The sequence below is a fragment of the Equus caballus genome, chromosome 1 (genome assembly GCF_041296265.1).
Source record: "Equus caballus isolate H_3958 breed thoroughbred chromosome 1, TB-T2T, whole genome shotgun sequence".
NCBI lineage: Eukaryota > Metazoa > Chordata > Mammalia > Perissodactyla > Equidae > Equus > Equus caballus.
Genome location: NC_091684.1, coordinates 160610929 through 160862561, shown reverse-complemented (window position 1 = coordinate 160862561; position 251633 = coordinate 160610929). Strand labels below are relative to the sequence as shown.

Sequence of the window (251633 nt, the reverse complement as noted above, 5' to 3'; positions counted from 1 at the left end):
AGTGACTACCAGGGAAAACTGTCAGGACCCAGGGACTGGCTGGACGGTTGCAGAGAAAGCCCACGGACAGGCAGTGGGCACCGGTAACTCCAAAGTGACTGGGATGATGAGACCAGGAGGGAATGTGGACAGAGTGATTTGGGGCTAAATATAACGAATGCAAAGGTTGTCAGGATGTATTTCTCTCTTCACTATGGAAGCATTCCATGCTCACTAAAGGGCACTTGGAAAATAATTTAAAAACAAGAAAGAAGAAATATTATCCCATATTCCCACCATTCAAATGCCGTCACTTTCACCACTTTGTTGCACTATCTTAGTCCTCTCCCTGTTATGCGTAGTTTGTTTTTTAGTATGTAAGAAGCAACATGAGGTAGTGGGAAAAGTGTAGTTTTTGATGTAAGAGAGACTTGGGATAAGGTTTTGGCTCTGTCACTTTTTTCAGGCAAAAATTCATCGAGCACTCATGGTCTCAAATGCTTTATCTGTGTTAACTCATTGATTCCTCATAACAACCCTATGGAGCCATATTTCATTTACAAAGAGGCTAAATAACTCGCCGAAGGCCACACCAACGATAAGCGGCAGATGAGAGAGCTAAACCCAGTAGTCTGAGCCAGAAGGCCACAAGCTCAACCCTTATACAGCCTTGGCTCCCACTCTTCCCTGAATGACCTTGATGGCGTTAGTAAACTTGTGCAAAGTAGAAACTATTCTCAGAGTTGTCGTGGGCATTAGCAATTATATATGTCAAGTGTCTGGCACGCAGTAAGCATCTCAACTAATGGCGGCGGCTCACCACTTGAAAATGAGTTTTTGTTTCAGGCAAGTTGAATCTGAGGTGAGGGTGGAACTTCTGGCTGAAGTTAGAATTGCGAGTCTGGCAAAGCCCGGGGTTTAGGTGCAGAAGCAATGGAATTGGCCTGCCTGGGCTCCAACCCCTGCTCTGCCACCTAACTGCCACATGACCCGACAGGTAAGTTCACCTGTCTGAGCCTGTTTGCTCATCTGTAAAGTGAGGATAAAAATAGTACCTACTTTCTTGGTTTGTTTTGAGTATACAAGGCAATGTACGTGAAGTGCTTAGGAACAGGGTTTGGGCATTGTCAATGCTTGATAAATGTAGGTTTTTGTAACAGTGTGTACCATGGATGTAATGATAAATCTGTGATAATGTAAGATTACAAGAAGGTAAGCATCTCCTGTGTTAGCATTTCTGTGCAAATAAGGTATCAGAGGAGGCAGGAATCAAATCAAACAAAACCCTTTCTTTCCAGTAAGTGCACGACCGTTTGCTTCATTCCCAGCAAACCATCTTTGCCCTGTGTCCAGCACTGTGCCAGGGGCTCTGGAAAAATCCAGAAAATCCAGAGAAAGGGAGACAGACCCCAGATTCCCATCCCTGACACCCACAATGTAGGCAGCTGGCAGATGTTTCAGTTCAGCCAGGAAAGTGACCGAAAGTTTGGCTATGGGACCCAGCAGGTCAAGCCGTTCTAAATGAGAAATTAGGACGAACGTTCCCATTGGGCAGGGGTTTAAGTCATCACAAAAAGGGGTGGAATCTCTTATTTCGTGAGGGCATTAATAAGAGCAATCTTGCTCTGGAGGGAAAGATCTTTAAGAGTTCTTCACTCAGGAGCAGCAGTGAGGGTGGCATCAAGGAGTCCACGGTTCCGTGAAGGTCATTCATTAACTCTGCTACTTTGATGAGTTGGAACCTCTAAGCTTCCAAGGATGGCATTTCACTGGAAGAGAGTGGCCAGCTCTTAACCAGGAGCACATGGGTGAGAGAGAAGAGGGAACCTGTGTTCCAGGGGAGACAGCAGCAGCTAACAGGGCGCTAAGGATGCTAATGAGCGCCAACAGGGACTTAGCTCCGACGGGGCCCGGAACCTAAACGTTAGTACAAGAGGAGGGAAGGCCTCAAACAAAAGGGAAGCACTGCGAATCAAGCTGGGAAATGGGACGCGGGAAATGGCCTCAGCTTCTCACTCAGGCAGAAAGGAGGGCTTCCTGGAGCTGGCAAGGGCGGGGACGCTGGAGCAGGCATCCCGGATTCCACTTATCAAAGGTGCAGCCACACAGCTTCTAGGATCTCTTCCGGCCACGAGATGGAAATGTTTCCCGAGGGCTGACGCCGACGGCGAGATCGTTTGCATCGGGCTTTCCCCCAAGTCTCCTCCCCCAGCCCCTTCACCAGCGCCTCAGGCATGGGGCTGGAAACGCGGGCCGGACCAGAAAGGAAGGCAGGAAGCAACCCGCCAGATCGCCCGACCCTCACGTGCCCGACGTCGAGGGAGCTTCCCGGCCGGGTCCGGGCCTCCGAGGTCGGCGAGCACTTCTGGGGCGCGGGGCCTCCCTGCGAGGCTGGACTCGGTGGAGCCTGCGGACAGCAGCCTGGAGGGGTGCGCCCCGGTGCCGGTCGCCCCAGGGCCTCAGAGCCCCCTTGGGGACCCAACCGCAGGGGAGTGGGGATGGCGGGCTGGGCAGTCCGGAAGCTCGCCAGGGCGGGGCGGCCGAGGCGCACCGGGCATGGGCGGGGCCAGCGGCACTAGGGTTAACGTCCGCCCCGCCCCGACAGCGCTGACTCAGTTTCACCAGAAACTAGGAGGAGGAGGTGGCCGATCCAGCGCACCGGGCAGCGGGGCGGAAGCGGCGGGCCGAGCCGCGCAGGAAGGCGGGACCGGAACCTCGGCAGGCCCGGCCCCACCCCACTCACCTGCGCAGGTAACCCGGGCCCGGCGCGCGCCAAGGCGGAGGCAGAGCCGGACGGAGCATGTTTGGCCCTTTGTTTTGCGCCCGCGCGTGCGTCCAGGTACGCGAGCTCCTCAGCCGGCAGTCGGGCCGTCCGTGGGTGGCGGGGCTGGGGGTCACCCCAGTGCGCGAGGGAGGGCTGGGCGCGCGTGCGCCTCTCCCTCTTTGGGTGTTCGGTGCTCCCCTCCCTCCTCTGCACTTCCTCCCGGCCCGCCCGCCTCCTTTGAAGTCTCCCCAGCTGATAAGGTGTGTCTCCTCCTCCGTCCCCTCCCCTCTTTCAGGTCTCAAGCACCCTTGGGGCCCAGAGGCCCGCACTGTGAAGGTGACCCCCGTGGGGAGGAGGGCGACGGCCCCTGGGAGGATGATGGCCGGCGCCCACCTCTCCCAGGCCCTCATCCCAGCGGTCCTGGTTTGGCTCCTGTGCGAGCTCGGCCTCCGGGGCACCCAGGCCGGGCAGCCGCCCGAGCCCCCTGGGCTGCCCGCGGGACCCGCCTGCCTGGACCGCTTCACCGCCGGGGTGCCTGACTTCGTGCTCGACACCGAGGCCTCGGTCAGCAACGGGGCCACTTTCCTGGGCTCCCCGACCGTCCGCCGCGGCTGGGACTGCGTACGCGCCTGCTGCACCACCCAGAACTGCAACTTGGCGCTGGTGGAGCTGCACTCCGACGGCGGGGAGGACGCCATCGCCACCTGCTTCCTCATGGACTGCCTCTACGAGCAGAACTTCGTGTGCAAGTTCGCGCCCAGGGAGGGCTTCATCAACTACCTCACGCGGGAGGTTTACCGCTCCTACCGCGAGCTGCGGACCCAGGGCTTTGGAGGTAAGGAGGAGGGTGCTGGGATGGTTGCATTTGGAGAGACTAAGAAAGGGCGCTGGTGATGGAGTCCTGGGGGAGGCGAGCATCAGAAAGGAGTTAAGGGGCCCGCGTAGTGGTTAAGTTCGCGCGATCCGCTTGGGCGGCCCAGAGTTCGCCAGTTCCGATCCTGGGCACGGACCTAGCGCCGCTCCTCAAGCCATGTTGAGGCGGCGTCCCACATAGAAGACTAGAAAGACGTACAACTAGGGTATGCAACTATGTACTGCGGCTTTGGGGAAAGAAAAAAAAGAAGATTGGCAACAGATGTGCGCTCAGAGCCAATCTTCCTCCCCCCCCCCAAAAAATAATTATGTATATTAAAAAGAAAAAAAGAAAGGAGTTAAGGAGAGTCCATTCTACCCCAGCTCCTCCTTAGAAGTGGGTAGTATAAACAGTAAACAGACGGGCTACTGAGTGGGGAGGGGCAACATCCAAGAGCCGGGACTCTGGCTCAGGAATTCAGGATGCTGAGTGGGCTGATGCTCTAGGGTGTGTGTGTGGAAGAGAGGAGGCAGCTCCTCAGGATTCCCGATGTCTGGCCCTACTTTGCTGAGTCAGGGAGTGAGCTGTCTGGAGGCTGCCTGGTGAGCAGATAGGCCCCTCTGGCCAAGCACTGGCCTGGACACCTTGAGGCCTTATCCAGTGAGCCCGGTGAAGGGTAGTCTCCTGTGCTGTTGGGCTTGGGATGGGTTAGCATCTCTGTGCACCCCGCCCCCCAACATACTGCCCTTTTGGTGGGCTGGGGAAAACTGCCAGACCCCAGAGACTAAAGAACAAGCCCAAGAATGAGGGTGACCCAAACAGGGAGAGGGTGGTGTTGTGGGCACCGTAGCCTAGAGGCTCTAGGGTGGGGGTAAGGAGGGTTGCTGAGTGAGTCAGCCCACTGGTATGTGTACCTGGTGGGGGAGGGATGTCAGCTGTCCCAGCAGGTGAGTTTGTGTGCTCTCCCTGCTTAGGATCTGGGAGCCGAGCTGTCTGCTCGCCTTGTTTATCTCCAAGGATAAGGGCAAAGTGGGGGCCGGGGCTCCTCCTCTTTCCTCCTGGGACTGAGCAGTTCTCTGGCTCAGGGTCCCTCCAGAGACCTTCGTTCCCCATTCTCGCCACCAGCTGTTCTGGCCAGGTGGGGCTCCAGGGCAGCGATGGGTCATGACTGATAACCTCTGCTAGCGCTTTACAGTTCACCGATTGCTGTGCCACCCAGCCTCTCACTTAGGCCTCATGATAACCACCTTTGACAAGGGTGCTATTAGTAGTCACCCCACTTTTTAGATTAGCAAACCGACTCCTGTGTTAAATAACAGGATAACACTGCCCGTAATGGGAGGCCTGGAACTCAACTCCAGGAGGGACTTCTAAAAGCCTCGTGCTGTTTTTCATACAAGACCACCTTTCTAGAAGAAACCTGTCTCTGACCCAAGACAGCCCAGCAGATAACAGAACCAGAGACCTGGGACCCAGCGGCCAGGACTGGGCTGGGGCTGACTCTGGGGCTGGACTCAATTCTGGAAAGTGGAGAAGGAGCTTCCCTCTCCAGCCTTTGCCTGGGCCATCCTCTCTCCCAGGCGAAGGCTTGCTCTTCTCCCTCTCCTTCGAGTAGCTCTCCTGGATCTCTGAGGAGAGGTGTGATGAGGACTCTAGGAGGGGGGCTCCATCTTAAGGCCAGGCTGGGCCACCAAGTCCCACTGAGCCAGAGCCTGAGCCTGTTCCACAAGGAAGTAGCAGAGCGTGTAGGTGGTGACGACTCTTAATTGACCTCAGCTCCCTTGCTGCTCTGATGGAGGCCCCATGGGAGTCCCACTCCAGGGCCAGCGCCTGGAACTCTGGGGTCTGGTCAGGGAGCTGAGCTGGACCGGGTCACATGGTTTTGGGACCAGCCTTCCTTATCTGGAAACCTCAGCCTGCTCCTAGATTAGCCTGTTTGGCACAAGACAGGGTGGACGGGGATTTCCTGGGGCATTTAGGGAGCTGGGTAGGGCTTTGACTGAGTATGAGCTCCAGGCCATTTTCAGGGCGCTGCTGCAATGCTTTGGGGAGTGGGGGAAGCTGTGTGTGTGTTAAGGAGTCCATTCTCAGCTGAGAGTTTGGAGGTGGATAAGAGAAGGATCAAGCCATTAGAGCATCCTGGAGGTGAGGGTAGGTGGAGCAGGCAAGGTGGGCGGGGGTGCTTAGGCCTTCTAAACCTTTCTCTTTTTTTGGTGAGGAAGATTGTCCCTGAGCTAACATCTGTGCCAGTCTTCCTCTATTTTGTGTGTGAGATGCTGCCACAGCACGGCCACTGATGAGTGGTGTAGATCGAGTGAGTGGTGTAGATCTGCACCTGGGAAGTGAACCTGGCTGTGGAAGAACAGCACACTGACTTAACCACCGCACCACCAGGCCAACCCCCAAACCTGTGATTCTTGTACTGGGTAGAGAGAAACCCTCCCCAGAGTGAGTTAATTTGTTCACCTTCCCCTGCCTGTGGCCAGTCCAATCCAGATTCCTGCGGCCACCTGAGCACCCTGCTCCTTCCTCCATCGCCCTCCAGCCCCCTCCATCCCCCTCCTCAGCTCTCCCCCTCTTTCCCTTCGAGGAGTGCCTTGGGAGGTGGAGTCTGTGTTTCCCTGGAGATATCCTAAGGCCTAGCCTCTGGGGCAGAGGCTGGTTTTATTGCCATTCTAGCCCTTTGCTCTCTTAGGGGTGGGAAGCAGGGAGTGGTAGGGCAGGGCCTGTGCCCCTTGCTCCTGAAGACTGGGGCCTGGACAGGACGGCTGTGTGTGGGTGGACTTCACTGATTTGGCTGAAGGTCTGACACATCGCTCTGGCTGCCGCTTCCACCCTGGGGGCTAGTGGGGCTAGCCTGCCTGTCTGCCAGGGAGACTGCCAAGGAGTCTGTCTCCTGTCTCCTTTCTCCTTTTAAACGGCTGATCGCTTTCTGCAAATGCAAGGAGAGAGGAACGGGCTCCTCCCAGCTCCTTGCCCCCTTGTCCCGGAGCCCTGTTGGCCTCCTCCTGATCTCCAGCCAAGCCACTGGGCTGAGGGATGGTTCCAGACAGGCACTTTCCTTTCCTGCTCTCCTGGTCTTATTTCCCCTCAGCTCCTGGAACCCAGATCCTTTTTCTCTTTCTCCTAGGCCTCTGCACCATTTGACATGTTTCTCTGTGGCAGCTCTCCCCTCCCATCCTTTTGCTGTCACTGTGTGTCCTGGTCTTCTCACCCATGGGACCACCCTCTGTGAGTCCCACAATGGCTCTGCTTTCTCTGCCTCCTCAAAGGGGAATCTCTATGACTCAGCCTCGTGTCAGCCTTCTTATCTTTTCCCTTCTCTTCTTCCGTTGAACTCTCTTACCCTTGATGTAACCCTCCATAAGGCCTCTCTGGAGTGCAGTTTGGTAACGTTCATCCAAAGTGTAAGTGCACAACCTTCCACGCAATTCCACTTGTAGGAATTCATCTTGTGACTATACTTATACGTGTGTGAAGCAACTTACCAGCCAGTTATTCACTGTAGTGTTGTTTATAATAGCAAAGGATTGGAAACGATCTCGATGTCTGTCAACATCTTATAATTGGATACTGTGAGCCTGTTTTAATAATAATCATAATAAACCCTGAGGCAGCATGGTTTAGTTCTTTAAAAAAATTTTTTTTATTGGTGCAGGATAGTGCCTTTTTGTTTTTTTCTGAGGAAGATTTGCCCTGAACTAACATCTGTGCCAGTCTTTCCTATGTTTTGTATGAGGGTCACTGCCACAGCCTGGCCACTGAGAAGTGGTGTAGGTACATGCCCAGGAACTGAACCCGGGCCACCAATGCAGAGCCTCTAAATTAAGAGGAGATTGGTAGACTGGTTAATTAAGTTGTAAATTATAGTGCATTCATACAATGAGTACTCTTCAAAAGAAAAGAAAAGAAACTCTTTGTGTTGTCATGGAATGATTTCTAAAATATATTATGGGAAAAATAAGAAGAACCTGCATGCTTATGAATTCAATACTCTGGATAGTCACACACATAAACCAGTTAAAGAATGGAGTGCCTCTGGAGAGAGGAACCTGGGGGATTACGGAGAAGAGGCGACTTAATTCTCACTGCCCTTTTGTGTTTTTTGAAGTTTATATTATGTATATGTATTACCTAAGCTAAAAACAACAAAACCACAAGATTATAAAAGCTATCAAAATCACACCTCTGGGCAGGTGGTGACCTGCAGCGTGGTGTTTTGGAAAGAGCATGAGCTATAGAGTCAGACCAGGGTTCAAATCCCAGCTCAGCTGTTTAGAAGCTGAGCGATCCTGGACAAGTTATTTAACCTCTCTGATGTCAATGTTCTTCTCTGGAAAGGGGTGAGAACACCGTTGTGGCATCGTGGTTAGAAAGCAAGTTAATGTAGGTCAGGGGTCATCAAACTTTCTGTGAAAGTTCAAATGGTAAATATTTTGGGTTTTGTGGGCCATGCAGTCTCTGTCAGAACTATTCAGTTCTGCTGTTGTCACATGAAAGCAGCCGTACACAGTATGTAAATGAATAGGCGAGGCTGTCTTCCAATTTACAGACAAAATTTGATTTTTACGTACTTTTCACGTCATGAAATATTATTCTTTGGATTTTTTTCAGCCATTTAGAAGTGTAACAGGTGGTGGGCTGGATTTGGCTTGTGGGCCATAGTTTGCCAACCCTTGACGTAGATGATGCAGGTAACGTACCTACGTGATGCCAGGCACACACTCAGTGAGTGGCAGCTTTGTTAATAAGTATGACTCCAGATCCATCTCCCGTCCTCGCCTCTCTGGAGCGCCCTCTGCGCACCGCCCCTCTGGATGGTCTTCTCTCCCTCAAGTTCAGCTTCTCTGTGATTGAACCCACGAGTTCCCTCTGCATCTGGTTTCCCTTCTGCCTGGGCTCTGGCTCTTCCTCCCCAGTTCCCAGAGTCTGTCATGCATGGAAACCTGAAGCGTCTGCTCAGCATTGTTCCCACATCCGCCTTAGCTGTCAGGCCCTTGATTCAGACCGCTCCTGTTACATCTGCCCTGAACCGCTGACTGGTCCACTCGTCTCCTCACTCCATAGAAATAATTCCAAACAGTTGCATAAACAGCCCTACCTGGAGCTCAGCACTGTCGCTGCTGTCCAGGCCCTTGGCCCTCCCTTAGGACTCCTGGACCTCGAGCATGCATCTAGGAGGTCAATGTCTGGTGCAGCCAGGGCTTCCAGAACTCTGCACCACTGCTCGTGGCTAGTGTGTGTCCCCTTCCTATACTGCCAGTTGTTAAATATTTGAATGTCACTCCTGCTGTGTCCACATGCCCTGGCCTGGCATCCAGGGCCCTTTGGGGTCTCTCTGAGCCCAGCTGGTTTTCTTAATGTCTGCCAAACCAGCTTTGCAAATTCCCAGCTCCTTGCTTTGGCTCCTCATGTTTTCTGCTGTCACCAACAACACAGCACATTCTTCCCCGCCACCAAACAAAAACAAAATAAAAGAATCAAAAACTCCTTTCTCCTTTCTTCAGAAAGCCTTGACTTATTCCTGTAGCCTGCTGTGGCCTCTCCCTTCTCTGAATGTCCTCTTCCTTGTCTTGTACACGTACCATGTATCACTTCTGGCTGGGTCTTTTCTCCCATGTGTTTCATGTTGTTAGGTCTTATCTGTAGTCTCCTCAAGGGCAGTATATTAATCTTCTATGGCTGCTTTAACAAATTACGACAAACTGAGTGACTTAAAACAACAGAAATTCATTGTCTCACAGTTCTAGAGGCCAGAAGTCCAAAATCAAGGTGTGAGCAGGGCCACACTCCCTCTGAAGACCCTAGGGAGAATCCATCCTTGCCTCTTCAGCCGCCTCATAACTGGAGGCAGGATCTGTCTGAGGTGGCAGAGACACCCTCTTCCTGTAGCCACTCACCCTGGGACCCTAAGACCTGCCACATTGCTGGCCAGGGACGCTGAGCTTAAGGTCTCTACTAGGATGGGCATCTCAGAAACCAGCCAGCAGACTGATGGGTGGTAGGTGTTAGTCACACATTTACTTATTTGGCTTTCCAAAAATAATGTTACTTTAACTTTTTAAAGTAATTGGCACAAGACCTGCTTACTGTAGAAGATAGGAATAATCCCCCCGATATATATATATTTATGTATATATTTCCTAAATAGGATCAGATGGCACATGCTACTCAGTCATTTGTTTCAGAATGTGAGTTTAACAACATAAAAATGTCTTCAATATACCAAAGACATAATATATCTAAAGAGAGAGCAAGAAGATGGTTGAGTGGTGAGCTCTTGCCTGCACCCCATGCGGACTGCCCAGGCTTAGGCTGGTCTAGGGGTGGCCCATCCTTCCCCCAGTGCCAGGAGAGAGCTGGTCCATCCAGTGAGAGTTGACCTTGCTTCCCCCTCCCCCAGGGTCCGGGATCCCCAGGATCTGGGCAGGCGTGGACTTGAAGGTGCAGCCCCAGGAACCCCTGGTGCTGAAGGGTGTGGGGACCACAGATTGGCACCTACTGCAGGGTGACACGGACGTCAGGGTAGAGGTGAGACACTGGGCTGGCTCCCTGACCCCCTCCTCAGCTCTCCAGACCCCCCTTTCTGGGGCCACAGACCAACCAGTGGCTCTAGGTGGGGTGGGGTGGATAGAAGCCGAGGATGCATTTAATACCAAGTCCCTCTGCTCTCCCTAGGGGAGGTGTGTGGCTGGGAGGGCCTGGGACAGCCCAAGGGCGTCAGGGGGTTGCAGCCTGATGGCCACTCCTATATACAGAAGAATGATCTGGACCAAGTGGAGCTGTGGGGACTCAAGGAGGGCGCCTACCTGTTCCAGCTGAGAGCTGGCTCAGACCAGCCAGACAGCACGACCAACATCACCATCACCGTGCTGTCCGCCAAGCAGACAGAAGGTGAGGGAGGGGGCGAGGAGGCAGCACCTGGAGTAACCCCCTCTGTTGATTGGCCCTGCAGGCACCTCTCATAAGCCTTCCTCCCCCTAGAATATTGCCTCGCATCTAGCAAGGTGGGGCGCTGCCGTGGTTCCTTCCCCCGCTGGTACTACGACCCCACAGAACAGATCTGCAAGAGTTTCGTTTATGGAGGTTGCTTGGGCAACAAGAACAACTACCTTCGGGAAGAAGAGTGCAAGCTGGCCTGCCGCGATGTGCAAGGTGGGCCTTTGCGGGGCAGCTTTGGGGCTCAGGTGACTTTCCCCCAGGGTGAGTTGTCTGCCTACACCGGTCAGGGAGGTGGGCATGGGAGTCCTCCCTTCACAGACCCCCATTCCCCCGGTCAGCTCATCCCTGCTGGGGCCTGGCCCTGCCTCCTCTCACTTCTCTGTCTTCTCCTTCCCAGGTCCATCCGTGGAAAGGCACCATCCAGGTGGGCTTTGTTCCTTTCCGTTCCCCTCATCCCTGCCACATCACATCCGTGCCCCTGACCCAGCTGCTTTTGCCCGAGTCATTCCTCCCTTCATAGGATGTGGAAGGACCACAAAGGCCCCACCCCTCGCTGCCCAGCATCCTCCTCTCCTCCCAGTTTGTGTGTTGGAAGGCTCAGGACGGGGAGGGCAGGAGGGGAACAAGGACGTGTCATGATGCTGTGTGGGGGTAGAGAGAGCCAGGTACATGATGGCCCTTTGGTACCTGCTGGTCTCTTCTCGAGCCTGACCTCACCCCCCCGCCCCGCCCCACCCAGTGTGCTCAGGCACCTGTCCCTCCACCAAGTTCCGCTGCAGCGATGGCTGTTGCATCGACAGCTTCTTGGAGTGTGACGACACTCCCGACTGCCCCGATGCCTCCGATGAGGCCACCTGTGACAAATGTGAGGCCTGGGAGATGGCGGGGCAGGAGGGCAGCAGAGGGGAGGTCCCGAACTTTCACCCTGCACCCCTGGGAGACCCTCATTGGGCCTGTGCCTCTGATCTCTCATCTTTGCAGACACCAGCGGCTTCGAGGAGCTCCAGAACATCCATTTCCGCAGTGACAAAGGTAAGGTCCTCCCCAGGGCCCTGGGTCAGGGCCAATGCCGGCACTGCCATCCTCACTCATCCCATCAGCGTGCCGAGGAGCCTGCTGTGTGTGCCTGGCTGGGGGCGGAGAGAGCTGGGGGGCTCCTGAGCTCCTTTGGCTCTGTTTCCCAAACGTCAGTCATCCTCTTCACACCTTCAGAAATTTAGCCATGCCCACGTATTGCTGAGGTGTTCTTTACTTCATGTTTTTTCTATAATCAATTAGTTTTTTAACTTAATGTACTAAAAGGGAAATTTGACATCACTCCCATCAATGGAAAGCCACTGTTCCATGCCACAAATTGAGATCGACTATTAAAATAAGTATAATAAAACAAGGGTAATCAATTTTAGCTGGACGTTGTTGCCGCTGAGGCTCAGAGCCCGAGCCTTCTTTGTTAAGAGGTAGGCCGTCCAGGGCTGGAGTGGAAACCGAGACCTTGACACAATGAGAGAAGCTGAAAGAAAATTGAAAAAGAAATAGTTCTGTGAGTCGGTGTAGTTACTTCTGTACTTGAACTATGACCCAGGATTTGTCTTCCATGCTTTTGGCAACACTTTACATGGGCCAGATGTTTCTGGGGCTCTGAGGCCCTCACTGAGTCATAGCCGTCCTTGGCATAAGATGGGTCGGGAGGTGGCAGGCAGCAACCATGTGGAGCCTAGTGGACGGTGGCAGGGAGGCCCTGGGGACTCACTCACCCCTCTGCCTGCTCCTCACCCCCCAGGGCACTGCGTGGACCTGCCGGACACAGGCCTCTGCTTGGAGAGCATCCCACGCTGGTACTACAACCCCTTCAGTGAACGCTGCGCCCGCTTTACCTATGGCGGTTGTTATGGCAACAAGAACAACTTTGAGGAGGAGCAGCAGTGCCTTGAGTCCTGCCGTGGCATCTCCAGTGAGCAGGGCAGTGGGAGGTGGAAGATGGGAGGGTCAAGGCTTTGCTAGGGTGTTCTGCTCTCTCCCAAAGCCTGGGCTGGTCACGCCTTGTCCTCAGCACCTGGAGTAGGGGCTAGAGAGGATGGCAGGGTAGGGGGAGCCTGGAGCACCAGAGAGCAACTGACTCAGAGCCCTTAGTATTGACTTGTCTCTTTCCCCATCATTTTGTAGAGAAGGATGTATTTGGTCTGCGGCGGGAAAGCCACATTCCCAGCGTAGGTAAGCCTTGGTCTGCCCTGTCTCCAGTGAATAGGTATCAACTCAAGGATCAACTCCACTCACTTGGTTGTCACTGCCTAAACCTGTGTTGAGAAGGATCCTAAGGTTGACTAAAGTGACAGAGTACCACAATCAATAATTATTGTTACCTGCCATGGGCCAGGGAGGGGAGCATGGTAAAGTGCATGGAAGATGTTTGCCATCAGAGTCTCAGGCCTTTCCCCACACCACCTGCAAGGAAAGCAACCTGGAGCTGAGACCTGAGGCCCATAAGCATCCCTCCCACTGAGCTCCGCATGGAGCCACTCAGCTCTCATGTGCTCGAGGTCCTTCCACACCTGGCATCCATTGGACTTGATCCCTTCAGTATAGAATGGGGGTGGGCATCAGAACTGAGAAGGCCCCGGGAGCTCATTTGGCCCCTTCTTCCCCCAGGCTCCGTGGAGGTTGCCGTTGCAGTGCTCTTAGTCACCTGCATTGTGGTGGTGGTAGCCATCCTGGGTTACTGCTTCATCAAGAACCAGAGAAAGAGCTTCCACAGACACCACCACCGCCGCCCTCCGCCTCCTACCCCCACCAGCTCCACAGTCTCCACCACCGAGGACACAGAGCACCTGGTCTATAACCACACGACCCGACCCCTCTGAGCTGGAGTTGCCTTGGCCCTTCGGCCTGGGGCTCTCGCCAGCTCTCACCTGGCCCTGCTTCCTCCTTGCCTAGGTGGAGGCTGGGCTGGGGAAGACTTTGGGACTAGACTCCTCTAGCCTGTTTCCCGGGACCATTCTGCCTCAGAGGCCAGGGCTCCAGCCCCACCTGAAGGTGTCTCAGCTGTGCTCAGGCCGTTTGCTCCTGAGGAAGCTCAAGGGTCCAAGAGGAGCAGAAAACCTTTGAGTCAGGAGTCCCACACACAGATGGACCTCTCTGCCTAGGATTTTGGAGGAAGTCGGAGTTTGATTCCTGTTCAGAGCTGCCTGCCCTGACCCCATGGCGTTGGGAAGGGGCCTGGGGCTGTGTTGGAAGTTGGAGGCCCCAACCCAGTCCTCCTGAGCTGCCCCTCCCACTCTGCCCAGTCCAGAGCTGGGGGGAGGGACCTCCATATTTTGTGCTGTACAGAGTTGCTTTTTGGTTATTTAATGCTGTGGGGGTGGGTGAGAGGAGTGGAAAGTGCTGGTCTGGCCTCTGCCGCTTCTCCTTTCCCCAAGAGTGGGCCCCAGCCTGGCCTGGCCTGGCTCACAGGGCCAGATCCATGGCATCCTCCTGGCACCCTCCAGGGCTCCCCTACTTCCCACAGGCCCAAGTCCACGCATAGTGTAATAAATGGTTTGTCCTGTGAGCCTTCTGCCTCTGCTCTGTGGGCCAGGAGAGGGACAGGGCCGCTGGGGGGAGATGGGACCGCCCTGTCCAACCGGTTCAGGCTTTGGCCACCCTGTTTAGCAGGTTTTCCTACCCTCCCTGAAACTGCCCCAGCCCCTGAGGGTAGAGGGAAGCGCCAAGTTTGACCACCAGAGGGAAGGGGAGAGGAGGGGAAGGGTGAGATGCCATGGGAGCCCGGGCCGGGCCTCTGGAGGCTGCAGTGCTCTGCTGAGCCTTCTTTCTCCCTATCTGAGCCTGTCAACAAGCCTGGCCAGGAGCTGGGACGTCTTCACTGCAGTGTGTCATTGAGGCCTGGGGGGAGGGAGGTTCTTATCTCCACTCCCTACAGTCCCATCTGGCCCGGGTCACCATCTCCCTTGCTCACCCACAGAAGCTGTTGCTTCTTCACAGGACTGCGGCTGCCCCCAGGCTCTGCGCTCCTGCCCAGGGCCTTCAGCGGAGGTCCGCCACTGATCCACACCCCTCCATTGGTTTGAGCCACCAAAGTCATACTTTCAATTCATTTCTTCATTTCTTAAACAAATTATTAAGTTCCTATTTACCAGGTCCCGCCAATAGTTAGAAATTCAGTATTGTCACGATGAGCACAGAGGAAGCACCCTGTAAGTGCTGTATGGACCTCAAGTGACTGCCTCGGTCCACAACCTGTGATAAAGGTGCTATCTTCATCTCCATTTCACAGGTGGGGAGACTGACTCAGTGGGGTTGAGTTCGCATGGTCGTAGAGCTGGTATGGGAGGACCAGATTCAAACCCTAACATTATGGCTCCAGAGAGTCTTACAAAAGGGATACTTTTAAATGGTGATAAGTGCTGTGCAGAAAAATAAAATGGCCATGTGAGAGACTGGGGGCTACTTTGTGCAACCAAGGTGAGTGTACGCATATGAGTCATAAGTGTGCTTTTCTGGAACTGCACACGCCCAGGAGGCAGGCACCCAGATCAAGAAGCAGAACCTTACTGACACCCCAGGATGGACCTCCTTTTGACGAGTAACCTGCTAATACCTCTGTGTTTTTGTACCTGTTGTACCGTCAGCCCAGACCACCCTCCCTTTCTCATCTTTCAGCCTCAGCTCAGGTTTTTGTTCAGGAAATGCTACCACACACATCAAGGCAGGGGCACTCCCTGCTCTGCAGCCCTGTGTGTGCTAACAGGACCCTGAGCACAGAGCGCTCCCTTTTCCATTTACTTACTTGTTTTCCCTCCCGGTTATGAGCTCCTGGAAACATGGATGGCATCTCAGTCATCTCTGAGTCTCCAGTCCCCCATGCTCGCTCTATGACTTTAGTAAATGGCAGTGGTTCCCTAAGTGTTAAGTGGATGGGGGGTGGGGATGGGAGCTGGTTGCTGTGCTTTGGCTGTTCCCGTTGCATAGGGCACTGTATTTTTGCTTTCTACTTTGCCAGCCGCTCATCTGTCCTTCAAGGGTCAAACCAGGCTCCCTCCCTCGTCTGGTCCCCCAACACTGGGAACCGACCCCCTCATCCGCTGGTTCTCTGAGCCCTTCAGGACGAGGTTAATGACTCCTTAAATTCTGTATCCCGATGCCTACAACAGTGATCAACACAGAATAAATGCTTAATAAGTGTTGGACCGAAGACCATCCTCCTCTCAGGGAGGGGTGGAGAGGAAGGGGGACGCTGCCAAGCAAAGCGCCACCCGGAGCGAGAGCCGCTGGGGTGGAGGCGGGGCACAGGGGCGTCAGCTATGGCGACTGGAGGTGGGATCGCGCAGGGGCCGCTAGGGGGCACTCTTAGCACTACTGGGCGCTGTGCTCTCGCTGCAAGGGTTTGGACAGAGTACACTAGTCCCAGGCAGGTGGCAGGTGTGAAGCAATGAAAGCTGAGACGCAGCCCCTGAGCTCCTGGAGCTCCAGAGCGCAGGCGGCGGGATGCAAATACTGTAACAAAACAATTTGGTCCCCAAACTGCTCCTTATCTCTCTCTGTGTCTTCCCCATCCCCGCTCTGCTCCATCCCCACCCAAATTATTCCCTTTCTCAGAACTTTCACGCCTCCATTCCCTTACATAGACAGTTGCCTCCACCTCAGATGCCCCTTTGCCCCTGGAAAGCTCCTACTTACCCCGTTGATCCAGCTCAAAAAGCCTTCCCTGTTTCCCCAGCCAAAGTTCACTGCTGCCCGCTCCATTCTCTCCTGCTGTACATGGCTCTGCTTCGTACGTATGGCCCACGTTAGTACATGTCTGCCCTCATCTGCTTCATGTCCTCCATGTGGGGGCCCTCTTGTGGATAGAGGTATCCAACAAGTGGCTGTTGAATAAAGCAGGGGGTGGTTAAACTATTAAGAAGGAGGTTGAGAAATGGCTTCATGAAGGAGGTATAAAATGAGATGAGCAGGTAGGTGTGGGTGTTCCAGGCATAACAAAATCATAGTGAGCAAAAGCTGGGCAGTGGAGATCCTGGGTCTTGTTTTGTGTGGGAAGCAGTGAGCCGCTCAGTTTGGTTCAAGCATTGAGAGGGAAAGCTGGGGGGTTGGTGGGCAGAGGCCACGTTGGTGGGCACTTGGGGATTTGAACAGGGAAAGGAGTGGTCCAAACTCAGCTTTAAGGAGTAGAGAGTAAGGAGGCCATATCACTAGAGGTTGCACCACAGGGAGAGGGAAGAAGGGAGGAAGCCACAACAAGTAAACCAGGCAGAATAACCTGCATGAAGTACAGATAGAAGTGCAGAGAAGGCTAGTTGAAAGCTTGCACGCTGGCAGCCTGCAATTATGCTTTGGCTTAAACAGCAGTTAAATTTCTTTAATTAGTTATCAACAAAGAGTCAGGAAACTTCATTTTTAAAAAATGCATATTTCTAGCTTCTGGAGGAAACCCGGGGAACTGTCCATTTGTGGCCCACATTGCTGCAGGAATGCAGGCGCTGAGTTCCAGTCCTCTTGAGCTGGGCGGGCGCTAACCAGTCCACAGCCGCCATCCAGCCTGCCGTTCCCAGGGGCCTCCAGGCATTTAACTGTGGGACCTTCATCATCTTATCCCTTATAGCCCATCCTGCCTTCCCTATGTTGGGGAGTTTTCTCCGAAACTTACTGGTCTCAACAGTTCAAATAAACAATGACAAAAACTAAGCTGTTTCTCCCAAACCGATCCCTGCCCACTTAAACAAACAGCCCTGAATGAGCAGTGGTTTGCCCTATTGCACAAGACCACTCCCTTCCCCACCCAACCGCAGCTAGTCTGAAGCCTGGGAAGACACTTTCAGCTCCCCCCCCCCCCCCAAAGGGGTGGTTGTCAATAGTGCTACCTGGAAGCCCTGAACCCGGAAGCCCGGCTTCAGCCCAGGGGATGGCCCAAACTTTCCCACAGGTTCTCTAGGAGCGCCTGCCTCTCCTTGCTCCAGTCTGCCATGGCTCCTGGGGGTTCTAGCAGCAGAGCCCAGAACCTGAAAGACCAAGACAATAGACTGGGAAAGAAATGAAGAGGCCCCTTGTCGTGGGGCTAAAAAAAAAAAAAGGCTATATATTTAGAAAAACAAAAAAAGATATTTCCCCAAATGTCCATAGTGTTATCTCATTGATGAAATTATAGGTGGTTTTCGTTTTCTTCTTTTTGTCAAGCTGCCTTCTCTAAATTTTCTACAATGAATATCTATTGCTTTTGTAATAAGAAAAAGTTGTGAGTTTAAAAAACAAAAAGTATTCAGATGTATTTCAGAAAGAAACAAATCATCAGACCATGAAGCGCTGAGATGGGATAGAGACAGTGTGGATGGAACAGAGCAGAGGCTGCTGGAGATCTGGGGAAGGGGGAAACTCCGAGACTTACTAACTCGATTATGCAGAGGGAGAACCTGAGGCAGCGGAGGCTTCAGGTTTTCTGTCCTGGGAGCCTGGATGGGTGGCAGTGCCATCGACAGAAACAGGGCCTAGTGGAGGAGGGGCAGCTTTGGGACAACCAGACAGAAGGTGAGGGGTCACCCGGTACCAGATGGAGACTGGTTTTACTGATTTTATTGTGGGTTACTTAGTTTTTGTTTTCTTATGCCTTGCCTTACTGGGGAAAGATTTAAAGGCAGCTTGAAATGGCCTATAAATTATGAGATAACGTAAGTATAAATAAGAACAAGATTAAAAAAAGGAGCAAGAAGGAACATAAAATAGGGCCAGGAATAAGGAATATTTTATGAAAATATATGAGTTTTGTAGTCTTTGGGCCATACAGTTAGTTCTGAGTGTTCCAGCTGCAGGTGCATCCTGTGAGGCCCTGGAGGTGAGGGGTCTTGGTGGGGAGGATGGAGCTCCTGGATTTGGGAGTAGGCTGTGTGAGGGTAAAACAGGAGCGGGGAGATTCCTGAGAGAGAGAAACACAGCGGCCCTCGAAAGGAGAGCAGAAAGCGAGGAGAGCCTCTTCTCAGAGGAAGAGAAAGCAGAGGAGGAGTGGTCAGAGGGGTGGCAGGAGATAGAGGGGAGAGAAGTTTAAAGGTGAGGGGTTTCAAAGCCTGCCAGGGTCAGGAAGGAGGAAGCTGGGGATGAGGAGCTGGCTGACCATCAGGTGTGGTTGAAAGGGCAGTGGTCGTGGAGCAGCCAGGTGGGAACCTAACCAGGGACCAGGGCTGGGAGCAGAGTCAGGGTGGAGGCTGCTGTAGGTGTAGTGGGAAGAGTGAAGAGGCGGTGTCGTCGCACGGAGAGCTGGAGGAGGAGGAGAGGCCTGTGCTGGGTTTTAGGCATGCAGGGAGAGGCTGAAGGTCCAGGGGGAACCAAACACTGATGGAGTACAAGAGATTACGTTGTGGACCCACCAACTCACTTGGGGTTGTCTTCCCAGTAGATTTTCTCTGACGCATTTACTTTCTCCCCAGTGGTCCTCTTTGCAACCAGTTTATGACCTTGGGTTACCAGGCTGACCAGGGTTACTCTGTGGCCCCCAAGGAGGGTGTTCATAGTAGCCTATGAAAAGCAAAGGACTTGGACTAGATGACAAGATCCTTTCTATCCCCAAACCGTGATGTTGGCCTCAGGTTACAAGCTCTAGGACCCTCTGAGTGCAGAGCTGGGGAAGGCTGTCAGAGCCAAGTTGTTGAGGCCTAGAGAAGGGCAGCAACTGGCCCAAGGCCATACAGCCAGTGACTGGGGACAGAGCTAGGCTAGGAAGTTTCTGAGCCCCAAACTTTTTGCTCTGATGTCTCATCTTTAGTCGACTAGACTCCTGGCTTCAGCTTCTGTCCTTTCTCTGGAAATGGGACAAAGGAAGCAGGAGCCAGGCCAAGAAACTGTCAGGGCTGGTCCCAAACCCCAGGAGGCTGGAAACCCCAGGTCCACACCCATGTAAACAGAGGCCAGCACTGATACCTCCTACTTGGCTCTCAAGATAGCTTCCTCTAAAGCAGTTCCCGCTATTATCTTGCATATCCCTGCAGGCCCCCTGGGAGCCAGGGAGGGGCAGAGAATATTAGCCCTCCTTCACAAGTGGGAGACACTGAGAGGAGGAGGAAGGCTGTAATTTGCCCAAAGTAGCCCAGCCAGTCGGGGATGGGGCTGGCACAGGAGGCCCGTGGGAGATGGGGTGGTCAGCAGAGCACATGACCTGCTGGGAGGTGCCATGGGTAGAAAAATGGACACAGCCGCAGGAATTGAGAGTCCCCTGTCTTAGCATAAGAGTGATCTCGCCATCCCTGGAGGGAGACATCTGGAGAGAGGCTCTGCTTGCTCCCCAACTGGTGCAGGGTACTGGGGAGGGAGAGAAGACGAGCAGAGGCAGTGAACAGGGCCACAGAGAATATAGGTCCAAGGGAGGAAGCAATGGCAGCTCAGGTGTTGCTGGGCGAGTCCGTGCTGCCTGCTTTTCTGCCAGCTTCAAAGGGCCCCAGGGAACCCCTAGACCCACAGCGGACCCAAAGGCTCCCTGTTGCCTTCCACTGCCAAGGGGCCAGGGAGTCATCTGGACACCTGGGGAGAGAGGGGGGTGGCACAGGGGAGGGTCAAGGAGGCTGTGGAGCTGATGACAATGACTGGCTCCACCTTTTAGAGGGGTTATGAGTAAGGTGACCATAAGCCCAGGTTCTTAATGGCTCTCCCATTCAGTCTTAAAAATATTCTGAGTCCAACAATGAATTCTGTGGTCATCCCAGTTATGGGGCAAATCCTCTGTTCAGTGGAGAAAGCCTTGAGGACATTCCACTAGGAGGGCAGGCCTGGTTCAGTGCTGCCATCTCTCTTCACATCCCACCTCCCGCCCTGTCTCCCTCTGCCTCCCTCCCCAGCCCAGGACAACCTACTCTGTCCCATAAACCATACCTCCCAGCCCTGCCCTCTGAGACAACCATTTCTAGGGAGCAGAACCCCCAAGGTGGCACACTAGAAAGAGGCCTGCACCTGGGGTCAGGAAAGCAGGTCCAGGGCCCAGCTATGCCTTAACCCTGGTCATGTGACTCTGTGTTTCGGTCTCCTCATCTGGAAACTGGAGCTAATAAGAGCCATCAGGCCTATCTGGAAGTTCAGTTGTAGGAATGGAATGCTGTAATGGAGGAGATAAGGCTGCCTAAGCCTTGCTGCACACAGAGACAGAAACCAGTGGTTCCCAGGGACAGCCAGCACTGCCCAGGCCCAGGAAGTCAATCTCTGCTGTTGCCACAGCGTGACTAATGTGGCCCCTTGGCTGGCCGAGTTCTGCTCACCGGAGGATCTGGCCCAGGCCCAAGGAGGGCGCTGACAGCGCAGCCCTGCTGGGAGCTGATTTCCTGGCAGCCAGGCACAGTGGGCAGGTCTGACCTGTGAGAGCCCGGTTACCGCCTGGGGCCTGGGCTGGTTGCAAAAGGGGCCGGTGCTCCTGACGCAGTCTGCTTTCGGTCTCACTCATTCTCCCAAGCTGGTTCCCAGGAGAACGGGGAGCTCACGGAGGGTGTGTCACCTCTGCCCTGGGCACCACTCCGCTCCCAGGGGAAGAGGAAGCAAGGCACACACGCACACCAGCCCAGGCCAGCATGACACTCAGCACAAAGACACACATGGGGGCTGGCCCCGTGGCTAAGTTTGCGCGCTCCGCTTCGGTGGCCCAGGGTCTTGCCGGTACAGATCCTGGGCGCGGACATGGCACTGCTCATCAAGTCGTGCAAAGGGGGCATCCCACATAGCAGAGCCAGACGGACCTACAACTAGAATATACAACTACGTACTGGGGGGCCTTGGGGAGAAGAAGAAGAAGAAAAAAAGAAGATTGGCAACAGATGTTAGCTTAGGTGCCAATCTTTAAAAAAAAAAGATGTACACGGAGAGAGACCCTCACACACATCCACACAGAATTGAGCCTAGACACACAAAGACACATGGACACAGAGCCCAGGAAACTGGGCTCAACCTAGATGTGCACACACAGACACAGAGACCAACATACACACACAGAGACACACAGGGTTGTGTATAACACACACTCCTCAGGACAGACATACACATGCAGAGCTATACATGTGTTGCATAAAGATAGACACCCACACTTACAGACATGGATGCACAGACTTGCACATATATGGAAATATGCAGTTTTTCACAAAGACAATATCCACTTTAAATACACAAGAACAAAAACAGGGACTAGAGAAATGTATATGAACACAAATATATACACACCTTGTCATCATTTAGTATTTATTGAACACCCACCATCTGCTAGTCACACTCCAACAGAAAAAGCCCCTCCCCCTGGAGTCATACATACACAGAAACTCAGGTTCCCTCGGAAGAGCACACGGGACTATGTCGAGGCCCGGCCTCCGAGTCAAAGACGAAGAACTTTGTTTTCTGGTAGGTGGTCAACAACCCACGGTGGAAAAAAATAACTAGTTGTTGATGTAGTCTCATTTATAACAGAAAAAAAAAGTTAAAGGAAAACAACCTAAATGCCCCCCAAATGGGGAACTAGTTGAAGAAATCATGGTCAGGGGAAATAGTAAGCACACATTCACACTCAGGGACAGCCTCTGGTTCCAGTTTATAATAACGTGAAAAAAGTTAAAATTTTAAATGAAAAAACCAAAAATACAAAATTGTGTATACAGCATGAGCACAAAAAATGTTTAAAAGTAGGCATAGAACTAAAGACTGGAAAGAAGCACATCAAAACGTTGTTATTGATGTTAGGGGGGAGTTAAGACTATGAGTAAATTTTCAATCTTCTAGTTCTTTGGATTTTCCAATTTTTCTACGAGTGTTTATTATAGGAGAAAAAAAGATTAAAACAAATCAACTAAAGGTTGGTTACACAGACATTAAAAACAATTTACATCAATAAGGACAGGTGTGTGGGGCCGGCCCGGTGGCGCAGTGGTTAAGTTCGCACGTTCCACTTCGGCAGCCCAGGGTTCGCCAGTTCGGATCCTGGGTGTGCACATGGCACCACTTGTCAAGCCACACTGTGGTGGGCGTCCCACATATAAAATAGAGGAAGATGGGCATGGATGTTAGCTCAGGGCCAGTCTTCCTCAGCAAAAAGAGGAGGATTGGCAGCAGATGTTAGCTCAGGGCTAATCTTCCTCAAAAAAAAAAAAATTAAATAAGGACAGCTGTCTAAGAATGTATATGTATGAAACGTACAATTTTATCCAGTTAATAGAATCAACATTCCTTTACATTTAGACTCAAGAGTGGAGAAAACAGATAGATAGAGAAAGAGATAAAAACAGTTCCAGAAAAGTAGAGAAAGACCATATTCTAGAGAGAGACAGAAGCAGAGCAAGCTGGGGGGTTTGGAACCACAGATAAATCCGTCTGGTCCTGCTTGGGCTGGGCCCCACACCTCAGAGAGCCTTTCCAGCAAGCCATTGCTCTTAGGCTTGTCTCCAGGCTTTGGTGATACAAACCTGAAGCTGAACTTGATCCTCAGTGTCCCCTCCATGGCTCACTGGTTGGCTTTTTATCCTTGAACACTTAGGGGTCGCAGCCAACATTGCCTGAGCCCAGTACCCTGTGGGAGGATAGGGGCATGCACGGGACTCTCTCTCTTCATTTAGCTGGGGAGATGCAGCCTGAGTAGGTGACCAGATTTGGAGTGCTCTTAGCGTGCCAAGAGAGTGGCGTAGATACTAAGACAGGTAAAAGACGCCTCCTGGGGAAGGGGGGTAATGGAAGATGGCTAGAGGAGAAACAGGGCATCTGGGAGGGGTCCTTTCCAAACTAGAGGATTTGGCCACAGCAAAGACTTGAATTTAGAAGTCAAGAAATGATTGGAGGGGCCGACCCCGTGGCTGAGTGATTAAGTTTGCGCGCTCTGCTTCGGTGGCCCAGGGTTTCACCGGTTCGAATCCTGGGTGAGGACGTGGCACTGCTCATCAGGCCATGTTGAGGCAACATCCCACATGCCACAACTAGAAGGACCCACAACTAAAAAATATACAACTATGTACTGGGGGGATTTGGGGAGAAAACACAAAAAAGAAAAAAAAGAAATAATTGGGGATCACCGGGACAAGCTGGCCTGGTCAGCCTGGTCCAGAGAAGGCCTTGAATGCTGAAACAAGGAGCTGGGAGTTCACTGTGGGCAATGAGAGCTGGTAACAGTTTTGAGTTGGGGAGCTGCCAGAGGGAAGACAGCAGCACTGGAGGGACTGGAGTGGGGAGCAGCAGTGGCAGGGACATCAGCAGGGGTGAAGCTGATGGAGGAGCTGCTGACCAGGCTCGATGGCCCACATGACCCAGCAGGAGAGGAGGCACGGTGATGTGGATGTGCTGGTGCCATCAAAGAATCAGGGGAGAAGTCAGAGGCGGGGCCCAGACATTACCCGATTAGGCTCTCCCCCACCCCCACCCAGGACACCTCTAAGGCCCCTCAGAACAGTCTGAAAGCCTCAAATCCAGAGTCCAGAGTCCTTTGTTTTGTAAATGAGGAACCCGAGGCACAGAGAAGGAAGATTTGCCTAAGGTAATGGTTGATGTCAGAGCCTGAACTTGAACCTGGGTCTCTGCCCCACTGGGGAGTATGTCAGGCTGGGTTGAGGTAACCGCACACTGTGGACCTGGGGTGGGACACCCCTCAGAACCTGGCTACAGCGCCTCCACCTGAGGGGGGTGAGGAGACAAAGGGAGGCGAGGGTGGCTGGAGCTCTTGGGGAGGGGCCCCTGTGGGGCAGGAGGCGGGCAGTCTTGGCTAAAACTAAACTTGGGGATTATCTGAGGTTTCACTTGGCTAGGATTTCTGTCCCTCAGCCACGCTCTTTCTCACACACACACACAGCTGTAACTTCCTGCAGAGGGAGCTGGGCTGGGACAGGGTGAGAGCTCACCTGGCCAGCACTTGCCTAGCAGGTGTCCCAGGTGTGCCTTAGCAACACCTCCCCACAGGAATAACACTGACCCATGGACCCAACTCTAGAGTTAGCAAAGTGCTCTTACAGCCACTTGGTAATAATCCCTCACTTGAGATAATACCCTTTTTCTCTGGGCTTCACTTTCCTCATGGGTAAAATAAAGCGGGGTTTTATTTCCCCCAAGGTGCCCTTTAATGTTCCTTCCAGCTCCATTTTCGGGGAATGTTCTCTGGATCCCTGATCCTCTCCAAGTCCTCACCCAATGACCCCTGACTCCCACAGGATTTCTGGGACCAAACTTCTATTAAAATTGCTGACAACCAGCACCCTGACCTTCACTAGGTCCTTATGTGGACTGTGAGGGCCAAGGTGGAAGACTGGGTCCAACCAACCCATGCCCATGAAGTTTGGCCAGTGGTTGAGGTTTAGGCTGTAGAGGAGTCCCTTCACCCTCAGGCTCTGAGCCAGGAGGCCTCCCAGCCTGAGACCCTGGGCCCTGGGAACTGTTAGAAGGATCAGAGCAGGAAGGCTGGAGGGCTCAGGATCGCCCCAGAGCCCCAGCACGGAGCTTGGTGCTCTAGAAAGGAGGGGGAGAAGGGAGAGGCACCACCCGCCCGGTGAGGTCATGGGAAAGCAGCTCTGGCGCTGACACCTGGGGAAACCCGTTTCCAGGCTGCTTCCCACGCTAGCTCTCCTGGGAACCAGCTAAGCCTCAAGCAGGGAGCCCCAAACCTGCCTCCCCAGACCAGTTCCCATCACACTGTCCCATGAGTCTAGCCCCCACCTTTCAACCTAGCCTCAGTCCTTTACTACCCAAACCATCTCCAGCCATACTGTAGGGCCATAAGGGAGTGATGGGCTGACCGCTCCAGGAAATGACACAGACAGCAGCTTCAGAAACTTACAGCTTTATTGGCAGACTCTGCACTGCTCTACCATCTAGGATGTGACCTTGGAGAAAAAGGTGACCCCAGCCTCTTTTTCCTCCAGGCTCCAGTTTGCAGCTCCTCCCCCTCCTCTTGCTGGGCCTTGCCTCTCACTTCCTGGCCCACTCCTGGCCCAGCCAGTTTGGGCAGTGCCTAGGGAGCCCTGAGACTCAGTTCTTCCCAGGGACCAGCCCCGCCCTTCCTAGCCTTGGCGGGTGAGGGCAGCCCAGGTGTCAGCCTTGCTCCTCTGCTGCCCTACTTCTCTGCTCTCCTTCTCCTTGCTCTCCTTCCTTCCAGGCCTAGCCCTCTGTTCTGCCTGCTCCTCCTCAACCCAAGGCTCCAAGGCCTTGCTTTCTGCTCCCTCTCAATCTCTCGCTGACCTCTGTCTTACCTAGTCCATCCCAAACTTCTCTCCAAATCAGAGCTGGACACCTTCCAGCCTTTCCAGATACCCAGCTGTTGCCAGGGCTCTTCCTCACTCCTGTGACAAGGAGGGAGTGGAGATCACCAAAAAGGGCCCTAATTCAGCCAGGCTGATGTGAAGGCCCATGATAAGAAACTGGGAATTGGATCCCAAACTGTGTGAAGGTGACTGACACTGTCAGAACCATCTCATGAAAATCAAAGTGCTGGGTTTCTCTGTGAGCCTTGACCACAGAAATCCAAGTCAGAGCCTTCCTTCCTCCAGGCCCTAGGCTCACCCTGGCATCTAAGTGTGGCCAGTTAGAGACCAGAATCACCCCAGTTTTCAGAAGGGAACTGAGTCCCAATGGAGTGGCGGGCTGGGCCAGTAGCCCCCTCAAAGGCCCCTTGCCCTAGGTTCTAGAAGTCTGTGGCCGATGGCCTACTGCTCCCTACGCTGCCATAGCTGTTCAAACAAAGCAGAAGAACTTCTTCCAGCGGCAGCGGGAGAGGGTGCGCACACCTTTGGCATTCAGTTTCTTCTCCAGCCGGGCTTTGTGTTCGATTGCACTGAGAATGGCTGAGTCAAACACCTCCTTCAAGTTCTTCTGTGTCAAGGCTGAGCACTCTAGGTAGCAGCAGGCCCGGATCTTCTCGGCCAGACCCTGAGCCTGGGGTTGGGGCACCGGGCCCTCCCGCCCACCTTGGTCCAGCTCAATCAGTACATTGACATCGTCCCTCAGGTCGGCCTGGGTGCCCACCAGCAGCACGGGCGCCTGGGGGTTGTGAGTGCGGATCTCGGGCAGCCATTTCTCTGTGATGTTTTGGAAGGAGCTGGGCTGCACCACGCTGAAGCAGGCCAGGAAGACATCGGTATCCGGGTAGCAGAGGGAGCGAAGGCGGTCAAAGTCTTCCTGGGATGGGAAGGCCAGGTCATTAGTAGGATTGCTTCCCGCCACCGGGAGCGGGAATCCGCCCATCACCGGCGGTTGCAGACCTGAGACTCGTAACCAAGGGCCCAAGGCCTTCCCCATTCCTGTTCGATCTGGGGTCCTCCCAGCCTCCAGCCCACCTCCCCCCAGCCCAGAAGAGGCCGATCCCAGCTCCTCACCTGTCCTGCCGTGTCCCAGAGCTCAATGCGCACAGGGGCTCCATCCACCAGGACTTGCACTGCAGGGGCGGGGCGGAGGATAGCCTCAGTTAGAAGAGCGTCCTGGGCCCCAGAGCCCTCACCAGCGCCACCTCGAGGCCTGCTCCCGCCTCCCTCCCCGGGGGCTTCCTTGCCCTCGCGCCTCGGCGCGGGCCCCAGTCCGCAGGTGCACAACCCACCCCCAGCCACGCGGCCGCCGGGGCCGTTGAACGTACCGGAGAAGGTGTCCAGGGCCGTGGGCCGGTAGCGCGCGGGGTACCCATTGCAGGTGTAGCTGACGATGAGGCTGCTCTTGCCCACGGCGCCGTCGCCCACCAGCACGCACTTGATGCCCAGCTCCGGGGTCGCGCTGCCCCGCCGCGGGGGAGGGGTCGGGGCCCGGAGCGGGGACGACTCGGCCTCGCTCAGCTCCCGCGGGGGCATGGCCCGCTCCGGGGACAGCCCGGGACCAGGCTCGGCTGTACTCAGGGAAGCAGGCACTGCTGGCCGCCTCTGACTGAGTCCGCAGAGGCCAGGCACGCCGGTCCGCCGCTACCCGGGGGTATATCTGGGGCGCCGCCCACCTTATCTGCATATCCCGAGCGGCCCCGGACCACGCCCACCCGCCGGGCCGCCTCCCGGACTCCGTCTGCAGCGCGCCGCGGGAGGCCGGGCAATCTCCAAACACCGGGAGGAAGAAGCGCTGGCCGAAAGCGGACGCTCAGAGAATCACACAGGGACGAAGACAAAGAATTGCCAAAATGAGGCAGATCTGAGTATCTTGGCAGAGAAAGATAGCCAGGATTTATTGTTAGGAGGACGAAGCAAGTCGCAGAAAAAAATAATTGCAGTGTATTCAAATTAAACCTTTGTTCAAAACAACTATACGTATGTGAGTACGAGTATAAAAAAGTCTGGATAATAATTTTATTAATTAAAGAATGATTTTTAAAAATATACAGATCATGAAGATAAACTCGAGCGTGAACACAGCAGTCTGGAATGTATTGTACTCCCGTCCACGGAAGAGCTTCACTCCGCTCCCCTGAAGGAACTCTGGGTGTTGGAGAAGCTGGCTGGGGAGGATCTTCAGGACCATTCTTCAGTGGAATATTTTCTAAATCCCCTGAATCCCTAATATTATCTTCATCATCATCATCATCATCCAAAGCGCATAGTAATTACCTGTTGGCAGATGCAGTTCTGGGCTGCCCACTGTCCTTGCCTGAGAAGGAGTTTACAGATTAAGGCAAGAGATCCCAGGTAGCCCTAGGAAGGTCACCCAGAGAGCAACTGAAGTAGCCTGATGCTAATTTCATCTCTTTATTCCAGCCACACCAAGTGATGCCAGGCCCAGAATCCTTTCTCTGAACCCCAAGGCGGTCTTACATCTCCGCCTACGCAAAGATCATTGAAAATACCTCAGAGTTGTTGCAGAGAATGTTGGGGGGGGGGTGCCACTGCATGTTAGAGAAAAGAGATAATCCTAATTCTCAAACAGTTGGTAGTATAAAAATCCATAAATTCAAATCTCTAAATCTCTTGGGAAAAGTCTCAGGACCGCTGATTTTAATTGATTTTCTTTTTCACTCAAAAGTTGAGGACCATAGCTAGAAAATTGCTGATTTAACCATTAAAATCTTGACTGTGGAGAAATGGTAGGATCCCCAGTATCTATTTCTACATCCCAGGTCTACATCCTACATTCCCTCCGTCCGAATGTCTGGGGCTGCTAACAATCCCTAATTATAGCCCCAAAGTCTTCCGGGACACATCCACATAAGTTTATTCGTCTAGCAGGTGAAAGGGGCCCCCAGAGTGTTGTCTTGCTGTTGTACCCCCCAGAAGATCCAGTAGCTGTTCTTTTTTTCTCCTGGAAAGGGAGGCAAGCACGGGGATTTGGAAAGAGCGGGACGGCAGGTGACCTGTCCTGGTATTCCTAGCTCTTCAGCTCTTTAGCTGTGTAGCTCCTGGGAAATCCCTTGATCCATCTCAGCGCTGTGAAAGGACAGGTGAAGCAGGTTTGTTTCTGAAAGCGCTTCTGGTGCGAGCAGTGTGTAATTCAGGGACCCTACGGAAGTTGCCCCAGCCCAGGAGTCTGGGACGAGATTACTACACACACACACAGAGGCTCTTTTTCCTGGTGCTCTTGTCCTTCTACCTAAGTTTTAATGATAGTTTTATTGTAGCTGTAAATTTGAGGTTAATTCTGTTTAATCCTTTCTGCAGGTGAAGGGATATAAATAATGCACAAATGGGGGGAGGTGTCTGCTAGGCTTGGGTAAAAGCCCTGACGGCCTGGGACAGGCCGTTCTTCGCTGGCCCACGGTGGGAAGACTTTCTGATCTAGGTCCCTCTGTCTAAGCTGGTTTAGGGATAGTCTCGTCAGCAAGAGGGGGAGGGAGGAGACAACCTGGGGAGCTGGTGAGTCACCTGTTTCTCAGCTGAGGACTTGCAATTCTGGCTGCTGCTGCTGGGAAAGTCCCCTCCTGAGGGTGGGCTGAGTCTTATTCCTGTCCACCTGACAGATCATCTGGCCCAACGTCCAGCCAGGCACACATTTGCTAAGATCAAAACACGGCCCTGACATTCTCCTTGGAGAAAAGATTGATTCTAGAACTGGGGCAGAAAATATACAAGATGAGCCTGGAGCATTTTGTAGCACAGAAAGTAAGGAAGTGCTAAACAAACAAACTGAGCGGAAGATGGAGATACGTCAAAAGGAGACGGGGGCCAGCTGAAAGAGCTTCCAAAGGCTGAATCTGGAAAAATTTGAGCAACGAAATAAAGTAGCATTGGATTATAACCCAAAGTATAAAGTAAATATCCACAAGTCTATTCTGGTATAAATAAATGATCAAATACATAAACAAACGGAGGATAATAGACAAATCTCCTGTGGAGAATTCCAATTAATGTACGTAGATACTCTGCCCTCGAGGAGCATAAACCCCCTCTCCTTAAGTGTGTGTGGGCTGTGCATAGTGACTTTCTTCCAAAGAGGACAGTGTGGAAACGATGGGGGAAAAAAAACAGTACCTTTACAGGGGAGAATCCTGACAAATACTCCCTCAACCAGGTGATCAAGATTAAAATCAGGGGCTGGCCCCATGGCCGAGTGGTGGGGTTCGTGTACTCTGCTTCATCGGCCCAGGGTTTCGCCAGTTCGAATCCTGGGCTCAGACGTGGCACCGCTCATCAGGCCATGCTGAGGTGGCATCCCACATGCCACAACTAGAAGGACCCACAACTCAAAAATACACAACTATGTACCGGGGGGCTTTGGGAGAAAAAAGGAAAAAAATAAAATCTTTAAAAAAAAAGATTAAAATCAACACCAATAAATCAAGTTGATATTTATGTACCCTTGATATGAGGTGATGAGAATGGCATTTTTCTTCTGTGGTTTTCCTCACAAGAACCCCAGTCTAATTACGAGAAAAACATCAGAAAAATTCCACTGGGGAAACATTCTATGAAATGCCTGCCCAGTACTCTTTAAAAACTGTCAAGGGGATCAAAAACAAGGAAAGTCTGAAAAACTGCCACAGTCAAGAGGAGAGACGACAACTCACTGTGATGTCGTATGCTGGATGCGACCTGGGAACAGAAAGAGGGCATTAGGGAAAAATGAAGGAATTCTGAATAAAATATGAATTTAGTTAATAATAATGTACCAGTGCTGGTTCATTAATTGTGACAAATGTACTGTACTAATATAAGATGTTCATAGCAGAGGAACCTGGGTGTGAGGTATATAGGAACCTTCTGTACTATCTTCTCAATTTTTCTATAAATCTAAACTGTTCTAAAATAAAGTTTATTAAAAAAAAAAAAAACTAAAAACAAAAACATGGCCTTGACATTGAATCATGGCAGTAATAATATTTTGTTTCCAAAATGTCCAACACAGTTGTGTAAGGCTTTAGACTTGTAAAAGTGCTTAATTTTGCCCTGGCTCGTAAGAACTCAAGTGAGATTGCTGTGGGGTAGGGGTGAGTATACTGGGGCCCAGAGGAGTTAGGGGACTTGCCCTAAGATCAAAGAACTAGTAAGTGGCAGACAGCCTCAGAACCAGCAATCCCTAGGTCCACTCTCGGGTGTGGTCAGGTTCTTAGGCATTTCTGTTTATCTCTTATCTTTTTTTTTTTTCTTTTGAGGAAGATTAGCCCTGAGCTAACATCTGTTGCCAGTCCTCCTCTTTTTGCTGAGGAAGACTGGCCCTGAGCTCACATCCATGCCCATCTTACTCTACTCTACATGCAGGAGGCCTGCCACAGCATGGTTTGACAAGTGGTGCCATGTCCGCACCCGGGATCCGAACCGGCAAACCCCGGGTGGCAAAAGCGGAAGGTGTGCACTTAACTGCTGTGCCATGGAGCCAGCCCTCTTAGCTTATTATAAATTACCACATACCTTGGGATACCTACAGCAAAACCTCGACTCAAGAACAAACCAAAAGAAACCTACCCCTACCCCGCCACCATGATTTTCCAACTGTTGAAAAGGGATTAACAAAAGAACACCAGTGGGGAAGAAGAGTTTATTGAAAAAGTTCAATGCAGAGGTTCCTTGTGAGTGAAATGCACCTCCTGCAGTCTTTTTCTATTTCTTCTGCATACCCTACTCCAAGCCCCCAAGTCAGACCTGCTGATCAGAGCAAGCCCAGAGACTTAAATGGGCAGGGCAGAAAGCTTCAAAATAAAAAGAATTTTTTATTTAACACTTAATTTGTTTGTCAGTAATACCTCAATAAAGCTGGGGGAAAAAACCCACTTATTGGCCAGCCCGGTGGTGTAGTGGTTAACTTCATGCACTTTGCTTTAGCGGCCTAGGGTTTATGAGTTCAGATCCCAGGCGCGGACCTACACACTGCTCATCAAGCCATGCTTGGTGGCGTCCAACATACAAAATAGAGGAAGACTGGCACAGATGTTAGCTCAGGGCCAATCTTCCTCACCAAAAAACCCCCAAACAAACAAAACCCCCACTTATTTACCAAACACTCATGATAATAATAATACAATAATTAGAGTGCACACTTTCTGAGCTTTCCAGTTAATTGGGTTACCAGAGGAGTGCTTGTATCCTGGGAGGGAGTTGGTGGCAAATCCAGTGGCCTGGGCTCAGTTGGCTTCATGGTGGCCCCCAGGACCGGATCCCACTAGCCAGCCTCAGCCCCCACGGTCCCACCCACTCTATGTCCTCTGCCTCCTGGGCTTCTGCTCTGTCCTGCCCCCTCCCCCACACCCAGCCTTAGCCTCTGCTTCTCCCTGCCTTTCTCTCCACCGCCTCTCCATCCAGCTGATCCCAACTACTAATTGATTCCCCCCTCAACTGTCTCTTTCTTGCCCAGACCTTGCATTCAAGCTCTGGCCCTTGAGTATTTTTGAAACACCTGCAGGAGTTGCCGCCCAAAACGTTCATCTAAAAGGATTCTCTTCTTTCATTAATTGGGCTCCCCTCCTAACTTCCTTATTTCTGACAATGGTAGCACAATTCTCTCAAGTTAATGAAGTGGAAGGAGTTGGAGCTGAACACAAATCTTCCTTGACTTGAGGGAGGTTACGTCCTACCTGATAAACCCATCATAAGTTGAAAATATCATTAAGTCAAAAATTGCCTTCAGGGGCCGGCCCACTGGCACAGCAGTTAAGTTCGCACATTCCGCTTCTCGGTGGCCTGGGGTTCGCCAGTTCAGATCCCGGGTGCAGACATGGCATCGCATGGCACACCATGCTGTGGTAGGTGTCCCACATATAAAGTGGAGGAAGATGAGCACGGATGTTAGCTCAGGGCCAGCCTTCCTCAGAAAAAAGAGGAGGATTGGTAGTAGTTAGCTCAGGGGTAATCTTCCTCAAAAAAAGATAAAAAATTGCCTTCAATCCACATAACCTCTCAAACATCATCACTTAGCCTAGCCTACCTTAAACATGCTCAGAACACTTACATTAGCCTACAGTTGGGAAAATCCTCTAACACAAAGCCTATTTTATAATAAAGAGTTGAACATCTCATGTAGTTTATTGAATACTGTACTGAAAGTGAAAAACAGAATGGTTGTCTGGGGACAGAATGGTTCTAAGCGTATGGGTTGTTCACCCTCCTGATCGAGTGGCTGACTGGGAGCTGCAGCTCACTGCCCCTGCCCGGCATCACGGAGAGTATTGTACCATATCACTAGCCTGGGAAAAGATCAAAATCCTAAATTCGAAGTATGATTTCTACTGGATGTGTATCGCTTTCGCATCACCATAAAGTTGAAAAATGGACCATCGTAAGTTGGGGACCGTCTGTAGTTTCCAAACCTCACAATGCACTTGGACTCCTTCCTCTGTTTCCTCCTCAATCCTTAGTCCTTTCATTGAAGTGCTTGGCTCTCCTCTTCCTTTTGGCATCCTTTGCCTCAATAATCCCCTCCTCCCTGCCACCCTGTCTTTGTTTTATTCATTTCTAGCACACCCAAGCTTCCTAATACAGCAGATTTCTTCTGTCACTCTCCCACTCAAAAACCTACAGCGAATCCCTGTTAGGCATTGGATAGAGCGTGCGAGTCCCTGCTGGGCATCCCTCACCCTCCAATCAGAGTACACCTCCAGGATGGGAGAAGCGGCCACTGAAAATGGTCCTTAAGAGAATTTTCAACAACATAGGAAAATGTTAAAAGATAATGTTAAATGATACAGAATTATATAAACAGTTTGAGTCTAAGTATTTTTAAAAAATGATGTAGAGTTAGAGGAAAAGAGAGTCCTACATGAAGGACATACCAAAATGTGGGGAGTCGTTACCACTAGGTGGGGAGCTTTCTGCCCGACGTACAGTGGGCCTCTCTGTTTTGCCTCACATGTAATGATCACTAAGCACATGTTAGCTATTGACATTATGCTGCTTATCTGCATTTTCTCCTTTTTCTACAGTGGATATGCTACTTTTGCAAAGAAAAAAGTTACTGAAATTTTAAAAACTACTTATTGTATATTTAGGAGAAAAACGATAGAGGAAATGCACCAACATGTCAACAATGATTGCCTCTGGATAGCAAGATGAGGAATAGTTTGTTTTCATTCACTTGTTCATTCCGTGAGGTTCTTTGCGAACCGGCCGTGGGCCAGGCACTGTGGAAAGTGCTGAGGGCACAGCGGTGAATAACACAGGCCTCCTCTGTTCCCCGACCTTGCTCTGCCCCCATCAACCCCCCTTCTCTGAACTCTCTGTCTGCTGCACTGATTATGAGAATTGAGAATGCTCTATGTTTCCTGGGAGCGTCCCTCACACTTCAAGCAGCTAGAGGACAAGGAAGGTCTCCTACAACTTCTGGCTCTTACTGCCCCAGCCCAGTGGCATCCCACTGGGTAGGAGCTTATTAACGATTTGTGGAATGAACGAATAAATGAATGGTGAGGCATGGTTGTCAAATGATAAAAAGACTGGTGGGCAGCCCCACCTTCCCTCATGCCACAAATGCTTGTCCAAATGGGCAAGCCCTGGGCCCAGCCAAATCCTTAGTTGCTTTTCCCCAAAGACCTGCTCCACTGGCCCAAATTCTTCTCTGGACTGGCAGCTGGGGCCTGATACCAGTGAGGTCCATTCAAGTCTCTGGGGTTAACACTGGACCGTGGGCTATCCTTTGATGATGATCATCATCATGATGAACATTAGCGACTTTACAAAATGAGGACCCAATAAACCAGCGTTCAGTTAGTAATCATATCACTCCAAATTCTCTTCGTGGCATTGCTTTTATAAATTTGCACTTTACTTAGTTGTAATCAGGGATGATATTTAAATTATTTAGCAATTGGTATGTCCTCAAGGAGATGATAGCTCTTGTGTTGGCACAGCTTTTTAGAAGACCTCTCGTGTGCCTGAGATTAATCCTTCCACGGATGGGTCCTGGGGAGGAGTGATAGGGAGGGGCACACTCAGAGAAGTGGATTTTTTTTTTTAAAGATTGGCACCTGAGCTAACATCTGTCGCAAATCTTCTTTTTCTTCTTCTTCTTCTCCCTAGAGCCCCCCAGTATGTAGTTGTATATTCTAGTTGTAGGTCCTTCTGGTTGTGGCATGTGGGATGCCACCTCAGTATGGCCTGACGAGCAGTGCCATGTCCGCGCCCGGGATCCAAACCAGCGAAACCCTGGGCCACCGAAGCTGAGCGTGTGAACTTAACCCCTTGACCACGGCAGGCCCCAGGGAAGTGGATATTTCAACAGCTGGTGTGGCTAGCCTGCTGTGCACCTGCTGAACTTTATCAGTCTGGGTGGATTTGGAATGATTGTGAACCAAGCAAAGAGGGCTGGGAAACAGCCTGAAGAAACAGCAGGCGTCACGGCCAGAGGGGAAAGAGCCTGGTCTATTTTGGAATTAAAACTAGCTCAGCCTGGCTGAGGAAGAGTGGCGAGAAACGGGCTGGAAAGGGAGGCAGGAGCCGAGCCAGGCCACACCGCGCTAGGCCTCGAGTGACCAGGACAAAGGGGTGTCCCAGGACGCAGAATTTTCAGTGCTAAAACCAGGAGGGTTGGTTCCCCTAACTAGATGTCTTTTTGCTCCTGTTGGTGAACCAGCCTGCTCTTCAGAAAGACCGCAGCCCTTGAAACTAGAAACAGCAAGATTTTCCAAACAGACATGAAATCATCTTACACTATTTTTCATGAAAGTACTGATATGAAAGGTACTGGTTTTTGTTCACACTTAAGTTTGCATAAAGCTAGCATTTCTAAATCAAATTCCTTTCCCCTCCTTTATCTCAAATTACAATTTTGTGAACAAGAGACAGGTTAACTGGAGGTCAAAAGCCTGGGCTCTGGACCAAAGCACGTGGATAGGTATCTAGGTTTTGTCACTTCTTAGCTGTTGTCTTCTCCAGGCTGCAGTTTTCCTGTCAGTAAAACGGGATTAAAATAGTACCTATTTCGTAGAAAGTTGTAGGGATTAAATGCATTACAGAGAATGCTTAGAATAGTGCCCATACAGAGAGAGTGCTCTGCAGGGGGCACTATTATTATAATTATCTTCCCTCCGGGTCATGGCAAGTGTTTTTAGATGAAGTCAAGGCCCTGCCTGAGAATGAACAGTACAAATTTGTCAGGTAAGGTACAATTCAGAATTTTGTCTCACGTGACCCAGATAGGGAACACAAAAAGAAATTAGATTTTATTCACATCAGTCTAATATACTGGTACGGTTGTCCCTTGGTATCTGCGGGGAATTGGTGTCAGGACCTCCATGGATACCAAAATCCGCAGATGCTCAAGACCCTTAGCCGGCTTTCTGCAACCACAGGTTCCACATTCGAGGATTCAACCAATCGCAGACGGTAAACATAGTGCATGATCCGAGGTTAGTTGGTTGAATCCGTGGATGCGGAACCTACAGATACGGAGGGCCAACTATATGGTTATTATCTTTATTTTACTGATGAGGAAATTGAATCTCTATAGAGGTTAAGTGACTTGCCCAAGGCCTCATGGCTAAGAGAGAGCCAGGACTGCAGAGCCGAGGTCTGTCACACTAACAACACTCTCTTTTCAGTCCTCCCCTTAAGAATTATGGGCTACAAAGCGGGTTATCTACTATTTTATTATCTTTTGCCTTATAAACACTAAATACCATTCTGACATTTGGTCAGAGATCTTTTTAAAATTTGGTGTTGTAATCAACTTTATTGAGATATCATTTACGCATAGGATGCACACATTTTAAGTGTAGCGTTCAATGAGTTTTGACCAGTGTGTCCCCACCGCCACAATCAAGATACAAAACATTTCCATCTCCCCTAAAAAGTTCCTTCTTGCTCCTTTCTGGTCAACCCTCCATCCCACGCCAGGTCCCAGGCAAACACTGATCAGCTTTCCATCACTAAAGTTTAATTTTTGTCTGTTTTAGAATTTCAGATGGATAGAATCATACTCCATGTACTCTCTCACGTGTGGCTTCTGGAGCTCTGTATGTTTTGAGATTCATTCATGCTGTTGTGTGTAAGGGTAGTTGGTTCTTCTTTATTGCTGAATAGTATTCCATCGTATGGGGGGACCAGAGTTTGTCTATTCTCTTGTTGATAGACCATTTGAGTTGTTTCCAATTTGGGGCTATTATGAATGAAGCTGTTATAAACATTTGTGTACAAATCTTTGTGTGGACGTATGTTTTCTTTCGCTTGGGTAAATAACCAGGTATGGAATTGCTCAGTCATAAAGTAAGTGCATGTTAAGTGGCTGTTAATGGTTGCACCATTTTATATCTTCACCAGCACTGAGTTCCAGTTGCTTCACAACCTCACAGTGCTAAGTATTAGGGGTCTTTTTAAACATTTTGGATTTTATTGTTGTATTTTTGCTACTATTTTTAATACAAAAATCTCATCATTTTTAAAAATTTGAAAACAGTTTTGGGGCCGGCCCCATGGCTGAATGGTTAAGTTCACGTGCTCTGCTGCAGCGGTCCAGGGTTTCGCCGGTTCAAACCCTGGGCGCAGACATGGCACCGCTCATTGGGCCACACTGAGGAGGCATCCCACATGCCACAACTAGAAGGACCCACAACTAAAGATACACAACTATGTACCGGGGGGCTTTGGGACAAAAAGGAATAATAAAATCTTAAAAAAAAAAAAAAAAGAAAACAGTTTCTACAAAGGCCATGTGGGTGAGTACAGGCAAGTTTAATTCAGACATGTGCAGTGTGATATAGTGCACATGTGTAAACGCACATTAACATGTTAAGTTATGGGCTGGCCCGGTGGTGCGAGGGTTAAGTTCACACATTCTGCTTCGGTGGCCCGCGGTTCACCGGTTCGGATCCTGGGTGCCGACCTATGCACCACTTGTTAAGCCATGCTGTGGCAGGTGTCCCACATATAAAGTAGAGGAAGATGGGCACGGGTGTTAGCTCAGGGCCAATCTTCTTCAGCAAAAAAGAGGAGGATTGGCAGCAGATGTTAGCCCAGGGCTAATCTTCCTCAAAAAAAAAAAAAAAAAACAAAACAAAATAAATAAAAACATGTCAAATCATGCCTCAATTCAACAGGCACTTCCCAGGACTCACAGTTTGTCAGATCTTATGATCTAAAAGGTTGGAGGCAGAAGGAGGGCTGGTTGTTAGATTTTATTGGGTTTTACATTAATCAGAGAAGGCTTCTTGGCTGAAGGATCTTTTTTTTTTTTCAGAGTTTTGTGGGGGTTTTTTTGTTTGTTTTAATTTTTTCCTTTTTCCCCCCAAAGTCCCCCAGTACATAGTTGTATATTCTTCGTTGTGGGTCCTTCTAGTTGTGGCATGTGGGACGCTGCCTCAGCATGGTTTGATGAGCAGTGCCATGTCTGCACCCAGGATTCGAACCAACGAAACACTGGGCTGCCTGCTGCAGAGCGCGCGAACTTAACCACTCGGCCACAGGGCCAGCCCCTGAAGGATCTTCTGAAATGAGTCCTAGACTAAGGGATAGACAAGAAGCACAGCAACCGGCTCTCAGGCAGTGCCCTGAAAACCATTATCCTCCAGATGTCTCTAAACGGACAGCATCAAGGGTTTGGCTTTCAGAGAATCACAGAATGTTAGAGATGGTTTACAGCTGAGGAAAGGAGAGGAGCTCAGAGGAACTAGGTGACTTGTCCGACAGCATCTGGCTGAGTTAGGTTCCATTTCCTGAAAAGAAGGGGGACCTGGAAACAGCTCAGAGAGTGGTGCCAGGGAGAGCAAAGCCTGGGAGGGGTTCCTGGCAGAGGTGGTGCTGGCACAAAGCATAGACCCCACCAAGACCCCCATGCTCCCTAAAAGAAGTTTATAAAACTATACTGACAACTAAAACTTTTCTTTTTTAAAAAATTTTATTGAGGTCATAATAGTTTATAACTGTGAAATTTCAGGTGTACATTATTATTCGTCAGTCACCATATAAATGTGCCCCTTCACCCCTTGTGCCCACCCCCTTACCCCCCTCCCCTCTGGTAACCACTAATCCGTTCTCTTTGTCAGTGTGTTAGTTTATCTTCCCCCTATGAGTGAAATCATGTGGCGTTTGTCTTTCTCTGGCTTATCTCACTTAACATCATACCCTCAAGGTCCATCCATGTTGTTGCAAATGGGACCATTTTGTCTCTTTTATCGCTGAGTAGTATTCTGTTGTATATACATACCACATCTTCTTTATCCATTCATCAGTAGCAGGGGCACTTGGGTTGCTTCCACATCTCGGCTATTGTGAATAATGCTGCAAGGAACATAGGGGTGAATGAGTCTCTTTGAATTGTTGATTTCAAGTTCTTTGGATAAACACCCAGTAGTGGGATAACTGGGTCGTATGGTATTTCTATTTTTAATTTTTTGAGAAATCTTCGTACTGTAAAACTTTTCATTTTAAAACCAAATAGTTGCAAAAGAGTAACTTCTCGCATACTGTACACATTAATGTTTAAACAAAACTGTTACCTCACTCTTATAAGTGGATGCATTAGAATCTAAATACCAAAGCAATTTGATACTCTCCCTCATCCATTTAAAAAATATATGAACAAGCTCTACTTTAACAGCTGAAAATTTTACAATATTCATTTTCTCTGTTTCCATTCGCACTGTAATGCACATTATGCTTGAAAGTTTTTATTGATATATCATCCTAATTATTTGTAAATAGTCTATACATTTTTTGAACGTTATAATGTTGTGTTTCTTGATACTATAAGGCTCTTAACATTGTTTTCTTTTGAATGAATATATTACAATTATGATTCAACTGATCAAAACATAAATATATTACACATTTTCATAATAATTACACATAAAAAGTAAAATTATATTAGAAATACATCCTTTGAGGGGGCCGGCCTGGTAGCACAATGGTTAAGTGCACACATTCTGCTTCAGCGGCCCGTGGTTCGCTGGTTCGGATCCCGGGTGCGCACACGGCACCACTTGGCAAGCCACGCCGTGGTAGGCATCACACATATAAAGTAGAGGAAGGTGGGCACGAATGTTAGCTCAGGGCCAGTCTTCCTCAGCAAAACGAGGAGGATTGGCAGCAGATGTTAGCTCAGGGTCAGTCTTCCTCAAAAAAACCCCCAAAACAAACAAACAACAAAAAACAATTAAAAAAAAGGAAATACATCATTTGACGAATTCGTAGGGCTTTTTTGTTTTTATTTTCAATTAGTTCATGTCTTTGTGGACAGAATACTTGAGTGAGAGAAAGTTTACCATCAGTTCTCTTCGGATATTTTGTTGTTTTGTGTTGACGTAAATGTGGAGAAATCCGTTCACACAGCCTGTTAGATGGAAATGGAAGGAGGTATATAGTACGGCAAGTTTACCTGATTACTTGACCCCCTTTCAAACTGTACACCAAAAATATTAGTGATTTTTTTTTCCAGTCAGCTAAAACCTGATTAAGTTTTCAAATCGTATTGAAATTAAAGAACTAGAAACCATTTGATTCACAAAGGACTTGACACCTGGTCTTTTTTTTTTTTTTTTTTTAAGATTTTATTTTTTCTTTTCCTTTCCTCCCAAAGCCCCTCCAGTACATAGTTATATATTTTCAGTTGTGGGTCCTTCTAGTTGTGGCATGTGGGACGCCATCTCAGCATGGCTTGATGAGCAGTGCCATGTCCACACCCAGGATTCAAACTGCCGAAACCCCGGGCCACTGAAGCAGAGCGCGCAAACTTACCCACTTGGCCACAGGGCTGGCCCCGACACCTGGTCTTTATTCTCTCTGTGGGAACACTGACGAGAATTCCAGTGGTCTCTTGGCTGGGCTCCCTGGGAATCTGTATGACCTGAAGTAATGCCCCAAGGGGTGCGGGTGCACTTTTCTTTTGAGAAGTAGGGGCGGGGACGGGGGATGGGGACCTGCGGGTGGGGGGACACGAACTGCCCCTTGCTCCCAGGTGCCTTCTCCTGCTGGTCACTTTTAGGAAAGAGCCCAGGGAAGCTGAGGCTCTGGACACTGATTCCCTTAAAACCATGTGGTGCCTGCGCCCCTGGGGAGAGCCTTCTGCGCCCCTAAGGACAGGTGAATCCCAGTCTGAGGACTGCTGACCTGAGGATGCTTTATCTCCACGTCAACAAGTGTCCTGGCCCCTCCCGCCCGGGGCCTTCTCTTGGGCCACCCGGCCTACATCCCCAGAAGGTGGTGGGAAGAAGGAGGGTGGGCTGGGCCCATACATGCCTTGGGAGGGGCCTTGACGTTCATTCAGTGAGAGAGGGGATGACAGTAACAGGGAGGGGAGAAGGCTTTTTGAGAATTGGGGCGATTCAGGTAGGTTTGGAAACATCTGGAAGGGAACCAAACAGGAAGGAGAAGAGATTTACAGCCTCTTGGAAAGGGTTGTGAAGAGGCCGAGGGCCTTCTTTCCTTCAGCATGTTTTAACAGGAGCCAACAGTGCCCAGGGCCCTGCACCAGGAGCAGGTGTGCAGACACCTCTCCCTGCCCTCAGGGAGCTTATAGCAGAGGGCCCAGGGACAAGAGGAAGGGGGAGAGGAAGGGAAGGGGAAGAAGTGGTGGGGAGGAGGAGGGAGGGAGTGGAGGAAGAGGAGGGACAGGTAGAGAGGTAGGGAGGGGGGAAGAAGAGAGAGAGAGAGAGAAAGACAGACAGACAGACAGAAGTTACCAGGCAAGTGTAATGCAGGGTGATCATAATGTGGGACGATCGGCACAGAGGGCTGAGGGACCACCCCGAAGGGCCCTGATCCTGGCAAGGGGAGGACCATCAGGGAAGCCAGTCCAGAGGGAGCAAACCTCCAAGACCATACTCAAGTGTCTAGAGGGGCAGGGTGCACTCTGGGAATATCCTTAGATCAGCACTGAGAGATAATAGACCCGATGGAGTTTACCTGGCGATGAGGTGAAGGACGGCTTGGTTTCTTTAATAAGTCTTGTAGCTCTCTCTTTTAAAATGTATACACATATTATGCTGATTAAAAATTAAAGTTAAAAACAGATTTCTAAATCGCCCATGCAGAAGGATCCTGAGTGATTTAAACTTCACCCCCAAGGAAGCATTACCTCCCCCTCCGTAGCCGTGGGCTGTGTGCAGTGACCGCCTTCCAAAGAGGACCGTGTGGGAAGAGGGGAAGGAGTCACTCTACAGTGGAGAGACCTGACAAACACCACCTCAGCCGGGCGATCAAGGTCAACACCATCAGGGTTAAGTCACGGTGATGGTATGTACCCGTTGATATGATGTGATGATAATGAGACTTTACCTCCCAAAACCCTTAACCCCAGTCTAATCCTGAGAAAAGACAAATCCCAATGCAGAGCTTCCTACAAAACCCCTGCCCAGCCCTCCTCCAAACTGCCAAGGTCATCTAAGATAGGGAAAGTCTGAAATCTGCCACAGTCCACAGGGCCTAAGGGGACACAACTAAACGTGAGGTGGGATCCTGGAACAGGAGGAGGACATCAGGGAAACACTAAGGACATCTGAAGCATGGACTTTAGTTAATAATAATGCTTCAGTATTGGTTCACTAATTTTAACTAACGTAAGATGTCCGTAGTAAGGGAAACTGGAGCGAGGTTTCTGGAAACTCTCACTATCTTCTCTACTATCTTCTCTACTACCTTCTCACTTTTTCTGTAAATCTAAACCCATACTCAGAAAGAAAGTCTACTTTTAAAAACCGAATGACTCACTTAAATCAAGCAAATCATTCCTTTTGGTCTGGGTCTTCATTCCGTCAACAATTACTACGAACAGTTAACCTGTACTGAGCATTTTCTAGGAATAGGCACAGTGCCGAGTGATCTGCATCATATCCTATAATACTTACAGTGCTATCAGATAGATTTTTCTCATTTCACAAAGGTAGAAACTGAAGCATGAGAAAGCTCGTTTTTGCAATTCTCTTGTAAATATGTATTAGTGAGTTAGTGACTGCCCCCGTGGGGGTCTCACGTGCAACTGTCCAGACTGGGCTCAGTCCTGTGACATCTGCACCGCCCCCGACCCCAGCTCTTCCTCCTCCTGGAAGGTGGTGACACTGCACCATTGGCCAGGTCTCCCCAGGAGTTGTCCTGCACTCCCTGCCCCCAACCCCGCACATCTAACTTGATGCTAAGTCCAGTGGACCCCTCCTCAGAAATGTCTCCCCGGAGTCTTCCTAGTCTAATCTCTCTTTCTCTGGGTTGGGCTCTCACCTCCTCTCTGCTTCTGCCCGAGGTCTCATCCTCTCTGATGGGGACTCCACCCAAGCCACCATCCATCCTTCTAGAGGCCGCATCTGATGATCTCATCCCCAAACAAAGCCTTCTGGTGGCCCTGTCAATAACTTTCACAATCTGGCCACAGCTGGGTCCACTGCCCTCCCCCCACGGGCTCCAGCTTTCCCCCTAGACTTCATATTGATTGCAGGTCTTTGCTCCTGGTTCTCTTGAGTCCTCCCTAATGCCTCCCTTTTTTTGCCCTTGGAAATTGTACATGCCCTTCAAGTGTTAGTTCACCTGGTTTCGTACACCAATCCTCTTTCTCTGTGGCCCAGCCCTTACTCTCCTGGCAGCTGCCACATGGATTCTGAGGGTTAAGAGCTCGTGGTTCTGTAGCTCCAGCTGTGAGTTCCCTAAGGCACCGGTGTATTCCTGTGCTCAGGAATGTTTAGGTTATTCCCCACAATCAGCATCTGTGATATCAAAGCAAAATGCCCACGCTTCATAATTAGGTGACAGTAAGTGGCCCGGACAAGAAAAGCCATGGCAGTTCTGAGGGGCAAGTTGTGGTCTAGAGAGGTTTCCCGGAGGAGGTGGACTTGAGGGTAATTATCAGATTAAAGCCGCATTTAGAGTTTATTGAGCACATGCTCTATGTTTGACGTTAGGCTATAGCAATGAGCTTTCACCTAGATCACCTCATTTACTCTTCAACACAGACGTACTAACTAAGTATCGTTATATCATTTCTGTAGATGAGGAAACTGAAGCTAAGAGCATCATATGTGCCATGTCACAGCTAGTGAGTAACTGGGCCGGGACAGGACAGCTGGTCTCTGGCTCTTACTCCAAAGTCCAGCCTAAGGATTGAAGAATGACGATGTGGAGGAGTACTGCCATAATCAATTCAACAGGAAGGATGGACTGAGTCTGTAGCAAGCGAGGCCCACTTAAGCCCCACCCCATACATCCCAGAGAGCAGTGGTACTCAAGAGGGAGGCTTTGGGGATAGCAAGGAGGTGGCTGGAAGAATTCTGTGTCCCTGAGACATCCCTCCTATGCTGGGACCCGCTCCATGCAGAGGGACACTCTGCAAAGTCCAGACCTGAAGAATCACCTGTACCCCCCTCCCTCAGCTTACATCCGGAGCGTGGGCATTGTGGTGGTGAACGCTTCAGCATCTGCTTGGATTTGAATATTGCCTCCTTCCCCACTTCCTGGTCAGATGACCTTGGACAAATTGCTCCACCATTCTGAACTTCAGCATCCGCTTTTGTAATGTGGGGGAAAGAGCAGTGCCTACTTCACAGCGTTAGTGTGAGGGTAAAATGAAATAATGAATATTAGGAACTTAGTGTGGGTCTTGGCACATTGTTGTACTCAGTAAAGGTACCTTTTATGATTATCTGACCTTTGCCTGGACCTAATGCAATCCGCAGGTGATCTGGGGTGGAGCCTTATGCACGGAGCAGGGCAGTGCTCTGCCTGGGATCACCTTTCCCAGGGCGGAAACCTCCTGCCTACCGCCCAGGTCGGCCAAATTCCTTCCTCGGACCTAGCCTGCAGGGCGTGGCCCCAGCAGCGTCGCAGGCCCGGGGCGGAGAAGCGGGACGGGGGTGCGGCGGGAAGTTATCTTGGATCACTTATCTTGTCGCCCTCTCCCGGGCCAGGGCCACTCCACCCAGGGGGCGCTTGTTGGGGGCAGGTGAGAGCCCAGTCCTCCGCTCCTGGCAGGGAAGTTCTGCGACAGTAGAGTGACCACACAATGTACGGTGCAAACCTGGACGCTTTTGAGAGTTAAGGGGGCGCTCTTAGTCATTACGCGGGTGCTTCCCGTTAAAGCCAGGACAGCGGTGACCCTGGCCAAGAGCCTTCCACTTTAGCAAGATAGATCCCATGGGCCCCAGAAGGAAACAGACTCCGTCGGGGTCGCCGAGGCTGGTGGAAGAAGGAAAGCCAACCGCAGTCGGCACCGGAACCCTCGCAGTTCTGCCACTTAGGACTCCTCATGTGCCTCCAACATCACTTGTCCCTTGTTCCTCCTAGGCTTTGCCGGTATTTGTTCCCCGCTCCTCCGAGCTCCCACAGCGCTGTGGCCACGTCCCTGTTTACGCCCCACGAGGGCAGAGATTTTTGTCTCTACCGTGCTCCCAGAGCCAGGAAAAGTGCCTGGCACAGAGCGTGCGCTCACTTGTGGAACCAGTGTGCTTCCTATCGCTTTTCTAGCATTAAGTACCTATTACTGGCCCATCGTCCCTGCTGGATTATGACCTTCAAGGACGGTATTGTACTTATCTCTGTGACCCCAGCACCTAGCCCAAGGCCAGGCACAGAGTAACTGCTCAACACCATTTTGGTTAATGAGCGAATGGAAGTGGCCAAGCACTCCTTAGCGGTGCCTCATGATCTCTGCCTCCTCTCTGTCTCCCCTCACACAGAGGAAGCATTACGGAGCAAGCTAGAAGCAGATTAAGAAGCACATGGCTTCCCGCTGGCCGGCCCACCAGCGCGGCCACTTTCTGGAGGCTGGTGGGCCCCTGGAGTTGGGAGGAGAGGCCAGGACTGCTTACCTGTGCCTTGTGAAGCAGGGTCAAGACAGCGATTAGATCGCGGAACGGGAGGTTCTCCTGCAGACCTAGGGCAGCGGGCTCTTTAGAAAGGTGGGAGCGGGAGCCAGACAGGGAGGCTGAGCGGTCCATCTGAGAGAGGGAGGGAAGCCTGGGCATGAAAGGTGCTGGGGACCGGCTCCGAGGCTGCGGCTGGACAGCGCTGGGCGGGTTGCAGAGGGGGCTGAGGAAGCCGACATTGCCGCCTAGTGTCAAGGCCGGGAACTGCAGCAGGGTCTGGAGGGAGGGGCTGGCGTTCCGCAGGGCCGGCTCTCCACCCCGCTCGCCTCCAGGTCGGAAGCGTTCAGGGCTCCGCCCCCAGGCCGAGCCCTGCCCCAGGCCGAGCCCTGCCGCAGCGCTCCCGGCTCCCGCCAGCCAGCGCAGACTGGGCCCCGGCCCCGCCCCCGCAGGTCGCACCACGCCTCCGGGGGGCCGGCGGGGCGACGTTCCCGCACGAGCGTGCGTGGGGGGGAGGGGAGAGAACCCGGAAGTTACGTAATAGGCGCGCGTCCCGGGGGCGGGAGTCAGCTGAGCTGCCGGGGCGAGGTTGGGACCGCCTGCATCGGCGGAGGGGAGCCGGTGGTCTCTTGGGGGAGGGAGCAGGGTGCAGAACTGCGCCACGTTTAAGGGGGCGGGCCCGCCGGTCTTCCCGCTCTATAAGGCAAGAGGGAGAAGATCCTCAGGGTTTTAAAGGGGGAGGAGTCGGCGGCGGAGTGGCAGGATCTGTCAGATCCCTGTCGAGGCTGGGGAGCCGCAGCTTCTACTCTGGGGCGACCGGGATCCCTGGGGGGAACCCTGTTGTAATCCCAGAAGCCGGGCACCATGGCGTCCATCCTGGATGAATACGAGGACTCCCTGTCCCGCTCAGCCGTCTTGCAGCCTGGCTGCCCCAGCGTGGGCATCCCCCACTCGGGTAAGGGAGGGCAGGGCGCCGCTGCCCCTCTTGGCCCTCTTGGCCCTCTTGGCACCTGCGGGGGAGGAGCGGGGAGGGTGGCTCCGAGAGCTCGGTTCACCTCCTTCACATGCAGTCCGGAGCTAGGCCCCTGATTCTCTTAAGGCTCTGTGGATGGTCGAAGTTTGGAAGAGCAGCAAGAGCAATCGCGTGATCTAGGCCCTACACTTAGGGTCCTTCTAAGAGGGAACCGGGACCCAGATAAGGAAGTGACTTGCCTGCAGGGCCGCAGTTGGGAGAACTGAGAATAGGCTCCAGGTTTAACCTGGTTCTGTGCTTTTCTCGCCAGGCCCCTTCTGGAGGTGGGAGGAAGAGAGTGGGGGAAAGAAACTGAGGAAAGGGGAGTGTTGTAGGGGAGGGGGGATGGTCCTGGAGGGAACTTTGTCACTGAACAGGGAAAAATGAAGTGTTTTAGGCCTTTTCTAGAGCTGGGTGCAGCCTGGAGTTGAGGGGAAAATTTGGTAGAAAGTAGTAGAGTTGGCAGAGGGGATGAAGTGCTGGGATATTTTGAGCAACGGTAATGGGAGTTAAGGCTGGAGAGAGAGCAGCTGCAGTTTGTTAACCAACTGATGGGAGGGTCCCCAGGGCTCCCTCTGCCCTTGTTCTCCTGGAGACTCACTGAGAGCATTACTGCATGGTCAAGGAGGAGGGGAAAGAGTGGAACTAGACTCTAGTTGAGCTGGGGTGGCTGGGCCAAAGATTGACAAGGGAGAAAGCCCAACCCCTTCCTCCCATTACCAGTGGGGACAGGTGCATTGTGGTGTGACAGCATCCCAAGGGCTCAAAGAATCAACCCCTCCCTGCTGTCAGAAGTGTGGGAAAAGCCCAGGACCCCTAATGGAGAGGTGATTGACAAACTACTTGATATATTGATATTAAACTGTTAACCAAGGTCCTGGGGTAGGAATATGCTGGGAAAGTGGAGAGGAGCCCTGTTTCGTTGCTGCCTCTCCTTGCCCTTTCTCAGTCTTTCCCACAGCAAACCTTTTCTTTGCTCCTCACCTGCAGGGTATGTGAACGCCCAGCTGGAGAAGGAAGTCCCCATCTTCACGAAGCAGCGCATTGACTTTACCCCTTCCGAGCGGATCACCAGTCTTGTTGTCTCCTGCAATCAGCTCTGCATGAGCCTGGGCAAGGATACACTGCTCCGGTAACTGAGGCCCAAAAGGTTTAGGAGTAGGGAGTGGATTGGTGGTGTTTGGGGGACTGTTAGCTCACTGGGGCCTTTCTTCCACTCTGGGCTGGTAAAGCAGTGGATTTGGAGTTTTCAGGAAATACCCTATCCCTTCCCAGAGAGAACCAGTGTAGTGTAGTAGCTAAGAATCAGATAGACCTGGACTCAGATCCCAGCTCTACCATTTACCAGCTGTGGAATCTTCTCTAATGTGTGCCTTCATCTGTTAAAGATAGTACCATCCCACAAGTTAGTCATATAGATCAGTGGAACTGTCTAAGTCCTGAAATAAATCCACTATAATGGAAATTATATCTCACTATAACTGGAAATAAAAATAAATAAATAGATGGAAATAATATATGACAAAGGTGTCAGCAAAATTGTTTATCTATCCAGAATAATCATTTGGGTAAAACAGAGCTAAGCCTCTTTTACAAAAATGAATTCTAGGTGGAATACTTATTTAAATATAAAAAATAATGTGAATATTAAAAGAACGTTTAATAAATTTCTATCTTCTTGGCCTGAAGGGAGACCTTCTTACGTAAGCTAAAAAAATCCAGAAGCCACAGGGAAAAAGGTAGATATATCTAACTACATAGTAATTTCATGACAAAATAAAAACAAAAAAGCACTATGAATTAGGTCAACACAAAAGATGGTGGGAAAATAATCTGTTTCACAAATAACTAAAGGTTTACATTCTTGTTCCTTAAAAAACCGTTACAAATTAATAAGAAAAAGAGAATTCAGTGGAAGAGGGAGGCAAAGAATGTAAACAAGCAGTTCACAGAAAGGGCACTTCGGATTTCCAGTAAAAGCTGAGAATATTCTCAGTCTCTGGGAAATGCAAATTAAAAAAACAATAAGATACCATTTTTTTTAACCCATCAGATTGGCAAAAATTAAAAACTAGTATATAGTGCTGGTGAAGGTACACAGAAGTGGACTCTCACACATTGCTGCTGAGAGTATAAATTGCCACCATGTTTTGGAAAAGTAATCTGGCAATGTTTGTTAAAATTTTATTTGTTTATTTTAAAGATTTTATTTTTCCTTTTCTCCCCAAAGCCCCCTGGTACATAGTTGTGTATTTTTAGTTGTTGGTCCTTCTAATTGTGGCATGTAGGACGCCGCCTCAGCATGGCCTGATGAGGAGTGCCATGTCTGCGCCCAGGATCCGAACCGGTGAAATCCTGGGCCGCCAAAGCAGAGCACGAGAACTTAACCACTCGGCCAGGGGCCTGGCCCTGTGTTAAAATTTTAAATACCTCTAATTTTGACCCAGCAATCCCACTTTGGGGAATACATAGCTATAAAAAGGATCGTACCAATTTGCAAGGCTACAGGTACAAGGAGAGTGATAGCAGTATTATTTATGGTAGGAAAAACTGGACCCAAGCTGAATGCCCATCAACAGGAAACTGGTGATTAAATTATGGTTCAGCCGTAAAAGGGAATATTAGTCAGTTATTAAAACACTGAGTTAGAGCTGTATCTGTTGACCCAGTGGATTGTTCATGAAATATCAGTAAGTGAGAAAAGCAAGTTACAAATTAGTATCATACACATATATACACAATATGAAGGCATTTTTGTAAAAACAGTGACAAAACAGCCCTATTTATGTTATGAGCATGGAGAAAGATGTTAACATCAGTTTTCTCCATTGGGAATGAAGTGTTAGAGAAGAAAATCATTAACTTTTTCTTTATACATCTTTTCAATTTGATTCTTTAATTAGATTGAGCGTGTACTTTGAAAAGAATTTAATAAAATAAACAGGAGCACCCCTCAAAGTTATTATGAAGATTAATGCAGATAATACTAGATTAAGCTCTTGGCATGGTGCTGGGTATATAGAAAGTGCCCAGTAACCATTAGCTACCATTCATTGTTCCCTTTTGACCCCAGCAATTTGGGATACCCCTGCCCATCTTCCCGGCTGCACTGGAGATGTGTGGAGCAGAGGGAAAAGACATCTGCTTAGTCACTGCTCAAAATGAGGTGGGGGAATTCTCAGCCAAGAGTTCTTTCTTTTTTCTGCTTTATCTCTCCGAATCCCCCAGGTACATAATTCTATATTTTAGTTGTGGGTCCTTCTAGTTGTGGCATGTCGGATGCCGCCTCAATGTGGCCTGAAGACCAGTGCCAGGATGTCTGCGCCCAGGATCCGAACTGGCAAAACCCTGGGCTGCTGAAGCGGAGCATGCGAACTTAACCACTCGGCCATGGGGCCAGCCCCTCAGAGCCGAGTGTTCTTAAGTAGGCCCCTGTGTGTGTTTCAGAGTGCCTTTGGGGATTGCATTCAGAATTTTATGTGTAGGGGTCATCCCAGTGGTGTAGCGGTTAAGTTCCCGTGCTCCGCTTCGGTGGCCCACAGTTGGCTGCTTCAGATCCCAGGTACAGACCTACGTACCGCTTATCAAGCCATGCTGTGGCAGGTGTCCCATATATAAAGTAGAGGAAGATGGGTGTGGATGTTAGCTTGGGACTAATCTTCCTCAAAAAAAAAAAGCATTTTATGCATATATGTAGATTTCAGGGAAGAGAGGCTATGGCTTTCATCAGATTATAAAGAGGTCTGTCCTTCTCTGGAGTGATGTTGTGCCTCTTATCCTGACAGCATTGACTTGGGCAAAGCAAACGAACCCAACCATGTGGAGCTGGGGCGCAAGGATGATGCCAAAGTTCACAAGATGTTCCTGGACCATACTGGTGAGTGGTGGCGGAGGTCTGAAGTTGGGGGAGTTGGTGCTGAGTGTAAGTCCCTGCCTTGGGTGGGTGGGATCTGGGGGGAGGGACATGGGGGAGGCTAAGGGCAATGGCAGCATCCTCTAGGGTGCCATGCTCTCCCCACTCCAGGCTCTCACCTGCTGATTGCTCTGAGCAGCACTGAGGTCCTCTACGTGAACCGTAATGGACAGAAGGTCCGGCCCCTGGCGCGCTGGAAGGGGCAGCTGGTGGAGAGTGTGGGCTGGAACAAGGCACTGGGCACTGAGAACAGCACAGGCCCCATCCTGGTCGGCACTGCTCAAGGCCAGATCTTCGAAGCAGAGCTCTCAGCCAGCGAGGGTGGGCTTTTTGGCCCTGCCCCGGATCTCTACTTCCGTCCATTGTACGTGCTAAATGAAGAAGGGGGTCCCGCGCCTGTGTGCTCCCTTGAGGCCGAGCGGGGCCCTGATGGCCGTGGCTTTGTTATCGCCACCACTCGGCAGCGCCTCTTCCAGTTCATAGGCCGAGCAGCAGAGGGAGCTGAGGCCCAGGGCTTCTCAGGGCTCTTTGCTGCCTACGCTGACCACCCACCCCCTTTCCGTGAGTTCCCCAGCAGTCTGGGCTACAGCGAGTTGGCCTTCTATACCCCTAAGTTGCGCTCTGCACCCCGGGCCTTCGCCTGGATGATGGGGGATGGCGTGCTGTATGGAGCGTTGGACTGTGGGCGTCCTGACTCCCTGCTGAGTGAGGAGCGAGTCTGGGAGTACCCAGAGGAGGTAGGTCCTGGGGCCAGCCCACCCCTGGCCATCGTCCTCACCCAGTTCCACTTCCTGCTGCTGCTGGCGGACCGGGTGGAGGCGGTGTGCACGCTGACAGGGCAGGTGGTGCTGCGGGACCACTTCCTGGAGAAGTTTGGGCCGCTGAAGCACATGGTGAAGGACTCCTCCACGGGCCACCTGTGGGCCTACACCGAACGGGCTGTCTTCCGCTACCATGTGCAGCGGGAGGCCCGAGATGTCTGGCGCACCTACCTGGACATGAACCGCTTCGACCTGGCCAAAGAGTATTGTCGAGAGCGGCCAGACTGCCTGGACACGGTCCTGGCCCGGGAGGCTGATTTCTGCTTTCGCCAGCGTCGTTACCTGGAGAGCGCCCGCTGCTACGCCCTGACCCAGAGCTACTTTGAGGAGATCGCCCTCAAGTTCTTGGAGGCCCGACAGGAGGAGGCTCTGGCTGAGTTCCTGCAGCGAAAACTGGCTGGTTTGAAGCCAGCCGAGCGTACCCAGGCCACGCTGCTTACCACCTGGCTCACGGAGCTCTACCTGAGCCGGCTCGGGGCTCTGCAGGGTGATCCGGAAGCCCTGAACCTCTACCGGGAGACACGGGAGCGCTTCCGTGCTTTCCTCAGCAGCCCCCGCCACAAGGAGTGGCTCTTCGCCAGCCGGGCCTCCATCCACGAGCTGCTCGCCAGCCATGGGGACACGGAACACATGGTGTACTTTGCTGTGATCATGCAGGACTATGAGCGGGTGGTGGCATACCACTGCCAGCATGAGGCCTACGAGGAGGCCCTTGCCGTGCTTGCCCGCCATCGTGACCCTCAGCTCTTCTACAAGTTCTCGCCCATCCTCATCCGTCACATCCCCCGCCAGCTGGTGGACGCCTGGATTGAGCTGGGCAGCCGGCTGGATGCCCGGCAGCTCATCCCTGCCCTGGTAAACTATAGCCAGGGCGGCGAGGCCCAGCAGGTGAGCCAGGCCATCCGCTACATGGAGTTCTGCGTGAACGTGCTGGGCGAGACTGAGCAGGCCATTCACAATTACCTGCTGTCTCTGTATGCCCGAGGCCAGCCAGCCTCTCTGCTGGCCTACCTCGAGCAGGCCGGGGCCAGCCCGCACCGCGTGCATTACGACCTCAAGTATGCGCTGCGGCTCTGCGCTGAGCACGGCCACCACCGTGCTTGTGTTCATGTCTACAAGGTCCTGGAGCTGTATGAGGAGGCTGTGGATCTGGCCCTTCAGGTGAGCAAATGAGGCTTGACCCCATCCAGGAGAGGGGCCTGGAGAGCTCTGGCCAGCAGGTACTGGCTTCCCTTGCAGAGAGGTGTTGTAGTGTAGAGGTTAAGAACATGAACTCTGAAGTCAGGGTTTGAATTCTGGTCATGCCACTTGCCTAAGCTGTGTGGCCTCAGTCTAATTTCTGAACCTCTCTGTGCCTCAGATAATTCAGCTGTGAAATGGGGGTACTATCATAGTGCTTACCTCATAGGGTTGATTAAATTACTGTATATGAAAAGCACTCAGAACAGTGCCTGGTACAAAGGTAATTCTATGTACAAGCTAGCTATTGCATTATGGTTGCAATTGCAGAAGGGGAAGGTGCTGAGTTCTGTTTCTCAAATCATGAATCATCTCCTGCCTTAGGATCACATGAAGTGCTATTTAAAATGTTAGTGTCTGGATCTGAACCCAAGACTTACTGAATCAGAATGTCTGAGGGTGGGGTCCAAAAATCTGTATTTTGACTATGTTCCCCAGGTGATTTTTAAATTCATTAACACTGAATCCCCTTCATCGTAAGTAGTTTTTACATAGCTGTGACAGGGACAGGTCCATTACTGACATAACTTCCTATCCTGGCCCCCAACCTTGCTTGCTGCCAGGGATCTGGGAATCCTGCACTGGGGCTTCTCCTCAGGCCCAGGTTCTCCCTGGGCATCTGTCTCTCCCAGTCTCTATCCGGGGCGGGGGGGACAGCTTGACCCCAACACTCATGGTCTCCCCACAGGTGGACGTGGACCTGGCTAAGCAGTGTGCTGACTTGCCCGAGGAAGATGAGGAACTGCGCAAGAAGCTGTGGCTGAAGATCGCACGGCACGTGGTGCAGGAGGAGGAAGATGTGCAGACGGCCATGGCCTGCCTGGCCAGCTGCCCCCTGCTCAAGATTGAGGATGTGCTGCCCTTCTTTCCGGACTTTGTCACCATCGACCACTTTAAGGAGGCGATCTGCAGCTCGCTTAAAGCCTACAACCACCACATCCAGGAGCTGCAGCGGGAGATGGAGGAGGCCACAGCCAGCGCCCAGCGCATCCGGCGAGACCTGCAGGAGCTGCGGGGCCGCTATGGCGCCGTGGAACCCCAGGACAAATGTGCCACCTGCGACTTCCCCCTGCTCAACCGCCCTTTTTACCTCTTCCTCTGTGGTCACATGTTCCATGCTGACTGCCTGCTGCAGGCCGTGCGGCCTGGCCTGCCAGCCTACAAGCAGGCCCGGCTCGAGGAGCTGCAGCGAAAGCTAGGGGCCGCCCCACCCCCTGCCAAGGGCTCTGCCCGGGTGAAGGAGGCGGAGGGTGGGGCTGCTGCTGGGGGGCCCAGCCGGGAACAGCTCAAGGCTGACCTTGATGAACTGGTGGCCGCTGAGTGTGTGTACTGTGGGGAGCTGATGATCCGCTCTATCGACCGGCCCTTCATCGACCCCCAGCACTACGAGGAGGAGCACCTCAGTTGGCTATAGGAAGGTGTCACCCCTGATGGGTGGGCAGGCAGTCGGGGGTAACTACTGCCCCCGCTTAGGATGGCCACCCCATAGTCGGTGCTCAGTCATCTGGAGACTGCTGGGCCATGACTGTGTTGAGGGCGTAGAATTATAGCTGTTGCCCTTGAGGCGTCAGCTATGAGTGCATTTTGCCGGCTGCCCGTGCTGTTCAGAGCCGCCTTGGGGCTGCTGTTATGCCGGGCTGTTAGCCTGCCTCCCAGTGGAGGGCCTGGGCCTGGAGAAGTCAGAATTCTGACCCATTACTGTCCCCCCTCCATCTAACAGCTCTCCTTTCCTTGTCCCTCCCCACACGCAGCCTGTTCACCTTCTAGAGTGAGAGTACCATTCTTCCTTTTTACTCTGTGCCTCTTCTCCCTCAGAGGTGTCTGCCCCTAGGTCCCAGAAGTGAAAAGACAGCCCCTCGGAGTCCTAGGCATTGGGGGTGGGAAAGGTGGTGCTGAGGCGTGGCATGCTCTTGTGCACAGTGTCTGGGGCTCCAGGGTGAGGCGTGCCCTGGGGCTGAGGGCCTCATGGAGGACAGTGGGAGATGGCGATGGGGGTGGCGAGCATTAAACTGTCTGCACTGTGCTGGTGGCTCTGGAGTTGATGGCTTTGTTGATGCTGGGCTGAGAGGTATGTGAGTGGTCTCCAGGCGGGGCTGGAGTGCCACAGGGAGGCTGCCAGGGCTCTGCATCCCTTCAAACCTTGGCCCTCACTCCTTCACCTGGAGATTTGACAGGACGATTTTGCCATTTCTGCTCGCTTCCTTGTCTCTCCATCCTCTCTGACTCCAGGCTTCTGTTGGGAATTACGGCCCACCATCCTGTCTCGAGGTCGAGACTGTTCTTCCCTCTGGCCAGCAGGTGGTGCTGCTCCCCACAGAATCCTCCGCACTCAGGCAGCTCGGGGCGCTGATTTCTCAAGTCACCTTCTCCACTAGAGCTTCCTCAGTCTGGTCCCTCCCTAGTTGTCCCAAGAATTTTCTGGGAGTCTCCACTGCCTAACCAGAAATCTCATTCTTCCTCCCGCTACTCGCCCTTAGCATGCTGGATTTTCCTTGCCCAGATCCCTGGATCCCAGCGTTCCCAGCTGCTTCCTGGCTTTGATTCTGCCCTTGCACTCTCTGGCATTTATTGTTGAGACTGCCACTGCCACCATCCATGGCATTTGGAAGATCTGTTTTCTTCCCATCTAGCTCCTGTGACCTGCCCCTCCCCCCAGATTACACTTCTTCAGTTGTAGCTGGAGGCTAAGCCCTAGGGAGTTCTGGAGCAGGACCTTCCTGTGACATCAGCTGAGCACCCTTTGCACCCTGGACTGGTGTTCATAGTCCACTACCTGGCTCTCTGGGTGTGGTCTGTCAGCTGCCCAGGCTGAAGCAAAATCATGAGTGTTCCTGGAATCAGGCTGGGGTCAGGCCACCTGGCTGGTGACTGCAGGCTTCTTTCCCCTGCAGCCTAATCCTCTTCCAAAACTTGTCTCCTGCAGTTCTGGTGGAACCTTGCCCTGCCGTGCTCCCCAGCCACTAGAACAGGGTCTCTTCATGCACTCTGCCAACCGACAGGGCTAGAAGCTGCCCATCTTTGATAAGCCTCAGATTACCCATCCTCCTCCAGAAGCAAGAGCGGGAGCAAATGTGTGTGTGTGGGTCCCACTGGGTGAGTAGAGGGCATTCTAATCCTGCTTCCTTTCCACTCTTCCAGGAAGATTTGGAGGGCTCCTGCTCCTTTCCTCTCCCCATGGGGCCTAAGGCTCCCCTCACCTGCCCAGTGGAGGGCTCAGGGGTACTGCTCCCCACTGTCAGTGAGTATTAGGTATAAACCTTGGCCTGCCATTGGTGTGGTCACTTGCTGACTTAGAACAGCTTGGGGCTTCTGTCTTTGCGCATAATGGGTGCCTAACACATGTTAGTTAAACAAACACTGCCCTATCGCTCCCTCCTCTCACAGGACTTGGCTAAGACAGCCTGCGACGCCCCTGCCCCTTCTGTCCTCTCCTAAGCCTACCCATCTGGCCCTCAGCTTCTTCCTCTTTCCTGGAAAAAGGCCCCAGGCTTCCCTGGCACTGACAGAATGGGGTTCCGTTGAGTCAGGGCAACGGGAAACCACAGCTCTTAGATCCCTGGAAACCAAGCAAGGCCTGGAATGGAGGAGAGTGAGAAGGCCCTGAGGGCCTTGGCCCTAAGCCTGGGGGAGGGCCAGAAGGGGGTGGGGTGGGGGAGCAGCTGCGTGGGCAGGGGCCAAGATGAATGAGCTGCTTCTGGAGAGGTCACTGGAAATAGGAGGAGTGGCCACAGGCAGTGACGCTGGGATCAGGGCAGGAGGCCTGTAAACAAGGAAGCCACCTGGGGGAGAGCAGGGCGGCCACTGGTCCTGGGAGCAGGTGCTTCCTGAGGCCCGCCCTTGAGGGCCCTGGGGGGCCGCCTGGCTAAGTCGGCAGCGGGCACTAGGGGGCGCTGTCTGCTGGCTTCCCGAACTCCAGCTCTCTTTCACAGCTCCAGGGGGAGTGGCCATCAGAGGGTGTGCCGAGCGGTGTCTGAGGTTCGGCTTGCCCCTGGCCGTCCTCCTTTCTTTCCCCAAGGCACACGCCAAGGGCGCTAGCCCTGGCATGGAGGACGCGGGGCTCAGAGGCTGGCCAGCCTGAGTGTGAGCTCATGCCCCCGGGACCACCAATTCTCGCCGTTCCTGCCCCACTCCCACCCCAGGGCCCGCGTCGCAGGCCGGCTGCACCAACCCCATTGATTGGGAGGGGGCTCTGAGGCCATCAGGCTCCGGGCTGCCCTGGGCGCTGCCCCCCTGGCGCCAGGGAAACAAAAGGTTAGAGAGCCCAGAGGGAGTTATCTGGCCCCACCACCACCGGGGGAGGGAGAGAGGGCCAAGAGGGGCACACCTCCTCCCCACTCCCCCAGCTCTGCAGATTCTTCGAGACACTTTCACAGGCGGAAATTCCCAGAGGTCAGAGGAGGGAAACGGTTAATTCCTTTTATTCAATGGGTCCCCCCTACACGCCTCCCCCCAACTTCCTCCCTCCACTTCCCGCCCCCCCCTGTGTGAACAGGAAGTGGAGAGGAAAAGGCTCTGAGCAGAGCAGCTGGGAGCAGGAGGCAGGGAGTGGGTGCAGGCTTGGTGCCAGCCCTGCCCCTCATGGTTACTTGCTGGAGGGCCAGACCCACTGTGGCCTGGGAAAGAACCTGCAGCCCCGCTAGCTAGTGGCAGCAGGTCCAGGAAACAGCCTGGTGTCTGAGCCCCCTTCCCTCAGCCTGTCTCAGGTCAGTGGCTGCTTCACTGAGGGTGCAAAGCCTCGTCTGCCGGAGACCCAGCTGCCCTGGCCACTGCAGCCCCACCCCCACTGCAGGCTGGGCATCCTGAGGCTGGCAGGCATCTCTTCAGGCAGCCGCCGGTCCTGGCACTGGCTCCAGCCACTCAGCCCCTTGGCCCTGCCAGTTCTTTGAAGCTCATGCAGCGCTTCCTGTTTGGGGCGGGCGATGCCAGGGCCCCTCCCCCACTATTGTTCTGTAGAGACCATAGGTCCATCTGTTGCCCCATGGTGGGGCCCCTAGGCAGTGCCACACGGGAGCAGCACCACAAAGGACCCTGCTGGCAGCTTTGCTTACATGGAGCCAGGCTGGGCCCTGGAGCAGGTTGAGGATGAATGGTGGTGAGAGGCAGGCCTCGGGTGGGCAGTGGGAGAGAAAGAAGATGCTAGATAGTTCTAGTTCTTGGGCAGCTGGAGCCCTCAGCTTTCTCCTCCACCTGGAACATGGAGATGATGATATTCAGGGAGCTATTCATACTGAAGCCACCAGGAAAGGAACACCATTCTTATGTCTGGATTCCAGAGGGGAAAACTGAGGCAGAAGGGCAAACTTTGGTCTAGGACAGCCAATAAAAGAAAACGAAGTAGGATCCTTCTTTCAAGGGGATTAGCCCCTGTTCGCTGAACGCCCCCCGACTGGGTACTTTCCGCTCCCTGAACAGCTTTGCCTTTTTGCAGCTTTTGAAGTAGCCCTTGAGCTGAGCAGTCAGGAATCACAAGGTCATGAGAAGTTAGGGTGGCCCTAGGTTGGTGACCAGCAACCACTGAGAACAAGCCCGGGCAGGCCTGGCAGAAAAAGAGAAAGGGGCACTGGTCTGACCCCAGAAAAGTGGGTGCTGCTTCTGGTTCCCAGGCTGCCGTGGCCAAAGGTCTGTTTGTGTTTCTCAGGTGTGGAGGCAAGTGCCCTGTAATTCTGCAGCTCATCTCCTCTGCCGTGGCCTGATTCTATGGGTCGGACCTCTACCTGCTTCCTCCCACAGGGCTGGAAGCCCAGACATGGTCTACCCCACTTCCCTTGCCAGATCCTCTGGCCTCTCTTCCCAGCCCAGGACCTGAATTGCCTAGATCGCAGCTCCCAGAAGGAGAGAGCTGCAGAGACGTCAGATGGAGGCCATAGAGTGAGGTGAGACCCCTGCTCAAATAAAAAGATTCATGGATGTCCAATACCTGAAATTGATATGCTGAGCTTCCCTGGTGGAAGTTAGGCTGGTGGGGGCCCACACCCCCATTCACTGTCCTTTCCTCCCCCACCCCAATCTCTATGGGATGCCAGGATGCCCAGGACCTCAGTTTGAAAACCACTGAGCTGCCAATCCCACCTCCTGATTTTACAGATGCTGAATGTAAGAGGAGAACTTGGTAGCTGACACAAAGCTCCATCCAGGATCCAGTCCCTTCTCCACAAGATTCAGCATCAGTCAGCAGTGATCCCATGACCACTGGGAACCAAACGCTGTCCTAGGCCTTCCTTGTGCTCCCTCTCCATCTCCAGCCAAAGTGGGTCGAGCTGAGGGACAGGGAGGTGATCTGGAAAGAGCAAGTGCAACTCTCTGCTCTGCCGTGTATCAGCTGTCTGTTTAATCACATCCTCAGAACCTCAACTTCTTCACCTATAAAATGTAAATAAATAGAACAGACCTTGAGAGACCCAAGTGAAGCTTCAAGGAGAGAGGGCAGCGCATCTACAAAATCAGCCCAGGGCCTGCCCGCTGAGCACTTCCTGTCGGCTTGCTTCTCTTCCACTTTCTCTGAGCCTCATTCCTCTGGGACCCCATGACCCCTGTCGTGGCTCTGCCCTCAAAAACCCCTCTCATCTCTCGGGGAATCAGAGTGGAGTCAGAAGAAAGAGGCTTAATTGAGAAGGTTTTTCTGGTTTCTCAAAAGACCACGATTCTGGGGAAGAGAGGCTCAGGATGGGTATGAGAGAGGAAGCCCTCAGGCATATAGAATATGGCCGCAGAGGGACAGGAGTGTTACCTTGGGGGGGCGGAGTCCTGCTTTCCTGGAGGAGAGTGGGCGAGTGGGCACTACTCCAGCTCCAGAGCATGGATCGGATAGGCCGGGCGGGGGCTGGGCCAGGCGTGGCTCTTCTGCCAGCCTGCCCTCATGGTCCAGCCCAGAACTTGCACAACAGCCTGGCTTGCTGGCTGCCTGTTTGGCTGGCAGTCCCCTGGGAACCTTAGGAAGTCCCCCTTGTCCTCCCCTTGACCTTTGACCCCTTAGGCCTGCTACAGGCCAGAATTCCAGGCAGTTGTCCTCTCTTTTACCTTCTGTTCCTGGCCATTTCCCTTTAAGCCTGGGACTAGGAGACACCCCAAACCCCTACCTTATAGCTCATCCTTTCACATGCTCTCAGGTACAGACCCACTGGGGCCTCCCCTGGGACAGCTCCCTATGTGAGCCAGTGGGGACCCTCGGCCACAAGCCAGCAGGACCCTTGGAGTCTAGCTATCTGGAGGGCCCAAGCCTTTCAGGAGAGCCCCCACCACCACCAAGTGCTCCTGACACCAGACATCCGCCCAGGTGCCCTGCCCAACTCCATCCCTGTCCCAAAGCCCAGCGGGTGAAGCCAGGAACAGCAGACAGAACCTCCCCATCTCCCTCCATCCTCTGAGCAGTTGAAGTCCGAAGAACCCTTGATACTGTTCTACATTAAACCGTGCTGCGCCTCACCGCCCTCAGTTTCACAATCAAATAATTCCCTTTGGTTTTCTAGCGGAATTTTTGCTTTTATTTTTTAGGGTTTCTCGGCGTTTTTTTTTAACGCAATCAGTCTAAATTTGTCATCGCACATCCCCCATTTCCGCCCCTAAGGGCCTCCTTTTCATCCCCTGGAATCTGGAAACCATATGTGTGGGCAGAAACCCCCCAGCATCCCCCACGGCACCCTGGCCCAGCCCGGCCTCCACAGGGCCAGCCTGTTAGCAGGGGAAGAGTCTACACTCCAGGCTGGGGCTGGAAAGGGAGTTTCTCTTTGGACCTTCCCAGCTCAAGCCATGGAGAGGCCGTGTGGTCTAGTGGTTAGGGCTGGAACACATAGGTTTTGTCCCCAGCAATCTCTTTGACTAACTCAAGAAGCCTGGGAAAGTCCCCTTGGTACCCAAAGGACTCAGTTTCCCCACCGGCTGAGGGGCTCAAAGCTTCACCAGCTACCTCATCTTCTACCTGCCTCGGTAAAAAGAGTTTTTGATCCATAATTATTTGCTCTGTTACCTACTAGTTGTGTGACCTTGACAAACCGCTTAATCTTTCTGAACCTCAATTTCCTTATCTATAAATTAGAAACTATTATTGTACCTCCCTCCTGGCTGCTGTTAGGGTTAAACAGCACCAGGCATGCTATACAAGCTCAATAAACAGTAGATGTTATTGTTAATAATAAGTAGAAATACATGATGAGGGGGAGTGTGTTAGTGGGCCGTGCTCTGAGGCCCACCCTGTCTGCCCCTGCCGCTCCTGCTCAGGCTGCCCTCTGTGGACCTTCCTTGGGCCTCCTCTGGCTCTAGAAGGGGCGGGGATGCATTACCAGTCAGTCATTGTGGATCTCGGCTGAGGCCCTGCTGCTCTTCCCTGTCTCCATGACGACCCCAGCCCCTCCCCTCCTTCCTTCCTCAGGAGCTTTCTGTTTACTGTAAACAGCTGCCCCAGCTCAGCCCTCGCTGATCCCGCCCAGGGTCAGCCAGACCCTCTCTGAACTGGGGACTGGCTTGATGTGTGAAGGTCTGGGCACAGCGTCCTGGGCTCCACGCGTCCTTCAAAAGGTTCTGCCTTGCCACCTTGACTGGAAGGGAGGGAACAAAGAGAGAGGAAGGGCCTGTCACCTCAGACCAGGGCAGCCAGGGCCTCAGAGACGAGGAGCAGATGGAGCGTAATTGAGGAGGACCACGCTGAGAGAGCTTGGCAGCGAGATCTCCAGCTTGGCCTTAGACTGACCTGGGTTCAAATCCTGGCCTGGATTTGCTCACTGTGTGACCTCAGGCTGGTCATCTAACTTCTCTAAGCTTCACTCAGTTTATTGATTTGTAAAAGGAAGATAATAAGACCTTCCTCCGAGGACTGGTCACTGTGTCGACTGGTGATAATGCATGTACGTCATCATGGCATGTTGCTAGCCTGCACTGATGGTGGCTGGATTTATTGTTTCACCTCTCAGCTCAGATACTCTCCTGCCCAGGGACCTTGCATGAGTCCCTGCACGCCTCCATCCCACAAGCCTAATAGTGTGCGTACGTGTGCACAAAGCACATATGCACACACACACAGCAAACACATACGAGCCAGGAAATGAAATGAAACTCACAAGTGTCTGAGGCATGGGAGACTCTCCATGAAGGTGGAGAAGGAGTCTAACTGTTTCCTAAGCCCACACCTGGGCCTGAGCGGGCTGACATTGGAGCTGGGACATCTGCATGACCACCATCACCAGGTCACCACAACTGCCTACCTCTCCCTCCACTCAGCCCCAAGGATGGCACCCACCCTCCCTGCCCAGCTAAGCACAGTACAGAAATACAGGGAATGCTGTTATGGTGCGGCTCCCCTTTCCTGGGGGTCAAGCTTTCAGGGCAAGATGTCTGGGGCGTGGGGCTCCTGGCTCCCAGCTCCCGAGGGGCCCATGTTAGCTGCTTTGACTCTGCAGCACCCTTGGAAGTGCCAGCCAGCAGGGGAGACTCAACGGGTGAGATTTCCTGCCATTCCCCTTACCACCAGAACCAGGGTAGGCTGGGGTTGGGCAGGGGCATTTATCGATTTGAGTCATTCCCCACATGCCCATGAGTAAGTGCGGCTCTGGATTTCCAGCCCTTACCCCCAGGCCCCACCACCAAGATGCCTGTGGGGGTCTTCCAGGGCTGGGTCCCTGCCAGTCCCAGGTGCAGCTGATGGGGGGGGGGGTTCCGCCCTGGGCTCGGCTCCCTCCAGAGCAGAGAGTAGCAGCTGGAGGTTTGTGGGCTTAGCTGACTCTGCTGCCCCCTCAGTCCCTTGCCAACAGCCGGGCCTAACTCTGGAGTTTCTGTCCTCACCCCGGCCTGGGCTGCATGAGAAAGGAGAGGAGCCCCCAGTACTGAAGTCAGCCCCGTGGACAGGGCTGGAAATCCCCCACTTCTTACCTTGGCCAGTTGAGGAAACAGCCTCCCGGCAGAGGGCCGCTTCCCGCCAGGGACTTTTCTCCTGGGGGTGACACAGCATACAGGGCAGCTGCAGGGACCCCAGCCACACTCCAGCTAGCCTGGGGGCGAGGGGAGCATCGCACAGGCCCATTCTCTCCCTTGCAGGGAGCATGGCAGCCAAAGGTCCTAGAACCCAACTGGGGCTTAAGCAGGCCCAAGAGGGTGGGCAGGGAGAAGGGAGGTCACGGGAGGCAGTGGCGGCCAGGAAGGTCCACACTGCTGGCGGCATCCAGGAGAGTGACCAGGCCTAAGCAGTTCTACACCCAGAGCTCACCAGCCCCTCTTCCACGGCTCCCTTCCCTCACCCAGCACCCAATCTGAAACAGGCTTCTATAGGAGGTAAAGCCCTCACTAATCTCCTGGCTGGTGGTCTCCAAACTTTTTGGATTATGAATATTTATGTATAGATTATACACTACAGTCAAAACCCATATTGAATATTATAAGAGTTCAATTTATGTTTTAGATAAAAAGTAAGTCCATATAGAAATCCTCCTATTTCCTCCCGCCCCGGGCAGATGGTCTTGCTCACTCCTGCTCACAGCCCGTGGTGGAGCCCACCACCCTGAGAGGTGAAGGCAGGAGAGCCTCTCTCAGAGCAGACCATCCACCTTGCAGGAGGGTACAGGGTGTGGGGGCGGCTGGTTTTCTTAATCATCGCAAACCACAAACAATTGAGTCAGCCACATCTGAAGCCCTTCCATTTATTGTTGTTAACTTGAAAAGAAACTTGGTCATCTTAGGCCCTACTGCTGCGGTGGTGGTTCTGTGGCAGCTGCCCCCCGAAGGCCCAGGCAGCCTGCCCCTAGAACCACAACACCCCGGAGTAGAAAGTGAGCGTTTGTCAAGGAAGAATGCACAGGCCCGAGTGTGTGTGTGTTTCACATATGTGCACACGAGTGCATGAGCGCCTGGGGTGTGCCGTTCCAACAGAACCTGCTCAGTGACAGCCTCTGTTTTCTGGTCTGCTGGGTATGGGGGCCTCACATAGGTCACACAGGTAATGAGACACCTGCCATTAACCCTTCTTCCCCGAGTCATGAACCTCTGACATTGAATCAGATACCTTTTCTCATCCGTGTCCTCACACATAACCATTCAGGTAGGTAAGGCAGGTCTCAATAGGTCTGTGTTGGAGGTGAGGGGTCCAAGGCACAGAGAGGTGAAGGAATTGCCCAAAGTCACACAGCTTGGCAGAGCTGGGGCTCCTATGTGCTCCCCGTCCTCCCAGGGTGCCTCTCCTCATGTCCAGCCACCGTGCAGCTGTGGGGCAGCCTGCCCTTTTGCCCTCTCCCTGTCCTTGGAAATGTGGCCCAGCCCAGGGGTCAACCCTCTCAGCAGGGAGCAGGGGCCCCACAGGCAGAGGATAGGGGTCTGACTTTTCTGCCAAGGCCAGAGTCGCCCCCCCACCCCGCTCCAACTGGCCCGGCTGGCTCTGGGGCCAGAGCTTCCTCCTTGATCCAAAGGCTCAGCCTTCTAAGGGTGGCAGAGGGGGAGGGGGACGGAGAAGGGAGGGTTCAACCTCCAGCCCCCTCCCCCCTCACTGACAGCTGTAATCTGCTTGGGAAAATCTCTTTTTTTTTCCGCACAGGAAAAAATATTAGTTGTCCCGATAACAAGGAAAACAAAATCCAGTGCAGGGCATCAGAGACTTCCTGAGGCGGGAAACAATGTCCAGCGAGCTCAGTGGAGAAGCCTGAGCTGGGAGGCTTAGGGGGAGCTGAGAGAGGACACTGGTCCAGGCCTATCCGGCCGGTGGGGGAGGGGGATGACAGATCGAGGAACTTGGAAAAAAGATTTCCCCCCCAAAAAACCTTGAAGTCTGAGCTGTTGAGCTATATCCGGGAAATGATTCAGGACCGGCGCACATCCCTAAATGGGATCAGGCCCCATCAGCTCAGGTGCTCCGAGTCTCCCTCTCTTCCCTCCCTAGCCCCAGCCTGTCCTTCCGGGTGCTGTCCCTCAGCCTGGGGGGCTGGGGGGTGAGGCTGGAGGGTCCCCTCCCAGGGGCTTGGAGAGGCCGTGGGCAGCCCATGGGCACCCCTCCCCCTGGCTTCTCGGCTTGTGCCCACAGCTGCTTCCTTGGGTAACTTTCCACTGGGGGGGGGGTCAAGAAGGGGAGGACTGCTCCAAAGGCCCCACCCCCAGGCCTAGGGGACTCTGTTGCCCATTTCCCTCTCAGCCAAGGGCACTTACTGCTATTTGGTCCAGTGAGTGTGGCCTCTGAGCACTATGGGTGGGAGGAGGAGCAGGTGAGGCCCCAGGATTGAAAGCCTGGCCCTATGCTCCCAGTGAGCTGTAGTTCTCAGTCCCATCTGCACATCGTGTCACTTAGGGAGCCTTTAGAAAACACCAGGGCCTCCTAGGCCTCATCCCAGACCAATTGTATCAGAATCTCTAGGGAGCTGCTCAGGTGACTCTTGTGTGTAGTCAGGGATGAGAACCCCTGCTCCACGACCCTGTGACTCTGGTCACTTGCTGGCTGGTCCCCTCAACCTCTATCATCAGCACTGGCCCCTCAGTTCCAGATTGGAGCCCCTCAGAAATTATCACCTAGCTGGCGGCCTCCAGAGGTGCCTGCAGAGTTCCCTGCCCAGGTGGAGGCCAGCTGCCCAACCCAATAGCAGGTCCTGGGTTACCCCCGCCCTCCCTCTGCTTTCTCCCATCCCCTGGGCAATGATGCCTGGGGCCTTTGTTCTCAGCTAACAGGAGTGTGACCAGAAACCTACCCACAGCTTAACTGCAGCCCCATTCACTGACCATAGGCTGGCCACTGTTCACACTCAAGCTGCCCAGCTCTCCCACTCAGCATCCCCCACCCCCACCACAGCCTGCAGTCCAGGCAAGCCCAATGTAGCTCCTCCCTACATCCCAGGGTCATCGCCAGCTTTGTTCTCAGGAGGACCAGAGGTTCTTTCTCCCACAATGCCCTCAGCCCTTGCCCTGCACAAACCTAGGGCCCTCGGGAGATCTGGGCTCTGAGCACAGGGGCTGTGACTCCCCTCGGGCTGGGGGGGCCTGCTAGGGTGCTGCTGCTGTGCCATGCCAGATACTCAGCTTACCTGGTAGGCTCTTTGAGGTCAGAGACCATTCCTGGTTCAGTTTTGATTGTTTATAAGCACGTACCAGTCACCTAAGTGCTAGGTCTGTGGCGGTATGGGCACATGGAGAGGGCCACAGTCCCTCCTCTCAAAGGCCTTCTCAAAACGGAGCGAGGGGCTGTAATGAGCCATCACAAGGTAGTACCATTTCAATTCCTGGGAACTCCCCACCAGCACAGTGTAGGGAGCATTTGCAACCACTCCATAAATGTTTGTTGAATGAATATTTGTTTCATAAGTGGAGCATAGTATGCCCCTCCCCTAGTAGTACAAATAAAGGGAAATAGCTTAGGAGTCAGGACAAGGTGGGGTTCCAATTGCATCAAATGGGGAGGAGGAGGATAGAATGAGCTGGGGCCTGCAGCCTGGCTGACGAGAACTCATTAGGGTCCCTTTTGGCTCCCGGCTAGGCTTTTATCAACTGAGGGGACTTGCAAGTCCTCAGGGTCTGTCCAGACCTGTAAGTTCTCACCCTCTCTGCCCAAGTGGTCTTGCCCACCGGGAGCATCACCAGACATCCTCAGATGCAGGACCACAGAGCAGGCTTTTCCTTTCTCCTAAGGGGGCCTTCTTGGCCTGGGATTCCCAGGGGTCTCCCCTTTACCTCTGGAGGAGCCCAACCCAGCTCCCAGCCCCCATCACAGCATTTTCCAAACAGGTGGAGGATGCTGGGAACAGTGGCCACCTGGCTGCGGGAAAGGGGAAGCCCCAGTGCATGTCCCTGGGGCTTCAGTCCCCAGGGGGAAACCGTTGGCTGCTCCCCAGAAGCTTAGCCTCTGACCCTTGGCCTGGGCAGTGGGCAGCAGGCTTCAGGAGCTTGGGGTAGGGAGGCTTATAAGGGAGGGGCTGCCATCCCAGCTGCCTAGCTCTGGGTACTAACAGGCCACGCCGAGGGCAGCCGAGATGGAGGGGGGGCGCACCACCACCTGCTTTTCCTTGTTTTGTTTTCAGGGCACTAATTACTGTGCTGAGCTCCGAGCTGCCTAATGAGGCCGGTTGGATTTCCTGTTGTTCTGGCTTCCCAAGACCCTTAAAGGGCCAGCATCGCACTAGGAGCGTGCCCGGGTGGGCCACCAACCGATCTGGTGAGGGTGAGCCCAGAGGGGCTATCCCTAGGCCCGGCCTGAATGCCAAGGGCAGTGACAAGGGGCTGGTCCAGTACTTCCCGGCCACTCTCACGCCCTCCATGAGGACCTGCTCAGAAGTGCCCGCTCCGGAAGCAGGAGCTTCAGAACTCTGCAGCCTGGCCAGAGCCTGGGGTGGGGAGGAGGGGGAGGCAAGGAGGCCAGCGCTGTAGAGGAAAGGCTGGTGATGTCACCAGTGCCCAGACTGTGAGAACCGCTGTAGCAGCGGGCAGGAGGGAAGCGCCGTGACGTCCTGTTCCCCCCCTACCCTGGAAAATAAACACTTGTTGTCTGAGCAGCCAGCGCCACTTCCGAAGGGGTAGGCTGGCCGGGCGAGAGGCCCAGAAACGGGTCTGAGCCCAGCTTTGAGCAAAGGCCTTTGCCCAAGTTGGATGCAGAAAGGCCTGAGGGTCAGGCTGCTCCTAACGCAGCCACTCTATGGCACACCGCCCAACGGGGCTCACAGGAGGCATTTGTCCCTTCTGCACCTTAGGGTCCGTCTGCACGTGGAGGAGCTGAGAGCATGGCTGGGGATGCCCGGAGCCCCTTCCGTGTTGCTGCAGGCTGCAGATGGGCTGGCAGGGCAGGTGGGGGGCGCCCCTCTGCCTCCTGAGTCTCCCTCAGATTTGAGGCACAGCCTCGGCCCTAGGACCTGTCCCAAGTGCCCCTCAGGCTGCCTCAGACTGTGGGTCCCCTGGGCCCCAGAAGGCCTGGCCTGCAGCGCCTTCCCCCACAGACGGGGTGACGACATTGTTGTTCTTATACGGGGCCTTCCGCCTGGAGTTCCGGCTCCGCTAAATGGTGGGAATGAGGGTCCCAGGGACAAAGCCAGCCTGGTTCCCGCAGCCACCTCAGAATGGACGGAATCCCCATTGTGTGCGGGCGCCCCATGCCCGCCCTCCCCTTGCCCGAGCCGGACATGCCAACAAACAGCTCATTGAGCCCGGGGGAGGGGCCCGGGAGACAACAATGTCCCCCAGCGGGCCAGGGCAGTGAGCTCAGCTGGGGGTGGGGGCTGCCGTGGAGGCCGGAGGGCGATGATCTCAGCCTCAGGAGGGCCAGCCCTTGCGACAGGCTGACCTGAGCCTGGCCTCCCTGGTGAGGCTGAGAAGGACTGACCAGGGCTGCCCCACCCCTGCTGCCCCACCCCCCGGGCGGAGCTGGGAACCGACCCGTGCTTCTCACGCTTAACTGGCCCCAGCCCAGGGCGCCAAACAGGCGCAGCAGGGGGTCCCACAGGACCCAAAGCCACCCAAGAGGCTGGTGGACCCTCCCTCTGGCAGTGCCATTCCAGGAGCCCCCCAGCGAGGCCCAGCCCAAACAGAGCCCTCTCACACCACCAGCCCACACTGACCACAGCAAGACTTTCAGATGAAAAGGAGGATGCACTTTCTATAACTAGAACCATCTAAAGAGGATCAGCCTGGAGAGGGGGTGAGGGTCCCGTCCCTGGAGGTATTCAAGCCCTTAGCTATAGACTATGGAGTTGGTCTAGGTGCTCTTGAGAGGTCAGCTCACCCTGAGCTTCTAGATATAGGACCCCAGCTCATTCCCTCAAGACATGTCTGGACTCCCTTTGTGGGTTTCAGGCCTGAGGTTGGAGGAATCCTGGCCTCATCCAACACTTTATCCTTTTCCAAGCAAGTCTGAGCTGTCAGGTAGGGCCTCAGGCCTCTGAGGGAAAAAGGAGGAGGACTGGCTGGGAGAGTGGCATGGCCAAAGTGGCCCCCTCTCTCAGGACAGGAGCCAGGGAAGCCCTGCTGTTGGTTGTGTTGTAGGGCTGTCTGGAAAGCAGTGGGAGTGAGGAAAGAGTAGCTGCTGGCAAGGAAAGTGTGGAGCCTGTCTCAGCAGGTCATCAGGGGTCTGGCATTCTCAGGTGTCCAGCCATCTCAGGGACAGGACCTAGGTATTGGTGCACGTCTGGCCACCAGCCACCGACACAGGAAGGCTCCTAGCTGCATCTGGCCTTCCCTCTGCACCTCCCTGCTCCAGACCACCCTGCCCAGCACTGCCAGACGGTGGCTGAATGCCCTCCTCTGCCCAAGAACCACAGGTTCCCTAATGCCCATCGATCGAGTCTGAATTTGTCTGTCTGCTGGATCTCATACCCTAGCTATCTAACCTCACGTCCAGCCCTCCACATGTGAAGTCTGCTCCAGCTATACCCACTTCATTTCCACCCTGATCCTTTCCCTCTCTCCATTCTTCCTGCCGGGAATGCCCTCTCTTCTCTTTATCTAAGTTCTGCTCTTTTTTCCAGGCCCAGCACAATCCCCTCTCCCCCACAAAGCCTCCTTTGACCCTTGGGGCCCCAGCCCCTCTCTGAACCCTGGTTCCACAGGTCATCACGCTCCTTTTCATGGGCCTCGATTTTATCTCCACATCCTGTGGACATCAGGAGCTGAATCTGATATTCCTTTTGGCCACACCAATCTTAGCCCAGGACTAGGCATACGGTAGACCTGGTCCACAACTAGCTGAAGGATGGACCCAAACTGCGTATGCATGTGGGCTCACACACAGACCTCAGGAAGACTAACCATGGGGTGAAAAGCTCTTCTCCTGATGAAACCCATCTTCTGTCTGCATTCTTTTCTTCTGATGGCATTTTGATGGACTCGTCCCAGGTCTCTCCAGCTTCCTCCTTACCTGGAGAAGGGCTGTGGTAATGGGGGTGGGGGATCAGGCCACTTAGGGGAGGAAAGAAAGGAGAGAGGGGGGAGTCAGCCACAGGGTAACAGAGGGATTTTGGTGGCAGAATGGCTCCCACAATGGGAAAGTTCATGCTGCCAAGCAAGACTCATGAGACCGGAGTGAGAGGGTACAAAAGAGGGTTGAAGCCTATCTATTTTGAAATGTATAGAATTAGCTGAGGCTGTTACTGAATCTCCTGGTACCAGAGACCCCAAGTATTCACCATTGCTCTCCAGACCTTAAATTCAGCCTGCCCCTTGGCTGCAAAGGTTGCGTGGCTGGACAGCTCCATAGGGTTTGTTTATCTGAAAGTGGCAGCCAGAGGGCTGGGGGCAAGAGAAACAAAGTGACATTGGCTAACAGTGGCCTAAATTGTCCAAAAAAACTCCTTGGAGCTGAGAGGAGGCCCACGTCCTGGTACCTCCCAGACCTCTCTGGACTTCTTCCCTGGGGACAGTCTAGACACAAGGAGAATTCTCAGGACTAGAGGTTCTTTGCTAATCGCAGGCAAGGCAAGTTACTCATTAGCAAGCATCAACATGCAATTCTCATCAGCTCTAGGGGAGAGTTCAACCTGGATTAACAACTGGGATACACAGTGTAGACACTGTCACAGGAAGTTCTCCCATACGTCTAACCTAAATCCTTCCTGCCACAATTGAAGCCCGTTTCCTCTCATTCTGACTGTGGTAGGAGAAGGAGACAGCTGGTCACCATCCTCTGCTTAAGACCCATCACCTACTTGATCGTGGCAGTCAGATTCCTCCTCAGCCTTTTCCAGGGAACAGTGACCTGCCTGCTCAGGCAGCTGTTCACAGAGTTGGCACCTGTCCCCGGTTTCTTTCTCTGTATTTGAGAGTGTTTGAAACACAGTACTTCCTGGTTCAGGCCTGACCCTTCCTTCCAGGGAGGCTGCAGGGGACCACAGCCTGTCTAGTAACCTCCACTCCCGGGTTCCTGGGGCTGCAGAAAGGGAGAGGTGTGACCCCACCCCTATCTCTTGATTGCTCCAAGTCCTAGGAGGCAGCTGGGATCAGAGATCAGAGGCTGTGTGGACAAATGAGGAGAGATCAGAGTTTCTTCTTGGAGATGAGTTGGTGCTCAGTGGAGGAAGGTAAAGGGCACGCAAGGACCTGGGGACTCCAAGGGGTCAGAGACATGCTGGGCCTCGATACTAATGAAGGCCAGAACCAGGAGAGGGGAGTAAGGGCTGAGGGGAGTGAGGGCTGAGGCCAGAGCTGGAAGAAGGGAGTGAGGGCTAAGCGGGAGGGTGGAGCAGGGAGAGCTTCCCACCTGTCAAAGTTTACAGACAAGAGAGGTTTCGGGGACAGCTGCGCCATACGCTGGGGGCAAGAGGAGAGGACAGTGCAGGCTAGCACAGCTAGGGCAGAGGCTGAGTGGATGAGGAGGCTTCTGCAGGGGAAGAAAAACCTCAGGGTAGGGAAGCCGGTCCAAGATTAAGGGCCGAGGGGCTCAAGCCCTGGTCACCCACCCCACCCTGTCCTTCAGCACAAGTTGGCAGAAGGTTCTCTTTTGGCCCCCATCACTCTCAGTAGTGCCTTGCCCTGTGCCCTCTGTCCTCTAGCCCTGTAAGCCCCCTTCTCAGAGTCCTCTGTGCCCTGAGGGATCTGGGCAAGAGGGAAGGGCAGGCTGGGGCCAGGCCTGCAGCCTGAGGGTCTCTGTGCAGAGGCCTCCCTGAACCTTCTCTCCCTTGCCCTGAGCCTCCCTGCTCACTAGCTCTGGTGGGGACAGGAAAGAGCTAGGGAAGGGGAAGCCAGGGACTCTGGGAAAGTTGCCGAGGAGGCTGCCCTAAACCCCGGACTCCTCTGTGGCTGGAAATACCCGCTGTGTGGCTCCTGGCCTTGGCTTTCCAGGCATCCCCTGGGTTTGGCAAATGAAGCTGGGGCCCCCCATCAATGAAGGCCCTTGCCTCCAACCAGCAGGTCTCCACCCTGCCCCTCCTCTCTCTCCTTCTTTCCTCCTGACCAGCACACGGGAGGCCTGAGGAAAGCTTCCTTCCTACCCAGTTAAAAGGGGCTTCTCAGGTCAGCGGCCCTCAGTTCTCTCTTGGGCCCATTGTCTCTGCAGGCCAAAGCTTTTCTCATCAAGCAGAGGGCCCAGTCCACACCAGTTACCCCAGGTGCAGGCATCACCTACCCTGGTCTTCTGAGAAGGCGAAGGAGACAGAGTATGGGGCTAGCCCAGGCCCTCAGGCTCCTAGGAACCTGGAAGAGAGAAGGTGGAGGCCTTCGTGGTCTCATGAGGAGCCAGAGCAGGCATTCTGACTCATGCTCGATGGTCTCACCCACACGGACATCCTTTCCTTGGGACATTTGGGTCATCAGTCATGAGCCAACAGCCAGTGGACAGTCCAGTCCAGTTCAGTTTGTGTGACAAGGGAGGGCTGAGGCCCCTGGCTGCCAGGAGCCTCAATGACCAAGGCCGTTCAGAAGCTGACTTCTCCTTCCTCCTACACGCCCCTGCTCTGAAACACCGCTATCAAGGAGGAGGGGTGCCAGCTTGAGACCTACACTCAGCCCTGGCTGGAAGGTCATCTCTGGAAGGCCAAGGCCATGGCAATTGCTTCTTCCAAACCTTCATCTCTTCTGAACCCATTCTCATCCATTCTCAAAGCTCCAGTCTTCTCCCTCCAGTCAAGAACCTTGGCTCATCCCCTTCCCACAAAAGGCCCTCGCAGCTCAGGTTTTCCGCAGCGTCCATCTCTTTTCCTTGCCCCACCTGGCTTTCCTCTCTTTTTTTTCCATCCTCTGCTCCTCTTGCCTCATTGCTTGTGACTGTTTGCCTTCAGCTCTCCTTTGTCTTTCCTTTCCTCTTGGAGCTCATTTGCTGTGAGGAATCTCCCCTTTACTCTAGGTCTGCCCCTGGCTGTCAGGATGTCACCTGGGGGGAAGGAAATGAATGTTTATTGGGCCTTGCAGGTGCATGATCTGATACAGTTCTTCAGTCACCCTCCCAGGTCGCTGTCATGATTATGCCCATTGCACAGATGAGAAAACTGAGGTGTAGAGTTAGAGTTAAATTACAGGCCCAAGACCACATTGTTGGCAAGTGCCAAGAGCCAGAGCCATGTCGTGCTTATTCACCAGACTCAACCAGAGGTTGTGGAGCCATTCCACCTCAACCCTCCCCAGTTCCATCAGGGAGATTCTTCAGAACTCTGTCTCCGCAGGGCCCAAGCCCCGGGTCCTATCCCTTACTCCTTCTCACAGGGGCTCTCACATCTTATCATCAGCCACTGCATCCTGTTTCCCCGGGTGAAGCCCCCAAATGAGTTCTCAAGGCCACCATCAAGTCATCATTTTCTTCCTCTCTCCTCCAGCAGCCTCAGGCCTGTTCTATGGGGAACCCACTCTGGCCTGCGGGAAAGACCCGGAGCAGGCAGTTCCTCGTAGGGACTCCAGAGAGAGGTGGCTGAGGCCCCGCGGAGCGCCGCCTGCCAGCGGGAATCCCGGCGCTAACCGCTGGCGCCCCTCGAGGGGAGGGGCGAGGGCGGAGGTAGTTCTGCGGCGGCATCTGTCCCAGGCGGGCGGGAAGCTGCTGCATTAAATTGTAAAATCGATTTATTGACCGGCAGGTGCGAGCAGCGGCAGATGGAGAGTAGCGCTGCCGGGGCGCATCTGCGGGGAGCGGCGACATCGATTCTGGCCCCCCTCTGAAACCCCTCGGTCCTGGTCCTTTCTCGTCGGCTCGCTCCCAACTGCAGGGCCAAGGTCCACGAAACGGCGGCGCCTGGGCGGCTAGGGTAGCTCAGCTCCCTCCCCTACCCCCTTCTGGCCTCAGGGTCCGGGCTGCGCCCCCACGGCTGGCAGCCCCTGCCAGCCCCACTGCCCCAGTTGGCACGCGGCGGGCCGGGCTGACGCGTGGCAGCGCCCTGCGGCAGATGAGGCACGCGCCGGCCTCATTTCAATGTGAATGGCTCGAATGGAGCAGCCATGTGGCAGCAACAGTTTGCAAATCTCCCCGCCTTCTGTGCAGCTCCCCGGCCGCTGCTCCCTGCACGTGGCCCCTTCTCCGCAGCGACCACAGCGGCGCCCCTCAAGGCTTAAGCGCCCCGCCCAAGCTAGAACAGCTCGCCCGCCCCCGGCCTGCCTTCACCTGCCGTGGCGGGCGCAGTGGCCTGACCCCGCCGCGCTCTTACCTGCGTGCAGTTGGCCTCGCGGAGAACGCTGGCCCGGGGATGGGGAAAACGGCGCTGGAGGCCTCCGAGCCGCGCTGCTGGCCCCGGGGACGGCGCGCAGGCTGCCCGGTGGAGGAGGGCTCCGGGGCTCTCCGCGGGCCCCTGTCAACCCCAGTCACCTGGGGTCAGCTTGGAGGCACGGCGGCGGGAAGACAACTTTGGCGCTTCCCAGCCCCAGGTGCGGGTTCTGCCCGCTGGGGGGCTGTGTGCAGCGGCCGAGCGGAGAGGACAGCAGAAGCAGAGGGCCCCTGGGGCAGAGGCTGCAGGCCTTGCGTGCGTGAAGCCAGGCCTCACCCCTGCCCCGGCTCCGGACGCTGGGCAGTGTTTAGGGGGCCGGTCTCAGTGAAGATGCGTGGACCCTCACAGGGCCCATAGTCAGTCGGGGAGAGCCCAGGGGGGTCAGGCCTTGCAACACGCCTCCTCTCCAGGGCGTCGCCTAGCGTCTGCGCAGGGGCAGGGGAAGCAGACGTCCACAGTGGGTCCACAGTGGGTCCAAGCCCACTGTGATTTGTGGCCTTCCATCGCTTCACGGCATCCCGCTCCTGGGAGCCCCTGGGACACGTGTTGGGTTCTTCTGTCTGAAAGTCGTGAGTGGGAGAAAAAGAGAGGCGCCCCAGCTGTGGTGCCTTGCATTTCGGTTCCCTGCCCACAGCGTGGCCCTCTCCTGCTCCGCAAATGTGGGCAAAGCTGGACCCCAGCAGACTGGAGACCTAGTGGGTACTCGGGGTGGAGGCTGGCGTCCTAGCCGGGTATTGAACTTCTGGGACTCTCTGGGGTCACAAACAGGTGCTTCACAAGTGCCTTCTGTTAGTGAGGAGAACTTAACCCTTTCCTCCGGTCAGAGGATTTCTAGGTCTCTGGGATCCCTTGCATTTCCTGTCTCTGAGGATAATGATAATACTTTTGTTCGGTGCTTGACTGTCTGCAAAGTGCTTTGGGGCACATTAGTCCGGATGTGTACGACGGGTAGAGAGTGTTTCAGAGCTACCAGAATTGAGCGTGATGCCTCCCTGGGATTGGATGTCTTCCTTGAGGGTCAGGCAAGTGCCAGCGCCAGAAAAGGAGCCAGTTTTTATGAACTCCCAGGCCAGGATTTGGGCGTGGAAGCGGACAGAACTAGGTAGGGCTGGATGCCAGCTCAGAGGAGGGCGAGGGGCACTCTTTGGCACCCTAGGCAGGTCTAGGGCTCCATAGAGTATGGGCGGAGAGGATGGGGGACCCACTTGTCAGGATCGCTGGGAGGCAAGCCCCGGGCTCCCCCTCCCTCGGGCCTGGGGACTCAGCCTGCCCATAACCTACATTAACTCTGGAGCGCAGCCTGGGCCCATCTGCCGGCCCCCGCCCCACCTCGGTTCCCCACGCCAACCCGCTCGCGCCAGATGGTGGCTGGGAGGGGTGGCCGTGCGTGGGGGACCCCGGAGCCCGTCTCCTCACCTCGCCCCTCCCCCAACCCACGCTCCCAACCTCTTGTTTCTCATCCTTCCCCCCAATCCTTCGCCAACACCCCCAAGTCACAAAAATCAGACCATGCTCGGCCTAGGCAGCTGTTGGGCTCCGTGCCGCGCCCCCCCACCCCGGCCTCCCCCGGGCCCGCGCCGCGTCCCTGCTCCCCCCGCGCCGATCTTATCGCCCGACGACAGCCATCGCCATGCAGGCGGGCTGACAGCTGAAGCCACAGGGCCCCCGCTGCCCTCAGCGTCGCAGAGAGCGAGCTCCCCAGCACCCCCGAGACTGGGAGAAGCCGGCCCTCCCCGGTCTAAGGCCTCCGGGGATCGCGCTGTGTTCCGAGAAAGCAGCTGCACTGCCGCCGCTCGAAGTGGGGCCACCCTGGGGAGCCGCGAAGGCGAGACGGGTGAAGCCGCCTGAAACTCAAAAGAGCCCGCGCCCTTCCAGTTCCACCCCATGTCTCGCCCTACGAGGAGAGGACCCGGGTCTGCCCGGCCTCAACCCCTCACCTGACTCTACAGTGGCTTGAGCCAACTGTGGAAGCAGGAGAGTTCCTCCCTGCCCCAACGGAGCGACAGGACGCGCGGGCAGGGGTTTGGGACTGCTGGGGTGGGGGGAGACCGCGGGCTCTGGAGCTGAAGCTGAACCCAGGTGAGGGGAGGTGCTGGAGGCGGGGCCAGACCCTCATTACCATACAGCTGAGGACGCGCCCCTTTCTCCTACCTCGGGGACCACGCCCCCCACCTCCCGACCACGCGTCTAACGGCTGGCACGCGCCAAGCCCAGGCGGGGGGCAGAAGGGAGAAGGCACGCGCTGGACACGCCCCCCGCAACTAGGGAGGGAGACACCCACCAGGTGGAGGGAGGGAGCTCCGGAGTCTTAGACGCTTGGCCCCTCGCCTTGCCCCGAGTGGCCACAGAGAAGTTAATGCGTCTGCTGGCTTCCCTGCTGCGCCGGAGACTTATGGTGGGTGGGCGCTCACAGGTTGGGGGCCGACTAGGCGAGGATTCCCGAAGCTCCGGGACGGAAGAGATCGGAGTCCTTTGCTGTTGGTTTCGCTTTCTGGACTTAAGTTCTTTTTTTACCTGCTCCGGGGCTGCAGGTAAATAGCGTGGCTACGGACGCACCGCCCACGGGGACTCCCCAGTGTCTCCGCCCCCACGACCATCCGGGAACCACTTGCTCACCTCCCGCCCCATTCCCCCCGGCCCTCCCCCTATCCTCCCACTGCCAGGGTCTCGGCCTGTAACCCCGTGATTGCGAAGAACTGGTCACCTCCGCACGCTCAGAGCTGGGGGACCAAGGACTAAGAGCTGCATGGAGGGGCGGGGACCTGTGCCTGACTGGCTGGCGGGGAGGGGGGATGGCGAGGGCGGAGGCCCCCTCCGGGCGGCGCTGGGGCTGTAGCAGCTAGAGGCCCGGAGGGGTGGGGAGAGTGACCATGAGTCTGAGTGACAGGCAGCGAGGAGAGGAGCCAATATATATAAGGAAGGCTCCGGAGCGCACAGGTTTCAGTAGCGGCGCTGAGCGCAGGCTGGGAACACGAGGCTAAGAGCCGCAGCTCAAGCCGCCTCAGCGCAGTGTACCCGGGCACTAGCCCGCTTGCAGCCCGAGGATTAGCCCGAGGACACGTCCTCTGCGCGGCCACCGCCCAGCCGCCCTCACCTGGATTACCTACCGAGGCAGTTGCAGCGGAGCTAGCGAGGAGCGAGGCAGGAGGAAAGCCTTGAGCGGAGCCTAGCTTTTCAGGTCCCCCTCCGGCGGGTGGACGCGCGGGAAAGCGGCGTCCTGAACGGAGCCAGCTCCAGGGCGGGCGAGTGGACAGAGCGACGCCCCAGGGGATGGCAGCGGCGTCCCGTAGCGCCTCTGGCTGGGCGCTACTACTGCTGGTGGCACTTTGGCAGCAGGTAACGACCCGCGCCCTCGCTGCCCCCTCCCGTCGCGCCCTGGGCCTGAGTCCCGGGCATCTACCAAGCTGACCGCTCCCCTCCCTCCTTCCCTCGGTCCCTGTGCAATAGCGCGCGGCCGGCTCGGGAGTCTTCCAGCTGCAGCTGCAGGAGTTTGCCAACGAGCGAGGCGTTCTGGCCAGCGGGCGGCCGTGCGAACCCGGCTGCCGGACCTTCTTCCGCGTCTGCCTTAAGCACTTCCAGGCGGTTGTCTCGCCCGGGCCCTGCACCTTCGGCAGCGTCTCCACGCCTGTGTTGGGCACCAACTCCTTCGCGGTCGGGGATGACAGTAGCGGCGGGGGACGCAACCCTCTCCAACTGCCCTTCAATTTCACCTGGCCGGTGAGCACAGCCTGGGCGCACTGGGAGGTCACGAAAGCCAAGAGAAGGGAGTTCCCTGGGACCAAAGCCCTCTCCCCAGATTTCCTAGGTCCCCTCAAAAAAATGGGGCGCTCTCTTTTGATCCTTTCTTTTTGCTGGGACTTCATCCTCGAAAAGGCTCTCACCATTCTTCCTCTTCCCAGTTGTACGCCCCCTCTTCTCCTAGCTCTTGGGATACGATTTTCATCACCTACCCCTCCGGCGCGTCCCCCACCTCCGAATGACTCTCGCGTACATTCCTCATTCCTCAACCCTCCTCCTACCCCGGGTTCTCCTCTCGCCTTCCCTGCTAGCGCGCGATGCTGCGCACAGACCCGTTATGTTGACCCCGGCGCAGTAACTGTATCCTGCAATTAGACTAATTAAACCGGCTGCCGCGAGGCACCCCCACCTCCCCCCCCGCTCATCTCGCTCGCTCTCTGTCTTCCCCCGCCCCCTCCTTTCTCTTCCCAGGGTACCTTCTCGCTCATCATCGAAGCTTGGCACGCGCCTGGAGATGACCTGAGGCCAGGTGAGTAGCTCGCTCCTTCGCCACAGGGGGGCGCCACGGCACAGCGCCGAAAGAGTTAAGCTGTCATAGGCGGGGGAAGCGCGGGGTGGGGGGTGGGGGGCAGGACGCTAAGCTGGGCCAGGAGCTGCGCCCCGCGCTGGACGCTCGGATTCCGCCCGCTGCCTGGACTCTGAGCACAATTGCGTTTCCTGCGGGTTATTTTTGGCGTGGGAACGCGGGGAGCGCGGCGGTGAGAAAGGCCGAGGCTGCCAGCGCCGCTGACGGGCCCCTTCCTGTATTTTACACCTTTCGCGAATTCCGCTCCTTTGGAAAGGGAATAATGGCTTTGGGATGTTGTTCTGACACAGAGGAAAAGGATATTTCAGCAGCACAACAATTCTCACTTTGAAAAGGAAAAAGAAAAGCATTACCCATCTCTGAGGGCAGAACCCCTGAATGGGCACCTAAGGACCCCTTGCTCCCAGGGTCCTCCCTGGCTTGGAGAGCTTTTCTTTTTCTTTTTTTTCTTTTTTTTTTTTCTTTTTTTCCATTTTGACCTCTTTTCCTCTTTCCCCTGCCTATCTGCCTCCAGAACACTGGAATATCTTCACATCCTTCTATTGTCCCCTTTTTGAATGGTATCAGGCCCCTTGCACATGCACACTCACAGGGCAGCTAAGCAGTGGGACCTTTGGGTTCCTTTGGCCTGTGCTTGCTGGCAGGTGGGGGTCATCTGGACAGCTGGTTTGATCCAGTAGTTGCTGGCACTCTCGGGGACTGGCTGCCCTTCCTTGACCTGGCCCTCTGCCCCTTCAGAGGCCTTGACACCAGACGCGCTCATCAGCAAGATCGCCATCCAGGGCTCCCTAGCTGTGGGTCAGAACTGGTTACTGGATGAGCAGACCAGCCTCCTCACAAGGCTGCGCTACTCTTACCGGGTCATCTGCAGTGACAACTACTATGGGGACAGCTGCTCACGCCTGTGCAAGAAGCGCAATGACCACTTCGGCCACTACGTGTGCCAGCCAGATGGCAGCCTGTCCTGCCTGCCCGGCTGGACTGGGGAGTACTGCGAACAGCGTAAGCAGCCAAGCTCCCACCTGCCTGGAGGGGGGGTCCCCTGAGCAAACACAGTGGCGTCTTCTTGGCCACAGCCTGCCTCTCTTGCAGAGCTGGTCCGGGCTGCCCACTAGCTGGACCTCAGGAACAGCTGGGGATGCTTAGGATGGGCTTGAACTCTGACCTTGTCTCTTCTTAGTGCTCCTCCCCATCATACCAAACCCCCAAGGATCCCATTATTGCATCCATCCAGCCTGGATTCTCCTTCCCTGTGCCACTGTTTCCCTTTAAGACACCCACGACTCCTTTGGGAGGCCAGGAGTGGGAAGTGAGCCCAAGAGAGCTGGGGCACCCCCAAGGCCAGGAGAGGGTGAGTAGGGTTTCAGAGTGCTTGGCATCCCAATCTCACCCAGCGCTGTTTTCTTTCCTTAGCTGTCTGTCTGTCTGGCTGTCATGAGCAGAATGGGTACTGCAGCAAGCCAGCGGAGTGCATGTGAGTAGAGGACAGGAAGTGGTGAGAGGGGAGCCATCCCCTGGCTAGGCCCTCACCTCACCCTCAGCCTCCCTTTTTCCCCACAGCTGCCGCCCAGGCTGGCAGGGCCGCCTATGCAACGAATGCATCCCCCACAATGGCTGTCGCCACGGCACCTGCAACACCCCCTGGCAATGTACCTGTGACGAGGGCTGGGGAGGGCTATTCTGTGACCAAGGTGAGTCAGGGCAAAGAGAGGATGCAGAGGGGATGGGAGAGATGGGCTGGGAGGCAGACTTGTCACCTGGACCCTTCTTACCTGGTGATCGCTGCATTGGCTTTCCCATTATCCTTCAAGGGGCTTGAAACTTTTAAGGATCTTTACAACTGGCCTAGAACGAGATGGTGGATCCTTCTTCCTCAGGTGCTGGGGAGATAGGGTGGCTGTAGAAGCCAAGAGGGTGATAAGTTGGCAGCTTGGAGGTTGCACCCATAAATTCCAGCAAGGCCAAAGAGAGAGGGATGCCGGGCTCAGTTCCTCTTTCTACCTCGTAGTTACCTATTAACCCCCTAAGTGTTTGCTTACCTGCCAGGGCTGTTTGAGCAGCTCTCCCCTAAACAGCTGTCTGGTTGGGTGTGCCCACCGTCTGCCCCAAGGCTGCAGGTGAGCGGGGCCTCTGGGCGGAGTGACATCTAACCGACTTCTCTTGGTGTGGGCAGAAACAGCCTCCCTTGTTCTTCCCTGGTTGCACTTGCCAGGCAGCTGCCAGAGCCCACGGTGTCTCTTCCTGGTGTTTGTTGAGGCTGGTCCCTCTTCTGGCTGCACGGGGGTCTGCCAGCCCCAACCGTGGGGGAGGGAGCCTTTTCTCTTTCATCCTGGTAGCCAGCTGCAGTGTGTGCCTGCCATTTTCAGGGTCAAATGGGGTGGTTGCTGCCATGGAGACTCCAGCACAGGCCTGGGTTGGGTGGGCATGGGGCTTGCCAGGATAGAAAGAACTTGCCTAGAAGACTCGCTGGCAACAAGGGGCTTGGAATTCAGCCTCTGTATTCCATGTGTGTGTGGGTGTGTGCGCGCGCGTGCACGTGTGTGTATCTGTGTGACTTTCTCTCGCCACCTCCCAAACACACACACGCACACCTGGTTCCTGTCCATTTTCTTTCCCCTCCCCACGTTTGCTCCCAGGTGACACAGTCATATACTCATGCAAACACAGCCTTCATGGTCCCTATATTTGCTCTGTCTGGTTCTCCTTCTCTGTCCTTCCCAAATAAGAAAACAAATACTTATATTTAAAAATACCCTCATAATACATTCTCCTTTAAAAAATGCCTGGTCACTACGTATGGTGGCTTTTGCCTCCCCTCTGCCATTTCCACCTGTTAAAATTATATCCCTCCTTCTCGGCTTATGCCAGCTGTGCCTCTCCCATGAAGCCTTTACTGACTTTTACTTTGACACGTGGCCTTGCTATCCACTCCTCTTCCTTACCTTCCTTCTACCCTGGCGGCCAGAGTTTGTGAGCTTACCTGTCAGGCAGTTGTCCAACTGTGTTTTTTCAACTTTGATCAATGGCGCTGGTCAGTTGTGGTTCAAGGTGCTTCAATATACATGATTTCATTGGCAGAGGAGGAAGGATATTTGGGCCCAGAAGACTTTGAAGTGAACTTGCACTACAAGGAGCCTGGAGGGGGGACCATTCTCTAGCTCTGCTCAGCTGGTTGGTTCCTGTCTCTGCAGATCTCAACTACTGCACCCACCACTCCCCGTGCAAGAACGGGGCGACGTGCTCCAATAGTGGGCAGAGGAGCTACACCTGCACCTGTCGCCCAGGCTACACTGGCGTGGACTGTGAGCTGGAGCTCAGTGAGTGTGACAGCAATCCCTGCCGCAATGGAGGCAGCTGTAAGGTGAGGCCCAGGCCAGTGCAGGAAGGCAGAGGTCTGACCAGGTGGCATCCAGGCATCCCCACTGCAGGTGGCCAGTGGATGAGCAGCCAGGGACAGGTGGGGGGGCCTAACCCCCAGCCATGTGTCCCTGTCCCCCAAGGTCTGACTTTAGCCCCTTTCTGGTCTCTCTCCAGGACCAGGAGGATGGCTACCACTGCCTGTGTCCCCCAGGCTACTATGGCCTGCACTGTGAACACAGCACCTTGAGCTGTGCTGACTCTCCCTGCTTCAATGGGGGCTCCTGCCAGGAACGCAACCAGGGGGCCAGCTATGCCTGCGAATGTCCTCCCAACTTCACTGGCTCCAACTGTGAGAAGAAAGTGGACAGGTGTACCAGCAACCCGTGTGCCAATGGTGCGTCCTGTTGCTTTGCTAAACTGATGGACCAACCCTGGGTCCAAGAGAGCCTTCTGATGAGGGAAGGTCAGGGGCCTTGTCTGCCACTCTGGGCAAGCTGAGATGGGTCCCCGTCTGCTCTGTATGGTGAAGAGCTTGCGTGATCAGCTGAGCTGCTTTGAAAGAGGGGTAGCAGGTTGAGGCCTGAGGAGGAGTCCTGTGCCCCCTGCATGGCTTCCATTCCTATTCCCATGTCAGAGGCCTGAGCTGGCTGGGGTAGCCTCTGACCCTCTCCAGGAAGTCCTGGACTAGAGAGAGGGACGTTGGAGGCCTCTTGTCTCTCCTCTGAGGAGGCTGGCACGGTTAGGGCCCTGCTCCTAAAGGCCTCAGTTTGCCCCATGGCTTGCCCCATGGAGCCTGGCATGGCACAAGGCATCTAGAATGTTCAGCATCTTTTGGGCACAAAGCAAGCTGGTTATCTTTGTCTCCTTGGGCTCCTGGTGACCCTCTGTGAGGCAAGCGGACAGCACTGTGCAAGAGAGAAGCCTTGGGAGTGGGGAGGGGTTGGAAGGGCTGCGATGGAGTCTGCTCTCTAGCTAATCGCTTAGTTAGCTCCCTGGAGCCACAGGTTTCTTCATCACTGAGTGGGAAATATCCCTGTCTTCTGTCTTTCATCTGGCTGTGGGGATGAAATGAAACAGTGATCATTACATTTATTTGAACATTTACTATATACCAGGCATGTGCTCCTGCCTTCACGCCCCATCCTACCTAACCCCCAGAGGTTTCCTATGGAGGGGATAGCATGAACTCCAATTTAACAAATGAGGAAACTGAGGCTCAGAGATAAGCTAGAGCAACAGGTGCCAGATCCCCAGCTAGAGAGAGGCAGCTGAGAGTCAAACCCAAGCACATTTGTCCCATTCTACTGTCAAGCTCTGTAAGATGCTAGTCATTTTTATACATGAGCCCACTGAGGCACAGAGGACCAGGGTCACACTGAGCTCCAGGTCTCCTGTCTCTTCGCACAGTGCTCCTTGTAGTAGGGTCTGTAAGTGCTGGCTGTTCATGGAGGCAGAAGGACCCAAGCTTGTTCCTGGGATCGGGCACTCACCTGCACCAGGGGGGTTCCCGCCTGATTGCTGACTTGTGCCCGCGTGTACCCACAGGGGGCCAGTGCCTGAGCCGAGGTCCAACCCGAATGTGCCGCTGCCGTCCTGGATTCACAGGCACCCACTGTGAACGCCACATCAGTGACTGTGCCCGCAGCCCTTGTGCCCATGGTGGCACTTGCCATGACCTAGAGAACGGGCTGGTGTGCACCTGCCCTCCTGGCTTCTCTGGCCGGCGCTGCGAGGTGCGGACACCCAGCGACATCTGTGCCTCTGGACCCTGCTTCAACGGGGCCACCTGCTACACTGGCCTCTCCACGGACAGCTTTGTCTGCAACTGTCCCTATGGCTTTGTGGGCAGCCGCTGCGAGTTCCCTGTGAGCATGCCGCCCAGCTTCCCCTGGGTGGCTGTCTCCCTGGGCGTGGGGCTGGTCGTGGTGCTGGTGTTGCTGGGCATGGTGGCAGTGGCTGTGCGGCAGCTGCGGCTTCGGCGGCCCGATGACGACAGCAGGGAGGCCATGAACAACCTGTCGGACTTCCAGAAAGACAACCTGATCCCCACGGCCCAGCTCAAGAACACAAACCAGAAGAAGGAGCTGGAAGTGGACTGTGGCCTGGACAAGTCCAACTGTGGCAAACAGCAGAACCACACATTGGACTATAATCTGGCCCCAGGGCCCTTGGGGCGGGGGACCATACTGGGGAAATACTCCCACGGTGACAAGAGCTTAGGGGAGAAGGCGCCACTGCGGTTACACAGGTGAGCAGCACTTGGAAGCCCAGGGCCTCGCCACTGACCCCTGCATGGTTCTGCCTGGGCCTCCCCGGGATAGGCGGGAGGCTGGCACCAGCCCTTGACTGCTTTTAAGCAAACAAGGGGTTTTGCTACCGGCAGGAGGATCCTCCAATAAGATTTCTGCCAGGGGTCCTTTGTCCCTCCCTCCCATTCATTTACTCACAAATGTCAAGTGTCCACACTGTGTCTCTTGGGACTTCCATCTTTCTACAGCATGGCTTGCCTCTAGTGGCAATGCTGGCTTTTTCCAGGCCTGAGACCCATTGATGAGGTTGGGGGTCCTGTGGCTCTCTTAGGGGCCTTCTCCTAACTACCCCCCAGGCTAGAATTGGCATCCCCAGTCCCTGTGTTTCTCCCAGAGCCACCTCTGCCAGTGCCCTTTGGCTCGCCAGGGTCCAGGTTAGCATCCCCATCCTCTCCGCAGCCCTCTCCCCAGCCCTCCCTCACCAGCCCATCTTGTGTTCCCTCAGTGAAAAGCCAGAGTGTCGGATATCAGCGATATGCTCCCCCAGGGACTCCATGTACCAGTCTGTGTGTTTGATATCAGAGGAGAGAAATGAATGTGTCATTGCCACAGAGGTGAGTGCTGGGCTTGCCTGTCCTTCCAGCATGTCCCCTCCTACCTTTTGGGGATGAGAAAGTGGCCTGGTTACTCCTGACCCCAGGGGCCGCTCCTGAAGGGTGGGTCAGAGCCCCTCCTTGGCAGGACAGGTTCAGTGGCTCTCGGGTCCCTGCTGGCCTCATTGCCACAGAGGGTGTGAAACAGGAGCCGTGGCGGTGAGCCGGGCCTGATCTCTTCCTGCTCTGTTAGTGTTGGGCTGGGCAGCCGTGACACCTGGCCAGCTTCCAGGTGCTGCTTCCCAGCTGCTGGTGGCTGAGGGTGGTTGCTCTGTGCCCCTCCTGCCCCTTCTCATTGGCTTCCTCCATTGGCCCACCTCATGAGCACAGGCTGCCAGGCATGTGCATGTGCTGGGGCAGAAGACCCGGGAGGGCTGCCCACCTTCCCTTCACCCTGCCTGCCCCATTGCTTCTCCTAGGGAGGCCCAGGGAGGCCATGGAGGGAGTGCTTTTACCCCGAGGTGACCCACTTCCCTGCTCTCCACATGTTCCCCAGGTATAAGGCAGAGCCTCCCCAGGACATCCCAGCTTTGCCCCAGCAGCTGGACCTTCCTTCTGCATTGTTTACATTGCATCCTGGATGGGACATTTTTAATATGCAACGTGCTGCTCTCAGGAGGAAGAGGGAATGGCATGAACTGGACAGACTGTGAACTTGCCAAGAGATGCAGTACCCTTCCACACCTTTGGGTGTCTGTCTGGCATCAGATTGGCAGCCATGCCAGCAAGGGGAACGGAGGAGAGGAGAGGTGCCACTTGGACCTGCCCTGCCAGCAGTGGCCTTCAGAGGGCTCCTTTGGGGCTCTGGCCTGTTTTCCAGAGGGAGTGGCAGTGACCCTGTGGGGCCTGGAGCTGCTGTGGTCTCCACTGGCATCTGTTTCCAAAAGTGCCTTTGGCCCGGGCTCCATGGCGACAGCTGGGTCCAAATCAGAGAGGAGAGAGGAGGCCAGTAAGGGCAGGGCCGTCCATCCGTGGGCCGGGAAACCGTCAGGTGTGGCTCTTGGCAGGAGTTGCCCTGCAGGTGAGGTGAGTGCCCGAAGCAGAGGAACACTTTCCGCCCTGTGCCTCCAGCTACCGCATGTGGGCCTTGCTCATAACACCACCCCAGCCTCTCCCTGGCCCAGGCCCTCTGGGCGAGGATGTTGGTAAGCCTTACCTGGCTTCTGTAGCCTCTGGCCTTGGGTGCCTATGGGCTCCTGTGAGCAGACAGGTGGAGGGTCTGTCCCTTCTGTCAGCCAGGAGCGCCAGGCCTACCTGGGGAGCTCAGGGCAGTGATGCTGGAAATTCCAGCGAGGGAGAAATTGGGTGCTGTCGCCACCTAGACCCTTTCCTCCCTCAAGCCCGTCCCTGCGGCCTCAAGCCTGGGCTCTGCCCACGCCCACTACTGCCCTCAGACCACCCTTGAAGCCGATCTTCAGAAATCAATAATATGAGTTTTTATTTTGTTTGTTTTTTGTAGTTTATTTTGGAGTCTAGTATTTCGATAATTTAAGAATCAGAAGCACTGACCTTTCTACATTTTATAACATTATTTTGTATATAATGTGTATTTATAATATGGAACAGATGTGTACAGGAGTTTATTACTTCTTGGGTCCTGTCTTTGTGATGGCAGAGTGGGAATCTCCTCATCCTCACTCGCCTTCTCATATTGCTTTCAGCTGCCCCACCAGAAGCCCCAGGACCTGCGCATGCACTTGGGCTTGGCCTGCTGTGCTCCAGACCTGTATCCCCTCCAGGCCTGGGGGAGCCCGGCCTCACCCATCTAGTTCCCTGCTTGCTGGCTTGAGGCTGGCTGCATCTCCCCTTAGACTCCCACTGTTCCCGGGGGATATGCCCCCTGGCCCGAATCTATCCCTCTTTTCTTTCCTGGAGCCTGAAAAAGCTTATGGGCTCCCTAGTCAGCCTGAGGGATACAGGAATTTGGGGGAATGGGATAATTCTGCCTGTTTTCTTCTTTTCAAAAGCATTCTCTTGTCAGAGAATGGGGTCTCTGAACCATGATGATGTGTGGGTCCTGCCTCCTGCCGTTGCAGGGTTTTAGATGGACTGCATCCTATTCTTTTCTCAGCTCCAGCAGGGCACTGGTCTTGAGGCGGTGCTTTGCCTTGGGTCTGTCCTCCTTGCAGCTGGGCGGGAGAGCTGAGTCTGGGCGCCTGGTCTGCCTGGAGCTGCTGGAGTTTATTGAACACCGCAGGGAGGGGTGGGGGAGGAGGTAGCCTTCCCTCAGCCCAAGTGTCTCTGGCTGAGGCACCAATGAGGGAATTTCCAGTCTCTACTTCATGCCTAGCTTCCTCTAAGGCGCAGGATGGTCCCTAGGGTGCCACAGTCCTTTCTCTACAGCCACAAACATTCTCCATGGAGAGCAAATGATGAAAAAATGAGCCGTTGACAAAAAGCTGAGCAGATGCTCCCGGCTCTCAGCCTGTCCCAGTAAAGCAAAATAGACCCACCAGATGCTCCCAATGGAGTCCAAGTCTATGCCCCGCTCCTTGCTCTCCCTTTTCCTCTTTCTCCCTGACACACATACAGCATGCCCGCGCCTGATCTGGGTGCTTATGCCAGAGACATGGGAGCAAGAGACCTAGGCTGATCCACACTCACCCACATGCACACGCTCCATGCCTTGCTCATTGCTCCCTGTTCCCCTCACTGCACACACAGGGTATCAAACAGGAAAGCATTCAGAGAGCCGTTCCCACAGCCTGAGCCGGCAGCAGGGGGAAGAACAACACGACCTCACTCTTCCTGCCCAAAATGAAACAGGAAAGCTGCTCCCGGGCCCTGGGGGGCGGGGGGAAACTGGGCTGGGACACGCAGGCGAGATGACGAGGCTCCCATGTGGGGGACAGGTAGGACACCCGCAGGCCTGCACGTCCACACCACCAGGCTGTGCTGGGCTGCACGGGCTGCCAGCCTCTCAAAGTAGAGCCCTAGACGGGAGCTGGCTGGCTAAAACCACTCACTGGCTCTGATACCCTAGACAGGGAGCTGGGAGAGCCCACCACACCGGCTTTCTGGGGAAAGAGGGGATCCAGGCATGGACTTGGTCTGGGCAGCTCCAACCTGTACTTCGTGCTAGACTCCATGTCTAGTGACGTGGCAGAAGCTGGGCCAGGTACTTGAGGTGCCAACAGGCCCCAGTGGAAGCCTGCCTCTCCCCAGGATTTCCAGGTCGCTCCCTGAGAGTCCAGCCCCTTCTCAGAAGCAATGTACCCAAGACTTTCCTGACAGAGTATCCAGTGTACAGGAGAGTCCCAGGCTTGGCAGAAACAAGGCCAGGTGATAGCTCTAGACTCACTGTGAAGCGCTCTCGATGGTTTAGCAAATGCCCATGTTTAATCTGCATGGGTATTTCCCAAGAGAATTCAAAGTTCGGCAGTTCCTTAACAGCCTGGAGGCAATGCCCTGCCTAAAGAATAAGTGTGACCCCACAGTGACCTCCAGCTATGAGGACAGCTGCTCTTCCAGGGCTCACTGGCTGGTAACCACCTGCATATCACTGTGGGGAGGTGAGTCAGAGAGAGGCTGTGAAGAAGGGAGGAACGCCTTTGTCCTGCTTGCTTAGCCAGGGTCCCCTCTGCTGCCTCAGAGCCCTGGGGGAGGGAAGGGGGCGGGAAAGACTGTGGCCTCTACCTCCCCCCAGCCCAATCTAGATAAGGCCACGAGACTAAACTCAGGTAGTATGGCCGCTGCGCCTCTGGCTGGGCCCCGGGGCTCTCCCCTCCCCGCAGCTCTCCCAGCCGCTACCCGTGGGTCCGCAGCATCGGCGGACCCAGCCCTCCGCCCCACGTGGCCTGCCGCATTCCGGGAAGGGGATGGAAGTGATTCACTCAGGGAACTGTGACTGTCCCTTCCCGGGCAGAGGATGCGCCTGGGAGGTCCCAGCGGCCTTCCCCGGGCAGCCGCGCCCTCCTCGCGCCCAGGGCGCAGGGCCCGGCCCCGTGGTCTGGCCGGATCCCGGCGGGCCCGGAGCCCCGAGCGGCGGCGGAAGAGGCAGGTGCGGCGCGCTCGCCCGGGCCAGCCCTCCACCTGCCGCGGCCGCCGCCGCCGTCGGGCGCCCCGGGGGTCCCGCGGCCCCCCGCCCCCCGAGCCCTTTGTTACAGCTCCACTTCCTGTTTGCGGCCTCCCGACCCCGCTCACTTCCCGGGCCGGGAAGCCGCCGAAGGCCGCGAGCTTCTCGGAGACTCCCCGCCCGCTCGGCCCCGCCTCCTGCATCCCCGAAGCCCGCCCCCGGCCTGGGAGCCCGCGCTGGGCCGCGGCCGCGGGAAGCCGGTGTCGCCGGCGGGCCAGCGGGCGGGACGGCCCGGCCCCGCTGCCTGGCACCAGGGGGCGCTGCGCGGCCGTCGGCACTGCCCCTGGAGGGGTCGTCGTCCCCCAAGGCTCGGGGGTCAGCCCGTCACCGTCCTGGGGGCCAGCGGGACGAGCCTGGGGAGGGGGCTCCGGACGCGAGCTCAGCTTTCTTCTTTGTCGCGCAGAGCTCCCTCCGGGTCCCCAGCCCCTAAGCCGCCCGCGAGAGCGCAGTGCGACGCTTTCCCGTGAATGGGCCTCCAGGTGTCCAGCGCAACAGGGCCCTTTCGCGTCCTGAGCCGTCGCGGCAGCCAGGCCGACCGACTGAACGCGGTCAGCCGGCTCGCTGCCCGCCTCGGCGCAGTCCTTGTCCTCTGGCCATCCCCGCCCCGCGGGCAGCCTGAATGGGGACGGGCTGGAAGGGACACCGGGTTTGTGTTGGGAGGCTGAAGCTCCCTTCCAGCACTACCTCTCCTTGCCAGGTGACCTGGGACAAGTCCATCCATGTCTTCATTCCTTTCACGCTGATTGAGCTCCTCTTATATGCCAGGCACTGGCAATAAAACATGGGCTCTGCCCAAGAAAGCTAACCATGAAGTTAATTATCTTTCACCTCTCAGAGGATAATACCTCCTGTGCATCATGATTGAGGTTGAAATGAGTTCGTCTATGAAAATGTGAGAAAGGAGTTTCCTCCTGGTTGGTTAATCCTTCTTAAGCTTTTGTTGGCAAACCACTTTCTGGAGCTTCCACTTTCCCAGACCACAGGATGGGGTGGGCTAGAGAGGAGCTTGGAGTCTGGCTGGACAGTCCCAGCAGTAACCCTAGGACCAAGGAGGCAGCTGAGATCCCAGGTTGCCTCCACCATTGCTTCCCTCTGTGCCCTCGTCTTTAAGGAACACTACTAGTCTAGGTCAGCCTCCTCTGATATGGGGAGTAGGGGAGGGGAGACCCTGGCTGTGGGAAGGGACAGCAGGACCCTAAGTCCTCCAGAGTGCCCTTCCCCTTGAGATTTGCCACAAGTGACTTTTGCCACCTTTTCCCTGGTCTCCGGGGCCCTGCATCCTTTAACACCCTGGTCAGGATTCCCTTCATCCCCAAAGATCCTCTGAGGCCACGATACAAGGTCCAAAAAGCCATCTGAGGCTACACAAGGCAACTAGCAGACACAAGGTAACTGGCATCTCAGGAATCTGGGTTTAGCAACAGGTATGCTCTGGGCCCGTGCCAGTCCTGCGTCATGGCACCCCCTGCAGGGCAAGCCGAAGCCTGCCAGGCCTGGCCAGCCTATCTGTCTCCCACCATCCCTCCTCCTGGCTCATGTTGGAGGAAAAGCAAGCCGTAGGAGTTAGCAGATGGGTACATGCCACTTGGCTCATCCGAGGATTGCTGTCCCTTTCCCACAGTGGCAGATGTCTGAGCCAGGTCCATCCTGCTAGACCCGGTCTGTTCAGTTTCACCTCCGTCAGTGACCCCATTCACTCAGTGCTTCCTCTGGTAAAAGTGATCTAAATGGTTCTGGATCTCCTTCCCATTCACAGTAGGCCCTTGGGGGAGGGTGTCCCAGCTGCTCTCATTTAAGGGGCTTCCCTTCCTAGGCTCTTGGTGGGCCTGAGTCTGCCCCTGCAGTCATACCCGTTTTGAACAGTCAGGCTTTTCCACACAGGCTGTTTTTCTAGGGTCCTCTTCTAAAGCCAGGTCCTACCGCACTGTAGCCCTCTGCGGGGTCTGACGTTCCACTCATGGCTCTCCACTCTACGCAGCCCTGGCCCTCCACTGAAATGCTCCCCACTGCTGTTCTCCTCAGCCGTGCAGCCAGCCACTTCCTGCCCCCACAAACTACACCTTCCTCTCTCCTTGGAATCGGGAGGGAGGGCTCCCCATCCCAACCCTCTGTCGGAGCCCTGGCCCCTCCCTTTCAGGTGGGTTAGGCCAGAGCTCTGAATAACTGGAACGCTGGCCTCCCCAGGGTGCCCTGTCACCTGCATCTTCCTCCCTCTTTGGAAGCTGGAAATGGGCAGGAGCCAGGTTTTCCGCCATCGCATGCGCTCTTCTGCCAGGACATGGGTGAATCCTACAGTCCCTGCTTTTGTGGACGGGGGACCAAGTAGCCTTCCCCCTTGGCCCTGGATTCAGCTGGCATAACCAGCTGAGCAGCTGTTTTCTCCTTTTCCGAGGTGGGCTGTACTGAGGGATTTAGCTACTCCATCCCGTCTGTTTGCCAGAGTGTTGGTGGGCCCTGTGTCCTTCCTGCACACGGGCCAAGGACCTGAGGACACACTTCTCTCTCAGAGGCCTGTGGGAGGTGTAGCCCCTCATAGAGGGCGGATTATTTATTTTATTGATTGATTGATTTTGGCACCCCTCCCCCCGAGCACACAGACAATCTATCTTTGCTCAACTATTCTATTAATAGTGTGCTTGGGGCAGACTATCACCCATTCTGCTTTTAAAAATACTCCTTTAGGGGCCGGCCCAGTGGCGCAGAGGTTGAGTTCGCACATTCTGCTTCGGCAGCCTGGGGTTCGCCGCTTCGGATCCTGGGTGCAGACATGGCACCACTTAGCAAGCCATATTGGGGTAGGCGTCCCACATATAAAGTAGAGGAAGATGGGCACGGGTGTTGACTCGGGGCCAGTCTTCCTCAGCAAAAAGAGGAGGATCGGCAGCAGAGGTTAGCTCAGGGCTAATCTTCCTCAAAAAAAAAGAAAAGAAAATACTCCTTTAGTACCCTATTGACTGGAACAATTTGTGACTTGCATGGCAAGAATGGAGGGTGAGATAGTCAAAGTTTTCTCCACACTGAATCAAAAATACTTACGCCGATCCCTTTCCTGACTCACTCAGTTCTTCTGAACTGTGTCAGACTAGGAAAACACGCTCCCTGTGCATCTACTCTACTCCCAATATTACAACTCTACTTCACTTCAGACACCAGATGTGTGGGTTTTCCTCCCTCATGCAATTCTGCAACATCAGCTGGGTGTCCTCCAGTCGAACTCAATCCTACCACTATCTGCCTGGAGATAGCATCAGATCCCACAGATTTAGAGTTCAATCCCACAAGATTGCCACCCACTTCAGATGCCAGTTGAAGTCCAGGTTGTGACCTGTGCTTCTGACTGACTGGCTATAGATCAGAGGTTCTGACAATCCCCTCCTTGGTTTTGATTAATTTGCTAGAGTGAATCACAGAACTCAGGAAACCAGTTAACTTACTAGAGTCCTGGTATGTTATATAAGGATTTAACTCAGGAACAGCCAGATGGAAGAGATGCGTCGGGCAAGGTATGTGGAGGGACGTGGAGGTTTCATGTCCTGTCTGGGCATGCCACCTTCCAGCACCTTCATGTGTTCACCGACTTGGAAGTGCTCTGAACCCCCATCCTTTTGGGTTTTTATGGAGGTTTGATTATATAAGCTCAATCTCCAGCCCCTCTCCCCTCCCTGGAGCTCGGGAGGTGGGGCTGAAAGTTGCAACCCTCCAATCACGTGGTTGATTTCCCCTGGCAACCAGCTCCCCCTCCTGAGGGACTTTCCAAAAGTCCTCGAATTAGTATAAACTCAGGTGTGGTTGATAGGGGCTTGTTATGAATAACAGAAGACACCTTTATCACTCTTGTTAGGAAATTCCAAGGGTTTAGGAGCTCCCGTGTCAGAAACAGGACAAAGACCCCCAAAATATATTTCTTATTATAAATCACAATATCACAGTAGACTATGGCTCTACCCTGGATAAAATGGAACGTGAAAAGTCTGGAGTAAAAATCTTAAGGAGCTAAGGTGTATTGAGTGCTCCCACGGGCCAGGTGCTGGCTAAGGTGTAATTTCTTTCAATCTTCATCAGAACCTACAAGGTAGGCACTATTGTTCCCCATTTCACAGTTGAGAAAACTGAGGACCAGAGACAGTATGCCTGGGGTCTCCCAGATGGTAAATGGTGGAGCTGGGCTCAAATGTGAGCAAGCTGGGCTCAGAGCCCATGTCTGGGAAGGTTTTTCATCCATCTGGAATCAGCAGCTTTATAAACCGACTTCATTTAGCATAATAAATTAGCAGGATCCCCTAGCTCCTAAAATACACCCTTCCCTCGTTTCAGATAATTGTGCCCATTAACACCAGGAGTTGATTGCAGTGACTGGAATGAGAAGTGAGAAGGAACAGACCATAAGGAAATGAGAAGTGACCGCCTGAAGGGGAACAATGAGGAAAAATTAATTTGGGAAAGATCCAAAAAAGGAAACCACCATGTGTGCATCGTGTGCAAATCATGTGTGACTCTGCAAAGTGGAGGTGATTCTCTCTCATGCCCTCTCATGGGCTGGTACCTCTGTGGGCGTGACACCTGCAGCCCTTTCCTGAGGAGATTTTAGGAGGAAAGATGGGATAGTTGCTGCAGATGTTAGAGAGGAACTGGCTGAGTGGGATGGTTTACTGCCTGGGAGTGTTCCTTGGGAGGGAAAGGGACAAGTCTTGTTGGCAAGGATAAGCAAGGGGCGGGAACAGGCAAGACATGTTCCCGGGAAGGTGGCCAAGACCCATGGGCTAACTTTTGTGGGGATTCCTATTTTCGGAGGGTCAGGGTTGAGCCTGGTCTCCTCTGGACCCCTGGCCTTTTCCAGGTAAGACCTTCACTTCTTCCACCCTCTTTTGTGGAGAACCTTCCATGAGCCAGCACCATGTTGGTTCCCCTGGGCCTTCCAAGATGAAGTCTGCTCTCAGGGAGGTCTCAGGTTCGTTGGGGGTAGGGCGTCAAATGCTTATCAGCAAGGCAGCTTGGGGCTGGACTACCTGCTTCTGGACCCAGGCTCCACGCTTGCTGCTCCATCACCGTAAGTGGGTTCTCTAACTTTCCTGGGCCCCAGTTTGCTCATCTGTGAAATGATATTTACTTCACAAAGTAATGGATAAGGTTATGATTAGAATAGATGCGAAAGCATTTAGCAAACGGCCTAGCTCATGGTAAGCAGTGGATCAATGATTGTTTCTGTTGTAAGCAGGAGAGATCAGATAAATAAACAGAAGTGAGATAAAGGGTCGTGGGAGCACAGAGGAGGAAGTGCCTAACTCTGCCTGGAGCAAGAGCTGGTCGCTGATGACCTCACCAAAGGAGTAATTGAAACCTGGGGCTGTGGTTCAGCGGACGTCTGAGAACCGGCATCTTGAAGATGCTCCCCAGCTGATTCTGATATGTTATCTTCCCCTTAGTCACCAGAAAACCATTCATTACTCTTTAAAACTAACTTTTTATGATTAGAAATTACATTTCATGAGCTTTGGGAAATAGAGAAAAGAATCACCCGTAATCCCAATACCCCAACACATCCATCATTAGCATATGGTGCTCCCCCTCTCTTTCCTCATGCATCTTGTTTTTGTTGTTTTAAAAGTGTTAATCATAGTTCACGTGGTAGTTCATATTTTGCATTTTTGCCTAACTATGCAATCATAGGTATTTTTACTACATTCTTTTCATAATGGATTTTTATTTTTAACTTTTTTTCTAAACAGAAGTGGTTTATGTTGTCTTTAAAAAAAAAATCCCAGATAATCTGAATTGGTATAAAAAAGAAAGTGAAAATCTCATGTAGTCCACTACTCAGTGGTAATCACTGAGCATTTCTATATGTTCTTCCAGATTTTTTTTTCTATGCAAATAAACACATACAGACTTTAAGTTTAAAAAGTTATATTATTTTATAACCTGCTTTTTCATTTAATTATACATCATAGATAGGTTTCCATGTCAATAAGAATAAGCATACATAATTGTTTCTAAAGACTGCACAGATTTAATTTTATGTCTATATCAAATTTATGTAACTAATCATTTATTGCTGGATATTTAAGTTGTTTTCTTTGTGTGGTGTGTGTGTGTGTGTGTCTTTCTCCACCATGTGGATTGACCATAATTTACTTAAACATTTAGCTATTTTTGGATATTTAAGTAGTTTTTCTTCTTTTGTTTTTGCTGTGATAAATAACAATGCATTGAAAAATCTTCAGGCATATGGCTTTTCCCATATTTTGAATAATTTCCTGGAGTGGAAGTATTGGGTCAAAGGGCAGGGACGTTTTATGATTCTTCATTTGTATCACCAAGCTGCTTTTTCAAAGGGTTGTTTGTGTCGATTCAGATACTTCCAGCAATGTGTTGGTACCAGTTTCCCTCCTCCCACTCCACCACCCACTGATGGTAGATGGAGGGGAGGATATTCTCCCTAAGAAACTAGCAGCAAAGGAGGTGTTCCTGGGGACTAAAGGGGGCAGGAGAGAGAGTAGACAAGATGGGAGAGTGAACATGGGGAATGGAGAAAAAGAGAAAGGAATGACCAGAAAGAACCATTTTGCCTGTAATTTTTTCCACATGGAAAAGTAATTCATGCACCTTGTAAAAAACCCAAACTTTTCCATAAATGTTTACATTTAATATTCAAAGTCCTCTTCTGGTGACAGGATCTGCTAACAGTTTAGGTATATTCTTCCAGATGATTTCTTTTACAAATATTAATGTATAACTTGTTTTGTTTTTAAAGAACTAGCTTCATACTATACACACCATAATGCAACATTCCTACTGGAGGATATATCTTCGTTGCCTTTGGAATGACTTTTTGAGCGTGCAGGCAGTTTTTTAGTTTAAATATCTAATTAAAATCCAGTGAGAAACAATGTTGCCCATTTCCCCTGCCGGAGAGCTCATCCCGGATCTCCTCAGCAGTGCCCCCTGCTCCGCCAGGGGCGGACCTTCTGCGGTCTCCAGTTCCCCTTTCCAGCCAGAGACATCTCCAGGAGGCGGCCCCTCGCCGCAGGTTAAGGGGTCAAGCCCAGACAGCCTGCAGACCCTCCATTGCTTTTGGTCGGAGGGCCTGTTGCCAAGGGAGAAGGCCAGTAGCTGCTCCCAGCCCTCTGGGGGCCTCAGTTCGGCCCTCCTTGCCCGCTGCTCCTGGAACCTCGGTGCCATAGGAGTAACGCAACCATTCTTGCAAACGTCTCCTGTCTGGGCAGAACTAAACCCATCGCCTCGGGGCAGGATTGGCTTGGCTTTCCTGTCTTCATGGACTCTCTCCGCCGGTCCGGCCACCACCGCCAAAGTGACGCGGCCGTTCCCAGCGCTTGGACCGGCTCCTCTTCGAGCCTGCCTGAGCTCAGGGGGTCCTGCACCTGGTCCGAGGCGTAACCCTCACGTGAGGCCCGCAAGCTCCGAGCGCCCGCCCTGACTCAACCTCGCAACCTCGGCAGAACCCCTGGCCAGCCCCGTGACTCAGTTTCTCCATTTGCTCATGCGGGCCATTGGCGTGAGGCACCAGTGCGGAATGCGGAGGGTGCCTCCGACGGCTTCTCCAGAGTGCGTGCTGTCAGGCAGAGCTCCAGAGACAGGCATCCACGCCGCCTAGAGCGCTCCTTCTGGACGTGCCCTGCACTGTCCCTGGTAACGAGCCCGTGCTGCCTGGGATGGCAGTGACTCGGCCAGGTGCACCAGCAGCAGGACTGCTGGAGAGACACCTGCCTGGGACCCGCCCGCCGTGGCTCCTGAAGGGCCCAGGCCATGGAGGGGCTGCCGGGGACACGACTAGCGCCCACCGCCCTCCGCCTGATGCAATCCTAGGCTCCCTTGCTGCATGCCGGAGCTGGGGAAACCTCCCCCGCCATTGCATCACGGCTGCCAGGTTTGCTACAGAGGCGGAGCCGAACCAATCAGCGGGCGCGCTGGCCAGGGGCCGGCCGCTCAGTTACCCATTCAGAGGGCGGCGCGGTTAGCCGGACAGCAAAGCCCGGAGGTGATTGGCTAAAAGGGTTTTGCCCCGCCCCAATCACCGCGGCAGCTGGCCGCGGTGGGCCGGGCCGCCCAGCCGGAGGGTTTAAAGGGCGCCTCGGACAGGGCTGCGCAGCTGGAGCGACCGAGCGGTGCCAGGCCAGGTGTGCGCGTCCGTCGGTCCTTCCGTGCCCGCGCCGGAGACCAGCCCCGGAGGCCGCCGGGCCCGTCCCTGTGCCCGGCACCATGAAGCAGGAGTCCGCAGCCCAGAACACCCCGCCCGCCTCGCCGCCGCCCTCACCGCCCGCGCAGCACCCCCGGGACCACGGAGACCCCCAAGCCCTGTGGATTTTCGGATATGGCTCCCTGGTTTGGAGGCCCGACTTCGCCTACAGCGACAGCCGTGTGGGCTTCGTGCGTGGCTACAGCCGCCGCTTCTGGCAGGGAGACACTTTCCATCGGGGCAGCGACAAGATGGTGAGCATCCAATCATCCCCGGGGGGAATGGAGGGGTGGGGGCAGGATCGTGGGCGCTGGTGCCCTGGAATGTCTGGGGCTCTCTGGGCAGACACTGACTCCGTGCTGATGGGAGAAATGTGTGAACCTGTGCCCGAGTTTGTGGCTTAAATTTACCTGCCCAGTGGATCACTGTGTGATGGCTGGGCTCTGTGATCCTGTGGCTTACCGTGTTGATGAATCTTTCTGTTTACCAGTCTGGGCCACTGCCGTGTGTCTGTTTCTCCTGCATCCATGCATCACTGCCTGCACTTGCCTGTGGATGAGTGGAGCTCTCTGAGGCCTGGGCTGGCAGGGTTTCCCCTGGCACTGATGGCAGAGCTGATTTCTAACTCATCTTTTTCAAAATCTTTATTCCTTTCCTAGCCTGGCCGTGTGGTGACCCTCCTTGAAGATCATGAGGTACGTGCTGGAGTCAAGAGAGGGACCCTGGGGCCCAGCATGGAGGGGTGCGGACAGGTAGAGCTCATAGTTCCTTGGCTGCAGGGTAGATTTGATGCCCTCTGGCCAAGAGGAAGGGTGGTCAACTCAGTGCTTCTCACAAAAGTCACCTGAGGATCTGTTCAAATACAGATTTTGATTTAATACGACTAGAGTTGGGCCTGAAACTCACATTCCTAACAAGCTTACAGGTGATGCCGCCAGTTCTCCCACCACACTCAGTGGGAATCCTGTTCGCTGTGGTGCTACACCGTCTCGTCAACCCTTATTAAGAAAGGAAGCATGAGGGCTTGATGTATTGCTACTAGACTGCTCATCAATCAGCCCTTCGCCCACCTCCCTTAGAGAGCACAGTCCTGGGGAGGGACCACCAAGGAGCTGTTGTCACTGACTCTGATGTCCATGTTTTCTCGTAGGGCTGCACTTGGGGTGTGGCATACCAGGTGCGAGGTGAGCAGGTGAGCGAGGCCCTGAAGTACCTCAACGTGCGTGAGGCAGTGCTTGGCGGCTATGATACCAAGGAGGTCACCTTCTACCCCCAAGATACCCCTGATCAACCCCTCAAGGCGTTGGCCTACGTGGCCACCCCGCAGAACCCTGGTTACCTGGGCCCTGCGCCTGAGGAGGCCATTGCTACACAGATCCTGGCCTGCCGTGGCTTCTCTGGCCACAACCTCGAGTACTTGCTGCGCCTGGCGGACTTCATGCAGCTCTGTGGGCCCCAGGCACAGGACGAGCACCTGGCAGCCATCGTGGATGCTGTGGGTACCATGCTACCCTGCTTCTGCCCCACAGAGCAAGCTTTGGCACTGGTCTGAGGGGCTGAGCCCCTGCAGGGAGTGCCTACGTGGATGTGGGGGCCAGGTCCCCACTCTGGTGCACACAGACAGACTTGGTACAGCTGGAGCCGGCTGAGAGGACTCGGGGGCGGTCAGGGGCTTCTCTCTGTAGGCCTCTGCCTGCCCGCCAGTCTCCAGCTCTCCTGCGTGACACTGACTTACACTTGAAACTATTTATTACACCATGTTGGTGTGGTGGGCGAGGTGGAGAGCCTGGCCTGGACATAGGGGCCCTGCTGAGCGGTGCCCCACTGCAGGTGCTTGGTGCCTGGCCAGATTACCCCCAGTGCTGCTGCTAACCCCACACCACCCCGGCCTCCACCTCCCCAGGGAGCCTCCAAGAGCCTTGACCCTCTGCCCCTTACCTACAGACCCACCATTCCCCAACCCTGGAAATACCACCTTCAAAACGTCCCAGCCTGCTGGTAAGGGACAGGAGGGAGTGAGGAGAGGGGGCCCTACAAGAACTGAGGCCCCTGCTAGCCCTGCTCATCCAGGTCCCCAGGACAGAGCTGGATCTGGAGCCCAGACACAGGCTGCTGAGGCTGGGCCTGGGCCTCTTACCCGTTTGACTTTGTTTCCTTGTCTCTGTCTGTCTGTTTGCTTGTCTGTCTGTTGGTCTAGTCCTGGGAAGCTCATCACTATAGGCACTGTCACCTTCCCAGTCTGTCCCAAACTGTTATCCATAAACTGATCTCTTATTATCCGTGCTGTGCTGGAATGTGGTTCTTTCTTCAGAGGAGGAGCTGGGCCGACTGAGGTGGTGAAGCCTGGAAGGCTCATAAGAGGGGAAAGCCTCCCTCTTCGTCTCCCTTCTTCCCTCCCAGGGAGGGGGCGGCTGAGCAGGCAGGACTTCCAGGTTGCACTCTCCCATGGGCGCCATTCATGTCTTAGTGCATGCCAAGAATGCCCCTGAGTTGTGCAGAAATCAGCCCATGTGGCTCTACTGGGGGCAGCCCAGTCAGCAGTGTCCTTGCCACCAACTTAGTGCTCTGTGTCTCCTTCCATCTGCCCTGAAGAGGCTGGCAGGCTTGGAACCCAGACCAGAGTTCCAACCCAGCCCCTTCCCCTCATCGGCCCAGTGACCTCCAGAAAAGTAGTCAGCCCTCCGAGCGTCAGTTCACTAGGACACTGTGTGACATGTGTTGCGGCTGCTCTTGTGGCTGGTGTCCTGGATTTGGTGTCCCCAGCAGGGTCAGCTCTGACCCGTTTGGGCAACTGTAGTGCCTGGGGAGGATGTCCATGTGTTGGCGGCCTTGTCTTGGCCAAGTGTGGCATCTAGCCAGGTTCTTCTGGGACCTCAGTCAGGGCAACACAGCAGGAGGAGGCAGCCGGTGGCAGGGAGCCCTGGGCACCACCTCCCGGGCCTCCTGTGCTGGGGCAGGGCCAGACGGCCAGTCTGGGTGCTCAGAGAGCCCTGCTCTATTCTGAATGGGGGTGGGGAGGGCTGCCTGTCAGCTGCACATGGGCTCGCATTCTTCAGGCCATTAATTCAGCAAGTATTTACTGAGCTGCTTACACCAGGCACCGATCTAGGCTCTAGGGACACAGCAGTGAGGAGCCCTCCTCCTCAGGGAACTTGGAGCCTGGGAACTCTAAATAGTGACCATCCAGTGTGAAATGTGCCGTGATGGGAGAAGAGGCAGGCAGCTGAGAAAGGGCTTCTGACCCGGAGGCAGCAGACAAGGAAGGCATCCTGTGGGAGGGAATGGTGAAGCCGTGCCCCGAGCCTGAGAAGGGGTCTCTGGTGAGCAGAGGCAGGGAACACCCTGGGCCAGAGGGGTAAGCAAGGTCAGACTAGCTGGGACAGAGTGGTGTCGGGGAGGCGACATGAGGCTGGACAGGTGGCAGGACGGCACCCCCCTGGCCAGCATGGTGAGCTGTGCTGTGCTGTGGAGCTGGCAGTCCTCCTGTGTCAGTGGGGCCTCCTGTGGCTTTCTTTGAGCAGGGAAGAGATTGCTTAAGAAGGAACTGGCTGCTGGGTCAGATCGGAGGAGGAAGGCCAAAGAGAGGCAGGGGAAGGTAAGGGTGGCCTGAGTTGAGATGTGGCAGTGGAACGGACAGGAGGATGGATTTGAGAGCAGTGCAGGGGAGGGAGCGACAGGGTTTGGTGTGGCAGGTTGATGAGGGGAGCAAGGGAGAGGGCAGAGGGCAAGGGTTCCTGGTGCAGTCACTGGGAGGGTGACTCCTGCAGAGTTAGGAAGGGCAGGCGTGGAGATCGGCCCTGTATTTGAGTTGGTGGTGCCTGTGTGGGGCAGCTGGCTATGTGGGGCAGCGGCCTCCACGTGGAAGTTCACGGGGCAGCTGGCTATGTGGGTCTGGGACTCAGGGGAGAAATATGGGCTGGAGTGAGAGATTTGGGAGCCATGCACGTGGAGATGGTGCTTGAAGCCCTGGGGGTAGAGAGAGAAGAGGGCAGGGCCCAGGCCTGAGTACTCGAGAACAAGCAGCCAGAGAGGAGAACCAGGGTCACGCTCCTGAGAAGGCGAGGAAAATCAGGACAGAGGAGTGTCCATTGGATGAAATGCCGGGGATCCTCGTGGCCTCCGTGAGAGTAATTTCAGGAATGGAGCTGGGAAGCCACAAGGCGGGGCTGAGGAGCCAGGGGGAGAGGAGGCAGACAGCTCTCAAGAAATTTGGCTGCTGAGATGAGAGAGAAGCAGAGGGTGTGGGGAGGGCGTAGGGGTCTCAGGACCCCTTTACAAATTAGAAATTACTGAGAACCCCAAGAGCTTCTGTTTATGTGGGATACAGAAACTGACAACATTCAAGGTATTAAAAATTAAAATTGAGAAGTTTAAACGTATTTATTAAATTAAAAATAAAAATATTAAACCCATGGCATGTTATAATATATTTTTAAAGAAAAATGATTCTATTTTCCAAAACTAACAAATTTGGTGAAAAGAGTGGCATTGTTTTATATTTTTAAAGATTGGCACCTGCGCTAACATCTGTTGCCAGTCTTTTTTTTTCTTCTTCTTCTCCCCAAAACCCCCCAGTACATAGTTGTATATTCTAGCTGTGAGTGCCTCTGGTTGTGCTATGTGGGATGCCGCCTCAGCATGGCCTGATGAGCGGTGCCGTGTCCGCACCCAGGATCTGCATTGGTGAAACCCCCGGGCCATCGAAGTGGAGTGCAGGAACTTAACCACTTGGCCACGGGGCCGGCCCCTGTTTTTATATATATATATTTTTTTTTTTTTTGAGGAAGATTAGCCCTGAGCTAACGTCTGCTGCCAATCCTCCTCTTTTTGCTGAGGAAGACTGGCCCTGAGCTCACATCCATGCCCATCTTCTTCTACTTTATATGTGAGACACCTGCCACAGCATCGCTTGACAAGCGGTGCCATGTCTGCACCCGGAATCCGAATGGATGAACCCCGGGCCGCCGAAGTGGAACATGCGAACTTAACCACTGCGCCACCGGGCCGGCCCCCCTGTTTTATATTTTTAATGTCTGACTTAACAGTAGCAGCTGGATTCGTATCTGCTTCTGCATTCAATTTGTTGCAAATTCACATCTCCTATAGCTCTGGAAAAACCCACTGTCCACTCATGAGGAAATGAGTGTGAAAAGGCAAATAACCTCTTAGTAGTATTATGAAAATAATTTTGACCCCTCAGAGGATTTTGGGGACCCCTAGGGATCCCTGAGCCATTTTTGAGGACTTCTGGTGTAGGAGCATTAAAATTTTTTTTGTTCCTTTTCTTCCTTAGTTGGAGGGATAGAAGCAGGGTGATGGGGGGGGTACCCATCCTTAGGGGGGCCCCAACCTTAGGCCGTGGCATTGAGGAATTGCAGAGTTAGCAGGGACCTCAGAAATCATCCTGTCCATCCCTCAAGGGCATCCTTCTGGAGAACTGGGAGTTGGGGGGGCTCAGCCAGTTCAATTGCCATTTGTCATGTGTGGAGTCTGAAACAGGCCCTGGGTCCTGCACCTCGGGCTGAGGGAGATGGAGGACACAGAATCCCCCTCCCACCTGGTCTGGGGCAAGGGCAGCTCCAGGGGCTCAGGGGATGGGGCAGAGGTGGTCGGGTCTGGGAGGGCCGTAAAGAAGCTGCAGGAACCCATCAGTTAGAGGGCACTGCAGGTGCGTGGGGCTGGCACCAGCCTGGGAGGGAGGCCCCAGAGCTTGGGCAGCAGCTGCGTGGAGGAAGCCCGGCTGAAAGCTGCCTTGGAGTCAGTTTGCGGAGGAAGTATTAAACTTTATCTTGTAGGCAAGTTGGGTTCTGCGGCGATGTCTTTGTTTTTTCATGTTTTTCCTCCCACGGAAGGGTCTTTGTTTGTTTTTGTTCTTTTTGTTTTGTCTGCTCGTCAAGCCGACAGGGTTGTGTTCAGGCCTGGGTTTAGGGAGCCTTGAGCTTGGCAGGGTGGAGCCGGTCTGAAGGCTGCAAGGCCTGGTGGGCGCCTGGTGCCGTGATCCAGGCAGGTGCTGGGAGAGCCCGACTAAGACCAGGAAGGGGGAATGTGGGGACACCTCCTGGCAGCCCATTGGAAATGGAGGGGCCAAAAGAAGGGAGGAGACTGGGGATCCCAGGGTTTTGCCGAGAGTGCGCCCAGACAGTGCAAGGGGAAGTGGGTGGACACCACGCTGGCCTCCGTGCACCCCTCTCAGGCTGGCAGGCTCCTAGGGGGTCTCCAGGTTGCCCCACACCGGGTCCCAGGAAGGACCACATTGCTCTAGGGGCTGTTGGTCCCCTCGAGACGGTGGCAGCATCCGTGTCAGAGAAGCAGAGGGTGTGGGGAAGTGGACCTCGAACTGGGGAGACGCTGCCTTCCCTCAGGCCTGTCTCTGAGGAGAGTCAGGGTGCTCCAGGGTGTGAGTCCAACTCAATGCCCAGGGCCAGGTCAGGGGAGACAGCGGTCACAGCAAGGGTTTCCCTGAGGCCCAGGGTCGGAGCACAAGGGCCAGCCTCCTGCCCCACAGCTAGTGTGCCCAGGGCAGGTCTAGTTCACTCTTCTTGTTCTGGAGTAATTATTACTTCCACTCTCAAAGCATCCATGTTTGGACAGTAAATTGCACGGTGGCTGTGGAAACTGCGGCCCAGCAGAGTTGCTTTGTCAGGAGTTGCTGTCAGAGGGGGTTGACCAAAGGCCCTGACCTCGCCTGTCCTCTGCCCTCCTCGCGCTATCCCTGGACCCTCACCCCCAGGACAGCACCGGGGGTGGGGGGGGGGCCACTGTCCTCTGCCCTTTCCTGGTTGCCCTTGGAGAATCCTTGCCAGGCCTGCGCTTTCCAGGTCAGGTCTGCCCCTGCCCTCCCCTCTGCTCCGGGCACTTCCCTCGACACACCCTGAGTGCTTTCTGGTCACTGGTCCTCCAGGAGGGCAAGGGCACCGTCTGCACTGTGCGCCCTCTCTGGCCTGTGCTGGCCCCTCCTCCTCCATCTGGGGACCCTGCACTGCACACCAGCCCCTCAGGCTCCGCTCCTCCCCCTGGCGCTTCAGTTCCGTCCTTGGCTCTGTTCTGGATCCTGCCCCTCCTGGACCACCGGCCCCCCAGTAAGGTGGAGCCCAAGCTTGAACGTTGGGCCCAGGCTCCTTCCTCAAACCTTCAGGGTTCTGCTGGTCTTGTCCTGCCGGTCTTCTGCCATCTGAAGGCCCCCTGTGTCCTCCCTACCACCACTGCCCTCACGACCGCCCTTCCCTGGACCGTTGTCATGACCTCCAAACGGATCCATCTTCCCCAGCTTTGTGCCCTCCCTGGATAGTCGTCTTCCACATGGTGTAACAATGCAACTCTGGCCACAACCGTCCACACTGACAGGCTCCGATGGCCCTCAGCATGAACTTCCCTGTGGCCCGGTCCCTGCTCTCCCCTCCAGCCTCGGCACCCTCCTGAGCCCCTCCATGCCTCCAGCCCCTGGTGTCTATGCTGCCTGCTGTCTCCTCCCGCCTCAGGCAATTTCTGGCCACCAAGCCTTGGCTCCCACTGCTTTCTCTATCCAACGACTTCGCCCAACCCTCTTACATCCTCAGCACTCAGCACCAGCATCAAGCCTCCAGAAGCTGCTGCCCTCCTTGTGCCCACCCCCCACACCTCCGTTTTGTGCCCAGCATGTTGTATTGGCATGATCTGCTTGCAGGTCTGCCCCCACTAAACCGAGTCCCCCAGAGCAGGAACTGTGTGTATCCAAGCGCCGCAGCTCAGCTCTGAGGCCCCAAAGGAGCTCAGGGGACCTTTGGGCAATGGGGTTTAATGAGACGCCCTTCAAATGCAATGTCACACGTCCCCTTGCAGGGAAAGACTCCATGTGAAAACCTCAGGCACAGCCAAGGGAGAGTGCTGAGCCACCTCCCCAGGCTAATGTGAATCTGAACGTCCATGTGCCCGGCCTGGGCATGTGGGACTGCGGCCACCGGCCAAGGGTGGCCCAGGCAGGTCTGGCGGCCCCAGCACACCCAATGGGGGTGGCGCTGACCCTGGGGCGCTGCATCCTGGGCCTGCCCCTCTCTCTCCCTCTGTCTGGCTGAGAGAGGCCAGGCCCTAAACGCACATCGGAGGAAGAGCTGCCCTCTGGCAGGCATCTCAGGGGGCAGGGGCTGAGCCCTGCTGGTGCTCCCACTCTGGTCACTAAGCTGGAGGGCTGTTGGCACATCTTTCATGGGGTGGTGCTCCTTGTCCCCACAGGAAGGGAGCTTGGCCTTCCTTGTGACAGCCTGAAGGTTTGGTGACTGGGGGAGGAAGGGGACTTCCCCCAATGGCAGGCAAAGCCTCCAGCCAGGCACAGCCCCTCCTGGGCCCAGTCAGGATGATGGCAGGTGAAGGGTGTGTCAGACGTGGCTCTGGCTGGGAGGGACGGTGAGTCCATGGGGGGAAAGCTGATGACGAGCTGCTCACGTGGGGTGCCTGAGTCACCTGTCCACAGGCCCTGGCCCGTGGGGGTTTCCACAGGAAGGGAGGCCCAGTTCCTGCTCACGGGTCACTTGTGGCCCTGACCTGATACACGCTGAATGTGTGGGAGCTGACCTGACAGAAGCCTGCAGTAAGCCTGTGACATGCAAGCTGCCTTTTTACCTCGTCTTGCACTCTCTGTTCCCTCATTCTGGAAGTCTCTTCCCTGCCAGCTCTGGTCTGGCTCATTCGTCACTCAGACTTCAGGGCTCAGGTGAGGTGTCACCTCCTCCAGGAAGCCTTCCCTGAACCTCCTCTACCTCACCACCCAGGCCTGGCTTTGAGGCCCTGCCATGTGTCTCTGACACCTGTGCTTTTTCTCTTGCAGCTTTGATAGCCCTGTGTTCCTTGTCAGCCTCCTCAGCAGACCGTGAGCCCTTGAGGGCCCTCCCAGGACCCAGCAGAGCTGGCACACAGTAGGTGCTCACATTGCATTTGTTGAATGAAAGCCCACTCACTCGGGAAGAGGCCAGCATTGGCGAGGGGAGGATGGGGGATAGGGAGGGTGCTCTGGGCTGTCTTCCTACAAGAGGGACCATGCAGTGGGAGGGGGGCTGGGGGGGGCCGGGGAGGGGGCAGGTGAGGGGAGGAGACAGACCTACCATGACCACCCCCACCTCAAATCCACCAGGGCCCCATACCCTGGTCTGGGCGTTGAACTGTTGTTCAGATGCAGAGAGAGCACTGGGCTGGAATCCAGGTCACAGTCCCTGTTTTAAGCTGCGTGTCTTAGGCAAGGCACTTAGCCTCTCTGGGCCTCCGTTCCTCAAATGTGAAATGAGGAGCTGCACCAGAAACCAGTTACCATCCAGTTCCAGTGGCTCTTCTTTTTCAGGAGGGTCATGGGCTTGGGGTTAGAGGGACTGGGTTTGAGAACCAGGGCTCCATGTACCCTGTGAGTCCTTGGCCAGGTTATTTAATGTCTCCGAGCTGCAATTTCTTCATCTTTAAAGTGGGACTGAACATCATAGCTGCCCCTCAGATTCTTGGGATTAGATGTGCTATCAGGTGAAAAACACGCTACACTTTAAAGCACTATGTGAATGCTGGTTATTATTACTATTTAGCACAATTATTTTTCACCACCACCGCGTTACTAGATTCTTTCTCGCCTCACTAGAGCGTAAGCTCCAGAGGCCGGAGCCGGTACCTGCCTATTCGTTGCTGCATCCCTGGTGCCCAGCACAGAGCCTGGCTTAGCCCAGGTCCTCAAAAAATACTTGCTGGACAAATACGTGGATAAATGAGTTGACTTGGATGAATGACTACACGAACGAACTCCACTCACTTAGCAGAGCACAGAGGACGAGTCAGGTTGACAGGGGTGGAGGGAGAAAGGGAAAAGGGGGAGGACGCAGAGCAGGGAGGGGGTGCTCCCTGGGCAGTCCAGGCTCCGCCATGTTGGGGAGGGTGGGCGAAGACAGACGAGAGAGGAAATGACAGGGAAAAATAAACTTGGGGCAGGGAGCCGAGGCCACTTCATAATTCTTCTGGGGCTGGGGCCTCGCAAGTGGCCCTTCCCTGGTCAGAGCCCTCTCCCGCCTCTCACAGCCCCTGCCCTGCCGGCGAGCTGGGGAGAGGAAGGAGGAAGGAGGGCTGGCTGAAGCTAGGCCATTCTGCTTTATTTACCAACAGCACAGTCCTCCTGGGGCATGACACAGCCAGCAGCAATTGACCCAGCTAAATGTATCTCCTCTGCTGGCCCGGACCACACAGCCAGCCCCTGAAGGCCAGGGACCACCCGCTCATCCGCCCCCACCGCCACCCCGGGGAGGGCTCTGGGCTCTTCCTCCTGACCCTAGAGCCCTGTGTCCTCAGGGAGCCAACAGCCAATCAGGGTCCAGACCAAATGCAATCATTGGCTGAACCCAGGCGGAGAGTGTCGCTGGAACAGAATCAGAGGACGTGAGGGGGGAACCCTAAATGTCCAGCAGCGGGACAACCAAATGGCTCATCTCCCTTCGATGGCATATTTTCAGCCTTTACGAATGTTTAGGAAGAGTATTGACTAATGTTAGAAACACATGTTACTCTCTATTCAGTACTCTCTTAACATTACCGTATAATGTGAAGTGGAGAAAAGAACATACCAAGTTAGGGACAGAGTATGAATATAATCATGTCTTTTAGAAAGCATAGAAATATGTCTGGAAGGAATCACCAGAAACTGTCAACACAGTTTGCCTCCCAGGAGGGGAACTGGGGGCCAGAGGCGGGGGTAGGGGAGAGACTTTTTCTTCTTATGCCCTTTGTATGTTTTCGATTTTGAATTGTGAAATTTATTACTTATTCATAAGTAAATAAGTCAAATATGTAATAAAATAAAATGCAGAGCTGAAAAAGAAAAGGCCTATGCACAAAGAGGCGCTGGAAATAGCCCTCGGAGGTTAAGAACACTCATTTGGGTGGCGGGCCATGCGGGCGCTCCCTTTTCTACCCAGAGGAAGAGCTGGCCCTGGGCCCAGCTCAGCCAGACCATCGGCCTTGAAAACTGGAGCAGGGGTCCATCAAGGCTCTGAATCTAACTGGAGGCAAGACAAAAGCTGTCCCTGCCTTAAAACAGCTCTCGATGGCGTCTGAAATTCCAGCCCAGGCCTTCGCCTGCAGTACTCCTCTCAAGTCCCTTCGCAGACCGTCAGGTGGGGGCGGAGGGGGCGTGTTACCATGTTATCATTCTATCACGTGAACTGAATTGAAATAGGGAGACACATTGTAGGAAAGATGTGAGTGTGAGAAATAGCCTGCTTTCTTCTTGCTTTGAGTTTTTTCTAAATTGTCCTTAAAAACATACACTTCTTTTATTAATAGTGCTTATAATTATTATATATAAAATAACACGTGAGCATAGTAGAAAGTTTGCAAAATACAGAAAGGTCTAAAGAATTAGGAAGTCATTCATGATTCCACCATCCAGGAACGTTTACATCCTTCTAGTCCTCCCTTTCACACTCTATTGAAAAACCTATGTACGTACATATGTAAGTGAAATCGTAAAATTGATCACACTTTACCTACTGTTTTGTGTCCTGCTTTTTCTCCTAAGATTAAATCGTGAGCATTTTCCTATATCATCAAATATTCTTGAAAATATGATGATTTAGGCGCTGGCCCTGTGGTGTAGTGGTTAACTTTGGTGTGCTCCTCTTGGGCAGCCTGGGTTTGCAGGTTCGGATCCCGGGCACGGACATACACCACTGTCAACCATGCTGTGGCAGCAACCCATATATAAAATAGAGGAACATTGGCACAGATATTAGCTCAGGGCTAATTTTCCTCAAATAAAGAAAGAGGAAGATTGGCAACAGATGTTAGCTCAGGACAAATCTTCCTCAGCAAAACAGAGGGGCCAGCCCAGTGGTGTAGTGGTTAAGTTCACGTGCTCTGCTTCAGTGGCCCAGGGTTCGCAGGCTTGGATCCCAGGTGCGGACCTAGCACTGCTCAGCAAGCCACGCTGAGGCGGCGTCCCACATAAAATAGAGGAAGATTGGCATAGATGTTAGCTCTGGGAGCCAATCTTCCTCACACACACACAAAAAAGATTTTTAATTGTTACCTAATAGTCCATTACATTGATGTACAAAAATTTATTTAACCAATCCTATACTGTTTCCATTTGGGTTGTTTCCAATTTTTTGCTAGGTTCAGCTACACTGCCATGAAACCTTTTGTGTTAGTTGCATTTAACAGAAAATCCAGTTTAAATGGCCTAAGCCAGTTGGGAGTTATTGATAAAACCCAGAAGAGGAAGGGAGCTTCGGGCAAGGCTCAGTGAGGGCTCCTGCTTCATCCCTGCGGTTCTTCTGGCTTTACCCTTCTCTGAGTGGCAGCCTCACCCTCAGCTTGGCTTCTCCTCAGCTCCTGGGGCAACAAGCTTCGTGTTCACATCCATGTGGGTGGAGGGCGGGCTCAGGGCCTCTGTGTCTCCGGCCAGTTTATGAAAGGACAGCCATGAGGGAGGGAAGAACTAGGCTCTGACTGCCCTGGACCTGGGATCCTGGCCATCCTTGACCAGACCATCGTGACAAGGTGTGTGTGGGAGGGTTAGGCCTAGCCCCATGGCTCTTGCACAATGCAGGAAGGGAAAATGCTGAGCAGACAGCCAAAGAGTGTCCTCTGCAGCTGCTCAGATTGGAGTCTGTGGACCAGCAGCCTCTCCATCATCTGGAACGAATTGGAAACGCAGAAATCTTTGGGACTCTCTACACCTACCAAATCAGACTCTGCATTTTAATAAGAGCCCTGCTCAGGAGATTGCATGTTAAAGTGGAGAAGCCTTGCCCTACAGCAAACTTGATTATTCCCTGAAAATACATCTCTAAAAGTAGAATGGTGGATCAAAAGGCATGGGTGGTTCTAAAATTCTTGATATATACTATGAAACTGTCCTATATAAGCCTCCATCACTTTACGTTCCCACCCTGGGATCTGGGTGTGTGAGGCCTTAAAGCCTACGCAACTTGGGAAATCCTCTTTAAGAAAAAGAATATAAAATTAAGTATAAAACCAAATATTTAGAATAATAAAAAAAAGGAAAGCAAACAAATACCTCAAAAATCATAAAATATTATTTTTAATTATCAATAGGTTGAAACATGAAATTACCGTATTTGTAGTAAAAAATAAAGTCACATATGGGTAAACAGCAATTTCATGCTGTTCCACCTAAAACTCTTCCTCCACATTTTTGGCTACGTCTTTTCTTTTTTCTTAACAACTTTTAAAAATATAATTCACATACCATATAATTCACCCTTTACAGTGTACAAGTCAATGGCTTTTACTATATATTCAGAGGTATGCAACTATCACCAGAATCAATCTTAGAATATTGTTGTTAGCTCAAAAAGAAACCTCATCCAACTTACCTGTACCACCCAATCTGCCCCCTGACCCCAGGCAACCACTAACTTACTTTATGTCTCTATGGATATGCCTATTCTGGACATTTCATAATCATGTAACACATGGGCTTTCCTGTATGGGTTCTTTCACTTAACACAATGTTTTCAAGTTTCATCCATGTTGTAGCATGTGTCAGTACTTCAATCCTTTTTATTGCTGAATAATATTCCATTGTATGGACATACCGCATTGTATTTATCCCTTCCTCAGTTGATGGACACTCAGGTTGTTTCTACTTTTTGGCTATCATAAGTAGTGCTGCTATACACATTTGTGTACCAGTTTTGTGTAGATGTGCTTTCATTTCTCTTGGGCGTATACTTAGGAAGGGAATTCCCAGGTCATATTATTAGTCAGCATTCTCCAAAGATATGCAACCAATATGGTCTATCTATCATCTATCTATCTATCTATCCTTCTATCTATCTATCTATGTATCTATCTACCTATGTATCTGTCTATTGCATATAGATAGGTACATAGATATAGCATAATTGGCTCATGCAATTATGGAGGCTGATAAGTCCCAAGACCTGCAAGATGAGTCAGCAAGCTGGAGGCCCAGGAGAGCCAATGGTGTAGTTTGGAGTTTGGTGCGAAGGCTAGCAGGGAGAGTAAATGTTTCAGTTCCAGCCTGAAGGCAGGAGAAAGCCAATGTTCCAGTTCAAAGGCAGTCAGGCTGAGGAAATCTCTCTTACTGGAGGGAGGGTCAGCCTTGTTGTTCTGGCTAGGCCTTGAATTGACTGGATGAGGCCCATCCACATGGAGAGGGGCATGTGCTTTACTCAGTCTACTGCCTTAAATGTTAATCTCATCCAAAAACCTCCTCCTAGAAACACCCAGAATAATGTTTGACCAAAGGTTTGGGTACCCTGTTGCCTGATCAAGTTGATAAAATTAACTATCATAGTAAATATATGGCTAACTTTTTCAGGAACTGCCAAACTGTTTTCCAAGACACCTGCAGCATTTTACATTATCACAAGCAATAAATGATTCCGATTTCTCCATATCCTCATTCTCATTTCTTATTATCTGTCTTTTTTATTATAGCCATCTTATTGGGCGTGAAAGGCTGCATAGTCTTTGACTGCCTTTTCAAGCAATAACGATATTACAGTTTCACTTTCTATGGAAAGAATAGCAAGAAAGTGTCTTTTTTAAGAGCATGTTTGATATACTTTTTTTTATTGGTAATTTTGGAAAATGTCCCATTGCCACCTCTGTAACTTCCTCAGAGACATCTGTTCAGGCTAGCCCTTGCTCACTGATCTCAGGAGACATGGTCTAGCTTGGCAGCTGGTCCAGCCAGCCCGGTCCTCACTGCTCTGGCACCCCCTGCCATGCCAGTTCTTGGGGGGTTTGTTGGCCACGAAGCCTGGGTCAAGGTGGAACATTACGTTGTTCAGATCATTCTCCTTGGGGTCAACAATGGGGTCTGGACACTGGATGATGGTCACCAAGGGCAGATTGTCACTGGAGGTTGAATCACCCCAGGATCACCTTTTCCAAGGCATAGAGGGGGTCCCCAAGCTGCAGCAATGTTCCATGCTACCTGTGCAAAGGGGGCCATATAAAGTGAGGTGTCCTGAAGCTTAAACTAAGTGTTTCATAGTAAATCAGCCTCTGATTCCACCAGGAGTTTGTGATAAAGCCCATTTCCTTGTATCTTCCCCAATTCTGGCAACTGTCATTTAAAAACAAGTCTTAGCCAATCTGAAAGGAAAAGCTTGGAGTCTCATTATTGCTTTATTTTGCATTTCCTTGATTATTAATGAGGTTGGACGTTTCTCCATGACTATTAACCACTTGCATTTGTGTGTGTGCATTTTCTGTGCACGTACAGGGCCTACCACACAGAAAGTGCTTAATAAATAAATCTGGAATAAATGGTTTTGCCCATATTCCTTTGGGGTGTTGTGTCCAAGACTAACACCTGTCCATTCAAATCTGTCCTCTTCCTCCATTACTGTAAGGCAGGCCCGTCTGCAGTTAGCTGGGTCTCTGGGTCTAAAGCTCTCTCTGATAGAATGTGAGCCAAAGTACTGGGAGCCATTTAAGGATCTAACTCTTAAGACAGCTGGTGGCCCTCCTCCCCAGTCTTTCCTCTTCCTATAAGACATTTCTGAAACCAGCATGGATCATGCAGATGAAGACAAAGCATGGAGATGGCAGAGAAACAAGATGAAAGGAACCCTGGACCTTAAATGATTGTGTAGAAAGATTGTGCTACCCTAACCAATGTAAGCAATGATATTATTTGGTTAGAGGATTAATGGCCCAACCAGTGGATAGCTGCAATTAGTCCCTAGGCATGACCAGCCTGTTCCCATAAAGATGAAGCACGGGGGAGTGGAAGGGAGCAGGAGATCAGGTTCAGTGACACTGACCTCTGAGATCACCCATTTCATCTTCCTTGCTCTCACTTAACTCAGAGTATGGACTACATTTGTTTACATTGCCTTTATATGGCCTTCCGGGAGTGAGCATGTGCCAATCGACTGCCTAGACCCCTAAGCACAGCTGTTCCTAGGTATTTAAATGAATCAGTACATATTTTGGTTTTTAAGAAGAAGAAAAAAAAAGTAAGATAAAATCAACATGCTTTAGTGAACTGGTTCAAACCAGAGCATGCTTATCTAGAACACTTGGCTTATCCAGACCTCAGAGCCCAGAACTGGAGCCCAGCAGGAGGGCCAGAGGGCAGGCCAGACAGGAGGTGTGCACTGAAGCTCAGTTACTTTATTCCTAGGAGAGCCCACGATTCCTCCTTCAGAGTACTTTTCAGTGGTTCAGAAGTTCCGAATTAGGCAAAATGGTTTCTGAGCCCCAACAATTTGGAAAAGTCAGTCAGAAGAGGGAGGGCTGCCTCATATCGACACAAAAACACTGAGGGGCACAGGTCTCATACAAAGTGGACTTAAGAATTACACCAGCGTGGCTGTCGGCATCATCTGATGTTGGGCACACTGAGGTCACATCGTAGTGGGCCTGAGCACAGATGCCCACACGACCCAGGTCCTCAGGAAAGGTTAAGATATGTTCAGTGTGGTCTGTTTAAGCAGTGACATTCATAAAATCTTTTTTAAAAAAAATTATTTGTTTATTTATTTTTTTGAGGAAGATTAGCCCTGAGCTAACATCTGCTGCCAATCCTCCTCTTTTCACTGAGGAAGACTGGCCCTGAGCTAACATCTGTGCCCATCTTCCTGTACTTTATACGTGGGACGCCTACCACAGCATGCTTTCCCAAGCAGTGCCATGTCCTCACCTGGGATCTGAACTGGCGAACCCCGGGCCGCCGAAGTGGAACGTGTGCACTTACTTAACCGCTCTGCCACCGGGCCGGCCCCATAAAATCTCTTGAAGAAAGTTCTAACCAGATAAATTCTGGTGCTTCAAAGGGTTATATGTCAGCTCTCTGGAAGACTTAGCTATTCAGATAGATTCTGCATAACAGAGTTTATGCTGCCCTTTCCTATTCCATTGGCCTGAGGGCAAACTGAGACCACTGAAGCCACACTGCCCTGACAACCCCCTGGATTCACACTCTCCCCCGCCATTCCCAGGCAAGTGGCATCACGACTTCAAGGGTGCAAGGCTTGAGCTGCCCAGGGTTTTCCAGTACCCTCGCCTGGGAAATGGGAAGGGAGCCCCTTCCCCCTTCTCCGGCAGCAGGAAGAGCCGTAGGTGGGCCTGATCCAGGGTAGGGTGTGTGGTTGTGTGGTGGAGGCCGTAGGACATTCTGAGTGCGCCTGGGCGTTCTCCCAGAGAGCTGCTCTTGGGTGGCCATCAGACAGGCTGGGGGAGCTTAGACAACTCTCCACCATCTCCTGCAACTTGGACCCTCTGTGCCCCTGCACCCTTTATCCCTTCGGAGGCTGCTGCAGCCTAATCCCGTCTAGTTCAAACCCAGAGAGCCGCCCCCCCCCCCCCCCCGCCCCGCCCCTGGGACCAGCATTCATTCTTGAGCTTTGGGTCCCAGGACAACAAAATCCCAAGGAGCAGGAGAGCAGAGGCATAGGCCCTGCCGGGGTGCTCACAGGAGACATTCCCTGCCTTTTGGGAAGAAACTCTCACCTCTTTAAGAGGGGAGAGAGAAGACTTGGGGAGCCTCTCACTCAGGAATCCTTGCTTCTCTCACTGAAAGGTGCCGGGAACTGAAGACCAGGGACTCTGAGAACTGTGAAATCTATCTTGAGCTTTGTGACTCCCTAACTCCAGTTCTGCTTTTACCTGGCACCCTTGTTTTGCTGAGCAAGAAAACCTTTATTAAAAAAAAAAGAGCAAGACTGGGGCCGGCCCTGTGACACAGTGGTTCAGTTCGGCGTGCTCTGCTTCAGCAGCCTGGGCTCGTGGGTTTGGATCGCGGGTGTGGACCTATATCGCTCGTCAGTCATGCTGTGGCGACTCACATACAAAGTGGAGGAAGACTGGCACAGACGTTAGCTCAGGACTAACCTTCCTCAGTGCACGCACACACACAAAAGCAAGACACTCATTTTTGGCAGTGGCTAGGATAGAACCAGGAATATACCCCCCAGGGACTTGTCATAACGGGGGAAACTGGAATGAGAGAGTGGGTGTTGTAAAGAGAGAGCGTTTTAAAGAAGAAAGAGGAGCCAGCCAAGTCCCAGGACCTGAAGCAAAGAAGAAATGGGAGCACAGAAGAGGCCAAGGGCCTGGTGATAAGGAGGCACCACTTTCCTCAGGCGCCCTCAGCACCCAGGAAGCAGGCCTCAGGCGCATCCTCCCGCCTCCTTCCTTCCACCTTCTCTTACACCAGCCCCGAGGACTGTCACCTGGGATTGGCATCTCCATAGCCCAGTTCTGGCACTGTTTGCTCCAGACACTTCTGTGGTGACAAATGGGTAGATCGTTCCCATGAGGGCTCAAATAGCCCAAGCTCTTGCCAACCCCAGAGTCCTCAGGAGCCTCCATTCAGGGGCCTCTCCCCCAAGCAGGTGACTTTCTTAGCACCATTTGCCACCACAGAGTAAGTACCTAGGCACACGGTTTCAAGACAGCCAGAAGCCCTGCTTTCTCTAGAACACACCGTGCCCTCCCTCCATCCTCTGCGTCTAAGTAGTCTGAAGGTGCACCATGGAGACGGCTGAACGGGGCAGCCGGCACTGCCCATGGCTGCCTCGCGGACTGCACGGCTTCACCACACTCCAGCTGTCTCAGAGAGGCAGGGACGAGCAGCCAAATTTCCCCAGGCCCCTGGAAGGGCTTAGGCATTAACTGAGAAAGCTCGCTGACCCTGAAGGGTCTGGTGGTCCCAGTAGGAAGACACATGCAGCAGAAACAGTGAGTCCAGGGGTCAGAGACCCTCCCGTGAATGCCAGCAATGAAAGAGGCTACATCTCGGCGGAAGCCTCACAGGACAGAGGGACAGCAGCAGATCACAGACCTCCTCTCACACCGAACAGAGGTGCCACCCAGGGGAGAAAGGCAACGGAGAAAATCATGAATTGACACTTTTTAAATGAAAAAACTGAGAAAACACATGGGGGACTGAATTCTCCTGGAAATGCTAGGATTTCATTTTCTGTCTTCAAGGTGGATTAAACTAACAACAGAAAAAATAAAGTTGTATTTCCTCCACAGGGCTTCCTGGCTGTGGCAGAGGTGTACAAGCAGAGGTCAGAGTTGACTGTGACTGGCAGGGCTGGAGGGTGCCCTGAAGCCTTGTTATTCCAGCTGTGGTCTAAGGATTGGAGGAATGGCCACAGCTGGGAGGTGTTAAAAATTCAGTCTCAGGTCTCTAAGTAGATCTTCTGAAACTGAACCTGCATTTTAAGAAGATCCCAAGGTGATTCATATCCGCATTAAGGTTTGAGAAGCATCGCCTTAAGGGATGATTCAGAGGCTCCAAATTCTTTTTTCTTACAGCCTAACTCCACACAAAACCTTTCACCTGGCAGTGAAAGCGGAGCGCTCTGCCTGCTTTGGGTGGCCCACGCCCCTTTTGCTCATCACTTACAACAGCCCTTGAGGCATGTCTGAGGATGTCTGAAACTCCAGAGACCAGCTAAAACCTACTCATCTTGGCCAAGCTCCTCGTCTGGCATTTAAGGAAGTTAAGGAGACCTGCTTTTAGCAGCAGGTGGTGTGCTGTGAGGGACACAGGTGAGGGCGTGTGGACTGCTCTTGAAAGCTCACAGCAAGGCTCTATGCATGGAAACATCGGCAGACACCAGGGCAAGGCGTGAAGAAAACCCAGCTCATTGCTCAGTCCGCACTGCCCCGTGTCCCGCCCAACCCAACCCTCAGGACCAGACAGACCCAAGCAAGTCGAGGGGTGGGTGTCCACAGTCTTGGGTACTTCTCCAAATCCCTAGGCAAGGAAACTGTGACAGTAAGCCCAGTGCAGACCTTGTGTTTCCAGGACTGCTCATACAGACCCACAATCTAAAAATCCACCTACCTAAGGCCCCCAAAGCTGGTTCACGTGGCAAGGTGACAGCCCTCACTGTGATGCAGCCCGGACCTGCACTCCAGGATGGGGCTTCTAAGCTCCATGAGGGATGCTCCCTTGCGCCAGGTGGGAGCCCTCCCCAGCCTTTTTCTGTGTTAAGGGACGGGCTCCCTGGGGTGAGTGAGAGCTGGCTCTGCCATGTGGGAGATGGACAGGTCTTCAGAAAGTGGGTAGATAGGGCATGAATCATGACTTGGGGACTGCACCCAAGTTAATGAGCTTGAAGCCTTCACTTTTAAGTCCCATCCTTCTGCTCTCAGACAAGGGAGGGGCAGGTGAGGGACGCTGTGAGCATCCCTCAATATGAAATGTTAGCTGTGTTTCAGGGACTGGATTGAAATGGGTAAAAGGGGAGGACGGTGGCATGTTGAGGGACAGAGAGGACTGGAAGGCTCTGATCCAAAACTTACACGCTTTTCAGGAGAGGCGTTACCCTATCCACATCTGAGCAAAGCTGTGCGAGGATCTGATATGTCAGGTCCCCAGAGAGGCGGCCCCTGATGACCTTGGCAAGGCTCTAGCTGTAGTGTCACTGGGGGCCTTGCCGAGTAATGAGAACTGGAGAGGACCCATCCTACTAGGCTTGTTGATCAGAAGCCACAGTGTTGACGACAACAAGGCGTGGTTAATTGGGAAACTGACACTGGTTTGTTCTGTGCGAGGCCTTGGTCAAGTTTACCAGGAAGAAAAACAAGACCCAGTGTATCTGATAGTGCTACTTGAGACCAACAGAATGAAGAAAAGGCTGACGCTGTGACTGGGTGAGCAGCAGCTGCCCAGGAGCCAGCCCACTCTGATCAAGGGTATGCAGGGTGAGCCAAGGCTCGGAAGACCACACAGCCAGCACACTTGGGAACAGTGTGAGCTCTGCTCAAAGGTGACGCAAAAGCATATCAGTGTTTTAGCTCAATCAGAGAAACCAACTGCCAGTCCGGGCTGGAAACTTGCCCTGTTTCCAACTGATCAGAGAACTGTTTTCAAAGCCAAGATGGCTTTGGAATCCTCAGCAACATAATGCACTGTTGTCTTTCATGATTCTTACAAGCATAGTTAACTTTGAGAACAGAGTTCCTTTCACAGTTTGTTAGTACGGTAGTCCCCCTTTACCTGCGGTTTTGCTTGCGTTGGTTTCAGTTACCCACGGTGAACTGCAGTCCAAAAATATTAAAAGGAAAATTCCAGAAATGAACAATTCCTAAGTTTTAAATTGCATGCCATTCTGAGTTGTGTGATGTCACACTGTCCCGCTCCTTCCCATCCGGGACTTGAAGCATCCCTTTGTCCAGCAGATCCACACTGTATACACCGCCTGCCCATTACTCACCTAGCAGCCCTCTGGTTTTCAGATCCACTGTGGCAGTTATCGCAGTGCTTGTGTTCAAAGTCACCCTTATTTACTAATAATGATCCCAAAGCGCAAGAGTAATGATGTTGGCAATTCCGGATGTGCCAAAAAGAAGCTGTAAAGTGCTTCCTTTAAGTGAAAAAATGAAAGTTCTCAATAAGGAAAGAAAAACAATCTTATGTTGAGGTTGCTAAGATCCATGGTAAGACCAAATTTTCTATCCGTGAAATTGTGAAGAAGGAAAAAGAAATGCGTGCTAGTCTTGCTATCACACCTCAAATATGTACATTTAGGCAAAAAAACAGTATATCTAGGGTTTGGTACTATCCATGGTTTTAGGCATCCACGGGTGGTCCTGGAAGGTATAAAGGGGGACAACTGTATTTCCACTGGCGTAACTGATCCACAGACAGTGTGTACTGGAACTGTGAATGGGTTGGTTTCTGGGGTTTATATCCAGGCACACCTTGTTTTATTGCACTTAGCTTTACTGCACTTCGCAGATACTGTGTTTTTTACAAGACCTTCCATCAGCAAAAAGGTTACAATGCCCTGAAGGCTCAGAGGAAGGTTGGCATTTTTTAGCAATAAAGCATTTTTTAATAAAGGTATGTAACACTGTTTTTCGAGACATAACACTATCACACCCTTAGCAGACTACAGTATAGTGTAAACAAAACTTTTACATACATTGGGAAACCAAAATTGGTGTGACTCGCTGTATTGTAGCAGTCTGGAACCAAACCTGCAATATTTCCAAGGTACACCTGTACGCATATTTGTACACACATCATAGGTTTAGAAATTGGGACCATAACATTCCTATTAGTTGGGGATTTTACATATTATACACTGCCAGGATAATCTCCCACTGTGTTTTGTGGAGAAAGAACACATCAGTATTAAGATTACCACTAGGTAAGTGACTGACCGTGGACCACGCCAAGCTGCCCACACCTAAGACCTGGGGGCTAGGTCCTGAGTCATAACGAGTCCATGAGCCTGTACCCTGAGGGCCTTGGCCTCAGCATGCGAGGCACTTGGTCAAGCCTCCTTTCTGATGGCTGAAGGGAAATTCCTAAGCCCAATTAAGAATGGCACCGAGGAAACGTCCACAGAGCACTCCTCATCCCACTGACCACTTGCGCTCTCTGACCACAGGAATCATGCTGCGGCCCTGCTTCCTCCATCCGGCCACACTCCCTCCCAAGCCCTACTATGCCCAAGGAGACGCAGCTGCAAAGACCACAGGCACCCCAATTTACATAAAATTATCTCACTCCATTTTATTTAAGATTTTTTTCTCCAGTTAGTAAAAGAAAGATGTGTCTCTCTTTATACATATGTACAAGTTCAGTTATAAAAATAGACAGCACATTCAAAGAGAAAAAAAGGCTTGGCATTTTTCTGATTCCCTCTAAATAGCATCTGTACACAGGAGTCTGGGATTGGGCAGGGGACTCTTAATGATTTAAATTAAATGATTCCCCTACCACCCTTACTCCAAAAAAAGTTTTAAAAATCAATCTATCTAAACTCAATTCCGCGATTTTCAGGTGTGCAAATTAGAGGCTGGCCCGCCTGGAAGCACCTGCTCCACCAGGGACATTAGGCTGGGGGCAGGCAGAAACACCTCCCGTGCAAACACCACCCCTTTGCCTTTCCTGGAGGGAAGCAAGCTCAGGCTGGTGGGGCTGGGGCTAGAAGGGTTGGTGCTGAACTTGCCCTCTCTCAATCCTCTCCACCTCACTCCTGCTGTCCCCTCCTTTCTCAGTGCAATACAGACAGTGCATACAGCCAAGCAGGGGGCTGAAGGGCAAGGGTGGGGAGACTGTGCATTCAGGAAGGGCAAGGGGAGACTGCAAGAGGGGCAGTGAGGATGTCCTGCTGATTGAGGTGGCTCCTGGTCTCTTTACTGGCTTCTGGGAGTCCCGGGGTGGGAGCTGCTGCTACTGTTGCTGGTGGGACCTGAAGGTTCTCTGGTGTGAACCATGCAGGACAAGGGAGGAAATGCTGGGAAAATAGCTGCCTTTGAGCACGCTTCCTCCAGCCTTCTGTCATCCTCACAAGCCACTATCTTCTCTCACACTCACTGCACTCTTCAATGGTGACACTCTGGCAAATGGGGTTTGGAAACCTGGGGAGCTGCCCAAAGACTGAGGACGCCAGGTACATGATTTCCTCCCTTCCTGGCCCTGTAGGAAATCACAGCCCTAAGAGAAGTCTCCACCATGAGAGGCTCTTCACAGCAATCGTGGAGCCTTTGCAAAGGAAATGGCCAGAGCCAAAGAGTGGAATGGGGATGGAGACAGTGTGCCTCAGCATCTAAAGGGGGTCTCTGTCAGGCCCTTCCCCAGCACGAGGTTTAAGACGTGGCTATAAAGCTCATTTGAGATGCTGCGGAGCTGACTGCTGTCCTTGGGCCTTCCTCCTATAGGCAACCCCAGAGCACTCCTCTTGAGACACAGGTGATATAAGTGCTCACACTAACCACCTGCCTGTCCTTCCCTTGCTGCGACTGGTCATCTCTGCCCTCTGACCTGTGATGTAAGATGCTGCACTGGGCAAGCCATCCAAAGATCATTTACAGGCCAGGACTCTAGCCCCTGGTTTGGGTGACGGAAGCTGGAGAGCCCAGGTGGTTACCGTCCTCCAGAGGAGTGGGTGCCTTTGCCCTGTTTCCGGACCAGGGAGTCTGGGGCTAGGCTGCTGGTCAAGTGGAGGCTCTTGGGAGTCCCAGGAACATTATTTCCTTTGTTTAAAGGGGAACTCAAGGGAGAAGAGGCGCTTGAAGGTCCAAAGTCAGCAAGGCCAGCAGGCCGAACAAGGGAAGTCTGCAGAGGACTGCTGGCAGAGATTCCTGTGGGGATGGAGAAAGAGACAAGAAGAGTGTAAGCACCAGCCCTGTCAGAGCTGACTCAGCATCTGACCTTGGTTACTGGAGTCTGGGCTGATGTAAGATTGTGGGGAACCCCTCCCTGCCACTCTTGCCAACCTCCTCTTAGCACATTCGCTTGCTCTTCCTGCCAACTGTCTTTTCCGTAAGAGGGATGTGTTTTTAAGAGAAAGACACCTACCCAGCCCCCTCCACATTACTTCATCTGCAGGGAGTAAGAAGTCACCTTGGTGCTCAAGGACAGGGCACATGTTATACAATGTGGGGCAGCCAAGGCTGCAGGTGAGCTGTAACTTACTAGGCATGAATGTACTTTTTCATACATTCTTCTTCCTTCTTGGGACACAACTTGTGATTAGCTGCTTCCTTCTTAATTTCAGAAGATGTCCTCTACTCTCCAGTCAGTCTGTGCCCTCTGCCTGCTCTATCCTGTCTATGCTCATGCAGTTCTCCTTGTGCTGGAAGTGGCGGCCCCTGCTTTCCATGCCCTCAGGTCAAACCTCCCATCTTCAGAGATGGCTCCCTGGGAAACAATGAACTCTCTCTTTCTTGTATGTGCCAAACCCACTACATCTGATAACACGTTGTCTAACACGATGCTTCAATCATTTCTTGGGTCCTGGTTTTACTTTCCTAGAAAGAATTCTAAGTCCTTGGTGGGCAGACACGTGTCTTTTCTCATGCACAGCAGGACTACAGGGAGCCCCTGGAGCAGGCCTTCCTCTTGCTTTCCACCCCCAGCTCCCAACATTGCTGATTTTCCTTCTGACACTCTACCCCTGTTGCCTCCTTCACTCTTCCCACCCCCTTCTCAGTTCAGGCCAGGTCTCCAGGAGAAAGCCTGAGGAGTGTCATCAGGTGAGGCCCTGCCACGGCAGCCTCGATTGCTGGCATGATTGTTTTCCAAGGATGTGACGAGCTGGAAAAAGGTTAAGAAACACTGGGCTGGGCTATTATACTTCCTATTTGTTGAATGAACAAATAAATGAAAGCTGAGATTACTCCTGCAGCAGAAGAAAGGGTGGTGAATTAATATTTACTGAACATCACTTTTTATAATGCCCTTACTTGCTACAAGAGCCCTATGAGGAAAGGCCCAGAAAAGCTAACTTTAATTAAAACAAGCAAAAATAAGGGTGAAATATGAAAGATAGGGAAGATTAGAAAACAAGGAAGTTTGAAATCTTCATCAAGCTCTTATTTTGCTTTCCCTAAACCCACACTGTGAATGGGGAGAGAGGTCTGTAAACAGGCTTTCCACTTCTCACCACTCTCCCAGGTCTGGCATTCCATGGCTACAATCATCCTCCACGTGTCATGGTCACAACAGCCATCTCCTTCTGACACTTTCCACAGCCCCTTGTCATACACCTGGTAAGTTCTTGCCTGTCAGGACTTTCCAACCTTGACTCCCATTGCTCCTCTTTAGCACAGCCTGACTGACCAGCTTGGTGACCCCCAATATGCCTTGGTCATTGCCAATTCTCCTGTTCCCAGTCCAAATCCTTTGTCATCCTTCTCCTTCTTTCTGAATTACAGTCTGGCAACTTTGTCATCAGGTCCATGGTTCCTCCTCCTGACAATTGGGGCCTTCTCTCTTTTTTTTACTCAATACAAGGAGCTTCCTGGACTGAGGGTGTCGTACCTGCTCTACCTGGCAGATCGCCCAAGATTCTACAGCCTTTCCCTGACCAGGGTGGAGCCTGCAGTGCACCCCACTCCCCCGATTTCCCAACTCCCCGGGGCTCCACACCTTTAGACACGTTGTACCCGTATGCAGCATAGGCAGCTGCGGAGGCCGCTGCAGCCCCTGCTTTGGCTCCTGCCATTGCGGCAGCACTGCCTGCGGTGGACTTCCGGCTCCGGCCTTTCCCTGCTCCTTTGGCTGTGCTTCCTGAACCTTTGGGGCGGCCTCGGCTTCGGGCTGAGTGGCCTCGTCCTGCAGCTGGCATTTCCTGAATGGAAATTCCTGTGGGAACAAATGGGCCAAGAGGGAAAAAACTGTTAGCAGACTCTTCCCTGACAGGGAAGGCTGGCTTGCAGGGTGCGTGTTTCAGGACTCCCAGGGAGGTCTAGGTCCCCATTTCATGGCTGGGCCATGGAGTCACACAAAGTTAGTAGGAATTCCATATAGCTAAAACAGCCTGACTCCTCAAGCTGCTTTTAATTCTAAAGAGTGGTTCCATCACTCCTGAATTTCTTCTTTAAACTGGATCATTACTAAATGAACCCCAGGGACTTGCCATCTGCAACTCCCCTGCACACTCCAATGTGCTCCTGCCTTGGAGAGTCACCTTATACTAGAGCTCCTCAAGAAACAGCAGCAACACTGAGCCCCACAGAACGAAGTGAGGAAAAGCCCAGAAAAGCTAACTTTAATTAAAAACTAGCAAAAATAGGGGTGAAGTAGGAAAGATAGGGATGACTAGAAAACAAAGTTTGAAATCTTCATCAAGTTCTTATTGTGCTTTCCCTAAACCTTCTCCTCCTCCCTTTCACTTGACAGGGCTAAGGAAAGAATGAGCCTACAAATTCTCCTTTTTGCTCCACTCTACTCTTCTTTAAAGAAAGTAGAAAATGCCATCATCCTAGAAGGAATCAGGCCTTCACTCACCACCAAACCAATGCTTTTCTGAGGCACTAGGCCAGGCCCAAGCTGTTTGGGACAGCAGAATCACTTACCGTTCACGGTGTCTGAGACAGAGCCCGTTATGGAAGCAGGAGAGTTGGTGGCTCGAGACTGAGGGGCTGAGGAGGCTGGGTCATCAACAATAACCAGCATGTCACTGCTGCTCTCGTCAGGGGGAATGGAGCCAGTGTGCAGCTCACTGCTGATAGAGATCTAGAGAAGGAAGGTCAAGATCATCACTATCAGTACCTACAGCCCACAGCCCTTGCACTTGGGTGAGGACATGCTTCTCAGATCTTGCCATTATTTCCCTCTCCTGCCTGGCTTCACTCCCCAGACTTAGATCCCCTGCTTTGGCTCCAGAGAAGCTAGCCTGTCTTCATTTTCTTTTCGTCTTAGAGATTCCATGTGCAACCCCCATCTACAAGGCAGGAAGACTCCAGGGAAGCAAAGGCTACAAGGTCAGGACACAGTACCCACTGCTGCAATGAAGGCCTCTAAAAGGAGCCTCACCTCACTGAACGGGCTGGGCATGGCGGAGTCCACGCTGATGAATGAGTCATCCCCATCGGCAGAGAGGTTGGAGTTATCAGCCGAGGGAACAAACGGGATCACTAGGTTCATACCCTCTTTTCTCCTTTTCCCATCCAATTCATCTTCCTTTTTCTTCTGGGAACATACAAATCAGGAAATATGGAAAAAGCATGAGGACTGGCACCAAGAGAAAAGTGTAGTTGGAGAACAAAGTGATGACAGAACTTTGACTCTTTATAAAAGTATAGGTTTTATTTTTTTCAATTACCATACTTTTAAGGAAGAAAAAATTCATAAGGAAGGCAGAAAGGGATGGCTTAATAAAAGTTTATATATATTCTACCACAATAATACATAGCTGAAAAGTAGGCCAGTCCCACTGAACCAGAGCTGCACCAAGCCTGACAGTCACGGGGCAAGGTGCATGGTCCGCTTCTGTCATGTCCCGGCTGCAGACTTATCAGGGGTTGAACTGATGCAGTCCTACATCAAGAGGGAGGGCCAGTGCCTTTAGTAGGTTTTCTGCACATCTGTTTTTACTCTGCCTTCTTAAATATGCATAAGGAGAACGAAGGTTCTTATTATACCCAATGAATAATGGGTTGCTTTTGTCATTAGTTCCTCAATTTATATGTAAAGACTTAAGTGTTGAGTGATTGAGCTACACTAAGCAGTTCTAGAACCAAGTTCATTAGGGCATTGTCACAGATTAGAGATCTGAAATAACAGAACATATGCTTGGACACATCTAGGAGTCACATTCACCCACTGCACCTAACTGCATTTGTATCTAATACACCTATATTAGGGTTAATATGGTATGTCTTTGTATAGTTTATATTGTCACTGGATATTTATCTGAAACTTCTATGCTCAGAGCAGGGATAGCATCTGATGCAAACTTGGTAAAGAATATCCAGTATGAGAAAACCACTTTTTCTTCTTTGATATTGTTTCTGAATGTTAAAGTTATTTTAATTCTAAATAGTAGTAAGTAATGGGTAGAGACAGCAGCCCACGCTAGGAAAAAATCTTTCATTCTTGGGATTTTTCAGCTTTGTAAATTAAGTGAGTACCAGGAGTATCCTTTAGGCTAGAAACAGTTCTGCTCAGCAGAAGGTACAATCAAAGGTATGGATTTTACAATGTGAAGAGCTGGTATATCTATCGGAAGATGATCATATAATACAGACAGGCTCCTAGGCTGTGGACTATCAAGGCCATATGGACAAAGGGACATGAGGCCCAATACAAGCTTCGATAAGGGGAAGAAGCTGAGCTGACCTCCACTTAAAGCCGAACCAGTTTTAACATGTGGATGCACAATACGCTTCAGACAAACTGAACAGTCAAAGGAAATGAGGCACGGACAGCTGTGAGACTTGAGGGCCCGCAGCTATGGAGATGCCTGAAGTCCAGGTGGCTATCGTATTCAGACCAGGGGCCCAACCAGGGCTGGTGAAGATGGGAAGGGCAGCACGACCCAAAGGTAAGCCAAATCCATCAGAAAAAAACTAGGAAGCACTTTTTGGAAGGTTGTAAAACGGTTCCACACCAATAGTCCTAGGGCATAGTCCAATCTGGGAACCTAGTCAGAACTAATGGGCTTACTCCTGAAACAAGAATAAGTCCCGAAAGCTGCACTTCCAACTTAGATGTCAATAAAGACTGGAGTAAGGATTAACTGATATAATACTCTGGTAGAAGCAGCCAGATAGGGAGAAAGGTAGGGGAACTACATCCCACTTTGCAGTTAGCCAAGTGGGCTCAAGCAGGAAATGTCAGAAGGGAGACAAAAAACAGCTCAAATCTTTGGCATGAATTAGAGAAAAAGAGATGAACAAGCTCGTCAGCAACTTATTTTTCCAATGGGAGACGACACTGAATGGCACACTAGCAGACCTACGGTACAACGATTGGACCTAATGACCTCTTAGGCCCTTTCTAAGACTCTATGGAATCTGACAATGTAACATCCATCTTACCCATATTTATTTAGCCTTACGCTTTGTAATAGTCCATCAAATGGTTTCCATAATTACCCGTAACCCCTATGACCACAGACATGGTGGATCTGTGTGAGGCATACAGGTCTACCAAGGCTGCACTTCTCCTGATCAAACGTCAGTCAGCAAAGAACTGCTACTAATCACAAACATCTGGAGCTGGATAACAACCAGGAACCAAGAAGATAAGTCATGTACCCCAAAGCCTCGTCTGTAAGCACCCACCCCCACCAGTCCCTGTCACCACCCCAGGCCTGAAGCTGATACCTTCTCTGCATATTTTTCCCGCTTGCGCTTGCGTTCTTTAACTCGGTTGGTTTCCTCCTGCTGCCGTTTCTCTTCTTGCCGCAGTCTCACTATGAAGAAAAGCAAAAAGAGAGCTGATGAAGTCTCTGTGGCAATCATAATCTTCATCCTCTGAAATGAAGGTGGCCATATCCTTGATATTTATGTTCCAAGGTATGACTTCTATCTGTCTAAGACAGATAATTGGTGGTTTTCTAACTCAAGAAGGAACAGAGTTTTTGGATTCTTAACAGTTTCTGGGTCCAAACCATGATCCAGTTTAATTATCATGTGACTTTGCCTTTATTCTTTTTCCTTTTCTTTTCAGGCTTTTTAATCTCTGTGAAGGACAGATTGGGTATGGCTGTAGAGTCCCAAAAGGTTTTTAGAAGGTGGTGGCAAATGTGAGCACCACAGAAAGGAGCTTCCCCATATTTTCTGATGTGATGCTGTGGAAGTCATCAGAGGCTCACAGGGCAAGTCTGAAACCCACTGTTATCAAAACCCAGAAATACACGGGAGAAAGGTTTGTATGTCACACCAGTGTGCTACTCCAGCTTCTCCATTAAAACACTTCCCTGGGCAGAATAGAGTAAATTTGTTACTGCTGAAGAGTCTAGGGATAATAGCCTTCCTGGTACCAGTTTATTAAGTCATATTAATTAAAATATATATGTGGGGGGGAGGAGGGGCAAAATAGATGAAGGGGATCAAGAGGTACAAAGTTCCAGTCATAAAATAAATTAAGTCTCAAGAATGTAATGTTCAGGATAGGGAATACAGTCAATAATATTTTAATAACTTTGTATGATGACAGATGGTAAGACATATTGTGATCATTTTGTAATGTATAAAAATATTGAATCACTGTGGTACACCTGAAACTAATATAATATTGTATGCGAATTATACTTCAATCAAAACAAACAAAACAAAATGTGAATTTTGCCTTCTACTCCATAACACATCCTTGTTTGGATTTTAATAGAAAATATTAATATAAAAAATATTTATCCTCAAATACAGTTTTGGCATTGCCTACTCTCGGCACACAGCCAAGGAAGGACCCCTTCCATTTTCAGATGTGTATGGCTAGAAAAACACCTTTTGTAGGGAGGAGAGAGCATTAAGAAGTAGTTTTAGAGTACGTACGTTTCTTCTCCAACTCTTCATCATCTAGAAGAAGACTAACCACCTCTTTGGGTTTCAAGGTATCTGGTTTGAAGTTCCCACCAGAAATCACCATCCGTTGAATCTACACCAAAGCAGATCAAAATATCACCTCTAGGCACCCATTTGCTTATGGCAACCATCCAGAAAGAAAGAAACACCTTTCTCAATCTGCTCCTCCACTAAGGGCCCTGGAATGCCTATTTTTTTCTCATTCATCTGATTGGCTCACCCAGATTATTTGTCCAACAGAAAGGACAATGAAAATGTCTTTACTTGGGACTGCTAATTGACAGCTAGAGGACCCAATAATACTGATTCGAGTTGGAAGACAAACAAAAATAATAATTTCTTTGGAAACTAGTAAATTTGGCATACAAAAAGAGGTTGATCAAATTGAGAGTGTTAGGGTGAGAGCTAAAATGTCATTTCTTCTTCCTCTCAATGTGAAAGTATGTCGAACATAAGGGCCATGACTGCTGTCGGTCTCCATGTGAACAGCTGAATCTAGGTTGTAGCCATTGTTTTGGTAGAAAAGGAGTGAGGAATGGCCTGGGCAGCTGAGACTGCTATTGTACAGGAGCTGATGTTATTTCATATGCAGAAGAAATTCTAGTCCTTTCATGACCAATGAAATGTGAGAGAGCGTCTTAGTCCAGTCAATGTGGTTGGACTTTCTGTTTTCTCCACCAGTACTTCCTTTGCCTTGTGCTTACCTCACTCTTCTCCTTGGCTCGCTGCAGAATGCGTTCTTCAATGGTGCCTTTACAGATGAGCCGGTACACAGTAACCTGCTTTGTCTGCCCCAAGCGGTGGGCCCTGTCCATGGCCTGCTGGTCCACAGTGGGGTTCCAGTCACTATCATAGAAAATCACCTGCACAGGCAGGACAAGAATACAGCAAAGACTGAGGCACCCTCAGAGCAAAACCAGGAATTCTGAGAGCAACTCAGGCACTCATCTGTTTGCATTAGTTTGATGCCAGATTTCTTTCTATGATATTAAGATTAGCAGATAATCCACTCATAAAATCAAGCCATTCCTTCACTTGCCCTGGGCAAAAGAGACATACTCAGGACTTTTTTCAGGGTTTTCATTTAAAAAGAGGGAACAGCAATAATATTAATAGTTAACACTTAGTACTTATTTGCCAGTCATTCTTTTAGATGCTTTATGTATATTAACTCATTTATATTCCACAATCACCATGATTTAGGTACTATTAAAACCCCCACTTTATAGATGAGGAAACTGAGGCACAAAGGAATTAGAGAATGTACCCAAGATCACACAGCCTACGCAGGTGGTGGGCCTGGGATGTGAAAGCCTTCTCTTTAACACTGGGATGACCTTGGGAAGAGATAGGCATAGCTTTCCTGGCATTCTCAGGCTCTCAGCAGCAGGGTCATTTTCTGTCCCGCAAATTCCCGGGAAGAAATGTTTAAAGGGCTCCTTGGAAGTGAATTCTAGTTTTCCAAATAACAAACACAAACAACACAAAATGTACTCCTCCTTCCCCCACCCCACAGTGATCCTAAAACCAATGGACTCCTGGATTCTCAGTCCTTGAGGCAACTAACACAGTGGACCTCCTTAAAGAAACCCACTTCAAAACGACCCTGATCTCTTATGTGTCCTCTCCTCCATATACAATCAAGTCACCAGATCCAGCCAGTCCCTCTTTAGAAATGAATCCATCCTTTCGAGAGTCCCACTGTCCCTATCCTGGACCAGGCCCTCACCACCTACATCTGGCTCACTAACGCTGTTTGATCAGTGGGCTCCCTACATCTCAGTCTCTTTCTTCTTCAGTCTCCTTTGGGTACCACTGTAGACCACTTCCTCCGTCTCTGCTGGTTATGCTCTAACACACAAAGTCCGAACTCCCCTTAATAATCAGGCCTTGCTATACTGAGCCAACTTCGTTCTATTCTTTCCTAACATAAACTGGCCCTTCTCTCTTATTAGACAGGTCTCATCAGTGTTCCTCACTTATATTACATTTGTCTGCAGCACTTTCTGCTCAAGCTGCTCCTCTAGCCTAGAATCCCTCGCCTCTTTGCTATTAGTCCTTTAAGGTTCGGTTCAAGCTTCACCACTTTCAGGAAGGCCTTCCTGATTTCTCTTACCTATAACAATGTCTCCTTTTCCTATTCCTCATGAATTCTTATTAGAAATAATAACGGACAGAATCTGCTGAGTCCTTACTATGTGTCTGGCATTAGTGTGCACATATATCTTACTGAATTTTCACAAAAACCTGTGTATTTCCTTCAACTTATAAATTAGAAAGAAGCATGCCTGAGCTCACAGTCCTAACAGTCTCCCTCCAACACCTGCACTATTAACACCACTTTGCATTGCCTACCTCGGTCCAAGTTCCCACTTAATCACTGACTATTTTCTATGGGTGTCCAATTTAAAAATCTCCCCATCTAGTCTTATTTACCAGACACCATCCGTCGGTGTGAAGCAGAATTCCACAAATACTAGTCGATTGATACTAGAATCTCTAAGGGGATTTGAGCAAAACTAGACAGAGCCTAAAAATGTAAACTAAAGAGTGATTCCAACTCTCTTGAAACTGCTTCTCTATGATGCTTTTTCCATTGGCTAACACTATTCCTAAATAATTTATTTGTTTTCTCATTTAAAAATGGAGGCAATTCTTCTGCCATTCTTTGAAGAGCTCAGATTTTGGGTGAAGACAGACAAAAAGCATCAGCATTTTCAATGCTCTTTCCTCTACTAGTAAGAATCTCTACTGGCTCTTTCTTATGGTGCTCCTTTCGTCTTGCTTTTATATGAGGTATAATCCTTAAACTTTTAGTGTTTAGAATCCTTGGGGAGAAAATTACAAACTGCCTGCCAAAGAAAAACAAATCACCGTGAAAGCTTATTGTTAATCCACAGTGTCCACAGACCTAGGATCTAGAAGTACACAATGTTTGTCACTTGTAGAGGGGCATAGTAAATCTGACTACAGGACATTCTGGAGCTTATCAGGATATGCACAATTCTAGAAAATCCAGTTTAAACTTCCAAGGAGAACAAAGGAAGAGAAGACACAGTTAATGAAAAGGAGACCTACATTACTTGCCTAACATACCTAAAATGACTACATATGTGGAAAATGAGGGCTGATGTCACATGCAAAGATAGTGCCTTTAGTTGTCCAAGCCTGAGGCACTGGTTCAGCATGAATTCATAATGGGGAGTTTTAGATTATGAATCATTTCATAGGTGCTTCCTTAACATTTACATTTTTTCCTAGAAGTCTCAGTAGCAATCAAACCTGATTCAACTTGGGTTCTTACTCATAAACAGTAAGAACATTAAAGCCTGAGGAGGTAAGTTTGCAATGTAACTTAAAAAAATCCCCAAATTAAGTGGCTATTTATTATTTAAATGGATTAAAAGAGGTGGGGAATTTGGAAGAAAGAGAAAAATAAAGATTCTATTTACAAAAATACTTACCCAGGGAAAAAGAATATGAAATATGTGTAAGCTAGTAAGTTAAAACAAGAACAAGGGTGAGAAAACTAAAACCAAGCCAGACATATGATTATTATCCAATCTGACCATAAAATGAACACTGAATCAACCATGACAGGAACTCGAAGTGGGGTAGGTGTTGGGGGAGACAATTGTGCCCACCACAGTGGGACAGAGATGACACCCGTACTTGGTAATCAAGTTTATGGAGCTCAGTGAGACACCCTAGAGAAAAACAAGCAACAATTAAAGGACTAGAAGAACTGACTTCACTAGGAAAGATTAAAGCAAGTCAATACACAAAGCGTGGCCCAGCAATGACTAAGGGGAAACATATTAATAGTCAGCACCTTCATGAAATTGTAAACACTAAGTTGGGCAGGCATGGCAGAGAGGAGGTAAGAGTCGAGACAGGGCGGAAACGCCTGGCTATACAGGTCAATGAGAGGGAGTTTCAGGGGATGAAGGAGTGAAATGGAAAACAGGAAAATTTCTAGGAGAACAACTGGAAAAAGCTGGACCAACACTTGGAGGGTGGAACTCCTTTTCCCTCAAGAGAATGGGTGGAAGTTCAGTCCCATGGGAGGGCTGAAAGCTGTCCCATTTTGTCTCATGGGACACAGGATTTTTCTCACATTGCTACGAAGGGACAAAAGCTCCTCATTCTCTCCATACATGTAAGCATATAAAACAGGTCTGACATAGAAACAAAACAAACAGTGCAGTTCATAACCACTCCTCACTAAACAGTCAAATGCAAAGAGATCCCTACTTCAGGAAGAATATACAAAGAACAACACAGACAGTAAGGGGCAGCTGCCATTAATCACATGCCGAAATCATGTTTGCAACTAACAGAGTGGGCCAGACAGAGACCCACTGTTTACAAATACACATGTATACATGCATTCTCAATCTCAAGACATTAAGTTTTTCCTAACATTTTAGGCTGACTAACTTCTTCCTTGTCCATAAATGGTTCTGGGGATCTTTCAAAGCTAAATAAATCTCAGGACAAAGGAAAAATGCCAGGCAAGCAGTGAAGCCTATTGTTTGTCTAATAATACACATACACAGAGTATAACTTGACTTCACACAAAGCATAAACTAGGAATTCATTTCAATCTTGTCTCATTTTTCTTAGGAGTATTCCAGGAGGTTCTAATTTACAAGTGAGTCCCTGAGCCCTCCCTCAAAATTAAATGTAAATTATTTTGGAATTGGGAACTCAGAATATTCAGAGCTTCTCTCTAGCCCCCAGGAGGAAAAGGGAATTTCTACCTCTGCTCCTTTTGCTATGGGCTTAGGGCCTACTTTAGTTCTTTGTGGCTGGCAGGAGCTCCTTACCCTCACAAGGCAAACTACGTGAACACTGGGAGCGTGATGCAGATCGCCCCCCTCAAATCTGCTTATTTTTTTGACCATTCAAATGAATGACTAAGGGAACAATTTCTTAAAAAACCATAGACCAAACCTCAATAGCCAGGCTGACAAGAAGGGAAATACATTTTAATCAAATGAATTTAGGCTAGATCTCCCCAGGTGACCTCATCTGGCCTCATAGCCTTAAACATCATCTATGACCTGATAATTCCAAAGTACATCTACAGCCCCAATCTTTCTCCTGAACTCCAGACTCTGCTGCCTGAGTGACAATGACACTTATGTGTGCTAAGCATCTTGAATTTAACATACCCCAAACCAAATTCTTGATTTCCCCTCTCAAACCCGCTCCTCCCCTCATCCTCCCCTTAATCAGTAATTGGTATCTCCATCATTCCAATTGCTCAGGCCAAATACCGTGGAGTTCTCTTTGATGCCTCCTGCATGTCCCACATCCAATCTACCAGCAAACCAGCTGCACCTTCAAAATATATGCAGGTTGCAATTATTTCTCACCACCTCCACTGCTTCAATCCTTGTGTACCATCATCTTGTTACCATCATCTTGTGTCTAACTCCTAACTGAACTTCCTGCTTCTACCTTTCTCCCTACAGTTCTCCCCACCCCAACCCTCCGAAGCCAGAGGGACACATTTAAAACCCAAGCCAAATCACGACACTCCTCTGTTCAGATTCTTCCAGTGGTCTTCCAACTCAAAATCCTTACCATGGCCTACCAAGCACTATGTGATCTGCTTCTCCAACACTCACCTCACACCGCTCTCCCTCTCATTCATTTAGTTCCACCTACAAAGGGCTGCTTACTGTTGCTTGATTGTGCCAAGCACGTTCTCACCTCAGGGTTTTGCACTTATCTCTTCTGCCTGGAACGCTCTTCTTTCTGCCAGATATTTGCTTGGCTTGCTTCCTCACTTTCTTCAGGTCTTGGCTCAAATGTTACCTTATCAGAGAAGCCCTACCAGCCCAGACAAAACAGCAGCTCCTGATCATGAATAGGGTTTTGAAGAACAAACAGCAATTTACAAGGTGGAAGGAGGTGCCCAGGAGGATGATCTATGCTGAGGGAACAGTTTATGCAACAGTGTGATATAATATAGTGCGTTCAGGAAACTATAAGTCAACTGTTATTTCTGAAACATAAATTTTGGAAGGGGAAGTAGCCTGACAATTAGGGCGGAAAGGGAGATAAAGGCTACAAAATGAAGGGCATTTAATGCCATGTAAAGGAGCTTATACTTTATCTCGTAGACGATGGAGACAACCTAAAGAGTTTTAAGCAAGAGTGGCATGGTTAATAAAGAAGGGTATAAATAAACTAATAGAGCAGGTATGGTGCTGGGGGCTGAGACTGGAGTCCAAAAGATCAGTTAAGAGAAAGTGATGAAGTTTATATTCATGTTGAGACTATGACTCAGTTGGGACTGTATGGAATGCTTACAAACTAGAGAGAGCAGAGAACCAAGGAACAAAAAGAAAGCCAAGTTTCTGCTATCTGATATGGCACCAAGGGAGCCACCACATCAGAGAACGCAGAACAACATCACCTACCACCAGTGACGGACTTCCTTTAAGGTGACTGAGGCTGATGATGTGCACATTAGATACAGTATCTACCCAGCTACGCCTCCAGTGGTCCTTAGGCCCTGGAGCCCTGTCCCAACCTGGTTAACTGGCTGAAGAGATTTAGATGCCAAGGAAGGTTCAGTTGAGTTCTCTGGTTCATATTCTACTTAGTGATATTATAGAATCTGTTTTTCATTCTTGAAGGCAGGCAGGTCTGTGGTGTAGTAGTTAGTAAGGAGAAAGAGTGGACATAGCCTAGGAGTGGGGACTGGAAAACATGGGATCCAGTTCCAGCTCTGCTGCTGCGAGTCTATTCAAGCCTCTTCACCCTTGTACCTCATTTCTCCATGAGCCTCCAGAGTTCGCATCCTCCTCATATTTGTGAGAATTCTGATGCTCTGTATTTTACAGAGAGGCACCACAACAGCCATAAAAATTATGTTTTTAGAGTCATGCCTTCTACAGAACAATTTCCCATTTATGCAGTTTTATGTCTCATGTTTAAGGTTACTGAAAATGTTATTAAATGTATTTGAATCCTGGGAGTAATTCTAAGATTCAAAAGGAATGCTCTTTTCCTCTGCTTTTCACATGCTGAAATATTCTTCCAAGATTGCATACAAAAGGATAGGTAATTTGATGGAATGTCTTTTTAATTTAATTTTTTAAATTACCAATTTCATTGCTCTCCAACCACCATTTGAAGTCTGGGATACAAAAATATGAGTTTTTCCTAAAATGGAATAATGTATAAGAGAAATAAAACAATCCTTTCTGATGTGTTCAGTTATAACTCCTAAAACAAATCTGGTTGGATTGACTGATTTTTTTTCTTCAGTGTGTTTATTCAGACGTACTCCAAGTGTTTAGAACTGTATCACGCACACAGTAGGCACTCACTAAATATTTATTGAATGAACATGTAAGAAAGTTACTCCAAGAGAATGGAGAGAAAAGTCTAAAAGGAAAGCTAACAAATGTTCCAGTTCCAGGCAAAGTGTATGTACTGTCTTGTAACATAACAAGAAGAGGCAAAGAAATAAAAGTTTGTGACACAAAGCAAAGGGTAACGCCAATTGAACAACATTTTTAGAGTAGAAAACCTGCATATCTGGTATCATATTGTGCTCTCATTACTTACTGTATCTGCAGCAGTGAGATTGATACCCAGCCCTCCAGCTCGTGTGCTTAGTAGGAACACAAAGATGTCATTCCTGTAGAAAAGGGAGGGATATGTTAAGAGGAAAAACTGAAAAAGAAAAATAGCATATGGCAAAAGAGAGGGAACTCTGAATATAGAACAGCGTCTAGGGCTAGAAAGGGTTTTGGTGGTTAGCCAGGCCTGACCCACGTTTTTTCGACACACTGTACAAAGGTGCTCTGTTGCTAAAATCAAACCATGGCAGTCACCTTCCAATTTGCACATATACTTTTCCTGCCCACTAATACTGACTGGGAGGCAGTATACTTATAAACATGTAGCAAATATAATAGAAAAATATGCTATCGTGGAAGTAGGGACCTCTCTATGTAACAGTCATATTTTTAACAAGTTCCTAGTTCATACAGAGGGACAAATAAATCAGTATTTCCTGTTGTTTCCCCCAAGAACCATGACTTGCAATAATTTTGGAACTAATGATTATAATTCCAAAGCATTCATTTTTCCAAACGAAGAAAGTCAGTCCCAGAAAAATGACCTGAGGTCAGGACTAAGACCCAGGTCATGACTTCTATGTATTAAATTGAATTTAGGATCAAACTCATGAAGATAGGCTGGAATTAAAGTACTTTTTGATGAATGCCAACACAACCCTTACACAGAAATGACCAGATATAGTTTTCTCAGTTTCCCTTTACATCCTATATCCTTTTAAAGAAACTAAAATTATGAATAAACCAGTATGTGCCACTGTCACTCATTCAGGCAACAAATATTTACTGAGTATCTTCTAGGAACAGGCCCATGCCAGATCACAAAGAGCAGGCTCTGAGGGTAAGATTTATCTATCTATGTACACACATACAATTAGGGCTCAATTTGAACTCAGTTCTTGCAGATAACATAAATGTATTTTAAGATTATCTTGTCATCTTCATGCTCCTGCCACCAGAAGTTATTTTCCAGAACATTTCTAAGGGGAAGAAACTGCATTATACTGGCGAGCAAACTTCAGTCCTCTAAATCAAGCAGCTAAACCCTCTTCTTTATGACTATAATGAGAAATACAACTGGAAATTCATTTAGATCAGTGTTATTCAAATTGCAGGTCACAACTATCAATGGTTATGAAATCAGTTTGGTGGATCTGGACCGTATTAAAGAAACAGACTAAAGGAAACAGAACAGATTAGAAAATATTATATACATCACAGGTCATAAGGATAAGTGCCGTTTTGTGAAGTTTCAGATATGGTAAATAGGTAATAAATCCCAATGTAAAATGAATTTTGTTCTGCGGTTTTCAGTTAAAAAAAAAGGAAACACACTGACATCAGGATGCTCTCATTCCTTGATTCTGTTCTTCCTTGGTAAAGTCACTTGACTGCTAAAGGTCTGTTTCCTGGACTATAAAATGAGGATGTTCTGAATATAGCTGAAGTGACTAATTAATGACATATCAACAACAAACATGAGTATCAGTGAAGGAACTATTTTGAAATAAGCATCCTCATTAATCACTATGCTGGGCAGGTCCTAGTAGAAAACTGTCCATTACTTGCATTCAGTTAAACACAACTTTCCTAGAGGCAGGCATGGATCACAGAGCATGTCTGGAGGCCTCTTGTAGGGCATGATTTCAAAAGCTCTGTACTCTCACAAAAGTTCTATTGGTTATCCTTGATTTTATCATGAAGTTTAATATTTCATAATTTTCTTTATTTAATATATAAGATGTCATCTTTTATGGTTAAATCATCCAGAGCAAACCACAAAGTTAGAAGGCACCTGCCAGCTTACAAACACGTTTTCCTATAGATATGGGACGATGTAAATGGAAGCTTGATACCTCGCAGCCCATAGGAGAGTATTTAACCACAATAAGGCTTCAAATAAAAAGTGACTGAACTTTCCAGGGCTGCACCAATCCTGTAGAATAATCCTTCCCACTCTGGTCCTGAGAAGACTGCTCAAAGCTCTCTCCTGCTTTGGTGGGTACAGAGGGGTCAGAGGCTTCTCTCCAACACCTGTGTGAGAGCTCATGGAGTCAGCCAATGGTTAGGACTTTTTTTGTAGTTTCTAAAGAAGTCCAGAGCCTGAGGATGGAGTAGCGGCAGGCGAGTGGGGATGGGACAGGGAGGGAGGTAGAAGGTAGCTTGGGAACTACAATAAAAGAAAGGGTAGAGGTAGAAAGATGGGCTATTTCCACAGTCTGGACAGCCAGAGAGATAAGTCCCCAGATGTGGTAACTATTTATAAACAAGGACTATACACAGAAAAAATACTAGTGAAAGTAATCCTGGTAAAAATAAATTGATGGCGAAACTTAGAAATATGATGGTGGAAAACACTTTTTTTTTGGATATTAACTATGTATCGAGAAGATGTCTTTTAATGATGAGGTAGATTGTAAGTAGCAAGGTTTGCCTGCATTCAGTAACATATTCATAATTCATAACATAATTCATATTGTAACAGAAGAATAAGGATTACAGAAACCTTGGGCTGTTAAAAATCAAAGAAATTAGCTTCCACCCTGGATCACACTGTTGGATTATTTATAAGCAAAAATATTTGAATCAAACTGCTGAGAAGTTCCTTTCTACTGAACAAATCTAGTATTATAACATGAATTAATATCTTGGCAACCCTGACTAAAGAAAGGAAAGAAAACAATCCTGGAAGGCAACATGAGGGTTTGGGTGCCCTCTAGGGGGCTGAAAAGGAACCTCAACTCAGGGTCTCCGTTGGAAGACACCTGAGAGACCAGGCTTCTGGGTGGTCTATGAAGGAGACTATGAAATCATGTAGCAAAGACAAGTCTAGGTCTCACCCTTACTTTTCTTTAGTTAATGATCCACTGAGGCCACTTTGCACCACAATACCCAAATTGTGCTGGGCATGTAGCTGACTGCAGTAAAAACTAGATGAATGACTGAAAAAGAGCCAGAATGAAAGAGGGCACTGGAACTCTGTAACACTCTCAACTACAAAGAAAAATCCATGCTACACTCACATTTTCTCATGTTTTCTGAAGGGTCACCCTGAGTGGTGCGATAATTGGGGGGATCCATCTGGCAAATGCCATTGGGTAGGAGGAAGGGAAGCAAAGACCAAGGCACGTCAGAGCAAAGACCTTGTGAATGGCTTCTAGGATCATGCACTGGTCACATGTTGTGAATGTTGCCCAGTCAGGACATCCTGGTCAAACAGTCTTTAGTCTCAGTCAGACTCTTTCCTGGAAGGATCCCTCATAAATAAATCTTGCATGAAGGGAATGTAAATGGCTTTTTATAGGAGTTCTTGTTTACTCTGGCTGACCTTTGAGCCACAGCGCTGTCCAGTTGAAACTACAATTTTTTCTTTTGATGTCTTTTCATTAATAATAATGAAAATATTTGGCAAGGTGTGCTTTTCTGTTTTGAAAAACACCTGTCTTTTTCTCTATATTGGGTTACTGCCAGCCAATCAAATTTATAAGTGGAGAACTTTTTCCCCATTTGGAGGGGTCTGCCTGATAAGCTTCTGGTCAGCATAGGCACAGCTCAGATTCCATATACAAGAAGTAGGAGATTATTTCCTAGCCATTAATCCCAACTCCAATCATCTAGCTCTTAACGTAGGCAGGGAAGGAGACTTTGCTCTGTTTTTTCATTTTGCCAAATATTAGATGCAGGGTGTTAAAATGATAGTTACTCAAATGTTCAATCTAAATAAAACTCACTGCTCCCTAAGTAATTCTCAGTTGTAAGGTTTGGAAGCTCAAGTAAGTTTCCCAGGAAATCTGCAAAATAAGACATTTACTAAGTAGATGTAGTACAATTTAATGGTGAAAATACCCTTCTTTTAGAGCTAAGCTTTTAAAAACTACTGTGTGCTACTGGGATTGTCCAAATAACTGCTTGACAAATTAAATAAGGGATTTTAGAAGTAATAAATCAAATACATCTACTGATTTTTTCCATTAAAAGGTCACTGGAAAATGTACTAAGTCCTGGATCTCATAGTCCAGTTTTCTGGGAATTGGGTCAGCTAGAACAGCTGTAGCTCTACAACTCAGAAGCCCAAACCATTAGAAGTCAACATACCATAGCTCTAGGTGGAATCTATATCAGCAGAACTTTCTACAAAGTAATCTGACAATATGCACAGTCTTATATGTTCATATCCCTTCACTCAGTAATTTCCCATGTTTGAATCTATATTAAGAAAATATCTAAAATAGTGACAAAGCTTTATAAAAAAGATATTCACTCAACATTTTAACAATGGAAGAGTAGTATATATACTCAGTGTAATGGAATGTTGGTCACTAAAAATAACGATTACAAAGACTTTTTTAATGATGTGTGAAAATGTTTATGATATAATATTAAGCGAAAGAAATCAGGACACACAATCCTATCTACAATATGTTATCAACGTGTAAATATAACCCCCCACACACACCAAAGACTAGAGGGATATACCAAAACGTTAACAGTGATGGGACTGTGAGTAATTTTTATTTTCTTCATTAAATATTTTTCAAATATTCTTCAATAGGCATTTTATTGTAATATATAATGACCCCAATTGTTACTGGAAAAAAACAGCTTTGTTGTTAACGAAAGATCTTCAAAAGTACCCTAGCAAACATACTAGTGGAAAATAAACACAAACAGTAGTAGGTGAAACATCTACTACTTAATGGCTTTTCTTGTAACACAGAACTCATGCCACTCCTACTAATGTGCCCCCAACACAGAGATGCTGGCATCCCTGGAGAAAATACAGGCACCCTGGGAAAATACACAGTCTGTAGATCTTGTATGTAAGATTCCTGTCAGTTGGAACTCTGAGGTTGGAGTAGGTGTGGACATAGTAAAACACATTTCATTTGATTTCAGAATTAAGAAAAGATGAAGATCAGCTGGTAAACTTTCTTGGGGGGGCGGGGTGCGCACAGCTATATGGTAGGGCTAGGAGGCACTACTTAGCTTGTACATGTCTCAAATAACCAATTTAAGAATCTGCCCATAGCTTCTGAGAGCTGAGAAGCTAGGTGAGGTCACCGACACCGTTGTTCCAAGGGAGCAAGCTGGAACAGGTACAAAGCAGATCTTCCCCTCCACTGTTGTTCAAACAGCCACCTGAATTCAGATGCACGGTTTCAACTCAGAGGAGTTATTGGCCTGAGTATGCACTGTAAATGAAAACATCAGGATGTATCTCCTTACCTGCGCTCCATTGTAAAGGACCGTGCAATACCAAAAATTCTCAGAGGGCACTCTACTTTGAACTATGGATTTGTTTTATGCTAAATTGTTTTACATCTGAAGTAAATCATGCTTTAAAACAGAAATGAAAGAAATTAAAAATTGTAACCTAAATACAAATGGCTTTGTGCTTCATTTTCCTTCCCAAGAATTCAAAAGTTAAATATTAACAGACTACACAATTAAAGGCCAAAAATTCAGAACTGTTCTGATTTACAGAACATTAAGATCTATTCTATTCCTTAGTCCTCCAGGTCTAAGGAAGAAAACTAAGGGTGGAGTTCAGCAGACCAGTCACTAGCAGAGCTTGGCTTTCCCCTTGGAGAGAGCAGTAACCAGACTCTGCTTATTACAATGAGAACCTGCACTTAGGATAATTATGGCTCTGTAAGCCATCAGCAACCAGCAGGCAGTATTTGAAATTTCATAGGTTCATTATCAGGTGGGAGAAGGACTGTAACTGAGAGCTGCCAGCTGAATAGATTGCACACTATTGCAATTTGTCATTCTGTACTGTACTACTACAATGCTAGAGGGAAAGCAGGAAAAAGGACGGTATTTTTCTTTAAACTTAATAGGAAATGAAACAGGTAAGCAAAAATAAACTAAAAATCAATTGTAAGTCAACACCCAGAGACAGCCACTGTCAACATTTAGGAATACAGCCTTGTGGACTCTTTTTCTACATGCATATTATATATATAAGGAGGATCTTGGCTCATACTCAGACATCATTTCTTTTATAGCCCAAAGAAATAGGCACTGATTTGGTGAGAAAATACATTTCAAACACAGGTATTACCAAGCATTCATTTTCTCTCTCTCTCTCAGACGCACAAATTTGAACCACTATAAGCGGATTTAGCTACCTCTTAAAAGGGTGGGAACTATATCATGATCACCTAACAATCTGAGATGTGTTGGCATTTCTTTTAAACTTACCATCTCAAGTACTAGAGGAAAAACAAACGAGAATTTTTGTAACTCCTATTAACATTACCTGTTCTGAAAATCAGCAACCATGTCCCGCCTCTCTGAGATCTTGGATGAGCCATCAAGCCTCATGTAGGTATGCTTCCTATAAACCATATATTCCTGCCAACCAGAGTAAAAAGATGTGATAAGTCTGATGCAAATTAATTACTGTATTCTAATTCCCACAAGCATCTACCTACCTTCTTTCTACCTCCTCCATACTGGGAACAAGTCATTATATCCAGAATGAGAGAAAGTAATCTCAAAAGGACAGGAATTTAATTGGTAAATGAATTTACTGCCAGTGTGTGACAATCAAGGGTAACGAGAAGATTACAACCACTCTCAATTTCAACTTGGAAACTAATCTTATTCCTGTAGATTACTGTAGATTTCATGAAAACAAACAAAACAAAATGAAATTTTCAGTCATCAAAATGGCTTTTCAGTCACCAACCAGATGTTTCTCACAGCTATGGAATATCCAGTTTTCTTTTAGTAACACTCGTCCTAATGTGTTTCTCCCCAGCAAATTCTTGCTGATCAAAATCCTTGAATTTACAGCCTAAGCTTCCTTCTTCTCATAGAGCATGCATCACTCTTAAGGGAACAGAAGACAAGGTAACTTTCCATGTCAGAGGATGTTCTTGTCATCATCATCTGTGACACATCATCTGTGAGTGGAATTACAACTTTTAACAACGGAGAAGAGACTTCAAGAGATGCAATGGAGAGGATGGATCTCCATTCTTAGATGCTGCCAATTCCTCTTACAGATAATATCCAAATGAGCATTGATTTCCTGTCTTTATCCAGATTATATGGACAATACTTTGAACAGTCCATTTGTAGAGGAATTATTATCAAACGCTTCACACAGCTGCCTATATATAAGAAATCACCATGAACAGTTACTTTGGTTCTAAAATAACTTTTCACTATTGAAAAAGACTAATCATTTCTACATTTGGGAGATTGTGTTAATTAATTTTCTGTGGTCAAATGTTCTTTTATTGCAATACTCTCCCATGTAGCTCTTATACTTGGCTGGGTATTTTAGCAGACAACGTTGCTACTTTGGTATGGTTGGTGCAGAGTATGTAGCAGCCTGCTCTTAGAGCAAGTGAGTGCCAAAAACCCTTTAAATGGCTTGGCAGAAGTCTCTGACTATGATATCTGTTATGTGAAGCTGGTTGACAAAATAGACAAGCTCATCAAAGCACACATCTTCATGGTGTTTCATATATATATATTTCACTATTTCTTTCAGTCTCCAGGTGCTTATTAAAGGGCTTTGATAATCAAAGAGGGGCAGAAAAATATTCAGTCAAAGCAAGTTTCAAGTTTCCTTTTAGGAGTACAGCCCTATAATGGGACTGGGTTAATGGCAGAGAAGTAGGAGTGTTTTGGATAAGGAGGAATTCAGGGAAGAAGATGAAAAATGACAGCATGATGATGGTCTTTAGAGGCTCACTGTACTTTGGCAGCTAATCCAGTCAGGGAATACTGCCATCCAGAAAAGCCAAATAATGAGATTATACAGAGAGACACCCCACAGCTTTGGACTTTAACTAAATCGTGAGTTTCTTGGACAGGCACTCTTTTGCCTTTTAAGCCAGAACTTCTAATCCCAGCGAGAACAGTAATGAAGGAATCTTCTTGTAGATCTTGCTGTTTACATGATTTATATATCAAGGTCAGCATAACACCAGAGATATTAATGCCAGACCACAATCAAACCAACGCTGATTACAGAGAGCCTGTTACTGAGGCAACAGAAGTGAACCTTTTCAGTTTACTGCTTTAAGCCTTTGCTCTCTCACTCAGGGGAGTAGTGGGATTTCAGAAGGCTTAGATGAGTTTAGATCCTATTTTAGTAAGTAGCTTCAAAACAAGTTCATGGATGTGGAAAATACAGTTAAAAACAGAATAGAGGAATGTCTACATTCTCACATCACAGAAAAACATCCAAAAGATAAAAACTGAGCTAAAAAGGCAATTCAGTATTTCTTTCATTCACAAATTCTGGCTACACCAAAGCTATTCTAGATGTTTCTAAAATTCTAGGCTGTTTAGAAGATACTTAATTTAATCCAATGTTCATCCAGAAAGAAATACCTAATTTCTTCCAATCATTAATTTCAAGAACTGTGACCACTTCCATTCTTAGTTCAGTTTTCCTATGATTCTAAAAACATCTAATGATTTAGTACAAAATTCAATTCTATCTTGTTAAAATAAAAACACAAATTCTAAGAACAAATGATTTGACAGTACTCATAGAATTTCTGAAAATTTATTTAAAAAAATCTATCTCCATCGTATTTGAAAACACACTGTACCAAATGAAAACACACCATACCAAATGATTTGGGACGCAGCAAAGGCAGTCCTAAGAGGGAAATTCATTGCCATACAGGCTCACCTCAATAAGCAAGAAAAATCTTACATAAACAACCTCAAACGACACCTAATGGAATTAGAAAAAGAAGAACAAACAAAGCCCAAAGTCAGTAGAAGGAGGGAAATAGTAAAAATCAGAGCAGAAATAAATGATATTGAAACAAAAAAGACAGTAGAAAGGATCAATGAAACAAAGAGTTGGTTCTTCGAAAAAATTAACAAAATCGACAAACCCTTAGCCAGATTCACTAAAAAAAAAAGAGAGAAGTCTCAAATAAATAAAATTAGAAATGAGACAGGAGAAATCACAACAGATACCGAAGAAATACAAAGGATCATAAGAGAATACTATGAAAAACTATATGCCAACAAATTGAACAACCTAGAAGAAATGGATAAATTCCTAGACTCATACAACCTACCCAAACTGAATCAGGAAGAAATAGAGAATCTGAATAGACCAATCACAAGTAAACAAATAGAAACAGTAACCAAAAACCTCCCCAAAAATAAGAGTTCAGGACCAGACGGCTTCTCTGGAGCGTTCCACCAAACATTCAAAGAAGATTTAATACCTATCCTTCTCAAACTATTCCAGAAAACTGAGGAAGATGGAGCACTCCCTAACACATTCTATGAAGCCAACATCACCCTGATCCCCAAACCTGACATGACAAGGACAACACAAAGAAGGAAAACTACAGGCCAATATCACTGATCCTCAACAAAATTTTGGCAAACCGAATACAGCAATATATCAAAAAGATTATACACCATGATCAAGTGGGATTTATACCAGGGACACAGGGTTGGTTCAACATCCGCAAGTCAATCAACGTGATTCACTACATTAACAAAATGAGAAACAAAAACCACATGATCATCTCAATAGATGCAGAGAAAGCATTCAACAAGATCCAACATCCATTTATGATAAAAACCCTCAATAAAATAGGTATAGAAGGAAAGTACCTCAACATAATAAAGGCCATATATGACAAACCCACAGCCAACATCATACTCAACGGACAAAAACTGAAACCCATCCCTCTCAGAACAGGAACAAGACAAGGGTGCCCACTTTCACCACTCTTATTCAACATAGTACTGGAGGTTTTGGCCAGAGCAATTTGGCAGGAAAAAGAAATAAAAGGAATCCAAATAGGCAATGAAGAAGTAAAACTCTTGCTGTTTGCAGACAACATGATCTTATAGATAGAAAACCCCAAAGAATGCATAGAAATACTATTAGAAACAATCAACAACTACAGCAAAGTTGCAGGGTATAAAATCAACATACACAAATCAGTAGCATTTCTATATGCTAACAATGAACTAACAGAAAAAGATCTCAAGAACTCAATCCCATTCACGATCGCAACAAAAAGAATAAAATACCTTGGGATAAATTTAACCAAGGAAGTGAAAGATCTATACAACGAAAACTACAAGACCTTCTTGAAAGAAATCAACGACGACATAAAGAGATGGAAAGACATTCCATGCACATGGATTGGAAGAATAAACATAGTTAAAATGTCCATACTACCTAAAGCAATCTACAGATTCAACGCTATCCCAATCAGAATTCTAATGTCATTCTTTACAGAAATTGAACAAAGAATCCTAAAATTCATATGGGGCAACAAAAGACTCCGAATTGCTAAAGCAATCCTGAGAAAGAAGAACAAAGCTGGAGGCATCACAATCCCTGACTTCAAAACATACCACAAAGCTACAGTAATCAAAACAGCATGGTACTGGTACAAAAACAGATGCACAGATCAATGGAACAGAATTGAAAGGCCAGAAATAAAACCACACATCTATGGACAGCTAATCTTTGACAAAGGAGCTGAGGGCCTACAATGGAGGAAAGAAAGTCTCTTCAACAAATGGTGCTGGGAAAACTGGACAGCCACATGTAAAAGAATGAAAATCAACCATTCTTTTTCATCATTTACCAAAATGAACTCAAAATGGATCAAAGACCTAAAGATTAGGCCTGAAACAATAAGTCTTCTAGAAGAGATTATCGGCAGTACACTCTTTGAGATCAGCTTCAAAAGAATCTTTTCGGACACCATAACCCCTCAGATGAGGGAAACAATAGAAAGAATAAACAAATAGGACTTCATCAGACTAAAGAGCTTCTTCAAGGCAAGGGAAAACAGGCTTGAAACAAAAAAACAGCCCACTAATTGGGAAAAAATATTCACAAGTTATTTATCCGACAAAGGGTTAATCTCCATAATATACAAAGAACTCACACAACTCAACAATAAAAAATCAAACAACCCAATTACAAAATGGGCAGGGGACATGAACAGACATTTCTCCAAAGAAGATATACGGATGGCCAATAGACACATGAAAACATGCTCATCATCACTAATCATCAGGGAAATGCGAATCAAAACTACACTAAGATATCACCTTACACCTGTTAGAATGGCAAAAATATCCAAAACCAAGAGTGACAAATGTTGGAGAGGCTGTGGTGAAAAGGGAACCCTCATACACTGTTGGTGGGAATGCAAACTGGTGCAGCCACTATGGAAAACAGTATGGAGATTCCTCAAAAAGTTAAGAATAGAAATACCTTATGACCCAGCCATCCCACTACTGGGTATCTATCCCAAGAACCTGAAATCAGCAATCCCAAAAGTTCCAGGCATCCCTATGTGCATCGCAGCATTATTCACAATAGCCAAGTCATGGAACCAACCTAAGTGCCCAGCAACTGATGACTGGATAAAGAAGATGTGGTATATATATACAATGGAATACTACTCAGCCATAAAAAAGGACAAAGCCGTCCCATTCACAACAACATGGATAGACCTTGAGGGTATTATGTTGAGTGAAATAAGCCAGACAGAGAAAGACGAACTCTGTATGACTCCACTCATAGGTGGTAGTTAACATACGGACAAAGAGAACTGATCGGTGGTTGCCAGGGGAAAGGGGAGTGGGGGGAGGGCACTAGGGGTGAAGTGGTGTACCTACAACATGACTAATAATGATGTACAACTGTAATTTCACAAGGATGTTAACTTTCATAACCTTAATAAAAAAAAATTGAGAAAAAACAATAAAATACTTGAAACTAAAAAAAAAAATCTATCTCCAGGGCCGGCCCGGTAGCACAGTGGTTAAGTTCGCACATTTTGCTTCTCCGCGGCCTGGGGTTTGCCGGTTCGGATCCCAGGTGTGGACATGACACCACTTGGCAAAAGCACCCCATGTATAAAGTAGAGGAAGATGAGCACAGATGTTAGCTCAGGGCAAGTCTTCCTCAGCAAAAAGAGGAGGATCGGCAGATGTTAGCTCAGGGCTAATCTTCCTCAAAAAAAAAAAAAAATCTATCTCCAAAAAAATCTATCTTCGCTTTATCTCTACATCAAAAGATTTTCTAAGATCCACCTAAGAGTCTTGCTTAATATTCTCTTCAAAGCCAGCAGCTGACACCTGGTTAATTAGGAATTGTCTGTTTGCTGAGTTTTGCAGTTGGCTATCTTTTAAAGATGGCACGACACTCCCAGTCATTGCTCAACTCTCTGTGGTTCACTCCCATGTCTGAGGACCACTGCTGGATGACTTCACTGTGGTTTGTAAGAACTGTGTCATGCTTACGAGCACTCCTGTGCATTAAAGAGGGTATATGGGACAGAAAGACCAAGCGTTACCCAGGTCTTCCTTATTTCAGGCACTCTGTAGAAACCAAGGGTATCTCTCACCCAAATCCACTTTTAGTATATAGGAAGGGCTTAGAAAATGATCCACCAGTATGATTAAATTTCCTACAGCCTTGTAAAGCAAGATTTCCTTTTGCTTCACTTAAAGCAGCAAAGAGAGAAGAGAAACCAAATGTCCATCTTCTTTTTCTCCCAGAAGTCTCATAATTTAGTATCCTCCTTTAATTAAACAAATATGAACACCAGTATTCTCAAGTGGATTCTTGTGGATCGATAACTACTAACCAAGGTAAGCTCTAACACCACTTGAACTGGGATGGCCTGGTGACGTAGCTTCGAGCACTCTGCTTCGGCAGCCCAGGGTTTGCCAGTTCAGATCCCAGGCGTGGACCTACACACCACTTATCAGGCCATGCTGTGGGAGGCATCCCACATACAAAATACAGGAAGATGAGCATGGATGTTAGCTTAGGGCCAATCTTCCAAAGCAAAAAGAGGAGGATTGGTGGTGGATATTAGCTCAGGGTTAATCTTCCTCCAAAAAAACAAAAAACTGCTTGAACTATTAAAATAAAAATGATAACTTTCAATATTTAGGAAATCTTGAGAACGATACACAATTCTAGATACTATTTTTTTAAATTACTGAATAAGCCAAAGAGGTTATGGACAAGATGTACTCTCTTGGCATTTGAGTAGTGATTCCCAACCAAGATTAAAAATACATGTGCCTGGACCCACCCAAGGGATTCTGACTCTGTAAGTTTGGGCTAGGGTCTGGACTGGTTTATTTTTAAAAAGGCCCAAAGGTGACTGCAATAGATACCCTATACATGCAGCTGAGAACAACCACTACACAGGGAAGGTAGGGCAGGGTCCCTTAGAATCTTGCTATTTCAGCATGGCCCTCAGATGAGCAATACTGGCAGCACCTAAAGTTTCTTAGTAATGTAGAATTGAGAAGCATACCCCATTCCTAGAGAATCAGATTTTGCATTTTACATGTGTGACTTCTAAGCACATTTAAGGTTGACAAACACTGTTGTAGAACAAATCCTTATGCTATTTTTAAAGCACTGGAACACTTTTTTCAAGCATAATCTTATATGGAACCCCTCTAATACAAAATAGATAAAAAGCATTACTATTCTGGTTGATGAAGAAGAGTAGGGATTCAGGGCCCCATCTGCTTAATCTCTACCTGGGTCCCCTGTCCTCTACCCCATCCCACTAGTGTGAAAACCACTGTCTTAGAATATAAGTTGAGAAGAGAGGTCAGTTCTGGATCACATCTGTAAGTCCTACTTTTTAAAGCAGTGGCATGCAACAGAGGTATCAGCATAACTCAAAATAGTTTCAGCAAGTGCGTCTCACTTCTTTAAAGTATAAGAAATAAAACCAAACATTCATACACCCAATGGTGTAATATAAAGGGACTAGGTTCGTTCTGAAGTAGTAATGATGATAATGACGGCTAGCATTTACTGAGCATTTACTAAGTGACAACCACTATTCTATGTATTTTACCTGGTTTTCTCATCTAATCCTCCCTATCGTCTTTAAGGTAAGTGTTATTATTGTCACTCCCATTTTACAGATGTTAAGGTCTCTAAAGTGACACAGGCAGCAGGTAATGGAGCTGGGATTGGAACTCAAGTAGATTGGTTCCAGAGCCCTCGGCTTAACCCCTCTACTGCTTCCCAGATGAAACAGAAGCTCACCATCACCAGGAGAAAAAGGGCGCTTGAGGGAGAAGCCCCTATAAGGGTCTTAATATATTCTGTCCATTACCCCCATCCATCATCATAAAGAAAGGATAACTGGGCACTTGAAAAAATAAAGGCAAGTGTTTATATATCGTACACGAACCTTCCATTCTGAAACTTCTTTTCTATTTCAAAGTTGCCTCTGATGTTCACTTTAACCTAATTTCATTTTCATAAAACAAGTTAGGGGAAAGATTCAGTATGATCCACAAACCTGCAAACCTGGTGTAACTTTATTTTCCTGGACATGCCCTTTTCCATCTTTGGGGCATTTCACCAGCAAAAGGTGAGGTTCTACTCGATGTCTATCTCAACCCCTCTGTTGTCCAAGCAAATTGCACCAAGTGAATGAAATATGGCGGCCATCCTTCCCTTATCTAATATAGAGCCGTGTGGAGCAAGACCTAATCACAAGGCATTTATGGGCCCACCATAATCTGCCTTCACAAGTACTACTACTTGTGTTAGTCCCTTTCCTTCTATATCATATGCTCCAGTCGCTTTGAACTACTCTCCCCAAACGTCTTGTACCTTCCCATCTCTATGCCTTTTTACACCTGCCTTCCTTAGTTTGGAATGCCCTTCTCCCTGATGGTTGAAATTCTATTTAAGTTCAGTTCAGATGTCACTGTCTGTGTGAAGCCTTCCTCAAGTGACCCAGTTAGAAATAAGTGTATCCCTCCTGCTAGCTTCAGCTCTGTTTATGCTTCATTTTTGGCATTAGCATCAGGGTACACTTGACAGTTATTTGTATGTGTGTGTACGTGTGTGAGAAACATACATATATGTGTTTGTGTCTAGATTATATATACATATACATACATATAGATTATATATACATATATATATATATATATATATATATATATATATATCCTCTCCATTAGATACATTCCTTGAAACCAAAGACCACATTTAACTGATATTTACATCTGCTAGCACCATGCCTTGCTCACAGCTGGCATGAAAAAGAAAAGAACTAAACAGAATAAACATAGTGTGGTTGTAAGCTGCCACATTTCCTTCTATCATCCGTAAGACCTAATGAAAATGCTAGTTAACAATTTTCTTTTCATTCCATGGGGCAGTTAGAATACCCCCAGCTTCCCAGTATGTTCAAAATCACAGCTCCCAAAGGTAACTTGGAGTTCTAAGAGAAGCCAGCTCATAAATGACAGAATGTCTGTTCAGGATGAAGCCTTCTCTAGTGAGGTACGTGCTGACTGAGCAAGTTACACAACCTAGTGTCTCAAATGTCATCATTAGCTATGGATTATCTGGATTTAATTCTGTGTCGTACTATTTTCATATATCAGTGCAGTTTAAGATTTCTCTGGGTTTCAGTACTTAACAATCACATCACATACAGCTCCAGCTGGCTGACCCTTTCCAAGTACTTTTGTATTGCGTAGAAAATATTGAGGCTTATTTCCTTAAACTACAGACTCTGCTGCTCGATGCAAAAAAAATGAATCACAAAAGAGATGACCCAGAGATAATGTAAGTCATCTGTAGTGTGTTAAAGGCTCTCTGCAACTATTAGAATATGGGAGTGGAGGAGGGGAGGGGAGGTCCCAAACTAGCGTAACAATGGTGGTAGTAGGAAAAGTTCTGTCTGACATCCAACTGGACATCACTATCCCAAACATGCAGGGGCTATGTCTGTTTCCAGAGTACTCCCACCAGCCAAGACCCTATAGGTGACTCAGTATATATAAAATACACCCACCACCTCACATTTAGTGATCTACTATATCCTACTCTATTTATGTCTGTGACTTCTGACCATGGCATACTAAAAATTCCTGGCCCTGGAAGTTAAGCAGCCTCCTTTTTTATCCCCTACCCAGAAATACTATTTGGATACCAAGGGAAAGGGTAAAACATTTCTGAATATAGATTCGATTTGGAATAAGATCTGATATATTCACAAGAAATTTAAATTGAAGTCAGATTTAGAAGAGAAGAGACTATCAATCACTTTAGAAAACAGTGAGCAAATACTAAGGGCCCAGAACTAGTATTTCTCACAAAATGGAAACCTTGTCCTATGGAAGTATGTGAATTTTTTCGGTCTTCTGAGTCCCAGAAACAGACAGCCAAGGCTAAGGCACAGAACAAAAAAGCCAAAAAGGCTGTTGGATGAAAGAGATGCTGGCATGCTCCAGAGCTACATGACAGAGCTTTAACCTCCCATGTAAATTTCTAACTCCTGCTCTATTGAAAGCTTTTCTTTCCCTCTGATATACAGTGTATAAGACGTCAAGGGAAAAGGAGAATCTTGAAAAAAAATTGTTTTTTAAAAATCTAAAACACAAACAAAAACCGCTACACCTTGAGAATGGAAAAATAAGGCGAGGTTCAAGGTATTTTTTTAAAGAAAAGGCCAAGTGTACTCAAGGGAAAGCATCTATATAGAAAGGCCTTTCTATAACAAGATCCTTAGAGTTCATGCACCAGGTCATGTTTTAAAGCTAAAACATGGCTCTAACGAAGGTTTACAGTGAAAGCTTTCATTAGGAAAGTGACTGAAAACCCCTAATACTCTTTGAAGAGGTAAAGAAATACAGACCTAATCCTGCACTGTTCCAAGATCCTCAATACATTACATCTCAATAAATGATTAGACATACACTAAACATCATGGGCACACTAATTCCATGCCTACCAAATAAATTTTTTTTGAGGACTAACCTCTTGGAATACAGAATGTGGTTCATTTAAGTAAATAATATTAAAACAAATAGACCAGGGGCTGTCTCTGTGGCTAAGTGGTTAAGTTGGCACACTCTGCTTCAGCGGCCCAGGGTTTCACCAGTTCAGATCTTGGGCGCAGACCTAGCATGGCTCATCAAGCCATGCTGAGGTGGCGTCCCACATTGCACAACTAGAAGGACCTACAACTAGAATATACAACTATGTACTGGGGGGTTTGGGGAGAAGGAAAAAAAAAAGGAAGACTGGCAACAGATGTTAGCTCAGGTGCCAATCTCATAAAAAACAAAAAAAACACAAAGAGAACAAAAAAAGAGATGAACTTTTAGGAAATTTAATGTTGAAGGAAAAAGAATAGTACAGTATTAAGAAAACCAGACAATAGTTTCATTTTAGTTTTTCAGTAAAACAAGCAAACAGTTGCAACATTTTCTGGCTTTTGCAACATTTTCTGGCTTCAGCACCCTAGATGCATGTTATACATATGGCTAAGGAATGTGAGCAGTTGTGAAATTCAGGCTTTGAATTTGCTATTCCCTAATTTAGAATTCCCCAGAGAGAGATGCAACTACCTTCAGAGAAGGTTCTCAAGCTGCCTTGTTTGTAAAGCCTACCCACAAAGTCCACATCCCACACGGCTCCAAAAAACCTGCTGGATTACTGAGAGACAGGAAGTGACCCTGGTGGGTAGGGTTTACAGGCACTCATCCTGAAACTCATGATCATACTTTGAATTACTTATTTTAGTAACGTTTATGAGTACCTAGAAATCTGCAATATACAGAATGAGGGACTAAAATGTCAGACTGCATCAAACCAGCCACACTCACCTTCACCTGTCAGAGCTGGCTTACTTTCTGGTGGTTCACTCACTTCCCTTAGAACTTTTCTTTAATATGATCAACTTTTAGGACTCTATAATACATTGATACAACCTTGAGAAAGAAAGATCATCACCTCCCTTACAAAGTCCTTAGCATATTGCTTTTTCTATAATTCTTAGCAGCATAGGATCACTACTTTATCTATACTTCCCTGACTCTTCAGGACTAGGAAAATGCACTTTATCTAAAAAGAGCCCCACTGAAAGAAAGTTACTCACATTATTTTGGTTGTTGGCATCACTTGGTTTGAACAGAACATTAAAGATGCAGGTAGTCCCTTTATTTTGGATTATTGCTGTTAGGACCTTTAACATAGTCAAGATTTACAGCAAACACAATGGCTTAATCAATTCTCTGTTACAGTGACTTATAGTCACTTATAAGCATCCTTCCATCACTTAGAAAGAGGTGATCTACTCATAATACAAACCAGAAACTTTGGCCTGCTGACAGCATTTAAGGGGTTAAACACTGTATTAAATGTGAAATTTAGTGATTAAGTTGAACTCGAATAACATTCGTTATGTCTCTTGCTAAAAGAAGTTGCCAGATTATTAAAAAGAGCCTGCCATCAAATTCAGATAAACCCATTGCAAAATTCAGCAAGCCAGCCTTGGCTTCCAAAGAACCTAAAAATTCCTCCCTCTTTTCTACTCTTCATTCCTTTTGTACTGATACGATCCCTACTCGTTCACTCCTAGAGAGGGATAATTATGGTCTAATTTCCACTTATCAACTATCCCCTGGAGTAGCAGTGTTAGAATATGAAGCCTTAGATACATAAACCCCACAGAATAACATGAGGATATTTATACACTACTGACATCCAGGTGTCTTAGCCTCTTAAGCTGTGGTTTTCCAACTTTCTTACACCAAGGACTTCGTCTAGTGGTTTGTTATTATTTGTCCTCACTTTCACTCTCCTGTTCCTATGCCCATGACTTCCTCTCCCTCAAGTAATAAGCCACTACCTGAACAACAAGAAAGCAGAAAGAACATCAACAAAGTAACTAAAGAAACAAAAGCTGCCTTGCACAGTAAGACACAGCTGTAGTTTTCACCATAACCCAGTGGTTGTCAACTCTGGTTGCATATTAGAATCACCTTTGGAGCTTTTAAATATCCTGATGCTTAGGCCTCATTCCAAACTTATTATTAAATATGAACCTCTGGGGACAGGACCAGATACCAGTATTTGTTAAAGCTCTCCCAGGAAATTGCAATATGTAGTCAAGTTGAGAACCACTACATTAACTCAGGTCGAGTAGTTTTTTACAACTAGCAGTTTTTGTTTTTAAAGGTTTTTTTATTTTTTCCTTTTTCTCCCCAAAGCCCCCCAGTACATAGCTGTATATTCTTCGTTGTGGGTCCTTCTAGTTGTGGCACGTGGGATGCCGCCTCAGCGTGGTTTGATGAGCAGTGCCATGTCCGCGCCCAGGATCTGAACCAACGAAACACTGGGACGCCTGCAGCCCACACTTGGCCACGGGGCCAGCACCCCCCCCCTTTTTTTAAGATTTTTTTATTCACAACTAGTAGTTTTTTACAACTTTCTAGTTTTTTACATAGAGAACTAACCCCAAATCTTATTTTTCATACAGAATTTCAGAGGACTTTTCAAGAAATTCCTCGACTCTGATCTACTTTAAAATTAGGAAATTCCTTCTCCAGTGAAGGAAGGGAGTAAGGGGTGTTTGTTCTATTTCACTGGTACAGAGAAGAAGGCAGAAGTCCTCTGCATACTCTCACATCTGCTAGGAGCTGCTTCTCCTTCTTTTACAGACAGTAAAATCACAAAGATGAGTTTTGGGTTCCCATTAAGCAGGAGTGACATTAGTCATAGACATGTGATTCCTGCAAGTGCAATGTCAAGGTGTCCTAGGTACCAAAGGTTCCTTCTCCTACCTCCAGCAGGTCTATCATCCTGGTCATCTGAGAGTAGATAAGGACCCTATGTCCTTGAGACTTGAGTCGAGTCAGCAGGACATCAAGGGCATACAGCTTTCCACTGTCAGTGATGAGGCTCTCTTTGCCTAGGGAGAAGAAAAGGGAGGGAGGGGGAAACTGTATTTAATTGAAGCAGCAAAATCACTCACTGCAAAGCTGTATGCAGCCAAAATTACTACAACCAGGATGCTTGTCATCATGAGAGCAGGAAAGTACTCTAAAGAATGCAAAGCACTGTTCAGTCATGATCCAGTAGTGCTCGGGGAAGAAGTATCTGGAAAGAGGGAGGTGTAAGTTCCCTCCCAACTAACAGTTCCCAACCAGACGTCTGCTGCTATGGCACCTGAAAGCTTCCCTGGCTCCTCACCCTTACTCAGGGGATAGCAGCTACAGTGAACATCCAAGAGTGATGTCCATGCATCTGAGTGACATCCATGTGTCTAAGAGTGATGTCCATGTCATATCTACCGCAAGTGACCTGAGAAATCTGTTTTTCCCTTTGCTCACCCTAGCTCTAGATATTTGCTTCTGCTACTCCTGTGGCTAAATGGTTTACCTTCTGAAAGCACAAGAATGTGGAGAAACAAGGGCTGCCCTTGCCTGTTCCTGGAGACAGTTAAACACCAAGAAATGCAAATAAACATACCCCCTCTCTTGCCTTTTTTAAAACCAGAACTCCCTCTCCTGAGTGATTTCAAATTGTCTGGCTGGTAAATGTCACTATCCAAAGCTATAATTCAATAAAGACACTAGGGCTTCTTCAGCTTTTCAGAAAGACTGACTTTAGGTTTCTGTGAAATGGAAGCTGCTTTCACTCACTAACTTGTGCTTTCTCCTTCCTCTTCCTATTAAAAAAAAAAACAACGTATTTCAGCCAGAGATCTTTAAAGAACACTTAACTCACAAATTTTCATCTTATCCATTCAGTATCATTCAACTCCCATCACATTTCAGGAAGTAGAGTTTCCTGTTTGCAGACTGGTCCATAAACACACCCTGAACAATTGCTGCTATTAAGAGGGGAAGAGATGAGGCTTAAGGGGCTGGGAGATTTAAGAGTATATATGGAAGTGGCTGTGGGCCACAAAGACGGAGAAAAAGGCTAGAGATACTACATAGAGAACTAACCACTGAGAGTAAAAAAGAAACTATGAAGAAAAATATACTGTGTATCCTTAGTTTCTGGGTTTGAACCCATGGTTTTCCCTCAGAACTGCAGAGGCTGGGTGTCGAGAGCACTCCAAGAGTTCTCAACAGTCATTTCTCTGTTCTCGCCAGTATTTGCCAAGTGCACAATTATTGTATAAACCAAACAAGAACGGATGTGCTGACAGCACCATAACAAATCATCAGCCACTCTGTTTTTGCTACAAAGCCTCAGGTCCTGGATGTTTACTCCTCTGCACTGCAGCCTGCCTTTTCCCACCTTCGGAACGCTGCCAGGCCAGCTCTCTCCCTCCACCACCCCTCCCTGATGCTGTGGCACACACCTTTGTTCAGCCTCTTTGTTTGGTCCTGTTTACATTACTGAAATGCTCTTCTTTTTGTTGGTCTCCTCACCAGCACAATCAATGACTGCAGCTGGGACAGGACCGGTGGCTAAGCCCTCTCCCTGGCCCCAGACAAGGACGCCTGTATAAGTTCCAAGTCTGACTAGGCAGCAGCACTTCCATAACAACTTCAAGGTTTTCTTCTTGTCACAATTATGCGTCTCTTGTAATTATATTCCCTGGCATCCCTTGATTTTGATAGCTCCTAAACAGTCCCCACAGAGCTACCAATCAGCTTTAGACAGTAAGTTTCTTTCTTTTCTTATTAAAAGCACAGGAAGGTGGAAAAAAAGCAGCCCATATATTTTTCAGTTATTGAGTGAGAGTGGGCAAGCTAATAAGCTCATCAGATTTCTGCAGCCTGTTCTCTTCTCTCTCCATTCACATATACTCCCTCAACACAAATATTTAAGCATACACAAATCTGTCTTGTATCTGAATTTTAAGAAGCTTCAATTCATCTCAAAATCATGGTTCAATGGTTTTCACACGTTCCTGCTTCCCACATCCTACTCTTCTTTGCTAACAGAATGCAGTGATGCTAGGATTCAGAAAGCTCAGAGATGAAGATGTGCATACAGTTAGGAGGACAGAACTCTGATGTGTCTAAAAGAAGCAAGAAGTGGCAGCTGTTGTTAGCTTGTTGTTGTGTAGGTGGGGGAAGTGGAAGTGGATGGACTGGATTTCTTGTCCTGAAGAAAAAGGACTATGAAGAAAGGCACTTCAACAATAGCCTTAAAGCACTTAAGCAATGAACAATATTTCTGCTTCGGTGGTGAGCATGCTAGACAGGGGAAGTCAGCCTCCAGTATTTGTCCTTAGAGAGAGACGCAGAAAAAACAGGTTTCCTTCTCCGTACACACTGATGTCTTCTGAGCCCAGTATCTCTTACCCAATTTTTTGCGAGCTACCGAAGTTGCATCGGACAAGAGCACCACCTGTTGCTAAGCAGGGCATAGAGCCAAGAAGAGCACAATTCCCTAGAAATCAGGCTGATTCTGCCAAGTCAAACCCATGCCCAGCCCCTTCTTTAAAACAGGAGCTCAAAAAATGCTGAAATGAACAGACCTACCCTAGTTTCTTGCAATCTTTCCCACAACCCTACAGTACAATCTTACAACCCTACAGTACAATCTTACAACCCTACAGTACAATCTTACAGTATTTTCACTCAGATACTAGTTCTTACTGAACACAGTGTAGTAAGACCCCGCTCAGAGACAAAATGAATGGCAGTAAAATTAGAGTAACAGATGAAATATTATCTCCTTTTTCCAAGGAGAAAAGGCTTTTGAAGAGATTTTACATCCTTCTCCTAGTGAAACATGGAGACACATTCAAGGTGTAAAATCTAGGAGATTCTGGTCAGTCTCTCAAGGAATATAAAGGAACCAACCCTTCCTGGGGAAACAGAAAATGTAAAAGTATAAAGGAAAGAGAGATAAAATACAGGTTCCAGTGATCACCCCCCCTCAACTCTCCCCCTCACTGCCCAGCCCCAGCCAGTCTACAGAGCACAATGGGGTCAGTGAGGAGCTGGTTAGTTCTCACAGTAAACAGCCAGTGAGGCTGGTGCTTTTTATCGATGCAAAAAGAACTCAGACACTTCCTGCTATTTAAACAAGGTCCATTTTTCTTTCAAAGAACAGGAAAAGCCACAAGAGATTCCCACAGCGCCAGCAATAAGCCTTCTACTCCTGGACTGGGAACTTAGGAGCCAGAATGAAGAAGTGGGAAAGAAGAAATAAGGTGTTGTCTTGCTTCTTTCAAAACTGTGCTCATCTTCTGCCTGGGATTCTGTGGTTTCCACACCTGCTGGCTTCTATTCCTCTATTCCCACTACATTCAGGCTTGCTTTACACGTGGGCTTTTCCCTTGTTTTCCAACAATATACCTTCACCCACTGCTTCCATGTGTTCTCAGTCAGCTATGAGGACATATACAACATTGCTCTCATATACCCAAACAGCATCTTTCAGTTCAAATCAGCCCCAAAGTCACTAAAAGGCTGACCCGAAGTCCCTTGACATCTGACAAAGTTAACGTTAAATGGAAAAACCAGGCCTTAGACCTTGGAATCCAGTTATCTCTTAGAAATAGCAGATTCTCTCTTTTGAATGCTTAGCCCTAGTTCACTTCCATTACAGGCCAATGAGATAAATACAATCAAAGTACCAGAGAATGTGCACAACCAAAACTAACACAGTAGCTCTGAGCTACCGCTCCAGTTTGCCACCAGGTGTAAGTAAAGAACATGAGCCTATGAACCCTGTGTTCTGTTTCCTTAAAAAGAAGTCTCACCAAAGCAAAGATGAAAACCTAATTTCCTTTCAACCTCGACCTTGACCCTAGGAGGTCTGGGAATCTGCTAGCATTTTGGCACAAAACACACTGTTTTTCTTCTGGTTATCATGCAGATCTCTAGTGCTTCGTGTAGAACACTGTTTATGCTACTTAAACTAGGCTTTCTGTGAGTGACGACAATCTCATTCATTCCACTGGCAATAGCACAACTGTACTCACTCGACCTGGAGCCTTTCCTACCAAGTTTATTTCTAACTCACCCTGCCTTGTTTTTTAAAGAATGGCATTCCTTTTTCAGCTGTAAGCTTGTCAAAGGAGAGTATTTAAGCACAAATCTAAAAAACACTTCTCTTTCTATTCAAGTCACAAATTACTTAAGTATTCTTACTTATAAGTTACTATGGGCAAAAGAGGAAAAAGAAACCCCAAGAACGTTGACTTCCAAATATCTGAAACCACCATATGGACTATCTCCCTGGTTCTCCCCTTGCCAAAGCTGGGAACATATTCCACAAGAAGGGAGGACTCACCTGGAATCCTAATGAAAGACCAGCCGTTCTGAGGCCTGATGCTCCACAATCCTCCAGCTGGCTCTGGGAAGAACTGGGATCGTCGATTTAGCCAGTCTGCTGCCAGTTCAGGGGCCCCATTCAACAAACACTGCTTGGCTGCCAGACTCCCTCCTTCCTTCAGCACTCGCCTCTCATATTCTGCACTTCGGTCATTGCAGTAAGAATCCAATGGCACTGCGGTGACCTGTAGTGAAAGATTCACACGAGATGGCTCTTTCACATTTCCATACCCACTGAGCCTTTTGGGAACTTCGACTTTGAGATGAGACTAATGTGGATAATCCTTAGACTACTGCTTTTAACTTCTGTTTTCTGACAAACTAAGCTGTCCCTAATAACTGACTTAATACCTTCCCCAGGTAAAAGGCCAACCTCTAGTAATATGAACCTGCAACAAACTAAAGATCCAAAGAGTGCTGGAGTTTGCAGATAAACTGGGATACCAGGTCAGGAATAATTCTGTCACAGATGTATATATATACACACACGATCACTTTGCCACTTCCTCTCACGGCTATAGTGCTTTGGCAAAGTTCTACTAGCCATACACAGGATGATAAGGCCAGAAAAAGGAGCTGGAGCTAGTTAGTCATCATTAAAGAACTAAGAAGTATTGGTCTGGTGCATTTGAAGCTATTTTTAATGTCTTTGCTGCAAAGCTCCCAAGTTTATCAATACTTCTTTCTCCTCTTCCCTGACCAGGTTGCTGACTGACAAACCTAATGGAAGCTAAGAGAATGTTTCCTTGAGGTCATAAACGGGTTGGGGTAGAGAGAAAGCAATAGCCAGAGAGTAGTAGATTCATTTCTTGGCTAGGGTAAAAGCTATACACAAATTCTTATCTCACCATAAGGTGTAACGACACTCAAAGGCTGCCCCCCAATGGAATAGAAGGCTCCTGCCAATTTAGAAGCATACGCTTCTAAAGCGTAAAGAACAAGGGGATAAAGCGTATGCTTTATCCATCTTTAGTGATCTGGGTCTATTCCCAGTCTAACAAGCAGCTGTCTATTTAGATAGCTGTGAAATCATCGAATAAGGAGCCTGAGGTTACCTTTGGTTAAAATTTGGAGGCTGTGATTATCTGCGAGCCCACGTTGATAAAAATGCTAAAGGAATAAATTATAAGCAGTAAACTGCTCCCAAGAACCTTGGAGCTAGACCACGAGATGGGAAGAAATTAGGTATAAGGAGCAAGAGCAGAGGTATGGGAGAAATCAGAACATAAAACACTGGCTGTACCTAGTTAGGCAGTTCTATTGTTTCTATTGCTTCTCAGAAGTTAGACAGTCAGGAAAATCTCTCTATCTTGCTATTAAGTTTTCTATTTTCATGCTCATCAATCTTTAGGGCAATGGTTGTCAAGTTTTGTTATGCATAAGAACCATCTTGGGAGCTTATCTAAAGTGCAGATTTTGATCCAGAAGGTCTAAGGGTTCTAGCCAATAGTTCTAGGTTTTTAACAAGCACCCCAGCATCCCAAGCCGAGCCTTGAGAAATACTGTCTTGGGGTACATAAACAGTCAGTGAGCTGACTATGGGCTGCAGGTGCCTCTGCTGGAGACTAGAGGATACCAAAACCAGAGAAAGGGCATCATTTACCAATAACCACAGAACACATAACTCTGGCTTGCAGATGAAGCTGAACTAAGTTTGTTAGCGAGCAGTGCCATCTATGGTCCAGAGGTCAAACTACAAAGGGTCACAGAAAGCTGGGTCCCTGGAGCTCCAAAACCCAGTTAGGGTCTCACATAAATCAGATTACCTAGACAGCACTAGGAGCAAGTTTTGGTAATCTCCTGTCACCTTTACTCACACCAAAAGGAATTTGATCTCTTGCTTCCAAGTTATTCATTTTTTCCCACTGAAAGTTGAGCATAGGCAAATAAAGACCAAAATACAAAGCAAACGGATAAAAATTGGGTCCCTCCCTGCTATGGCTTATCCTGGCAGCAGCCCAGCAGATACTGGACTAGAGCAGACGTCCACCATCTTGGGTAGAGTCCCAGAACCTCATAATCAATAGCAGTTATACGTCCATAAAAATGGTTTAAGCAGCAGTAGTCCGGACTACAGATGTATGACCAGTTCTATGTATCTCAAACAGCATGTGCACTCTTGGATGAGTAAAGCATACTCAGGCTTTTCTAATGAGAGACTCATACTGACCAATTTTACACTCAAAGATAACTGCTTTGATGTTTATTTTTCTTTATTTTGTAGAAAAGCAGAACTTGTATTGGAATTATATATAAAGAGTTTGAGCTCATATTCTCAAGATGAGAAATCAAAGCTAGAAACTCAGCATGAAAGAACAAGGGGAGAACAGGGACAGAGAGAGGAGTTTTTTTCCTGCCTGGGACTCATTTCTAGGTACTCTTACAGTTTAAGAACAAAACAACCTTTTCCAGTTATAAACTTTCACCTATTTCTAATTTCATTTTGCTGATATCCTTCCAAGTTCAGGACTGAAAACTAGGAGGTTTGCAAGTCACAGTTCTTAGTGAAATATTTTTTAATGTTTTGATAAGCTTCTTTGGCAGGAGCCCTGGATAAAAATATATGCAGAATCATAGAATGCTATGTTGTAAGTACGTAAGCAGTGAACTCATGAAGTTCAAAAGGAGGCAAACAAGCCCATTTCTACTTAAATCGTGCTTTCCAAGTCAGCTCTATCCTAGACAGCCTCCACCCATTCTGCTAACCACAAGTGGCCTTCCTGATTGCTCAGAAGCAGGGGGAGATGAAGCATGAACCATTCTTCCCTCCCCACAAATGGAAATGCATATTCCTTTTAGTCCCACATGAGCTAACCCCTGTTTTTTGCTTGATTAACTTCCTAAACTATAGTACCTTCAGGGGCTGCCTCTTCAAGCATTCAGCGCGTCCTTCCTGAGGACATGTATATTCCTGCTCCAGCTCTAGGAAGCGTGACCGCTCCAAGCGCTGCCATTTTTTGGTAAGATGAATTCCTGGGGTCTTAAAAGTTTCTTAACCCTGCAGAATTATTTCCTCAGCTAATGAGAAAACAGCTCCAATTTCTTAGTGGCACAGTTCTTCCTGAACTGACCCTAAAGTTTTCATAGCACATGCCAGGGAAATTAATTTGTCTTAACTCAAGGCCAGGGTCGAGGCTTCAAAGGAAACCAGTAACTCCCCACCACAGATGGGTTAGAAATAAATATAAGATAATTAAGGTATCTCATGCAATGTTACCTTATTTACACCCCAGGCCTGATCCGAAAGGTAAGAATTTGTCTATGTGTGTACAAAATATTCAGACATGTTTAAAATCCTTCTTCCTGGGGCTGGCCCTGTGGCCGAGTGGTTAAGTTTGCATGCTGCACTTCAGTCCAGGGTTTCACCAGTTCGGATCCTGGGCATGAACATGGACCGCTCATCAAGCCACGCTGAGGCGGCGTCCCACATGCCACAACTAGAAGAACCAACAACTAAAAATATACAACTGTGTACCGGGGGGCTTTGGAGAGAAAAAGGAAAAATAAAATCTTTAAAAACAAAACAAAAAAATCCCTCCTTCCAGTCCTTATGACAATGGTGTAAACTACCCCCACTTTCAGGTTTAACACATGCTACGTGAAGAAACTCTACAAACAAATGGAGGAGACTGGCTGAGTAGGAAAGGAGGATGCTGAGGAGGATCCCTTCAGCCAAATAATAAAAGCTTTCTCTTGCTTCCTGTCCGCCACCATACCTTCACACTATTATAGTCTTCTTCAAGCTACTATTTATTGTTCTTTAGAGAAACAGCAGAACCAGGCATGATAGTTTAGCCTTCAGGCTCCTCAAAAAACAATACTCAACTAGTACAGTTGGGGTATGCATGTGTGAGTATATTGGGAGAGTGGGGTTGTTCTTCAGAGATGCTGGCTACAGAGCTCTGAGTGGTACAAATGAAGAATTTTTATGTCCATAAAAGCAATTACAGTCCAAGGTAGTTCACTTTTTATTGGATCTATAAAACACTTGGAATATGGGAAGTAAAAATGTCTTGACATCCCTCTCTCAGAAATCTACATTTCCTCTTATTAAGCCTTGGTGTACACATGAGACTAGGTGAGAAGGAAACAAACCATGTAACTATGAAACCTGAAGGTTGCCTTCTATAGAAGGACTTGGCTTTAGATGTTCCCTAAGAAAAGCGCATTTCCCTGCATCAACTTAAGCTTCAAAGACCAAGACTGCTTTGGAAGAACTAGATACACACAAAATCCGAATACTTTCCGGATAGCCAATATAAATCAAAGTTGACAGGGACAAGGGAATCAAGTTCTTGTAGCACAGGACCAACAGAAAGAAATCTAGGCAGGCAAGAGTCAGGGGGACTCAGCACTATCACCTCATTTCTATTCATCATCTTTCTTTGGAATCCCTGTCAGATTCTGACCTTTGATAACTTTATGAAGTCAGAATGCAAGCTGAAAAAATAATGGTAGAAAAATATCACTAAGGAAGATTCCAAAGGCTCCACCTTCTTTGAATAGAACTGTGAAAACAGTAGACTTGCTAGAATGAGTGGAGAAAACAACATAAAAACACAGAAAGCTAGGAAACATCAGCCAGTTAGTCTCCTGGCTAACTGAAAGGTGCCCCTTAGAGCAAAAGGAAACGACAAGCTGGGAAGACAAAAACTTGCTCTTTGCTCTAGCCATGGAGTCTGGCCACCTCTCTGCTCTGTCACTCTCCCTTCATATACTTCTCCATGTCTGGCCTCGATCAGTAAGGACAGGAAAGAGAATGGAAGATGCAAGCAAAGTAACTACCACACTGTGCCAAGGCAAGCCTTTGCAGCGATGCTGTCGGCAATCACCGGAGCGCCCTGTTTTGTTACCCTCTTTATAGCAGGTACTGGGAAGGACCTAACAGCTACTCAAAGTTGAAACCACAATCCAAACTACCCCCAATCTGCAAATAAGACTACAACTGCTGAATGGCAAATACGGTGCAACAGTCACTTTTCAGAGGGAACACACTTGTGAACTGCAGTCCAGGCAGGGCTGCTGAGGAAAGGGAGCGAACACCAGACTAAGAAGTTTCTTCATGCTGGAGTGTAAAGTTTCCTTTTGTTATTGGGAGACCGTACTGAGATGATAAGGCCAGACCAAATCTCCCTCTCAATCTGGCCCCCTCCTCTGAAAACTCTCAAAAACCTCAATGCAGGTGACAAATGGCTCTCTCTCCTTTTCAAATAGTCTGTCTCTGACCCTGCTGCTGGGTGATAATTTACCTGACAGATGGTTTGTTCCCACGGCAGTTTAGAGCTCCTGACTAAATAAGAGGAACCACACAGCAGAGATGCGGTTAGTGAAAATAGCCACTCCTATCTACTATACAACTATTCTCAAAACCAACACAATTCAAAGTGAGAAGTGTTGTCTTGGGAAAGCCAGGACCATGGATGCTCCTTCTAAATACTGAGGATTTATGTGTTTCTCAAGGTCCAAACAACTTAAGACAGTCTGTTGAAGGAATGGATCCCATGAAAATTGGTTTATTTCTTCAAATACCATATATTTTGTGTCTTCCCTCTTGTGGCACTTACTCGTGGACTGGCCACACACAAAAAAGATGGCAGCTCAGTGAGCAGGCAGCAACGAAGTGAGGAGGTAGCTGATCTCCGCTGATGGATGACCTGGTCTGAGTAGCCACTCACTGCTTTACAGTGGCTGCTGAAAACCAGAGACTACAAAACAAAAATGCAAATTAGCGCCACTGACAATTATGTTTGATGTAAGCAAAACGGAAAACATACCACATATTAAACACTTGACTTAAAGACATTCTTCCTAGTGAATATTATTAATTCTAATAAACAATTAACCACTATTTAGAATCAAATGTATAACACAATCAAGGTCCATGCTAATTTCAAAAGGTGGTTTTATTAATGTACCTTAATCAAGTGCCATTCTTAATTCTACCTTTTTTCTGGAGGAGATACTGTTAATTATAGTCACAGCAAAATTTTCATTAGACAAAACATTATGTGTTTATGTAGGGGGAAGTTTGGTTCATTTGTTATACTGTGGATGCAAACTCATGTCTTGAGTTAAAAACAATGACCAACAATAATTCCCTCTTTTTCTTTAAGGCAGATCTGTTTAGCATCACATACGTGTACTAACAGTGCAGTGTAGTTCTAGCAAGTTTAGCTGTTTTACTTTGGTGACATCAATACAATATCTGTTTAGTTCCTCTACCTGACCACCATTTAAAAAATATAAATTCTTCATTTATATTACTGTACCAATACATTTTTAACAGACTTAAAGCTAATGTTAAAGATTTAATTTACAGCCATTCTTATGAAAGACTTTTTCAAGTATGGAATGTTCACACATAAAGCGTTGGTCAGTGGGAGCACAGTGTTCTATATTGCAGATGCAGTGCTTTCTGCAGTGCAATGTTAGACATTTTATCTTCAGATCTTCATTCTTGATGACTTCACTGATTTGTTTTACTGGTATCTCCAGTAAGGTAGGTTGATAACCTAATAACCACACGGATGAAGATAATACACAAGGTAGTCAAATTTATATATTGTTGTAAGGTCAAGAAAACAAACTGCACGATGAACAGCAATCAGGACCCTCTGCAGGAGAATAATAGTTCTAATTCAAGTACCAAAAGCTTCCAGTACCAAATCTCTTCAAGCTTTCCTTGTTCGGTACATATCTTCTCCGGAAGTAAATGGGTTCTTCAGGATCATAGTTTAAGATAAGCCATCTCAAGTTGTCTAGTAGGACATGTGCATCATAGTCTGCTTCCACGAACCAATAAGCATCTTCTAAACAACAGTCATGAACAAACTGAAAGGCTCTAATTGTTTCCAGCAGAGCTGGGCCATCTTCAGTGGTTTTAAATCATACTATGGAAGTCTTTATGACACTTTATTACAACACTGGGCCCATGAAGCTTTGATGTTCTTGACCCTTTTCTCTAGCTGATGAGGTCCCTGTCATTACCCAGCAAAGAATTTTAACCTTCTGATAGAGTTTTTCAATAATATCAGTGTTCTCATCTTTATGTTGGCTAGCATCTGCCTTGAAGTTCATCCACCTCTCCAATGTTTACGTCCATCATCATGTGAATGCCTAGCCTGAGGATCATTATGAAGATTATCAGACTAGGTCTCACTCTGTTCTTCTAATACTGACTACCAAACACCTGGGAACATTACTACAAGAATCCTATTGCTGATGCATAGATGAAGGTAAAAAAATGAGCCAATATTCTTGTTTTCTGAAAGTGTATTTCTTTTTTTTTTTTTTTTTTAAAGATTTTATTTTTTCCTTTTTTTCTCCAAAGCCCCCCAGTACATAGTTGTATATTCTTCGTTGTGGGTCCTTCTAGTGGCGGCATGTGAGACGCTGCCTCAGCGTGGTCTGATGAGCAGTGCCATGTCCGCGCCCAGGATTCGAACCAACGAAACACTGGGCCACCTGCAGCGGAGCACGCGAACTTAACCACTCGACCACGGGGCCAGCCCCCTGAAAGTGTATTTCTGACTATCAGCAGGAGTTCCTCTTGTCCCTCCCAGGGGGAATGGAGAGAAGAGACGACACAAGTTTAGCAATCACTGCTCCTGTCATCCAGCTACAGTAGCAGTTCAGGGCTGCTAGTCGGGTGTCCACTGCCACCCAGGTGGCTGAGATAGCAGCAGTAACTGACCTAAAGACCTATGAATTCTTTACTAATTTCTAAAGAGCTGTAACTAAAGAATATCTCTGTCAGGGATCTCTTAAAGTCACTCTCATTTTAAGCATTCTCAAATGGCAAAATCCAACAGAAGTCTGTTTCTTACCTCATTCTTAGAGTATAAAGGTAAAGGATGAAAAAAACGAACATTCCCCTCAATTATTTTCTCTTCAACACTGTAGTTATTAATAAGAAAGGGATACACCATTCACTGTAGGGAATCCTTTTAACACAGTATGTTATTTGTGATACCTTTCGGGAAAAAAATCTAAAGATAATTCAATTTCTAAGGGTGGTCATTCCCAAATTAGAACATGTTCACTTGTCTTATGTGAGCTTGGTTAAGATGGTATTCTCACTGGGAGTAACTTGTCAGGATGATTTGTAGCTTTCTAATACCGGATTAAAAAAATTAATAATTCACTAGCTCAAAATGCTCAACATACAGTCTTACCTTTGAGAAACCCTGACTACTGCCAGCATATTTTACTCAATCTATTCTTTTCTAGATTATTTTCCCTTAACATTTGTTCCATTAAATCTTCCTTAGTATAGGTGGTCCTTGGTACCACACCACCCACATTCCTTCATATAATGGCATGAACTGCTAGATAGAGAAAAATTTAATGCTTAACACAAAACACAAAGGACATCTTAAATACTATTGAGTAGGATGCTTGGCGGGGTAGGAATAGAAAAGAAGGTTCATAACTTCTTTTGTCTATTTTGGCCTAAAACAAATTAGAAAGAAAAACAGAATGTCACACTATGGGAGATGTGACTTTGTTATAACGTAGTCAAAGATTTTGCTATGCTGTTTTTCCCATCCTCATGCTCTTGAACGTCTTGTTACCCTGTAGGCACTGGCAGCTGTGTGTGTCTTGCTGCCAGCACTAGAATATGCACATAGCAGTGAAGTTAGGCTTTTGCACAGAGTCTTTTGGCACCATACAAAAATCTCAGGAGAAAATAAGTAGGGCAAGATGATAGGCCGCACAGCTGCACACTTCTTGCCACAGTGTAGCACAGAAAACACACAGATGTTCCCCCTCAGATACATACTTATCCATTTAACAAGAGACCAAACTTTGCTATGTCTTGTTTAAAATTAAAAAGAATACTTATGTTAACATCAGGTCTTAATTACTTAGAAATTAACTTCCAGCTTTTGTTCTTAAAGAATACATCAAACTTAGATACACAGCAAAGGTCTCACTGTAAATGAAAGGGCGTAGTGTTTACAGGTCAACTGCAAGGGCACATGGATTCTATTTTCACAGATATTTTAAGTGACCAAACAAAAAGGGGGAAAATAAAATACAGAAAAACCCTGAACACAATGGCTTCCCAGAGCTTTTCACAGGGATGCTGGCAGCTCTCATGAGCTCAGGAAATAATGACAGATACAGATACTGTAGTTGCAAATTAACATGTAGCGGAAGAGTTTTGAAAACTTCCTGTTTGGGGGATTCTTCATCAATAGCTAGTCAAAGCTCTCAAGCATTTAATTGAGAATAGTGTTTAAAACTTAAATACACACTACTCTTTTCAAAACTTTTTTTTGGTTTTTGGTGAGGAAGATTGGCCCTGAGCTAACACCTGTTGTCAATCTTCCTCTTTTTGTTTGAGGAAGATTGTCACTGAGCTAACATCTGTGCCAATCTTCTCTATTTTATGCGGGATGTCGCCACCGTATGGCTTGATGAGTGGTGCTAGGTCCGTGCCCAGGATCCAAACCTGCAAACCCAGGCCACTGAAGCAGAGTGCACAAACTTAACCACTATGCCACCAGACAGGCCATCAAAACAATTCTTTATCTTCAGATCCTTCTGTGTATTTTCAATCGCAAAATCTGAAATGCCTCCAATTTCTATAAGCTAGCTGGCTCACTAAGAGTTGTAGAGTATATAAAGCTTTCAACACATATGATGCCCAAGTAGACCATTACCATGACAACAGTTTCATTGTGCCTGAGACTGGAGATAGAATCAATGCTGGTACTCTGTGTCTGCCAATCATCATTTTTAACATGACATTTAACTGGACATAGTATAAAATCTGTTCTGCCTCCCCAAAAGATGACTAAATGATATACTTCTTAGAGATTTTGGGCTTTGCCCCTATTCTTTTAAGCAAAACAAGATTGAAAAGAAAAAAACAGACTCCTCTGTGAAACCTGCACTCTAACTAGCAAAACTGTACAAGAAAGGAGCTCTGGCCAGAGCCCACGGTGGGGAGGGAGGTGTGTGAGAACGAATTTATGAAAGTTTTCAACTAAATACTATTCCTTCTTGAAATTCTCACCAGTAAAGCAAGATGGAGCATGGTGAAATTAAGTGGAACACCAGGAACCATGGTGGCTTTTGCTCTACCAGCATCACAAGAGAAGAAAATATGAGACAACATTCCACATCAAGAAAGAGATTTTAAAAGGCCCTAAACTTCGTTCAAAACACCCCAAAGTGTCATCTGATCTGTGTCCTTAGCCTAGTTCTTGGTTCCTTCATGTTTATGTATCATCCCAAAGCCAGTATTATAAGAATAATACTTCCTTGAACTCTTAACACAGAATTCAAATTTACTATTTACCGCAGGGTGAGAACAAGGGTTTCACAGGCACATTGGGGGAAACAAACAGAGTTTCTCTCTGCCCAGATTCACTCACATCCATGGAGGAAAGGAAGAAGGGAGGATGGGGTCAGATTGCTGAATACGACTCAGGTAGCACGTGGTCTGAGATAGTTTACCAAGAACAAGATGGCAACATGGAGCTAAGTCAATGCATACTATCTGTCTCCTCAGAGGAATAATAACAAAGTCTTTTACCTTGATCTGATGATAGGAAGCTGTATTTAGGAGACAGGCGCTGGAATAATACCTACTCATCTTTATAAAACAAATGAAGGCACGGAAGAGAACAGAATAAAGGATTTTCTGCATTAAGAGGACAAAGTTGAATACGGGAAAATTAACTGAAAGCTACTTTGGTAGCTCCAAAGGAATTTTATTGGAAATTATTATTTGAATAGTACAAGAGAAAGAATCCTGACACTCACTTCCAATGTTAGCATTTTCCCCTGTGTCTTCTCTCAGGTCTGTCTACTTAAGAATAACCCCAAATTTCATTATTAAGACTGACTTTGAACATGGAATCTGGATTCAATTCAGATATTCTTTCATTAAAACTCTGAAATAAAATTTGTGTTTATGTTGCTATTAAAAAAGGGCCGCTCCATTTCCTAGTACCACAAAAGAAAGCAGAACAAGGAGGTGGAGAAACAGCATCTCTTCAGTATTACGTTTATGAATAATCAAAATTACATAATCAGAACTAAGTTGGAAAACCAAATGAAAATGCAAGATATAGAATAGAACAGAGCTTGCAATGAAAAAAAATTTGCTCACAAGGAGTTAGGGCTTATAAGCAACAAATTCCTGTTGAATTTGAAAGCCAGATATTATACTGTATTTAACATCTTCCCCAGCAGACATTTGCTGTGGCTAATAAAACTGAACAGACGGGTGACATGGAGAGCAGGGAGAGACACCAACATCCTTTCCAGTTTAAGAACTTTCATGGTGTCACAGTCAGAACCATCTATAGCCTAAGCCAAGATCTCACAACAGGGAATACCAAAACAAACTTTATAATCAAGTAACTAATATAAAAGCATCAGCCCAACAGTAAGGGGCTGTGGTCATTTTAAGATATGTCCACAAATTCTGATACTCTCACTTCAAAAGGTAAGACCCTAATTCCCCCTCCCCTTGAGTGTGGGCCAGACTTAACAACTCCCAAAACCAGGTCACAAAAGGCATTGTGGCTCCTCTTTGCTAGCTCTCTCTTAAATAACTCACTCTGGGAAAGCCAGCTGCCATGCCATAAGGACACTCAAGCAGCCAGCCCCATGGAAAAGTCCACAAAGCAAAGAACTGAGGTCTCCAGCCAACAGCCAGCACCGACTTGTCAGGCATGTAAGTAAATTACCTGGAAGCAGATCCTACGGCTCCAGTTGATTTTCTGAGCCAGAACCACCTACCTAAGCTGCTCCCAAATTCCTAACCAACAGAAACTGTGAGATATTAAATGTTTATTGTTTTAACATGCTCAGTTTTGGAGCAATTTGTTATATGGGCATAGATAACTACTATAGGGGCTAACATCCACAATGGACCCTTTCTGCAATTACTCTTGAGATTTCTAAACATTAGCTTCTTTCTGCTGGCATTCCTCACTCCAAGAAACGCCTCTAGTTCTCAGCTCAAATGCAGGGCAAAAATAACTGATGTACAATAAAATCAAGGAATAATCAAACAAGTTACCAATCCCACCCACGTTTCCCAACCTCCATGGACAAGTTAAAACTCTTCACAAAATTCTGTTTTAAATACTGAATAAGATTATACTTATAATTTTAGGCTGAAGGACATTCCCTCAGATGAGAATAGGCAAAGTTCTAAAGGGAAAACTAACACTAATACAATGTACCAACACTCACTAAGTCATTCAACAAACACTTATTTAACCTTATTTTAGGCAAAGTGCCTAAAATAACCAAGGCTACAAGGACAAGAAGGACTATATAAAATTTCCAAACATCCAAATCATGTTCTCACTTGGAGGATAAAATAGAATGAAGAGGAAAAAAAATGACAGAACTGCTTAATAGCACTTTTTTTTCATGTTAAGTTTAGTTTTGGTCTTTCCGGGCATTATAAAATATTCTTTGTCGTAGGCAAGGATCTTTCTGTTAATTACAGAGCTCCTACCACTATTCATCCGAGTTTCTACCATATAAAAAGAGCAGTTAACCACTTTCCGCATCTCTATCATCTCTCTTGCATGTTCAATTTCCCCCTTTGTTGCCTTCTTCCTTTTCAGTCTTCAAAGCCGAGTCTCCTCTCTCTTACAAACTCAACTGTGGCTTAAATGCAACTATCCCTCCTGAAATATGTTCCTATTCTTCTTTTTAACTGTCATACTTCATTACCCACTCTTACCACTTCCTAACCAGAATCTGTCCCCTGTAAATCCTTGCACCTGGGCCTTCTCTGTTCTCCCTGCACTCATAACATCAAAGAGTTCCTAATCTCATTCCTAAGTGTTTGCTTTACACTTGCTATCGAATTTGCCGTTCCCTCTGAATCCTCTCTTGAATTCTGGGTTTTGGAAATGATTGCTCCACTGCCAACGCTCACCATATCCAAATCAATCAGAGTCCCTTGACCCTTTCTTTATAACCTTTTGGTTATAACCATTTCTGTTGGGTCCCAGTACCTGATACTTGGAACTTTTGCTTAATATCCTCCTTAACGTGGACCCCTGTGTCTAATCTTTCCTCATATCATACTCTGAGATTAATCTTCATCAAATACCAATGGCAGAGATCCCTACTGGAGTGCTGTAATGACCTGAGTGATTTAGTGGCCTTCCTGAAGCCATTTACCAGATAACTCCTTCCCATGGCTTGACAGTAGCCACTAAAACTTTATTCCCCCAGGACTAGCATCTGTTGAAGAAAGTAAGCCAAAAAAGGGCTGAGACTTCTGATTTAATATCTGAACCCTAATAGACTGGCATTCAAAGATTCCCACACCTTACCTTTCTGGCCCCTTTTCTCACGCTGTCCTTTATTTTGCCTCAAATCTTTAACTTGGAATATCCTTCCTCCTATCTAGATACCTACCACTCAAGAGCCAGCTTAAACAATATCATTTCTGTAAAGACTTTTTTGCCCATTTCAACCTAAAGTGATCTCCCATTCTGAACTTTACCACTAATCATCTACCATTAATCTGACAGTTAGTTATGTCTTCTTTCAACTCTTATCCTGAATCACTTTTATTTTTAAAGTCTTTTTAAGTTTGTATATGCATGAATGATTTTTCAAACCAGAAAACAGGGACCATGACCGTTAACACACCTTGCCCAGAGTAGACACTGGTGCATGACAGGTTTGTAAACATTAATTACATGTGCCTTCTCTCTGCAGGAGTAGACTGACATTTGGAGGAGGCTATTCTGAAGGCAGCCTGGACCAGAGGAAAAAAGGAGAATTAGACACAACATTCAACCATTAAGCAGGACCACATTTTGCCACTGGAGATTCATTCAATCGATAAGCTGTTCTGACATACATCAATGTGCCCATTCACCCAATCCCACTGACACTTGAGATCAAACAACTGAAAACAGCGTAAGAGTGAAGCATATGTGAAAAAAAAGGGAGTACTTTCTCCAGCTAATATTGGGTCCTCCCCTCTATCACCATTCCTTACTAGATTAGGCTTCAATTTACCATCCAGATCAGTGGTCTCCAAAGAAAGCAAATGCAAATTTCACAATGTAAATAACATTAATATGTTAGTACATGTATATCATTTTAAAGGAAATAATACATTGGTACTGGTGACATGGATTAAGAATGTTTTAATAACGGGGACATAATCAAAAAACATTTGGGGACCACTGGCCTACACTATTCATATTGCTGATAAGAAGTTTAAAATAAGATTTATAAGCTGAATCTAACATTTACATGAAAATGCCAAGGCCCAAGAATTGTCAAGGCAATATTGAAGAAAACAAAGGTAGAGGACTATGCTACTAGTTATCAAGAATTATTATGAAGCTATAGCTATTAATATAGGGTGGTGCTGGCTCAAGGACAGACAAATGGACTAATGGAACAGAAGAGAGCCCAGAAACAGACCTACACATATGCAGGCACCTGTTCAACAAAAGTGACGCTGCAGTGCAGTAAGGATGGTCTCTTTAATAAATGGAGTTGAGTCAAGTGGATATGGATATCTATATGCAAAAAAAATGACAAAAAACCCGAATTCCTTGTGTAAATCTGAAGGCAAAAGGAAAATAAAAAAACTTTTTGAAGAAAGATACAGATTATCTTCACGACCTTGGTATAGGCAAATATTTACTCAACAGGACACAAAAAATGTTAACTACTTAACAAAAGACACCACTGAGAGCAAAAAACAAAGCTACAGAGTAAAAGATGTCTGCAATACATAAAGAACTACAAATCACTAAGAAAAATACAGACAGCCTAATAGAAAAATAAGCAGAGGTGTTGAATAGGCATTTCATAAAGGAGGTTATCCAAATGGCCAATAAGCATTAGAAAAGGTTATTCATATCGTTATTCATAAGGCAAATGTAATTTAAAGCCACAATGAGATACCACACAGAAGGGCTAAAATGAACAGGAAACAACATCACATTCTGGAAAGGACATGAAGCAACTAAAACCTCTTGCACACTGTTAATGGGAGTGAAAAGTGGCGCAATTGCTTTAGAAAATTGTTTGGCATTATCTATTAATGACGACCATATGCATACCCTTTGGCCCAGTAATTTGACTACTAGATATACACCCTAAAAATGCACATGAATTTTCACCCAAAGGAGTGTAATGTTCATAGCAGCACTATTTGTAATAACAAAAGCTAGAAACCACCCAAGCATTTGCCTGCAGTAACTCTTGTGGGGAGGGCAGTGCAGAGGAACAGTGAATGGAAGTGGGCATGAAGGGGCTTCTGAAGTAGAGTTCTGGTAGTGTTTTGTGAAGTTATCAAGCTGTATGTACACTTATTATTTGTGCACTTTCTTATATGCATGTTAATATCTCTAGAAGGACAGTCAAGGCAACAAGAAAAAAGGCTTAAAATTTTTAACATATCATACCTATTACTTCTCCCTGTCTCTCTAATCTACCTGGCCTGTTTATCTGCTAAAGGAAAACAAATGGTCATCTTTTCAGAATCAAGTTAGCTGCTTAGAATCATGAGTTCAAATAGTTACTAATTAATTTCGTTAGAAAAAAATGTTTTTAGGGGCCAGCACGGTGGCGCAGCGGTTAAATTCACATGTTCTGCTTTGGTGTCCCTGAGTTCACTGGTTTGGATCCCAGATGCAGAGCTACGCACTGCTTGGCAAGCCATGCTGTGGCAGGCGTCCCACATATAAAGTAGAGGAAGATGGGCACGGATGTTAACTCAGGACCAGTCTTCCCCAGCAAAATGAGGAGGATTGGTGGCAGATGTTAGCTCAGGGCTACTCTTTCTCAAAAAAAAAAAAGAAAAAAATGTTTTTAAACCTCCCTAATAACTTAGTTAGGGGTACTGGTTATCACTTTCGAGTTGTCTTCCTACACCCTCAAGCTTTAAAAATGGACCCCACATTTATATGTTGGTCCTTTTCTAATCTTTCAAGACTTTTCTTGTTCTACCTGAGTTTCTAATTCACCATAGGAACTACAGAAAATACCTCTCGAGTTATATTTTCAGGACATTTGCTGAAAATAGTTGTAAGTCTGTTTTCTCTGAAAATAAAAAATTTTCTAATTCCACAGTAGTAGGATTCCTATTTAAGCAGAGGTCTTTCACAGGATTTGTAAACTGTATTAACAACGCCAGAAGTATTTTTGCAGACAATGACAGCAAGCAAGTCACATCAGGAATGAAAGACACAAAGCACACACGATGAATTTATCCCATAAAAAGCAACAAAAAGAAACCAAGACCTTGTTTTTAAAACTAAGCGACAAATTCAAACATCAGCACAAAAGATAATTATTACATTTAAGTCTCAGCACTCCTGTCCATATTTGATGAGTTATCTTTTTTAAGAAAGACTCATTTTTTTCAATCATGTTTTTTAAAAAAACTGAAAACTGGCAGGATCAGAGTAGATTATGAAATTTGGAAGTGTGGTTTTGACGTATGTATGTATGCTAAAATATCATGCATCTTAAGTTTTAACATTAACTTTATTCTCAATTAATGAATTTTGCTTATCTGTTCTAAAGGATTAGGTGTCCAAAATTTCCTTCTCTTTTTTGCAAAACAGACAAAACACCAAAGTTCTCTAGAGACATGTTTCTTGAATAAGGAAAACTCAGTTCAGAGAAACCAGTGTGAGAAACAGCATGATAGTACTGATAGGCATATTCTAACAAAGCTGTTCTGGGGGATAGTTGTCCCCATAATAAATTACTTCGCTCAAGTTTGAATCAGTTGGTTCTTTCAAAATTATTTATTTGTAACTATCTTTAAATACCGGGGATATAACAGGTACATAGCAGAAACTGAGACACAGATAGACCTAGTTGCTAACTACATGTCAGGGTAACTGCAATGCAATGTGAATACTGCTCTCTGAGGGACTTCTAGTCTTCTCTTTCATATTCAGAAAGCGAGATTCTGTCTTAAGTCCCAAAATGTCAGTTTCTTTCCTTTCTTACTATTAAAAAGAATGATCCAGAATCTTCTACATTGTGACTCTCTTTATCTAGTCCTCTGGCTATTTTAATATTGTGCATTCGTCCAGTGCTTTGTATTTTTCAAACTGTGAATAGTAAGGGTCATGAAATTAATTTTCAGTAGGTTCCAACTAACATTAAAAAAATAATCATAGGGGTCGGCCCCGTGGCCAAGTGGTTAAGTTCATGCACTCCACTTCGGTGGCCCAGGGTTTCATCCGTTTGGATCCTGGGCACAGACATGGCACCGTTCATCAAGTCATGCTGAGGTGGCGTCCCACACAACACAACCAGAAGGATCTACAACTAGAATATACAACTACGTACTTGGGGGCTTTGGGGAGAAGAAGAAGAAGAAAAAAAAAAGATCGGCAACAGATGGTTAGCTCAGGTGCCAATCTTTAAAGAAAAATAAAATAAAATAGTCGTAAAAGAAAAAATCGGGGTGTGCTTATATGAGGTTAAGTGTTGTTTTGTAAATACTTTGTTTTAAAAGTTTATGTACGTGTATGTAATATTTGGTATGTCTACACACATACAGATGGTGATGTAAAATATTCTTGACCTGAGTCATGATCACACTTCAAAAGTCACAAATACAATGGGCTTTGTTATATTTTTATTAACTGTTACACAGGGAGCTTCAACAAAATAATTCTTTATTCAGAACCTGGGCTAACCTTTAAGGCTAGATACCATATAAAGATCATTCTGCTTAGTTGAAAGCAGAGATTTCTTAGAATAGATAGATAATAAACTCTGGCAAAATACATTGCCTAGCTGCTATCTCAGTATATGTAAGTTGGAGATAAGGATAATAAGACCAAAAGCAGAACAGTGTCTCTAAACATGTATGATTAGCTTTCAGCTACCTATGGCCCACTGGCTCAATAACTCAGGGTACATTCTAAGCCACTACAAAAGTAAATGTCTATCCACAACACAAAACAAAATTAAAGAAGAGGAAATGGAAGTGAATCTAACTTCTATTAGGTAAACTTGAAGATTTCACTGCCAATTTCCCATAAAGCACACTGTCCACATCTGCATTTCTCAGGAAATTCATTAATTCATACAAGGATGTCACTGATTAGTTGCTCTGAATTTTCAGAAACAGAAGAATACAAATAAATGATGCACATCTTTGAGTGTTAAGTAAGATGCAGGTGTCTACACAATAGGGCATAATAAACCCTTGGGAGGATGGTACTTTCTGTACCAAAAATAAAAGTGGTAAATTCCTAACTGTATTAACATACATTACTAAGTGGTCTATAGGAGATTAAGCAACTCTTCATCAGGAATGTCAATATTTCACTAGTAGGAAGTCACCCTGCCACCAGTCACTACATTATTCCAAATATGTTGGAACCCAATTCTATTCTCCTTTTGTATTACTGATCTCATCTCCAGAATCCAAAAAAGTACAAGGAGCAAAGCTTGAGAAACCAACTGGGAAAATCGAAAAGGAGGAAACCATATAGGCTCTTCAGTGTACCAGGGACAAACACTAGATCCAGCCGAAGAGCAGCCTGCATTCAATAGTAGTTAACCATAAGACTAAGGAGTCATTCAATTTTCTAGGGGATGCAAGGAAAATGTCCTTCCTTCTAAATTTTTAATCCAGTTAAAGGATGATAATAAATAAACATACAAATCTCTTCTCAAAACTCTCCAGCATTACCCATTTCATTTGAATAAACTTATAATGCTTAGCAACAACTTATGAGGCCCATATGATCTGGACCTACCTCTAAAACCTTATTTCCTGTCACTTTCCCCCTCACCTACTCTACAATGGCCAACGATTATATGAAAAAGTGCTCAACATCATTACTTTTCAGGGAAATGCAATTTAAAATCACTATGAGATACCACTACAAATTCAAAGAAATGGAATATACATATACGTGATGATGCAAGAATCTCATTCCTGGATCTAAACCACAAAGAAATTAGTATTTATGTTCATCAAAACACATGTACAAGAATGTGCATAGCACTTTTATTCATAACAGTCTCAAACAACAAGCAACCTAAATATCACCAATAGTAGAACAGATTAATAAATTGTGGTATTCACACAATGGAACACTTCATAGCATTAAAAAAGAATGCTATAATGCAACATGGATGAATCTCAGATATAATATTGAGAAAGAAATCAGACATAAGAGTCCATACTGGAAAATTCCATTTACATAAAGTTCAAAAACAGGAAAAAATAATCTGTGATGATAGAAGCAGAACAGTGATTACCTTTATTTGTTGGTTTGTTCTAACTAGAGGCATTAAATGAGAAGAAGCATGAGGGAGACTTCTGGGTGTTGGAAATGTTCTATACTTTAATCTAGGTAGTTGTTACACAAGTACATACAGATGTAAAAACTTAGAGGGTTGTACAATTACGATCTGTGTACTTTACAATAAAGTTATAAGCAGTATATATATTAAATACATATACATACACACATATAATTATATACATACAAAACACGTTTATTAAATATAGTAAGTCATAACAATACCCTGCTCCACTCCTGTGAGAACTTTTCGGCTCTTTTAGGCTATCATTTACTTTACTATTACTTTTACTGATTCAAAGAAAAGGGAAGACAGTACTACATGGGTAACTGGTGCTGAAATAATTGCTTACCTTTAACAAAGGGCAGCTGCAAAGGTTGGGAAAGGAGAGTGGAAAATTAACCCCAAGAAGGAAATCCTTGTTCCTCAGGTATCTCTGCTGGCTCTCCCCTTCTGGCTCTCCCCAGCAGCGCAGCTGATGGAGCCTGTAGGAGGCTTTCAGAGACAGGAAAAGAGCTAACCATCTGAAACAAACCACAGCAGACATGCTTATTCAGTGCTCCATGGCGGTTTGAGGGTAGTTCATAGCAGCGAGGAACCTTCTCTCTCCTTATCATGTTTCTTTTGTAAATCTTGAGCGTTTTAGAAGCAGTTCTTTCCTACTTGCAGATAAAGCTGTTTCATACTTTTGTTCTATAAATTCTACCTTTGGCATGACTTGGTTTGCTAATATGAAAACTAAAATCCTCCGTAAAGCTCCTCTTAGTGTTAAGAATGTTCAACTCTATCACAGAAACTATCATAAAAATATCCTCATATTAGGGAGACAGCCTTTCCTAATGAGGTCACTATCTATTACATAAATACAAAGTAATAAAATAAGTGAAAGCCATTATTCCAAAGAAAAGGAACATAGAACTAAGTTTCCCAGAACACTTAAGGTGGGCTATGCTGCAGTCACTACTAACTAAAAGAATCATCAGCCATCACTCGCCCTGTAGAAGAAAAGAGAACATGGCACTCTAACTAGAAATTAAGAAAACTTGAAGACTTTCTGGTAGCATTTGGGAGAAGAACCTAGTTTTTATTTAACGTATATCATGAAGAATCATGCAATTATTAAATTACCAAAACTGTTATTCCCTTATAAAATTTTTATTTTTAATTAATAGGAAAAGAATGAGAGGCTAAGATGATATAATATTAAATATTTAATTTCACAGTATTTAACCTTTGTCCCTGTTTATTTCCAACTGCTCTCTCATCAAACAGTGAACAAACTTCTCACCTGGCCAAAAGTCCCTGAAGCATGAGGTTTGCCATTTCTGCTGGAGATACATCAATAAAGCGAAGGAAAGAGAAACAGCTTTCTTCATTAACACCTGGAATATCAAAGGATAAAGTTAAACCTAGTAGCAAGCCAAGAGACAATACTCAACTAAAGCTTGCTGAACTGCTGACTTTTGACTTAAAAATCAAAAGATATTCTAAAGGTTCCAATCCAGCCACTTTGATGGAAGTCCTATTCTTGTACTACAATCACAAGTACAAGAGGCAGACCTATAAGATATGGCATATATGGGCCAGAGTGGAGCTGGCTCATCAGTTACCTTTCGGGTTTTGGGATCCTTGGCTAACTGCCTTTCTTTTTATCATGCCAGGAAAAAGAAAAGGAAAGGAATGGACAGAGGCGAAAGATTCTGAACCTTTGCCTTAATGCTTTTGACAATGCTCAAAATTCAGCAGTTTCTTTTCCTTAGACTAAGGAGGGGGGAACTGACTAAGTCACATTAATAAGAATCCTGCATTATTCTCTCTGTCAAGTTTCAAGGGTGTAAGAAATTCTTAAGAGGTGCGTATAAAACAAAGATGGAAGGTCAATGTAATAAGTTTTAATTGCTTCCTGTTATAGCCACAAACCATAGCATCTATAGATGAAGACAACTAATATACTTAAATCTTATCAAGATTTTATAAATAAAGGCTTAGCATGCAGGCAAAATCACTACTAGTTCCAAATCAGTCACTCAGCAAAATAAACAGGACCCTGGTAAACTCTTGGCATACTTTCCTTCCCAAAGATCAAAACACTTACCTTTTCTGTGAAAGAGAGACTCTTGGATGTAGTCTGGTGCAAATGGAGAAAGAAGAACCCTTAACCACCTGTAAAGTAAGTAGAAAAAATAAATCCAAACCCAAATATAAATATTGGGAAGCTAACTAGACTGGAGGTTCCAAACTAAAGAAAATCTTTTAGGTTTAAAACTGTTTCTAACAACTTTTTTTTTTTTTTTTTTAAAGATTGGCACGTGAGCCAACATCTGTTGCCAATCTTTTTTTTCCCCTTCTCCCCAAAGCCCCCCAGTACATAGTCATATATTCTAATTGTAGATCCTTCTAGTTGTGCTATGTGGGACACCACCTCAGCATGGCCTGATGAGCAGTGCCAGGCGCACACTGAGGATCCGAACTGGCGAAACCCTGGACCGCCAAAGCGAAGCGTGCAAATTTAACCACTTGGCTGCAGGGCCAGCCCCAAAACTGTTTCTTCTTTTAAGAAAGTTTGTTGCCATATCACCGGGCAAAAATCACAGCATAAATGTCAGGAAGTACTAAATACTTAAAGGCATAAGAAGATAACGCAAGTTCAAAGTAGTCTCATTTTATTTTAGAGAATCATAATTCTAGCACTGTAAGTTACCATATACTATATTACACAAAACAACGCTACAGCTCTGGTCTGTTTCCCCCTGCCCATGTAGTTAGTATTAGCCTGGAGCTATCACAGACAAAGAATTCTTAAAATTAAGCCCAAGAAATGTGTTTCAATTTCAGTTTTATTATACTAAATATTATTGACGATTATTTTGATAATACTGTTTATATTGTTTCACTACAGAAGGAACTTTCTAAATTCATGGTTTTCAAATGTGGATGTGCATAAGAATCCTTTGGGAGCTTGTTAAAAAATACAGAAGCTAGGGCCACCCTCACTCACAGGAGTAGAATGGACCTACACATCTATTTTCTGAATGCAAGTGGTCACTAGCATATTATCATTAACAACTACTTCACCTTTACTGATTCTGGGAAGAAGGTAAATTTGATTAATTTGAAATCCAATCAGTTCTCCAACAAGTGCCATTCCAAGTGTAAAATAAGCCACCATAGAGCAACTCCAGTACTGGGGCAGGGACATCTGCTGATCTCTCTTGCTGCAAGTACACATTTGCACACAGGTGCACACTACTCAATTCAGAAAGGAAGGGGCTGGCCTTGTGGCGTAGTGGTTAAGTTCGGCATGCTGTGCTTCAGTGGCCTGGGTTCACAGGTTCAGATTCCAGGCGTAGACCTACACCACTCACCAGCTGTGCTGGGGCAGTGACCCACATGTAAAGTGGAGGAAAACTGGCACAGAAGTTAGCTCAGAACTAATCTTCCTCAAGCATAAAAAAAAACTCACAAAGGACAACAGAAGGGGCTAGGGCCTTTAAGGTCATCCAGTTATACCCCTGATAAACCACAAGATCCCTTAACAAATAGTTGTCCACCCTTTGCTTAAATACCTCACTGTTGGAGAACTCAAACATTTTCCACTAAATTTATTTACTAAGCCACATATCCCCAAATTACAAAAACACTCCCAGAGTAAAACAAGTATCACTATTTGCTCACCTGTCCCGTGAATGATTGAAGACCCTGATCTGTCCATGACGGTATATAAACTTTGAAATCTGGTATGGCTTTAGGGAAATATGAAATGGAGACCAAGTTTCTTGTCGTTCAAATAACTCTGGGTGATTACATACCTAAGAGGAAGGGAAATGATAAGACAACATTGTCCTGTGCAGACATTGCTCTATGAAATGATGGGGGATCCCAAACCATGAAAGTTTACCTTTGTAAATATATACTTTCCCACTTTCATCTCTTTTTAACAGACTTTGTTTATCTGGAATCAAGGCTAGAGCCTTTTTCTTGAAATGAATTAATAAAGATAACTCCAAGGCAGCTGATCTAAGCTCTTACCTTCCTAAATTGCATGACCAGATTCATGAGGCTGCTGGTGGTGGTCTGTGCTTGCTGGGTAGAGCCCATAGAAGACTGCAATAAATCCTCAATGGAAATTTTGTTTTTTAGTGCCTGATATAGCAGCTTCTGTCGGCTGGTCAGTTGGCAATACATTAGAATCTCAATCTAAAAATCAATTAAGAACATTTATACTTCGAAAAACAGTTTTTAAGAATAGTCACTATCAGCATAAGGTTGAAAACATACACAAGCCAGATTATGATTGAAAAAACAAAATACACACCTCTAGAAACTCAATAGCTCTATAAACCTGTGATGTGGCTAATTATCCAGAAAAATGTTCTTTCCTTGACTTTCTTCCCTTGTCACTCACTCTACATGCTGTCCCTGGGCAATCTGTTCCATTTCCAATAGCACCAACTACCATCTATCACAGTAACTTGCAAAAATACATTCCCAAACATCCCCAGTCCCATATTTTCAACTACCTACAATAACAGTACCACTCAGAGAGTCTACAGCAATTGCCTATGTGACATATCAGGAAAAAAATTATCTTTTCCACAATTTACTAAATTGGTTAACAGCATTACAATTCACTCAGTTGTTGGAAGAGAAACTTCAGTCAGCTCTGGTTTTTCTTTCTGTCTCATACTCCATGTTCTACCATGTTCTAAGTCCCTCAAGTCAACCTGGAAATTTACCTCCAACTACCCTTTCTGACCACTCTCATGCCATAATGCAGAATCTCATCATACCTAATCTAGACTGCTATTATTTTGGGGTCTTCCTGCCTCCAGTCTCTCCTGGTTCTAAGAAACTTTCCACACAAATCTTGTAAGGTAATTCAACTGCTGAAAAACCTTCAATGTACATTACTGCCTATAGTAAAATATTAAAAATTATCCCATAGTCAGAGGCAGCCTCCCATAATTTAACTCACTCTATTGTCCCAGTCTCCTCATCACCATGTCCTCTTATATACCTTAGCAACAATGGTCTGAATAATGTTTGCCAAACACGCTGCATATCTGAATGTTGCTCTATCTTTGTTCACATTGCTCTTGTTGCCTAGCACCCCCTTCCTACCGTACTTTCCTAGTAAACGCCAACTCATTATTTCAGAGGTACTTCACTCTGCTTTCATGCCTTCTCCCACCTTCCCCAACAGAACTACTCCTTTATCCATGTTTCCATTACACTTCACATAGATAATCACTGTATGTCTTACGACACAGTATTACAGTCATTTATGTACTCATCTCCCTTGGAAATCTGAACAGAACCTAGACACTGTTCATCTTTATGTATTAGTGGCTGACAGGCAATAAGAGTTCAATAAATAAATATATTATTTAATGACACATTTATTACTAATGTTTAAGGAATTTATACTATGCACAGTGGTTAAGAATCATACCACATCTTCTGATCCCCTCCCTAGTGACCACTAAATAACAGAACTATTGTTTTTGAAGCCCTTTCTGATATAAAAGCCCCAACGATCCAGTGTTTTGTATAGTATTTTCCTTCTATCAGATACATCTGTGTGACACTGCTATTTTAGTTAAAATGAGCCAGTTTCATAAAACAGCCATCAAGATTTTAAAAAAAGGAATAAAACAAAAGTATACTTCTACTCCTCTCTTTGAAGGTATACACTCCCACCACAATCTTCCAGACAGAGATACTAATTTCAAATGATCCAGCCTTCAGGCAGTGATAGAGGAGAACTACCTGATGTTATCAAGAACCTGGAAAGATGTCTTTTAGGTAGAGAGCAGAATTATGAGAAACAGGTGGAATCTATGGAAGACAGGAAAAGCCCCAAAGGACTGGGAACTTGGAGAAAGAAGAAGGAAGGAAAATATGGGGAGGATTCACAGGAGATAACAGAAAATTACAGAAGTCTGGTAAGGATCTAAAAAAAGACATTTATAAACCAAAACTACTGGTCTTGTATGAGAAAAAAATATTACAACCCAAAGCACATTAAACTTCTAAATCTAACTCTCGGTTTGCAAGAATACAAGAGACAGAGGAACATGTGAGACAAGACCACAATGATACAACTAGGAAAATTCAGTACACTCATGTGCCACATAATGACCTTCCAGTCAACGACTGCATATACAACAGTGGTCTCCTAAGATTCCTACTATATAGCCTAGGTGTGTAGTAGGCTGTAACATCTAGTTTTGTGTGAGTACACCCTATGATGTTCACACAACAACAAAATTGCCTAACTACACATTTCTCAAAATGTATCCTCATGGTTAAGCAGCGCATGACTGTATGTGGAAAACAAATAACTACATTTTTTTCAATGAAGAATTGCAAAGGAAAAAAGAAGGGAGGGATTACAAGATATTTAAGAGACATATCACGCAAATGCTATGTGTGGACCTTGCTTGGATTCTATTTCAAAAAGCTAATTTTTTAAAAAAGAGAAAGAAAGAAAAAGAAACACTAACAAAGACAACTGGGGATATCTGAGCACTCATTGGATATATGATACTATAATGGAATAATTGTCTTTTTTAGGAGTGATAATGATATGTAGTTATGTATTTTAAAAGAAGACCAAATCTTTTAGAGATACATATGGAAATACTTATATGAAATAAAAAACATCTGGGATTTGCTTCAGAATAATCTAGAGGGGTAGAGATGGCTATGTTGAAGCTGTATGGTGGTGATTACAAGAGGGTTCATTATACTATTCTATTTTGGTAATTCAAATTCTCCATAATAAAAAGCGTAAAACAAAAAGAAGAAAAAAATATTACTTGCCTTGATTATTTGACTCATTTTAAGCCTTCTTTGAATCACTTAAGTTTAAAGGTCTTCTCTTAGTAAAACTAATTACCCTTCAACTAAACATTTACCAAATTTTTTTTGCCCTGGAACCCTAAGTTGGTGCCTATTAAGGCTTACACTCATGAGGTCTTCTTTTCTTACCTTGTCAGACAATTCATTTTCCACATCTTTCTTGATTCTCCTCAGCATAAATGGCTTCAGGATCATGTGTAAGCGAGAGAGTTGATCTGAAATGCCAGGAGGCCCCCCCCAATAATACATTATATTGATTTAACACAAACAAAAGAAATATGATCACGTCTTACTAAGCTGTTCTAACACCTTTTGGCTTAATGATTCTCTGAAAGAAGACAGAAACGGAATCTTTTTCCCAAGTAGGAACCAAGGAATCTGAATTTTTCATAGCATCTTCCTATATTCAACTGGGCAAATGCATTTTGGTCTCATTTACTCAGATCAACAAGTACCATTTTATTTTTATTAGAACTCACCCTTAGAGTGTTTTAGGACATTTTATCAATAATAGGGTTTTCATATAGGTCTAATGCAAGCTATCTGGGACTCCCAATGTTCCTGAAAAATCATTTCTTCAAAGTATGTCAGCAAATTAACAACTTGTAGTATAAGAAATTACTTAAGGACTTTTCTAATAGTAGATGTCACTTCATGTCCATGTAATAAACACCTCATAACTCTCTTAAAAGATATTATTCAACAAGGTCAAAGTATTGATAAACAAGGTCAAAAATGTTCACAGTAGAAACAAATCCAAACACAGATATCAACAAAATGACCCTTCTAATATTTTCTTTTTTCTTTTTTTTTTATTGAGCTAATGATACGTTACAAACTTGTAAAATTTCAGTTGTACATTATTGATTGTCAGTTGTGTTGCAGGTGCACCACTCCACACCCTGTGCCCACCCCCCATCCCATCTCTCCCCTGGTAGCCACCAATCTGTTCTCTCTGTCTACATTTTTAAATTCCTCATATGAGTGGAGTCATACAGAGATTGTCCTTCTCTAACTGGCTTATTTCACTTAACATAATTCCCTCAAGGTCCATCCATGTTATTGCAAATGGAATGCTTTTGTTGTGTTTTACAGCTGAGTAGTATTCCATTGTATATATATACCTACCACATCTTCTTTAGCCCTAATATTTTGTTTTTAATCACAGGAAAAAAGCCCTAACCCCACAGCACAAAGAATATAATTCTGATATGAACTTGTCAGAATCTACATGGAAAATGAGGAGTCTCTAAGCGAAAATATGGTACTTTATGAACTCTGCCTGTTCTGCCTTGGTTAGTCAACACTACAGCAACATCTCCTGAATTAGTCCTTTTTTGACTCTTTGGAAAATAAAGCACACAATTATAAGATAAACTTTTCACCTCAGATCCTTCTCTGTATACTAGAAGAATTCTTCACATAAAAGAAAATACACAATTACATAGTTGCCTACACTGATAGGCAAAAAGAAAGTAAGTTCATAAAAGTACTCACTCTCATCAATGGCAGATTTGTTTTCGGCGTGGCTCTCAATGTCCTTGGAAAACCATTCATTAAATTCCTCATGTGAATCAAATAATGTTGGCATAATGAAATGAAGCAGAGCCCAGAGCTGGAAACAAAAGAAAAGTGAAATAGCTGTAGGACAACAAAATGAGTATGTGAGAATACAATGGAGGTTTGGAGAGAAAGAGTGAAAGTTGCAGGTGTGTGTGTGTCTGAGTCTACGCGCACATGTATGTTTGAGTAAGGGAGAGAATGAGCATACAAGCACATACCTCATCAACCAACCCCAATTCTAAAACATGCTCTAGCAAAATGTGAGTATTTTTCAATTAATTTCAACCTAGAAGTCTGAAAGCACAAGTCCTGCTCAGACTTTGCAGTGGGATGGTTTTAAAGATCATTTATATGTCCATGAATGAACATGATCTGAGGTAGCATAACTTGCTAACAATAACTGTACATCAGAGGTCAGCAAATATGGTCTGTGGTGCCAGGTCTGGCCTGCCATCTATTTTTATAAATAAACTTTTTATTTTTACATAAACCTTTTATATTTTTATAAAAAGTTAAAATAAAGTTTTAAAGGAACACAGCCACATCTATTCATTTAATCTATGGCTGCTTTCACATTACAACAGCAAGGTCGAGCAGTTGCAACAGCAACTGTACGGCTCGTAACGTCTAAAACATTACCATCTGGTTCTTTACAGAAAGTCTTCTGACCTCTGATCGATTATCTTTCCAAAAGAAAGAATTTTAGCTCCTCTCAGTGTTAAAGAATATTATACCTTCTCATTCTGGCATAGAAACATCTCTGCGTTAGATGGGTAGCATTCCTAATGAATTCACTATTTATTACATAAATATAAAGGAATAAAGGAATTTATTTGCCTTATGCCAGAAAATAAGAAAATGAGAATGATGCAAAACAAAACAAAAACCACTTAGGGTAAGCTATGGTTAAATTCTTCCTTTTATGTGGGGATTGTCATTTGTACAGAACAATAACACTCTAACTGGGCATGGGTAAAGAACTCTGTTCTGTACTGGAACCATTCTGTTTAAGGCACACATAAAGCTGAGGCCTTTTCTAGTGCCTACCTCTGCCATGGTGTTCTGAATGGGGGTCCCAGTTAGCAAAAGCCGATTCCGACACTGAAACTGTAAGAGGATCTTCCAACGAACACTGTCCAAGAAGATGAATTACAAATTCCAAGTTAGCAGTAAATCTCTCTTCACCCTATGAAGACCCCATATTTCTAAAAATGCTTTCCAAAAAAATAACAAACACTCAGAATCAAGTACTCCACCAAGTATACAACTGAAAAATATTATTCAACAAAGCCGAGGTCAGGAAATTCCAGAGAAATTGACTCCTCTGTACTGAAAACATGGTATTAGGGTTTGGGAAAAAAAGGCCCTCAAATAGGCAGAGTAGGATCCTTTCTGGCTTGATAAAGTCCTCTACTTACTATCTTTGGTCAGTTTTATTGACAGAAAGCATTTAATTATATGGTACTTATCTGTAGTAGAAAGCTTTAAACTTATTAACTTGTGTTTCCAGTTGGGAGTTTGGAGGAAGCAATGGAGAAAGGGGAAGGGCGTGAGAAGAAAATGCAAAGTGAGTTTATTGCTCCTGGTCACAAGCATGTCTTACTTCAAAAAAGTGCAATATGAAGAAACGCTCTTCAGAAGATGGAGAGTTCCACGGAAAATACCATGCTGCCAGTTAACATGGACCTCCTAAGAAATTCCTATGGGTTCATCAAGAGTTTAATAAGAATTATCAAACCCAAGGTTTAACACTGCCAAGTAACACTTCACAGCCAAGTGCTCATTTACGATTCAGTTTGGGACCTTAAAGGTATTAGAACATTTCAAACATAGACCTTCCAATAAAAGGATTCTAGGGGGTCTAATAACCATCCAGGGACTAGGACAACACACATAAAATAGACAGAACCTGTAATCCACATAATGTAACATTCTAATTTCTACTAAGACCTCCTGTCTAAAACAATCCCTCACAGAAAGAGCAGACAACTCTTTCTGCATAGGAATTTTCCTTGAAGAATAAAGATCTGTTAAAACATCATAATTATTGAGTAGGGAGATAGAAGTCGAGAAAAATCCTTATATTCTAAACATTAGTATTTGTGTTCCATGGAAAATGCAAAAGGGAATTTCTGCCTTCTGGTCAGATATACGGCTTATGCAGAGACCATATCATGCCATGTTCTAAAACCTCTCTGATCTTCATTCACGTGTGTGTGTGTATATATCATATACACAGATATATGTATATCTATATATCTTCAGGCCATGGAGGTTGGTTTCTACTACTCACGTTACCTGGAACTACTTTTGAGCGCCTGAGCCTCATCCAATACCATGTACTGCCACTTGACCCGCTGGAAGTACTTTACATCCTGCACCACCAGCTGGTAGCTGGTGATAACCACGTGGAAGGGGGCATCCTGAGTATAGAGGGTCTTCTGTAAATAAAAGAGGGTAAGGGTGTAAAGAGACACCTAACAACTTACAACAAGATAATGAGGAATGGACTGTACTTTCTAAGGCCAAGAAGTTTAAGATAGTCCTAAAGATGTGCTTCTCCCACATGGTAGATGTGCAGTGAATTAAACCATAACTGTTTTTAAAGCAGTCACCTTAATCACAGACCATGTTAAAAACTAGTCTTTAGCTAGTTAAAGAAAAAAGTTCTTAGTTAATCCTGGACTTTAAGTTCAGCTGATTGTCTATAAAAGCAAAAGCATTGTTAAAAAAAAAAAAGTGTGCTTGCCTAGTGTCCAGAAATATATAATATATAAGAAGATTTTACATGAGAAATTACTCAGATCAACTAGAGAAATACTGATTGCACATGTATACGTGTGTGTGTATGTATATATGCAGTAAGCTGAAAGTTACCTGACTCCAAAACCTCCTGATGACTTTCCTATCATGAGGATTTCCCCAATATGGTAGCACCTAGAAAAAGGACCAATATACAGATTATTTCCTACTGATCATCTTAAATATACCATCACAAATATGTTATTCAGGATGATTCTAAAAGAACCTAAGAGAATGAATATAGGAGTTCCTCTTCTGTCATTGCTGGACTAGCGTTTCTCCTAGTATATATATACAAAACACTTGTTTGAAGACATCACAGGGCTGCTGAGACAGTGGAGAATTACAGAGCCAAGATCCAAAATTAGAACAGAAGCCCAGAAAGGAAAGCCAGGCACCTGGCACACGTTTCCCCTGAAGGTGCTGATCCTTTCCAAAAGTTCTAGTTGAGAGACTAACAACGAATTTTTTGTTGTTGTGGGGTTTTTTTTTGAGGAATACTGGCCCTGGGCTAACAACCGCTGCCAATCTTCCTCTTTTTTGCTGAGGAAGACTGATCTTGAGCTAACATCTGTGCCAATCTTCCTCTACTGTATATGTGGGACGTCTACCACTGCATGACTTGATAAGTAGTGCGTAGAACCACGCCCAGGATCCAAACTGGTGAACCCTGGGCTACTGAAGCAGAGCATACGAACTTAACCACTACGCCACCAGGCCAGCCCCCAGAGTCTTTTTTTATGAGACACAGAGCCCACAGAACAAAAATGTAGTTCAAGGAGAAGGGATTCTGATAACCACCCACCTCCCTGGCTTAAGTTGGGAATCCAAGCATACATACATACTGGTAATAAACTATACATAGATTTTCCTTAACAGGTAGTGAACCCCAGCTTTGAATCACCTCAATTCCTGACTGGAGTAAGAGGATTTTGGATTATTAGTGACCCAGGAAAAAAATTACTAGGGGCAAAAATCCAAAACACATATAAATCCTCTCTCTGGAAGAAGAAAACAGTATCCAGAGCCAACATCATTCTAGAATTTTTCCTATACAATGTCTGGCATACAATAAAACAAGTAAAAAAAACCAGACATAAGGAAAGACTAGACTACATGACTGAAAATCAACATGAAAAACATGAAAGAAACAAACCCACAGGAGATCCAAATAATAAAAACATCAGAAATGGACTTTTAAAAAAATGCTAATTTGTTCAGGGAATTAAATGATTGAGAATTTCAGTAGTGTACTAGAACCTATAAAAAAAAAAAAGGAATTTTTAGAACTGAAAAATACAATAACTAAAATCAAGAATTCAATGATAAGTTCAATAACAGATCTTAGATACAGGTAAAGAGAAAATCAGTGAATTAGATGATAAGTCAGAAGGAAATACTCAGACTAAAGCATGGAGAAACTAAAGAATGCAAAATTCAGCACTTTTTCTGTGATGTTTCTAGATGTAGTTTCTTTCTTTTTATCCTTATGGGGCTCAAAGTGCTTCTTGAAGCTGTAGCTTGATGTCTTTTGTTGTTATGAAAAATCTCAGCCAGATGGAAGCACAAATATGCAGGAAGCAATGAAGATCAATGAAAACAGTGAATATGTAACTAATAAGTCTAAAATAAATCTAAAATGTATAAATAATAATACAATGTCTTGTGGGGTTTAAAAGATAAAATACATATAAAAACAAGAGAACGTAAGTCTAGAGAAGGAGGATGTAGTTAAGTATACTAAGGTACTTGTACTTATACTAGTACTAGTAGTAGTACTTATACTACTTTTTTAAAAGTCAAGGATGCATATTGTATTCTCCTGGTATCTACTGAAGAATAAAATGAATATATAATTAGCAAGCTAGAAGGGGAAGAAAAAAAAATGAAAGAGTAATAAAATCTAATCAATCCAAAAGGACACAAGAAAGGAGAGAAAAAGAAAGCTGAACGGGTGAACAAAGTAGAAAGAAACCAGCAAATTAGCAGATTTAAACTTCATATATCAATAATTACATTAAACATAAGCACAAATATGCCAAATAAAAGGCATGAAATACTCCTTAAATGTAAGGATAGAGAATGGTTAAAAGCAAAAGGTAGAAAAAGATATAATGTGAAAACTAACCAAAAGAAAGCTAATCTATCTAATATCATAGAAAATAGATTTTAAGGCAAAAATCTTAAAGGAGGGAATTTCATAATAACAAAAGAGTCAATTCACCAGGAAGATAAAATAATTGTAAATTTATACATATCTCACATCCTCAAAATATATAAAATAAAAATGAACATAGGAAAACAGAAATGGATAAATCCATAGTTGTAAATTTTAACACACCTCTTCAGTCACTAACAGGACAGGTAAACAAAAAAAAAATCTGTAAAGATAGAGAAGAGCTGAACAAGTTAAAAAACTTAACCTAATCAATATACATAACAACACTGAACTCAATGACTGCAGAATACCTATTATTTTTAAACACATATAGGACATTTATAAAAACTGACCATGTGCTGGGCCATAAAAGCAAAGTTCAACAAATTTCCAAGGATTAAAATCATAAAAAGCATATTTTCTTACCACAGTGGATTTAAAGTATAAATTAGTAACAAAGGTATCTAGAAAATCATCCTTTGTTTGGAAATTAAGAACCACACTTTAAAATAAGCCACATATCAAATAAGAACTTGCTTTTAGAAATTATTTTGAATTGAAAGATAATGAAAATGTGACACATCAAACCTTTGGATAGCTATAGTCACCCTTAGAAAGCAATTAATACCCTTAAATACACCAATTAGAAAAAGCTGAAAATCAGTTATCTAAGCTCCATCTAAAGACATTAGGAAAAAAAAAACCTACCAAAAAAGTACACAAGAATAATAAAAGACAAAATAGAAATAACTGAAATAGAAAACATACAGAACAGCCAATTTCAAGAATGAAAAGTGGTACATTAGCTATAGAAAAATTGTAAATCATACTTTATGGAAAAGAGGAGAAAGTCAGAGGCACTGATCATATCAGAATCATAAAATGAGTGTTACTCAGATACCTGCCAAATAAAATGAACTTTCAGACGTTATCATACATCTAAGTATCTTTTGAATGTAATCTAACTATAAACCTGACCAGAGTCTACATCTAACTATCTTCTGTGGGGAAGTGAACACATTTCTAACAGTTAAAGGAGTAATGGCAACAGAAACAATGAATCAACAGAGCAGAGGTCATCAAATCATTTCCTTAAACAGCCAGATAGTAAATATTCAGGGCTTTCCAGGCCACACAGCCTCTGTCACAACTACTCAATTCTGCTGTTAAGAATGCGGCCATCAATAATACATAAACAAAAGAGTGTGGCTGTGTTCTAATATATATGTATTTAAATTTCATGTATCATTTGTTATTCTTTTTTAATCAACAATTTAAAAATGTAAAAACAATTCTTAGCTCACAAGCTGTACCAAAAAAAAGGTGACAGATTTCTCAATAAGTTAAATATAGAATGACTTAGCAATTCCACTCCTAGGTATATACCCCAAAGAACTGAAAACAGGTGTTCAAACGAAAACCTGTATATGAATGTTCACAGCAATACTATTAACAATAGCCAAAAGGTGGAAATAATCCAAATATCCATCAATAGATGAATGGAAAACAAAATATGGTATATCCAGATAATGAAATATTATTCAGTCATAAAAAGGAAAGAACTGCTGACATATGCTACAACATGGATGAACCTTGAAAATATTCTGCTAAGTGAAAAGCAGCAGCCAGACACAAAAGGCTACATTATTATATGATAGCAGTTGTATGAACTATCCAGAATAAGCAAATCCAGAGATAGAAAGCAGATCTGTGGCAGCCAGGGGCTGGAGGGAAAGGGAGTGACTGCTTAATGGGGAGTAGGTTTCTGTTTGGGATGATGAAAAAATTCTGTTACCAATTAGCAGTGAGCATTGTACCACACTGTAAATGTACTTAATGCTACTGAATTGTACACTTTAAACTTGGTACATTTTATGTTATATGCATTTTATCACCATTAAAAAAAACTGGGGCAAACAAGTGGCAACAGAATTGGCCCACAGGCCATCTTTTACTGATCCCTAAACTAGAATATCAAAAGGAAAGAAGCTTAACATGCAAATGAAAGCTCAGTTTGAGGGATAGGTATAAAGTCAAAAGAGAGGTATCAAATGACATAAATAGTACTCCATTGCCATCTATCGGCCAGTAAAAGAAATACTGAAAACTTAAGTGGTTTGGTGGAAAATTTTAAGACAATTTTTCAGCTTCCTGATTGTTCAACATGTACTGAACAATAACAAAGCAGGAAAAAGATGGGGAGCTCCATATTTCATACAGCAAACAACTCTAGAGACAACATTCAACAAACTGCCTTAGAATGATCTCATCTTCTCATTAGAAAGTTAAAAAATGAGTAAGCCAAATTAAAAGCTATACACCTAATGTGCTTTTGTAAACAGAATCTACAATTCAGACACAAAGGTAAGGCCACAGTCCCCAAGGTGCCCCAAAGTGGAACATTCCAGACATGTCCCTACTGCTTACAAAGCAAAAGCCAGAAAAACACCAGCCTCCCATCTCCACCCTATCCCATACCCTTTAAATTGAATGGAACTCATGATTATTATAGAGACCCCAAATCAGAGAGATCATGTCTCATGATATATCTCACGAGACATAATCTCCATAAAACCTCCTCACCATGCAACTTCATTACCACTGTAACCCTTTAGGGAAAGAACACATATTTAACTCATTTCCATCTTTTACTTGCAAACAATTTAATAAATTGTACCCATTCTTTCTTGCATCCCAACAACTTTCTGTAAGTAAACGTCTGTTTAAATCTTTTGCATGTCTTATTCAACTTGATGCAACATACTTCCCTGCTGATCATTTCCTACCTCAACGTCAATTCTTTTCCTCTGAATTAGTTAAAATCAACTTTCACATCTACCTTATACATTACAAGGTATAATATCTACTGTAGACATTATAATTTGGACAAAGACTAAAAATATGGCTTTGGAGTATTAAGAAAATGAATTATTTATGAATACATTTGGCAGGGGACAACAATGCCATAAATTACAGTATATGTGTCCTGATGATATGATTTGCCAAAATCTATGTTAATCAGTAAGGTAGTTATCTTCTATTATGGCAATTTGACCAGGAGCATCAATCCATGTGGCCAATGCAGCAAATCACTCAAATTAGATTGGCTGTCTCACTTATGAAACATAAGGATGTAATATACTCTCTTATTGCTCCCATTAGTAACTTTTATAGAGAATGTACGTAAGGTATTTTGGAAAAAATGCAAGAAATTAAAACTATTGTGAGCAATTAAATAAGTAAGGTAGCAAACGAAGAGTCAGAAAGTTTAAAGAGCAGTACAATTTCTTGTCAGATTGATTTTTACCTTAAATTTAGGAACAAATCTAGTAAACTCCTGGTGCCAATTGTTAAGTGTAGAAGCAGGTGAAATTATTAAGAAAGGTCCCCAAATGTTCTCTCTCTGAAACAGAAAAACTGGGTCAGCCAACTGCAGGAACACTGAAGATATGTAATTCAGAACTATAATGACGAGCAATTTAAGAATAGGAGATACATTATAACAAGAAAAACTGTGTATCTCCCATATATGCACACTCAATAATAACATCCTACGTTAATAATAACACAGGCAAGGAAGTTGCTCATATACACCTTCAGGAAAAAATACCAAGCAATTACTCCCTCCCCTCATCTCGTTTAGGTCCTAATATATATCATTCACAAAGCACCTAGACTGACTTGTATGTGTTGCTTTCCCCATACTACATGATCATAACAATTTTACTATTATTTAATTGGTATAGAGCTTTTGTTTTCAAAATGCTTTTACACATATTTTCTCACTTAATTCTCATAAAATTCTTAGACGGCAGATATCATCCCCACTTTACAGAAGTGAAAACTAAACCTCAGAGAGTTAAAGTGAAGTCAGGTCAAAAGAAGTTAAGTGAACTGCCCAAGTTTTACACTGCTAGTAAGCATAGAGTTGAGATGTGAACCCAGGTCTTCTGACAACTAACTACAGCATCTTTGCCACTACATCGGTGGTTCTCAATAGAAGGGGGTTGGGGTGGGGCAGGGGTTCAAACCACACCTGCTCAAAAATTATCCTAGTCTTCTTGAAAACCAAAATGTTTCACCACACTGTGTCAGCTTGAAAAGGCCTTGAAGGCAAGGAGCAAGTCCTACTGTCTTGGTTTGCCACAGAGCCTAGTACAGTGCTTGATAATGGCTGATTCTCAATAGAAAATGACCCTAGGATCTAGAGAGAGGAAGATGGAAAGACTGCATCCACCCACCTCAGCCAGATGGGCCAGGAGGGCAATGCTCTGTACTGTTTTACCAAGGCCCATTTCATCTGCAAGAATGCCATTAATACCCTGGAAAAAAAAATACACATGGTCAACACCTCTCATATTCCACCACACAAGGTTCAACATACTGCCAAAAAGAACTAACCAAAATGTCAGATTTGTTCAAACAAAAGTGACTAACAGACATCCAGCTTCAGCACTATTACCCACTGCTGTAACGATTCCTTTTGCCAACTCCACAGAGACAACTGCGAATCATGATACATGAGATGAACAGGCCAAAGCCAGTTTTTCAGCTAATCTAATCTAGGCACAGAAGCAAAACAATCTGGTTTACCAAGACCCCCTAAGATAAACTATATTCATGATACAAATGTTCTCCAAAAAAATCTCCAGGTTAGAAATATAGAGACATCTTACTCTTATGAAAAGATAAAGCTTTTTAAAAGGGATGAAATCTAAAACAGTATCTTGTGCTCATTTCACAATATACTGAACCAACGACTTCAGGAAAACATAACAAACAAAAGACAACGGGTAGGATGTAGTTTTAAAATTCACCTGTTCATAGAGATTTGCCAACCAATTCATGCCTTTCAGCTGATAACCTTTCAATTTGCCATTAAAAATTGTAGGCTGTGGAATATCCTCACCAGCCCGGATAGATGGGTTTGCCAGGCTGTAACTCTCCCCAAATCCAGTGCCAAACTTGTTTGCTGCCCGTAGGGCAGCTGCACGACTTTCTTTTGCATCTTCATCAAATGACCTTGTCTGTAAAATAAAAATATATTGAAGGAAAATATAAGAAAAAAATTAAATTCAAATAAAACTCATAATGACATACATCTATTTTGTGCTAATTGGAACAAAATTTCTGATAATATAATTTGATATATAGTCATGTGTTGCATAATGATGTTTCAGTCAACAGCGGACTGCGTATAGACAGTGGTCCATTAGGACCATATAACCTAGGTGTGTAGTAAGCTATATAATCTGGGTTCATGTAAGTACACTCTAGGATGTTCACACAACAACAAAATTCTCAGAACTCATCCCCATCGTTAAGTGATACATGACTGTACCATATTATATGTAAAGCATTCTACATTAAAGTATATTGTTAATATTTTAAAATTAACTTAACAATTATATTAAGAATATGTTTTTGATGGACAGACACTAAGCCATATTACAGGATTACTTGCTTCATCAAGGGATTTGTTAGATTTGATATAGAATTTGTTTGATTGGTTGGGATGGGTGGGGAGAAGGTCGAGTTCATGTCTAACCTTGACTTAGACCCTGTCAAAGTTACAAAGGGGCTCCTATGAAGTATATTAAACTGTGTTTTCTTTATTTAATTCAATCTAACTGCAGTTTCTTTCTGATTTCATTAAATATCACTATATCATGAATAAGCAAGTTACTACTAAAGTGAAACAAGCTACTAACGTAGCAGATTTCTTAGAGCACGATATAGCTCTCTTAACAAGCAAGAGTGTGAGCTTTTTCACTAAACAACCGTGATGCATTTCATACTGTTTACCCATGATTACTCAGGAAAACAAAAAAATTAGGCAAGCTGTCCTAGCTTTAATCAACACACTCCTAAAGCTTAGACAAGCGAATGCTTGTTTTCTACCTTTCCTCAAGTATGCCTGCTGTTCTAAAGCAAATAGACAGCCCCCACCCAACACATTCACATACACATACACACATTCATAAATGTTTTTAATTGAAAATATGATTAAGACTAAAGGAAGACCACCCAAGTTGTGGGGTATTTCCAGGGCCCATTACAGTTTGTCTTTTCATTTTTAAGACTCACCCGAGCTTGATGAATATGGTAAGCATTTTCAGCATTCTTCAGGGCCTGGGCTTTGAAATGGTTACTATCTGAAAAGGAAAACTTGTAGATTATCACATCTCATTAACTGATCTCCTTCAAAGATGCAACTCACACCAACATATGTGCATCCCTGACTCCCCTATTCTACTTATCCCTAGGTTCATGGAGGGTGAGGGAGCAGAAAGGCTCAAATCACTTGACAGAGGTAAGGACTTGGAAGCGGCACTAGAAGCAGAGGGCTGCCACGGTCTCCAGTAGCCTAAGCTAGCTCATGACACCACCAGGAGACTGAGCTGCAGTTTCCCAATCCTAGGTTTCTTGCAGACAGCAATGCCAAAGCCAGGAAAAGCAAGGCAATGAGGATTCAAAATTGTGATATATTTATGCCGGGTCAAACTATTCCAGAAGAAGAAATACAGATATATGTAACCCCCAAGATTCTCTGAAGCACTCTCATTCTCTTTTATTCCGAGCTCAGCATGACCCTGATCATTATTCTCTGTGAAATTCCTCTCACACTTCACCCAATTCCCCCATCCCCTTGTGATCACAAAAATACCAACACTGAATAGTCTCTTTCTCATGCTTGACTTGCATCACCAAGAAACTTACTATGTGAGATAATTTTGTCTGCTGAGACATGTTCACTGAATTCTTCTGATTAATACCTTCTACTTCTACTAACAAATCAAAACATGTAAAATATTCCCAAACTTGCAAGATCATATAACTACACTCTTTCCTTTTTAAATTACATAATACAAGTTACTTCATATGCAGTCACACTTTTCCTACTCCAATACAGTAAGTTCCCCTTTACTGATCAACGTTACCTATCAATCAAGATAAAACTTGCAAGAATTAATCATGTGTATAATAACCTTAGATATGAAAAAATGGAGGGTACTCACCTCCTCTAACTCCTGATTCAGGACTTACCATAATCCTCCTGTGTGATGTTAACTACCACCCCTCCACCAATGTCAATTTGTCTCTGGGTAGAACTGTCTTCCAGTTTTCTTAGGATTTCTTCCTGGATCCCATCATGACCCATGTCTCGTTTGCGACTCATGAAATGGGCATATAATTCTGTCTGGGTGATCAGGAAGTTCAGTTTTCGCTGTTGCCTCTTGGCCTAAAGGGGCAAAAAGTCGAAAGTGACAGTAGAGTCAACTCATCAATCACACACAAAAGGTAGTCAACAGAATTCACCAAATCTACATATACTTTGCATATAATTCCTTTACAAATATTTTACCTTTAAAAAGGCAAAAATTGCTAATGAATAATCTTATTAGAACCAAGTCAGTGGTACTAAAAGCAATGAATAACTTTCATTTATAGTCTAATAATAACCTATGTTTTGCTCTCCTTTACAATAGAAAATCTTTTCTCCTTTAGGCTTCTATCTAAAATGCTTACTTCTTTACTGAATTACTTTTCTATAGTGGCACTGATATACTAACTAAATTCAAACAACACGTTTTATTTCAAAAACTGGGTGGTAGATACATGTGTATAGCTTTATCATTTTTGAAAATGTAAATGTCAAAAACCTCTTCTTTATCACCAGAAGTCAATATAAGTGACTAGGAGATATAAATTATTCTGAAAGTCAATATAGGAGGTATCGGAGAATAAGAAGCCAATCAAAGGAAGAAAACACAGCCCCAAACAATCTGCAGATCATCTGTGATAATGATAACTACAAAACATGAATACAGACCAAATATACACACAAACACATACTTTTTTTTCAATGTTAGAAAGCTAATTCAAAGTGCCTCTAAAATAATCTGGTAAGGAAAATAATAATTGTGTCAATAAAAAAAACCATTCTTCAAGATAAAAAATAAAATGAACAAATGATCCAAAAGACTAAATTATATGGAATATAGCACACTTAATAAACACCAAATTAAAGAGTCATTATTTCGCATTAACTATTTTATAATAAAATTGCTATGTATATACTTGATTTAACCTTGACCCACCTCCCCAAAAGAAAAAGAACAATAAAATAAGGAACATGGCCAAGAAAGGACACAAGTCTCAAAGTATGCTATGTAAAACTAAATTTTCTCTTTAAGGTTTTATAGCACTTGAGTCAGATTCAAATTAGAAGAAAATCTGAAAGAGAATTTAAGAGAAAACTGAGTTTAAATAATGGATATGGATACTGATGTTCCAAAGCTAAAATACTGTCAAGAAAACCTTTCTAAATTAAAATAAAAGAGAGTAACATCTCCTTTCACCTTAAAGAAGTCAACTACTACATGTTTAAATGAACAAAGTAAATTAAGGGAATAATAAAGATCCATCAAAAATAGTTTCATTTCAGAAGTTCAGAGAAAAGACACATAAGTCAACATAACCACCATGAAACTCTCATTGGTTAGCTATCAACATAATTGAAAGAAAGTCTCACAAACCGAGATCATAAGCCAAGCTGCTTACAAAACTTCAAGATCTGTGACTAACTCTCAAATGCCTCTAAACTCAGTAAGTATTCCAAAAGCATCAACTGTTTACTAACTCAATAATATGTTTATCTTGCATGCAAAGATACAAGAGAAGTGGGCAAAATCCATATTCATCCCTAAAGGCATGAATGATAAGGAGGGAAGATCAAGAGTTCAGAACAGGCTCCATAGCTCTGCTTTGACCACTATCTGAAAGACAAAATAATCTAATGTTGGGATTCCCTTCCGTCTCCAGACCTCAACTTTCCTTCCACTCATCCCAACTGGTTTACAAAGGGCAACACAATGACTTTGTCCTCTTCTTCTCTCCTCTTGCTTCCCTGAACGATATACTCAGCCTTCATCAGCTGACATCAGGCTTAGCAAGAGTACTGGCTGCAGGTTAAAACAGCAAACTGGTGAGAGGTAGGTCTCAGAAAACTGGGCTAGTTGTCCATTGTCTCTATCTGGCCCTAAATTTGGCAACCAGCCCTGATCTTCCAACAAACTGAAACTGGAGACAGCACCTGGAACCAAGCCAAGACAAGCTGTAAACTTTCTTTTTCTTTCATTCATTCTTTTTCTTATTTTTTTTTCGTCCTCCAGAAATACATAGAGGAATAAGGCTACAAAGAATAGAGAAAATTAGCCAGGGAGAGGGCCTTAGTGAAATAAAAACAGAATTGGTTTACTGTACTAAAACCACTATTGTCAAAGTTATGTCTTAAAACATTTTTTCAATGATTTCACTGGTTAGACTCATAATCTATGAAGTGCAAACCAATCTCTTGATATGGCTGCAGGAAGGGTTTTCAAAATTTTATGCTATTGCCTTACCTCCCGCATTTCCTCATCCAACTTCCGCTGTTCCAAGGCTTCCTTCTCTGCACGTTTGCGGTGTTCCTTCTCCACCTTCTCATACTTCTTCCAGTACAGAAGCATCTCCTTGGTGAGGCGGCGTGCACGAGGCAAGGTCTCTTTACAGTTCTTTTGAGCCTGCAAGGCAGCTCGACGCACCTCTTTCATGCACTGGTGGGCAAGCTGCAGATGACAACAATGTTATTAAAATGGAGGAGGACCCAAAACCAGGGCAAGTTCTCTCTGGGCTCTAAACCACAGCATCTCTCAATCTGTTCAGGGCACACAGTCCTCCTATGGCCACATGTCTTCCTCCCCCAATCTGATTAATGGCCCTGTACAATACTGTCACCCAGACCCAGACCCTAAGGTAGTATCAGGGATGAAAAACTTAGAGACATATTGCCTTAGAAGCTGAAAAAAAAGTATAATGGCCTGAGATTTTCTGGGAACTGACAAAATGTTATCACACTCACTAATAATAATAACTATCAAAGCTTATTATATGCTAGGCCCCATTCTAAGCTTAACATGTATTAAAATAATTTATTCTTCACAAAAACTCTATGAAGTTGGTATTAGCATCCTCTTCATTTTATAGACGAGGAAACCAAGGATGAACGACTAGCCCAGGGTAACACAACAAGTAACCTTACCTCCTCTGATCTTACAACTCTCAAAAGACATTGTGTTACTTCCCTCTAGGGGAAGGACTTAATATTATCATTTCTTAGATGAAAAGACTGAGCACAGGAAGATTCCGTGATCTGACCAAAGAATTAAGATTGGGCTATGGTCTTATCCAAAAAGGTTCAAATACCAGAAATGTGAGGAAGAGCAATTTTATTTATGATATAAACTGAGAACATTTAGAAACTCTCTTAGGTACTATTAGATTCATTACCAACAGGTCATAAGACACAACAACTTAAGCATGTATCCAAAGAACAAGATCATATTCTAGCAAAATCTAAAATGAGAAATATAAAACTACGGTTTTACCTTTCGGCTATTGGTGAGAAACAGGTTACGAGCTGAAGCTTTCTGCTTGTTGGCCTAAAATATTTAAGAACATTATTTTATTTAGGATTCCTTTTGAAATAAGTTTTGTAGACACAGTGTTCTATTCAACTCCTCGAGGGTTAAAAAATAAAACATCAAGCCAAGCATATTCAAAATACATGACTTCTAAAAGTCTTCCAAATGTACCAACCAACTCGGAACCACACAAAACTACCAAAGCAGCCCTGAGAACAATAAGCTAGTGCTGTGGCTACCTTAGTCTTCTATATACTTTTGCAAAGAATTTAAGTTATATTCAAGGATTGAGGTGGACTAGGAAAATGTAACCACATACCCTAACCCTAGCAGCACCCTGATTAAAACACAAAGCTTTCCAGGGCTGACCTGCAAAGAAGCTGACATACGAGGGCTCTCAGATACAGAAATCCTTAAGGAGACAGGTAAACTAGCCTCCCACCTTTATGATTCTAGCCCCACCTCCAGCCAGGGCAAACTTGCTGCCACTATTACTCAATTTCTGCCATCACTTAAGCCTCATCTTCTCCCACAAAAAATTCCACAGCAGATCTAACACAGGATGACTCAGCAGCCCACAACCCAGTCTCAAGCTGCTTATTATGTCTTCCGTTTCAGTTAAAAAAAAAATCTTAATAAAGAAACTTTATTTCCCATGATGATCCATTTGGCGTGAGAGAAGACACAAGAAGAGGCAGAGCTGAGTGGCCCTCTGACTGTTAAAGAGTTCTCCCTATGACATTGAAGATACAATGGGTTCAAAATTACAGAGCGCCTGAAAGACATTTCTATAATATTCCCACTTCAGACTGTCCGCTTAATGGAATTTTTAGGCCTTTTATCAAAAACTTTCTCTTACTAACTCCTAAGCAGCTATTGCCACTTTAAAGACTCAAATATTCCCATTGAATTCCTTATCATCGGAAGGGCATCATCTGAAGTCTCTTCAGCAGGTACAAAGCAGGTTTTCTCAAAACTTTTCCCACCAATAATGATCAAACATAAACTTCCTCTCCAGAAATATTTATTAATTGCTATGGGGGGAAAATCACTTACTGTACAGTAGAGAAGGACTCTCATGACAAGGGATCAAAGTTAATATCACCAATATTGGGACAGATACGTGATGTGCCTCCTGCTGTGATATACCAAGAAGGACACATCATCTCTCTGGTAATCCTGCCAAAAAGGCATAACCCAAATGTAATCATGAGGAAACATTCTACAAAACAACAGACCTATATTCTTCAAAAACAACAATGTCAAGAAAGATGAAGGCAGAAGTGTTTCAGATTAAAAGAGATTAAAGAGATGTGACAACTAAATGCAACATATAGTCCTAGATTGGATCCTGGATTGAATCAGGAAAAGAGAAAATTGCTATAAAGGACATTACTGAGACAACTGATGAAATCTGACTATGGTCTGTGGATCAGATAATAAAAATTTTTTTTTTAATTGGCACCTGAGCTAACGTCTGTTGCCAATCTTCTTTTTTTTTTCTTTTCCCCAAAGCCCCCGAGTCCATAGTCGTATATTCTAGTTGTGGGTTCTTCTGGTTGTGCTATGTGGGACACCGCCTCATCATGGCCTGATGAGCAGTGTGCCATGACCGCGGCCCAGCATCCAAACTGGCGAAACTTTGGGCCGCCGAAGCAGAGAGCAAGAACTTAACCATTCAGCCATGGGACCCGCCCCAGATAATAAATTTTGTAACTGCACTGTCATTATATATGAGAAGACTTTTTTTGATTAGGAAATACACACTGAATTATTATGAGTAAGTTTAGCACAAAGTCTCAAACTAGCCCTCAAAATGAGTGAGAATAAAGGTATGCATTTATATAATAAAAGCAAATGAGGTGAGGCAAACAATTGCTAAATATGAGTAAAGGATACATGGCAGTTCCTTGCATTACTCTTGCCATTTATTTTTAAAAACTTTTTTTTTTAAACTAATTTTAGACTTACAGAAAAGTTGCAAAAAATAGTACGGAGTTCCCTTACATCCCTCCCCCTGCTTTCTCTAATTTTAGCATCTTATATAATCATGGTACCAATATTAAGAAAAGAAATTAAGACTGGTAAAATACTATTAACTAAACTATGGGTATTATTTGAATGTCAACAATTTTTCTGCTAATACTCTTACTGTTCCAGGATCCTATATAGGATCCCACACTGCATTTAGTTGCTTTTCCCCTTAGTCTCTTCCTGTATGTAACATTTCTTCAATCTTTCTTTTTCATGTCCTTCACACTTTTGAAAAACACCATTTAGTTATTCTGTACAATGTCCAAAATCTCTGGTTTTCTGATGATTGGAATGACATTATGCGTTTTGGCAAGAATACCCCAGAAACAATGTGTTCTTCTCAGTGTATCACATCAGGGAGTTCACGATGTCAAAATTTATATTTACTTTGATCACCTAGAGTAGGTTCCTAGAAGTGGGAGTGCAGGTTTGAAAGGTAAGTGCATATATAGATTGTTAGACTTTGCCAATTTTCTCTTTAGAACAGTTCTCTCTAATTTGCACTCCTAGCAGCACTGTATGAGAGCACCTGTTTCCCCACAGCCTCGTTAACAGAATGTGTTGTCATACGTTTACATTTTTGCTGGTATGACAGGTGACAAATGGTGTCTAGGTGTTATTTTGATTTGTATTACTCATATAATTATGACAGACTGAACCTTTTTAATGGTTGAGGGCATGTTTATATCTTTCCTTGTGTACTGTGTACTCACATCATTTCCCCATTTGTCTATTGTATTTGTGGTCTTTTGTCCCTCAATTTTTAAGAGTTCTTTACATATTAATAGCCCTTTGACTGTGGTATACAATATAAATAATTCCTCCCAGTTTGTCAGCTGTCTTTTGTCATGCAAAAATTTACTTTTTTATGTGGTTAGATTTATCAATATTTTCTTTTACTGCCTCTGGATGTTGAATCATAGAAACTCTTTTCCTACTCAGAGGTTAATTAGGAATGCAATTATTTTCCTCTAGTATTTGCATGGTTTCATTTTTAACATTGAGATCCCTAATCCATTTGGAGTATATAGTGAGATACAGGCCTAATTTTCTTTTTCCAAATGGCTACTCATTTGTCACAGCATCATTTATTAAAAATTCCACTAGTCTATTCTATGAGTCTATTTGCCTATTCACGTGCCAGTACCACATAGTTTTAATTACAGAGGTTTTACAGTATGTTTTAATGTTTTGTGGGGCTTTTTCAGTGTTTTCTTGGCAATTTTTGAATATTGACTTTTTCCATATTGAGTATCAACTTTCCTAAATTCATAAAGTATCTCGTTCATGTTTCTATTAGAATTACCCTCAATTTATAATGAGGCAATTAACCAGGTAAAATGGAAATAACTAGTGAATCTGAGTAAAGAGTATATGGATATTTCTTGCACTATTCCTTCAACTTCTAAGTTTGAAATCATACCAAAATAAAATGGTATGAAAAACAAATTAATAGAGCAAAAAGAATGCTTATACATGTTTCTCTTGAATCATTCACATTTTCTTCTGATGTCTGTGATTATTCATAACATCTAAACGTTTATAAATTCTCTAAGAAACATATCTCCACCATTTTATTTTAATCTACTCTATTATCACCTATCAATTTGCTTCAAATCTCTATTGCTATAAGTAAGAAAAGTGTGTTCCTTCCTCAAAAAGGTCTCCTTCCATTTTTTTGGCCAAGAAGCATCACATAACAATTAACTGTCTTGTGAATTCTGATCAAATTCTAGAAAAATAGTTAAATGGAGAGAGTACTATTCAGTATTCTCTTAATTCCAACAGATGAGCTTCCTTTCTGAACTCTGTAAAGGTACCTAACTCTCACAGCTCCTCTTTAGGGGGCAGGGAGAGAAAACATTCTTGCCATCTCCTATGCTGGAGGTACTTGCTTACCTTTGGTAGTTCCTTTTTCACAATGCTAAGCCATACTTTCCTGCGACGAGCATTAAGCTGCTCAATAGACAAGTGCTTCTTCTTGATGCCAGGAGGAGGTGCATCATGAGAGAACTTGGCAAAGACTTTGGTCTGGTGGTGGTGGCGACGAGGGGATTCTTCAGAGGAAAGTTCTTCATCCCTTCGCCTTTTTTTCTTCACTTTTTTCAACTTAGCTGTCAAGGAAACAGATTCTCAGAAGGTTGTATTTCTTCCCTTCCACAGGAGACAGCCACAAAAACAACCTTTTCACATGAAGAAAATTCAAGGTTCTTTCCTCATTCCCCCTGAGCCTGGCAACATTTATCCCTTTATCTATTTAGGCTCATGAATATTCCAAAAGGAAGACCTCACTACCTTGGAAAAGAACACTGGATACTCCCCGTGTTTACATGAAAGAGAAACAGAATAAAACCTAAGAACTGAACTCCTTTGGAAGCCAACAACAGGAAAGGACGTTTATGAAGTTTCATGGACTCAAATAATGGTCAAAAGGAAGGAAACGTTTCTAGTTGGTGGAAAGGTACGGTTACTAAAGAGAAGCAACAGAGAAAGAAAAAAATGCATTAACTGATATGACACTAAGACCTGTGAAAAGAAAATCACACATCAAACAAAAACCTAATTCGACGGGGAGGGTGTAGAGAAGGAGAAAACAGATGAACAAGAGAATGTGGGAGAAAGAAGGCAAGAAGACTGAAAAGAGTCTTTCTGAGTAGAGTTCATACCTTTCGGGGAATAAAATCTGCCTTATACAGATAGTTTAAAACTTTCCCATTCTATTTCCTTCCTCATTTCCAGCTGCTTAGAGCTCAGTAATAGAAGAAAGGACAGTTCTTGGCAAACTTGCAAACAAACATTACAGAACATCATCAGGAGGCGATCTACTTTAAATCACCACATACAGCAACAATTGTAACTTATTCCAAACACTTTAGGTTATTCTTCATACTTCCCTGTGCATAACCAAGTTCTTCCTTTCTGAGAACATTTTCAACATTTGAAGAGTATGTACAAGAAAAAAGGAATAAACTAATTAGCTTAAAGCTTTGGCTAGAAATCTGTAGTTCTTATGTCTTTATAACTCTAGAAAACATCATAAACCAAATACAAAATAAGGTTAATACTACTTACTACTAATTAGGGGAGACTGGGGTTTTTCAGATAGAGCAAATTTCTATTACATGGATTATGTTCAAAGTCCAAATGCACCAGCAGGCCATGCACAATCCTGAAATTAAGAATGAGTAAATGTGGAAGACAGGTCAATATGCTCACCTTTAAGCTTCTTTTCCTCCTTGAATTTCTTTTTTTTGGGTCCAAGTAGGTGCCGTTGTTGCTCATAGAAAGGGTCATATGTGGAGAGCAGGCCTGCACTGTAATATTGGTATTGCTGCAACTGAAGCAGGCAAAAACAGTGATGCTTAGAATGGCCTGTCTATTCTACGGCACAACCTTCAAATCATCTTTACTACAGAAAGTTAAGCCAAAGAAAAACCATAGCTCCTAAATATGGTATTCTTCCCACAAAGAGACCAATAAAGATCTAGTATATCAATGTGAATTATTTCCCTAACTTCAAAACAAAATGGGGTCACTGGTTATGCACATGGTAGGCTGCTAGAAATAAGAAAGGAAAATGGTTTATGATTCTGAATCCCCACCAGAATATTCACTTAGTCCTGACACATATTTGAGAGATGTAATTCATTGCAGAAAGCTCTCCTCTTGGAATTAATCAACAAAAAATAAACCAACTTCTACTACCTAAGGTTTCTGATGCCTGCTATTCTGCCTTTAGACATATACTTGGTTCAAATAGTCCCCAGGCACCCCAATTCTCCAATCTTTCAAGTCTTTTCTCTTTTCATCTCCACTAAGAGAGTCTGACAATATTATAGATAGTGCTTATGTTGCTAGAATTCTAACATATAAATAATCTATTTTTCTGTCCAGGGAGTAGTTAATCCTTTCAAACATCTCATTTAAATTGACCTCCAGAACTTGCATTTTGTCTCACTTATCACTAATGAATAAACATGAATATAAATTAAAATTAGGTAGTCCATTGTTGAATCTCATTCTTGGATTATAGCCAAATGAGTTGTCCAAGGACAGTAACTAGGATAGAAGAGTGACATGGAAAACTACTACAAAGTCCTCTGTCAAAAGTCAAAATTAAATGAGCATGCATCGAGTTGTATACTTAAAATCTGTGGCTTTTCCCATATGTATGTTTTACTTCAATTAAAAAAAGATGAAAGAAAGTGATGTCAGCATCATGGCAGAGTGAGTTGTTCCCTTTGTCTCTCCCCTCTAGGTTACAACTAAACAGACATTCATTAACCAACAGAGGATTCCCTATAGAGCACAACAGGACACCTGAGAGATCCACGCAGTCATACAACTGACAGTGAGTGAAGTGGATCCCCAGATAGCAGTGGAACTAGGTGAGTGGGCCTGGACCCCTCCTCCCCACTGGCAGCAACAATCCAGGTTGTGGGTCCTCACATAGCAGCTGGTGCGACTATGAGAGAAGGTAGAGACAGCCCAGCCTGCACAGCAACACTTTCAGAGTGGCACTCTGGCCCAGGGGAGCACCCACCATGCCATGACAGCCCCACCGGTGGGAACACTCCCCACCAAGTGGCAACAGCTCAGCCCCAGGGAGGCGCCCCAACCACCAAGCACAACAGCTCAGCTGAACCGCCAGGAGCTGAGCTGGCCTGTACTCAAAAGAAGGCACCCCTCTGCTTCTGCCTAGCGTAGCAGCTCAGCAGTCCCTCCTGCAGGAGAGTAACCCGCCAGGGGAGCAGAGAGGTCTCACCAGTGCATGTGTGCGTGACCTGCCAAGTGGCTGTGGCCAGTGTGCAAATACAGAGCAGCCCTACTGGCATAATGTTCAGCAGACAGGGCAGGAGCAGAAAACACAGCTCCTGTCCCCTCCCCAGTGGTGGCAGGTGGAATCTGTAACCTAATACTACCACAAATGTGCCAGCAAAGGATCAATTCATCAAACACCATGAAGAATTATGGTAACGTTTCAAAGTAGAAGGAAAATGACAAGCCTCCAGAAACCAATCCTGAACTCACAGAAATTTGCAATCTAAATGACGGAGAATTCAAAATAGCTGTCATAAAGAAACTCAATGAGTTACAAGAAAACTCAGGAAGACAGTTCAATGAGCTCAGGAATAAAATTAATGAGCAGATGGAATACTTCACCAAAGAGACTGAAACTCGAACCAAACAAAGAGGAATTCTGGATATGAACACAATTAGAGATAAAAAATAACCTCCAAGCCATAGAAAATAGAGCTGATGCTATGGAGGACACCATTAGTGATTTAGAGGATAGAAATATAGAAATGCTTCAGGCACAGGAGAGAGAACTAAGATTTAAAAAAAATGAAGAAATTCTTTGAGAGATATCCGACTCAATTAGGAAAAGCAATGTAAGGATTATATAGGTATTCCAGAGGGAGAAAGGAGTAGAGAGCTTGTTCAAAGAAGTAACAGCTGAGAAATTCCCAAACCTGGAGAAGGAACTAGACTTACAAGTACATGAAGTCAACAGAACTTCTAATTATATCACTGGAAAAATATCTTATCCAAGGCATATACTATTAAAACTGGCAAAAGTTAATGACAAAGAAACTGTATTAAGGGCAGCAAGGTAGAAGAAAATGACCTACAAAGGAACTCCTGTCAGGCTTTCAGCAGATTTCTCAGCAGAAACCTTACATGCTAGGAGAGAACAGATATTCAAAATACTGAAAGACAAAAACTTTCAGCAAAACTATCCTTCAGATACAATGGAGAAATAAAAGCTTTCCCAGATAAACAAAAGCTGAGGGAGTTCATTGCCCTAGGCCTGCCTTACAAGAAACGTCAAAAGGAACCCTCCTATCTGAAACTAAAAAGCAAAGGTGTAAAAACCTTGAGCAAGGAGATAAATAGACACAATCAGAAAAGTGCAGCTCTACATCAGAAGAGGTTAGTAAACAATTATGACATAAAAGATAAAGGGAAGGAAAGCATCAAAAATAACTAAAAACACTTCAGTTTAGTCACAAACTCACAACACAAAAAGGCCACTCTGTGACAACAATAACTCAGAAGGAGAAGAGAAAAGGGATGGAACCTGCTTAGGCTAATGGAGATGAGGCTATCAGAAAATGGACTATCTCATCTATGAGATCTTTTATACAAAACTCATAGTAACCACTAAACAAAAAACGAAGAGCAGAGCCACACATCATAAATAAAGAGAAAACTATCACAGAAAACAACCAAACTGAAATGGCAGTCAGAAATACAAGAGAAAAGAAACAATGGAAATATAGAACAACCAGAAAACAGGAGATAAAATGGCAGTATTAAACCTTCATATATCAATGATCACTCTAAATATAAATAGATCAAATTCTCCAATCAAAAGACTCAGAGTGTCTAGATGGATTAAAAAACAAGACCCAACCCTATGCTGCCTCCAGGAAACACAGCGCTAAAGCCAAACATGGGCTCAGAGTGAAGGGATGGAAGATGATACTGCAAGCAAATGGGAAGCAAAAGAAAGCAGGTGTTACCATAGTTATGTCAGAGAAAGCAGACTTCAAGATAAAAAAGACAATGAGAGACAAAAAGGGGAGGATATAATGATAAAAGAGACATTGCACCGAGAGGATATAATGCTTCTGAATACATATGCACCTAACACAGGAGCATCAAAATATATAAAGCAACTGTTAACAGACATAAAGGGAGAAAATGACAACAATACAATAAGAGTAGGAGACCTCAACACCCCACTTACATCAATGGCTAGATCACCCAGACAAAGTCAACAAGAAAACAATGGCCTTAAATGAAACACTAGACCAGATGGACTTAATAGATGTATACATAGAACATTCCATCCCCAAACAGCAGAATACACATTCTTCTCAAGTGCACATGGAACATTCTCAAAGACAGACCATGTGCTGGGAGACAAGGTAAGCCTCAATAAATTTAAGAAGACTGAAATCATATCAAGCATCTTTTCTGACCACAATGCTAAGAAACTGGAAATCAACTACAATAAAAAGGCTGGGAAAGTCACAAATATGTGGACACCAAAGAACATGCTATTGAACAACTATTGAATCAATGAAGAAACCAAGAAATACCTGGAGACAAATGAAAATGATGACACCACATACCAACTCTTACGGGATGCAGCAAAAGGGGTACTAAGAGGGAAATTTAAAGCAATACAGGCCTACCTCAAAAAATAAGAAAAATCTCAAATAAGTAATCTTAAACTACACCTAAAAGAACTAGAAAAAGAAGAACAAAGCCTCAAGTCAACAGGGGGGAAATAATAAAAACTAGAGCAGAAATAAATAAAATAGAGATTAAAAAAACAACAGAAAGGATCAATGAAACTAAGAGCTGATTCTTTAAGAAGATAAACAAAATTGACAAGCCCTTAGCCAAACTTACTAAGAAAAAAAGAGAGAAGGCTCAAATAAACAAAATTAAAAATGAAAGAGGAGAAATTACAATGGATACCACAGAAATACAAAGGATTATAAGAGAATAAAATGAAAAACTATATGCCAACCAAGTGGATAACCCAGAAGAAATGGATAAATTCTTAGACTCACACAACCTCCCAAAACTGAATTAAGAAGAAACAGAGAATCTGAATAGACCAATCACAAGTAAACAGATTGAAACAGTAATCAAAAATCTCCCAAAAGGGCCAGACCCAGTGGCCTAGTGGTTAAGTTCGGCATGTTCCATTTTAGAGGCCAGGGTTTACTTCCCAGGCGCAGACCTACACCATTTGTCTGTTAGCAGCCATGCTGTGGCAGACGCTCACATTAAAAAAAGAAGAAAAAAAAAAAGAGAGAGAAGACGATTGGCAACAGATGTTAGCTCAGGGAGAACCTTCCTCAGCAAAAAAAAAATCTGCCAAAAAACAAAAAAGTCCAGGACCAGATGGTTTCTCTGGAGAATTCTACCAAACACTCAAAGAAGATTTAACACCTATCCTTGTCAAACTATTCCAAAAAATTGAAGAAGACAGAATGCTTCCTAACTCATTCTATGAGGCCAACGTTACCCTGGTGCTAAAATCAAACAAGGACAACACAAAGAAGGAAAATTACAGGCCAGTATTGCTGATGAATATAAATGCAAAAATCCTTAACAAAATATTGGCAAATCCCATACAGCAATAGATCAAAAGGATCAAACACCATGATTATGTGGAATTTATACCAGAGACACAGTGATGGTTCAATATCCACAAATCCATCAATGTGATACACCACATTAACAATGTAAGGAATAAAAATCACATGATCATGTTAATAGATGCAGAGAAAACATCTGACAAGATCCAACATCTATTTATGATAAAAACTCTCAATAAAATGGGCATAGAAGGAAAATATCTCAACATAATAATGGCCATATATGACAAACTCACAGCCAACAACATACTTAATGGTGAAAAACTGAAAGCCATCCCTCTTGAGAACAGGAACAAGACGGGTGCCTACTCTTGACACTCCTATTCAACACAGTACTGGAGGTTCTGGCCAAAGCAATTAGGCAAGAAAAAGAAATAAAAGGAATCCAAATTGAAAGGAAGAAGTGAAACTCTCGCTGTTTGAGGACAACATGATCCTATATATAGAAAACCCTAAAGAATCCACTAGAAAACTATTAGAAATAATCAACAAGTACAGCAAAGTCACAGGGTACAAAATCAACTTAGAAAAATCAGTTGCATTTCTATATACTAATAAACTAACAGAAAGAGAACTCAAGAATACAATCCCGTTTACAAACACAACAAAAAGAAGAAAGTATCTAGGAATAAACTTAACCAAGGAAGTGAAAGACCTATACATCGAAAACTATAAGACATTATTGAAAGAAATCGAAGAAGACATAAAGAAATACAAAGATATTGCATGCTCATGGACTGGAAGAATAAACATAATGAAGTCGTCCATATTACCTAAAGCTATCTACAGATTCAATGTAATCTCAATCCAAATCCCAACAACATTCTTTATGGAAATAGAACAAAGAATACTAGAATTTATATGGAACAACGAAAGACTCCAAATAGTCAAAGCAGTCCTGAGAAACAAGAACAAAGCTGGAGGCATCACAATCCATGACTTCATAATATACTACAAAGCTATAGTAACAAAACAGCATGGTACTGGCACAAAAATAGACACACAGATCAATGGAAGTGAATCGAGAGCCCAGAAGTAAAACCACACACCCATGCACAGCAAGGCTTCAACAAAGGAGCCAAGAATATACACTGGAGAAAGGAAATTCACTTCAACAAACGGTGTTGGAAAAACTGGACAGCCACGTGCAAAAGAATGAAAGTAGACCACTATCTTACACCATACAGAAAAATTAACTCAAAATGGATTAAAGACTTGAATGTTAGACTGGAAACCATAAAACTCCTAAAGGAAAATGTAGGCAGTACAATCTCTGATATTGGTCTTAGGAGGATCTTTTTGAATACCATATCTACTCAGGCAAGGGAGACAAAAGAAAAAGTAAACAAATAGGACTACATCAGACTAAAAAGCTTCTGCTGGGCAAAGGAAACCATGAACAAAACAAAAAGACAACCACCAACTGGGAGGAAATACTTGCAAATCATATATCTGACAAGGGGTTAATTTCCAAAATATATAAACAACTCATACAACTCAACAACAACAAAACAACCCAATCTAAAAATGGGCAGAAGTTATGAACACTTTTCCAAAGATATACAGGGCCAACAGGCACATGAAAAGATGTTCAACATCACTAATTATTAGGGAAATGAAAATCAAAACTACAACAATATCACCTTATGCCTGTCAGAATGGCTATAATCACTGAGACAAAAAATAACAAACGCTGGAAAGGATATGGAGAAAAGGGAACCCTCATACACAGCTGGTGGGAATGCTAATTGGTGCAGCCACCATGGAAGAGAGTATGAAAATTTCTCAAAAAATTAAAAATAGAAATACCATACGATGCAGCTACCCTACTACTGGGTATTTATCCAAAGAACATGAAATCAACAATATAAAGAGATCTATACACCCCTATGTTCACTGCAGCATTATTCACAATAGCCAAGATGTGGAAGCAACCCAAATGCCCATTAACAGATGAATAAAGATGTATGTATAGACAATGCAATACTCCTCAGCCATAAAAAAACAAAACCGTCCCATTTGCAACAACATAGACGGATCTTGAGGGTATTATGTTAAGTGAAATAAGCCAGACAGAGAAAGACAAATGTATGATTTCACTCATATGTGGAAGATAAACAAACACATGGATTAAAAGAATAGATTAGTGGTTACCAGAGGAGAAGCAGGTGCAGTGGTGGGCGAAAGGAGTAGAGGGGCGTATACGTATGGTGACAGATAAAAATTAGATTATTGGTGGTGAGCACAATACAGTCTATACAGAAACTGATACATAATAATGTACACCTGAAATTACAGTGTTATAAACCAATATGACCTCAATAAAATAATTTTTTAAAAAAAAGACCAAGAGGCCAGCCCACTGGCCTAATGGTTTAGTTCATGTGCTCTGCTTCAGTGGCCCAGGATTCGTGGGTTCAGATCCCAGGTGTGGACCTACACACCATTCATCAAGCCATGCTGTTGTGGTGTCCCATGTATAAAGCAGAGGAAGACTGGCATAAATGTCAGCTCGGCGACAATCTTCCTCAAGCAAAAAGAGGAAGACCGGCAGTTGGCTCAATCTTCCTCACCTCCCCCCACCCCCAAACAAGACCAAATATTTCAAGCAGCAAGTGCCTTATCACTGTACTTTAAGAAGGAACTCCATGTCTAAATCAAAGCAGTTGGGTATCTTCTACAGGTTTATAACCTTCACCTTATTATTCAAAGCTTTCTGGACTAACTTCGCACCTTAACTAATGGCTGGAAAGTTTTTAGGTCTTCAAATCTACCATTGTTCATTATGTACAAACTGCCACACTTATGAGAAAAATCAGATGGCTTTGGTAACAGCATTTGAATAGTTGAACTATCATCAATCTAATGTTAGTCTATGAAGAAAGGGAGTTTTTCCAACATAGGAACACTTTCAAAGAGCAAGTGCATTAAAAAGCAACCACTAGAATTTAAAGTGGTACAGCTGCTTTGTAAAACAGTCTAGTAATTCCTCAAAAGGGTTAAGCATGGGGAACGGCTCGGTGGGACAGCAGTTAGGTTTGCACCCTCTGCTTCAGTGGCTCAGGGTTTGCGGGTTTGGATGCCGGGCACAGACCTAGCATCGCTCATCAAGCTGTGCTGTGGCAGCATCCCACATAAAATACAGGAAGATTGCCACAAGACGATAGCTCGGCAACAATCTTCCTCAAGCAAAAAGAGGAAGATTGGCAACAGATGTTAGCTCAGGGCCAATCTTCCTCACACACTCTCACACACACACACAAAAGAGTAAGCATAGAGTTACTATAGGACCCAGCAACTCTTTTCCTAGATATATACCCAAGAGAAATGAAAATATACACCCACACCAAAAACTTGTATGCAAATCTTCATTGCAGCATTATTTATAATAGCCAAAAAGTGGAAACAACTCACTATTCATAACTATGATTCATAATAGGCAAAAAGTAGAAACAATCCAATTAGTTCATTAACTGATGCATGGATAAACAATATGTGGTATGTCCATATAATGAAATATCATTTGGCAATAAAAACAAATGAAGTAGTGATGCATGCTACAACATGAATGAATCTTGAAAACATTATGCTAAGTGAGAGAAGCTAGACACAAAGGACCACATGTTGTTCAGTTTGTATGATACGTCTAGAATAGGCACATTTATAGAGACAATTGGACTGGTGGCTGTCTGGGGCTGAGGAGAACGGAGAGAATGAGGGGCAACAGCTAAGGGGAGTGGGGTTTCTTTTTGGGACAAGAAAATGTTCTGGAATAGTGAAGATAGTCACATAACTCTATGAATATACCAAAAACCATTGAATTGTGCACTTTAAGAGGCTGAAACTCTTTTGGTATGTGAAATATATTTCAATAAAGCTGTTATTAGAGCAATCACCACCGCTATCTGAATATAAAGTTAGAATGATGTATCATCAATGAATATAAAGCAGAGAGTAAATACCCAGCATGAAGGTCTGAGATTTCTCTCGAAATTCTCACCTCCTTGTCTTTACTGTACTTATTCTGATGAAGTTTCTTGTATTTGTGCAGTCGCAACATGTTATGAAGTTCTTCTCTGCTGAGACTGAGTTCTTCTTCCTCCTCTTCTTCATCATTGTCTTCACTCTGAGAATCTGCCTCACTAGACTCATCACTTAGCAGAATGCTCTGAAAAAGAGAGGAAACGGAAATGCAACCTCTGCTATGAAGCAGTTCCTCAATAATCCAAGCATTTTTTCCAGGTCCCCAAACAAGGACAAAAACAGCTGGAGGACAGTCATTCCAGTTTCCCTTATACTACTCTTTACGAATTCAACTGAAAAACACCACCAATTGAACCTAGTGGGCACAAACTAAAGAGCACTGATAGAGGGGGAATGCTGTAAGCAGCAACAAGGCTAGATTTCACTAAGGACTTACAATAATATAAGATATTTTAACTAAACATCAAATACCAATGCAAAACAACTAAACAAAACAAAAACACTACTTAGAGGGTATAAAGGAAAATAGAAAGCAAGCTGTGACAGCTAATGAAGAAGAAACAACCCCAAAATCCATTAATTGATGAATGGATAAACAAAATGTGTTATTATCCAGGTAATGAATTAATCAGCCATAAAAAGGAATGAAGTACTGATACGTGCCACAACATGAATGAACCTTGAAAACATTACACTAAGTGAAAGAAGCCAGACAAAAAAGGCAACATATTGTATGATTCTGTTTATATGAAATGTCCAGAATGGGCAAACCCATAGAGACAGAAAACAGATTAGTGGTTGCCAGGGCCTGGGGGAAGTAGAGAATGGGGAGTGACTGCTTTTGGGTATAGAGTTTCTTTTTGGAGTGATAAAAATGTTCCAGAATTACAAAAGTTATCTATCTGACAAAGGGTTAATCTCCATAATATACAAAGAACTCACACAACTCAACAATAAAAAAATCAAACAACCCGATTACAAAATGGGCAGGGGACGCGAACAGACATTTCTCCAAAGAAGATACACAGATGGCTAATAGACACATGAAAAGATGCTCATCATCACTAATCATTAGGGAAATGCAAATCAAAACTACACTAAGATATCACCTTACACCTGTTAGAATGGCAAAAATATCCAAAACCAAGTGGTGAAAAGGGAACCCTCATACACTGTTGGTGGGAATGCAAACTGGTGCAGCCACTATGGAAAACAGTATGGAGATTCCTCAAAAAGTTAAGAATAGAAATACCTTATGACCCAGCCATCCCACTACTGGGTATCTATCCCAAGAACCTGAAATCAGCAATCCCAAAAGTTCCACGCACCCCTATGTTCATCGCAGCATTATTCACAATAGCCAAGTCATGGAACCAACGTAAGTGCCCAGCAATTGATGATTGGATAAAGAAGATGTGGTATATATACACAATGGAATACTACTCAGCCATAAAAAAGGACAAGTCCCATTCACAACAACATGGATAGACCTTGAGGGTGTTATGTTGAGTGAAATAAGCCAGACAGAGAAAGACGAACTCTGTATGACTCCACTCATAGATGGTAGTTAACATATGGACAAAGAGAACTGATCGGTGGTTGCCAGGGGAAAGGGGGGTGGGGGGAGTGTACTAGGGGTGAAGTGGTGTACCTACAACAAGACTAATAATGATGTACAACTGTAATTTCACAAGGATGTTAACTTTCATAACCTTAATTAAAAAAAAATCTTTTCCCTACCAAAAAAAAAAAAAAAAAGTTCCAGAATTAGATAGTGGTGACAGCTGGACAACCTTTATGAATATACTAAATATGGCATGTGAATTACATTTCAATTTTTTAAAATGTGATGGCTAAACACAAAGATTTCTGCATTCCTAACATAAAGCCTCATTGATATAAAGCAAATCAGGTGTTTTACACGTGAGCCTTTTAAAGGGCCTGGTGATAATAATGAAAGAGTACCTTTAAACACGCCAATGGCTTACCACTGTAACAAGAGTAAAACACAAACTCCTTCACATGGTGTACAAGGTCCTACACGATCAGGCTCTCTAATCTCATCTTGTCCCATGCCCTCACTCACTGTACTCCAGCCACATCAGCCTCTTCCTCCCCCAAACATACCCCAGTGAGTTGGTTCCTTTCTCAGGACTTCTGCAGTTGTTCCTTCTAATTGAAATGCTCTTATCTTAAACCTTCAGATAGTTCTCTCTGATCATTCATAAATCAGTTGAGAAGTTATCTCTTTAAAGAAGCCATATTTATTTATTTGTTTACAGGCTTACACATCTCCTCCCTCCATGAGAATGTACATTCCATAGGGCAGGAACCCTGTCTATCTACAACAGTATCTGGTACACAGGATGCATTCAATTAACATTTATTGAGGGGCCAGCCCGATGGTCGAGTGGTTAAGTTCGTGCGTGCAATGTTTTGGCGGCCCGAGGTTTCACCAGTTTGAATCCTGGGAGCGGACATAGCACCACTCATCAGGCCATGCTGAGGCAGCATCCCACATGTCACAACTAGAAGGACCCACAACTAAAAATACACAACTTTGTACCAGGGGCTTTGGGAGAAAAAGGAAAAACTAAAAAATCTTAAAAAATAAAACCCAAAAAACATTTGTTGAATGAATGAACTACTCAAAGACTGATGAAGAGTAGATTAATAATCCTGAGTACAATGTGACCCAGTGAGGGCAAGGATCTTATGCGATACACTGTTGTATTCCTTCACTCCACAAAGTGCTTTATTCTCAAAAATGTTTGCTAAAATGAACTTCCTTGAGTCCTCCAGATTTTTCTTTATAATCGTTTCAAAAAACCACACCCAGAATAAAAGACTCATCTAGAAAAATCTCTCCAACGTGCCAGAATGAGTCAATAACTTTCCTTTCTAATTGTAATTTTAGTAGGTTATTTGAATTGTAAACATTCTGCCTATCTCTTACCTTTAGCCACTTTCTGCTTTTCTTCAATTTAGAGAAGTTATATAAATTCCCTTTGTCAGATTTCGATTCTGTGTAAAGAAACATAAAGAAGAAAAAAATGAAAGGATGACCTCCCCAAAGAATCAACAGTCCAAAGAGGGATTTCATACCACACTGACCTGACTGTAGAACTCCATTCAGTGAGTATGTGTTTAACATTCCGGAATTGCTTGCTCCAGAAGTTTCACCAAGCAATGAATTTGGAGGTTCTTCCTTAACTTGTATTAAGGGATCCCCAGACTGGGGCAATAAAGGATTACTGTCATCCAGTCCATCTTCACTTTCATCACTATAAATTGAAGAATGATAAATCCACAATCACAGTTGACCCAGCAAAATAGTGTAATTTATGGTTAGTAGACTGAACACTTTACATAAGAAATTGATCTTCTGAATAAGTTGTGTTTTACTTCAAAGAAAGAAGAAAAAAATATCACACATACCAAAAATCACAAAATACTTTAACCCTAAAATCTACAGGAATAATAAGAATGAAAAATGTGGTCAAACATTATATTGGGCAGATGGAACAGCATACCTAGAAATATTCCTGTTGAAGATGGCAGACGTTTGCCGCAGGAAATGGTCCAGCCGGAGGGCCCTCTCCAGGCACTGAAGATAGAGGGGCTTTGCCAGCTCACTACAGCCGCCATCGTCCCCGGCACCCAACTCCGAGGCCATAGAACAAATCTGTCTTCATGCACAAGGATCTCTGATTGCACGGCTGCAGAACAGAGATAAGTAGTGAAAGATGAAAAGACCATTCATTCTCCCTTTGTCTTGCCTGCTTGCTATCAATGTTAAGAGAAATCAGACCTTCTAGAACACAAGACAAGAAGATAGCTCTCTACAGAAAAATCATGACAAAACTCTCATTAAGGTTTGCCTTCTGATGCAAAGGCAGAAGTCAAAAGGATGAGAAGAGCATCAAAATATAGAAATACAGTCATATGTCAAAATGAAAATTCATATTATACTTTCTTGAAATAGTACCTTAAAATGTATACCCATTTCTCTTTCACCCTACAATTAACAGCTACTTGGAACAACTATCCAAATCTATACCACAAGCTTACTATTGTACACCTACCTCATAGAGGTGCACTTCTTCTCCACACCACCTCCAAAACAGCTGCTCCCTTTTTCATTTTGTATTTACATTAATACATATGTATGAGGCATTCTATTTACAAGGGAACAGATATATTGGCAGAGTATTCTACAATCCTTAGTAAACATGCCATAAAGTATAAGATTTAGAAATGACTTAGAAAACAGGAGCAAAGAGAATAAAAGTGAATATGAGAAACATAGGTATAGCCTGAGCATTCTCTTTGGTACCTTATGTTGTTAAAGACAATGTTAGAGTCAGAATGTCTTCACTAGAGAAACAATCAATATAACAACCTTCCCCCCACCTGTCTTTCATGTAACATGTTCTGCCTTACAGCTTGCTATCTTTAAAGAGTTAAGGGGTTAAGCCAGGATCCAACACAGTCATGCGCTGCAAAACATTTTGGTCAATGACAGACCACACATACAACTGTGGTCCCCTAAGATTAGTACCAGATAGCCTAGGTGTGCAGTAGGCTATACCACCTAGGGTTTATGTAAGTACACTCTATGATGTTTGCACAATGACAAAATCGCCTAACGACGCATTTCTCAGAATGCGTAAAGAGTAAAACGTACCTCTGTCGTTAAGCAACTCACGACTGTGATGAGATAACACTGAGCAATTAGACCACCATCTGACATATAGTGAGCATTTGATGTATGGTCAATTATTTTTCAAAAGTTCATAATTTAACAAACTAAGGTGTAAGCTTTAAAGGAAACCAGGACATCTTTACCTTGCATTGTCTTCTTTTTATTAAGTTTTTGAGTTTCCTAATATAATCTTTCTACTTAAAAGAATGTTAAAAATTCCCCCAATTGATCTATAGATTCAACATAATCTCTAACAAAATCCCAACAGGCTTCTTCCTCTTCTTTTTTTTTTTTTTCCCAGAAATTGACAAACTGATTCTTAAATATCTACAGAAACACAAAGGAATCAGAATAGCCAAAATAATTTTGAAAAAGAAGAGAGTTGAATGACTTACACTTCCTGACTCTAAAACATATTATAAAGCTACAGTAATCAGGACAGTGTGGTATTGGCATAAGGATAATCACATAGACCAATGGGACAGACCTGAGAATCCAGAAACAAACTCTTACATTTACGGTCAGCTAATTTTCAATGAAGCTACCAAGGCAATTTCAACAGAGGAAAGAATAGCCTTTTCAACAAATTGCACTGGACAACTGGATATCCACACAGAAAAAGATGAATTTAAACCTTTACCACACATCATGCACAAAAAATAACTCAAAATGGATCAGAGACCTAAGAATAAAACCACAAACCATATAACTTCTACAAGAAAACACAGAAGAAAATCTTCATGACCTTGATTAAGCAAAAAAGTCTTTAGATATGGCACCAAAAGCACAATCCATAAAAAAACCCTGACAAATTGGACCATCAAAATCTAAACCTTTGCACTTCAAAAGATACCATTAAGAAAATGAAGACAAGCCACAGACTAGGAGAAAAATATCTGCAAGTCGTACATTTGATAAAGAACTTGTATACACAATATAAGAACTATTACAACTCAATAAGACAACTCAATCAAAAAATGGGCAAAGACTTTGAACAGACATTTCACCAAAGAAGATAGACAAATGGCTAACAGACACATGAATATGCTCAACATCAAAATATACAAGTTAAAATTACAGCAAGATACCACTTTATACCCACTAGAATGGCTATAATAAAAAAAGACAGATAATAACAATTGCTGGGAAGGATATAGAGAAACTGAAACCCTTATACATTGCTGGTAAAAATGTAAAATATTACAGTCACTATAAAAAATTTTGGCAGTTTCTTAAAAATTTGAATATAAAGTTACCGTATGACCCAGCACTTGCACTCCTAGTTGTCTAACTCAAGAGAAATAAAAACATATGTCCACCCAAAGCCTTTTTTGTTTTTGAGGAAGATTAGCCCTGAGCTAACTACTGCCATTCCTCCTCTTTTTGCTGAGGAAGACTGGCCCTGAGCTAACATCCATGCCCATCTTCCTCTACTTTATACGTGGGACGCCTACCACAGGATGGCTTTTGCCAAGTGGTGCCATGTCTGCACCTGGGATCCAAAGTGGCAAACCCCGGGCCGCTGAGAAGCAGAATGTGCGAACTTAACCGCTGCGCCACTGTGCTGGCCCCCATCCAAAGCCTTTTATGTGAATATTCACAGCGGTATTATTCATAATAATCAAAAAGTGAAACAATCCAAACGTCCATCAACTGGTTAATGGATAAACAAAATGTGGCATAGCCACACAATGGAATACTATTCAGGCAATAAAAATGAATAAACAATTGATACACGCAACTTGAATGGACCTCAAAAATGTTATGCTAAGTAAAAAAAAGCCAGATACAAAAGACCACATATTATATGATTTCACTTATATGAAATATCCAGAAAAGGAAACCTATAGAGATGGAAAGTAGATTAGTGGTTGGTTGGGGGTGCAAACGGGGACTGACTGTAAATGGGTACAGGAGATCTGTTTTAGGGGAATTGAAAATGTTTCCACATTGTGGTGATGGGTGCACAATTCTGTAAATTTACTAAAAATCATTGAACTGTCCATTTAAATGAGATGAATTTCATGGTATGTAAAATATCAGTCTTGGTAACACACTTAAAGAAAAGATAATGTTAAACAATACCTTTTAAAAGATTTCACTAAGTTCTACTTTTCAAAGTGAGACCTAACATGTACCCACTCCAGAAGATGTCAGAGAAACTTGGTTTTAAAAATACAGCAAAACTCTCTTAGAGAATACATATAATTCGTCTTGAGACATGTACATACAAATTAAAGCATACAAAACTGCCACTTGGCTCCTCCTAAGGTTTTATTACAAAATAATTGATCTCATGCTCTACTTATTTTGGCTGAGAATGAAAATTATCATTAATTTTATTCACACCTAATTAAGGAGGTGTGAAGGTATGACTACAAAGTAATACTGCATAATTCAAAAAGAACTAGCCATTTAAAAAGATAATTCCTCAGTAACTAGGCTGTACATGAACATGAAGTCAAAACCAATTTGTCCAGGAAAGATCAGTCACTTCTAAGGTCTCATGGCGCTCACATATGCCTCCTTGTGACACCCAGTACACATCAATCCTGTAGTCAGATTCTCCTAGAATCACCTTTGTAGCATATCCCCAAGATGGCTGAAACGGCAACCAGGACATACTCCCTTATTTCCACACGGCTAAAAGGAGGGGCTACAAGCATGAAGTTCTTGACCTATCTCCACAAGAAGTCATCTTATGACGATATCTAGAGTCAAGGAATATTTTTAAAGTGTTCAATTAGATGATTTTTATTGTGGTAAAATATGCGTAACCTAAATTACCATTTTAATCATTTTGAGGTGTACAGTTCAGGAGCATTAAGTTCATTCACATTGTTGTGCCAAACATCACCACCATCCTAAATTATTTTTTTAATTGCCTTTAAGACTGGTGGCCTCTCTTTTCAACCCAGACACCCTAGCTAGTCTGTTAAAAGCTGCTAATCTAACCTGTATTTTCATCTACTACATTTGTCTTTCTCTCATTCTCTACAGGAAAATTACAGGGCCATGCTAACCTGACCCACCAGTTGTTATCCAACTTCAACACAGCACATGACATTTCTCAACAACTCTTTTACTCACCTCTTATCAATTGTTTCTCATTCTCTACAAAGACTATTTCAAACATTCTCCCTCTTCCTCAAAATACTGAACTCATTCCCCTTCACCTCTGGAGGGCCTGTGGAGCAAATCTCTCTCTTCTTTTTTATTCCACTGTTGCTCAGTTTTCCTCTTATTCTTTGTGGCATCTGAGTCACAAATACAAGTCAACTTTATCAGTCTACATTTGTAACTCTTCAGTTACGGTCACTCTGCCGGCTGGTGCAAAGATATCACTCCTTCAGGGGCAGTCCCGTGACCGAGTGGTAAGTTCACACGCTCCACTTTGGCAGCCCAGGGTTTCGCCGGTTAAGATCCTAGGTGTGGACACAGCACCGCTCATCAGGCAATGCTGAGGCAGTGTTCCATATGGCACAACTGGAGGGATGTACAACTAGAATATACAACTATGTACTGAGGGCCTTTGGGGTAAAGGAGAAAAAAAAAGATACAACTACTTCATTATGTTATCTACTGTGTGTCATGCCCATACATTCACATCTTAACATACATATTATGTTATTATAAGGTACTTTATGTTTTTTCAATATATCACAAATAGGGCATCATACTGCTTTTACAATTTATTATATATATAATATTTTTAATATAAAAGAAGAGTTGGGTCTGAAAAGGTTTAGAAAATCACTCTCTCTCTGATCACTGTTTATCAGAATGAACGAACATAAGTCAACTTTGCTGATCAATTCTTGCTTCTGGATAGTTTCCATCTCTTTGACAACTTCTTAGAATATTCCTTCCTTTACCTCCTTGATTGAAATTTCTTTATTCTAAATGTGGAGTCTACCAAAGTTCTCTCATCCATCCTTACCCCTGAGAAAAATCTCATCTACTACCAGGACTTCAATTAATACTGGTATATGGGTGACTCTCTGGCCACCACTTTACAAAATACACAATCCACATTTCTAGATGCTTGTTGGATCTTCCACACTTGATATACCACTAGCCCCACCAAACTCAAAACTTCTCATCTGCCCCATACCAGCTAGTTCATCTGTCTTTCCTATTTATACAACAGTTATTCAGACTCAAAATCTGTGAATAATTTTTTATATTCCCCTCTACTTCTCTCTTTACACCCAATCAGTCTCAATGTCTAGTTAATTCTTCCTTCGGGATGATGTCTGGAATCTGTCCTTTCCTTCCTATTATTAATGTTCCCATTTAAGTTCTTATTATCTCACACCTAGAATAGTGCTTCCTAATTTGGCTTCCCCCTCCAGGTTCTTCTCACTCTAATCCATCCTCACAGCTACTGCCAGGTCGGTATTCCCAAAACATCACTCAGATTATGTTGTTATCCCTCAACAGCTTTCCAAAATTCAATAAAGTCTAAATTCCTCAGCCCAAAATTCAAAGACCTTTATCATCTGGTTTCAAGTCACCTTTCCAATTTAATCTTTTACTGCTTCCCTATATACTCCACACAAATTAAGAATGCCCTGAAGATGTCTCTTAACTTTCTGTCAGACCCATTTCAATCTTCAAGTGAAGATCTCTAAAATTCATCTGACCACAGGCTCATACTGCCATTTCAAAGGATGGAAGCACTATTAATATATGCTGTCAGAGCAATTCACCATTGATTGACCTGGTCCATACTCTGAACTCTGGCTCTTTAATCCTGGGTATTCTGTAACTGGACTCTGATCATACTCCAGCTCCCCTGACTAGAGCTTGATATCCACAGTAAAGTGTTTGCTTCCAAAACCTACTTACGTATATCAGACTTCCCTACCTGTGTCTATGTGTGATCCTGGACTGACTGCTTTGCACTCTCTAGTTACTGCTATGTCTTTATGGATGCTGTTTTGCCCTTGTCCTATGAAAATGTCTCTATAAGAAAAGTCTTACCAAGTTGAAATAAAATCCTTCAAAGACGAGATGAAATACCCTGTCCCAGGAAATACTTTTAGATTATTCCTCGCTAAGACTATGCTCTCTCTTCTATGAACTTCTAAATGATTATTTATAGAAAACATGGCACTTAAATGATCTTGTAGTCTACTTACTGTATACATGGCTTGCATGATCTTCCTTACTAAACTATAAACTATTTGAGCAAAGAGTCCCTGTCTCATGAATCTATTTGGTTCTGATATTTACAAATGACCATACTAACTTACTTTTTTATGCACAGTCTTAAATATCAAGGCTACAAAACTCTAGTTCTGATGTTACATTCTAGATAAAGACAAACAGTAGACAATGACCAGAGGTCTCTACTCCCATCCTGGACACATGATTTGGGGACAAACATTTAAATAAAACAAATCACAAGATATAAAAGTCAGGTAACAGAAACTTAAGCAGAATGGGTTCAATTATTCATTATTCACCCTTGCTGAATAAGGACAGGAGAATGCATAAACTGAATATCTTTCAGGCAATCCTCCATAAAAACCATCTCTCAGACAAGCTTTATATAAATACCAGGAGGTGAGAGATCAAGCTGTTACTTCTACACATGAACCTGAAGGACACCTGCACCAAGTGCCAATTCTTACCTAAGAATAGAATTTTCACCTTCATCCAAATGAAAAGCCTAACAGAGACATCTACTTGGAGAGAAAAACATCCTATCTCTGGATGGAGATGAGCTAAGAGGCACTGTCCAAATGGTAGCCTAGGGTCCACCCTGTGGCCCAGTGGTTAAGTTCAGCACGCTCCACTTTGGCGGCCCAGCTTCAGCTCCCTGGCGCGGATGTACACCACTTGTCAGCATCCATGCAGAGGTAGGGGCCCACGTACAAAATAGAGGAAGATTGGCACATATGTTAGCTCAGCAAAAATCTTCCTCAAGCAAAAAAAAGAGGAAAGGGGCTGGCCCGGTGACCTAGTGGTTAAGCTCGTGCATTCCACTCAGTGACCCAGGGTTTGCAGGTTCAGATCCCTGGTGTGGACCCTACACAGTGCTCATCAAGCCATGCTGTGGTGGTGTCCCACATACAAAATAGATGAAGGCTGGCACAGATGTTAGCTCAGGGACAATCTTCCTCAAGAAAAAAGAGGAAGATTGGCAATGGATGTTAGCTCAGGGCCAATCTTCCTCAGGAAAAAAAAAAGTAGCCTAATCTAACAAACAGTTTTTAGTCTAGTTTGGTTTTTACAATTTTTTTATTTTTAAAAAGGGAGGGGGGTGACTTTGAATTTTCCCAACAGCAATGGTAAGAACATGATAGATAATGACCACCTCATAAAGTTTACAATTACAATGATGGCCATAAGGCATCTATCCTAAGACCTACGTATTTCCATACTCAACTCTATTTTCGTTTCTGATTTCTCTTTATAGATGCTGCCTGAAATTAGTTTCATACCAATCATTTAGAGAAGCATTCTCAAAGTTTGCTTCTCTGAATACTAACTAGCTCAAGATATTAACAAATGTCCACTAACACTAAAAATATTAAAGCATCAAAGTTAGACCTAAGAGTTTTTAGTCTTCAATAGGCTAATGTACTACTAGTTCCTCTCACATGAATACTAGAGTAACATTTCATTCACTCAGCCACTCAATTGCTAAACTCTAAGTGCAGTGTAGAAAAAGGTATTTCCTTCAGAGAATTCAGTTTAATAGAGGAGGTAAAACTTGAACATAAATTATTACAATAGTGTACATGGGAAGTCACTTAAGAGATGTACAGATAAAGTACCATGGAGTTCAGGAAAAAATGCTTACTTATGGAGTTGTTAGACCATGTCACATGTTATATGAGGGATCTGTAACTCCTACTGACAGGCTTATTTATAAATATTTATATCTTTGATGAGGAAACAGCAGGTTGGGATATGGAAGATCCTTCTAGGTATGAATGACCAAAAGAACAGAAAATGAAAAGTCTGATGAATATGATCATATAACATTTAATGCTTCCAACTTCCGACAAAGAAAAGCCCTGGCCAAATGGCTCCACTGGTGAATTTTACCAAACATTTAAAGTAGAATTGATACCAATCCTTTACAAACTCTTCCAAATAACAGAAGAGGAAAGCACACTTGCTACCTTATTCTGTGAGGCCGACATTATCCTGATTCCAAAACTAGGCAAGGACATCACAAGAAAACTATAGATTAATATCCCTTATAATATAGACAAAAAACAAGTGAATCCAGCAACATATAAAAAGGATTATACACCATGACGAAGTAAAATTTATCCTAGAGATGCACATTTGGTGTAACATCTGCAAATCAATGTACTATATACCACATTAATACAACAAAGGATAAAACCCACTTGATCATCTCAATAGACAACAGAAAAAAGATCTGACAAAATCCAACACCATTTCAAACTAAAAACACTCAACAAACTAGGAACAAAAGGGCACTCTCTCAATCTGATAAAAGGCATCTATGAAAAATTCACAGCCAACAACATATCTAATGGTGAAAGACGGAATGCGATCCCCCTTAACACCAGGAACAAGACAAGGTTGTCTGCTTTCACAACTTCTATTCAAAATTGTACTGAAAGTTCTACCCAGGGTAATCAGGGGAAAAAAAAAAAAAAAGAAAGAAAGAAAAGGTATCCAGATTGGAAAGAAAGAAGTAAAACTATCTCTCTATATAGATAACATGATCTTGTGTATAGACAGATAGATAATCCCAAGGAATGCACTAAAAAAATGATTAGAACTAACAAGCTCAGTAACCTTGTAAGGTACAAGATCAATACACAAAAATCAAGTATACTTCTATACACTAGCAATGAACAATCTGAAAACGAAATTAAGAAAATAACTCCATTTACGATAGCATCAAAAAGAACAAAATATTTAGGAATAAATTTAACCAAAGAACTGTGAGACTTATATACTGAAAACAACAAGACATTGTCAAAAGAAGTTAAAGAACTAAATAAATGAAAAGACATCCCATAGTTCATGGATCAAATGATTTAATATTTTTAAGATGGCAATGATACACAGATTAAATGTAATGCCTATTAAAATCCAAGCTGACTTTTTTGCAGAAATAGACAAGCTGATTCTAAAATTCATATGGAAATGAAAGGGACCTTGGATAACCAAAATGATCTTGGAAGTGAAGAACAAAATCGGAGGACTCATACTTTCAACTTCAAAACTTACTACGTAACAGCAGTAGTGAAGATGTGTAGTACTGACATAAGGCTAGACATACAGATCAATGGAAGGGAATTGAGAGTCCGGAAATAAACCTTTACATTCAGAGTCAACTGATTTCCAACAAGCGTGTCAAGATAATTCAGTGGGTGAAAGGACAGTCTTTTCAACAAATGGTGCTGTGACAACCCAATAGCCACATGCAAAAGAATAAAGTTGGACCTCTTCTTTATACTATACCTAAAAATTTACTCAAAAGAGATCACAGACCTAAATTTAAGAGCTAAAACTATAAGACTCTTAGAAGAAAACATATGGGTAAATCTTCATGACCTTGAACGAGGTAATTGTTTCTTAGATATTACACCAACAGCAAAAGTAACGAAAGAAAAAATAAATAAATTGGACTTCATCAAAATTATCTTTAGTGCTGTAAATAATACTATCAAGAACTGAAAACCCACAAATGGGAGAAAATATTTGCAAGTCATATATCTGATACGGGACTGACACCCAGAATACATTTTTTAAAACTCACTAATAAGTAATTTGCCAATTTTTAAATAGGCAAAGGATACGGATAGACATTTCTCCACAGAAGATATACCAATGGCTAACAAGTACATGAAAAGATGCTCTAACATCATTAGCCATCAGAGAAATCCCAATCAAAATCAGAATGAGACACTGTTTAGCACTCACTAGGATGATTAAAATAAAAAAGATAGATAATAACAAGTGTTAACAAAGATGTGGAGGACCTGGAACCTTCATCTACTGCTGGTGGGAATGTAAAATGGTACAGCCATTTTGGAAAAGTTTGGTAGTTCCTAAAAAGACTTACCATATAACCCAGCAATTCCACTTCTAGGTATACCCAAGAGAAAGAAAGTTTTTTCTCCACAAAAAACTTAGACATGAATCTTCCCAGGAGTCATCACAATAGCCAAAAGGTGGAAACAATCCAAATGTCAACAGATGAATGGATAAACAAAATGTGGTATACCCATACAATGGAATTTACTTGGCAATAGAAAGGAATGGAATACCGATAGATGCTACAACATAAATGAACCTTGAAAACATTATGCTAAGTAAACAAGCCAGTCAACAAAGGCTTCATATTGTATGATTCCATTTATATGAAATATCCAGAAAAGGTAACTCCACAGAAACAGAAAACAGACTAGTGGTTGCATGGGACTGGGGTTTGGGGGGAGGGGTTTCTTTTTGGGCTGATGAAAAGTTTTAAACTTAGACTATGGTGATTGTTGCAACTCTGTGAAAATGCTAAACCAATGAACATACTAAACCATATACACTTTACATGGGTGAATTTTATAGACTGAGAATTATATTTCAATAAACATGTTAAAATGTATCATTTCTGCACAGGAAAAACACTGAAAAACAGTTAAAAAGTAAATGATAAATTGTGAAAAATATCTGCAACACTTTATAAATTTAAATCTCATATACTGGTTTCTTACAAAATTCTAGCAGTAGTATAATACCTTTAGCACACAGAATCCACCAATAATTTTCTGTTCAAAGAGACTGTTACTATCATTATTTTATATTACTTTGGTCCCATAAGGAACCAAAGGCTTACACATGTTGAGTAACTTGCTCAAGGTCATACATTAATAGGGAATATGACTTTGAATCCAGATAATCTGACTCCTGAGCCCTCACCTTTAACCACTATACTGTAAGATTTAAAAATGTCTGGAAAGTTACATCTCAAAGAACTGAGGGTGTTTATTTCTTGGAATTGGACTAAGAGGAACGTCTACTTTCTATTTTTTAATGTCAATATTTTTCAAAATTCTTACCATGTATGTATTACTTTTCAAATGAAAAAGTTACAAAGATTTTGAAATAAGGTATAATTTATATATACTGAAATGCACAGATATTAAATATACAGTTTGATGAGTTTTGACATATGCACATATCTGTATAATTCACATCCCTATTCAGATATATCAATAGCTCATTATCAAGCCAGCCCTGATGGCCTACTGGCTAAAGTTTGGCGCTCCCTGCTTTGGCGGCCTGGGTTTGGTTCCCAGCTATGGAACCAGACCACTCGTCTGTCAATAACCATGCTGTGGCGGCAGCTCACAAAGAAGAATCAGAAGAACTTACAACTACATACAACTATGTACTGGGGCTTTGGGGGGGGAAAGGAAGAAATAAAGGAGGAAGACTGGCAACAGATGTTAGCTTAGGGTAAATCTTCCCCTGCAAAAGAAAAAGAAAGAATAGCTCATTATCCCAGGAAGTTCTCTCCAGCTTGTGCTTCTTCCAAGTCAATTCTTATCTCTTGCCCTACAGGCAGTCACTGTTCTGATTTCTTTCACCACAGATTAATTTTGTATGCTCTAGAGATTCGTATAAAGGGAATTATACTGCACACACAATTTTGTGTCTGGACTCTTTTTTCTATGGCATGTTTTAAGATTCACTCATGTTAGTGCATATATCAGTAGTTCACTCCTTTTTGTTGCTAAATTGAATTCCATTATAAGAATGAATATAACCACAATTTACTCATTTACCTGTTGATGGATATTTGGGTTTTCATTTATCTTTGGGTAAATTCCTGGAATGGAACTGCTAGGCCATAGGTAGGTATATGTTTAACCTATTAAGAAATCACCAAACAATTTTCCAAAATGGTTCTACTATTTTGCACTCCTACCAACAATGAATAAGAGTTGTAGTTGCTTCCCATCTGTGCCAACACTTGGTGTTATAATAGTATTTCCCTGCAGTTTTAATTTGCACATCCCTAATGACTGAAGTTGAGCACCTTTTTACATGCTTATTGGCCATTTGTATAACTTCTTTTGTGAAATGTCTGTTAAAGTTTTTGACCACATTTGAAAAAGAGGTAGTCTTTTTATTATTGAGTTATAGGAGTCCTTTAATATATTATAGACACAATTCCTTTGTTAGATATATGTATTACTACTATTACATGTTCATGGATTGGAATGTTATTATTAAGATGTCAATTCTCCCCACATTCATCTACAGGTTCCCAATCAAATCCCAAAAGGGTTTTTGAAGAAACTAATAAGCTCAGTCTAAAATATATATGGAAATGCAAAGGCCCTAGAATAGTCCAAACAAGTTTGAAAAAATGAATAAAGCTGGAGTTCACACTATCTGATTTTAAGACTTACTAAGGTTATGTAATCAAGATGGTACTGCACTGGAATAAGGATAGACAAATAAACCAATGGTATAGAATAGAGACCAAAAGAGACCCACAGTTACATGGTCACATTGATTCTTGACAAGGGCACTAAAATAATCCAATAGGAAAAGGAAAAGTTTTCCAACAAATGGTGCTTGAACAACTGTAGATCCATATTGGGGGGAGAGGGGAAGGACAAACGGATACACAGACACCTCAACCCCTTTACCTCATACCATATACAAAAATGAAATGAGAGATGAATCACAGACTTAAATATAAAGCTAAAATGATAAAGGGTCTAAAAGAAAACATAAGAACATACCTGTGACCTTAAAGTAGGTAAAAATTTCTTAGATAGGACACAGAAAGCACTAACCCTAAAAGAAAATATTGATGAACTGATGATCAAAGTAAAAAGCTTCTACATAAAAAAAAATTGTTAGGGGCTGGCCCCGTGGCCGAGTGGTTGAGTTCGTGCGCTCCGCTGCAGGCGGCCCAGTGTTTCGTCGGTTCGGATCCTGGGCGCGGACATGGCACTGCTCGTCGGACCACGCTGAGGCGGCGTCCCACATGCCACAACTAGAGGAACCCACAACGAAGAATATACAACTATGTACTGGGGGACTTTGGGGAGAAAAAGGAAAAAATTAAAAAAAAAATCTTTAAAAAAAAAAAAAAAATTGTTAGTGACTGTTTGCTTGGTTTTATTCTTTACCAGCTTGCAAGGGTATTAAAAAATCAGTCTGCAGAGAGCATTGCCAATAATATGCAATCAGGACAAGTGGCCCCTTTGCTACTCCACAGCAAATAAAGGTGCAAATTCTCCCTAACACAAATGCCATAACCTTATCAGGATTCTCATGGAAGTCTGATGGGTTCCAAGGTCACCAAGAATTACTCAGGAAGATCCTGGTACACTTTCTCTTTCGCAGCCCAGATTAGGATTCAATTTCCAGCCATGGTCCTTAAAAGCATTTTTTGTGCTCCTCCCATACCAGTCTAAGGGAGATACTAGAAACTCCCATAACTATGCTCTGCTAAACCAGCATCCCTTACTGATAAAATAAGCAAGAATAACTTCCCTAACTCTCTTTTACGGGAAGCAACAACTTACTGTATACTTAAATGGGCAAACTAATCTCCGTTTCTCTTGGTTCTCTGAGTTGGACCTGTATCGGTCTTTTTATATTACCTTATCTGCTGTTTAATAATGAAGGAATCATACACGATACCAGAAGTTGCTGGAAGTCTTAGTAACAGAATACTTGCATTTAGTTTACAATGTGGATGCTTGTACAACAAATTGTAAAAATGGATTAAATTAGCAAACCACCAAAAATACAGGGGGAAAAATAACTCAAATACCAAAAGAGAAAACATAATTCTGCACAGTATAAAAATTGATAAGAAACTTAAGGAAATTCTCATTTAAATCATTTTTTTCCTAACCTATAAAATTTATTTGTATCACTCCATTTAGTTGAAATAAAAGTTACCAGTGACTCCTTTATTTTGCTAAATCTAAACTATTAAAATATCTTTTACCAGTTCTGCAAAAAATAATAGAAGAAAAAAGTTTTAAATGAATATTTTGAGAAAGAGTAAGAGTAAGTTTGAAAGGGCATTCATTTCCTGTCTACCATAATTATATAACTTTAACAAAAAATAAGCTCAATGGCTCAGCTGAAAAACATTCCTGAATTCACTGAAACGTTTCAGTTAATCTTAACCATAAAAAAGCTTTCAAAACCAGCCTCAGTTAGAAGTAAAAACTCTAGTTATGGTGTGATGGGAGGAGAGGACACAGGTCCTAACACTGAATAAGAGCACACTAGCGTGAGGGGCTTTCCTGTCTTAGGTAATAATACTAGCTCATTTAATTGTCACAACAATTCAAATCTAATTCCATTTTAGTTTAGTTAAATAACTTGCCAAGCTAGAATTAGAACTCAGATCTATTATCAGCAACTCCAAAGCCCCAATTCTTCGCCACTAGATTCTGCTATAACAAAAATAAAGAAGCCTCAGGACTAGGGTGACCATACCTTCTAGCTGGTTTACCCAAGACAGTCCAAGTTTATGCCTGCTGTCCTAGGCATAATTACTAATAGTCCTTCTCCCTTCACTTTCAAAAATATCCACTTTTGAACAATAAATTTTTGGTCACCCCACACATGGTAAATAAGAGGTAAATAAATCACAAAGCTCTCTTTAAATATTGTATTTGAACCAGAAGTTTCCATTCAGACCATCGAATATTCACTAAGAGGCTACTACAGACCAGACATGGAACTAAACAGAAGGAGAAGACCTTGCCCTCAAGGAGCAGAGGCTGACAGAGCCCTCTATGTGGAAGCCAGAAACTACCTGCTCGACCAAAAGGATCACTACAAGGGCATGAAGACAATCTAGCAATTTAATAAGCAGATTTTACCCAAAGCACAAAGTTTCAGAGATAAAAATACAGCTGCATTTTAAATGGAATGAAGAACTCCTGGCTAAAAAAGGATGGCCGTTTCATAAATTTCTAAAATGGCAAAGTGAAAATATTTCAGCCTATCTCATAGGTATATTGTGAGAAAGAAAAAAATGCTTATTCATAGTTTCTCTTTCCTACTTTTCTTCCTTAATGAAATCAGATTATACCAAAATGAAATGTTGGGGGGGGGGGCGGCAATCAATTATAATGCACTTGTTTTCTTCCAGGAAAGAATCATTTCAACTCCCTAGAAGAATATCTTCACCAAGATGAGGAACAAAACATCTTATCAGAATAATAAAAGAAAGAGTCTTACTAACACAACTGCCTCAGGGGATTTCTACAGGATACACCATAGAGCATTTGGTCAAACATTTAATCCCTATTTATTAAGCATTTAGAGTCTAAATGTTACTAAATCAAAAAAACCCAAAAGGGAAGAAATGTTTCCTGAAGTAGCTGGTGGACTTTTCACACGAAAATGTAAAGAAAACAAAAATTTTCTAAGTGAGGTTATGTTAGAAGTCCCTAAGCTATATTTCATAAGTGTTCTGGTGAAAAGCACCCAATGTGAATTAATAACAATTTATCAAGTTAAAAATCTGAAAACATACCTAAAGATCCCCTCTTAATGAAGAACCAGTGACTTCAACAACTTTCAGAACAGCTAGTTCTATGAAAACACTTACCTTTTTCAGGGAATGAGATAGCTGAGTAAAAGATACTCCCATAAAAGAGATAAATTAAAGGAGTGAATTTAAAGCTCAGAAAATCTTGAGCAACTCAGTTGATTCCTCAGCAAAAGAAAGAAAACATTAGCTCACTTCATAGTTACTTATGAAAAATAGAGATCCTAGACAAAGTGTTGGGAAAATTTAGTTACCAGTTCCATATAGTTAACCCTCCATTATTATATGACTGATGATGAGCGGTAATTATTGAGGATAAAAAATAAGAGACACCCATAAACAGCCAAAATTCCAAAATTCATTTTTATATTTAGTTTTCCTATACTAAGTCAGTTTTCATTTTGGGAATGAACACACTAACTAGTGTGGATAGTGAGAGAGAAGTTGTATAGAACTGTGTTCTCCAAAAGAAACCTGAGAAATCAAAATTCAAGTAATTCATCCTAGAGACAAACCACCTGTAAATAAGTATGAGTTAAACTGTACACTAAACGGATCTTGATTTTCAATCATCAATATTTCAGTCACTTAGATGTGTGATGATTTTGCTACCAAATAAAATTACTCATTCTCTTTACCACAGTCTCCACAATTTGAATAAGACAGGTAGGTTTATACCAAACTAGGTACTCAATAAACCCTTGCTAAAGTTAGACTTTTTCCTCTATTCAAGAAGCTTGTGGGGTGGGGAAGAAGACCTCATTACAAACAATTCCAACTAGGGATCCAAATTCTTTGATTTTGCTATTATCAAACGTTACTGTAATAAGGAGGCTATATACTTATATTCCATTGAGAACTAGGTGCCCAACATTTTGTACACATATGCACTTTATATATACATTAACTCATTTAATCCTTTTATGACATAGATACTATTATAACCTCCATCTTACAGATAAAGAAGTAAGCTTAAGTAACCCACCCAAGGTCACACAGCTGGAAATGGCAGAGCCAGGATTGGAATCCAAGAAGTCTGACTCCAAAGTCCCACATACTTAACCACTTGTTTATTTTGCTTCTCAAATTGTTCCAGTTTTGGCCACTGGGAGCTCTTTCAGTTGGTTCCTGTGCTCCTTTGACATAGCATCATCACTGCAGGGTTAGGATTGGGGTGGTGGCAGTGGTGGCTGGAGCACTTCCTTACTTTCTGGCACTACAAGATGCTCCAGGCTCATCTTGTATATTTTCTGCCCCAGTCCTAGAATCAGTCATTTCTCCAAGGAGCTCTAGTTCTTTTTATTGGATAATGGTATTAGAAACCAAAATCTGGGTACTTGGTGTGCTCCTGGGATTCTTTTAACCTTCCCTGCTGACAAAGCACAGAAATGTGTGTGTGTATATAAACCCAAATATGTACACATATCTATAAATATTTCAATATGTAACCATCTGTATTGGTATTAAGCTAAACATGGGTTCATACTGATGTCTCCAACTTGAATCCACTACTACATGGTTCACTGTAGCCTCTTTCCCTTGCTTACTGTAAATTCCCACTCTGACAGTGAAAAGCCTGTCTCTTGTCATTTATTTACTAATTGTTCAATTGCTGTACACGTGTATATCACTATCAAAATTAACCCGAACCAAATAAAACTACACATCTACAGACAGCTAATCTTCAAGAAAGGTGCCAAGAACATACAATGGAGAAAAGATAGTCTCTTCAACAGATGGAGTTGGGAAAACTGGACAGCCACATGCAGAAGAATGAAGGTAGACCACTATCTCAGGCCATACACAAAAATAAACTCAAAATGGATCAAAGACTTGAAGATACGTCCTGAAACTATAAAACTCCTGGAAGACAACATCGATAGTACACTCTCTGACACTGAACTAAAAGGCATCTTTCCAAATACCATGTCCTCTCAGACAAGGGAAACAAAAGAAAACATAAACAAGTGGGAAGTCATCAGACTAAAGAACTTCTGCGAGGCAAAAGAAACTAGAATCAAAACAAAGAGACAACCCACCAGTTGGGAGAAAATGTTTGCAAATCATATATCTGACAAGGGGTTAATCTCCATAATACATAAGGAACTCATACAACTGAACAATAAAAAAACAACCCATCCAATCAAAAAATGGGCAGAGGAGATGAACATTTTTCCAGAGAAGATACAGAGATGGCCAACAAACACATGAAAAGATGTTCAACAACACTAATCACCAAGGCAAATCAAAACTACATTAAGATACCACCTTATGCCTGTTAAAATGGCTATAATCACTAAGACTAAAAATAACAAATGTTGGAGAGGGTGTGGAGAGAAGGGAACCCTCACACACTGCTGATGGGAATGCAAACTGGTGCAGCCACTATGGAAAACAGTACGGAGATTCCCCAAAAAACTAAAAATACAACTACCATATCACCCAGCTATCCCACTACTGGGTGTCCACCCAAACAATTTGAAATCAACAATCCAAAGTAACATATGCACCCCTATGTTCATTGCAGCACTATTCACAAGAGCTAAGACAGGGAAGCAACCCAAGTGCCCATCGACCAATGACTGGATAAAGATGTGGTGTACATATACAACGGAATACTACTCAGCCAGAAAAAAGGACAAATCCATCCCATTTGCAATAACATGGAAGGACCGAGAGGGAATTATGCTAAGTGAAATAAGCCAGTCTGAGAAAGACAAACACCAGATGATTTCACTCATATGTAGAATATAAACAAACACACAGACAAAGAAAACAGCTCAGTGGTTACCAGGGCAAGGGGGGTGGAGGGTGGGCACAGAGGTTGAAGGGGAGCACTTATGTGGTGACAGTCAAGAAATAATGCACAACTGAAATCTCACATTGATGTAAACTGTTATGAACTCGACAAAAAAAAAAGTGAGGAAAAAAAATTAACCTGTACCCCCATGGGACACTACTTTATCAGGTAGACCAGAGTGCTTACAGGCAGTTCCTTACGTCTTAGATTCCACTCATTTCCAGGGTTACTTAGGTCAGCACTTCCCTCCTCCCCTTTTTTAGTAAGGTTGTTTCATACGTTTGTTATACAATTAGATTCTCCTGCCACAGTCTGCATTCTTTCCTGGGATCCCTCACCTCCTAAATGATTTTTGTTTAATGTGCACACATTAAAGTTTACTCTTTGTGCTGTAAAGCCCTATGAGTTTTGACAAATGTCATGTATCCACTATTACAGTATCCAACAGAATAGTCTTATCAAGCAGTATTTTAACTGAATTAAATGGCACTATAATTCTCTATGGAAGCAGTCAGCTATCCTCTCACAGTACCAACAGCCTCAATGTAAAATGAGGGGGTTCTTGGGCAGGCCCCATGGCGTAGTGGTTAAGTTCAGTACCCTCTGTTTCAGCAGCCTGGTTCAGTTTCCAGTCACAGACCTACACCATGGTCAGTGGCCATGCTGTGGTGGTGACCCACGTACAAAATAGAGGAAGACTGGCACAGATGTTAGCTCAGGGTAAATCTTCCTCAGGGGAAGAAAAACACGAGGAGATTCAACTAAATGATAATAATATATAGCATTTATTAAACATTCTGTGTCAGGGATGGTGCTAAGCACTTCACATGGATTATCTCACTTATTTCTAGCAACTCTCTATACAAAGTAGATACTATTATTATCCCCATTTAAAAGATGGAATTAAGGCTTAATGTTAACATGCACATCATCAGCCAGCCAGGGAGTTGTAGAGTCAAGACTCTAGAGCAGGAGTTGGCACAGAATGGCCTGCATGTCAAATGCAACCCATTGCCTAGTTTGGTAAATCCTGACAGGTAAGAATGATTTTTACATTTTTAAATAATTGGAAAAAAGTTATATTTCATGACACATGAAAACTACATGAAATTAAAACCTCAGTGTCCATAAATAAAGTTTTATTGGAACATGGCCTCACTCATTCATTTACATACATGACCAGCAAAACCTAAGATTTATTATTTGACCCTTTACAGAAAAACTTTTCCAAGACCTGCTCTAGAGCCTGGCCTACTATTATATTCTAAGAATGATTCTAAAAAAGGCAAACTATTACTAACATTAGAATGAGATCCCGGACAGAAATATCTTAGAGCCTGAACTAAAAAGTTTAATGTTGCAAAACACCACCTCTTTGAATTATCATCTTAAACAAGAAGATACTTCTGTGAACATCTACTGGTATTCTGTATACAACCACAAAGGTTTATGCATTATAACTATTTTCTTTATTGAAGTATCTTTCCCTGCCTTATCTAAAAAAAAGATCAGAGATATTTTCTATTCATAATAAAAGGGTTCTGATTTCAATACTTTATAAACTAAAATCCTAGATCAAACTGATTAAACTATCAAAATACAATGGCACTCATAATTACAGCTATCACTTGTTGAGAGCACTATGTGCCAGGCACCATTCTACACATTTCTATGTACTCATTCATTTCTCACAATTACTCTCTACGAGGTAGGTATTACTAATTTAACAGATGAAGAAATTAGGCTTAAATAGCCTTCCAGGGGGGCTGGCCCCGTGGCTGAGTGGTTAAGTTCGCGCGCTCTGCTGCAGGCATCCCAGTGTTTCGTTGGTTCGAATCCTGGGCGCGGACATGGCACTGCTCATCAGACCACGCTGAGGCAGCGTCCCACATGCCGCAACTAGAAGAACCCACAACGAAGAATATACAACTATGTACCGGGGGGCTTTGGAGAGAAAAAGGAAATAATAAAAAATCTTTAAAAAAAAAAAAAAAAAAAATAGCCTTCCAGGGGCCACACAGTTAATAAGAGGGAAAGCTAAAATTTGAACCCAGGTCATTTGGCTCTAGGATCTAGATGGGGTTTGGCTATACTACACTGCCACTGGATTACAATGCTTCTGTTAACAAGGCAGATTAGGGCCTTTAAACAAAGCAAAAGAACGTCTCAGTATTTAAAACAAAAACTAAGTACTAGTAATTCATATCAGCACCTCAAGAGAAACATTTAGGTTTATACTTCTCTATGGTACTTAGAGTTTACATAATTGTATGTTTATCTTTGCAAAGCCCCTCTGTACTCTCTATATATGCACATACAACTGGATCAATTCACTTGTATACCCCTAGAGTCTACCACAGTCCCTTGAGTATGGAGATGCTCAACAAATTATTGTTGGGAGGATCAAAAAGCATTCACTAGGTGTTCAATAAATATTTATTGAGTAAATGAATGAACTGATGAGGTTTCATAAACCATTAGATACAAGTATCATTAAATGGTCTGTTGACCTAAACTAGGGCTGAATCAGAAAAGTCTTAGTAACCCTTAAATTGTGTCTGGTCTGTTGTTGAGCCTTAACCACCTTCTGTGCTAGTAAGTTTCATAAACAAAACCAATCATTATACACCTGCCAAACAATATTCATCTTTCAAGCTAGTTGTAATTTCCCAGGATTATTTTTCCTAATTCAATACAATTTAATCATGGTCGATCTCAGTTTTCATCACTCCATTGTGGAGTGAAATTTCTTTATCTTCATGTGAAAGCCTCACCATTGCCTTCATCATTTACACTGCCATTTTCTGGAAACTTCCCTTCTGATTAATTTGTTCTTGCTTGAGGTACAATAACTGGGATCCATTCAACAGTCTAAGAGTGGATATACTGCGGTTTCATACCAAGATAATGCGGTCCATTTTTAAATTTTATTTTTCATACCTCTCTTGGGAATGACTAACATTTCATTGGCCATTCAGGCAACACTCTCAGCGATAAAACTGACCACTTGGCCTAGCATTCTTTAAACCACATTGATGCTCACTAGCCATTTTTCTGTTCATCCACAAAGATACAAAAGATTTACCCACAGTTTATCCTGCATAGCTACTAATTTCTGGCCCAGAAAACCTAGCCGTCATATACAAACCCAGAGGCACCTTATTTGTCCTTTTACAAGAATTAAGAACAGTTTTAGTATCATTATCAAAAGGTGAACTCTATCCTTGAATATCCTGAGAAAACCCAATATGCCATACATGTTGTTCCTTTCTACCACATAACAAATAGCGTCCCCTCTTCCCAAACTAAATGTATAGCAGAGTCTTCGGTATGGTTATTTCTTCAAAAATGAAAATAAACTAACATTCATCAATATGCTGTCTTATAATTAAAGTCATTTAATCTCAAAAGTGAAAATTATTATACCCACTTTACAGAAAAGGAGAACTGAAACTCAAAAAAGTTTAGTAACTTACCCAAAGGTAAGTGAGACTCAAACCCAAGTCTTTTCAAGTCAAAAACCAATGTCTTTCCCTTATACTACCAGGTTTGTCCTTAGCTAAACTATTACTTGCTCTTCCTGTAAGAATACATGTTTACACTCTTGTGAACATGAATTTAAGAGTCAATAATCCTAATAACAATAATAATATTGTCACGGAAACCACTGTTTTGTCCCATATGCAATAACTTAGCTAGGTATCCAAGACTCTGTAGGGCAGAGGTTCTTATACGAGGGTCCATGATCTCAGATGGAAAAAAATTTACATTCTTATTTTCACTAACATATAACTAAAATTAGCATTCCTTTCAAGTCTGAATGTAGGCAGCACACCACAGCAGTATTAGCAGGACTATCACTAGTTGTTATTTAATTCAATAAAAAGCAAATTTCTTACTTCATAATTGTTTTTTTAAATATGTGTGCTACATTTTATACATTTAAAAGTCATATTCTGGGGCTGGCCCCGTGGCCAGGTGGCTTGGTTCGCGCGTGCTCCGCTTTGACGCTGGGGGTTTCTCCGGTTCGGATCCTTGGTGTGGACATGACACCACTCATCAGGCCATGCTGAGGCGGTGTCCCACATGCCACAGCTAGAAGGACCCAGGACTAAAATTAATATGCAACTATGTACTGGGGGGATTTGGGGAGAAAAAGCAGAAATAAATAAATAATTTTTTACAAAGTCATCTTCTGAGAAGGGGTTCACAGTCTTCTTTAGACTGCAAAGGGGTCCAGAGCACATAAAAAATATAAGAACCCTGCTCTAGAGACCATCACACGAGCTATCTGTCAATCCTTGGTAGTAAAAGTTTATAAAGGCAAGTTACATACACAGTTTATTCACTGTCCTCTAGTCCATTAAAAATATGGATACCATTTACTCCCAGTGATTTTCTTATATCTAATTTGTCAACTATATCTACTATTACTGATCTCCTACTTCTGACCTAACACATATGGAAACCTCTCTTACGTACTTATTAAACCCAGGCATTAAGCTTTTTTGTGACCAACTTTTCAACCCTAAGCAAACCTACTGTATGATGATTAGCAAGTGAATTCAATGCTTCTGTAACTGAACTTCTGACAATGTATAGCCAAGATCTGAATGTTTATTCGCGCCCCCCATTCATATGTTGAAATCCTAACCCCCAAGGTGATGGTATTAGTTGGGATGGGAGCCCTCATGATTAGGATCAGTGCCCACAAAAGGTGTTTAGTAATTAATGACTGTGCTCTTCTCATTCTCTGCATGCTAAGCCTATCACATCAAAATTCTTGTGCAACTTTAAAACTTGTCATCAACTTCATTTATTTTCCCACACAAACTCAAAGTTTCCTATTAACCCTATCCAGTTGTGACCACTCTAAAACTCACTGCATTCCAACATTTATATTTTGTGTGAACTTGTATGTTGATATGTTAAACCCCCAAGCCAGTTTTAATCTTCTTGTGGGAAGAAGAGGTGTCTATTATTCCTTCCCCAGCCCTATGTCTACACAAGTAACGGCAGTCAAAAGCTGTTATGATACCGTTAGGAGTGCTATGACAAACTTTCATTAAGTGAAATTATAACACCATAGTTTATGGTCTGTTGCTTAGACAATCACATTTCCACCTTGATGTACTCAAGAAGTTTTTATTAGTCATAAATTTTTCTCGTCACATTTGTGCTCTTTACAGTTATTTCCTATTAAAAGACACAGATCTTCAAAAATTGGTTCAGATTCTTCCGAAACAAAATGTAGAGGAAAAGAACAAAGTAAACTAAAATAATGGAATTTAATCCTTAAAAACACAAATTCATTTTATAATCAAGTATACAACTTTTACCATATATAATAATCTTGAATCATCATTTTATAGAAAGAGCTTGAGAATTTCAAGCATAAAGCACAATGAGAATGGAATATTATTTGGCAATAAAAAGGAAGAAAGTCCTGATACATGCTACAACATGGATGAACCTTGAAAACACGTTAAGCGAAAGAAGCCAGTCGCAAAAGGACACATATTGTATGATACCATTTATACAAAATATCCACAAAAGGCAAATCTACAAAGACAGAAAATAAAGTACTAGTTGCTAGGGCCTAGGGGGCGAGGGGCATGAGGAATGACCACTAAGGGGCTTCTTTTGGGGGTAATGAACAGAGAGTGGTGATAGCTGTACAACTCTGAGTACTATATACTAAAAAGCACGGAACTGTACACTTTAAAAGACGGAGTTTTTTGGTATGTGGATTGTATCTCAATAAAGCTATTACTTAAAAAATAATAAATAAAAAGCCGTCACCAGTAAACCACAATGAAAATTTCCTTGGGAAAGGATGTCAGGAAAGTCACTGATTGGAAAAGTAAGCTGGTTACCTGTGATGTTAAGGAGCTCGACCTCCTCATTCCTTCTGCCATTCCTACCAAGTACGACCATAAAACTAGTCAGTGTATGAATCAAAGAAACATTTAGGCACAGTTAGGTGTTAACTAACTGGCCTAAGTGAGTGTCTCCTTAGGCTCTATCACTCCTAAACTGTAGGGGGCTTCCACCCCGGGTGATTACGGAAGTACTAGTTTTCATTAGCAAGAAGGAAAGTCAAAGTAGGATGACACTTGCCTACATGCCCTACAAAAGCCTAGAAGATCAGAAGAGGTGTCACCTACACACTCCCAAGTCTGTGCACGTGTTAGGCTGCCCCCACTCAACATGAACAAGCAGCATGCACCATTCACCCATATCCCAACTTGCTCCCCATAAATTGACACACTATCAAACCCTTAGATATCTTTTAAAAGGGCAGATACAGCCCTCCCCGGGTTCCCACTCGAGACCAACCAGCCCCCGCCCTGCCCTGCCCCACCCCACCCCACCCCCAAACCCACACACGTGTTAGCCCGACACCGCCCCACCAGGTCCCACGTGCACCTGGTCTAACACACTCCCCACGTGTGGGCGCCCCACGGGCTTCCTCGGCTGGCTGAGGTCACCGCGTGACCCCAGGTCTCCAGAGGTAAGAGAGGGGAAGGACGAGGCCCAGGTCCCTGAGGTTCCAACCCTGCGGGGAGTGTCCACACCCATCCTCCCTACTAACCCCAACAAATCCAAGGGCTGGGGGCTACGGCCCCTTTAAGACGCGGCCCAGTCGTCGCCCGCAGAGAGGGGCGCAACGGGGCCTACACCACCCCCCCTCCGTTCGCCCGCCCACGTCTGGTCGCCTCACCTCGGGCCGCCGGGCCCCGCCGCCGCGGCGGCGGCGGAGGGGGGGCGGGGTGCGGGCGGGGTCCGGAGGGGGGGGTCGCCCCGCCGACGGTGGAGCCGCGGTTCGCTCTCTGAGGCCGTGGGACGGTGACTGCGTTGGGCGTGGACGCTCCTAGCTCGCTCCCTCGGCGGCTCCTGGGACCCCAAGATGGCGGCGGCGCTGAGGCGGCTGCGGGCGCTGGGCCGGCGGCGGCGGCGGCCACTTTCACTCACTGAGAGGAGCGGAGCAGGGACACGGGGAGCCATGGCGGGGGGGAGGAGAGGCGCCATAGCCAGGCCAGAACAATCGAGCCGCTACTCGGCTGGTTTACCCCCGCCCCACCCACGCTCACTGCTCGTCTCCAGCCCGTGGCCTCCCGCAGTGCCGCTGCCGTCGGCCTCGTGCAGCTCGCACCCCGCCGCTGCCGCCTGACGCCCCGCGCGGACCGGGGTTCGTGGGGAGACCCTGATCTATGCCATCTGAGTGCAGATTGGTCGGGGCTGGGACTGGCGAAGATTGCCGAAAGGCGGCGGGGAGGAGGAGGAGGATGTCATCGCTAGAGTGAGCAAGCAGATCTCGCGGGAGCAAGTGTCGCGAGACCTCTCCAGGCCTGCAACCGCCCAAGAAAGGTTACTTTTCCCGGAAGTAACGTCAATCGAAACGGCCCGGGATCCTGGGAATGTTCGTTCCCGTAGGCAGGAGATTGGAGCGTGCTTGTGCTTAGTTTGTTAGGGGCTACCGAACGTTGATGAGATCACTGGAGGGAAAGGATAGGCTCAGGTGTGATATTTTATCGTTTCTGGCCCCTTTGAGTGGGCTTGTACGTCGTCGAGGAAATGCCTGCTGTTTACAGTCACTCTTAGACGGTAGTTTGGGGCTCCCCTTTAGGCTCAGGGACCAACATCGCGATGCTGTGGCATAGTTAGGCAAGATGCCTAACTCAAGGCTTTAGGATTCAAGGACTTGGGAAGACAGAGACCTGTCATCGGAAATATCTCCCTATCCTCACACCCACCCAGTGAGCCTCTGAAAAGTGAATAATTGATTTGTCTGTGCCAACTCCGTAGTTTGAGCCCCCTACTACCCACATTTACAGCCCAACTGCAGGTAAGGATTAGCACTTCCTGAAAGTTAGCTATGCTATCTCAGCGCCTTCACGTCTTATGCTTTAATTCATTTCAATCTGGTCTTTAGCGCTTAAACAGAACAGCATTTGCCTAAGGTCATTAAGTAGCCTTCCTGGGCTAAATTCACTGGACTTTAAAAAGTTAGTTTTGCTTCATGGCAAAAGTATACTATTCGACCCTGTGTGTAAGAAAGAAGGGGACATAAGAAAACACAGGAGTATCTCTCATTTGTTGGGGGGGGGGGGGGGAAATACAAAGATAAACCAGAAATTAAAGTGATTAAAGTCCTATATGAGAAGAGTGGGAAGAAGGGGAGGAATGGAAACAAAGTAGCAAGATTGACCGGAGAGTGGCAAATATTTTTGTACAGGACTGACATAATAATGTTTCACATACTCCCCAAAAATAAGCATGTAAAACCAACTAAGGTGATATTTGAGTGACAATGAGCTGACTGTTTGGAGCATAGACCAAAAGGAAAAGAATAAAGGGAGAAAAGTCAGTAAGCTAAGGAGGGACCAAGTTGTAGAGTCCTTTATGTTCAAATGTAGGTTGCCTCTTGTATTCATTTTCTGTTGCTGTGCTAACAAATTACCACAAATGTAGTGGCTTAAACAGTACAAATTTATTGTCTCACAATTCTGTAGGTCAGAAGTCTGACACCCGTCTCAAACTGGGCTAAAACCAAGGTGTTGGCAGTGCTGCCTTACGTTCTGAAGCCTCCGGGGAAGAATTTGTTTCCTTTTCCTGCTTGCATTCCTTGGTTATTGTCTCCCTTCCTGCATCTTCAAAGCCAGCAGTGGCAGGTTGGGACCTTCTCAGGTCACATCCGACCCAATCCGTCCTTTTAAGGATCTTTGTCATTACATCAGGCCCATCCAGATAATCCAGGATAATCTCCCTATTTTAAAATCAACTGATTAGCAACTTTAAATCCACCTGCAACTTTTAAGTCCTCTTTGCAACATAACCTAACGTGTTTACAGGTTCTGGGGACATTCCTGGGGGAGGGCATTATTCTGCTCCCTGCATCTCTCCTAGAACTTCTCATGTACAACTCTCTACATCCTTCATCTGTGACTTTCACACTGAAGTCCAGTTGTTTCCAATCTCTAAAATAACCCTATATTCTTAATTAAAAGTCTTTGTACATTCTTCGCCTCAGAGATTTAATCTTTTCTAGAAACGTCTTGATTTTATTTTACAGTTCACTGTAACATTTTCTGTTTTCTATCTAAATGGAGGAGTCTCTTTGGCCTTCTGTAAATATTGTTCACAATCATTCAACATGCAATATTTAATTTTATTAGGGTAATGTTTAAAATACATTAGAAAATAAAACATACAGATTATTCTTTAATGATCATTTTGAGGAAACTTTGTGCAGTCAATTTAGGATATGTATTTTATTGCCAATAATAAAGCAATAAACAAAGATGTGTGGGTGGGGGACCCAAAACTGTGAACACTAAGGAATGAACTTAATCATGTACAACAAATGAGTAACAGCCACTCTGCAGTGAGTGGGGAAGAAAAGAACTCACCAAAGTAACTGAGGGAAACAGTATCCTGACTGGATACCTACGAATGAGACCAACTGAACTGTACGTAACTGCTGTGCTCCACATACGAAGTGTTTCTCAGAGCAGGGAGTGTACGTTAGCAATTTGAAACTACTTAATGTGTATGCTAGAATTCAATAAATAAATGTATTGTAGATCATGAGCTGAGTTTCTCATTGTTGGAGAAAAAAGTTATTCAATAAGGAAAAGGGAAAAGCTAAATGAAGCCTGTGGTGTTGGAATGGAATCTGAGGTGGCAGTATAAATTCATGGTTTTTTCTGTTTGTTTTGCTTTGTTTTTTTGTGAGGAAGATTGGCCCTGAGGTAACATCTGTTGCCAATCTTCCTCTTTTTGTTCAAGGAAGATTGTCGCTGAGGTAACATCTGTGCCAATCTTCCTCTATTTTATGTGGGATGCTGCCACACTGTGGCTTGACAATCGCTGCTAGGTCCGCACCCGGGATCGGGATCCGAACCTGTGAACCCCGGGCCACCGAACTGGAGCACGTGAACTTAACCACTACACCACCATGCCATCCCCAATTGATGGTTTTTAATATATGTACGATAGCTGCAGAAATATAGATTGGTGTACGTGTGGCTTAAATACATATATTCCCTAGTTCTCTGCTGAGAGCATCTGGAAGCAGTGAGGATACCTACTACCCAGATCTTGATTTCTAAACACCATTCTCCAATGGAAAGAATAAGGAGAACCTTGGAGAAATAATTGATTCCCGGACTGAGACAAGGAACATACAAGATGAGCCTGGAATATCTTGTGGTTTTGGACAACAGTGCTCCAAAAAGGATGTCACAAGAACACAGGAGCCAACCTGAAAGAGTTCCTAATGGCCAAAGCAACAAAATAATCATAGTATTACATTATCAGCCATAGACCCAAAGATATTTATTTTTAAGTATCTTATATAAATAAGATACTTATTTATACTTATATAGATAAATGGTTATTTAAATGAATAGGGGAGAAGAGATGGCTCTTTCTTAAAGTAGAATTCCTATTAATAAATGTTGCAGGAAAGAAGGATAACAAAATCACCATTAAGCAAACACTGTGGTAATAACTGTTACAGACGAGATCCACCGATGGATGCTAAATTAATGGGTAAAAAATTGAGGAGCAAGAGGATTTGTATAGATTCAGCGTGTTTCACCCAAGATACATTTTAGCAGAAAGGGAAAGAGAGTAACTTTATAATGGAGAAACTCAGCAGAAACCACCTTCCAAGTGATCAAGCTAAACATCATCAGTAACAAGACATATTTATATCATGAGCCTCTTGATATTTTGCCTTGAGAAGTACACAACATCATTTCTGTGATATTCTTGCTGAAAATGCATAACCTCATTCCAATCCTGAAAAAAACATTAGATGACCTGAAATTGAAGGGCTTTCCAAAAAGTCATTGATCAATACTCTTCAAAACTGTCAAGGTCATGAAAGACAAGGAAATACCTGGGAACTCTTATAGAATGCTAAAGCCTAAGGAGAAATAATAAGTAAATGCAATGTGGAGTCCTGGAAAGGGTCCTGAAACAAAAGAGACCGTGGTGGAAAAAACTGGTGACGTTTGTATAAGGTCTTTAATTTAGTTCATAATGTTGTACCAAGTTAATTTCCTTGTTTTGAGAATTGTACTGAGGTTATGTAAGATGTTAACATTGGGGAAACTGGCTGAAGAATATACAGAAGATCTTTTTGCACCTTTTCTGTAAGTCTAAAATTAGTTCAAAATAAAAAGTTAAGAACTTTTTCATTCCATTTGACTTTTCAACTGTATTCATCTCCATTCCTGAAACACTGTCTTCCCTTGACTTTGGAATCATGATATTCTCCTAGTTTTCTTCTTCTCCTGGACACTATTTTTCATAACCACAATTAGTCCACTGGTTCACAGGTTCTGGTCTTGACAAAATTAGGGATATGCAGAAACTTACGTGGGAGTAGAAAAATATTTTAGGACACACTCTCCTCAAAGTCCTTACCTAACTTGAAATCACAGGAGACATAGGGAGACTTCACTTATGAGGAGTTGGAAGTATAAATTCAAGCTTTTCTCAGATGTAGCAGAGTTGGCAAGAATCTGAGTAATAATAACCATGAAGCTGCACCCACCAACCACCAACTCCATCCGGAAAGCGGATAGTTTCCACCATCCTGACTGCTATCTGGGATTCTAGGGAAAACAGGAAGGAGAAGAGCAAGTGCATTCTGCCTAGGATCTGCAGCATCCATGTTTTAAGCATTAAAGCAAGGGCCAGAAACTGGTGGTCTTTGGCCATAACTGGCCTCCAGGTGTGTGTATTTGTTTTGTTCCAGTTAAAAACTAGATCTAGCAACACCAGTCTAGCAACTGCATGGAAATGAACTGTAGCTTCTCCCTCTAGCACAGTGTTCTTGTGTTCACCCGAGTCCCTCTAACTACTATTAATTCTGCTTGAACCCAGTCCACTGACACTCTTTCCATAACTGTCCAATTTCTGTTTGCACTTCCTACAATAAAAGATTTTTATTTATTTGAATTCGTCACTCTCATTGAGATATTTTTTGTTCTAATTAGTATGGGTTAGTAAGTGCTGTTCTGAAAACACGTAAACATAATAACAGCTAACATTTTGTGAGCATGCATAATGAGCTGTGCAGTGCTCTAGGAGCAGTACACGTTTAACCTTGAGAAAAGCCGGGCCCAGTGGCGCAGCAGTTAAGTTCTCATGTTCTGCTTCAGTGGCCCGGGGTTCGCCGGTTCAGATCCCGGATGCGGACATGGCATCATTTGGCATGCCATGCTGTAGTAGGCGTCCCACATATAAAGTAGAGGAAGATGGGCACGAGTGTTAGCTCAGGCCCAGTCTTCCTTGGCAAAAACAGGATCGGCAGCAGTTAGCTCAGGGCTAATCTTCCTCAAAAAAAAAAAAAAGCCCTTTATTTCTATTTTATGAAGAGGAAACTGAGGCTTAATGTGACTAAGTAATAAGTAACCTGCCCGAGCTCACACATACAGTAAGAGATAGAGCAGGGACTCAAACCCAGGTCTTCAGAGGCGAAGTTCTGTGTTCCTACACTATACTAAATGTTTCTCCTTATCATGTTCGTTTGCTTCACTTATTTGGTTGCCCATCTGTAATCTTTGATGCTATCACTCTTTTACTTCATTGTCAAATTATGAAATATATACCAGTACAAAGAAAAGTATAGAAAAAAATATAATGAACATTGTGTACCCACCACCAGATCTGTCAAACCGTAGTATTTTGTCATATTTGTTTTTATTAACAAAACATTAAGAATACAGTTGACACCATACACGTAACCCTTTTTGATCCCATTTACCCTCTCTCTCCACTCCCACAGGTGACCACTATCCTGAATTTGTTAACAATATTCATCCATGTTTTATCTATATCTCCATAAAAATTATGCTACAGATATCCATCTTCACTTGCTCTTTTCAGTCGATATTATGTTTTTGAGGTTTATCCATGTTAATATGTATAGCTTTAATTTATTTTATATTTTTATTATTTTGAAATTGGGGGTCTTCGGGTTCACAAAATCAGATTGATCGTAATCTTTGGTTCATGACACATCAGAGGTGTTTCAATGGCTCCTTTTTGTTTCGTTTACTTTTAATATCATAATAAGCAATTTGCAAACTCACTGAGAAAAACAAAACCTAGTTCCTTGACAGTAAGTTGTGTCTAACCATATCACATCCTCCAAGTCTACCTTCTGCCTCCTGACGTAACCATCATCCTGAATTCTGTCTTCCTTATTCTCTCACTTTCTATTGGATCATTGTACATTTATAAAAAGTATATATTTTCTATTGTAAATGTTTTTAACTTATATATAAAAATTGTAGCATCATAGTCACAAAATATCTCCACAAAGATATATATTAATTACAAGAGCTAAAATAGTAA

At 45.8% G+C, this 251633-nt stretch overlaps 6 protein-coding genes, 4 long non-coding RNA genes and 1 pseudogene across 20 annotated transcripts; 7 read left to right on the top strand and 4 right to left on the bottom strand.

Moving 5' to 3' along the window:
* Positions 1-712: 712 nt before the first annotated feature.
* SPINT1 (serine peptidase inhibitor, Kunitz type 1) lies at positions 713-14082 on the top strand. Of its 8 annotated transcripts, none has more exons than XM_070272030.1 (12): positions 713-976; positions 2585-2818; positions 3039-3578; positions 10000-10127; positions 10355-10490; positions 10581-10751; positions 10936-10962; positions 11278-11403; positions 11520-11570; positions 12319-12489; positions 12702-12749; positions 13185-14082. In XM_070272030.1, exons 3-12 carry the CDS (start codon positions 3119-3121, stop codon positions 13394-13396), a joined length of 1530 nt encoding a protein of 509 aa, XP_070128131.1. In that variant the 5' UTR covers positions 713-976; positions 2585-2818; positions 3039-3118; the 3' UTR covers positions 13397-14082. The 8 variants fall into 8 exon arrangements, with proteins under 8 accessions (XP_070128131.1, XP_070128141.1, XP_070128119.1 ...); XM_070272040.1 differs by having other exon boundaries at positions 719-976; positions 2585-2730; XM_005603140.4 differs by lacking the exon at positions 713-976 and adding an exon at positions 1887-2408 and having other exon boundaries at positions 2585-2730.
* Positions 14083-25271: 11189 nt separating this feature from the next.
* Positions 25272-45747, bottom strand: RHOV (ras homolog family member V). 2 transcript variants are annotated; one of them, XM_070239272.1, is made up of 6 exons: positions 45550-45747; positions 38970-39043; positions 30412-30436; positions 27073-27616; positions 26819-26877; positions 25272-26621 (listed from the first exon to the last, which is right to left on the bottom strand). In XM_070239272.1, the coding sequence occupies exons 4-6, from the start codon at positions 27278-27280 to the stop codon at positions 26178-26180; spliced, it is 711 nt and encodes a 236-aa protein (XP_070095373.1). In that variant the 5' UTR covers positions 27281-27616; positions 30412-30436; positions 38970-39043; positions 45550-45747; the 3' UTR covers positions 25272-26177. The 2 variants fall into 2 exon arrangements, with proteins under 2 accessions (XP_070095373.1, XP_001918327.5); XM_001918292.6 differs by lacking the exons at positions 30412-30436; positions 38970-39043; positions 45550-45747 and having other exon boundaries at positions 27073-30335.
* A 137-nt stretch (positions 45748-45884) lies between these two features.
* On the top strand, positions 45885-54551 carry VPS18 (VPS18 core subunit of CORVET and HOPS complexes). Its single transcript, XM_001503497.7, has 5 exons — positions 45885-46498; positions 47546-47687; positions 50341-50432; positions 50580-52450; positions 53217-54551. Exons 1-5 carry the CDS (start codon positions 46408-46410, stop codon positions 53940-53942), a joined length of 2922 nt encoding a protein of 973 aa, XP_001503547.1. The 5' UTR covers positions 45885-46407; the 3' UTR covers positions 53943-54551.
* A 788-nt stretch (positions 54552-55339) lies between these two features.
* Positions 55340-58924, top strand: LOC138918302 (uncharacterized). The gene is made up of 3 exons (XR_011427485.1): positions 55340-55621; positions 58167-58401; positions 58613-58924. It is a non-coding gene; the product is annotated as an uncharacterized lncRNA (long non-coding RNA).
* Positions 58925-69025: 10101 nt separating this feature from the next.
* LOC106782189 (uncharacterized) lies at positions 69026-76106 on the bottom strand. 2 transcript variants are annotated; one of them, XR_002800445.2, is made up of 5 exons: positions 75863-75998; positions 73525-74141; positions 72105-72266; positions 71523-71590; positions 69026-69361 (listed from the first exon to the last, which is right to left on the bottom strand). It is a non-coding gene; the product is annotated as an uncharacterized lncRNA (long non-coding RNA). The 2 variants fall into 2 exon arrangements; XR_011427483.1 differs by lacking the exon at positions 73525-74141 and having other exon boundaries at positions 75863-76106.
* DLL4 (delta like canonical Notch ligand 4) lies at positions 75169-85745 on the top strand. Its single transcript, XM_001503490.6, has 11 exons — positions 75169-76917; positions 77029-77298; positions 77791-77848; positions 78644-78907; positions 79319-79379; positions 79466-79596; positions 81097-81266; positions 81440-81659; positions 82811-83513; positions 84020-84128; positions 84664-85745. The coding sequence occupies exons 1-11, from the start codon at positions 76852-76854 to the stop codon at positions 84667-84669; spliced, it is 2058 nt and encodes a 685-aa protein (XP_001503540.1). The 5' UTR covers positions 75169-76851; the 3' UTR covers positions 84670-85745.
* A 6811-nt stretch (positions 85746-92556) lies between these two features.
* CHAC1 (ChaC glutathione specific gamma-glutamylcyclotransferase 1) lies at positions 92557-98713 on the top strand. Its single transcript, XM_023619731.2, has 3 exons — positions 92557-96690; positions 97096-97131; positions 97587-98713. Exons 1-3 carry the CDS (start codon positions 96460-96462, stop codon positions 97986-97988), a joined length of 669 nt encoding a protein of 222 aa, XP_023475499.1. The 5' UTR covers positions 92557-96459; the 3' UTR covers positions 97989-98713.
* A 6519-nt stretch (positions 98714-105232) lies between these two features.
* LOC138918301 (uncharacterized) lies at positions 105233-123824 on the top strand. Its single transcript, XR_011427484.1, has 2 exons — positions 105233-105324; positions 123561-123824. It is a non-coding gene; the product is annotated as an uncharacterized lncRNA (long non-coding RNA).
* Positions 118897-245576, bottom strand: INO80 (INO80 complex ATPase subunit). Of its 2 annotated transcripts, none has more exons than XM_023619728.2 (36): positions 244981-245576; positions 219743-219928; positions 219324-219493; positions 219166-219233; positions 216226-216393; positions 207259-207379; positions 205942-206156; positions 201973-202026; positions 200950-201153; positions 198590-198785; positions 197630-197697; positions 196360-196569; positions 195784-195864; positions 194850-194945; positions 189460-189519; positions 188881-189023; positions 187630-187714; positions 186517-186634; positions 185149-185234; positions 182185-182352; positions 181831-181964; positions 180251-180318; positions 179444-179537; positions 178508-178679; positions 164415-164555; positions 158810-159035; positions 154384-154511; positions 141038-141132; positions 134759-134831; positions 127873-128031; positions 127139-127241; positions 125969-126057; positions 123675-123830; positions 123215-123374; positions 122286-122501; positions 118897-120496 (listed from the first exon to the last, which is right to left on the bottom strand). In XM_023619728.2, exons 2-36 carry the CDS (start codon positions 219883-219885, stop codon positions 120279-120281), a joined length of 4686 nt encoding a protein of 1561 aa, XP_023475496.1. In that variant the 5' UTR covers positions 219886-219928; positions 244981-245576; the 3' UTR covers positions 118897-120278. The 2 variants fall into 2 exon arrangements, with proteins under 2 accessions (XP_023475496.1, XP_023475498.1); XM_023619730.2 differs by having other exon boundaries at positions 123675-123827.
* LOC138918300 (glycoprotein-N-acetylgalactosamine 3-beta-galactosyltransferase 1 pseudogene) lies at positions 165390-173769 on the bottom strand (annotated as a pseudogene).
* LOC111768210 (uncharacterized) lies at positions 245550-247280 on the top strand. The gene is made up of 2 exons (XR_002800391.2): positions 245550-246105; positions 246773-247280. It is a non-coding gene; the product is annotated as an uncharacterized lncRNA (long non-coding RNA).
* The last annotated feature ends 4353 nt before the right edge of the window (positions 247281-251633 follow it).

Excerpts from the sequence above, each read along its gene's own strand:
- SPINT1 (XM_005603140.4), top strand. The coding sequence starts at position 1,978 with ATGGCCTCAGCTTCTCACTCAGGCAGAAAGGAGGGCTTCCTGGAGCTG. Across the intron at positions 10,128-10,354 it reads ACACGGACGTCAGGGTAGAG|AAGAATGATCTGGACCAAGT; the intron begins GTGAGACACTGG and ends TCCTATATACAG. Across the intron at positions 12,490-12,701 it reads GTCCTGCCGTGGCATCTCCA|AGAAGGATGTATTTGGTCTG; the intron begins GTGAGCAGGGCA and ends ATCATTTTGTAG.
- RHOV (XM_070239272.1), bottom strand. The coding sequence starts at position 27,280 with ATGCCCCCGCGGGAGCTGAGCGAGGCCGAGTCGTCCCCGCTCCGGGCC. Across the intron at positions 26,878-27,072 it reads GGCCCTGGACACCTTCTCCG|TGCAAGTCCTGGTGGATGGA; the intron begins GTACGTTCAACG and ends CCGCCCCTGCAG. Across the intron at positions 26,622-26,818 it reads TCTGGGACACGGCAGGACAG|GAAGACTTTGACCGCCTTCG; the intron begins GTGAGGAGCTGG and ends TTCCCATCCCAG.
- VPS18 (XM_001503497.7), top strand. The coding sequence starts at position 46,408 with ATGGCGTCCATCCTGGATGAATACGAGGACTCCCTGTCCCGCTCAGCC. Across the intron at positions 46,499-47,545 it reads CGTGGGCATCCCCCACTCGG|GGTATGTGAACGCCCAGCTG; the intron begins GTAAGGGAGGGC and ends CCTCACCTGCAG. Across the intron at positions 52,451-53,216 it reads CTGTGGATCTGGCCCTTCAG|GTGGACGTGGACCTGGCTAA; the intron begins GTGAGCAAATGA and ends GTCTCCCCACAG.
- DLL4 (XM_001503490.6), top strand. The coding sequence starts at position 76,852 with ATGGCAGCGGCGTCCCGTAGCGCCTCTGGCTGGGCGCTACTACTGCTG. Across the intron at positions 77,299-77,790 it reads CCTTCAATTTCACCTGGCCG|GGTACCTTCTCGCTCATCAT; the intron begins GTGAGCACAGCC and ends TTCTCTTCCCAG. Across the intron at positions 79,380-79,465 it reads AGCAAGCCAGCGGAGTGCAT|CTGCCGCCCAGGCTGGCAGG; the intron begins GTGAGTAGAGGA and ends TTTTCCCCACAG.
- CHAC1 (XM_023619731.2), top strand. The coding sequence starts at position 96,460 with ATGAAGCAGGAGTCCGCAGCCCAGAACACCCCGCCCGCCTCGCCGCCG. Across the intron at positions 96,691-97,095 it reads ATCGGGGCAGCGACAAGATG|CCTGGCCGTGTGGTGACCCT; the intron begins GTGAGCATCCAA and ends TTCCTTTCCTAG. Across the intron at positions 97,132-97,586 it reads CCCTCCTTGAAGATCATGAG|GGCTGCACTTGGGGTGTGGC; the intron begins GTACGTGCTGGA and ends GTTTTCTCGTAG.
- INO80 (XM_023619728.2), bottom strand. The coding sequence starts at position 219,885 with ATGGCCTCGGAGTTGGGTGCCGGGGACGATGGCGGCTGTAGTGAGCTG. Across the intron at positions 194,946-195,783 it reads TCCTGGCCCATCTGGCTGAG|AGAGAGAACATTTGGGGACC; the intron begins GTGGGTGGATGC and ends TTTCTGTTTCAG. Across the intron at positions 186,635-187,629 it reads TTCAGAACACCATGGCAGAG|CTCTGGGCTCTGCTTCATTT; the intron begins GTAGGCACTAGA and ends TTTTGTTTCCAG.